The 208,485-nt window shown below is 51.6% G+C and overlaps 9 protein-coding genes across 29 annotated transcripts; 3 read left to right on the top strand and 6 right to left on the bottom strand.

Annotated features, from left to right (window-relative positions):
* Positions 1-2,766: 2,766 nt before the first annotated feature.
* On the bottom strand, positions 2,767-7,332 carry LOC311212514 (uncharacterized protein C2orf72 homolog; the record flags this gene model as incomplete). Its single annotated transcript, XM_084291917.1, has 3 exons — positions 2,767-2,855; positions 3,795-3,911; positions 6,783-7,332. The coding sequence occupies 3 exons, from the start codon at positions 7,330-7,332 to the stop codon at positions 2,767-2,769; spliced, it is 756 nt and encodes a 251-aa protein (XP_084148043.1).
* Positions 7,333-13,511: 6,179 nt separating this feature from the next.
* On the bottom strand, positions 13,512-16,827 carry RPL35A (ribosomal protein L35a). Of its 2 annotated transcripts, none has more exons than XM_084291665.1 (5): positions 16,764-16,827; positions 16,412-16,454; positions 15,297-15,449; positions 14,252-14,396; positions 13,512-13,570 (listed from the first exon to the last, which is right to left on the bottom strand). In XM_084291665.1, the coding sequence occupies exons 2-5, from the start codon at positions 16,420-16,422 to the stop codon at positions 13,547-13,549; spliced, it is 333 nt and encodes a 110-aa protein (XP_084147791.1). In that variant the 5' UTR covers positions 16,423-16,454; positions 16,764-16,827; the 3' UTR covers positions 13,512-13,546. The 2 variants fall into 2 exon arrangements, with proteins under 2 accessions (XP_084147791.1, XP_084147792.1); XM_084291666.1 differs by having other exon boundaries at positions 16,780-16,816.
* A 3,273-nt stretch (positions 16,828-20,100) lies between these two features.
* DRC9 (dynein regulatory complex subunit 9) lies at positions 20,101-35,345 on the top strand (the record flags this gene model as incomplete). Its single annotated transcript, XM_084292143.1, has 9 exons — positions 20,101-20,241; positions 23,244-23,488; positions 23,625-23,753; positions 25,231-25,312; positions 30,918-31,079; positions 31,972-32,046; positions 33,466-33,597; positions 34,608-34,709; positions 35,211-35,345. Exons 1-9 carry the CDS (start codon positions 20,116-20,118, stop codon positions 35,343-35,345), a joined length of 1,188 nt encoding a protein of 395 aa, XP_084148269.1. The 5' UTR covers positions 20,101-20,115.
* Positions 35,346-37,940: 2,595 nt separating this feature from the next.
* Positions 37,941-102,147, bottom strand: LRCH3 (leucine rich repeats and calponin homology domain containing 3). Of its 13 annotated transcripts, none has more exons than XM_084292288.1 (23): positions 101,863-102,147; positions 75,938-76,082; positions 74,313-74,439; positions 73,881-73,986; positions 73,561-73,697; positions 72,467-72,576; positions 69,621-69,714; positions 68,745-68,865; positions 66,233-66,381; positions 63,606-63,676; positions 61,041-61,136; positions 60,553-60,604; positions 60,257-60,397; positions 59,707-59,754; positions 58,428-58,481; positions 54,886-54,966; positions 53,189-53,260; positions 52,237-52,285; positions 51,605-51,718; positions 50,863-50,981; positions 49,235-49,372; positions 47,015-47,092; positions 37,941-41,520 (listed from the first exon to the last, which is right to left on the bottom strand). In XM_084292288.1, the coding sequence occupies exons 1-23, from the start codon at positions 102,116-102,118 to the stop codon at positions 41,392-41,394; spliced, it is 2,487 nt and encodes an 828-aa protein (XP_084148414.1). In that variant the 5' UTR covers positions 102,119-102,147; the 3' UTR covers positions 37,941-41,391. The 13 variants fall into 13 exon arrangements, with proteins under 13 accessions (XP_084148414.1, XP_084148412.1, XP_084148408.1 ...); XM_084292282.1 differs by lacking the exon at positions 37,941-41,520 and adding an exon at positions 41,536-44,799; XM_084292289.1 differs by lacking the exon at positions 37,941-41,520 and adding an exon at positions 41,536-44,799 and having other exon boundaries at positions 66,317-66,381.
* A 651-nt stretch (positions 102,148-102,798) lies between these two features.
* On the bottom strand, positions 102,799-117,788 carry FYTTD1 (forty-two-three domain containing 1). 2 transcript variants are annotated; one of them, XM_084292280.1, is made up of 9 exons: positions 117,647-117,788; positions 114,543-114,674; positions 111,400-111,545; positions 110,242-110,354; positions 108,582-108,678; positions 107,647-107,708; positions 106,924-106,998; positions 105,980-106,106; positions 102,799-104,863 (listed from the first exon to the last, which is right to left on the bottom strand). In XM_084292280.1, the coding sequence occupies exons 1-9, from the start codon at positions 117,747-117,749 to the stop codon at positions 104,768-104,770; spliced, it is 951 nt and encodes a 316-aa protein (XP_084148406.1). In that variant the 5' UTR covers positions 117,750-117,788; the 3' UTR covers positions 102,799-104,767. The 2 variants fall into 2 exon arrangements, with proteins under 2 accessions (XP_084148406.1, XP_084148407.1); XM_084292281.1 differs by having other exon boundaries at positions 108,582-108,651.
* Positions 117,789-121,061: 3,273 nt separating this feature from the next.
* Positions 121,062-147,617, top strand: RUBCN (rubicon autophagy regulator). Of its 3 annotated transcripts, none has more exons than XM_084291966.1 (22): positions 121,062-121,138; positions 126,630-126,783; positions 129,530-129,613; positions 130,486-130,645; positions 131,523-131,629; positions 132,050-132,190; positions 132,380-132,536; positions 132,870-133,406; positions 135,274-135,369; positions 135,804-135,919; positions 136,408-136,609; positions 136,899-137,000; positions 137,786-137,860; positions 140,461-140,521; positions 141,115-141,232; positions 142,736-142,881; positions 143,038-143,102; positions 143,461-143,699; positions 144,102-144,163; positions 144,636-144,789; positions 145,153-145,246; positions 145,382-147,617. In XM_084291966.1, the coding sequence occupies exons 1-22, from the start codon at positions 121,101-121,103 to the stop codon at positions 145,543-145,545; spliced, it is 3,072 nt and encodes a 1,023-aa protein (XP_084148092.1). In that variant the 5' UTR covers positions 121,062-121,100; the 3' UTR covers positions 145,546-147,617. The 3 variants fall into 3 exon arrangements, with proteins under 3 accessions (XP_084148092.1, XP_084148091.1, XP_084148093.1); XM_084291965.1 differs by having other exon boundaries at positions 141,100-141,232; positions 145,382-147,615; XM_084291967.1 differs by lacking the exon at positions 137,786-137,860 and having other exon boundaries at positions 141,100-141,232; positions 145,382-147,615.
* Positions 147,618-147,787: 170 nt separating this feature from the next.
* Positions 147,788-151,121, bottom strand: LOC311212643 (deoxyribodipyrimidine photo-lyase-like; the record flags this gene model as incomplete). The annotated part of the gene is made up of 9 exons (XM_084292142.1): positions 147,788-148,321; positions 148,468-148,627; positions 148,768-148,889; positions 149,135-149,287; positions 149,378-149,576; positions 149,918-150,076; positions 150,299-150,481; positions 150,568-150,713; positions 150,851-151,121. The coding sequence occupies 9 exons, from the start codon at positions 151,119-151,121 to the stop codon at positions 148,167-148,169; spliced, it is 1,548 nt and encodes a 515-aa protein (XP_084148268.1). The 3' UTR covers positions 147,788-148,166.
* A 2,484-nt stretch (positions 151,122-153,605) lies between these two features.
* Positions 153,606-156,253, top strand: LOC311212511 (uncharacterized protein). 2 transcript variants are annotated; one of them, XM_084291914.1, is made up of 5 exons: positions 153,606-154,298; positions 154,766-155,101; positions 155,189-155,296; positions 155,617-155,702; positions 155,830-156,253. In XM_084291914.1, the coding sequence occupies exons 1-5, from the start codon at positions 154,223-154,225 to the stop codon at positions 155,899-155,901; spliced, it is 678 nt and encodes a 225-aa protein (XP_084148040.1). In that variant the 5' UTR covers positions 153,606-154,222; the 3' UTR covers positions 155,902-156,253. The 2 variants fall into 2 exon arrangements, with proteins under 2 accessions (XP_084148040.1, XP_084148039.1); XM_084291913.1 differs by having other exon boundaries at positions 154,682-155,101.
* Positions 156,254-185,022: 28,769 nt separating this feature from the next.
* On the bottom strand, positions 185,023-206,832 carry TNK2 (tyrosine kinase non receptor 2). Of its 4 annotated transcripts, none has more exons than XM_084292323.1 (17): positions 206,408-206,832; positions 204,157-204,306; positions 196,149-196,326; positions 195,906-195,976; positions 194,841-195,053; positions 194,565-194,717; positions 194,078-194,355; positions 193,827-193,953; positions 193,562-193,708; positions 193,250-193,344; positions 190,367-190,561; positions 188,746-188,837; positions 188,140-188,184; positions 186,018-187,369; positions 185,514-185,609; positions 185,265-185,392; positions 185,023-185,163 (listed from the first exon to the last, which is right to left on the bottom strand). In XM_084292323.1, the coding sequence occupies exons 3-17, from the start codon at positions 196,309-196,311 to the stop codon at positions 185,157-185,159; spliced, it is 3,162 nt and encodes a 1,053-aa protein (XP_084148449.1). In that variant the 5' UTR covers positions 196,312-196,326; positions 204,157-204,306; positions 206,408-206,832; the 3' UTR covers positions 185,023-185,156. The 4 variants fall into 4 exon arrangements, with proteins under 4 accessions (XP_084148449.1, XP_084148448.1, XP_084148446.1 ...); XM_084292322.1 differs by lacking the exons at positions 204,157-204,306; positions 206,408-206,832 and adding an exon at positions 197,474-198,012 and having other exon boundaries at positions 186,018-187,097; positions 187,182-187,369; XM_084292320.1 differs by lacking the exons at positions 204,157-204,306; positions 206,408-206,832 and adding an exon at positions 197,474-198,012.
* Positions 206,833-208,485: the final 1,653 nt, after the last annotated feature.

Raw genomic sequence — 208,485 nt, 5'->3', positions numbered from 1 at the left:
ATTCCCCAAATCCCCTTTCCAATGATCCCCCCCATCCTTCCCCGATCCCTTTTTCCAGTTCTTTCCCAATAATTCCCCAAATCCCCTTTCCTAATCCTTTCCCAAGTCCTCCCCCCAGTCTTTCCCCGATAATTCCCCCAATAATTCCCCCAGTCCTTTCCATCTCCCTCCCCCAATCCTTCCCCAGTAATTCCCCAAACCCCCTTCTCCCAATTCTTCCCTCCCATCCTTCTCCCAATCTCTTTCCACCCATCCTTCCCTCAGTCCCCTTCCCCAATCCTTCCCCAATAATTCCCGAATCCCCTTCCCCCATAATTCACCCAATACTTCCCGCCGTCTTTCCCCCAAAATTACCCAAATCCCCTTCCCCAAATCCTTCCTCCAATCCTCTTCCCACCCATCCTTTCCTCAGTCCCCTTCCCTAGTCCTTCCCTAATAATTCCCCCAATCCTTCCCCTCCATCCTTCCCCCAGTCTTCTTCCCCCAATCCTTCCCCAATAATTCCCCAAATCCCCATCCCCAATAATTACCGCAGTCCTTCCCCCCATCCTTCCCCAATAATTACCCAAATACCCTTCCCCCAATCCTTCCTGCAGTCCTCTTCCCACCCATCCTTCCCTCAGTCCCCTTCCCAAATCCTTCCCCAATAATTTCCGAATCCCCTTCCCCAATATTTTCCCCAATCCTTCCCCAAAAATTAGCCAAATCCCTATCCCCAATAATTAACCCAATCATTCCCCCCACCCTTCCCCAATAATTACCCAAATCCCCTTCCCCATCCCTCCCCCAGCAGCCCTATTTCCCACACCCCTCCTGAGCCCCAGCCCAGGACCCTGTGTGGGCAGGTCAGGCTGCTGGGGCTGTCCTACAGAAATCCACCTCGGCAGCGGTGTCCAAATGGGCAGCGTTGGTTTTCTGCCAAATAGGAAAAAATATTTTCTGCTGGGCTTGAATTCCTCTCAGAAACCTATGGCTGTGGTGAAAGTTATTAAGGAGCAGTACCAGAGCTCAACCCATGGTGCAGGAGAGGGCCAGCTCTGCTCCTCGTAGGCAGCTGCTGTTCCTTGCCTCCAACCTTCCCCACTACAAACAAGCAAGCAACCCGCCTCAGCTGGTCTGGGTGCCATACACTGGGGTCACTTCCATTCCCTCCTAACACTCGTTTTATTTAAATGTAGAGAAACGTCATTGAATCCGTGTATAACATGATTTTAAAGACAATACTATAGGAAACGAGCACTTTGTAATTCAGAAATGAAACGTCTTTATTCATTACAGCAAACACTTAGAATAACAGAGCCCTTAAATTATGAAATCAATTAAACCTGTAAAATTTAATGCAGCACCATCATGTACCCACTTAATGCAGGAAAAAAAAAATAAAAAGTTGCTTCACTCCTCAGCCAAAGGAAAAGAAATACTTGGGGTCAGATACATTCCCACTCACACCTCTCTAAATCACTCGCACTTCATCAGTTTCAATGGAAATTTCAGTGCAAAATGTGCAATGATTTACCTATAAATTACCAGCAAATAAATCCATTGGATTTGTAACACTGAGGTTTAACCGCAGATCTGTAGTGGGTCGCTTCTTCATTGGTACATTCCGGGTGGCAAAGGCCAAATACTGCAAGAAAACAAAGATTTTCCACTCCCAGCCCAAAGGGCAGAGCAGCACCATCACAAAGGGCAACGACTCTAACCCCAGCGTTACCGTCGTCACCCTGGTGAGGTAGGCAAGGCGTCACCATCCCCATCCTGCTGGTGGGGAGACTGAGGCACGGAAAGACTGCAGACGGTCATGAGTCGGGTAACAAACCCAGCCCCTGCTTTGGGGAAGAGCTAGAGAAAATCCCAAGGCACACTGCTGGAGGGGAGTGCTGGCTGGAGCCAGCAGTACTGCAGGTGCTCTGCTGCCACGGGGAAAAAGAAGTGAGAAAGAAGACAGATGGACATCCAGGGAGGACACACTGCCGCCATCGAGCAGGGAACAGGGAGGCAGGATGTGAGGGGCTGAAGCTTCTGGCCTGAGCAGGGTGAAATCCAAAGGGACAGCCAGGAGCAAACAGAGCCCAGCAGCTTGTGCCGAAAGCAAACCAAGACCCGTTTTCTGTGGCATTAAAATAAGCATGAAACAGGTATTTCACCATTATACATTCCCCGTAAACCAAGGACTTGCAATTTTGTTGCACCACAGGCTACGGGTAGCCTTTTGGAACTGCTTAAACATTTCTTCACATGGCTTATCTACACCTAAGCATTTTCAGCTGGCCAAGACCTCATATTTAGTCCCACTGCAGTCTCCATGCCACTGTGTTGTCTTTTCCTTTTTTTTTTTTTCTTGATCAGAGAGAGGGCAGGAACTTCAAAACAGTGATAAAGCATGAAAACAAGGCAGCCGGCTCCGTTTGCCTGGGAGGCCAGCCCTGCTCTAAATTAGCAAGCATTCCCCTTTCTTCATGCAGATTGATACCCAAAGTCCCCACGTCACCTCGCCCAGGGTCCATTCCCAAAGGGCTTCTCCAAAGCCCAGTGTCCACCAGCAGCAGGCACCCCAAGGCAGCAGGGCGCAGGGCACGGGGTGGCTCTGGCATGGACTTCAGAGGCTGTTGGCAGCCGTGGAAGACCCTGGCGAATTCCAGCATCTCCTGGGAGTGGTGGGCTCTGCAAGGAGAGGCTGAGCAGGCACACAGCAGCTCCTCCTCCCGCTGCTCCACGCCAGCTAGGCAGGACCGGGACAGGGATCGCGCCGGATGCCCCGCAGCTCTAGGTGCCCGCGCCTCCAGCAGCTTCTTCGTAGTTTCCATTAGGAGACAGGCTGGTCAGAGCCACTTCCTGGGGGTCCTGCTGGTCACCTGCAAAGAGCAAAGAGAGGTCAAGGGAGAGCTGGGTGGGAAACCCTTCCTTGTGCAAGCTGCAACTTAAACCAACACGGAAATAAAGCATAGGCACGAAGCAATTGCTGTATTCTCACAACCTAAGCACAGCTGTTGTTTGTTTTATTCATAATGGATTCTCATTTTGTTTTGCAAACTCAGCATCACTTCACCAAGCAGAGGTGACCCATGAGCAAAGGAGCAGCATCCCTGCAGACAGCCCCACGGACTCCTGCAGACTCAGCAACCTCAAAGTGCTCTGTGCAGGTATCAGGCTTCGCCTGCCTGGCATCGACTGCAAGACCAGGCACATCAATTTTCTGAGCCGCTGTCTTCCCCTAGAGGAGCTGGCTCAGAGCTGCACAAATTGGCCATTTTAGTTGTTTTCTCAGACCCTTGTGTTTTTTACAGAGGACCCCCTTGCTCACACACTCCATGCAGCAGCATGGATCTCTGCACCACGCCTGGACAATTTCCTTTGACTCAGTGAGCCCAGGGCTGGCTGCCCTCTTGCTCATCCCCGCCAGCCCCAAAACCAAGTGGTTTGGGAGCACTGCTCTCAGCAGTATTTGCAGAAAACATCACGTAAGATTGGGGTGATGCTTCCAATTCACTGTGTGGATGCAGAGCAGTCATGTCGCCAGGATCTCCTGCAAAACGCAGCTGAGCCCAGCAGTGCAGGGACATAGCTGGGCACCCAGCGTGGCGTTATTTAGACAAGTGAAAGGCCCGAAGACACAGCTGCCAGGTATCTTTAGGTTCTGGCCAAACCTGAGCCAGGGAAGAGATGTCTGGAACTGGAAATGGCCTCAGGAGGCCACCAGCAAGGGGTGTGGGCATGAGGATCACCAGGGAGTCAGTGAGGAACCTCCAGTAGTCACAGCAGGAGTACAAGGCCTTTGTGGGAGCTGGGCATACCTTCATGAACGTTGTTTGCATCTTTCGATACGTGGCCTTTTCTCCGGCTCCTCCGGCTCCAAGAAGTGCACGGCAGGAAGGCAGGCAGCCTCCACCTCTCCCTCTCCTTCTCCTCTTCTGGACAAACCAGAGAAGACCAGTTCAGGACAGTGCTGGGTCAGCGCTGTGCTCCCCCCACCTCCCAACTCACCCCCTCCAGCAGCAAAACCAGGGCCCTCCTTGCCAAAAAGCACAGGGTAGCTCCTGGAAATCCTCATCCCAGGCTTCCAGCGCCTGGAAATTTGTCCCCACTGTGCCACAGGGCTGCCAGAACCCACCCTGAGGGCTCGTTTCCCCCAGCAGACGCTGTTTTGGATGGGGCAGGCACTGGTGGCCCAGGAAGAGAAACCTAGCAGGGGCTCAGCCAGCTCACGTGGTGGTCCTGAGGACTAAAACACCTAAAGCACTCCTTCAGGAGGAAGTTTTTTTTTATATTACCACACAGCTTCTGCCATCTCAACCTACTGACTGCTCCCCCCTTTATTCAGCAACCTTACAGGGAGCAGGGGCCTGCAGGACACCAAAAAACTAAAGCTGTAACACTTGCAAGGTGCAGAGAGCATGTGGCCTCCATCCACATACAGCATTTATTCTGGAGGACAATGAAGGTCACAGCTCACAAGCTGCTGGAGTGTTTCACTATAACATGAAGGCTTGCAAACACTACAACAATTTTGCACGGTCTCCAAGAGCAGCAGCTCAGCATCCCCATTGAAATGCCTCACAGCCTTTCACCTCCTAATCAGATCTTATCTCCCGGTGACAAATGATAAACCGTTTCAGCGTCCTTCGTCTTATCACACCATTGCAACACCAAAAGCTTTACATTAGCCGCTGTTTCCTAGCCCTAGCCGTCCACAAACCAAAACCTGCAGCCACAAACACATCCCCTCCTCACAGACCTTGGGGGCTCTGCACACTCCGGGGCACCTGGCTCGTTTCTGCTGAGACCCGAGGCACGTGAGCCCCGTTGTTGCTCCCATCCCAGCTCCACCATACAATGAGAAGAGCCTGGGACCTTCCCAGCAAGGGGCTCAGCTACAGGGTGGCTTTCCTGGGCAGGGCAGTGATGTGCTGGGTGAGGAAGGGGCACTGAGGCTGGTCTGAAATAAAAAGGGCACAAGCACACGGACACAGCCTTACAAGTTACACCACTGGCAACAAACGTAGATGCTCTGCGTTCCTCCCAGTATGCTTATTCTGATGCAAGAGCAACTTTTGTCAGCTTAGCACAAGCCCCTTTCAAAACTGAGAAGGGAAAATTCAAAGCTGAGAAGGGAACTGTGACGAGCTCAGCCCCCACTGATGACATCTTTCCGTGGCACCCCTAGAACCTGCTTTGCAGGGCGCTCCACACCCCCAGGCCCATGTTTCACACATTCCTCCCTCACACTACACTAAACATATCATTCTCCTTGGGGAAGGCCACAGGGTGAAGGAGCCCAGGCCACACTGAAGCAAATTCTCCTCCATGTGGCTGGCACTGCCACATCCCCAACTCTCCGGAGTGGCACAGCAGGAGCCACATGGAGATTTCAGTACGTAGGGCTCACAGGGGCATGAACTGAAGCCGACCCTGCAGCTGAGGAGCATCCTCATCACACATGCAGGCCATGGGACACTTACATGACTAAGAGCACTGTCAGAGGTGAATTAAAGCTGAGTCCTCCTACCCACAACATGTACAAAGCACACACAAACAGGCTGCTGGCAGCGCCTGCTCAGGCTTTCTGCTCCTCTTTCTCCACTGCTCTCCAACCCCACACATGCTACACGGAGCATGAATCCACAGCTACTCACAAAGATGTGAGCTCTGAGGCAAATGCCAGCAGTGCAAAGGTGAAAAAAGGTGACAGGCAGGGATGGTTTTCTGCCTCTGCAGCTGCTGTCCCACCAGAGCAGAACTGGAGGGAGCACTGGCATCTGGGAGATCACCAGAAGGAATTCTTGCAGTGGGAACAATGTGAGGAAAGAGAAAGCCGGCAGGAGGAGAGAAGATGGAAAGGGGAACAAGCCTGACTCAGCACAAAGGGTTGGCAGAAGACAGCCCCACACCCTCCAGGGGGATGCAGCAGGTCGCAGGGGGATGCAGTGGGACCCCTCAGGGGCAGGGCCCAGAAAGAGCAGAACGCCGGAGCACCAGGACATGAAGTGGAGCAAGAGAAAAGTGGGAAAAATGAAAAGAAGGAAGAAGAAAGGGGAACAGCCCAAGACAAGCAGTGTCTAAGATTAACGTGAGCCTGTATTTTTTTTTATGTGGCTGCCATGGGGCAGAGCCTGCCCAGCTGCCCAGCGCCCTGTGCCTGCGCACAACCACGCCTCGCCTCTTGCCTCAAGGTCCCGGTGACACCCAGCTTTCATCCTGCCAGCCTCACGGTGCTCACAGTGGCCACCAACAGCGTGTGGTTTTACACCCAAACACTTTCTTGTTCTATCTCATTCCGTGAAGCCGACACCAGCACTTTCCTCCTGCAGGACCTGAGACACGGGCAGCACCCCAAGCCCCCATCCCCTGGATGTAAGCACGGTGTGCCACCGTGTCACAGCCGCCACCTGCCACATCCCTGCCACCCAAGTGCTGCCTTCAGTGCTTCCCAAACTGCCAGGGCTGGGATCCCCACCGGGAAGGGGCAGATCCCTTCGGAAAGGCTCAGACCCCACCAGCATGAAGCCGATCCCTTTGGGAACAGCCAGATCTCCCCGGAGAGGGGCAGATCTCCCCGCAACGCCGCAGCTCCTGTGGCGGAGAGCCAGGTCCAACCGAGGAGGGCCTGATCCCACCGGCCACCGGAGCAAATCCCATTGCAGCAGACCAAATCCCATTGAGAAGCAGCACTTCTCCTTGGGATGGCATCCCTTAGGGGTGGAACAGACCCCGATGGGAAGCACCACGCGGCACCCTGACCCACCCGGGCGGGATGCCCACCCTGTGCCCGGTACCCCCGGTACCTGCGGGGTGCTGCAGGGCTGCTCGCAGAGCTCGGCAGGCTGCGGCACGGCACTCTCGGAGAGCTGCGGGGCTCCCGGGGCTGTAACGAGCCCCCTGCACGGTTCCCGGGGCCGGGAAGTGGCGGCGGAGGGTGGCGTCCAGCACCGCCGCATCCTCCCCGTCCCCCCCGGGCAGGAGGACACCGACGACGGCGGCGGGCGGCGACCTCGAGGGGAGGCGACCCCGCACGTCCCGCACCACCTCCCGCAGCCGTGCTCGGTTCCCTCGGCCCCTCGCCGCCCCTCCTCGGCACAGCACCAGCAGCAGCCCCGCCGACAGCGCCCGCCGCCCTCCTTCACCCCGGGACCGGCACCGGGAACGGGACGGGCAGCCCGGGGTCGGTGCCGGTAGCGGAGGAGCTTCGTCTCCCAGCAAATCTCGGGCGAACGAAGCCAAGGTGGAAGCCACCGGGGCTCCCTCGGCCACCTCGGCCACCAGCAGCACCGCCCGCCGCCCGCCCGCCCGCTCCACCAGCGCCCGCAGCTCCCGCAGCTCCTCCGCAGCCTCCATCCTCTGCAGCCTCTTCCCCAGCCTCCGCAGCCTCCTCCCCAACCTCCCCAACCTCCGTGGAGCCCGGCCCGCAGCAATGCACCGCCCCCCCCCCGGCCCGCCTCCCGGCCCCGCAGCTCCGCAAGGGGCTGGCCCCATAGCGACCCTGATAGATGAGGGGGTGACTGCACGCCCCACGCGTGTAATGCGCCCCCCGGGGCGGCGGTGGGGTGGCCTCCGTGGGCACCTTGGGCTGTAGCCCACAGCTGGCTGTGCTATAACCCCGATAACACCACGCCGTGGGGAATGGTCAGCACCCCATACCCATACCCATCCCACAGCTCGCAGGTTCGCCAATTCATGCACGAGCACAGAGCCCCAGAAACACCCCAAAGCCGAGCTGCGACCCCACCCCACATGCTGCACCTCGGGGTCCCTTCCCACGCATTCCCCTTTTGCTCCCCGTCTGCAAGCACTGCATCCCCCCCAGCACAAAACACAGCCCCTGTGTCCCACCGGCCCTGGGACACGTCCCATGGGAGCACGGGATGCTTGCGGGCGTAAGTGTGGGGCTGTAATTAGGGTTTCAGTGCTGGCACATGTTTAACAGCCCCAGCACAGGGAAGAGGCCACGAGTTGGCACGCCTGTAGGTGAACCAGGAAGCTCCGACCTGCAGCACACATGGTGAACGCTTTCCCTATTCCACATCAGAAGCAGGTCTCAGACTCCCAAAAATATTTAATAGCTCCCCATTTAATGGGGAAGGAAGGGCTCGGAGGTGCCAGCAGCAGGCAGCTGCCCTTGCAGAGCACCTCTGTGGGACATGGAGGCCCCAGAGCATCGAGGATGGAAGCAGAGCAGAAATTCATGCACCACCCAGCCACCTGGGGTCTGTGCTTCCCAGAAAGCCACCTTGCCCGCTCCCTGCCTGTCCCCTTGGCCACCAGCAGCTCCTCAGGCACAGCCGAGGTGGGGCAGCTCAGGGATGTTGCTCTGTGCCACCAGTTTTAAGCCAGGAAAAAGCGTGCTCCAGCTACAAAAGGTTTAGGAAACTCTGCCCCACACCAGCACCATGGGGCTGGACAGCCTGGGCAAGGGTTTCAGAGAGACTTTCTGCCCTAGCTCTTAGTAAAAGTAACTTACTCATTGACTAGTGCTGATAACCAGGTTGGGGGAGATAAACCAGGGGGATTAGGCTCCTCTGCCAAAGATCAGGGTCTGTTGTTGCAAGAGGCTACACTCCCACGCCAGCATGGGGATCCTGAGAGCAGATGTCAGCGTGCCAGGGCTACAGTCGGACACGGTTCAACACCCAGGTCTGGCTTTAACATTGCCCAGGTTTTGCATTTACGAGGATCTCCTCTCATCTGGTCAGAATCCTGCTCGTGGCCCTTCATTTTATCTGGGGGAGAAGAGCCCTGGGTGCAGCCAGCACCAGGAGCTCTGCCAGGAGCAGCAGCAGGGGCATCAGGAAGGTGCAGGTCCCCAGCAGCCCAAAGCCCTGGGGTTTCTCTGCTCACACCTTCCCCTCTTACAGAATTTTGGGTATGGAGCTCATACCAGGGGTTCTCCAGACACCAGCCACAAGCAGAAGGTCTCCAGGAAGGGCTTTGTACAGCAAGACACCTGAAGAGCTCCTCCCTGCAAGCACCAAGCCAAGGAAAGGCTCCTGCTTTGGCAAGTTGGACCAGGGGAAACCCAGACCTGTTCGCTCTGAGGATGTGGGACGCTCCCTGTAAACCAGCCCCACGGCACATTAAAATTGCATGCCAGCCTGCCAAAACACTGCTGGCACAGCCTGCAGCGTGGCAGAGCCAGCGACACCCCACCTGATGCACAAAGACCACCACAGCATCGGTCTCGCAAGGCTCTTCTCAACCAGTGCTGTGCCAGTGGCTCGCACAGAGACCCCAAAGTGCCTCGGGAAGGGGGCTTTCGGCAGATCACTCCCCAGGTTGATGAAGTTTTTCCTTGTGGGGAGGGTACAAGAAAAAACGCAGGAATCTTCCCAACTGAGCCCAGAACAAGCACTGCTGGCTATTTCTCCTCGGTGGCCCTGACGTTTAAACTGCCAGCACAGTCACCCAAAAACTAATATTTGGGAACGGATGGAGCTGTTCTTTGTGGCCTCTGCAATTGTATGGTTAATTTTGGGTACACATCTACCATTGCCAGAGGGGGCTGGTTGGAAAGGTGAATGTCACCCGCGTTTACATTTCCTTACTCATTAACAGAGGCGAGATCTTACAGCAAATACACCTTTATCTCCCCTTGTGTTACTTAAAGAGATAGAGCTCACACGGGTCAGAGGCAGCCGTCAGCTCAGCACTATTGGCAGTCCCCAGCAAAGCGACTTCAGAGCTCTGGCAGGCAGCCGAGCAGAAAGCCAGATGTGTTTACAAGGCCCGACACTCTGCCCTTTGCCTTCAGACAGCAATCTGACAGAAAGGCTTGTAGGAAATCTCTACAGCTTGCCCTAAATGAGGCAGGGCAAGTGCACCTCTTACATATGCCCATGCCTGTTCAGGGCAAATACACCATCTCTTCATTTTGGACTTCAAAAGGGGAAGAGAGGATGCTTTGTCCAGAGAAATAGATATACCCTTTATATTAGGAGTGCCTCAACGTCTAGGCAAGACCAAAGATCCGTGGGATTAGGCCCCTTAGGAGATGCATTTACCATGATTTACCTCTCATTTAAAGAGAGCAGAGAGAGGACAGGAAAAAGGCTTCTTATCTTTCCTTTCTATTTACGTGTACCCCAAGCAGGTTTCCAGCCCAAAGATTTCCCAACCCCACTTTGCCATCAGTTGTTTGGTGAAGCTTCTCCCATCACCAGTTTCTTCCGATACAGACAAAATCCTGTTTTTGTTTGTTTGTTTGTTTTGGTTTTTGCTTAGAGTCAAGTGATCCCTGGGCCCTGCCAGAGCCAAGGAAGAAATTACCACCATGCCACTGTCCCTGCGCTCCCAGCCTCGAAACCTAGTGGCCATGGGTTTGATGACAGGACCTGAGCCACGAAGGACAGGTCCATCAGCTCCCCAGGCTGGAGTTGTTCCAATGGGCAGAGTGGGATGTTTTGGAGCTGCCTGCTTTTACTCCATTGAGCCCTGAAAGGGGCCACAGGTAGCCAGCTGGCAAGGTTCCCTCCTGGCACCCTACCTGATTGCCCCAACACACGTTTGGACTTTGTCCTGGCACGTAGGCACGATGCATTGGATCAGTAAGGAGCAGGGCTACCAAAGTTTTCTTTCAGAAAGAGGCAAAGCTTGGTTTGAATGCCATTTTGATGAAGATCTTCTTTCAGAGGTGGCAATCAGATGCTCAAACACCAGGAGCCCACAGGACAGACGATCCTCAATGCTCGCAGTGTGTGATGCCAGCTGAGCAGAGCAGGTCAGTCTCTCTGCCTTGGGAAGAGACCTCAACAGATTTATCAGCCTGGTGCTTCACAGCTTCTGTCCCACGAGCAGCGCTTGGCAGTGCCACGCATCGCCACACAAAGTGCCTGGACATGGCAGGAACGTGCTGACAGGAGAAGCTTAAGTGACACACAAATTGTGCCTGAAATTGGGTGGCTAGCCAGCTTTTGGATGTTTCAGCAGATAGTAGAGGCACAGGATTCCATCATGGTTACGTGCTTTAAGGATGCTCTAACGTGCTGATGAGGAGTCTTTTGAAGCCAAACTTCCTACAGTGACAAACCGCCTGCAGCACACATAAAGCATCTTGTGTTGACTCGAGGGAGGTAATTTCTGCTTTAGCTTGAACCAAAACAGCAAGTGGACACTAAAAAAAGGTGGGGCTTTATCTCAAGATGCCTGATTGCTCACGGAAGGACTCTTCCACAACACACAAATCAGGTCAAGTGCGTTACAATTACATCCAAACAACCAGACAAGGTCATTTTCCTCCCTATCTTTTAAAGTTGTTTTTTTTTTTCCACAGAACCAAAACCTCATCCAAGAGGCTGCAAAGTACCAGCATCCCGTAAAGGTAAAGGTAGAGTAGAGTAAAGGTAAAGGTAAACATTTAAAGTCCTAACACAGAAAAGCACAACTAGCAATGGTGCCTTGTCGTGCCCAGAAAGAATGGGATGTGAGTTGAGCTATTATATGGGCCATTGTTTTTAAAGACAAAAATTATCTACTGCTTCCAGTGACACCGATTCGAGACCACTCATCCCAGTAATTCAACTGGGCCTTGCTCTTCTGGAAAAGCACAGTCTGAGCTCTCACACCTGGGTTTCTTTCACTGTGCCGGTGCTGGGACAGTCTGAAGCCCAGAGGCAGCTCTGTGAGTCCTGCTCTGACTCACTCCCTGCTCGCAGCTGAACCAGCCCAGCAGGCTTCCAGGGGACATCACTTGCTCCAATCTCATTTCATGCAAAGCAGAAAGTCAGTGATTTTTGGCAGGAGATTCCTGAGGGAGGTTGTTCAGCTTTGATGCAGCAAAATCAGGGTTTTGGAGCGAGGATGGCATGAGGCTGTGGGAGCAGTGTCCCCTTGTGGCAGCAGGCAGCTCAGACATCCTCAGGATCCTGCCTTGCCCTTCCCTGCAGGCTGCAGATTTCGATGTCTGTCCTTCCTTGGGACATGATTTTAATTCCCACATCACACTGCTTGTGAAGCCCAGCTCATCCTCCCTCCTGTATCGGAACCTGGTCACAAAGCATCACACTGACCTCCCCTGCTCCTCAGGACGGATCGCCACCAGCACAGCTGGCACACAGGGGAGGTTCCTCACCTTCCCGAGGGTCTCACTGCACGAACTGCTTCAAAGTGGTGGCTTGCCACAGCATAAAAATCAGATGTGGCCAGATCTCCTCCTTTCCTTCCTCCTTCACCCTCTCCATCTGCTGTAGTTTGGCACATCAACTGTGCCAAATGGATCCTGGACAAAATCCAGCAGCACAGTGGGGGCTGTCACATTGGCATCTCCATCACCTGCAACTGCTACGTACAACCAAACACTGGTTTTGGCAGGGCCAGATGAATGCTGGACTTGAGTTCTGACACAAAGATTAACTCAGTGGCAGCACTCATTAATTACCTTCTCTTCAGCAGAAGCCAAACACCCAGCAGGCACCAGTCTGACCCACACGCTGTCACAATCTGATTCGCCTGTTAGTTTTCTCCTCATACCTCTGGTACAGCCCCAACCTGGAAATTCAGTTTATGTTCCACCTGCCCTTCTTTGAATCCTACAACTTGGTATTTCTAAGAATAAAGCCCTGCTTGACCCAAGTACCCCCTAAGCTGCCCAGTTTCTCTCCATCCACGTAAAAGCCACACGTGTTCTCATAACCTCAAAGCAAAGACAAAATTGTTTTTAGTGCTTGAAGCATATCTAGAGAAATAATTTATAAACCAGATGACAGGAGCCAGCTTCAAACAATTTGAATTTCACAAACAAAGTAATTTACCCAATAATGTATTCTATCTATACCTCCTTCAGAAGGGAAGGCTATTTACGAAACACCGACCCGCCACATAAAAGCAGCAGGGCCAAGGAAGCTCACTTGTGAGGTGGGAAAAAAGAAGACACTGGCGTGAGGGTTAGGGCAATGACTCACTTGCCTCAGCAGCTGCCACCCTCCTGTACTGACGGGTCATTTGGGGAATAAAAGAAGACTATGACATCAGCAGTAGCCATGCAGCTACCTGAAACCTCCCTTAAAATTACCCATTTTTTTTGAGAGACGTACCAAGAAACTCGGACTTTTAAGTATCCTTCAATCTGTTTTCACTGCCTTTTTGATCAATAAACGTTAAAGAAATCATGAAAGTAACAGGGGATCCTGATTTAAAGATCCTTCCCATCCCACGTACTCTTTGTGGTAAGGCTGGAAAGGAAACCAGCAGGTATAGGAGGTTTCCCTCTAACTGGGAGGCAAGGAAATACTTCTTCCGTTCTGTAGAAAACTTGCGTGCACAGTCTGAGGTTGTAAACATTTATTGCTCAGCCCTGAAAATCGGTCGTTCTACGATGGAGGCAATGACAGGTCACAGTAAGGGCTGCCAGTTATTTGTCTTTAGAATGCAGTCTGCTGTACAAGTGCCTTGCATGGGTCAAATCTCCATCTGAGAATCTAGTTTGGAGCCACTACATCACTGTGCTGTACACTCTGATATGCCACTGAAGAACAATAAAATCCCTCAAAGTAGGTGGAGAAGATAAAAATAGGAATGTACAAAAATGAAACAGACTCTGCATTTTATTTCCAATAAAAATTTAGATCCTAGACGGGTACAGCATCTGTAAAACACAAGAAAAGAATCACATTAGATACCTTGTTATGGGACTGATTTTAAACAAGCTTCTCTTCAACTGCTATAAAGGCAACTCCCCCATTTACACAAGAGGTACAGGCTCCCCCACAGCTGTCAGCTCTCCTGCTCACTGAGAGGAAGAGGCTTCATGTGTCTGGTTTCAGAATTTAACCATGCTGCTCCTACTGTGCTTTTTCTAAGCCACAGGAGAAAGACAAATGAAGAATCAACATCCCCCTCTAATGATTCTTTGGGCAAAATCACTAGGAAGATAATTGTCCCTCGGTTAAAAACATTTGGGAGGTAGGAGAAAAAACCTGATGCCACAGTTCCCTTGCTGTTAGGTAGGAACTGTGGCAGAAAAGCAGAAAAATTACGTACACAAGATGCAAGGAAAAGAAATAAAAATATCTTTACAAGGGAGCTGAAGAGTCCAGGAACTTTAAGAGCCTTTGGAGGCAGCCTGAACAAGCACACAAAACCCTTCACAACACAACGAATCCTCTCAGCACAAGCAGCCAGCAATAAACCTCTCCTAGCTTCGCAAGGAATACACAACAGCAACAGAACAAAATCAGAGTTCAGGCTTTCCCTCACAGTCAGGGGGATTAAAATGCACCCCAAAAGCTGCCAATGAATGTCTCGTTGCTGAACCAGAGCTACTCACCACTCGGATTCTGTGTCCAATGGCCTTGGCAGGGAGGTTGGAACGGAACTTGGCACGAACCATGCCGCTGTTCCCATGGGCACGGGTTACCTTCCCCCAGATCACTCGTGTCCTGTTGGGCTTGCCACCAGGGGTTGCGGTGTTGCTGAGGAAACAGAAAAGGTTCTGAGCACACAAACTGCACCGTGCCTTCCAAATGGGGTAAGTGCTGCAGCTGGTAGATTGTCACAAGCTCCAGAGAAGTATTAACAACCCATAAAGCTTAATAGGTAAAACATCGACATTAAGATCTGAGAACTCCTCAATTTCTATTCTGAAGAAAACACAACATTTTTTTTCTAAGATTTTGCTAGAAACACCACACGCATGAGCCTAAAGCACTGGGACTGGCTACCACTGCCTTAGAAGAAAAGCCACGTAATCTTCAAAATGATGCTGGTCACACAAACAGCCTGGTAAGTTTTATTCAAGACAATTCTCAACTCCTGTATCTCAACAATTACGCTCAAAGAAAAAAAAAAAAATAAGTGGAAGGCAATAAGCAACCACTCTGAAGACCTCCACCAATGCTAGCACAGCAGAAGTGCTCTGACATGGACATGCAAAAGCCAGGATAAACTTCTCCAACCTTCACAAAATATTCTGCCATTAAATATCCCAATAACAGTGTTCAACACAAGTTCATCGCACCTCTGTTTGCTCTATCAACCTGCCTTCAGTTTTTGCCAGACCCAAGCAAAGGTTGCTTTTCTTCCCGTTTGCCCTTTAATACATCTTTTGTAACAGTGACTGATTATTATACATTAAGTTGATGATCTGAATGATGGACACATAGGTCAACTAATTAAAAAACAACAAAGGACTTCAAACTTAAGAACAAACAAGGAAACTGCTCTAAACAATACTGTATGGACATTGTTTGCAAGCTGAGCTCCTTCTCTTTTTGCTCTATCTAAAGATACCTAAGTAGACTGCTCACACCCCAGCATTTGCAAAACCTGGCATAGAAACTGACAGATTTAGTTTAGCAGTAAAAATGACTTACTTTTTTGCTTTGTACACATAGGCACACCTCTTGCCCAAGTAGAACTCTGTCTCCTGGCGAGCATAGACACCTTCAATTTTCAGAAGGGCGGTGTGCTCCCGCTGGTTTCGGAGGCCACGTTTGTAGCCAGCAAAAATGGCCTTGGACCACAACCTGAAGACGTTAAAAATGTACAAATTAACTCAGTTCCAAACATTAAAGATAAAGCCAAACAACGTGTTCATTCAGAACAAACTATTTCCACACCAATAGAAACTTAGCTGAGAAAAAAAAAACAGTTCTACCAATTACTGCAAGTCTTTTCTCTATTCAGGGAATAGAGAAAAGCTAAGAAAAGCTAAGTAACTGGGACAATAGTCTACATAGAAACCCACTCACATTGAGTTTCTTGTGCTGCAGTTAAGCATGAGCTGCAGCAGCAGGAAATATCAGCAGCAATTCATTTGAAGCCTCAAACTGCAGTTTACGTGGACAGGCAGAAATAGAGGCCTACAACTCAGGGCATGTGTGCTGGACGACTGACACAAACTCAACAATTCTCTGTGACAAAAACTTGTTTGTGCTATACGCTTAAAGCAATGGGATGGCTTGTTCCACAAAACATGACTGTGCCACAACTGTATACAGCAACCATAATACAATGGTATTAAAGTAAATACCCAGTTCTATCTTCCACACAAAATAAACTGCATATAAATATTAAAACAAAACCCTAAGATTCAATTTTAATCCCTCCACTATCTGTGAACACAATGCTCCCTGTATCTATAGAAGAATACATCAGTGCTACAGGACCTCCATTAATCAATGAAGCACTAAGATCAATACCAAGACTACTCCAACTAATATTAACACTCAACAATCTACTGACAAGCGTGGGACAAAACAAACAGCTACAAGCAGTTCAAGGCAAGGATTTCAGAATACGCAGACCCAGTTGTGGCGGTCTGACAGACACCCAGGATACTCAGGTGTACCGGCTAGAGGAGCTGCCCTGGAAAACCAGGGCAGGTACAAAGGACAGCCCACTGCCTGCAGCTTTAGCCAAACACTCGCAAAAGCCCCGTTTTTAGCAGAATCTGCCAACACCACGCAGCGTGGGGGGGCTCACTCACCTCCCGCTCATGGTGTCCTCCTGCAGCCCTGGTCCCGGCAGGCCTAGAACGACACACACACACCCCGTCAGCCTCCCCCGGCCCTGCCCGGCCGCCACCTCCGCTCCCGGGGCCTGCCCCTGCCTCACAGCGGGGGTGCGGGGGGGGTCCCTCGGCCGCCTCCCGGCACCGGCCGCTCCAGGCCTCAGGCGGCCTCCCGGCACCATCCGCCGCGCATCGGCGCCATCCCGCCCGCTCCTCGTCCCGCACGGCGCCAGACGGAACGCCCCGGGGGCCCCGCACCCGCCGGCAGCCCGATGGCGGGGGCAGCCACCCCCTAACCCCGGCCCGGTGCCACCACGGCCCCGCTCACCCCTATGGCTGCGCACCAAGATGGCGGCGAAAGGGAGAACCCCGCGCGCTGCCTGCCGGGATACGCGCCGCGAAGGCCCCCACCGGCGGGCGGCCCCAATGAAGCCTGAGTGAAAAAAATAAATAGAAGCGGCCCCAACAACGCGCGGACACCGGCCCCGGGTCTCCGTGTGTCCGGTTTGGCGTCCGCTTTATTTTATGGGGGGGGTTAGCGGAGGGGAGTCGCTATACCCGTTGTTCAGGCACTCCTGCGGGCAGCTCCGCAAGGCCCCCGGAGCCGGGCGGTTGCCATGGAGACGGGGCCGCGGGGCCCGGTGAGCGCCGGGCCTGGGCCGGGGGGGGGGGAGCGGGGTTTGTGTATGTGTAAGCAGGGATAAACGATAAACTGGGCTTTTTCGTACAGATCGGAGTGGAGGAGGGATGGAGGATTGTGAATTCTCTGAATTCTTCTGTTAGCTTCTGTTTTGAGGAAGGAATAAAGCAAAGTTCGCTCAGGTACCAGTAAGGAGCGCCCACCGAGTGCTCCTCTGGTGGCAGAATGGGCACGGGCCCTGCTGTGGCCTGCCCGGACTCTGCTGTTCCCAGCTGCAGAGATGTCACAGCCGGGAAGTGCTCCCGATAGCTCTCAGCTCTTATCAGCACAGTCTCAGAGAGCAGGAGCTGAAAGCGTTTCTCTGCAGTCAGCATGAAACCGACTGTGCATCTCCTAGCCAAAACCAAGACTATTAAAAAAAAAAATCAAGGTTTCTTTTCTAATTTGCTTCAAATGAGCAATGTTTATCCTAACGTTTATAGCAGTAGACAGTTCTGTAAGGCCACAACTATTTTGCTTGCCTAAGAGACGTTCTTTGGTAAAAGCTCAGATATTCCTGATTTAAAGCCCAGCTGCTGCCACTGTGGGGATTCAGAATCTCTTTTTCTGCAAAACTGAGCTGACAAAGATGTGACATTCTCAGCTTTGAATTTTCTCATTGGCATTTGTTAGTATATTCTTAAATAACTAAAAGAAATGCTGAAAAAAAAAAATGCTGCCCTTGAAGCCATTTCATTTTGTCAGGCAGGATGGGAGGAATGTGCCTCCACGAATCTCACACAGCAGAGGGAGTTGCAATCCCCAGAGGAACAAGGCCAGACCTTTTATACAGTTGTTTTAAAAATTATGTCTTGATATGTTTTTCTTTCCCTTTAGATCAGCAGAGAAAGAATGTCAGCCTAAGCTCTTGGGGGAAGCTGAATCCCTCACATACCTCTCTTTTTATTAATAGAGCTTAGCGAAGGAGTTCAGCAAAGCACAGCGATTAAGGTCAGTGTCAATATCAGGATGGTCTGCGGGCACTGCGTTAATACTAAAATCCGGTGAGAGCACCTCGCTGCTTGTAGCATTTCTAAATGCCCCAGACAGTGGTTTCCTTCCCACTTCCAAGTCAACATAAGCCCAGGCAGGGCTTACTGGTTTGGCTCATGCATCTGCTGAGTATGTGGCTGTTAGCACGGCTATAAGAGGAGAAATGTAGGAGGAGCAAACCAGCAAGTTTTAGAGAAACATTCCTGCTGTGAAGTTTTCTTAACACACATTAACAGCTTGAGTTAACTCTCTGCTGGACAGAAGTTGTTCATGCAATAGGGGAAAAGCATTCCATCCTTCTTTACTTCCAGATAAGTCACTTTTTTCCTGTGAGAGCTGCAAGCGTTATTTCTACTTTGAAGAATGCTGTCATAACCACCGGTGAAAGCTCTCTCACAACAACGCTTTTTCCCCATATTTTTAGCACTATGACTGACTCCACATGAAGTAGATTATTCGCACGTTATTTAACCTCAAAATGTAAATAATAGATTTCTTAAAAAGAAAAAAATTATGAGAAATTAAAAAAAAAAACAAACATTTTATTAGTGCCTGTTAGCTGGAAACAAATACATAAAATCTACACTTTTATTTTGTTCTAACTGTTATGGTACTAACAGACATCTCATAGATCTCAACTAAAAAGTGACCATATATTCCACTCCAGTGAAATTAATTTCATGCTGTAGTTGTAAATTACTATATTTTCTTCAACAGAAACAACAAAGAGATAGAAAGACAAATGGTAACAATTTCTGAACTCTCACAGCAAATATGCCTATTTTTTAAACACTTGTAAAGTTGCTTATGAAAAATCACTGATTCCCAGTGATCCAGGGCATGTCTGCATCTAAACCTTTTTGGTTTTTAGTAGACTACAGACATGTTTTATCCCGTTAGTCAGGTTAACAGGCATTGTCTGATGCATTTCCATGGTTTGCTTACAGATTGGGCTGTAATATTCTGCAGGCCTGGAGTGTGTTTATGCAAGGGTTTTACAGATGGCAGAAACCCAGTCGTAGGAACAGCAGCCAAACGAACATGTTTTTAGTAGATGTCGATGCTTCCATTGCGGTGACATGCGGGATCTCAGCCATCGCAGGCTCCCCCTGTGCTAGGTGCTCTACCAGAAATACCTGTTTTAGGAGCAGAGGGATTGTCTAATGGCTTACCAAAACTCATTAAAATCCTCGGATAATTCCTCTATTTTGTATTCACATGTTTTCTTATGCATTTTTCTAAAAGGACCAATCTCACTTGGTTTAATGGTGAATTTCCACCATGCTCTAAATGCACTGTCACAATATTCCATCTGCCTTGCTTGCAGATGGAATATTGTAAATGCAGAAGGGATGCAGATCTGTTTCACGTTTGAAAAGCAATTAAAATAAAACAAACAAAATTGAACACAGAACATTAAAGATAGTTTACTTAGTCTGGATATTGGTTCTGGTTTGACTTTCAAAGTCTTGAGGTGGTAACAATTCCTCCCGAGGAGTTTGGGATCATAAAAATGATAAGGCTGCACAGTAATAATAAAGAGTAATTAGAACAGGAGTGTCTGCCAACTGAGATTTTATAAGAGGTGTGGATTTTTTTTTCCTTTTACAAAGGCACCTTCGTTCGGTTGTTTCTCAAAGTACGAAGTCCAGCATGAAGCACTTCTGTCCCCTAGGACTGAGTGGTGAGGCCACCTCACCCAATTTGTACAATCCATGTTCAATCCCTTCTCATATTGTCTACCCAGATCTGCTCTAGGAGGGACCAGGACCTGCTTTGTTCTGTGAAAGCTAAACATTCCTTGAATGCAGCCATTAGCAGAGCACGGCTCCTCTTATAAACAGTGTTTGAAAGACTATAAACAAAGCTAGGGAAGTGTATAAAAGGCTGCAAACAAGGCTATTTCAGGTCTACCTTAGTTTATACTACAGTTACTAACATGATAGGGTAATTCTCATTGGCATCTCTTGTCTTTGTTCCTCTTAGCAAGAACACAGAGACTAAAGACATGGAAAAATTCACTCAGCTGGAAGCTCTGCTGTTTACTGCTGTGCTGGAGAATTGCGTTGATCAGCTCGCAATCCTTGGATGTATCATGCCGGTTCCATACGAGGGCAAGACAGACATCAGCTGCGTATGTGCCTCTTGTCCTCTCTCTTTAAAAAGTACCTCTAATTTTTCTCCTTGTCTTTTATATCTTCTATCAGTACTCTTTAAAAATCGGCTCAGATTTTTTTTTTTCTGCAAAGCATTCCATGACCCTTTGGTGAAGAAACAATAAAAATGCACAGATGACGTTTTAATACATGTATTTACACTGCAGCAGCACTGAGACACCTTTGTCAAGACTGCAAAGAACCCCACTGATCCAAGATGAGGTTCCTGGGCTTGTAGTTCTAGCATCTCAATGGTTAGATGACAAGGAAAGGATTAGTGAAAAAGAAGTAAAACATATCTAGGGGCTTATATAGATACACGGCCATTTAAAAAATACAAATAAAGGAACTTGGAAATTACCCCAAGCCAGAGTAATTCTGTTACTCTAAGTGCATGCTAATCCTCCTCTAGTCCCCACAGACAATGAATTAAGAAAGATTCCACTTCAAAATGTATATTAGTAACTCCCCGTTCTTAATGACCATTATTAATTAGTTGATTTCTAAGAGGTATCATAGTTAAGTGGATTTGGGCAGAGGTGTGAAGAAGAAAAAGAAGCCATAATGCTCAGGCAGAGGTTTAGTTGCTGGGGAGGAAAGTCTTTTAATATGTTACAGTGAATTTCAGGGCATGAACAACACTTAGACTGTGCAATAGAGGGCACTCCTCCCCTTCCAAGAGCACGGTGAGCCAGGCTCTCCTGTTTCCAGAGGATGCTTCTCCCTCACAGATCTGGGTGTGAAACCTCTGATGAGCCAGCAGCAAGAACACACAGACAGAGCATGTCTCAAGGATGGCAGGAGTTGCTCTCCTTCACCCCCTTCAAAGGTTCATAGACATACTTAAGTTACATTTAAATTATAGAGAAAATGCCTTATTTTTTCTCTCCAAGCACACAGGCTCATTTTTACCAAGTGATTTCTTAAAACACAGTTTTCCCACAGACTGTAAACCTCAGTTGTATTGCTAAAGATTCCAAAACAAATCGAGGAGGAAACAATTTAGAAACAAGATGATGACCTAAGGGAAGCTACCTGCTGAATCTAGTGCTCTTTAATTCACTGTTTCTCCCTGTTCTCAGTTTACCTTTGTCTGTTATCACTGTATTTGTAGACCTGTATTTGCCAAGCACCTTGCATGCTACTGGAGCTCTGTCAGTCAAACAGATCAATGACATTTTCATAGATTGACATTTCATAGATTGACAGTCTACATTTCAGTTGATGACGTTTTTGACAGGGTTAGTCAGTGTTGGTCAGCACCTCACTGATTTTCTACATCAGGGACTTTGTGGATCGCTTTATGCAGTGCATACCCCAGAAGAAGGCAGCCTTTCTATTTGCTGACTTTGGAGCAAAAGACTAGCAAAAGATAAACAGCTAGGAGAGTACACTGATGGCACCACATGCAGTTTACAAACTCCTTGCTCTTCCGTAGTTATTTGGTAATTATTAGTGCTTAATTCCCTGCTGTTTACAGACAACCCAGTTATAGCCTGTCTTGAACTTTCCCAGACATTATAAACATCTATCAGAGCATTCATAAAATCTACATCATATTAAAAGTTTGTTTGCCTAAATTAGCTATTTCTGAAGTACAGCCTTCACTGAAAACTATTTTAAACTTATTTTTTTTCCTAATTGTGTAATTTCCATTGCTCTGTATATACTTTGCATGGCATTCATTTAATGTAAATTCAACTGTCCAAAAAGTAAGCATGTAGCCAGCTAGACTCCTTCTGTAGTCAGTGGTGAGTCCGGCACTTCCAGAGGCTGGTTCATCCCCTCGTGAGCTGTATGCATATTCAGGACGAAGCAGCACTGTGCAGTGCCCTGCTCGCTGCCCCCACTGCCTGCAGTAGGATCACAGAACATGATCGGAGCCTTGCTAGACCAGGAGCTTCTTGGAATTACTGCTAGCATGCACCGTGGCTGCTCTGACCACTTGTTTTCACTCTGCCCTTGGTGCTGTGTTGGCACAAAGATTTTTGTGGTTGTGAAGTGATCTGGACTGAGAACTGGTGCTGTTAAAAATATTTTTTTTTCCGCTTCTTTGCTGGAAAATGTTTCAGCTCTGTGAGTTTTCTTTTCCATTTCACCAAGCAGCCAGAGTGGAGAGTAGGCAGCTCTGGACTAGGATTAGGGCTGGAAATGACAGCATTATTTGGCTTCAGTGGTACTGCTATAAACTGTGGTGCTTAGCCACAGGCTAAGATGACATGCAAACTCTGAGATGTCTGTAGGTGAGCAAGAAAATTTTCTCTTTTAATGCCCCAGTGTATACACCTGCATTCTTACCCACAGCACATTAAGCAGGGGAATTCCTAGAAGCAAGGCCTCAGTTGATTTTATAGTGTGCTTTTGCTTTTTCAGGGCTTTTTTTGCTTGTAAAATTGTACACAGTTGGAAGATATCTTCCCATAAAAGATTGCTGCTAGTATTTTGAATTGCCTCTCTGAATTCACGTTATACCTCTTCTGCTGTCACTCTCACAAGCAGCAGCTAAGCAGATAGCTGATGCCTATCATTTATTTCCATGCATCGCAGCTCTTGTTCTAACAAAAATATTGTAGGCAAAGGTCCTGGTGAAATAAATGGGGAAATGGCGAAGATGGAAAGAAGGCTGAGGGAAAACAGACTAACAAGCTTCCCATACATAAAAGCTGCTGCAAAGAAGGAAGGAATATTTTTCTCTCTGTGTCTACAGAGACTAGGAGAAGAAGTCAGAGGTTCAACTGCAGATGAGGACTTTCAGAAAAATCTTCCTTACAGTAAAGATAGCTGTGACATGCTGGGACTGACTGGAGACTGTGCAGTCTCCCTTGCTGGAGGTCTTTAAAAACATCTCGGACAAATGTCTACTTAGTATATCTGTATTCTCATTTATTATTAATTGTTGCTCCTCTCTTCTCACATAAATTTGCAGAGGGTGTATTTCAACTGCCCAATGTGCAAGCAGGTCTCCTGTACTCCCTTTTAGATTGAGAGCCAGGAAATGAAAGAAATTGGAGACAACAAGAAGGAGCTGGACATCGACCATCAAGAGCTTACATCTGCAAGGCAAGGGGGTGGGGAAGCGGTTACCTCCAAGCCTCTGAAAAGCACTGAGCACAAGCAGCAGCTGGGGAATTCTGTGGATCTGAAAAGAACTCATCATATTTCCAACAAGGCCATGAAACACAGTGCTCTGCCTGCAGATACTCTCAGAAAAATTCAGGCTGACAGGTGAGTGAAGCACAGATATAATGGCTGTGGGGGATGCTCAGGGCTTTAAAGTTTTCAGTCTCTCTCAAAAGGAAAAATACAGGGTTCCCACTCTCCCACTTATAAATTACTGTTGTATACATTTTCTTCCTGGCAGGCAGTATGCAAGTGATGTAATTACTGCAACTATGAAAGAGATGCAGGAATCAGGAACATTTAACAGCCTAATAGAAGCTAATGGGAGAGAGAATGCAAAGAAGAGCAAGTTTCATGACACCCTCATCAGGTCAGAGTTGACTTTAGTATTTTTCTGCTTTACTGCTCAGAGCCAAAGCCCATTCCCCCTCAGTAGATGCTATAAAAGGGAAGTAAACAAAAACAAACAAAAACCCTAAACCAAGATATAGAAAGGATGCCACTTTTTCAGCTTAAATTACCCTGACTACTTTACAAATTGCACTTCTTTCCCATTGAGAGAGAAATAACTGATGGTACTGATACTAATCACATTAGGGAATTGCCTCAGCTTGGACACCAGTGTCTGCATTAATGCAAATGCTGCTCCATAATTAATTAAAACATAATGTGATATAGGAGATCCCCGATCTTTAACTCCCTGTCCCCAGAGGAAGCCAGAGATGCAAATAATCTGCTCAAACCAGGGTCAGCAACACACGGCCTTTAGGTTAGATGATGCCCAGGAGGATCTGCTTTGACCCATATGCTAATGTGCTCCCTGTAACCACTGACAGCAAGGGGCTAGCACAGATGGCAGCAGAGGCAATTGTCTTTCAAGCACAAAACCCACCTCTTCCACTGTCTAAAACCAAGGGATTTATTGTTTATCCATAGAAAGGACAGAAAGCAAAAATGAAAGCAGCAATTGCTTGTGGAATCACTGATCAATACTGGAAAGAGGAAAGGGGCAGACAAATCATAACTGGAAAGGACATAATCATTTTATTCCAGTCTATAAACCGTATCTAATCACTGTGCTGCCTGATCTACTGTACATTCTTTTCATGGAATGAACTTGGTCTGTATTTCAATATACTATAACTTCCCTGGGTTTGTGTCAATATACCGGTCTGAAAGCGGTCTGCAGCAAGGCTGGAACTCCTGATCAGGAGCTTCAGTGCATCACAGTCACCCAGCTGAGGACTCTGAAAATGAAATGCGTGTTTGCATGTAAGGTTGGGAGTGGGTTCGAAGCCTCAGGCAGCAATTCTTGTTACTGGCTTTACATCAAATGATAGGCATAAGAGCTTAGAAAAGCACTCGGTGAAATACGATAGTAATGAAACCTAGAATATTACTGTATCCATTTTGTTTTAAACAGGTAAATACTTCTGTAGGTTTTGATGTGGTTCCCCAGGATTTTGGTTCATTCTACCTCTCTCTCCCATCCTCTTTGCTCAGTCTATGCATCTTTTCTTTAAGGATTTACTTACCAAGTCACTGGCTTGTACTGCTTCTGACTTGCAGCTGTGCTGCCTCCTCAAGAATCAGAGTGAAGGGACGAATGCCTTTTCTGCTACCCAGCCACAGAAAGCAGCTATCTGCTGTTCTGAAGAAGCAGGGCAAGCTTTTGTGCATGCTTGTTTTAGTTCAGCTGTTACAAACTCACCAATTAGCAGGTTAAGTGGGGCAGTGTTCAGCTAAGTCCGCTGATGTATCAGGAGATAGGAAATCCCCTATCTAGGTACACAACTCCTGCCTTTCTTGATGTATTCAAGTGATTGTATTTTCCCATTTTCCTTCAGGGAGGAGGAAGGAAAGAAGGAGATAAAGTCACTCCAGAAACAGCTGCAAGATGTCAAGAAAGAAACTGAAACAGAACTTCAGGTGAGGTTACTTAACAGTGGGCATCACACCAAAGGGAAATCTACTAGCAGAGATCCTGGAAATGCATAAGGTACACCGGGAAGTGTAGCAAGATGAAAAGAACACTAGAAAAAAAACGTGGGCATAACAGAGAGGAGAAAGAAGTCACTGAAGGAAATGGAAAGTTAGAAAGTTAGGAAAAAGAAACAAGGAAGAATAGTTGTGGAAAGTGAAGGAGAAACAAAGAATGAAGTTTAATTTTTTTCCCTTACAGAATTGAACAGAATATCTAAAAGATGTAAAGGTCAGACCCAGGACTGAAAAGGGAAGCTGTATATTTCAATATATACTTACTCCCACTGAAAGTGCGTTGGGAGACTATTTCTAGGCCCTGTGGGATAACCCAAAATCCCTTGACATCTGTGTGGCACTTAAATGAAATAAGCTGGATAGTTTGTCAAGCTCACACCACCACATTTTGTCCGTTTGTTTCTGCACAGTGTCCTGTCTCACTCAGCTTCTGATGGCTCCTGGGAAGCTTCTTTTCTCCCTCTCCCCAAGCTCATGAATATGATGAAGTATTTTGCCTTCTGTGTAGTGCTTCACAAACCTCAGTGTCTGTGCACATGACATAGGTGTCCAGCTCTGGTTCAATACCTTCCCTGGGACTGGTATATGGGCTGTAATCATCCCATCTCTCACTAGCAGCAATGTCCTGGCACTGCAGTCAGGCTTGGCATTTCTCTGTCCTGCCTTGCACCTCTCTTTGCTCTTGCAGTCGTCGGAAGGTGTGTAGCTCCCATGCTGAGGTGACCTTCTCTGTGTTCTTTTAATACCTTATGCTAATTGGGTTCTTGCGTTTTGCCTCATCAAGTGGGACCTGCACTCATTTGGGATTTTGTTTTTATGTTTCCAGCCTAAAAATCCTTTTCTGGGTTTCCTTATAGTTTCAGCTTTGATAACAAATCAAAGACAAGACTACTTTCAAGTACTGCTTTCCTCCTGTGCCAAAAATAATGGTGTCTCACTCCGTCTCCCGAGGGAGAATAATTTATTTTTGCTTAATATGGGATTTTCCCATCGGCAGTTTTACAGACACTTGCATGATTTGTCACCTTGCCAACTAATTAGAAGCAAAAATACAGCTTGCTGATTTTGGAGCACTTTGAACAATAATAACACACAGACCTGTAGACAAAAGCCTGCATGGCTGTCTCCAGTGCAGTGGATGAGAAAACAAAAGCAAGAAAATCTAATCATGGAACCAGAAAAACACGGTCATTGATTCACACATGTTGCTTGCATGTTTTTATTTTCAGTCTTGCTAGTTCTTAATGAGATGCTAATTAATGCTGTATTAGTCTGCTCTTCTCATTTTTCTTTCTAATAGAACACAAGTCAAATGCTAAATGTTCTCACATTTCGTTTTATTTCCTTTTGGATACCACTGGTGTCTCAAAAGGAGCCGAGACGATCAGTCTGTTTTTATTCCAGACTGTTTTGTTATGATGTTCTTCCGTAAAGGAACATCACCGATACCTGTACTTTGGCTGCAGGAGTTCTGTTTGCTGCTACAGTGTTCATTTCTGAGCTTGCAGAAAAATACTCACTTTCTCAGATCTCCTGGACAAGCGATGGCCATTATACAGATTTTGAAACAGGTTAATATTGTATAAGCTTACACAGTTTATATAGGTTAACAAAAAAAAAGGTGGGGGGGAGGGAATGTAAACTTTTAACTTCCCTCATTGCTGTTCTCACGGAGACTTTTTATGACCTGTAGTTTTTTTGTTAAATTCATGCCATAAATGTATGCAAGTTATGGTATAATTTTATAACACTGTAATATTTCAGGCTACATACTAGACAGAAAACCAAGATGTTACATCATGGTGCCAGTGAAAATAGGTCCATTATTTTTTATTCTCTTTGAGCTCTGTTAAGACAACCAGTTCCAATGTGCCACTCAGTAGAGCTTTCAGCAGTGACTAAAATCTGTCACATTTCTTTCCTTATCCTCCCCCAGGAAGACAAATCCATCAAATAACTATTCGGGGGAATATCTTAACTGCATATACCCCTAAACTGGTGCATGTTTGTTCTGGAGAAACGTACCAGATGACTGTAGTGAAAGGCAAGAGGTTTGTGATGGCTCTGGGCTACTTCATCCCAGTGCTGGAACAGCCCCCGAGGCAGCTCAGCAGGAGCCAGAGCTGGTGCATTAGATCCAAACGTGCTGCCACGGGGGACAGAGTCTTTGACAAGGGTGCCACTGCCAACAATTCTGGTCCCTCTGCCAGCAAACTGCCCCTCAGACACGGCACAGCACTTGTTGGTATTGAGGTGAGCTAGCGGAGGGCTGCAGAAGTCCTTATGGCAGGAGAATGGGTGACCCTCCAGCCCTGCTGGCCTTTCGGCTGAAGCATTCCTCGGGGGGGCGTGCAGCACAGGGACATTCTGGCAGCTACGACAGAGCTGTGTGGTTTCAGGGGATGCAAGTCCAGGCTGCAGCAGGTGTGTAGATCTAAGCATAACTCCAGGCTTTGCAGGCTGAGCTATCGCAGCTGCCAGTGGAAAGATTTGAGCTCATCCACACTCAGCCTGGAAGCAAGGAGGCAGGCAGCGGGGCGCCCTGCAGGCTCACTGGCTGCCCCCACACAGCACAGCACCCCCTCCCCTGCTCCCTCCAAACGGTGGGCACCGGGTGAGCTGCTGGCAGCAGGGAGTTTACCCCAAGGCTGTAGGAATCACACAGACTCTTTGCTGCTGGTTGTTATTTCCGTAACCAGCTGTATTTTAAGGGACTGTAAATGCTAATTGCTGTGGAAGAACTGAGAGATGCAGGGGGCACTTGCAAGGCAGATAAATCAAAGTAAATGAAAACACATGAGCATGTGTACCCTTTCCAGCTCGAGTGCAGTTGCTTTTGCTGCCAAACAGCATCTGTGGGGCAGAATCCTATGGCACCGGAGAACAGCAGCAGACAGCCCTCTGAGCTGATGTCTGCGAGCTGAGAGATCAGAGAAAAAAAAAAAAAAAAAAAGCTTGTTTACCTGCTAGCAGAGCAGACTGGCTCTTAACAAGTATTTCCTGGGTTTTGATCTCGGTCTCTGCCAGTTTGGGGATAGTTTTGGATGCATGATGTATGATTTTGCATCTTTGCTTTGGCAGATTCGAAGCTGAAGTCATCCCAAATAAGCAGCCCAGAGGTTTACTGCATTAACCGTGAAAGCACGCAGTGTCCTGGCTGAGCCCTGTGCTAGAATAAACCAGAATGAATAAATATTAACTCGTTTTCCCCGTACCTGCCTCTGAACTCCAGGGACCAGCACGGTCCACAGATGGCGCCCACGGCTTGTGGGTGGCAGCAGCAGTCACAGCCCGCGATGTCACACCAAAAACGCCCCGGTTCTGCAGCTCCCGGCCCCCCAGCGAGGCTGCAGTAGCTGCCCACATGCCTGCAGCAGACTTTCCCTCTCCAAGTGAGTGCATTACTGTAAACCACCAGCGGGGTTTTGCATTTCACTTCCCGTCTGCTTCGGGTTGTGTAACCGAGCCCCCAGACTCCCCGCTTCTATCAGAGCTGTTTTACACCACCAAATCCAAACCACAAACATGCCGTGCAGCCAAGAAAACAAACAGAGCAGGCGGGCCCCTCTCTCAGCTGAGGCCTGGGGCTCTGAAATCAAAAGCACTTTTTCCCCTATCAAAATAGAAATAAAAAAGAAAATAGCGTGGTGTTCATGCTCCGCCCCACCTCTCTGAATACTTTGTAACCTAGGCTGAACCCTTCTTTTCTGGCCTGTTTCCAGATCCTTAGCAGATAGCAGCAAGACCACGACTTCAGCAGCACTTGGTTTTGCAGAGCCTCAGTGCCACAAAACCTTGGGGTTTTTCATTAGCATCTCCCTGCTCTGTCTGCCAGCCCCTGGATTTAGCCGTGCTTCCACCACAACACAGCAGGACAACCTCAGGATAAAGTGGTGTAGTCACCTCCCACGTCTACTGAGTAGGAACACAACCACTCCCAATGCCTAGCAGAATTTCACATCAAGGAGAATAAAAGCCATTACCAGAAACCTTAATGGGGCATAAATAGGTCGTGTCTGTAGCTGTCTGCAGTCATATGATGATACGGCTGTTAAAAAAAAATATCTGATCTTGGAAACCTTCACAAATTTTGAATGCATGACTTTTAAAACCACAGAACTGCACCAACCAAGGCCCTAATTGTCCTGAGCCTTATAAATATACTTTACTCTTCCTAGCTATGTCCGACAAGGGGTGCAGAGGGAAGGATTTTCTTTTAACTGTTCCAAACTCTTCTTATAAGGAAACCTTTCCAGATGAGTCACGCTGCGAAGGCTTTCAAACACAGCGCTATTGAGCTGGCTCCTTCCTGTGGCATTTTTCCATGTTTACACAGCTAAGGAATGCAAGGGTGCTTCAGAGACAAGATACGTGGGCTTCAACCCATTTAAATGCCAACACTTCGGTATTTCATCTTCAGCTGCGAGGTTTGGCTGATGAATGTCAAACCCGTCACAGCATGGCAGGAGAGCAAAGAGAGAGGCTGTAATGGAGCAACTGGGAGCCAGCCCAGAGGCATGACTGCTGCTCTTGCATAATTACACAGGGGACTTTGATGACCTTTTTAACTCGCAATGCAGTCTAGAGTTTTTCATTTTACGGGAGGTTCTTCCAAGTCCCAACCCTTGATTGATGAGCTTTTATCTGCTATTCAAATCAAATCATTAAAAAGGAGTAAGGAAACTAACAATCCCAGATCGAGCAAATGCACTTTGCTTCCTGAGCACACACAAAAAGCTGGACAAATGGGGCACGTTGGCCTGGGGATAAATGTCCCAGAGACAGAACTCCCCCAGGAAAGCTCAGCTCTGCTGTGAAACAAGGTGTGGGGAGAGGCTGGGAGCTCACAGCCAGCTTTTCCTTGGCACTCCTTACTTACCCTGGGTGTGTGCTTTTATTAACAAAGTGGGCAGCATTTTCTTGATAAGATTTCAAGAAAGAACTGTATAAACATATGAGCGAGTCAAGATTAGATTTTCACCTGTTCATAGGGCTGTATTTTTACAGTTGCTGTATAACTAGGAAAAAAAAACCAACCACATAACAAGCCAAAAACCAGCAATAAATCCAAGGAATAGAGCATACTTTAGGAAATTAGACTTAGGCATATAGGGGGTTGAGGTATCATCCTCTTGTTACAGATGCCCGCCCACTGAGACAGCCTAATCCAAGTAGTTAGCAAAGCCTACCTCTAGCAGTTGAAATTATTGGACTATTTTCATGCTTATAATAAGCATGTCTGAATCTCTTCCTGAACCAAAGGCCACCAGGCCTGGTTTCTTGTCCCACTCTGTTCACCACTCCGCCTTCTCCGGCAGTTCTCACTCCTCACTGATGAGTTTATTGCCTTCTGGTATGGGTTGTAAATCAAACTTCCATCTGAAGCACAGTTTAAAATGGGTCAACAGTCAGGGAAAGTGTGAAGCCTACAGCCTTTGATTCTTTTGCATTTATCAGGGAGTGGAGAGATTAAGAAACAGAGAGCTGATTTCAGTCTCCAGGCTTGCTTTTTTGCTTATTCTGTCTCCCCCTCTAGAACCGAGATAATATAATTGTCTACCTCAAAGATGAGTTCCAAGAGTTGAAAGCCAAAACAGACATGGAGAAATGCTATGTAAAAAAACACACAGACCTCCAGGTCCACCAAACCCAGAAGAAGTGCAGCAATGCAGAAAATGGACTGAACAAAGCAATTGAGGTAAGCTCTTCCCCACGGCCCTTACTGAAAAGTACCTGCAGCTTGTGAGGAAAAAGCTCAGCGGGTTGTCTGTAGTTGAGGACAGGAGGACTCAGCACTGTGCTGGGAACAATTCTTGTCTCAGAAAGATCTTCTCCTAGGACTCTAGCAATGCCTCTGCTTGTCTGGTGCCCCATTTTTACACCACGTTATCCTTTTTTTCTCTAAAACGATAAATGTCCCCCTCCCTTGGAATTGCAGCTGAAGTATGGTGAGCTGCACAAGCAGCATTTTTTCAGATCTGAAAAAGCCAAAGAAAGAAAGAAAGAAAGAAAAAAAAAAAAAAGAAAGATAGAAATAATGAAAATAAGGCCAGTGTTTGGCCTCAGCACAGGCAGGTAGCTGTCTTGGGGGCTTTCTTTCCTGGAGAAATGCTTGATCAGAGGACTTAGATGATGACAGGTGGTTGTCTGCCACCAGAACTATCATGTGGACTGTGGACGCAAAGCTTTCTGGATCAGACCTCAAACAGGTAAAACAAGGCTAATTACTTTACTTATTTGGTTCCTTTAAAGGTGATTCAAGTCAAATGGATTTATTTTAAATATATTTCCCCCTATTCATTTTAATGCTGCAAGTTCATGTTCCACTTGCATACAGTTACAGTGCTATTTAGCAACCTCAGCAGCTTAAACTCCTAGCATTGCCCGCAGCATGTTATGCTGGTAGAGCTGTTTGGTAGCCACAGGGTGAACTACTGCCTCGGTCAGTTTGGGCACTGGGAAAAAGGCAAAAATGCATGTGCACTGCCCAGAGAGCTCCACGTGCATGTGCACCAGCTGGGCTCTGAGCAGCAAAGGTACACACATAGATGCAGTAACATCATCTCACATTTCTGTTGCATCAATCCCAGGACTTGAAGAAGGAAACTGATGAGGAGATTCGAGTCCACGTGGAGACTGAAAATTTCCTCAGGCAATACTATACGGTGTGTTTGGCTTTTTATGTTAGTACCTGAAATATCAACCAATAACTATTACATCATTGATTAGTGTCTAAAGAAAAGCAGTTATTGCTCCATCACGATTGTTGCTGTTTGAATTACTGCTTCCCTTCAAGTCGGAATTAAGCTGGCTCTCCCTGATTTGTGATTTGCTAGATTGCATACATTTTCTTAAAATTAGAGTTCATATGATTGGGATTTTTTATCCCATTGTTACAGATTTTCCCTCCCTCAGATAGCTGTATTCAGCTATCAGGGATTTTGTGTAGACCTTTGGCAGGAGCTGGGAATTCCACAACGCAGTGAAGAGTGCTCTTGCACTAAGTTAGGGCAACAAATCACACACCCAAGTGTTGCAGAGGGTGAAAGAAATGACAGAAGCTGCTAGAATAATTACACCTTTTCTTAATCTGAGCAAGAATTGGGGTTGGATAATTGCTAGCTCATGATTATTGTACCTGATCTGAGCAGCTACCAACCATGAATGTCCCTGTGCTGCTGATCCAAAGGTTCAGAGTTTTTCTGTCATCAACAGCAGTGCTCATAACAGCAAATAACATTGGTAAGCATCGTAAATGTCTCACATATGGCTGGAAGAAAACCTGTACTGCTGCAGGCTACCTAGCATCACTGCCAGAGTGAAATTTAAGAAAAGAGAACCACATTTTTAACATACGACTGCAGAAAAGTGCCGGATCTTCAGAGCAATTAAAGCATGAGCTCCCTATCCCAGGACCATAGTCTGACCAAGGTTTCAGAGTGAGAGGACTTCCTACATACATCCCAAGCCTCTCTGTACTCAGCCAGCAGCTGGTGGCTTTACGGTGGCCCACAGAGAAGAGGCTGACCGTGCCCTCCACTTCCCTCGTGCGTCCAGCTGTGATGTTGTAATGAGATTGATGCTTTTCCTCAGACTATTTTTCCATGCAGGCACCCATGGCTGTTGCTATGGAGAAGTTACTCATGAATGGGAGGAAATCATCTGGCATGATGTTTCAGAAACACCTGCCCTCCTATTAATGAGTGCGACAATGCCAAGTTCACAACCTGAAAAAGCGTGAGCTGCTGACCCATGGGACCTTACTCCGGGTGCACTGAGTTTAATCCAGAAAGGGGCTAGGCAGTCATGCAGAGGATAAAAGGTTTCTCACTGTGACACTGTGTTTCCTAAACTCCCCTTCCTATGCTCACACACAAAGAATGGCTTCTGGTTGTCATTTACTGCACCAGGATTGTGCACAAAGCTAACTCCCAGGGCTACTCCATTCTTCTTGCACCTCTGCAAGACTGAGCCAGTCTCTTTTATCATCCGGGCCAGTGTTAGGGCTTCCACGGTGTCCCCCAAGGAATGCACCCCCTGTACGCTCCTTGTACCATGCTGAACGCCTCTCTGTCCCCATGCAGAAGGTGGAAGAGAAGCTGGAATACTGGGTGGACAAGTATGAAAATGACACAGATGCTAAAGACGCAGAACTTGAAGCCCTAAAAGAATCAAAGGCAAACAACCTGGAAATGCTGCAGAGGTTTGCCAGTGAGGTAAGGCAGCAGCAGCAGCTCAGCACTCAGCCATGCAAAACCACGTCCTGGCTTTTTCCTGTCATTCAGATAAGGAACAAGGACCACAGGGAAAAAATCAGTAATCTAGAGCTGTAGGATGGGGTTATGAGCACAGGTCCTAGGAAGGCATGACATCAAGGAAGGATGATGATGTTTTCCCTGAGCTATTTTCAAATACCAGCAGGTAATTAGAAAACTATTGATAGCCTTTGTGAGGGGCAAAGGCACTGCCCCATCCCGTCAGTATGCCTCACCTTAGTTTGCTGCCGTAGCCAGAACAAGCTTGTTCCTTCTAGCGATGTGTGGGTATGACAAGCTGAGCCTGAAAGCAGCAGTTCCTTCCCCTCCTGGAGATGTGTTCACAGCTGCACAGTGCTCTGTTATCAGGAGACCGATTCCAGTTAAAATCATTCCTACCCCACACCAGTTTCTTGGTTAACTGCTGGGTTTTGATCACAGACACACAGGCGCATCAGAGCAGGCAGCACAGGGCAAAACGAAGTGTCTGGTAAAAAGGGCGCTAGGAGGAATTCACTTGTGATCATTCCTTATTGTCACTGGGCCTGAGATGCTGGGCTTGAGTTAGATGTTTCCCTGCTTGTGGGCTCATTTTTCACTCTGTGTACTGTCAGATGGGTGTCCCAAGCCTTTCAATTCATCATCTGCTGCCTAGCCTGGGGGAGCACGGGTCCTTCCTACCGACATCTGTTGCCTGAGACAGCAGCAGCCAGCCACGTTACAGCACAGGATCGAGGGGTTAATTACACCCAGGCCACGAGCGGTTTCACTTTGGCAGCTCTCAGTGCCTTTAGGAGCGGTGGTAATGAGCAACATTTGCCATCTGGATTCAGGAAAAGATCAAATAAAGGAGGTGGGGGAGGAAGGTCCAGGCTTACACATTACCCGTGGGCTGCCATGGAGCAGAGACGTCCCTGGCTGTTTTTTTTTTTTTCATGTGGCTGCTGAACTACCCCTGTGCTACCTCGCAGTGCCAGATGTTTGAGGAAACCATCATCGCTGATCGGGCAGAAAAGGAGGCTAGAAGAAGAAAACTAGAGCGGGATGCCTTGGAACTGAAGAGCATCCTGAAGGTAAAGGGGAACGAAACTGAGGCAGTGCTGCTCCATCAGCAGCTGGGAGTTAATTATTTGCACCACAGGCTGTGTTCAGGCAGAAAATGGCCTGAGAAAGTTGGCTGGTACAGGGTGGCACAAGCAAGGGACAGATTAAAGCTGTCCCCTTCTATTGGGGCAGACACAAAGCCAGCAGCTGGCTGCAGAATGATTAAGAAGGAAACAAGAGGGGAAAAGCCAGCCTCCTCGAATGATCTGGGGCTGTGCCCATCACAGCAGCCCCACTGCATGGGTGATACAAGAGGGGAGAGTCACGGGGCTGTTCCCCTACTCCTCCTCTTGCCCTCAGCTTATACATGGATGCCTTCAGTGTCATCAGCAGAGGCCCAGCTGCTGCTGCATGGGCCAGGGGGTTCCCCCTGCAGCTGGGAAGTGCAGGAGAGACGCTCTGTCCATTTTACTGTACCCGGATTTCCCCTGCAACCGATTTCCCCTAAGACGTCTCTCTCCTACTTCCAGCTGCAGGCCTGGTGGAGAGGTACAATGGTCCGCAGAAACCTTGGCCCCTACCAGAACCTCAAGAAGAGTCGAGAGAAGCAGCTGTCAAAGCAGACAAACAAAAAGGAAAAACCTGGAGCAAAGAAAAAGAAATGATAAGTAAGAAACCCGGCCACAGATGCGCTCCGGGGCTGCTGCTGGGCAGGGCACTGCTCTCTGCGTGTCCATCAGGACGAAATAAACCACGTCACAGATCTTGGGCTATTCTGGAGAACGTGGTTTGTGAAGGTGAAGCTCCAGTGACCTGAAGCTGTCTTTGTACAGCAGAGATGCTGCTTCCCCAGTAGCAGCTTTATGGAAACATTAAAGCTAGCGGGATGCAATCCTATGAACAGCTCCAGAACTCACCAGACGAGGTGCTCTGCACAGACAGCCTCCTTTGCAGTCCCCCACAGCACTGGCCATGGAAGGGGTGGTGTTTGCTGTGGCTCTGAGCGAGGCAGGGAAGGCATCACCCACATCTGGGCTCAAGCAGCGCTCTCCCCGGTGTCAGTGCCAGCATTAGGTTGGCCAGGGGAAAACTGCTGACACTTTGCAGTGTAAACATGAGGGCAGGCGAAGCATGCAGGTTTCCATTCCCACAGCCCTGCAAAGTGTCAGCACCGAGACAGAAAAGCTCTCAGTGCCCTCCTACAGAGGGAAGCAACAATGGAAAAAGACAGCTGGCCGCACGGCCCAGAGGAGCTGCTCTGTCACTGCCGTACCCACCACGACTGCGACCTCCGTGCAGGGATGTCAGGCAGGGAACAAAGCTGGTGGGGAGCAAAGTTCTGGGTTTGTTTTTTTTTTTGTCCCTTTCTCCTGACACCACTGTCACTCACCCACGGCTGAGCCGGCTGCTTTCTGACACTCCCGCACAGGGAAGAGAGCTCAAACCATACAAACTCATCCCCATCTGTGCTTTTTGTGACCAGGCTGTGCTGGCCCCATCCAAACACCCTTGTGTCCAGGTTGAACCGTGCCAAAAGCTCTAAAGTTCAAGCAGGATTACTGAAATCACGAGCAAAGAGCCTTTGGCTCAGAACCCTGTCTGAAAGGAAGGAAAGGAAAGGGGCTGGTGCCTGACTGTCAGGCTGAGCTGGTTATCAAGGGAGTGCTGAAACTGCAGACACTACACAAACTCCAGTTAGAAATATTGGCATTGCTGCTGGGGGCACTGCTGCTTAAACCACAATGCGTTCCCATTCCAACACGTACCAAATCCATGAAAATGCTCACTTGCTTTCCACGGTCCCCACGGGGAGGCAACAACAGGGGTTACTCCAGTCCTGTGCTGGCAGGAGCGAGCTAAGCCTGGGCTGACATCACCCATCTGTACCACGGCTCCTTCTTGCAGGGGGCACTGCAGAGCCATCGGATGTTCCTAATTCTCAATCTCCTTGCTCATGCTTACGCCTTTGCTTGCTTTTCAGCACAGAACAAAATATAACTGAATTTGTGTAAGTCCTCCTCAGCCTCTGCCTGGCTCCCCAGCAAGCCCCAGCTCCTGATGGCAGGGTAACACAGCACTTGCACTTCGGGTACATCAGGTGCCCCAGAGCTGCAGTGAACAAGCCCGTAGCAAGTTACACGCTGCACTGGATCATGAAATAATTCAAAATTTCAGTTTCAGTACCTAGTGTCTTGAAGAGAAAAGAAGCAACACCCCCAAACCACAAATTGCTTGGGCACAGCAAAGCACGCTTCCAAACTTAGCCAGCTGTGAACCCTTTTGTAACGGGAAGTGCTACTCTTTCAAAAATAATTTAACAAAAATCTGTATCAAAGTAACAGTGGGACTGGCTTTGCTGTTCTGATAAGGACGGGGGTACCAAAATCCCTGGAGTCCCAAGGCGAGCATCCTGGCTGCTGGGTGACGCTGCCCTGAGGTGGGCAGAGGCTTTTACCCTGACCTAAGCCACGTGAGCTTACCCCTTCCAGGTGAGAGCAGCCCCCTCCTGCCTGTGGACTCCACTCATGCTGCCACCCATCTGGCTCCTCTGGGCTTTCTCCGCTGCATCGGCCGCTCTCCGAGCCACTGCTCTCTGTGTGAGCCTCTCTTTGCTGGGTCAGAAATCAGAGCTGGTCCCTGCTGCTTGGCTGTCCAGCTGCTGAATAAAGCTGAGCATCCTCAGTGACTGGAGCTGGGAGCACCATCCCACAACATGGCACTGCTCGTTTTTTCCAGCTGTGGAGAGCCAGGATCACAGCACGCACCCGAGGTGTTTTCTGCAGGAAATCCCAACGATCAGGAGCCCTTTGGACAGACTGGTTTCCAAGGAGGTGAGTGGAGGAGAAAGAAAGGCAGGAGACAGAAGCTAGGGGAGAAATGAAACCTGGAGAGAGTTGGGCAGCCTTGAGGAAGGCAGGATGGCAGCTGAAGAAAAGAGGAGCAAATATTTTGGCTAACAGGAACAAACCTTGCAGACACAGGGGAGGGGACAGGCATGAAGCACAGAGACACATTTTACAGACTGAACCAAGACAGGATAAAATCAAGCAGAAGATGAGAACTGCAAAGAGCACAAATACTGGCAGCAAACTGCCCAGACCCTGAAGGTACATTTTACTGCTCGCTTTGAGAAGATTTAAAAAAAAAAAAAAAACAACAAAAAAACAACTTGATGATGTGGAGGGTGAATACACACACCTGGCACACAGGATGTGACATTCATTCATACAACAGAAGAACATCAGGAAAACAAACTGCAGTTCATGTAAGTCTTAAAACTTTATTTCAAATTACCCATGGTTTCCTTTTATATTATTAATGTGCTAGAAGTTCACACTACTGGCAGAATACAGGCAATTTAAAATAAAGTGTACAATATTCAAACATATTTATACTTAACAGACTTAGAAATTATGGAATGTATTTACAGACATACAGCATGGGATGAAGCTTTAAAATCCTTTACTCTATTAATTACACGTTTACACTGTTTTCAGAAATAACAAAATTAGATTGCTTTGTAAAACATCACAATATTTATACAAAAGAGTTTTTTAATGTCCAAATTCACCGTAAAAGTCCTGTTTCTAAAACATTTTTTTCAAAAGGACCACTTACAAAAGGATAAAAATACCATTTGCCGTTGTGTCACTACCAAGCACAACAGAGGAGTTCTTGGTGCTGTAAAAAACCGTCTCTGATCTATTTTAAGCAGGCCACCGAAGCTCCCCCCCTTCACAAGGGGGAAGAATCAAATCCCAGTCGCTTTGACCTGATCGTTTCAATGCCATCAGGGACTCCTGAGTGCCAGTGCCACTTGATTTCAAGCCTCTGATGCTGCTGAGCCTCAAACGCTGCTCAGTGCTCGGCATCATTTGAGGGAGGGTGGTGGAACAATGGGGTCAGTATACGGACACTGGCAAGCACGAAACACTCAGCTGGATTCCTCCCACATCCTCCAACACAAATGCCCCAGAAAGGAAAAAACAATCGCCTCTTTAACACAAAATAGAATTTTATACACAGTTTCTTTAAAATATTCTTTTCACTGGACACAACAAAAATTGCACATAAATACACTAAAAAAAAAATCTCCCAACCTATTTTGTAAAATGAAACCAAAGTGTTTTTTTTTTTTGTTTTGCTTTTGTTTTTGTTTGGTATAATAATTAAATAAGCCCTACAATGAAACTTAAGGTCTGGATTTTTGTCCTAAACATCTGGTCAACATTTAGTGTTTGCCAGCATGAAAACACACGACTCTAAGGGTTAAACTAACATGACCAAATACATCTGAAACCGGCAGAGCGAACTGCTGCTTCTAACAAGGTAAGTGATACTCGGACATACATACACCAGCCCAGTCATGCAAACACTGCTTTTCACATGAATTCGGCTGCTGTGTGCACGCACTGCCCGTGTACATGAATTGCTCTTTTAACCAGACAATAAAAGTGGCCGTTTCTTGCAGTTCAGACTCAACTCCCCATTAATTCCTAAAAACTAGCATTAATGAAATGTCAAGCTTCCACCAACCTGAATACTGTTAAGGTTTAGTTTCTCTAAGTGCTGGAAGCCAGACTGAAGCAAACAACACACCCTCACAGTCCCCTGAAGGGAACGGTTTTCTTCAAACAGGAACATTTAAATAGCCTACGAAGGGTGCGCTATTAAAACGTGACATGCCTCTGTACGATACAAATGACCTCATGGTGAAAACTAAGAGGAATTCACTGCCCCCCTCTTTCAAATTATGTGAGAGACGAAGACAAGAAACATTTGTGGGCTGTACTGTTTGCTGCGAGTGGCACGATCATCTGCACAACAAACTACAGCAGAGACTTCTGACACCTACGTAACCGTTCAACAATTACCAACAGACCTTGCAAGTGAAAACAAGGGGAACACAAGAGCTACTCGAGGAGGAAAGCAGGTCACGATGGGACTGCTCTCTATGCATTGCAAGTTATTGGCATTTGCATTTCTTGCAAAGCTCAGGGCAACACGCTAGGTGGTATGAAAAGGTTTCCTTTCACACGTGCTTGCACCGTGATCAGCCAATGCCAATAAGAAGCAACTGGAGTCACTGTGTGAACCAGGGATATGACACTCACCACAACGAGTCCTGAAAGCAAAACATGAAGCAGAACGGTGGAAAGAAACTGCAAATCAAAAGGGGAAAAATCCAGCTAGGAGCAGGTTTTGTCAGTGTTCCTGTGGCAGGTTTACTTCAGCAAAACTGGCTTTTAGCTAGCCACTCCCCAGTCCTTCTCCTTCCTTTGTCCCCATGCAATCCTCTTGGTGCACTCTGCTTCAGATGTGCCTCCAACGCCTGATGTTGGTCCCAGACCCCGTACAACATGTTAGTGGCACGCTGTTCTGGGATACTTAAATGGGTCAGGAACTACCAAAAGAGCTGCATAGGTGGAGAACTGCATTTTACAAGGTCTTTTTTGGGGAAAAACACGTGTTGTGAGTGATCTGGTAGTGAGCCTGGCCTCGTCACTGTGCCTAAAGCACAGAGCTGGTCTTTGTTTTGCAGGTCAGCTTTCAAGCAAAACGCAAAACTTGCCTGCTGCCTCTCCCATTCCTGTACATTGAATTTCCATTTTCTTGGTAAAGAAAGAGGAAGAAATTACTGGTAGTTTTATAAACCAGTGCATCTGTGTGAATACTGTGATATGTAGAAGCTACCTTCTGCAGGATTGCCGTGTTAACCATATGCAGCCCACCGGTGGAAATTCCCTAACTTTGTTCTTAAAATGATGAATTTCTCAGTGGCTGGGACACTCACCAGTGCTGGCATGTCTGCATGGGAAGCTCCAGTCCCTTCCGAATGTATTATCTGATACTGGATTTCTAAGGACCTGCATGGCAGGCTGTAATTCTTCGCACTGCAGTGAAAACATGCACATGATTCTTGACAGTCAAATGAAAAAAACACTGAGTAACCAAATGCATCCTTACCTGACCAGGAGGGGAGATTTAAATAGCTCTGATTTTTTTTTTTTTTTTAATTTTTTTTAATTACTAAGGTATTTCTTGTGGAGAAAACATGCAGTACTTTTTCCCTTGAAGAAAAAAAAAATCCCCTTTCAAATATTAAGTAATGAGGACATGCCAACATGAGTGAAAGCTGCACAAGGTTTGATTCTTACGAAACACTGTGCAGGTTAAGATTGTGTTGCAATATATATATATTTTAAATATATATATCTATATAATGGAAAGAGATGTTCTCTGGAGGCAAAGAAACTCCCTTTCTTTGAATCCCGTGGAAAAGGAATGAAATTTCATTCCCCCTGTGCCCATTGCAGCAACATCCTTTTTTTTTTTTTTTTTGTTTTGTTTTAAAACAAATTAACTCCTGTAGGAACAGCTTTCCAAACTGTGTACACCAACATCTTCAAACTACAAGGTCAGTTTCTACAGCTGGCTCCAACAGCTAGCCACTGCAAGTCCCTGCCCTCACAACAACCCTTTTTTTTTTTTTTCCCAGTAGGGGGCAAAAATATCAATAATAAAAACGTTATTGGAAACTGTTGTCATCTCCAAAAAAAATGGAGAAACGAAGCACAAACATTCCTGTCAGGAATCACGGGAACTCCTTTCCTTAGGACAGAGCTCTGTGTGTGGGGATGCACTGCATGGGCAGTAAAGTCTTGACGTCCTTCTGCTTAGCCAAGGTAACCCAAAAGGTCCCGGAGGTCTTTACACAGCAGACAGGTGGTGAAGCTGCTGCTGCTTTGGGGGTGCCAGCTCCAGGAGCGCCTGCACAGTCACAGCTACCTGTGTCAAACCTTTCTCTTCTAAAATATGCAGAGGCAAACATAATTGCTCCTGAATGGGGAACAAAACAAAAGACAAAAAACAAAATGGATGAAAAACACTCAACCGAAACGAAAAATTAAGCAAAAGGAGACTGAAATAGGAAATGTTACGGACAGCTAGCACGCACACACACAAATGAAATGAAATTTCTACTGGTGAATACAGAACTGAACGTGATTACTTAAAACAGGAGTTCTTGGGCTAATCGTTGTGTTTCTTTATCAGGCGTCGTGCAGAAAACGTGTATGAATAATGAGAATTTGGAAAAGGATTATAGGAAAACTGCAAAACAGCAAAATCCTTTATCTCTGCCCACACTGAAATGGCAGCAGCTTGTGAAACCAAAATTCAACTGACTTAAGGAGGGGGAAAGCTTCACTTGAACATGAATCTGCAGAGGAGAGAAGGAACCACGGCTTCCTTTCCCAAACAGAATTGACTTGTTGAGAGTCATCACATAGCAAGCCTTGTTCAGCCACCAAGTGAATACCAATTTAAGGCAGAGAATGAAGTACTGATGTGTGCCATGGAAACACTGCAACAAGGCTAACAGGAAATGTCACGCTTAAAATCAGTTCTCGTAAGGAGACGCTGCACATCTGAGATCCTTCTGTCCAGATGTACGGCCTGGCCTCCATTTCCCAAATTCCTTGGGAGACACACAAAAAAAAAAAATAGAAAGTATAGGTTGTTTTACGAAGGAACCCCCCGACTTGCTTCTGTGTATGAGTAACTTTGATAACAGATGTAGAAAATGTAATTTCTCCTGTTCAAGGCAATGAGAAATCGGCAGTTTTTAAAGGCAAATATCCCTCCGATATTATGTATGAGTTGCTACTGCTTTTTTTTTTTTTTTTTTTAAACCTTTCAGAGGGCAGCCTACTGAACAGTCACTTGCACAACCATTCTGAAGAGTAAGAGTAATACACCGAGTGCAAAAAGAGGTTTCAAATCGTTTATTAAGAATTGTGCTATTCTCAGCATCAGGTGGATTTAAAGCCTCATCCTACACATAAGTCCTTGGCACACCTGGGCCATCCTCACCCCACAACAATCATCCAGGGACAGGATGCATGTCCAACAGTCCTCTGTATCTCTAGAAATAACCAACTTGTGTCCTTCCTATAGAGCTGCAGAGATTTCCCTTTTCACATGTTATTTCCACTGCAATATGAATTTTCCACTCTTTGCATCTTTACTGATATTTTTTGATATTAAATCCTTCAGAATAACAGCAGCCAATGCCTCCCGCACAGCTCAGAGTAGAGAAAAAGCAAATTAACCCAGACAAATTCTTGCAGTAAGCCAGACAATCAAGGCGAAATGCATTTTCCTTTCAGCAAAATTGTTATTTTGAAAAAAAAATGTGCTTTTTGAGAAATACTTGTAAACCAGAGCAAATATTTATCAGTTTTCTTATGTATGCAAATAGATAAGGGGGAGAAGCTTTGGAATGACTCCATACCACAGAGACAGCCGTGACAAACAAAATTTGGAAAAAAAGGAAGGCACTGTTAGTGTAAGACCCCTTGCAGCTTTTATCACAGTGTTCATTAGAAGAAGTTAAGAAACATAGGAACCGAGTTCATTTCAGTTCACGCCAGTAAACAGTGCAAAAATAGCTTGTTGAAAAATAAAATCGTCTCTCCCCCTTGCCAAAGGTCCCCTCTTGCAGCAGAAATGTTTTGCTTGGACAGAACGCTTTGTGCCAGTCACAGTGTGGTTCAGGAAGAGGGCATTAACTCCTCTGCTCGCTCCTTTGTTAAATACTCATTTTATGTTACAAGAGCTTGTGAGATCCACGTACACAACACATCTTTACTGGTAGTGACCTCGTTTGCAGCTAAACTCCTGCGTATCTGAAACCGTGCTCCGGAGTTTGTGCCAGCTTAGTGCTGGAATGCTACCACCGCCTGGACAGGGCTTACAGGCCATTTACTGGATATTCAGATATAACAAATTTATTGAAACAACACTGGGAACAGCCATTTAACCTAACACTTACCTGAAACTGAGCTCTGAACAGCGTGCCCTGAGCCGACCTACACTCTGAGGAGACATGGTCTTTTGTACACGACATGAGGAGGGCCCTGAAGTTCGGAAGTGTCCCTGAGAAATGAGAGAGCCAGGATGCTTCTCCAGGGAAGGAAAAGCTTTGAGCGTTGTGGAAGACTACCTGAGTTTTGTAAAACAGCGAAGAGGGAACTGAATGTGCAGCCAGGACTTGTGTTTCTGTAGCTGTGTGATATACAAGTTTCTGAAAATGACTAAATAGGAGGAAAAAGGGAATGACCATAGTCTGGGGTCCCACAGCTGAGTGGCAACTCAAGAAGCCTTTGTTAAGTTTTAGTCAGAGCACCATAAAATGCTGCAGCAGTCCTGTGGCATCTGATAGAACCTTGAAGTTTTCTCCTGTGCCAGAAGAGCTCCCTCTGAGTTGAGGGAAGAGCTCACTCTGAAAATTTCCTGCTTGACCTGTTCCAAAGCCCAAGTAGCTGAGGATTCACTGACAGTTATTTTAAAAATCCTGACTGAGAAGTAATACATCGGTCTACAAATGTGAAAGTCGTATCTCCTCAGAAGCAGGATAAAGAGCTAGGGTAAGAACAAACCCCAACGTCTTGTAGACAAAACTCATCAGACCATGTCTCCTAAGACTGTGAGATCTCATCAAGAACACTAATGTTGAGAAGAAAAACTTTGTATTTGTTAACATTTTTCATCAGATAATCCCAAAGCAATTCACCGAAGTGGTGCAATTCCTATTATACAGACAGGGAAACCCAGGCACAAACTGACTGCAGTGCTCCCAGTGCTACATCACTCGGCAGCAGTCAGACTACAGCACGCACCTACACGTCCCTACACCTCAGTCCCTTGCTCTAGCCCATGGACAGCACTTCCCCCCTTCGCGTTACATCTGCTAAATATCACACAGCAAATACAAATGTGAGTTATGTCACAGATGGAGGTGTGTCACCTCTGTCCCATAAGTGGGAAGGAAAGCGCTTCGTACACGGGGTCTTGACAAAGCCCCAAATCCTTTACCAAGCGCTGGAGGGAGGAAGCAGCGGCACTATCCTTCAGCTAGAGAAAGAAGACCCAGCGATAGACCATACAGAGCGTTAGCATTAGAGTACAGTAAAACACCACAAAGCCCCAGAGCTGAATGGAAAGGGAGACAAGACTGGATTCTTCTGAATCTGTCCCCAGGGAAAGAAGAGTCTCAACTGTTCTTTTAACGCTGAGGTTTAGCTGAAGAATGTCAGAAGGGGAACAAAGATTGTCCTGTCCAGAGTGTGTGAGCAGGAAGGGAAAACAGACAGAAAAAAAAGGTCAGTTAGCCATAGCAACATCCACGGAGCAGTCAGACATCAGACATTTCAGATACATCCTACATGTTCAAGCAGCACGTGGCAGCAGGTTAATTCTCCAAAAGAATCTGTGTGACAAAGAACGTGCTCAATGCGACTACCTGGAGTTTAGTATCTGTCACCTGTGCACCTTACACGTGTACCAGGCTTTGCTGTTAAAAACACAGCAGTTTACACGTGCCATAGGGAAAAACATTTTTTTTCAGGGGAAACAGACTGCAGCTTTTTGGCACTGAGTACTCACACTGTATCTTAATTAACAGAAACAGCACAAGGCGTTATTTGTACGTAATTGATGCTCCAGTGCAGTACTCTACAGAAGCATCTTTTACAAATTACTGTTTAATCTATTACTAATTAGTTTGTGTTCTATAACTATTCCCACTGGGTACCATTTGCCTCCCTTCCACAGAGGTAACTGCGGTAAATCAATGAAATTTAGATGCACATGCCAATCTGTTTAACTTTGGTTTCTTTTGATGCAAGAGCTCTAACTAGCAAAGTCCTACAGAAATAGCTGCTTTACTGTGATAATTACCGCTTTCTAAATTAGCTTTTTACATAAAGTAGCCTTCCTCTAAGAAGGTAAGTATTTCTACATAGATCCATACTTCCAGAAAGCTTTTTATTTTTGTAATCACGATTTAAATGAAAGGAAATACCTGCAGGCATCTTTTTAGCAAAGAAATGTATTAGGTTGCCATGCCATTCTTTCATACAGATATCTTACCGTCTCATCTCCGTAGACGTGTAATGGAGATATGTGAGAGCAACTTAGAATTCAGCTGGGGGTATTTCAGTAAGTTTCCCCAGAGACATTCTCCTTGAACTCTTTCACATGAAAGCAGGAGAAATCAGAAAAATGGGAGGATCCTAGATAGTAGCTGTAGCAGCTGTAGCAGACTGGGTCTATAAGGGGAATTCCTGCTGGAGTGTTATTTTGTTTTGTTTTTAAATTTGGGTCATTTCAGTGATCTGCTTTGTATTCTAGCCCGAAAAAAAAAAAAAAAAAAGTTAATCTACTTATCTAAGAGAGCTATAAATAGGGAAGCTGGGATGGAATTGAACAATTTTGCCCCAGAAGAATTTATATTGTACAGTCCCTCTGGGAAGCAAAGTTTCGACTTTCTTAGAGGAACCAAAATAGCGAAGAATCTCAGAGCACTAATGACCAGTTTTGACTCCCTACAACGTTCCAATGCCATTCACCAGTGAGCCATGTCAAATTGCTAGACAGCTCAATAAATTTGCTATCCCAAAATCCCAATGCCTCAAATGCCTTCCAGCGAAACTATCAGATAATACTGCATGACTGACTCGAGAGCATTGCTTTTAGAAACAGCAGGGCAATGAGTCACTGGATCTACTTTTCCCTTTCATAATACAGAAAAGAGCACCTACAATAAAAACGCTAATACTTAGCAGCATAAGAAACCAATCCAATTAATGCACTAGAAGAAAAATAAAGAAAAACATGACATATCAAAATTATTTGTACTGAAACAGCTGCTGAATAAGACAAAGTTGAAAGGATAGGATAGCATAAAACACGATAGCTGGACTCAGATTATTTTATATGTTCCTACCTCTTAGCTATTCCAGTTTCAAAGGGAAAAGGAATACCAGAAGGTAAGAGTTCTACCACTGGTACGTAACAAGAAGAATTAGGATCTATGCAAAGATAGCTACCATTAGAGAAAGGCCAACAACAGCGTGACTTCTTGGTAAGACAGTACAGATGTTTGTGTTAAAGGATTATTCTGAAGGAAAGCCAAATGTTTTAGAATGGTAGTAACACATGCAAAACACCACCCAAATTTTATCCCACCTAGTATCTAATCTTGAGAAAACTTCATTGTCTTTATAGATGAACCTTGCAGTTCTAAAGCGAGCTCAAGCTGCAGCCAACTGTTAAGAACTTAAGGCACATCAGTAAGTGAATCAGCCTCTATATAAACTATTTCCAACTTTATTTTATTCTAGAAGACAATGCAAGGTAAGTCTGATCTACATAGCACAGCGCACCTCATGCCTTCTAAACTTTTAATCAACTTATTTTCACAAACTTATTCAAAGAAGGTTTTAGAACTGCACCTGAAATGTAACGTGAGAGTAACAGAAATATGTACCTGAGGCACTCCAATCCTTCTGCAAGCTTCCAAGAAATTCTCCACGTTTCGTCTGCATTTTGCCATCGTAAGTTTAGGCTGCAAAGGAGGCAGGCAGAGTGTTCTTAATTGGAAGGATTTCTTTATTTAAAGAAAACTCTTAATAGAACTCTTTGCCAAAAACATACCACACTGACAAACGTGTCTAATTCAAACCAGGCTCTGTTGCGGTTTCAAAATTTCAAAAAATTTCCAAGCCAATTTATGAATGATGGATGTTCAAAAAAGGACAATTCTAACCTGTGAGATATGTTACAACAGGCTAACACTTTCTGTGACTACAATATGATAATTAAAAAAGCATTTTGAATGAAGCACATGAGTGTAGCTCCTGTGCTGTGATTTCTGAGCGATTTCATGGTATGAAGCAATCTGGAGTTTGTTCTGGATCACTATATTATACAAATATTTCAAACTTTATTTCAACTAACAACAATAAAAAATGAAGGCTAGATGAAACCAGAGATTAATGGAATACAACCGAAATTGAGACTTGCTGCACGTAAGCCTCCTGCAGGTGGGTTTGATACAGCTGCTTCAATTGAACTCACTGGCATTTTTTTCAAGTCTTTTTTTCTATATACTTAACTCTCACAACTACACAGACATACCACTGCAGAGGCTCAGTCTTCTTTCTATTCTTGAAGCTTATTCTTTTCCGATTAAAAAGACACAAGCTTCCTGTTCTTTTGTACAAGCTACCCAGTCTACGTAGCAGCAGGTGGCAGCTTCTACGAGTTCAGTATTTTTCCGTGAGGGAAACTTAGACTGGTGGGTTTTTTCCTCTGTCCCATCAGTGTGCCATATTTCCCCACCAAGAAAGCAGGTTAAAGGGTATTGCTGACTTCTTCTGAAGGATGAAAGGAATACAAAGATCCCAGTGTAAGTGAGGAAAGACATGATGCCTCTTCTGCTCCTGGAGCCGTCCAGCTACAGGCTGCCTCTTCCTTGAGATCTCTGACAAAGCCACGATTTAATTTGCAACACAGAATATGCCACAGCACATAAAACCAGGCCATTGAAAAGATATTCTTAATGACATGAGTCTTCTGAATAGCGGCTGTATGCCTCTTCTCTTAATGATTCCACGATCTGCCTAAAATGCTGGCGTGTCCTGCTCAATCATTCTCAAAATAATGAAGACAGCCGCTTGTTCACATAACTCCAAGCAAGAACCACAGTGATACAGTATGCAGCAGTGCCAGTTCAAATTCCAACACAAGAACTGACTCCAAAATAAGTGAAAGCAAACAACATGCTTGTTTCAACTTCTTGCCCCAGGAGAATTTTTTTTCCTTATTTACATAATTTTAAGAAAATGTGAAGGTGCGTAACAGGCATTTTGTCTCTCCATACTACCTTCAAGCAGCTGATCCTAAATATTTTCACTGAACTTTGACTGCCAAAGATTTTTCTGGGGGGTTGAGATTAGGTAAATAATTTGTATGTCACAGTTCTTGACCTTTCCCTCATTTTGTGCTTTCCCCATGTGATTCAGAGTAATACACCTATAAATATATTATCATCATTGCTTTCCAGAAACACTGCAGTTAGACAAAGTATTTCAAACTTCTCTGTGTACTTCTTTCCTTGCTCTGAACAGCCCCCAAATACAAAGTAAACTTTTTTTTCCTGTTATCACAAAGGTATGATTGGATTTACTTTGTTCCGGGAGATGGTGTTCTCCAAGCACATGCAACTGTAGCTCAAGTGTGCTCTGCTGAAATTCCTAAGCAGATAAATTTATCTTGCTGTGAAGTGGACATACATCAATTTGGCTTCTCTGCCCATTTGTGCTCTCGTGTGGTGGGATTGTAAGTATTGTAAAGAACGTTATGCTTCCCTGGTTTCCCGAACTTCTCAGACCTTTTGATCTTCTGAAATATCCTACTTCAGTTTTCACGCTGAACTGTCTTTCATTTCATTAGTTTTCAAGTTAATGTAGCAAGGGCTTGAAAATCTTACTGTTTTCTTAAAATCTGTATTAGAAGTAACTTTACTTAAAGGAAACAAACCTAAACATTTTTAACAAAGCTACAGACATTGTTCAGACAAAACAGTTATTTTTTGTCATGTATGATCACAGATGAGAATGAAGAATTTAGCACTTGCCTGGATTACAGATCTTTGCAGGATGGCATTTTGGACATTTATAAAGTACTACCATTAGTACATACTTACAACAGCAGGTGAGGGGACATGAATGCTGGGAACAGACCGAGGACGCACATGATTAGCTAAATGGCACAGAACAACACCGTCGGTGAGAGCTGCTCCAAGATCACTGGGCAGTGACACTTTCAACCGTGATTCAATATTCTGTGAAAAATGAACGTGGACACACAAAACATAAGGGCTGTTTCCAGTTGTTTCACTCTGCAGAACATTTTGTAAGAGGCAGAAGCATTTGCATTACAACACTGTCCATCCTCAGGACACTCCTGAACAGCTTTCTAACACCAAGAAAGGTTCTGCTCAGCACTGGGCCAGAGCTGAACACAGTCTGGGAGCAGCTGAGCTCCATGCTGAACAGCTTTCACTGCACAGCACAGGGGATTAATACAACCTTTACTCAAAAATAACGGAAGTCAGAGTCTAAGAACAGTATTCCTAATCCCACACATTCTCAATGAATGGTTCTGCCAAGAGAATTTAAAATAATAGTGTTTGTGAGTTGGAGGACAACACAGCTAACAAAAGTCTCTGTAAAGAAAAAAACAAACTGCTTTGTGCCAATAGTTTTAAAAACCAAGGTAGTTAACAGTTGTTTCAGGGAATTAATACAAATTCAAATCAGGCATTTCATCTTATGTCATATGTTGCATGAGTTTCTCTGAGCTATGCTGTATCTTAAATTTTAAGAATACAAAAGAAGATTTAAGCTTACCCAGGAAGCAGAACAAGAGAGACTGCATACAAAGCATTCCAAGATAAGAGATCAAAGGCTCTACAAACATCATCAAGTTTTCTTTCATTTTACTTAAGAGAACTTTCTCTTCAGAGAAAGCAGATTGTCCTTACTTCAAAATTTGCAAAGAGAAGGAACTCTCTCTGTCCATCTGGGATGCTTATGGCTTTTAAAATTGGCATTAACAAAGAGGAATTCTTTTTCCTTGAGAAAGCTCAAAGCATTAAAGCACTTCAGGGAAGCCCTTCAAGCTCACCAGAAACACGCCTGGGGCAAAGCAGAGCAGTACCTTAATGGCACATGGCATATTCACCACTGTACCTGGGCACAAAGCAGGGCCTACTGACCCTAAACAGACAAAAAGTGCAAGCACAAGGAATGCTCATGCTACAGGTATTCTACACGTAACTAAGGATAGCTAAAGCAAGAAGCAATGGATGGATTCAGAACACACAAGGACACCACGCTGTCAGCATTACTGGCAGCAGCCTCTGCATTCCGCTTGCTTTTCTGCGGGGGCTTTTCAGCTGAGTTTTTAAAAGCTGATTAAAAGGAAGACATTGTGGGAGCTTTCCAGACTTCCTAACAAGTGGGAAGGGTGATAAGGAAGAAAGTACATATTTATTTTAAAAGCAGAGATCATTGGCTGTTCAAAAGCGACAGTCAGGACTGTATATTCTACAGCAATTAAGCTAACTTTATTCCCCCACAACAAAGCGACCACCACTGCATCCATCTGAAAGGAACACTCAGATTGCACGGTGCCATTTCATTTTGGCCAACCCCTCGCCATAAATGGTTCACTGAAATCAGTCCAAAACACAAGGGCAGCCTTAACATGATGGCATGCAATGAATGCATTTACCAAGACGTCCACACACTGGTTTCTGTAAGCACTTACCTTACGGAGCTGCTCTATTAGCTCCAGCTCCTCTTCACGCTGCTTGGAGTTTTGTCTGACCCTGGGGTCTGCACAGTCATTAGCAGGAGACAAGGCGTGTGTAGAAGATGAAGTAACCACTGAAAAGTAGCATGAAGGAAAGAACCAATAAGCATGGTTTGGCTGACTGTCCTTCCCTGCTGCACTACACAGCACACACAGTGTCCAGAAGGGGTACAGTGTATTCCTTTTCTCAAATCTGTTTCTTTCATTAGCTTATTAATCTATCAAGCTAATGATCTATTAATCTAAATGAGGTGTTTCCATAACACAAGTTCCTTTTCATTTAGATTTTTTTGTTTCAGTTGGCTAATAATCATTCACGAAAAGATGACAAGGTTTTGACAGATGAATTATGTTGAAAGAGTTCAGTCTTTCTACAGAAACGGCGATTTTGTTATGTGCTACTATATTGAGCTGCCCTCACCACTTGTTGAAGGCTTGTGTGGCATGTCCTTAAGTGTAAGCACAGACCAGGAAGAACAAATTCCCACGTTTCCGCAAATATGATAAAAGAATATTTGGCAGCTCTAAATAAAAAACTGCTTATTCACAAAGTATTTAATGCTATGTGTCTATAAATGGAACTCGAAAACTAGTTTGACAATAATGACCTGAAATAATAGAACAGTGCAAAACCTAGTCAAGGCAGATATTACGAAAATGTAGCAAAACTAGCTAATTTCTGAGCTACGTAACCTACCTTTGTTTGCTTCATCCCTGACAGCTGTTCGGAAAAGGAAACTCTCAGGTCGCTGGGAAGGGTTTCTATAGGAAGGCGGGGCTGCATGACCAGGATATGGAGGGGAAAGGTGGACTAAACAAACGCGGGAAGGCACAGGAAAGGAGGAAGAAGGAAACGGTTAGAGTTTAAATAGAAAATGGGTTCAGCAATGTGGTAAATAAAAAGAACAAAACAAAAATTTTAATATAATGACAAAATAAATTACATGCATGCATGATAAAAGCACAGAGCAGGAAAAGGCGCTTTCAAGGACACTTGCATGCAAAGCACATTCCACATACCACTTCCAACAACTGTTCTGACTGCTGCTGAATGCATCTGTGGGCCAAAGCTGGCAGGAAAGCCTAAAGCAGCCAAACCCTACGCTCTCCCTGAAGACATGCTTCACCCCTGCTGTCTCTTCCCTCTTGTGTTTCCAAGGAGACCCAAATAAGTGGGTAAACTACCAAGCACAGCAGTAGGGAAGGGAAGCTATGCTCCCTTCTCCTTACAGCATGAATATGCAAGCAGGCATTTTGATCTCTTTTTTTTTTTTTTTTTTCTCTTCCCCTCTTTTTTTTCCCAGAAACTTTACTGCCTTTCCCTGTTACCTGTCTGAGTGGTAGGTGATCCAGGAGAGATGGTAGATCTGTCATCACTCTGTGGATAAACAAGTAAAAGAGTATAAATGGTCCTAATCTGGAAAAGCTGTGAGCACATTTTCATTTGATAGGTTTTAAAATAGGCTCCATCCATCTAAATATGCTTCAGAAAAAAAAACAAACGTGAAAAAAACACAAACCACATTGTTCCCCACATCTCATCTCTGCAGAAAGCAATGAAGCTTTTTCTTTTGCAGAAATGACACAATTGTTCTTCTCCAAGGAAAAAACAACAAAGATTAAACAGCATTGACAGTGCAATGACAGATCTATATTTACTCTTCCATCTAACCCAAAATTTCAAAGTATTCTTTGCAAAACGGACACAGAAAAGCAGATAATTAAATTAACATGCAGAACTTGCATAACAGCAACGCTGAAGAATACACAGCCTCTTTGACATCTTTGGTAATGCAGAACTGCTATTCGCTGAACATCACTCTCCCTAGAGAAACCTGCTGTGGTTTACTATGGTGCTTAACATAGGCTGGTTACTCATGATGAATGCATTCAGTTTAGCAGTTTCCACAAAAGAGAAAGAAAGGAATAAAGGATACCTATATTCACTGATAAAAGCAAGGTGGTAAAGAATAGAACAAAAGCATTTTTGATAAACTCAACTTGGTCAAGAAAAAAAATCATCTTGTAAATAAAAAGCAACATCAAAGACAACCCTTTGGAGCAGAGCTGGGTTACCACGTTTTTATAGCTTAGGCCTCCTCTAGACACAGCCTAAAGCTAAGATGAGGTAATACCTACTACAATTTAATCAGTTAAATCAGATTCATCCCCTACCTGAACTTTTGACTAGAAGCTGACAGACTAACACCTGCTAAAACAGATGTGTGGATCCAAGAGCTTTTTGTTGGCTTTATTGGTGAATGATAATAGCGAGAGATACCTTGAGAGGACTGAAGGTAGAAGCATTGGGCAGGCTAGTAGCACAGCTCTCCTGATTCAACCCTGAGAGAGACTGAATGCAGAAAGAAAGAGAAGGCAGTAGCAGTGTTAGCAAACGGCTGAAAGGTCACGTGCAAAGGTGGAATTGAGTAGATGAGTTAGAATGGAAAAAGTGGTCATCACGGTCACGTTCTCAGAAACATTCAGCAGGCAGAACACAGAAACAACACAAAATGACTTGCTGAGCTAAACTGCTTGCAGAGCTGAAGCCTTCCTACTCTCCTGAACCTTCTGGCTAACAAGCTTGGGAGATGAAACATTCATTTTTAAACACAAAGTGACATCAGAAGCAGAACTAAATAATAAATAGGTAAGACCTTACTAAAGAAACACCTATGCCATCAGACTCTAGACCCAAAAGAAAAGTTTACCCCGTAGCAGTTCGTCCTGAGCCACTATTCAAAGCAAAAGCTTTCTTTTTAATGTTTCAAGTATGCTATGGATTTTAGTAAGTTAATTTCTCATCAGTTTTGTAAAATTAGAGAAACTTGCATCTAATGGACTAAGGAATGCACATTTGCTCTGCCACAAACACTTAATCCTGATCTTTACGAGTTACAGAGAAAGTAGTAAAGATTCTGTGGGTGAAATTTAGCTCTTGGAGAAGACGTCAGTGTGAAGATTTACAGTGTTGTCCAAAATAAAGCACTGTCAAACTTCAATTATAACCACTAGATTAAAAACCACTAAAACCAAACAAAAAACAACAAATAACTTTTAACGTTTCCAGAATAGGAGCTCCAGTGTGCCAATACCCATCTGTCACTGACAGGCGGATCTCGAAGGCCAAATTCTGCATCTCCATGAACCCTTCAGCCAACGCTGCTGTTAAGGTACATGCAAGTGGTGTGGCAGCACAACACCGAAAAAAACAGCTACGATGAAAGCCCACATTTTAAAGATGTAACAGCTGCCCAAACCAAACTTACATCACGGAAAAGCCCAGCAAAGGATATGTGGGGTGCTTAAAGTCTCAAGCACTTCAAATAAAAAGCTAAGCCTTTCCTTTAAATTTTAATTTCTTCCCCTCTGGTTATTGCAAGTATACTTAAAACATTGACATCTGAGGACTGAATGACTCGAGAACGAACTGATACCTTCTGAAATGGCATTCAAACAGTGAAGTGGAAATTCGGCACAGGAAAAACACACCAAATGACACCTAGAAACTTCATAGACGTCAACTACACGCTTTGGGGTGTTCGTATTTTCAAAGGTTTGCAACTATTCTGTCGCTTCAGAACAGCACAGCCAGGAAGGACTTGAAGGAGATGCTCTGCACAGGACAAGCCTTACACAAACATCTTCAGGTCCTATGTAGACTTAGTAGCTGATCCTCAAAACAGCCTCTTCTCCATAGCAGTGCAAACATTTTTTATTGGTTTTTGTTTGAAGAGTTTCAAAATACCACTTCCACAAATAAAACATTAGCAAGTATTTAAAACAATATAAAACAATATGCTGCTCTGTAACATTCATGTAACTGTTTATTCCTACATGAAAAGGACAGGACAACCTTGACACAGACTAACAAGTAGTTGTCACAATCCATGAAGCCACCAGCAGGCAAAGAGAGGGGGAACACAGCACACCGCAGGGCAAGACAACCACAACAGCAACACACCGCATGCTCTTCACCTGTTTGCGAGTCCCTGGCCTCCTTTTAATGGTATTGGTGTTATTGTCAATCTCAAACACAAAGTGAGGCTCAAAGCCATTCTGTCAGGGACAGCAAGGGAAGAAAGGGAGGGAAGAGAGGAAGAAGTGAGGCAGAGAACAACTGTAAGAGAAGGTAGCCACAATACAGAAGGAACCAGGATGCTGCAAATTCAGCCTCACAGCACCCTGCTGCACATGCTGAACTGCAGCTCTGAAGTCAGAGAAACCTCCCCATGCCAGAAACGACCGTAGATACAGGGGATGCCAAAGCAGAGCCCAACCACGACTCTGTGCTAACCAAATAAAGACATTTGAAGTGATTTTGATTATTAGTTGCCTAAATACACAAAGGGATGCCAACTGTATGACAGAAAACTCCAGGGAACAGGTTAGTATAATTCACGTCCTGCTTACTTTACTCACACCATTACTACTTGTAGCACACTGATGCCCCAAGGCCTTATCTTAAAATGTTTCAGAAATCCTCTGTTAACTGTGACGTGATGGTCTCAGGCCTCGTTTGAGACCTCAGCAAGAAAATACAACACAACGAAGGCAGCACAACGTAGCAGTGACACATGGGCTATGGAAGGAAGAGGTCACCCCAGCTGTCTGGTGTTTATCGAGTGTTTCACAGGCTTCACGACAGAAATTGAGAAATAGTTTGACAGAAAGCAAAGGATGGTACCTTTTATATTAGTTTCCGATGGTAACCACCTTGCAACATTCAGTATGAAATGGAAAAAAAAAAAAAGAAGATATTTGGGGAAAATGAGATTCATAAGCAATCAGAGTTGAAAACTTTAGCCAAGTCTGAAGCCTCAATGTTGCATTAACAAGAAATTTCAATTGTAATGAATGAGCCTGCCCTGGTGAGAACAGCAAGCAGGATATGACTAATACAAGACTTTGAGGTCTACTGCAAATTTTCTCAAGAGAGGCCATTGATTTTATTTCTTCAGCAAAGTTTTAGCTAGCCTGGCTATTATAAATCAACACATGAAATCTGTCAGAGCGCACGCTGAAGTCCTATAACCAAAACCCATTTCGCATCAAATCACAGGCATGTTGAAGAAACATAGAAGTAAACTATTAATATTCACAGGAAATATGCAAAGTCATTTTGTAAGTTGAAACAGACTATCCCAAAAGTGTTTATAAGCAGAAAGAAACAGAGTAACATGTGCAAAGTGAATGCATTTTAATTTGTGATAAACGACAACATAGAAGACCACCAAAAGAAACATGATGTAAGATTTACAAAGGAGATTCACAGCTTGAATTTTGCTTTTCAAGGAAGTTTCTGTAAAAGCTGTAACTGCACCAGAACAGAGAAGAATCAAAATAAAGGAGAGCTCTCTTGCCTTTTACCTATTGGATTTTTTCTCCATTACATCTGAGCTGAATATGAGTTTGGAGGAAAAAAAAAAAGCAAGTAACTGCTCAGTTTATAGAATTCTCATCTTTACTATAATTATATTATTCCTGCACCTTAAAACTGGAATAAACAGTGGAAAAACTATCGGTACACAACTTTATTATTATTATTTTAAATTAGCCTATCTGCAAGTTTCTGTATCCAAAAGTTTCTGAAATTAATAGGTGAAGTTCATACCACTGCATGCAGTCTTTAGGGAGAGAGATAAAATAATAAAGAGGAAAGTATGTCAATGGAAAATGTGCACCGAGAACTGCTGTTAGCAAATGGTATTTTGCTATGAAATGCCCCTATACTTCGCTTCCCTAAAAAAAAATAAAATTGTCCTAATAAATTAGATCTAGCTAAATTTCAAATCCATAAGGACAGGAGAAATGCCAAATGAAATGCAAAAATTAAAAAAGGTAAAAGAATTTCCATTCTTACAACAGACTTGTTTTTTAAGGAAACTAATGAACATTTCCTTGCTGTTGACCAAGTTTTAATCATACATTTGTGGAAAAAAAACCCTACAAATTCATGACCTAGCCAGAGCTTAATGTTCTAGTTACAATAATCACCAGAAACAGCTGTTATGGTTATGTCATCATTAGGCACAGTATGTATTTCCACTACAATAGATCTGCAGATCATAATTCAGCAGTTCAGAAAACCAATGTTTCATATACTGAAACCACCACGTACAGGATGTGCAGTTTAGCGCTGCTGACAAGAGCAAGGAATTAAAAGCAAAATGAACACAGAATTGATCATTTTCAAATCCAGTTCGATCTTTCCCTATCAGCCTGGGAAGGGGCAAGGGAAGAGAGGGAGTGTGTATGTGTGTGCATGAGAGAGAGAAGTGCAAGGATATAACTTGAAGACACAAAAGAAATCAACATGGATGGAAGCCCAGTAAAATAATTTCTGAAAATTCTTAGTCACGTCTATAACCTAAAATTCAATATATTAATTTACAACAAAAACACGAGAATCACACAAACAAAAAGAAATGGGGTCCTTAAAATGTATCTTTAAAATACATTCCAGAGATGAATTCACTGACAACAGAACATCAACATTTAACATGAACCACATCTACTCTTCTCCTGGTTCTTATAATCTAAATATTGAAGCACATTTTTATGCTGATTGTGCTTTCTCTAAAAAGGCACGTGCATGATCACAACTAAATCTCTCCACAACATTATGAGCCTTCTTTTTCTCCCTCATAGTGCTAGTCATGTGATAGCAGGAAAACCAAAAAGTCTGAATAAAGAGACAGTAAACACCTTGACCAACATGTTCTGAAGAGATCTATTCTAACCAAGAACACTGCCTAAAGAAAATTTAGGTAGATAGTGGATGCGCATAAATTAAGAAAACAAATCTCAGGCATGCAGTCATGCAACAGCAGGCAAATCGAGTGTATTTTTCTTTTATAGACAATGATTGTGGCATTAATTACGTTCTTTAATTATGCTACATCACTAAGGTGCCATAAAAGAAAAAATAGCATAAAACATGAAAGTGAGTACATAAATGTTTTTATTTTTACTAGTGCTCAAAATGGATTATTAACACATCTTCATCAACAAATAGTAAGAGGGCATGAGGAATATTTCATGACTTTTAGTATTGACATACAGCAGTTTTTCCCTTTGCTATGATATGGTTACCATGACACTAAGCTTTTCTAAGGTCCAGGTACAGGATGCAAACGAAGTTGAAGGCTGTATTCAAAGTATTAAAATTGTTTACTTGACGCTGAAGAGCTCATCAATTAGGAAGCAAGCTAAACGGAGAAGAAATCAAACTGGAACTACTAGAGGAGGATTTTGAATTTCATAAGCTGTTCTTCACTATCAGTCAGTTTCTTCTTCTCTAAACTTTAATTCTTTTATGAAAAATATCACTATATTATTATAACAAATAGCTGACGGTACAAATATCGATATATTCAAACTTTTTGAAAATGGTCATGTTTTATGCTATTTAGATTAGCTCTAAAATAGTTTGTCTAATCTGAGGCAACCATAACATGTAGCTATTTTTATGCTCTAGAATCTGCCAGATAAAAAGGCCATTGCGTGCAGGATCTTACCACTAACAAGGCACTATCATCAGTATGCTGAGACCTTCTGGATGGAAAGGGACACTGGGAGGTGGGAGAGATGGAGTAATGTCAGAAACAAACAGAATGACACAGTTGTGAACAGACAGACATTCAGGGACACGTACTGCTTGTTTATAGCATTTTGAGGAATTATTTCTGCAGTTCTATACAGTATACACAACTGTGTAGGAATATATAGCCACATGACCCATGAATTACAGTATATTCATATCACTTAAGGAATCAATTATTCTGCTCTGTGTTGTCTCAAGCAAATACAGACAACTACGTATTCACAATTCTTACTGTGGCAGAACAAAGGACTCTTTAAAAGAACAAATTAAGAACAGAAGAACATTAAGAAGGAAAAGAAGCAAAAACTATTTCAAATACCCCATGTTTCAGTAATTTTCAAACACACAAAAAAGGTGAAAAATGCTTCTGAAGAGCTATTTGTAAGCGTTAGGCTATTGAAGGTTTTGATCTCATTAACACTGCCACATGAATTATCTTCCCCAGACAAAAGTGAGGATGGCAAGCAGTAGAAGAGCTATTACCAAACAGAAACTTGTTGCAGAGAACAAGCAGATGTCATTGGCTCAGGTCTGTATTATTATAGAAGGCTGAGCCTCATATAATTTTTATCCCCTATTTACTCGCTGCTTTTGACTATAAAACTACACTAAAAGAAACCTTTAAAAAAAAAAAAAATGGATAACCCTCAAAATAAAAATGGCCAATCTTTCTGGGATAATTGGTAATCACAGAATCACAGAATAATAGGGATTGGAAGGGAACTTGAAAGATCATCTAGTCCAATCCCCCTGCCGGAGCAGGAACACCTAGATCAGGTCACACAGGATATGAGAGGCAAATAGGAGAAAACTGATCAATGAAGGAGAAACGACTGCAAAACAAAATCTTGTTTGAATACTCCCATTAGAAATTTAACTGTACTGCTTCCAAGCAGCATTTTAAAATGGAACATGAAATCTATTTTCTGTATAGAACATAGAAAACATACAGAAAACAACAAAACACTCAGCCAAGCAATCTACACGAACAGAAGGAAATACTAAACTGGTCCATAAGCAAAAAGCAAAAAAAAAAAAAAGACCAACTCAGGGTCTGTTAGATGTAAAAACCTATGTTATAAACCATTCCTGAAAAGTTCTCCACAATCAGGAAAATTTCTCTGATCTTTGATGGAGAGAGCTAAGAATTCAGGTACTGCCAAACCCATTTAATACTTATATTGGAGTCTTACCTCACTATCCAGAGGACTTTGCTTCTGGGTACTTAAAGATGCTTTTTGCTATAGAGAAAAAGGAAAAACAAATGACAAATTTAAAAGGATGTGACAGAAAAACAAAAGCTCTGAACAGAACAGCGTAATTTAGAGTGTTTTAAAACACATGAAGTCCTAGTTTTTAAATAAAACACGTACTGGGGAAATTCAAGATTCCACTAAGATGAAAACACTAATACTATTAGTCAAAAAATAGCTTTCATTCTGTATGAAAACAAAAACCCGAATTGTTTTTGCATATTAAAAGATGCATAATAAACCCAAAATATAACCCAAGGGAGTAATTTCATTGCTGAGAACAAAGTGCTCATGAATAACAAAGGCAACAGAAGAAGAAAAAGAAAAAAGGCTTGTCAATGAACAAAATGCATCCTAAAAATCTTAAGTCTTTAACTGAAAGACTGAGCGGAATCTTTAATAAAAGCACCTTTTTCTGCAAAACTAATTTCCATTAAGAGAATCAGAAAAGATAAAGGTTTGGAATCAAGTAGGTACTAAAAGGAGGTACTTTAACAAAGTCAAGAACAGCTTCTCTCTGAATCTGTTTCGTTCTCATCCTTTCCTCCTCGTATTGAAGGGCTGCTAGCTGTGCCTCTCGACGGGTACGCTCTATGTGCCTGCGGTGCAGCTCGGGATCTGCATTGGGCACCTGGAACAAAACAGTGCACTATGCTGTTAAGACAGAACTACAGCAGGTAAGACAGAAGGGTTACAGAGCAATAGTCCATGTCTTCTGGCTTACACAAGTTTGGTTTTGCACCAAGCTTAGCCAAAAGAATAGAACAGTACAGTTCAATGTGTTACCTGACTGTGATGACTTGATAGAGAGAGAAAATAAGGTGAATCAGCTGGGGGCCTGACAAATGGAAAAAACAGAGAGTAATTATTATTTAAACTTAAATAAAAATAATAATTCATACACGTACATCACTGACAACTCATATACCTCATCAACTCTAGGAAAGTAACTATTTAGTAAGCTGCTTAACTGCTGCAATTATGATTTAACTTATTGTTACTGCTTGATAGATTTTGTGCAGTCATTTCTACCTCTTCTCCCGAACTGTGATAAAAATCCTTCTGCAGCTAAGGATGTATCAATGGGTTTGTACATTTGGCCTATTATATTGAGATATCCAGTATCTCAAAACTCATTCTTTAGGAACTGATTAACCAATACAGGAACTTTTCAGATGATCCTCATGTAGAAGAACAACTGGTTACAATGGCTGTTTAGCAAAAAAGAAAAAAAAAAAAAAAAAAAGTAGAAACTATGCATTTCTTTTCCCTACCTCTCTGTCCTGTCCACATAACTCCTTAGTACTTGGTGATGCTCTCTGTCCTGCACCAAATTTAGAGTTTCAGGTCTTCGTAATTCATCAGTATCCCTGCAGGTAAACACCAGGTGGAAGGGGGATTGGTCAGTGATGCATAAACACTACTGTCAGGTGAATTCTTCTCTAAACTACAGCTGTTTATGAAAGTAATTGCCTAGACAATTAGCTTCAGATAACCACAAAGGTGAAATTTAAGATGACTGAAGAAAATACATTGTGATGCCAAGTTAGATCACAATTACTACAGTTCATAATTTAATAAATGTAACTTGCTTCAGTAACGGAATGTTTTCAGAACACACAAAAATGGAATTTCTCAAGATTATATTCTGGTGATTGCAGGCCTTATTTTTTTCAGGAAAGAAAAAATGTTTTTAAAACATTATCATCCTCTGATATTTTCAGAACAAATCTCATTTCAACAATCAAATGATGACTTCCTAACCATCAGTGATGTAAGCCATCAAAGTCACAAGATAAACAATAACTGAGCTGTCTCATACCTATCATACTAATAATAAAAGAGAAATTCTGCAGTAAGGACTTAGCTAGAATGTAGCTGTGAGCACTGAAACAATTCCTAGGGTCTACAATTCCAGTCTACAACACGTTCCCTGCCATGCTGGTTTCATACAAGAAGGCAGATGGAAATCAAGTAGGTTACTCTGGTAGCCTAGGCTAAGCAACCCTTGCTCCTGAATCAGCCATGGAAGAGGGAAAGACTTCTCAATGCACTTTGAAAAACATTATTCCTGCTGCCTGTGTGCAGACTGATTCTACACCTACTCTCTGTGGAGAAGCTTAAAAGATGTGGAAGATGCATGCGCCACAGGTTTCCCCCGTTACTTGAGTTAGCACCGATGCACAACGTGACAAATCCACTACTGCAGAGCTTTGAATAGACAGGACTGGGTTCAACTAAGTGCTAAGAAGCATATTCAGACTAGAGTACACACAGCTTTGTTGTATCAGAAACGAACCACAGTCTGTCCAGAGGCAAAAACCTTATTTACTGAACTGAATCAACTAATGTAAGTACTCTTAAGATGAAGCCTGCATTACATCCAACTCTTCAAGGGTTTTAATGGCTTCAGCATGCTGAAGAAAAAAAAAAGAGGCTGCCTGCCAAGGCATTTGCAATGAATTATTGTGGAAGCAGTTTACAGCTTGTGGTTGGCACAAATGAAATATTTGACTAATATATGCTTAAATTTTTTTAAATTTATTTTTTAAAAAGACTGGTTGTCATATGTCTGTTTTTCCATAATCTTGAGGGCAACATAACCTGTTTTTAGTGCCTCGTTTCACTCTGCTGCACCAGAATATGAACAATCTACAATTCCTTTAGGTCTTAATTAATTACTTGCACATCAAGATCCACTGCCATTCCCATGTAAAATTTTGATAACAATGGACACCCTAAGCGAGATACAACTTCCTTTATCATTAAAATCTGTGTATGTAAACAGCAGCTCACTCCTGGCTAGCTAGCAGTCTTGTCTTATTTTCTGTAGATATTTCTTGGAATCCAATGTTTATCTAATTACTTCCATGTTGACCACAAATGTTCAAATAGGAAAAAAAATAAAAATCAGTCTTTCAAACCAAAAGCACTTCATTTGGGAAGAACACGTCAGACTGTTATATTATTTTATGCTTTACTTGTAGACACTACAGGGTAAGGAATGCCAATATATGCTGAAGGAGTTACCCTCCACTATATCAATACAACTGCTATATTTACACACTGACTGTACATTTCAAAATCTCTACTAAAACATTGCCATAACTCTGGAGAAATTTAAACATTATTCTTGATTTCATTTTCTCTTTGAAGACCATTTTTGAATGCCTATAAACTTACTGACTGCGTAAATAATGACATACCTAAAGCTAGCAGTTCTATCTCTCTTTTTAAACATTCCTAGTCCGATTGAACTGGTTTTCAGCTGATTCCTTCACATTCATTTTCACTCCACAGAATACTGAAATCCTTCAATGGTATATGTAAAGTTCTGCCAGTTTTGATTTTAGTTTCATTAGAAGAAGCTATACATTTGCCTATCTCCTGTTCTTTCAACCCAGACATCTCTTCTCAAACCTAATCACCTCATTTATATCCTGTCCGGCTCTGACCCATGTTTTATGGATAAGCACTAATCCTTCGACAAGCCAAGCAATCACTAAGAAGTATGGGCATACTTCAGAAAGGTCAACTTTGTTAAACTAAGTGACCATGCAGTTTTTCCATTGTCATCAGTGACTTCCAATCTAGCCCTTCTTCCCCTGATGATTTAACCAATATACTTCAATCTAAGCACTGGTATAGAACAGTCAAGCCTTTTGGTCCTTGTCATTGTTAGAATACGAATTCCAAATCTAGAGCAATAACTTATTTGTAAAGCACCATGTACATTTCTGGTGAAGCAACAAAAAACAATTAAAAAAACATTCAGTAAATATCTGTTTTGCATTCATCATGAAACTTTGCACAAAATTACTGCTACCACATATTCTTACCTATTTTGGTGTAAATATCTGTTTTCTGTTTTTTGAAATTCTCTTATGGATATAGGCTTTGCTGGGGAGCCCTATGCAGAATAACACAGAAGACTAAATTAACCATGTATTCATAACACTGTACATTAAAGTCATACATACATACAAAGTATTCAAAATACCCAACAAAGAACAACAAAACACAGCTCAAAGATTTTGTTTCCAGCTAGGCAAGCTCACTTTTTTTTTTTTCCCTCTGCTATTTAAAGAAACTTTAATTTCAAGACTTAATATGCTTACTGTTTAAATGAGTTTTAAAACTTCCACTATTAAGGTTAATGCAGGGAAGTAAATGTAGGTAGAAAATAATTAACATCACTTAGAAGAAATGTAGAATTAAGCTCTGAAGAAGGCATATAGAACTGTAGAGCAATGTAGTTTGGAATCTCAGAAATACAGGAAACAATAGCTGATGCCCTAAAGACAGGTCACAAGTGAATAAAAAGGCAAAAAAAAAAAAAAAAAAAAAAAGGTATGGAAAAGAACACCTATGGCTTCATTTGAGCTATTAAGTCATTTATCCTACTGGGAACAGAGACATACATGTATTCCTCTTCTACTGATACCCACTAACATAGGGAAATGGAAGCTTCAAGATCAACTTGTCAATTTTCACTCTTGCCCGTATGGATATTGTTATGTTGCATACAGCTAGACTACTACTTAGGTTGGAGTTTTTGATTGTTTGTCTTTTCAGAAAAACTGCAAAAAGCTTAATTTTCATGAATAGTAAGAACCCTATGAAAAAAATTTTGTTCATGTTGATCAATGTCTTTTCATTATGTACACTGAAGAGTCCTTGAGAACTTGTGAGATTTGCAAAATGAATGCATCTCCAATAGATATTTATGTCACTGATTTTTAACACAGTGAACAGTACCATAAAGTGGACAAAACAGGCACAAAGCTCCTACGTGAATACTAAAGATCCATGGCTCCTTCTTTCCCCAAAGAGCAAATATCTTTTTGCTTCAAAACACAAAACAATACATGAAAGGACAAGTTTGAATTGCAGCATAATAGCTACTGTTTAAGCGTATCAACCACAAGGATTTTCTCAGACAGGTTGTTCATGTAGCCACTGAATTGTGATGCTGTGTACACTCATAGAAAGAAACATTATATAGCTAAAAATCCACTTCTGTAGTTCGATTTCTGAGGATACTCTCCAATGTCTACCATCCAAGTGGTGGGCATTGGCGACTTAACAGGGAACAGTCTTCTCTGTGTGTTTGTTCACAGCAGTGGCTACTACAACTGGAACAAAGACAGTTTCCAGTTTTGGCGATTCATACAATTTCAAAGCAACTTTAGTGAATTTTGATCAAGTGCACGCTAATCCTTGTGCAGTTAGAAAGCAATGAAAGGACGCGAACAAAAGAAAAATGACGGTAACTTCACAGAAATCATTGCCTTTGTCTGCTCTTGGACTTCATCTGGCTATAGTAAGCCGCCAATAAAAGCAGCTATTATTACCATACTATATTGTGAATGTGCAAACTAATTAAGTTCTTCGACCCTATGCTGCAGGGAAATGGGTGCATGTATTGTGACTCTCAGGAATTACATTACAGTTACTGTGATTTCTGAAATGCAGCATTCCAGTGCAAGTATTGCATACCAGCTTAAATAGAAAGACTCTTGAGAACAAAAAAAGAAGGATACTGTTTAGACTTGTTGGGAAACAAGAACAGAGGCTTCTTTGCCCCCCCTCTTTTTTTTTGCGTGTGTGTGAAAGAAGAAAATAGGGCAATGTCTGGAGCCACTCATGCCTGTTTCTAGACATTTGAAAAAGCAGTCCAGATAACTTTCCAACCTGTCTAGCAATGCTTTCATATATTGCTCATTTAACTGTACACTTCTACTCACTGAGAACGATTTAATGCCAGATTTATTTTGAACTACTGATGATGGCTTTTGTTCAAAAAGGTGACTATATACATATCTGAGTCTGTAACCTGTGGTGACACTTCAGAGCCTTGCTCAAAATGGAGAAATTGTTTTCTGTAAACAGCAGGCTTTCTGAAAAGTCTGAGTATTGACGTTAGTCTAAACTTAAAATGGATGCTTAAGACAGTAAGTTTACTGGCAAATAACTCATAATCAATACGAACAGCCAGATTAACGGAGTTCCAAAATTCCTGAAGTATGTCTAAGCTGATAACAGTGAACATTTTTCCTTTAAAAAAAGACATTTATTCAGCAAGTAATTCACCAAGTAAACATGAACAATTTCCTAGGTATCACCAATTACCAAATGGAAGCATCAAATGTGCTTTCCGATGAAAACACTCCTTTGGAAAAACATTCACTTCACATATGCTTACAGGAGAACAGAGTGGCTGTGTTGGACTCATTCCACATATCCCAAAGGGCACTTGAGAGCAACTTAACATCCCAGTTCTGACCCTCCACAGAGCACAACACTGTGCTCTTCCTCCAGATCAATTAGTGTTTTTTTTGGCATTGTTTTGTTGTTTCCTTTTTTTTAAAAAATAAAGAAAACCTCTGAGGACAAGAAACATTAATATCATCACAAAGGCTTTCCTGTGGCATATGAATTTAACTAGTTTAAGTAAAAGCACCACCTCATTAGAGATTCGCCGCTGGTCAATATATGCCATGAATTGTGAGCTGAGGCTGTCTGAGTCCATGCACTTGGGTTGCCTCACCTCTTCCTCCTCCTCTTCTGTGGCACAGCTATCAATATAGTCGATCTGATCGAGATCATGTTCCACTTGACATACATACACAAAGGAAACACCCATAATTAGATGACCAACAGGAGGGGAAAAATAAACAACAAAAACAGTGTCAGGAACTAAGACCATACTGTTTTTCTTCCATCTGGGAAAGCTCAGCCTGAAAAGTACTGAATTCTGCCTGGCCCACTAACATTTGTTAAACATCAGATTTGGAAATAATGATAAAATTAATGGTTTTTAAGAAGCAATGATAAACATATCGAACATGTAGCTTTAAATTGCCAGCTGCAGATAATTTAGTAGTGACTAAAAAAATTTTTACTTTCTCAATGCTGAAAAGTATTTATCAAAATCTATCACCTAACACCAAGACTGCACAATGAGTTGTGTATGTTTTGAGCAATTTATCTTGTTGCTAAATCATCTCCTTCAGACAAATTAGGATGGATGTGACATACTTCTACTAGTACTTTATTACTAGAACAACAAAAGATGACAGTGTGACCGAGTTACCAGGATGCAAATGTGAAGAATAAAAAAATGTGGAAATAATGGAGGGTAGTACAGAAAGCAACAGAAACCTCAAAAGCACCAAAAAGCACCTCCAAATTTTATTTTATAAACCTAGAATGTGCATTCTGCCCAGGGATTCCAAGAAGCATGACATCTAGTAAACTACCTAGGTGAAAAATACTGCGCCATGGGTGCAGGGTAAGGCATGAGCTGTTTTTCTGAGCACTGGTTTTCTCATTCTTAAAACTGTCCCCAAACTTTCTCTAGCCTCTCTTGCAGACATTCTTTTTCTACTCCCCCGCCCCTTTCCTGCTTGTCTAAAACAGACTTCTCTTTGCTTCACCACACAATCTAGCAACTGTTACTGCCAAAGCCACCTCCTCTGCTACTACACCCAGCATTCCTATACATTTTGGCTTCATTAAGTCTCCATCTCAGTTTCAAATATTTAAAAAACAAAATAAAAAAAAACACACAACAGAAACCACACCACAACAACCACCACCTTATTAAACTTTAACAACAACAATACAGCAGAGGGTGAAAGACATTAGTAACTGTGTTAGGAACACAAAATTGGAAAGGATCTCCTGGATCACTGACAGCACATGCTATGGCTTGTACTGCTCTCCAGTACTCCTACTCGTGAACTGACTAAACTCCAACTTAAAGGACTAGTGAGGCCTTTTGAAATGCCTGGCGTACAAAACCCAAAGAACAAAGTTAGTCTTAGAGGTAAAGCTGGCAGTGTTACCTGCTATTAAGGCTGCCCACAGCTTCCTATAACATCATGTTTTCAATTCCTCTAGCTTTGCCAGAATATAACTGTTTGAACTAATTTTTCTAATCCATTAATGTGTAGAGGAGTGCGAGTTAAAAAAAAGTTTCAGGTATTTCTACATGCTAGTGAAGAAAACAAAACGACTGTAGTAGAAAAGAATAAGACCAAGAAAAGAAGATGGCAAAAGTTGAATAGGGTGAGGAGGGAAGAAGAGGGAAGAGAACACTTTCCCTTGCAAGAGAGAGGTTAAAAATATTTTTATTTTTAATAAAAGAGTGAGTGAGACTCAGGGTACATGAACTGGAACCCTTAGGGGAAATGGAAAACAGAGAGCAGCTAAGCAAAAAGAAAACTTAATCAGTGTATGTGGTGATGAGAGATACAATAACCAGTACTGCATGAAATGGAGAATATGGAATGACTGAAAAAACAGACAAACAAACAAGCCTGAAAGAACGCTAACACAGGTCACAGTAACAAAAAGAGGACTGAACTGCAAGCCAGTGTTAGCAGGGGATTATTTAAAGTTAAAATAGAGAAGGACCGTGGAAATCAAGAAACGTGGGAAGGACTGTCATCTATTGACCAAATAGGAGGGTGCTACTTTCAGACTGCAGGACAACAAATTGAGGAAGTATAGAAAAACAAGCTCATGTGTTTGTGTTAAAACCTATGAATCCTGAACAAGGCACATCTGCTGCTTGAAAACATGGAACTCCCTGACAAAACTGCCCGTCCAGTTCTGACAGCAGTCAACATAGAGCACAGCCAATTTACAAATTCTCCCAGTAGCTCAAGCAGCAAACCTCCATGAACTGAAGTTCAAGATTCCTAAGCACTGTTCAAATTATTTGGCAATTTTACTCTAGCACATATGCAGAAACTAACATAATGTTTCCCAGATAATCCTAATTTCAATGCTAATTGAGTTTGCCTTGCAACATACTTAATATTCTGTTTACACAACAGTCTTTCAGAATAATTCTACCTAATTCTTTCTCCTTTTTTTTTTTTATCTTTAGATAACCTATTATTTACAGCAAATATTCTGAAATATATAATAACAACAATAAATATTATTAATCAAAGATCACTATTTACCTCCACCATTAGTTACAACTGTGCTCCCCCGGTTTTCTTGATACTGACTTTCTCTTCGCAGTCTCTGTTCTTTAGTGATTTCTGCCACACGTAAGGGGAGGTCTGAAAACTCATCTGTTGGCTTTAGAAAAACAAATGGTGAAGAAACATTTTCTTGGGAAACATCTTGTAAGTTACTATCTCTTGATTTGCATTTTTACCTCAACTGTAATCTTTTGCATGTATAAAACACTATCAAAATATAGCTAAGGTGTATTGTCATTAAATAAGCTTTCCTAAACAAAGTAAAAATCAAACAAAACACAGTTTGACTACAGCTTTTCTCTGGAATAATTGCAAGTGCTTGAGAACATCCCAGGACAAAACTCCTACAACTCTTCCTAAAACCAAGCTAGGAGCACAAAGAGGCATACAGAAAGCAGTTCAAGGAAGCACATTAGATCTTGGCTACTGCCTTTTCTACCTGTCCCAAGAGGAAAAGGGTGCTGATTCCTGGGATGAAAAATTGACAACCTCCTTGCTAGGAGACACTGTTTTGAAGCTCAGTTTTCATGTTCAGATTTTATTGAGACAACTACTCATAAGTAAATGAAGATGACTCATTCTTTTAATGACAGCTAAGACTTTTTTTAAATGAGGAACTCCCTTTTCCTCATCTTTTGTGCTCCAGTAAATTCATCTGTCATGCACATTTCTAACTTTATGTGCATCCCATATAAAATTATGCTTGATTTACTTGAATAAATCTACAAATATTGGATGAATGCAATTTCCATACTCACATGTACACATTCCCTACTGAATATGCTTCCAGATGTATACTTACTATTTTTCTTTCCTGTAAAATATGGCACTCAAAAAAGTTGCAACACTTACTTCATTCCCTGACCATCTTTTGTCTCCACTGTCCACACTGTTGAAGCCAGAATCAAGTGCTCCATAAGGACGACTGGAATAAAGTTCCTCGTGGCTGTCAAACACAATGGTCTAGTTAGTGCAACATAGAAGCCACTGAAAAGTTGTGAGCTACTACAGAACTAGAGGTAGAACAGGCTACCAAGCAGAGTTGCAGTGTTTTCACAAGCTCAGCATATTAGAAAGCATCGTGTTGCATTTGCCATGTAGAACAAGAGGCATGAGCTCAGTCAGCTGTTCACCTGCATTTTAAGAGCTAATCTGACCAAAGTATTTATCCATACTGCAAACGTTTCCCAAACAGAAATTCTGACAAAGAAAACAGCAAAGTGGTCTCATTATTACTTCACAGTTTAGCATGTCAAGCTTTCATTTTCCACTACTCGTATGTTTTGGTTGAAAACCACTTCTGTTTACTTCTCACAAAGTTTTTCCTCAAACAAGCAAAAAGCATGTAAAATTACAAAAAATATAGGCATAGCAAAATATATTTATTCTACACAAAATTACCTAGCATGTATTATGTGACTATCTTCTGTATCCTAATTATCTACCTAAGACATACAGAAAGCAGGGCAATATTTCAAATATTTCAAAATACATTAAATATAAAAGTATGGCTTCCATCTACACAGTCTGACTTTGTTGATGACACGTCTAGACAAAGGCATTAAACATGTGCCTGGTGTTACAATACACACAAACAAACAGCCATACAAGATCCCTAAATTTCTGGGCTCAGAAACTACATAATTCAGCAGTACAGCCATCACAGATGTCAAGCCTGGCAACTGCTGCAGATAGCTGCAGTAAAGAGACAATGGGACTTGTCTGACCCACTGCAGATGGCATTTCACAATGGCTCAACTGTCCTACTGGCACTCGATGCCCCAGGGAGAACTGCAGCAGTAATTACTGCATAATACACAAGGAAGAACTTCAGGAAGCTAATTGGTTCACCCCATCATAACCAAATTGCCAGGCATTTTCTCACTGGTATTGCTCTCAAGTTGCTGCTCCCCTCTAAAAATCCCTCTTTCAGGAAATACTTATTTTTAAATTAGTCATTACTATTATTTAAGCAGCACAGATGCATGCATGGGGCTTTCAAAACTTACAGACCCAGGGCTACTTACATTTTCAGACAGACATTTAAAAAAAAAAAAAGCAAAGTTATAGGAGGGATGGGGAGCTACAGATGAGAAATATTAGGCTATCCATATACTTCTATGCAGTTAAAACTTCTGCAAACAGACACCAAAAGACAAGTTCTTGCACCTGCACGGAGTTTAGGTTAACTCAGGAGAGTCACACTGTTATGGTCTAGTATTTGAACAGAAAGATCATCTGCATAAAAAGCCTCTACAAGAAATAAGGGGAAAAAAGTACCTCCCTTCTTTAGGGTTGGGAAGAAAAAAGACAAAACTGCTGAGTGCAGTTAATGAGCTATAAATTTGAGACACTGATGACAGAACAACACTTACACTGATAGTTCACAATACTTAACGGTTGTAAAACATGTCTCAGAGAAGGAAAAAAAAAACTCTATCTGCCGTTTAATTACATTTTAAATACATCCATATTCCTAGGAGCTGTGAGAACCCTGTTCTAAGTTGATCAATTACACAGGATTGAAGAGCATCAAAATGGCTCCTTGGCTACATCTCAAAAATGGAGAAGGATTTTGATACAGACTTTCTTTTTTTTTTCTCCCATTCACATTTCCAAGTTATGTTTAAAACAAAAATTCTCGTTTCAGAAAAGCAACTATTGAAAACCTTGATAGTAATACAACAGTCAGTCAGTGAGAACCCTTATTTGGGATTTTCTCTAAAAAAAGAGATCATGACAGTTTGTCTTTTAGAGCCTCTTCTGTTCAACAGCAGGATGGTATCCCAAGTATTGCACAGAGACTGTCTGCAACAGCGTATGTTCTAGGAAAGTGAGGAGCACCCAAAATATTCAATTCATATGTTGACTTCAGACAGAAAATAATTTAAGACAGTCAGTGCTGATACGAAATCATTCTGTCAGTTCCTCGTGCAAATTCTTCTTCACAAATCTGACTCGTGATGATTTACTGTGAGGCCCCCTGATCTGTGTTTTACTGCTGCAGTACATCCTTTAGCAACTTACTCCTCCACACATTATTACCACCTTCCAAGACGACTGAGGTAACTTTTATATACACTTAGTTTCATACTTCACTGACTCCCTTTCTTCTCTATCATATAACAGAAATAAATCTCAACTCCTGCTTTTCTCTAGACATCTTAATTTAGCAGCTGATACGGCTGACTGTTCCAATATTTGTGTTACAAAGCTAAGCAATACTGCCAAGTGAAAGCTTGCCAAGAATAACAGTTTACTAACCGGGTGGAGATCAGCATTTACACCTGCAGTTTGAGCGTAGCAGCTATAAAATTCTGTACAACAGGTTAAAAATCACAGCAGGGATATACTTCAGCAAGTATGTGGAATATATTGAGATCTTATAAACTGAACATGTTAACAACAAGACAGCATGCCCCCATACTAAGAATATGCTTTTTACTGTACAATTAACTCTAGTACTGCCTTTCATATGATATTGCTAAGGTTTTCTTCTGAACATCTCTTTGTTTCTTAAATAGTAGTACCTTGCTAAAACGTACCATGATAACATAAATGATATTCTTCAAAGCTACCTCCATCAGTGAACTTACCAAAGAACAATCCTTGGATCTATTTTGTTTTAAAATTCAGATTGCTGACAAAACTTTCCTGAATGACATCAAAACTGGAAACCTCGATGGTGCAAAACTTACCAAGATCCAAATCCCATGGGTCTCCTATCATAATCGGGCAAGTCTGGAGCTATCTTGCATGCTTCTATGTTCAGGTATTTAAATATGTGGATTTTTCCTTTTATACATATCTGTGAATTAAAAAAAAAAAAAAAAGGAAAGAACTATAATTACTATAATTTTACAATGTACTTTCAAAATACTCTAACAGAGATTTAACCTGCAGTGCAGGGTAATAAATGAGCACATTTATGTCAACCAATGCATCTTTTCTTTTAACCTCTGTGCATTTTACATGAACAGTTGTAGTGGAGAGTCACGAGATGCCTGTTAAACAAATGGATGCTGTCCTCCAAGTACATCTGGTCTGCATACAACTCTGTCAGCTGGATGCTGAAACTTCATCATGAAAAATAGACTTAAGTATGTACAAGTACTAGAATTTATACCCTTGGCATCAGAACAGATGCATCCTACCCATGTCCAGCTTTGAATGGCAGTGGCAGACTGCCAAAGCAAGCTCTTACTTAAAGTGACTGAAGACAATCACTGTTTTGCTTTCTAAAGGGAGGCAAAAGCCTGTGTAAACTACAGATTTCAGCAAGTACCACTGTAGATTCAGAAGCAGAAGCTCACGGCAGAATTTGTAATTCTCAATGGCTAATATACCTGCATTCAAAATTAGTCACTAGCCATACCGCAGTTTCTAGTTCCAATGCCAATTTGATCACTCTGCTGCAAAGTGAATTGGTGCACAGCAGCACCAAGGCCTCAGTCAAAATTTTGACATTTGAGTGGCACAAAAACAGCTTTCCATAACAGAGCTTCCTCCCTCCCACACATGTCCTAAAGCTATTTGATATCTTCAGCTAATATTAGCAGAATGTTAATAGTGGATTTTTTAGTATAATCCCACAGCTGAGATTTCTAATGCAATAAATAGAAGAAAAAGGGATTTTTCAAGCTGTGCTGTATATTTAACACTTCCAGGGAATACAATTCATGTAAAGTCCTCTTGTTCTTAAATAAAGGTTCTAATAAAAGTTATTCAGCTTTTAACTTTGTTCCACCCTTTTTAATTGACCTAGTTATCTGAATTCCCGGCTGCAGTTTACCTGTGCAGGGGGTGACTGGAGAGGGTTGTTCTCTAACATGATGGTTTGCAGATGTCTGAGGTTCCTATAACAAACTGGGATTGTTGTTATTTTATTGCAGGAGAAATCTAACCGAATCAAAGGCAACTCAGCAAGCTCTGCAGGTAGAAAATAAACAATTAATTCAGCAGAGTTAAAAGCAAGAGTATAAAAAACCCTGTACATGTACTTTACAAAATAATTAAGTGTATCTGCTTCTAGTTCTCAGGGGAAGAAAAAGGCATTAAAAATACAGAAGCGCTTTAAGTTTCTGCTGTTACAACTGACAGCCTTTATCTCACCTTCAGGTAAACGCACCAGATGATTTCTTCTGACATTTAGGTCCCGTAAAGATTCCAAATTGCCAATCTGCGGAGGTATTGTTTGTATTTCATTACAGCTCACATCCTACAAAGCACGAGTGAAGAGTGCATTAGTACACTCCACACAACATAACTGGAGATACTAGAGTAGATAGAGATCATTCTTAGACTAAAAGCAGATTCAAATAACTTGCTGCTGCATGCAATGACCGGTTTACAATCACAGAGTTCTTAACAGAATGTTAATCTCGCAGATCCCCAGATAGCATCCCAATTACTGCCCTGTTTTTAGCAGCTTATCTGAAGAACATCTGAACCTATTACGCATAGTTAAATCAATTTAATTCATTTAATTAAGTCAATTAAATTAAAGATCAAATATTGGTGGTTAAAGAATAATTGCATACTCACAAGCTCTGTCAGCTGTCGGAGCTGTCCTATTTCTTCAGGTATTGAAACCAATTTATTATTGCTTGCTATCAAAACTTTTAGTGGTAGACTACAGAGGTGTACTGGCAACGTTGAGAGCTGGTTTCGGCTTTTTGGACAGAAGGAAAACAAAATCATTACAACTCTCATGACAGCTCACCTCTCAAAGGCAATGAAAATGCAATGCATGATATACTCAAAAAGCACACTCTGTTTCGAAAAACAACTTTTTTTTAAATAATATAAGTACTGTAAAACTAGTTCTATGAAACCTTCCTTGCTCCCTGAACCATTACTTGCCTTATCCAGCTGTGTCTGAGCACACTTTGAATGTCAAATACCAAGCCTGATCTGATGCTTTCGGACTCAGCTACACAAAATATTTTTGGGACTTCTGAAAACTGGGCAAACTTACTATGTTTGAACATGGTGCAAAAGTCTTTCAGTTGGGTAGTGTTGCAGGTCAGCACATACAAAATTCCAGAGAAATTCAGTAGATACACAATTAGAAATATACTTGAAATATTCAGGAAGTCATGAGGATCACAAATCTTGCCAGGATGGATTTGGTTGTTCCAAAATCCAGTGTTGTACATTTCACAACAGACTACTCTTAAAGCAAATATGAGATCATATGACTCGACTGTAACCTCAGACGAGAATCAAGTAGGATGAGAATGGATTATAAAAAGAGAAAGACTATCTTTCAAAACAAAACATAGCAAAGAGCAAAGCATGGATGTTTACAATGGAAGTTATTATGACTGTAGCTAAGGATCTTAACTAAGGCTTTGATCAGATGTTGACATTTACCAAAATATGCTGTTTTTTCATGCCTGAAGCCCAGATTTCCTTGCTATTAAAAATATCTGAGCAGTAGCTGAATCAACAATAGCTTTTCAAAGGATTATACTTGGACTGTACCTGCTAGAGATCAGAGCGATAGGAAACCCATACCTTATTTATATCCTATTCCTATAATTCTCACCAGCAATAAAAAACAAGCTAATTGAATTGGCATAAGTATGACACCAGAATGAAAAAGCCTGACATTCTTCTTGATTGCTATCAGAGACAATTTGTAATTGAGACCTTTCATCACCACTTAAAAGACTGTTTTTAGAAACGGAGAATGCTGTACACAGCTGAATTTTATCCACAGGATACACTGCACCAATTAGCTTTTAGCACTGGCAGGTAGGTGTTCCTGCTTGAGAAAGCTGTTTAAAAGCCACTAGTACAGTGAAGGTCAATTCCATAAAGCTTATTCAGGTGCTCAAATTTGAAATTTACAGATTAGCCAACAACTCTATCCTCTCTTTTCAGTCAGCATGGATGTATTTCACATGAAAACTACTGGAACTTATTATGTGAGTACTCTAAATTGGAATTAGCTTTCCTCTTCATACTCCACTTCTACAAGCTGCTCTTTAATCCTTGTGTTCCACGATCTACCCAAGTGAGACTGGTACAGGCTGCCTTGTTTCAATGACACACAATATAACAATGTGATGATCACACACTGTGCCTGTATTATTTATGGATGCGCCAAAGTTGATCAACCCAGATTACCGATGCTAAAGCAAAGTTTTAAAGACAATTGTTACCTGATATTTAGAAACGTTAAAGACTGTAAGTTCAAAACAGCCTCTGGGATGTATCGAATGCAGTTCTGGTACACATTAAGGCTCTCAAGGGAGACAAAGTGACACGCTTCTGCTGGAAGCTCTGACAGTCTGTTCCGTGACAAATCTGAAGGGGAAGAAAAAAAACATTCCGTGAAGCTATGTTAAAATTTAATGAGGGCAAGTATTATCTGTATATTTGCCATCACATAGTGGGAAGAGTTGGACAGGAAGCAGTTTTGCCATCCTGCCTGCAAAGTTTTCAAGATTAGAAAGTGATTTACACATTACACAGGAAATAAATTAACATCTTAAAATCTCGTAGTGACAATGAGAAAGAGAGACAAATGCTTCATTCCTTTCACAGTCATGCTTTTGCATCCCTAACCACTTAAAGCTTAAGGGAGTTAGTTTAAGATGTTGAAAGCCCAGCTTCAAATCTGCTCCAGGACCGGCTCCTCCACCTTTAGATTATGGATTTTGTATAGGGTGAGTGGTGCTGTAATGAAACACAAACAAAACCCACAAGTACTCTTCTCTCAGCCCCCTGCTAAGCTACGCTGTCACATGAAAATCTCAGCTTCTAGTTCAACTTCTAGTCTAAAATATTCACTTTACATAGAATACATGGTGCACATTTATATATAGCAGCTCCAGTAAGAGAAGCATGGGGCACACACCATATATAAGCCTTCTATATCGTGGCCAAAGCATCCCCCCCTTCATAAAGACACCAGTTCAATCCTGAAATCCCGATCACGTAATGCAATAACCAGTTGTCCTGGTAGCAAAGAAATGCCTGCTCACTGCTAGCAGCAAGATTTACTATTTCGATGTGATCAAACATTCCCTGCTGGGCAAGAGGCAAAGTTTAATCAAAACTACCACCAAATATTTGTATTTGAAGAATCAACATTTTTCCTCAGCCAGTTCACTCAAGTCCTACGTGTATCCATCAGCGTTACTTGGAGGAGTCCAAGGGTAAAAGCTGCATTGTGATAAATAACACGGCTCGAAGTGTTATTTTCTCCTTAAAGGTCAAGCCAAGCTCTCGGTTATGAATGCCAAAGGACAATTCTCACAAACACACACCAGTAGCTCCCACTTCCTAACACACCCAGATCTGACAGGGGTTATGGTCACCATTAAGAGCACAAGAAAGATGACTTTGCATCAGGAAGGAGTTTTAGAGATACCGCCTGGTAATGAACTGACTTCACCCACACCTTTTTAAGCAGGCAGACATTCACTGTAAAAGCTCAATTAATCTAAATCAGCATTGTGAACGATCAAAGCAAATATCCAAATGGAATTGCTATATTCTTTATTGGTTCTTATCCTTTATGTGTTTTGGGGTTATCCTTCAAATAAAAATAAGCTTATAGTGTACCTTTATTCCACGAAGGAACCATCCAATACAGATTACATTTTAAGGGCTGACAATTCAGGTAGGTCTCGTGAGTCTTGGACTATTATTATTATTTTTAAACAAAGGGAAGCTTTTACAGAGTAAAAAAGCCCTCCCTGCAGAGCTCTTGTCTACCACTCTCTTTCAGTGTATGCAGCTCTATGGTGCTGAAGGAAAAAAGGTTACTCCTAGGGCAGCAGGAGCTGATGCTGTCTGTCTCAGTTTTTACAACTTTGGTCAGAAAAAGCCACAAGCTACTATTGATAAAGAACCTGCAATTTAAAATCTCAGAAAAAAAGAAGCACCACGCTGAACTTTGCAGGGAAAAACTCTCAGATGTGTTTTAGTGTAAGTGATAAGAGACCGCATTATCCAATCTGCAGATAAGACCATAGTCAACTATAGCAAAGAATATGATGGATACAAAATAAGGTTGTGTAAGGCACACACAAGAAAACATGAAGATCAAGGAAACCTCTAATCCATGGATATAAAAGAGTAATGGGGAACATAACAAAGCTCATTGCCTATTCAGCAAAAAGTAGGAAAAATTACACCAAGGGTTTTCTTTTCAGCTTATATCAACATCAATCTTGCCCTCAGCTTAAACTAAGGTTGAACTTGACTTTGGAAAGTCACCATTTTTAACTCAACATTTCTGACCAGCTCTAACAGTGGGAGCTAAAACTACAAACCAAAAGAAGCCATTAGCATTAAGTCTGCAGTGAATATCTAGAATGGCCTTTTAACAAATCAGGATTATGGATTTTCCTCTTTTTTTCTATTTTTTGAGAAAGAGGTCAAGCTTTTTTTTTTTTTTTTTTTTTAGGAAAAACCTGCACTTACTGATTGCTGAAGACAGCTTCCATAAACATCCTAATCTTACCATGTCCTAATCCTGATAAATCATCAGATAAACACATCAAACGCCAAGCCAGACCACTGTGATGGATCCTACTTTCCGCTCCTGCCAGACCCTGAGATTTCTTACTTCCATTGCTCGCCCCAGGCCCTTTTTATTGCCACAGTTTGTGGGAATTAAATCTAGTTTTTCTGATCATCCAAACTCTACATGAGCAGCAGGGAAACAGTGGTGCAGGTGGCAGAGCTCCTTGTTCTGCTGGCAGGGATTCCTTTTGCTGCCTTGAACTCCAAACTCCAGCCTAAGCGCAGACAGAGAACAAATTAAGACTGATCAGAATCTGCAGACAGAAAAGGAAGCAATAAAATATCCGTGTATACCCTGCAGGGACACAGTGTACACTTTCAAGTGAATTTACGCAGTGGGCACATTTTGTACGAGCCGTCTCCTGTAAGACAGGAGCCTGTCCCAGGGTTTATTTTGCTTTACTTCCCTAATTTAATTCTCATTAGTGATTTACTAAAAATGACAGCAAACCCCAACCCACTTCCCTCTGAATAAAAGCTGTATAGCTGCAGCAGATTTAAAGCAGAGGAATAGCACCAAAACTAGGCAACAATGCGATGGCCAGAATTGCGACATCCCCAGGGGAACCTCTCCTGTGCCAACATTGTCCTAAAATGTAGGAGAAGAGTGATTTCCAAACAAACACAGCCCCAACACAAATAAAAGTGATGCATCCTGCAAATTTCATAGTAAGCGCAGCCAACCACAGCAGTTGCAATCACTGAACTCATCTCTAATACGACTTCGCATAAGGTTTCGCAGCACAATTGTTTGTCACATATCAGAAAGGGAAAAGAATGCAAATTATTTCAGAAACAAGCACGAGTAATGTAGAAAAATGTTCAGTTTCTCCATTGCCCACATGCTTAAGCATTTATTTTAAATAATTACTTACAACTGCGGTCCTCATCTAAGGGTTAAGGTGCTTTTTTTGTTGTTTTTTTAGGGATCTTGGGGGCTGGGACTGAGTTGTACCACAGGATACTGACATCCTCCAGCACGCAGCTTTTTCCCTCCTTCGCACAGCTGCACTGCCTGTTTTCAATACTACTCATTTTAACAAAGAACGAGACTTCCCAAGTAATGAACCATGTTTTCTGGCAGAAGAGCCACAGAGAAAAAGTTTGTTTTCACTGTTTTGGAAAGGGTTTAACCACAAACATGAGAAGTCTCTCAATTACTTTTTGTTTCACTTTATCTTTCCAAAGAATATTTAAAACCTCATGTTTACACATTGCTCTGTTGCCTAGACCCTCACAGCATCCAGTACTAGACACAAACTTTGTATTTTCTGAGCTATGATTCAGTATTTCTTTAGAAATAACTCCCTGCAAAATAAGATCAGGTAGGAAGAAATGAAAATATACTTTTTTTAAACAACAAATGAGCTCAGACTGTGATAGAAAAGAGACATCAAAGCCGGTTAGCAGCAACGACTAAGTTTTTCCAGACTTCTCTCAATCTACAGTGATTTTTTAAAACTTGGCATTTTGGTCTAGGACTCATTCAATGGAAAGCAGATCAAGCTGGAGCTAAATTTGGGACAGCAATACTGTCCCTTAAATCATTCAAAAGTGGTCTAACCAATTACAAGTTTGGTTGATAATGCTGCAGCATTTACTCACATGATAGTCATGACAATGTCATCTCACACAAAGTAACTATGATTTCATGTGCTCAAAGGGAGAATTAAGGAGATCTGCCAGGAACATTAAAAAAAAAGGCAAGTACTATAAAAGTACGTTGAGCTGTAGAATAAAACAAGAGCACTTCAAGAATAAGAAGGAAGCAAATTTATTACAAAACAGAGCGAGAGCTCTAAATCTGCAAATGAAGAACTGCTTTCGGTAATTTGCAATTCTCTCCTGTCCTGCAGGAGACTCCAACAAGAATTTAAGCTTTCCACGACCGCATCCTAAGCCTCAGCGACATTTCTGATTTTGGCCACTTCCTCTGGAAGTCTCCCCCCCCTGAAACCAGACCTTCAATGGGAGCAGAAACAGGGCCGAGTACAGCAGTCATTGTACGAAGCAATTCAACTCCATCCTCTTCCCCACCTTCTTCCTAAAAGTATCTGAATGAAAGGAACAGCTCGAACAAAACTGGGAGGTAAATATTTAAAGAAAAAAGCACGCCAGGCTATATACCTGCAGCATGGCAGCATCTGGTGCTTTTCCAAAAAGAGGAAGTGGAAGTGAGGTAAACGAAAAAAAAGCCATTTCATCAAAAATATCTTGACAATTATGACTTGTTTTAGTTATAAATACTCTTCTGTCACTGCAGATATAAAGTAATTTTTTAGTAACAACCAAAAAATAAAAAGGTGTTAATAGTATGAACTGTTGTGCAAGCTAAAATTTTTATGAAGATTTCTCTCCATTTCTCAGAAAAATGGCAATGCTGCAGTGAGATATTATTTACATTTTAATTTTTTTTACAAATACTGTAGTGTGAACTAAGAAGTAATTGATAACTGCCAAATCAAGCAAGCAATAATCAGTGTGATGCAGAATATTTGATTTAATATGCGTAAACCCTTTTTTCCTTGACATACCACAAAATGCAGAGAGCAAGCACACTAATTCCCTCTTAGAAGTACAAATGCTGAATTTTACTATGAAGAAACAAATGAGTGAAATACAGCTACTGTAATTTGAACCAGGAATGAATTGTGTTCGGCTTTAATGGGTTAAAGTAACCATTTAAAGGAATCTGTTTAAAAAAAAAAAAAAAAAAAAAGGTTCTCCTTGCCTGCTAAAAATGGATGCATTTCCTTGAAGGCACGATCTTGCGGAGTTTTGGCAAAGGGGAAACGTTCTTTGGAGCTAAGCTCTTTGTGGAAGATAAAACAGCCAGCAGCACAAACACAAAACGAAATCTCAGAGCGGAGTCAGATCACTGACCTTTTCCATCCTAATTGGGATTCCACTCAGAAGGCCAGCAAAGCCAGGGGTAAATGCAAATCAAGAATATGCTACGTTAAAGTTGCATCACTCAGCATCAAATGTAAACTTCTGCTCAAAGAAGAATGTGACAGTAATACCCAACAAGACGTGCCAACAGAGCCCTGCTGAAGTTCAGCTGTAACACAAACGTGTCTCCGACAAACCCCGATGAACCAAGACCAAGTTCAAGGTACCGGGTACTTGAACCCGCTGCCCAGGCTGGGCCGGGAGGGAGCTGCAGCTCAGCTGCTGCTGGCACTCAACCCAGCAGGGCGGTGGCAAATTCCAGCTCCTGGGGAGATGATCAGCCTGCCCAGCCTGCTGCAGCGGGAGCACGGCGTCTCATTCCAACCGACTGTGACAACGAAAGGCAGCCCTAAGCCTGGCCTGGGATACAAAACTTTGTTGGTAAAAATCAGAATTCTGTCACTGCAGACTTGCCTGCGTTCCATAAAGGTTTTATTTCTTTTAAACTAAAAATGTAAACCAGCAAAACCAAGATCTTTGTCTGTCTAACACATCCCAAAAGTCAGCAACCACCGCAACACCCGCTGGCAAAACGCTGATGTGAAAGATTGCGACAAGGACAGCAGCTGCAAGGCGTGGACTCCCAGTCGTGACGTGTCGTGACATCAGCTGTGATGGCGCTCAGTGAAGCAATGTGACTGGTGTCTGTGACGTGGTTGAATCCTGGCAATCCTAGCATCGCTGCCTGCTGCTGTACACTGACCTCAGCTGAGATTAGACCTCACCGAAGGGCAAGAAAACGTTCTGCTTTCTCTGTGTTGTAAATAAAAAGCACTCTCACGGTATTCCTTTCACGCCAGATGAATCTAAGATGCATTAGCCTGCAGATGACAGACAAAATCTATTTTAATATAAATAATTAAGTCAACCAACCCATGACCAGGAGGCTGATAGCCAGAGTAACGACAGACAGAAAGAGGCAGCAGGAACTGCTTTACGATGACAAAGGCCAGCTGGTCAAGAAGAACCACGTTCAAAATCTCTGTGCAGATGGGTTTCTTCACATACAAAGCTTAAAAACCGGCAGCAAACTCCACGGTTTCACAATGATAACACGACTTCTGTTATCATCAGCTTCTTGTAAAACAGCGAAGTAGCTGATGTGATCTCGCAGACATGAAAGGAGCTCACCTGAACAGCTCCTTTACAACCGCTGCTCCTGAAGGCAGCCTGCTCCCTGGGAATTCACTGCTGAGGTTACAAGCCTCATCTTGCAGATAATGTCACAAAACAGACCTTTTGAGGAGCTTCCTGGTGTCATCTGATAGCTCAAGTGTGACATTGAGAGCCAGCTCTCTCAGGACGATTACTTACAGTTCCAAATGCATTTGAAGCACATCGTTATACGAACCGTAACTCCAATTTCGTTAGTTTGTCATCCATGCCATTAGCCAAATAAATTCATGCATGCTGATACTGTTTTCGTGACTTGGTGTGTTTCACCTCTCAAACATTTCAGAAATTGAAATGAAAACCTAAGAGCAATACTTGCAGCCCTACTGATTTTTAGGAAAACATTCCCATAAAGCTACTAAACGAAAATGAATAAAACGAAAGCACAGCCCTAAGCAGATGAGTTACTGCTATTATTACATGTTTTTCCTGTGCAAGAAAACTAAAAAAAAAAAAATCATAAAAAACACCTGTGCTATAAATCTAATACTGGTGGTCTCACTACATAGGAATAGGTTTCTTTTTAAGCACTGCAAACTCTGGCATGCTTACAGCTTCAGTTCATACTCGGAGGATTTCCTGGCACAGGACGGGTGATTTTACCTCTTCCTGTCTGCTGTGATGTAACACCACCACTTTTGTCATACCCTAATTTAAAACAAACCTCAGAAATGTCATCTCCTGACTTACCCTCTACCTGCTAGTCCTGTCAGACCTGAACTTTTCCCAGCTATTTCCCCACGCATCTTAGATACACCTCTCAGAAACCTATTAAGTCAAGGAGAAAGAGGGTGGCATTTACTGGCCTGAGCTGAAACTGTTCCTTCTTTTCCTTTTTCCCTTTAACCTACATGATTTTTCTAGCCCTATATTCCCAGTTTCAATTTCCAGTATTTCATGAGGTTAGGCAAGTTAGACTAAGACACGCAATTTGACCTTGATACACTTCTCGCATTTCAATTCTCAACAGACCCACTCTTGGTGCGTACGATCACATCCTGCCTTAGCAGGAATACCAGCAGCGTTCAACTCTTTTAACCATTTCCAGGGTCTACCATTTTGGAGCCAAGAACCAGCCAAGCCTGTTGCTTTTTACAAGACGAACAGGCTATCATTTCTGCAGATACAGAAAGCGAGGCAAAAGTCAGTGGTTTGTTCCAAACGTCAGCTCGGCGGTGCTGTGCCTCGAACACAGAGGTGCTCACCACCGAAGTCTGTTTCACCACCTCGAGACCACACCATGTAGCACACAGAACGAACCAAAAGACTGCGCTCTGCACTGGAATCAGCCCTCTAGATTTCCTGCCTCGTGTGCTGCACACAAAGGTTGTAAAGACAAGGTTTGCAAGAACGCTTCTACCCAACGCTGCTTAACGCTGCCCTTTGTAAAAAGGACTCCACATCATTGCCAAACCATTGTCAAGTTTCAGATGTGTGGATCAAAGCTTCTCATATGGTATTTCCTCTGGATATGCTTTGTTTTCATGATTTTTTTACAAAATAAATCAAGTTTCTTGCCAACTATTTGAAACAAAACAAGAAAACCCCTCACTTCCCCTGAAGAATTCTTACAAATCCTTGCATGTAGCGATTTTGGCCGAAGCATTCACCTCTTGCTTCAACACAGAGGTTACCAAATGAAACCTCTTTTTTTATTTTTAGCTCAGAAACATCTTACTAAGAGTCATACAACAGAATTTTGCAGACTGTGGTCCCCAATTACTTGAACTATGCTAAGTTTTTAACTTCAAGTTGCCCCTTCAACTCTTCTCCACTAAACCACATCACTTGCACAAGAAATTAATCAAGTAGAACTGTCTCTGAGCTTAGTCTCTGTAGTATTCACCATCCACCGTTCAGACTAGGAAAATCTACGTACAAAGATCTGTAAGGACTTTAATTCTGCTTCTATTTATATTCTACCGAATTGAGAAAAATCTGGGATCAAGGAGGAAAACAGAAGACTAGGAACTTGTTCCCATGTTCCCTCCATTTTTGCTCTCCGTGTTATTTTACCGCATATTTGCTGTGGTTTAGCTTTTTCTTTTGCACATGATGAATGAAAACCTCACAGGTGTCACCATAAAAAAAAAAAAAAAGAAACACTGACTAAACACAAACATGTATTTTACAGTCCCGCACTTCAGACCAGATGCTGTACATCCTTTGACAAGAAAGCACATCCCCCCCGACAGCACGATTTTCTCACTGCAGCAGATCACGAGTACTGCAAGAGGAGGATAAACATCCAAATCAGAGTAACAGCCTGGAATAAAATGCTGTTTTCTCTGAGAAATAATTTCACTTTCCTTTTGCAAAAAAAAATATATATATTTTTGACTAACACAAAAAAGTGGAAACTGCAGAACACCATTACACAGCTGTTCTCATGTGGTTACTAGCAAACAGGCAAAGCAAGAGGCTCTAGTCCCCTCAAGGAGCTGAGAACTCCTAATATTCCACAAACTTCAGTTGCTTTTCCTCTAGTTGGCTCTAGCGCAGGCAAATCAGTAGCCTAGACAAACCAAACTTATGTCAAGCCTTATTTATGTTTCAACGTAGATTGTGGCTTTGCAGGCAGCCAATCTAAGCCGGCAGGACCACGGAAGGGAACAATTCCTCGCTGGCCTCATCATCATCCCCTCCCTCGCGCCAGCGCTGCTGATTGCACAGCCACACAGCCAGTTGGATCTCATTACTGTGAACGAATCCTGAAAGAAAGAAAAAAAAAACAACAAAACACAAAGCCACAAATAGTTTTCAGCCCTTCTGAGGCATGATCTGATTCATGGTGCTGTTGTGTAAGCTCTTACATCAACGCAAGGGAGAAGAGGAGAATGAGTGGCTATATGTGTAGGGAAGAAGGAGACCACGACTTCTGCCAGGCGCTGGGATTTGGCCCAGCTGCTTTATGATAACCACAAAACCGTGCTTCCCTGGTTCCTTACCATGCACACTCCTAATAAAACAGGGATCGTTTCAGAATAGCAAAGTCAGGGTTGTGACTAGGGATTTATTCCCAGGTTTTGCTCCTTGCACGTATGTACCTGTGGACACAGCACAGTATGTTAAGGACGGCACATGGTGGAGCGAAGCAGACACTTCAGGAACGAGATGCCACCACTTCTCAGGTGAGTGGGGAGAAGAAACCAGTGACTTGAGGAGGGAGCCATGCAGGAGGAAGTCCGATGACCCAGCAGCTGGGCCTTATGATCTGTCAGTAACCAAGAGGACAGACTACAGACAGAACACACACTGCAACTGGCTGCGCTGCTACAGCACAGACGACACAAGCAAAGCAGAACTGTTTATCCATGTCTGAAAAAGAAGGATTAATTCCAACCCTTTCCTAAGGAGCTGTCAGCTGAAAAAGTTCATATATATCTTCCCCACCCCCTCATATCTTCTATCTTCCAGCTATTTTATTCCATTTCCTCACTGAACGTGGGCATCCAGCCAACAGAATAATCACGCGTCTCTTTCAAACAACCCTAAAATATCAAGCCAAACAAACTGAAATAAGTGAAAGTCGGAGAAGCAATGTCACGAGAGATCTAACGCCGGGGAAATGAACCAGGGTCTCCAGCTCACCAACTCTGCTTACTCTGGGGAAGCTCCGTTCCTGGCTGGCTGGTTGCACTGCACATCCCCGTGTTTATTTGTATAAAACATGCATACAGGATTTATCTCCAGGAAAAGCAGCCTTTGGATGACACCTACAAAGCTGGTAAGGCAGCACACACCCCTTCATTGATAAACCCGGTTTAAAGGCGGCTACTTTGGCTTGACCCAAAGCCATTCCTAGTTGACTTAAGCTAAACTAAAACAAAGAACGAAGTCAAATCATGGCACGAAACCTGTACGCCCAGATTTTTACACTATTATAATCAAAACAGTACACAATCAAACCTGAAAGCCTCGGAGAGGCACCCTCTGGCACCCCATTACACTGGCACGAAATGATCCCAGCTGTTGGGTACTCCTCACCACACCCCCCCTTGCAGTAAGCTACTGATTCTGCAATGCTTGGGTGAGCATTTCCCCATCCACACCAGAAAACAGTCAAGTTAGCTCATCCTGGTTTTTAAGTTGTTAAAACTCTGCTTGCAACTTTTGCCTGAAGCTAACATGGGGAGGACCCCTACGAACTTTATTCTCTAGCACTCCTGTGAAATCACCAGCTCTTATCCGCACACTGACAAACAAGTAGAAGCCCTGCCTCTGTGAAAATGCTTAGAAGATGGGAAGAAAGAAGGCGACTTTGAAAAAAAAAAAAAAAGGTATCCGTAATCGGGATTATCTAAACAGACTACTTGGAATCGGATCAGAGCCCTCATTACTTAAACATTCTGTTTTCTTTCATCATTAAGCAGCCATCTTTGCTAAAACAGAAGCAAAATGTCCTCACTAGAAAGGAGACTAAGCTCATGTTGCAGGCTGTTTGCTGCACCACCTCCACTTAGAATCATTACCTGTTTCAGATAAATAGATTCAGTCCCTCAATCCCAGCAAACACAGGGTGAAATTTAGCTCTTCTGCATTTCTTCCTAGCATTTAATTTAAGAGATCTGCTTTTCTGGGTTCTCATTCTCTGAACTGTGGAAAAACTATTATGCTTCAGAATGAGTATGAGTACATGCACAACATTCCACCAAACATTTCAGTGCTTTTCACTATTTTTGCTTCCCATAGGCCTGAGCTGCCCTTTTCCCATACTATTTAGGACAGACATACCTCCCTTCCATGGGCTCTCTTCCCCTGTCAGGAAGCAATTTCTCATTTTCTTTCACAGTTCTTTCCTTTTCCTGTTAGCACACCAGGACAAGTGACAGCTCAAGACCTGCATACCACTTCTTATTTTCACAGGGCAGAACCAACCTGGCAGTGACTCGTTCGTAGCAATATCTGGTTTCCAGCACGGAGCAGAGAAGCACTGAACCGCTGTGCAAAAACAGGAACGAACGTGGCAAAGGGCCACAACTTCTTCAACCTGCTGTGACTGTGCCTCTTGAAACTACACGCCAGCTTCATTAAACCTCAGCTGAAGACATTTGCTTGTAGGCTGGAGTCAGAATGTCACGCCACTTAGTAATACGTATTTTTAATCTTACTTTTAATGAGAAAATGTGTTGCTGTCCTTCTGTCACAGTAGGCTGCATTCAGAAGTGTGCTTCATTACAGGACAGATGCCAGGCTGCCACCTCCCGAACAGGTGGCTAAGCTGTGCTGTAAGGGGGAGACGTCTGCTTGTTAGCAGAGAGGAGGCTGCGAGTTCCACTTGGCGACGTTTCATTTCCTTACTTCTGTAAGTTTAAAGAAACATTTTTCTCATAGTCTGAGGCCTGCCAGTAAGCACTTCTAGGTTTTCACGTACATCATCTCCTTCAGTTCCATTTCTCACTTTTGCTTTTTTTACAGCGAAAGCCTATAACTTACGGTATGTACACAAGGTACTGCACACGCAAGACGTTACGTAAAATAGAAAAGACTCTTGCCAAGAAATTACATTACACACACAACTCCCCACAGAAGATAAATGTATGATGAATATTAGCTCCCACACTTCATGATTAGGCTCTAGATATTATGCCAGATACCACAGCATCAAATCCACTGACAAGTCAAAATGGGGGGATGTGGGGAAGGGGCAGATAAAGTGGGTAAAGCAAAACCACAGGTTAATACAAAACAATGCAGATGACGTACAATGCTCAGTAATGACACTGCTGACAGAAGAGTACCAAGACCTCCTAGGCAGCTCTGACCCAGCCTAGAAACCCCCTGGCAGGCAGCAGAGTGCCTCTTCACCAGAGGTTTGCTGTCTGACCTGGTGGTCCCGTAACCAGCTCAGGTACCCCAAGTGCACTTACTGCTCTGTGAAACCACCCCGAGCAATCTGCTCATAGCTATGGAGAGTTCTCCCAGCGAGAAGATCGTATGTTACTGTCACTTTGCTTAATGCTCTGCTGTGGCTTTCATCTGTATCAGTGAGATACATCACACATTCAGCGGTTCCAACAGCTTGGCAACCGAACGGGAACTCGGGGAGGGAGACCTGGCATGCCATAAAGACAAGAATAAGGCAGTCAGAAGGGCTGGAAATGTAAAATGCAACCAACAAAGACTCTGTATTTCCACCGTTCATCTGTTTATCTTACTAAATGCTAGCAATGATTTCAATTCATCTTAATATTGTACATATTGGTCTCCATCTACAAGAATGCTCACATGTAACCATTTCAGCTAACAGGACAGGGATATTAGCAGCAGCTGCAACTTAACCCAGTATCACACTAGCTTTGCATATTCCCCTCTGTATTTTTCACCAAGAAGTTAAAAATACATTACCTGACTACATTTCCTTTTCTCCCCTCGCAGACAATTTAAGTCAAATGATATAATAAAGTCAGTAATAGACGGACAGTGCAAAGAAGTTTTAGCTAAAAGAGCAGCTTGGAATGTCTTTCATGGAGAATTAGAAACAAACCAGCTCAAACCTGAACTGAAAATTCAGAGGTCTTTAAAAAAAAAAAAAAAAAAGTAATTTCACAATAAAAGGCCAATTATTTTCAGAGAAAGGCAAACGTTTCTATAAATTTTTATGCCTGTTATTAACGCCTTTCTGCAAAGTTCTTAATTGAGTGCCTCCGTACTTCTGGCATTTAGCTACAGCTTCATCAGACCGTGCAGTAAGGTCACCGAATACGTCTCATGCCACTGCAGACACTGATCTGTCTTCAGCAGGATGGTATTTTATTGAAAAGTCAATAAAGTCCTAGCAGTCAAAAGTCCTATGTTCTCTTAATGACTCCTTGAGGCCATCTCTCATGCTGACATCACTGCTAACAAAAAAAGCCTGTTACACTTTACACAAGCAGCGCTGCAGTTTTCAATAGGACAATTATAGCCAGAATCCTAGAAAAGGAGATGGAGCCTGACCAAGGCATCTGTACAGTACAAGCCATTTCAGTGTCAAGAAATAAAAAAATGGTATGGGATATGTACGGAAAGTATCCCGCATCAAACAGAGACCAGCCAGATGAGGAGATAAATGACAGCAATTGCCAAAACATATGTTCGTAATATAAAATAAATTTTGAATCTGGAAACCATAAAAGTCACCTTCAGTCAAAAACACATCACGCAGACATTAGCAAGGATCAAGGCCTACAGAAGTGGTGGTCGCAATTTCATCCATCTTCATTATGGTAAAAGCTAAGCTGGCTAAGAAACAGTAGCAAGGCGCTCAGAATGAATGGTACCTTCTCAAATTAATATTTTGAACTGGCTTGCGTGTAACCTTTCACAAAAAAAATTAAACGTTATGAAACCCAGGGCAACAAACAAAACCCAAAGGGATCTGACTGCAGTTGAAAATGTATTTTTTCAAAACCAACCCTGGCTGAAGAGTCAACGTTTCTCCTGTGAGTCATTGATGCAAATTCGGCTCAAAGTGCAGTAGTCACTTCGAAAGCTTTGGGCTGGTCTGTGTGGAAGCTGTGGCACCATCCTTGCAGCTCCTGAGGAGCACCACGGACGGCTTTGTGCCTAGGCAATCCCAGCTATGCTGGCTCAGGATGAGCTGCAGGGAGCATAAGGACCAGGAAAATGAAAGCTGCTTGCCTGATAGGAAAATCCTTGACAAACACTGAGCCCCAGAATAAAAGCTGCCTGGCGACTGCCTGCACTGCACGATGAGAATCCCACTTCCAGAGATGACCAGCACCCCTCTTCATCATTAATATTTTACCACCTCTTATTTTTAGAGCTCTAACTATGCACAAAACCTTGCAAACAAAGCAGCGTTAACTCGAAAACAAGCAAAAATGCAAACCCAACAAAAACACAAATGGAAAATCTCCAAGCTAGCACGCACGAAGCAGTTTCTGTAGCACGTGGACACGAGCATAAGGACACCCAAAGCCTCCTCCTGCTCCTCAGCAACAGGACACCCTGCCTGCTGCCACCGCTCGAGAAATACTTGACTGGCTTCCAGCAGAGCCAGGTTTCATTTTACACAAGTGCTTCACTGAGTTAGCAGCGAGGGGAAGTGCAAAGCAAATAACTCATCTCTCCCCGTCCCCCAGCCCAGTTAAAATTTCTTTAGGTCCAAAAGGAATTATCTAACCAAGGAAATCTACTTAAAATTAATTTTAAGGCAAATGGCACATAAAAGCTTTGAATATAGAGCTAGGCCTATTGCTAGATTCTAAGACACACAATCCATGTGCAAACCTCTAAACCCATCTATTTTTTTTCCTATTAGAAATTACAAGTGTTGTTAAAACCATACATTTACCATAAATTTAACCCACTTATCTTCCCCAGAAAAAGCCAATGAATTATGCAGGGGGACAGTTATACACACATTAATTGGCCCCGCTGAGCAATTTTAAAAAAAGGAAAATACATCATAAAACCAGCACATTCAATTATTAATTTAGCTTCATTATAAATATGGAAACGATATGCAACAAGAAAGCAGTGTGGGTAGGAAAATATTAGTCAAGCAAAAATATTTGAAGTTTATACAAACTGAAAAATGATGCTGAGGCTTTAACAACAGCGATGGTACTGAAGCAGCAGTATTGCTCTTGCCCTGAAAGCAACACTGATCTCATTACTTTGTCATTACTTTAAGCACACGATGACAAAGCATCCTGAGATCACCAGAAACTCAGAAATACATCTGCACTTCTAAGCGAAGTAAAATAAAACTCTTCAGACTGCTATGAAGTAAAGAGGAACTTGTGGAAAGTGCCACCATAAAATACATTTGAAAATAAAATTGAGTTTATAGCCTGTTTCACCTGATAACATTTACCATTCTTCACAAACAAGACCTTCATCTCTGAGACTGCAGCCACAGCCAAAGCAGCAGCAGCTGTTTTAACTGTGACAAGTTATACTACATAAAAAAAACATAGAGCACTGTACTTTTGTTGCTAGCATGAATGGCAGAGATCACAAGACGAGATGCCATACGCTGATTAGAAATATGGCAAATGAAAGTTTGCCACTGAAGCTTGGCACCCGCTTAAACAGCTAAAACCAGCCATGCAGCAGGAAGAACTCGTCTGTAAGTTGCGAGAGCCACGTGGAAAAGCTGTTATGTGGAAAGTAACATGAGGCAAGCCTGCGAACAGCCAGAGTGCAATAAAATTTATTACAGTTCAACTGTGCAACTGCTGCTACTAGTGTTGAGAGAGATGAAAGCTTTGTTTTCAATGTAATACGTACAAATGTATTGGATTCTTCATTAATCCTCTCATCTCTGATGATGCTACCTGTCAGAGGTAGGTTGATGCTGGTCTATGAATTAAAGATCTCTTATTTTTTGCTGATCAAAAACGGCATCTCCAGCTTTATACCTGTTAACACGCCCAGTTCCTCCTCTGTACTGCTATCCCTGCACAACATGCAGTTTGATGAATTACACAACATAGTAAGTTTCAAATCAACTGGCATGGAAAGAAGCAAGGGCATATAAAACAAAGTGGTTTAATGTATTTTCAATATCAAACTTGAAGTGAAATAAAATTCAAGTCCCCCAGATAAGACAGACACTTTACAATTATTTTTTTTACTCCCCCTTCTTCATGGGGCACAAATTGTGTTCTTCAGCTTTAAAATTACATGGCTCTGCCTGGGAAGGAGAACGATATGCCACAAGCTCTTCTCTAAACTCCTCTGATACACACACAGGCATCCCAGGGAGGAAGCAGCATGTACCACACAAGCAGCACAGAAAAAGCAAGATGCAAAGAGGTTGGAGAAGCGGCGGTGGAAGGATTTCTGTAAGGTCAGAAACAGAATTGAAACAGAACAGCCAAAAATAAGACACATTGTTTCTTTGATATATGAACACATTTTCTTCTAATATGATTTAAAAGTAGACCAAGCCATACCCAGTGGAGAAACATATATGTATGAAGTGTATCTCTAAGTGTGAGGGGTTAGGTAGCCGTGCCATCACACAGACAGAGCTTCTCTGCCTCGTATCGGTGCCACGCAGGAGCAAAGAGAAGGACTCACAATTCTGGTCAGGCTTTTGTGTTTATTTGCCTTCGCAATCCCCAAGGTCCTGAGCAATTGTCAGGTATCTGATACATTTCTCATTACTACTACTGAGAAAGCTCCAGAGACATGTGTTGTAGTCATTCATTAGAAAAAGGAAATCCCTCCCCCAAAACAGGGCAGACAATGCCTCATTCAACTTCCACCAGAACCTGCCCAAACAGCTCCTAAAGGACGCTTTGCATGCTTCTAAAAAAAGTCCCTGCATTTCCATCTACTGGATATTCAATACGGTCAAGACTTGAAAAGAACTGCATCACGCTGAAGGGATACGGGCAGATTAGAGCCATTTGCTTTGTGCCCTTCCTCCTCAGAGTGCTCCGTGCTTATTAATTAACCGATGGCAGCAAACACGACGCCCTTCCCTAGATGCAATTGGAGCAGAATGCCACGGCACAGGAGAAGTTAAACTCCAGGAAAATACATGTAGTACATTTCATAGGGAATTTCATAAGGAATAAAGATTTCTGGCAAGAAAAGCTGTTTATAACATTCCTTTTATTAGTAGTTTAATACTTTGGTCTAGATGTAATTCTATGAACTGGATGAGATTCTTGTACCACATAACAAAAAGAGCGTAATCAAGATTTGCGACCCTCCCAGTTTCAGACCCAGGATAAATGCAGTTGGTACCAGACTTTTTTATTCATACTTATTTCTCAGATTTATTCACTGCGATCACAACCATCTGCGTGCTCAGAATGAAAAGCCAGCATTTAATCACCTGCAAAGATGATGAAAAGCTTCTAGGCTTTCCCGGGCACCGTATAACTTTTCATGGCAATTACAACAATCTTCTGACAGGAGACATCACTAAACGACGTGATACGATTTGCACAGCAGCAGCACAGGGCCATAAAACATGCAATTCTTGAACACTTTGCAACACATTTATAGCTCAAAGGATCGGTCTGCTGCTTTAGCACAGATGAGTCCCAAAGATAATTTTTTCCCCTACTAAGCAAAAATCCACCTGCCCCTTGGCAGGCCAGCAGAATAAAAGGAAGTAGCAGATCTTTTATGGCCCATAACCACATTCAGTCGTGGCCCTCTACAAAAACATTTATTCTATAGCCGAGCTCGGAGTCAACGCAGTGACAAGCACGTAATTGTGCGGCTATTATTGTGCTCAATGACTCCTTTACTCCTGGGGAACAGCGCCTACGACAGCAGCTGACAGAAGCCTTTGGCTATGACTGAACCGAGAGGTAATATACACAGCCATAAATAACGGTAAGAGTGAATTAAGCAGGCTTAAATTACGACTTGTCTCATCAGCACCCTAAAATTAATGGTCTCCTTGGATTTAAAAGAAATTTTCTACCAAATGCTAAGATGTAGATTATTCCTCTTTTTCTGCAGTAACAGCTTGGAGAAGAATGGAGCTGGGAGGTGGGAGCTGGGCTGAAGCAGATGAGCCAAAAGGGGGACAGAAGAGAAAACGGAGACAACAACACGGTGCTGGGGACACCCGACACGACTGCACGGAGGAGCCCACCCTGCCCGAGCTGTTCCCTCCGGTACCAGGCGCAGAGCCCAAGCTCTGCACGTGCCCCTCCTCCTCCGCTCCCAAACACCAGCACAGCACAGAGGCCGAGCACTGCCCAAAATTGCCCCCAGGGAAGGACAACCCGCAGCAGCCCAACTGGCTCAGGAAAGAGACGCAACAGGCGTTTGGACAGTGCGTGCTCACGAGTCATGTGGATGCCAGCGTGATTCCGTCTGACTGCATCTAGATATCCAGCCTCTACCCAGGATTCGGCACCAAAACATAACCTGGAAGAGGCACCAAGACTTTATTTAAAAAAAATAACTAAGTTGAACTCTTAGGTAAGACTGGAAACTCAAGCAGACGGAACAGTCCGTAATCAAAGATGCCCACGGAACTAATTTCTCACTTCCTGTGCATTGCTACTGCCCACAGGTCTTTGATTATAACCACATGCCACTTTTCGTTCCTCTTCGAGATTTTTCTGTTTGAGCAGATCTCTTCAGACAAGATAAACGTACTGAAGAGCGAGGGCTGATCATAGCAAAGGCCTTCTGCAAGAGCCTGTTGTTGAAAAGCCATCAGGAACAAAGCAGAGAACTACAGGAAGAAAAAGGGAAGGCTTACCCCAAAGTGGAGGAAGGCTGCTTTGGGAAAATGGATTGCATCCTGTCACTGCCACGTATTTCCTTCATAGCACTAAGCAAATCTTCTAATGTATTTTTCCAAGGTCTTCAATCGCACGTTTCCATTGTTCTAGATGTTGGGTTTGATTTCCAGTACTACTGAGGAGTCACCAAGGTATTGGAAGTTAAGAACTGCGTTTTTAAAAGTATATATAAAAAAACCTGCAATGTCTGGGTTGCCTAAAACCTCCAGGCATGAAGTGCTTTGAACTTAGTACCCCAAATCAGGGAATGCTTTCAGGCTCTGTGTAATTCCAAGATTTATATCTGTAAAATGCAGTACCACGACCTTGCTTCATTTCAGAGATCCCATGGAAAATGGTGTTTGAAGCCTTTTCAACAGTGGGGAGCACTAACCAAAGCCCAAGGCAACAGTAACACAGTCCGGGATTCACAGCTACATTTCAACAGTATGCAGAATAAAGAGAATGAAATTCACATGGTTGGTTGCACAATAGGAGGGAAAAAAAAAAAACAACAAAACAATAGATGCTCACTGATCCCACTGGCCTCTGTGCAGAGTAGAGCATGGTTAAAAACCACGGAGTCAACACCTGGGCTGCATGGAAAGTGGGATTTTTTAGGCATGTCCTCATTTTGGAGTGCTTCGGCTGCATTCAGAGAAGACCAGGACTGCAAATATTTTAACTTTCAAATCAATAACATGACCAGCCGGGTAAGAACAAAGGCTCTCCTCTACAGAGACTTCTGTGCTCTGTCATTAACAGCAGTGGTTTGTAGTGTGCAATCATAAGTGATGCTGAAATATAGGACTATAGGAACACTTTGGGGGACTTCAAAGTGAAAAATAAGGCCCTCTTCTTGCATATATATAAAGTGCTAGTTTATGCAAAACAATCCTATAAAAAAAAGATCAGAGTCCTCTTTAAATATGTATAATCCAGAGAACTAAAGAAATACTTGAACTCCTTTAATACACCGAACAGTCTAACCTCCAAGACACTTCTAACATGAATGGGTTTTTCCCCCCTTCACTGTTGGGAGGGGGCTATCAGCAGATAAAAGAAAAAAGCACACTGCTCAGCCTGTGACTTCAGCTAAATACACAACTGCTATTCATCTGGGCTGCTTGGCCAACCTCGGAAACCATGAGCTCCAAGCCTGATTAATTATTAAAGGCAGAAGAACCCTTGAATGGAGCATAAACCCTTGAGTTGCAGCCTTCTCAACCACGTCATGTCGTTTTTAACACAGGCTGTATAATTTGCAGCATTTGTTGTAGCTAACTTTTTACTGCTGGTTCTTCCACTAGAGAAGCTAATGATGTCTGCTGCAGTCTCCAGCTAAACGCAAACCATCCGTTTAAAATTACTTGCAGAGAACGATGTGTTTAGCCAGATGAAAGCAGGAGATCCAAACCTGTCAGCAACGAAGTTTCACCAAATGCAACCCAGCTCTGTAAGCCATGCTGGAAACGAAGAAATTCCCAGGCCCACCGACTCAAAGGCTCGCTGTTTTACAAAAAATACTTAGCAAATCTGCAATAGGTCAGCGGTAAAGGGTTTCAAAATCGAATTAAGGTGTGATTCAGAGTTGATACCAGTTTACACGTCAGCCAAACCAGGCCCTCTATTTCTCCTCACCCCATGTAGTCTTTCCACCCTTGGGTCTGCTGGTACCCCCACAAGGGAAGGCACAGCGAGCTGTCCGAGGGCTTGATCCAACTGCCAAGGAGCTGCTGGCTCAGCTTTCAGCCTGCTAGGTACAAACCAAGCTTGCTGGAAGGCACTGGGAGCACTGGTGTTGACTGTGCAGCAGGAGCTGAAGGCAGAGCTTCCCCTTTTGGCATCAGCAGAGAGCGTGGATGACTTTAGGCTGCGTACTTCCACCTGACTTCAGGGAGCACTTAACACAGGTAAGCCACAGAAGAGGGCTGGAGGACACTGCAGGAGAAACTAAAACATTCATTCACCTGTTTCCTAAACTCAAATCTGTCCTTCAGGAGATTGGAGGAGCTGATGTATTCACCTATCAGTCCCTCTCCGTTCTCCTCTTTATGTAGCTACAGTTATATCCAAAACCAACTAACACCGAGTCCTTACAATAAAATCTGACTGTGAAGGAGGCAGGGAGGTGGAGGACTACTCGAGAAGTAACCAGAAACACATGCAATCCTGAGCACCACTTAGGAGGGTTTGCTGGTAGTAAAAGTCTGACTCTGAGTGCCTTTTTTTTTTTTTTTTTTTTTTTTTTAAGGTCAACTCACTAAAATAAAGGAACTCCAAATGCCATGTATTAGTTTTATTGCAACAAGGCTTAAAAAATACAAGCTCAGACTCCACTTTCCCAGCTGCTATAAAACATGAAGCAAAAGGACTGCCTGCGTGCCAAGAGGCTCTGAACACTGCTGCGAGCCTCAGCTCTCCATCAAAACCCACCCAAAACCTTCAGCAAAACCCATAAACTACCACGGTCAGCTTCTCCCCATATTTAGAAGGTAACAAAAAAACGAGAGAACTGACCTCAGTTTCCCAAAGCACCTCGCTCAGATAACGCCACGAGCCCTGATTAGGACGTGCCAGGAGTTATGCACAGAACACACGCGTGGTGCAGACCTTCTAACAGCAGGAAGGAAACGAGAAGGAGCAAGAATCAAGTTAAAAAGGGACTGGCACAGCTTGAAGGTAAGGCTGAAAAACCCAACTGGATGCAACAAGCTAGATTACTGTCTAAAACTAAAGAGCCTTTGTTTGCTAAGCCACTAAGTTTGGGGACAGAGCGTCACCTTTCCTCCCTCTTTCCCTACTTCTGGAAATTCTGGGGAGCATATTTTCATTTGGGATTTGGTAAGGGTGGAGGCAGGTATACACATCTCAGCATGAGTCTGAACTACCCTAACGAAATGCTAAGTTTTGAGTTTTAATGCGGCAACTTTAGGGATAAGCAGCCAACACTGTACGCTCTTGTGACAAACCCCCCGCTGCTTGAATGGAGAACCATCCCGTCCCCCCCTCCAAGGCATCTTAAAGACCATAATGAAATTACATTCCTACAGTAACCCAGAGTTTTATTCAAACAATTGTTTAATTTCAGCATGGTTTGGACTTTGCTGTTGTGGCTATAAGGATCCATGTTTGGGAGTTATGGACGCTGCTATACGAGCCATGCTGTACTTTTCACGCTGTTTTACATTTCATCAACTAAATTTCTGGCAGAAGTTAAAAATACCAATGAGGCCTCGTACTGCAGAACGCTCGTAGTCACTGTAATCCATCTAAAAGCACGCAAGCATTTAGCATACAGAAGTTGCATTGACATATGCTCAGCCTTCATTGTTTCTGTGGAGAGCTGCTAAGAAGAAAACTACAGTGATACCTTACTGGCAAAGTCTTTCACAATGCAGCAGCAGATAACCTTTTCTTTTTTTTTTTCCCCTTTTCAGAGCCCTTGTTCTCTATTAATATATTCCAGAAACAAGATAGAGTGCTCAGCACATAGTTATCGTACCAGTCAATTTCCATACAACAGCCATTTTTTATATTGCAAAAAGCCACAGATTCCCATTTTCGCCTTTAAAAATGGAGGCTGAGTGGTTTAGGTAATTACAGCTGTCACGGCGGGTTTGACAAATCATTTCTCTGCTCTATGTATGCTTTAGGCCACTGGGAAAGCTGTCAAATAATGACATCAGAGTCTACATTAGGACTGGCGAAATGCAACTACATTTCCTTTCTTATTTCACTCGGATGGTTTATGGCCCTTCCTTTTCCTATTCCCTTTTTGAAAAGGAGAGTGGAACGAACAAATGGATTATAATTCAACCCAAATTAAACGGAGATAGGTAACAGTGAAGGAGCGTGAAAGAAAAAGAGAAGCACATCCTTGCTTTGGTGACGAAGAAGTTTGCTCATTCTTCATCATCAATAAGTTTTGCAAGCTTGAGTCACTTCCTATAATTCCAGGCTGTAAGGATGAGCACGAAGACCAGCTGGCTGCCTTCCCCTTGGTCTTCCCTGCTCCTTATGTGATCTTAATTCCAGTCAAAGTGCAAACCAACCACGAACTCGTTATTACTTCAATGCCTTAGTAAGTTACCTACTCGGTTCTGAAAACAACCTTGGGCACCGATCTTGGTTTCAGATGCTTTCCGTGGGTCTCCAGCATCTGGAGGCAGCTGGGGCTCTGATATTTCCACTGACATTTTGTGATTGAGGCAAACGATTAATGAGGAACCTAATTTTCCCACTGATGCTTAACAGAAATATTATATTAATTACTATGTTACTGGGGCCAGGTGATGAGAAGGGGGTGCCACATGCAACTTAGGTCTTATCAGAGGGCTACAGCTCACCTGAAAATGGTATCTCTGTATAGGTACACCGTAGTGGAAACAAAACAGGCAAGACAACTGTAATGGGGTGGGGTGAGAGGGGGATGTAATGATCTCAACACAGTCCAGAGCTATCTGAAAGCAGGTACAAGTGGAGAAAAATAAGCTTAACGAAGATTACATAAATTGGAATTTGGTCTAGTAAATGCTTCTGCAATTTTCACTAATGTGAAACCACTGCTTATTTACCTAGTTAATAACTAGAATTAGGAAACGAGTATGCAAAAAGCAGCTACTGGAGCTTGAGCACTAGGGTTAGGAGAACTGTCAGCTCTGAACCCAGGAAAGATCCAAAGAGATGTGCTCTTTACATTCATTTAATACTTCAAAATATATATATATTTTTAGCTGATTTAGAGATTCTGCCCTTGTACATCACCAACCTTAAAATCTGCACCAAGCACCCAACTAACCTGATCCAGCACCTGATCTCTAGCTCCTTGTTCCTCCTGCTGACCTGCTCTGGTGGTTCATTTGCGTTAGCACCTTCCAGGTAAGGCCACTGATTCTGCTAAGGCTTAAGGCTACGCTAGCTGCCAGTTTGCTAGCAGCATAGTTACGTTAATGAGGCATGTGATTAACTCCCACCACTTTAAGATGGATGCAGTAACAGTGACGTGCAATTATTTTTATTACTAGAAGAATTGGAATGAGCTATACCAGTATAACGTGATTCACACTAGAGAAGTGTCTATTCTGGCACATAAAATGGAGTAAGATTTGCATATACGTTCTTTCATCTTCACTTTTACAGTTTGGGAGTAATTCCAATGGTTTTGGGGAAACTCCACACATGCATGCTCCATCTGATGTGCTTCGAGTCCTTGTAGCACAGCACACAAGGAGGCTATTTTAAGTGTTTATAACACTTCATACACATTTGCACATTATGATTTGTGGCTGCTACCATATAATTGGAAGCTTCACGGGAAAGATATCAACACGGAGAAGGAAGTGCATTAAATTTGTAGCTGAGTATTGGGGGCAAAAGCACTCGCACGGATTTTTCCCCACTGCTAGCCTTACACCACGTTACACTAAAAAAAGGCACGAGATGGAGTTACTCACAGCAGCCTTCAGAACTGAGACTTTAAAAGCGAATGCTCCCCCCTTCACTCTATAAGCTTTGCTTCGTACAAGTTCAGAACAGCCCTGGCTTTTTCTAAGGTTCATTGTGATGATAAACACACAGCAGTGTATGGTATGCACTACCGCTTATTAGAATTTAATGCTTCTTGAACAACTACAATGCGAATGGGCATCACAATAGATGGGAACCTCGGTGGAAACCAGAATTCCCACAAATTGTTTAAGAGTACAGTAAATGAATAGCGTTATAAACAAAAAGCCCAAATCTCCCATAAATGCTTACGTCGCATTTACCCACAGATTAGCCCACTACGCGTTCACTGTGCTACTGCACTTGTGCAAAATCCTTCAAACACAAAAATTACACCCTAACAAGGAGCACTTTCAGCTTACAGATGCGTTTAAGCCAGACAAACCACATTTGTCTCGGATTTTTTTCATATTAGTGAGAGATTTTTGCACGAATAGGACATTCTGTGACAGAGCACCAAGTTGGGCAATTTTAAAGAAGGCTCCATTTTGAAATACTTCACTGGCAGGGCATCAAGACACTCACTAATACAGATGGTAATTTCCAAAAAGCCATGTTGGGAGTTTATTTTTAAGCTAGTATCTTCAAACAAAAGCAGGGCAACGCAACTGACAAAGTTATAAACACAAAGCATGACAAAATCTAGATGACTGCGTAAGTAAACTAAGCTGAAACCAAACAGCCTGCTGATGCCTCCCAAAACCACTGCAACCTCAGTTACACAACCAGACAGTTAAAATAAACGTAAGCTAAGTTTTCTGTATATAATGCATTAAGAAAACTACTACATCCTATACAAACCCTCCTTGTTTTTTATCTCTCCAATTAATAAGGAGCCATGTTAACATATGCCACAGGTGTTTACACGCGTTCTTCCTTACAATTGAGGTGCTCACAGGATAAATATACATTTTTAGTCTCCTGGGAACATATTTAGGGAGCAGAGGAGAAAACACAGGCTTATTGAACACTCTACCTTGCAAAATAATTTTTAAAGCCTTAATGTTTTTTCTCCATGCAGAAAGAAGGGGAAGAGGACACGATTCCGCTCAGAGCGCCTTTCACACCTTGCTCATGGCTGTCAGAAGCGATAATAACAGCAGTGTAAGAGCACGAGAAACACCTGCCTGCAGCTTATACACACCAGCCAGCTTGCAAAGTGGTTTTTCCTCTGTCAACAGAGCAAAATGTTGATAGGGAAGGATGCTGGGGGTGTGTATGCACACACAGAGATACTCAGCGATGCTCACAGACACACACACACCTCCGAACGAGCTCCTGCCCTGCTAAAACCCCAGAGGCGAGCAGCAGGCGCTGCGACAAACCCCCTAAAACTCTTTTTAAAACTCAGTTTCTGAGCAGGGGAACCCCTCCCCGCTGGGGACACGGAGGCGAGGCCCAGCGGAGCAGCCCAGGAGCTCTGCAGAGGGGCAGAGGCAGGGCGGGGAGGGAGCAGCAGCCCGAGAGGAGCAGCACGCCCAGCATCGCCTCAGGACAGAGACGGGGAGCGGGGAAGCCCCTCTCTGAGTGCTCCTGAGGGGAGAAAATTAAACGGGGAGAGCGTGGGGGGGTCCCCACCCCTCCGGGCACCCCCTGAGGCAGCTCCCAGGTTGAGAGCCGAGCCTCAAGCCCTTCAGATCCCCGGGCAGGGCTGTGTCAGGGGCTGCCCCGTCCCGGTGCCGGTGCCCGCCCCGGTCCCTCACCGGCCCGTGTGGTGTCGCTGAGGTCGTGGTTGGCAGCGCTGGCCCGCGGGTAGTCGCGGAGCTTCCTGCCGCTCAAGCTGAGCGTGCCGCTGGCCGCCGCTTCTTCCAGAGCTCGGTCCAAGGAACGGCTCCACGAGCCGGGGCCCGCCGGAGGAGAAGGACACACCGCCACCGCCGCCGCCGCCGTCGCCACCGCGGTGCCCAGCGGCATCCCCGCCGAGCCGCCCTCCGGCGCCGCCAGCCCCGCGGCCGCCATTTCCCCACCGCCGCCGCTGCCGCCGCTCCGGCTTCGTGCCGCGCTGCGCATGCGCGGGGCGCCCCCCGGCCGGGCGGACGGGACCCATGCGCCGGCCATGACAGAGAGGGAGGGGAGTGCGCATGCGCCAAGCTCCCCCCCCCTCCTCCTTCATCCCCCTCCCTGCCTGTGAGGGCCATGGCGGGGCCCGCCCTGACACCGCCCTGAACAAAGGCAGGGGTCGGGGCAGTTACCGTGCCCAGCGCCTCGTCACATAGACACACGGGCACTATGTTCATCCTGAACCCCTTCCACGGCTTATACTCATCCCTCTGCCAAGCACACTTAACTCAAAACCGCGGCCGCAGAGGTTTATCAGGGTGTTGGCGCTGATCCTGTGAGGCGAGGGTGCAGAGCTCCCGTCAGCAGTGCAAACCCCTGTTACATCGTGATATCACCTGTCCGATTGTGATATCGGCAGCTAGTCACACCAATATACATTAACTTGTACAGCACCACTGCAAAAGGTGCTTACTTTTCCCAACATAGGCAACAAACGCAAGCCTTCTTCAACTATTTTTTTGTTACATTCTTCAGAACATTTAATAGTGATTTAGTCATTAACAACCCCTTAAATATATGCATTTTCTGATATAACCAACGTATTACTGCCCAAGTGTTATAACAGGGACAAGACAGCATGAAACCTGTAACTTTTTATTTAAAAAAAAATTAACAGCTTCAGAATAGATCAAATGTAATAACTTCTCCAAAAAATACCAAAAGGTACAGTGTAAAGCATCTTCTCATTAAATACAAACTAGCTTTTTTTTTTTTTTGATGCATTGCATCAATGTTTTGCATCTATGTTGATGCAAAAGAGTTTTTTTTGTTGCATCCTGGCACATGGAAAATGTATACACTGAAACAGAATGACTGACACCACATTATTTACTCAAATTCTAACAGTGGGACATCTTTCATTTGTCAAAAAAATCCTACTAGTAATTAAGAAAAAACACCTTAACACCATTTTGCTTAGTTCATTTCTGCTAAGGTATATTTGTCAACATTAAAAATAAGGGTTTCAGTTCTATATAGCATCAGGGATGCATTCGGACTTTAAAATTGCTGTATGAATGAAAGCCCTTCTACAGTCAATGCTCTTCAAACATTGAAGTCCCCAGTAAACGCCAGTTAACTTGGAATTTGAGATAAAAATGCAAGGAAACCAGTTCTGTAAGAAATCCAATGTAAACTCTTCAAGAAAAATAAAACGAAGTAAAACCACTTCAAACACCATGAACAATTGTGGATGCAGCAACCAACCATCCTTTTATGTGGCTGTACCTAAACTCCATTGCTACAGAACAGGGTTAAACTCATCAATTCCTGGGCTGGAAGCAGCTTTAACTGTATATTATTCCTGAACAGGTGCCTCACTTTTAGGAATCATAAATTAATATTGAGAATGCCCCAGTCCTTACCATCCTGCAGATTCGGATACACAAAGCTATGCCTGCAGCAAGTGACTACATGCTCCTGCTCAATGCCTTATGCATGCTGGTAGACTGAGGGCTTTCTTCCATTGACATTCCCCAGTTTTGGCCAATTTCAAGACGCCTGACAAATTTCAATCAACTTCACATTTTACCTCTCTTTGGTATATACAAGCAAGTGCCGTTAGATTGCATGCCTCTGGCCATTTGTATGAGCCACAGAAAACCCTCTGGGTCAAGGTTTGCAAGATGAAAATCCTGTGTCTGGGAATGCAAGGAACTCTACCATGCCACTGACTTTCTTGTGAACTGTTACATTTATTTCTATGAAATTATCCAAAAATTTGAAGTTATTGCATTGAGAAAAGAAAAACTTACAAAAAGAAATAGTAAGCAAAAGTTTAAGAAAAATGGGAGATGTGTAAACTCCATTTGCAGAGGATGCTGATGAACTTGAGATATTTGTAATATTTGTTACTCTCGTACTGCCTGCGCAGTACTCCTCCAATATGGCCTGGACCACTTTTAAGGATAAGAGTAGAATAGTCTCCATCCCAATTACATATTACGGGTCTCAGCTAACATCTTTATTTGTGAAATAGAGAATGCAAAACATTTAGTCTTCAAGAAAGGAAAAAAAAAGAACTTTAAAAGCACAAAGAAGTACAACCAATGCTCCCATGAAAAATGTTGCTACATCACTACTAAAGTATTCACGGACTGAGGCTCTGTGCCAAACTGCAGTCCAGAGGAAAGTTCATAGGCAGTCCCTAACATCCTAAAGTGGGATTTGTAATGATACACTGACACAATCTTTACTATAGCAGGGGGTTGAAGAACAGATACCGAGTACTTCTAAACAGAAAGAAAAACCTTTTAACTTCATGTTTAAATATTGGTTGCAAGATGAACCAAAATTGGTGTTTGTTAACAGCTGGGCAACAGAATCTTTTCCAACCAGGTGATGGTGCTACTCCAGTAGATCAGTTTCCCAGTTTTCCCCCTCTCAGGGCAAAATGTCTTTTACTGCTCAAAGTAAAAGTAATAAAAACAGTGCCACCATCTTAGCAAGAAGTCTGGAGAATTTCAGGGACGTACGCCATATTCTTCTGCCCACTTTTATCTCACTTTCTTAAGTAGGTGGGATCAGCACTCAAGTCCATTCGACAGGTTAGCCCACTGTTACAAAACGGCTTCCTTTGTTCTGAGACAGCGCTGTTCTTTGCTCCTTCAGGATCCCAAAACGTTCGTTCAGTGTCATCCCTGTCTGAAAAATAAAATAATTTCATAAACTTAAAAGACGTTAGGTTAATTTAGTCAAAGTAATAAATACAAGAACATTTTTTCCTCCTTTAGTTTCATTACTTGACTTCCTAACTCAAATTCCTAAAACAAAAAAAGGTTTGATTTGGCTTAGTTCTTTCCTCCACCACTTAAAAATCAAGAGCTACTTCTTGCAATTTATTAAGAATACATGGTACACAATGTCAGGACTGACAAACTACTCAGAAAACTGTAAAAAAGTTAAACTGAGGACAGACAGACTGAAAAGGGAACTTTTACTACACCTATTTCCCCATACAGATTCTATGTAACTTCAACAACTACAGCTGTTGAACCACTATAATGCAGTTTGTTTTCCAGTTCATCCAGTTGAGGCTGCAGACTGGATTCTAGGCCAAAAGTTCAAGTAATTTTTCCAATATACTAGTAGACTATTTTTGACATACTGCTTGTTCACTGAAGGAACAAATCCAGACCAATGCCCTGACCCTATGCAGTACTCTGCAGATGGCAGCAAGGAGCTGATTACAAGAACAGCCTCATCTTGTGGTCAAATTCTCCAGCATCTGTCAGCCTGTAAGAATTTCATCAATGGCAGCACTAAGATCTCTGCATCCGATCACTCATCTTCATTAAACTTTGGAAAAATATTAATCATTCAAGTGTTTGTGTCATCACACTGATCACATCTGATTTTCTCACCCCACCTTTTTTTTTTTTTTTAAGGCTAGGTGCATAGCAAAAGTCGCCCTATTAAATCAGGTTACATCACCAAATGACGCTTGTTCCTGAATTACGCACGCTTGCTGATTCAAGCACAGCAGGAACACCAGAAAGCTTTTAGAAACATTCAGCATTTTAAATCCTATTTAAAGCACATGGGTATTCAAGATGTAAACTAGAGGAACAGGAACAGTGAGTTCAGGCACTTGCTTGGAGTTACACAGCAAGTTAGTGGAAGAACAAGAAGTGGAAATGAAGTTGTCACCAGTTCCCTCATTTTTCACTAGCGAATCTAGGAGAAAAGTGCCTGGCTCACCAGATTTTATCTGTCTTATCTGAAGCTACTTCTACAGTCAAGAAATTAAACTACATTTACCTGTTTTCCAACACTATTAATATCAAACTGCAATGGAACCCCTTTGGGAATCTTCTTCTCTTCAGATTGGTCCCTCTTCATCAGAAATGGGGGCACAGGAGTGCGAGTTAATCGTAATTTCTGGGAACTGTGAAAGAAGAACATCAGACAGGACACTGTGAATACATGTTTTATGCAATGAAGCCTTACTGCTGATAGAAATATTAATTTTTCATCATGCCATTTGATTAGGCCAGCTGAGTAGCTGAAGGGCTCAAATTCAAGGAGGTTAAAGTGAAGCAGAACTATTAAAATTTAGGATTTCTTACTGTTATTAGACAGCAAGTGTCCCAAAAGGAAGCAATTTTTTTTTAATTTTTTTTTACTGACAACTCCATTATTCACGGTTAATTATTCTTGTAAATACATAAAATAAAAACTGGTATAGTTTTCCTTGCAGATAAAATATTAATAATGGAAAAAGCAACTCAATTGATTTTTAAAATAAAACACCTCACGAATCAACAGTGCCTTCAATTTTATAAAGACAAATACAGCAATGCTTTCTTTAAGGAAAATTCTAGCAGTGCCATTACTGATCAGGCACAAACTACTACCATCACTCATCAACTAGATGCTAAATTAATTTTCATTCAGATCAGGGAGGAAAACAGCCTTCACAGTCTGATCTAGAACAGGCAGATAAGGTGAAGATCTACCAGCCCACCACCCTTTGACTCTACACAGCAGATCAAGCTCCTAATGAGGAGATGTTTCGGTAAACTCAGCTGTGGTGTTACTAACACACAACGCAGAAATATTCAAAAACAGGACAGATTTGGAAGTCTTCAGAAAAAGCTGTCACGTGAAGTCACATGAAAGACTGTCCAAAAGGAACTTGCTAAATGTCTCAGGAACAGCAATTTCATTTATGTTAACATTTCAGAACTATTTCTCAAACTCACATTGGGGCTAGGATTGCTCCTGGGTTGTCGATGGACACAGTCAGAATCCCTCCACTTGTGGTAGAAGTTCGCCATCTAGTTTGAAAACACAGAAATCGCAAAAATATTGCTGAAATTTCAGTCAGAATATCTTCAAATGTGCGTCCAGAACTCAGGCTAATAAGGAACGTGCAAGTTTTCAGAATGTAGGCCAATACAAAGACCACATGCAGCCAAATTTTCTCAGCCTGCTTTCTTACCAACAACAAAACTGCAAAGAGCCTACCAGGCTGAGAATGATAAAAGATGAATATGAAGAGTAAGAGTGGAGGGTGTCCATCTTGTGGCCTGCCTTGCATATTTCCAAACTCCTTCATAGGCTCTATATTTATATCAAATAAAATGGAAATTGCATCACGAGCTTAGGAGAGCACTGACATTTCAGTTTTTCTTCTCATCAACGCAGTATTCATGACAGACTAGTCTGTTCCTCTGAAGCTACCACCTTCCCCCTCATTCCCGCAAGCATCTTACTGCAAACAAACTCCTCCTAGTTAAATTACGAAATAATTTAGAAAACAACTGCGGAAAATAGGGGGAGGATTGCTGTCACTCAGTTGAGATGCCTACAGGGGAACAAAAAAAGCATTCTATTACCATAGCTAGAAGCAGAAGCCAGAATTAAATGGAGAACAGCAGTACAAACAAGAAACTATACTCAAGTTTTCCAAGTGAAATACTTACTGACGAGTTCTCTTTACTGTCTGGTTATCAAGATCATCTGTTGTCTGCACTTGGGCCTGCACCTGAAAGCACATCAATACAGACACTGGATTTGCAAAATGTTTCACAGCTCCCCTTGTAGCAGCTGGAAATACAGCAGTTCAAAAACAGAAGTTTAAAGCGGTTTATACATGATGCACAAACTGAGCTGTACTTTCAGAGGGACATATAAGTAACTATCCTACTAACCATGTAAGGCACTGGAAGAAAATTACTCTAAGAACCTAAAACGTTTTAAACATGGCCAATAAAGTAACTTAACCAATAAAGAGATGGAAACATCTTTGAGAACTTCTGCAAACACTACCAACATGCACCAAAGTGTTACCAGACCAGCAATAAAACCTATGGCTGTAGTTCTGTAATTCATATGGATGGAAGATAGTAACTACCTACAGTTAAAACAACAGCAGATGTAGAATAAAGGCATAAATGAAAACCAAGAACACCATTCACTGCATATCCACTTTCTATTTTCTTGATCTTATTCAAAATAACTAAAAAAAACCCTCTTTGAATACAAATAAGATGAACATATTCAGATTCTGAAACATGTTACTGCTCTATCATTTACCTGAAGGCAGCTGCTGAAAGCTGTGCATTGCTTTCTAACATTTACTTGTGAGAGGAAGAACTAATGGCTTAAAACTATCCCCAAATACTCAGACAAGTTCTATGCCCTTCGGAACAGTCCAGCTACACTGAAATAGGAAGCAAGACTCAATGGGTTACAGTAACTGAAGGGAACTGAAGGGAAGTCTCCAGAAGAGCATGTGCCTATTTTCCAGTCTCCTTGAAGTTTCTACTTAGATCTGATGATCAAAAGCGATTAATTTCAACGTTTTGAGTTGGCTCAAAATCCATGGCACTACTTTGTTTTCAGCAATGTTTATTACCTTCAAGCCTCTTCGAAACAAGAAAGTTGCTTGACGAGTGTCTTTCTGTTGATTTAGTTTGTTTCCAATTCTGGTAAAAGCAGACGGCATGTTATTCCTGTAATATTTAGAAAACATAGTGAAAGGCTCCAAAGATAACATTTGAAAGAGACCACTATGAAGGTCAGGAAATTGCCCAATTGCCCACTAAAGACATCTGCGAAGCTGCCTCTTTGAGGCGGAACATTTCAGTCGCAATAAGCTTCTCACCTACGAGGAAAAAAAACATGTTATTTAAAAATGGAGAAATCTCTAGGACTAGAAATTATAGATCCATAGAATTGTTTAGGTTTGAAGAGACCTCTGAGATCATCAAGTCCAACTATCCAACTAACACTACAAATCCACTGGTCAACCATGTCCCTAAGTGCCACATCCACACATCTCTTAAATACTTCCAGGGATGGTGACTTCACCACCTTCTTGAGCAGCCTGTTTCAATACCTCACCACCCTTCCTGTGACAAAACACTTCCTGACAGCCAGTCTAAACTTCCGCTGGCAGAACTTGATCCTGTCACCTCATGTCCTATCACTTGTCACCTGAGAAAAGAGACTGACACCCTCCTTGCTGCAGCCTCCTTTCAGGTAGTTACAGAGAGTGATGACATCTCCTCTCGGCCTTCTTTTCTCCACACTAAACAGACCCGGTTCCCTCAGCTGCTCTCCTCATGTCTTGTTTTCTCATCCCTTCACCAGCTTTGTTGCTCTTCTCTGCACACACCTGAGCAACTCAATGCTTTTCTCGTAGTGATGGGCCCAAAACCAAACACAGTGCTTGAAGTGTGGTGTTGGGTACAGAGGGACAATCACTTTCATAGTCCTGCTAGCCACCCTATTTCTGGTGCAGGCCAGGATGCCACTGGGCACCTTGACCACTCGGACATATTGCCAGCTCATATTCATATATTGGCCAGCACCCCCAATTCCTTTCTTGCCAGGCAACTTTCCAGCCACACTCTTCAAAGCCTATACTGCTGCATGGGGCTTTTATGACCCAAGTGCAGCACCTAGCATTAGGACTCCCATGTCACAGGTTAATAATTCTGCTTCTTCTTTACTGTAATACCCTCCAGCACTTTATATTAGATAAAAACAAAGAGCAGTATTGGTAACTGTAAACAAGCTGCGTTTACAGTTTCTACAAGAGTCACACAGTGAAAATTTCCATCACAGAGACCAGTTCAGCTGCAGTTTGTAACTGATACAGATCAATTCCGGCATAAATAAAATATGCAATACCTTCCAAGAAACGGAAGATGGCACCAGCTTCCACAAAGACATTTGATTTAGAAAATTCACTAAACCACGGTTGTCACTTTGAATCTATGGAAATCCATGTTGGCCATTTTCATGTAGGCTGCCTATGATTTAAATGAAGGCAGAATACCAGACGCTCACAAATGCAGGTACCTCTCAAGTGTTCTACACAGTAATAAGTACCTGCCTTTGTTCAAGACCATGTTCAGCTTCAGATCTACTGAACTTCATACACACGACAGTCTTGATAGTACTACAACTGCCAGTACCTACCATTTGCCCTCGGACCCAGTTCTGTCAGAAACAAGACTCATTATGGAAAGCTATCAAGAAGAGCTCAGAAAGCAGACATGGCATTTTACCTTCTGTTTAGTGGAGCAGGCCTCCTGAGGACTGGGATTTGTTTTCTCTGCATATCAGATTGTCTCTGCAAATTTGTTTTCTTTTTCAAAACTGGGTAATTCCGCTGTGCATTCTTAAAAGGGAAAAAATAAATAAATGCAATACATATGTACGATGTGTACATACAAACACACACTAAATTGAATTAGGAACAATATAGTTATAACCTGAATATAATTACTGAGTCCTTTCCTATCTCTAAAAAGGGAAGTATTTAATGAATTAGTTGTTAAACTGAAACAGGGATATATTAGAATTGTCATTTAAAAACATCTGCATTTCTCTCCTGTGCGTTGTAACTGTATACACTTCTGCTGTTTCAAGCTTTGTTAGTTTTCCTGGAAATTTTTCCTTCAATTTTTGTTTGATTACAAGCTGCACACAAAACACATTTCGCTTTGCCCACCTTTCACAGCTCACTATAATTTGAGAAATACCATCTATGCTGTTATGAATCATATGTTACCCTCATTACCAGGCCAAAAAAAGTAGAGCTTAGCAGTTACTTGATTATTTTACCTCCCTATATATAACTGACAATACCTCCTCCACACACCTTTAAAATTACTCTTCTTCACAAATCTAAAAGCAATCCCTGTTCTACAATACCAGAATAGATGGAGCAGGCAGGAATGCACTGGAGGAATGCAGAAGAGGGAGGCTGCTGACAGAGGTATTTTGCAAAACTTCATTTTTGTGATAGGCCCATGTTTAACACCTGTATGCGTGTTGTACCACTGGTTTGTAGCAAAGCAACATAGATGACAAGAAATCCTAGTAAGTGAGCTTCTCTTGTAAAAATACCATAAATGCTCACATATTCTCACAGAATGGACTTCTGTGCTTCAATCTTCATGGCTTGCTAAGTGTTCAAAACCTTTCAAACCTAGTCACTGTCCATCCCTCTCTCAAAACAAAAAACCACTCAGCCAACACACCTGCAATTTTGTAAGAGGTTGTACCAGATGTCTGCATGCTATAGAACCAGCATACTGGAATATATTTCAGTAGCACTAGTCTGAAGCCACTGTGTTCCATTTCTAATGAGTTCTTTTAGCAAAGTCAGAGTTACACCTAATGCAGACAATTACACGAACCACTGGAACTGCATTAATTACCTTCTCACTAAGCGGCTGTCTGTTCAGAGGACTAATTCCTTTGCGTGAACCCATTGCTTTCTTGGCTGCCAAGCCAGTTTTAACTCCGTAAGAACGCTTCTTCCCTGCTATCTTCTTTCTGTGTCCCAAACGATTTTTACCATAACCTGCAAAATAAAAAATAATTGAAGAGTTCAACAATTCTTACTGAAGTACAAAGTTTGTTGTGTTAAGATGCTATGCAAGCAACACAGGTTTATTTGGCTGCACACTTCTACCCCTAGAGCAGAAAATATCACTACGCTTGAAGACAGTTTGGTCATTCGGTTATTTTATTAAGTCTGGCTCTACAGCTAGCACAACAATAATCACCTCATACAGATGACAATTTTGCTTTCCTTCACTGAATTAATTAACGTTGAAAACTTGTTATTTGACACGTCTGCAGGGACAACTTAGTTTCCTATGCCAGAAGGACTCCTACCAAATACACCAAAATGGACCTTCATCAAGTGCTGAGTAACACAAAATCAAACCAAATAATTCAGGTCCCCAGCAATTCAGCAGACTTTAAATTACCAACTTAATAAAGAAAACAAAAAGAAAGAAAAAAAAAAAAAGAAAAGCAACTTCAAAGCTTATTATGTACATCAGTGGTTCCCAAGACATAACTTAAGAAAAAAAAGAGTGTGGCAACTGGCCCACAAAACCATATTAAACAGTGTATGAATTACATCACATTTAAAGTGTTTTCAATTAGAAGCCTGCATTCTGCAGTCTACACAAGACTGAGAAATGACAGCTGTCTTTGGATATAAAAGGCTTGCAAGTCTAAGGTCTGTAGTATAAACATCTCAAGTCTCCGGTTACAAGGGTTTGGTTAATCCTGTCTGGAGCCATTTAGTTTCACGTTATGTGAACACGCCACACCTCGGTTTTATCCCCAAGTTAGGATCCCCTCTAGAACCTCAGACTGCAAGATAAATTTAAGACTGAGAAGTCAGCTCTGCAGAAACAGGCACATCTAGTCCTGACATATGTGACTTCGTAGCACTGATGACAGATCTGTGCTTCCTCATGAGACAGGATCACGAGGCAAGCTGTGGATCAGAATCTAGCTTGGATAAATCTGCTGTTGAGAGACTGCTGTGTAACCACACTGTGTAGACAGTTAACAAATGCTCTTCCCCACTAAAAGAAAAGCTGAAAAACTGAGTTATTTAGGCTGGAAGGGACCTCACAAGCTCTCTGGACCAAGCTCTGCTCAATGAAATGACAACTTCGAAGTCAGCTCAGGCAGCCCAGGGTTTTGTGCAGTTGCACTGTGTATCACCAAGGACAACTTTTATTCAAATGGACAATGATCTTCTCTCTGCATCTCCCCACTAAAGCTGAGAAAGTCCCAGCTCGAGTTCCTTGCTTCCTTTCAGAGAGTTTGGCAGCAACATCTAAAACCAGAGGGAATTGAATGCTGATCATTTGTGGTTTCTGTAGCTGTCCACAAACAAGAGAGGATTTGCCACTTATCAGAATAACTTCAATGGCACTGGAGTAGCAGTAAATCTACTGGTCATAAGTAAATAATAATTACGACCCTCAGAGGAACTATTTAATAATACCTTCTGCTCAGAAACAATATAGATGAGGGGTGCTTCAATGGGAGGAAACGTATGGAAACGCATGGACCTGTCTAGAATGGAGCAGTTAAAGCTATTCACAATGTTTCAACAAATGATGAAGCTACCAATTCTGGAAAAAAAAAAAGTTTGCTTTTTTTTTTTCCCCTAGAACAAGGGCAGACAAGGGAGGAAAGTTCCAAGAGTTGAACGTATTACGGATTTTATATTTGAAGCTCTAGTTCTTCCTGAAATTCTAAATTGTAATACTTGCTTCTTTTGTGCCCTTCAGGTCACGAACAACTGCACTGGAGAACTGTGGTTGTAAATAAAAGCCTACACTTGATAATCTACCACTTCAATTACTCTCTCACCTCCACAAATAGTCTCACACTTCATCTGACTGACATAAAACATTCTCCCGTACTCTCAACAATTTACCAAAGATGCACAAATTAATTAACACTGTTATGTTGGCCTGTCTGAAAAGCAAAACAACTCTGAGTTACGTGACATTTCATTGATCTCCAAAAGAATACAAACTACTGCTACAACAAATATTAAGCAGTGACAATGAAAACATGAGATTACTTACTGTGAATACATCAGATAGATGTGCATTTGTTTTAAACAAATGCTACTCAACAAGAAACTGTGTATACTAAACAGCTAGCTCAGGTGGTAAGTGTTCTGTATGGACAGTATCAACCAGTGCTAAAGAGGTACTTTTCAAAATTAAACATAAGCAAAAAGTTTTTATTTCTAGCAGGTGCTCTTCACGTACCAGACTAATACCTGGCAATCATCTAAAAATTACTCCTACTTATTGAAAAATCTGACAGCTACTCAGGAAATCTGCAGTAGCTTCAAATCAGGTGTTACTGAGCACTTTTCCCCTCTTCAGTTCCTGCCTACGTGATTTTTCCCCCCCAACTGCTGTACTCCACTGTAAAAGCACAGACTGAAGAAGGCTGCCATGGTACTTCCTTTGCAACCCAAAGTCTTAACAAGAAAAGCCAACTCAGACACCCTGCACTATCCATCTGGATGTCCCAGAGGCAGCGTTACAGACTGCAGTAACAGCTATTTTGGGAAGCCTACTAGGAGAATTCTACCTAGCATATATAAATCTATTGGCTCTTTTTCACAAAGCTCCAAAGTTTGGCAAGGCCTGCGCATTTCCTAATGTACGAGTTTTGGCATGAACACTCTCTATCCACCTTTGTGAGACCAAGTATTAACACAATTTCCAAAACTGAAAGAAAATGAAAAAGAATCGTAAAGAAAGCCAATCCTTCCTTGTATCAAGAGAGTCCATGAAATACCTAAGCTCCCAGATGTCTGTTGGCCAGACATCTCAATGCTGTTCTCATACTGAAGCAGAAACAAACCCAAACGTAAACGAATCACAATAAGCTGAATTATAATCAAAATTGTATACCACTATTTGAAAAACACACGTATTGACTGTGTCAATTCATGCTTTTTCAGGAGCTTACATTTCACCTCAAAAAATATCACAGTCCACATCATATTTGATACACCCACCCTTCTGTTGTTGGATTCCCCACTTGGAGCCTGGTGTCCTGAACTGCCGAGTTCGATTCTGATGAAGCCCTCTTTTCATTTTGGGGGAATATTGCTTTCTCTCTTCTTTCTTGTTCAGCTTAATTATATCATCTGTAAGAAGAGGGAAAAAAAAAAAAAAAAAAAAAAAAGATTTGACATATTGCAGACATATTCTAGTTCTAAAGAAAAGAAACCATAGCTGCTTAGAGTTAAGTGAAACAGACCAGTTAATCTTGAGAAACCAGCACACACAAATTAAGTCCCAATTAGTCTTACAGTCCTCATTTGATAATATAAATATAATATAAAGCAGCTGTTGCACACATTCAGAATATCCAAGATACAAGATCATTAAGTTTCCAAACAAATGATCTGTTAGTTTTTGTAGACCATTGAAGAAAAGGTAATCCCATCGCACTCTCACACCTTCCAGGCTACAGAAAAGATGTTAGTTCAAGCCTTAACTCTTTCACCCTATGTTACTCAATGAAATCACACAAAGGAACTCAGGCTATCAGTTATCTTTATAAGTTCACTGAGGTTCAGACAACAGGAAAAAGCAAGACTTCTCTCCCCAAGTACCTGCAATCCAAAGCAACCACCTTATCTATTGTCGTAGAGAACAACATTGAACAAATTATTACTGGGTTTAAGAATACGTGTAAGATTATAAACTGATAAATTCATGAAAAGCAAACAGGTCTGTCAATAGCAAACCTCGTCACACCAGCCTGATTTCATCCACTGATCAGGGAGTTGGCTCAGGAGATAAGTATAAAGTAACAGCTGTGGTATGTCTTTACTTGACTCTTAGCTTGTCTACAAAAACACCATAAAAGAAGATGTCAAATTATACTTTATTGCATCTCAGTCGTGGGAGCACAACTGACACAAACGTCATATTCCAGAAAGATTCCACGAATACAGACATTCCCTTCGGAGTCAGGGAGAGAAGGGAGCAGGGTTGCTGTATTTAACCAAGTTCAAATGGACTTAGATGGGGTAGAAAAGAGAAAACAGCAACTAGAAAAAAAAATCATAAAATTTTGTTCGCAAATGCTTTGTATCCTACTGATAGTGAAGAGAAAAATCAGCCTACTTTGCTGCAAAAATGAATGAATATCTGGAAAAAAAAATAGGTAAAGGACTGCTGATACAGGTCACTCAGGTTTCGATTGCTATAGAAGCTTCTTTACCAAAGAACTCGTCCCTATAGGAAGGATTCCTGAACAAACCTTTCTGTATGACAAAGGAAACCAAAGCCACTTCAGAATGGTATCTAGCTCAAAAATAGCTGAAAATATCACTGACAACTGCAGTACTCAACTGGAAGCATTGCTCAAGCTCAGTATCAGCAATAAACAGGTGCTGAGCAAAAGAGAAAGCTTCCCAACCTTAGACCTCCAGGGCCTGGAAGAGCTGACCTGGAGCTCTTCAAGAAACACGTAGATGTAGAACTCAGCAGCATGGTTTAGCGCTGGACTTGTCAGTGCAAGGTTAAAGGATGGACTAGATGATCTTACAGGGCTTTTCCAACCTGACTGATCCTATGACTCTGTGTACTTCTGTATAATGGGTACCTCCCCCCCGGTACCTGTGATGCAAACCATCTATGTTCAGAGAACATGGATCCTTGTTTCACAGTTCATCTGCCCCATCTTAGATCCCATTTTTGCAAGACAACCAGCTGTTAATGCACACAGGCTTGCAAGTTTTTGAAACAAAAGGACTAAAGTTTCAGCAATTCTTTTATTTGGGGAAACGAAGGTTACCTAGGACATTAAGCTTCAGGTCGTCTTAACTAAGGAATGTGTTCTCCCTACCTTGTCTGCGATTAGAGATCAAAACTACACCTGGAACAGCAGAATAATTTATGGATATTATCAAACTGGAAGCTCAGCCTCAGATGAGTTGCACACACTAGCAATAAAAACAGGTTTAATCTTTACTAGTACAAGAGAAAGTACTTAACACTAAGTTCTAGATCCTACAATTTCCTGGTTTAGCATCATGACAATTTTTTGTTATCATGACAGATGTGGGACTGAAGCTTATCTTCCTTTACAGCAGGCCATAAAGCTATGGCTTAGGGACAGTAGGTGGTGACGAAACTGTTCTCATGCAAGTTTCCCCTGAAATTAAACAAGCTAAGGGACACACCCACCCTCTACAGATTCTTTAACATAACGTCACCGTGACACCACAACAGTTCTTCACCATTTGTTACTGGGCAATGCCCAAAAAGAACATGCAGCAGTGGTGAATTCAAAAGTTAATTTGGCCAAATAAGAAAATATTTGACTTTATGAAAGTAAGCTAGTCACTGAGAATCAATGACCTTATTCTTAGTAACCTTGGAAACAAAGACTCGGTATGCTAGTCTATAAATAAAAATAGATTTATTGGAATGCTGTAGTGGGACTTGACATTCAGAAAAACTCTCCACATCATTTCACGAGTCATCACCAGAACAAAGAACTCCACTGGATCCTCTAGAAAGAGAAAAAACGTATATATCCTCGTATTTTAAGGTGATCCACAGAAGCCAAGTCTACCATTGCATTCAAGCCATGATTTCAGTGTTTTACAGGAACCTCCTGACGGTACTGATCCACCACACTTTGGCAGCACAACGGAGCAGTCCCGGAGCCACACCACCAGGTTATTTTGCTGCTGGGATTTTTCTGAACAAACCCTGACTGGAAGACGTACTCCAGGCATCCACCGAGCGTTCCGCCAACTACCAAGCAGGCTCAGCGGCGAGGATCAGAACAGAATTAGTTTGGAAATGTACAAATAGTGAGAGTTGCAGGTTGCTGGCCCTTCCTGAGGGGCAGCAGGCCTGACGCGGCCCTGCTCCTTCCTAACAGGCTAGGAGGGCAGGGGAATGGAGGCAGGACAGGGAAAGGGCAGCAGGTGTGGGCCGTGCCCCGGACACCCCCCTCCCACCCCAGGAACCCCCCTCAGGCCTCCGGGCTCGCCCCCAACCGATAACGGCGCCTCCCCCTCCCCCTCCCCCCCCCCCCAAGCCGTTGGCTCGCTCCGCACCCCCTTTAGCTCAACCCCACGGCCCCGCGGCTCACCCAGGGACATGTCGATCTTCTCCAGGCTGTCGCTGCTCCCGCTCCGGGCCCCGGCACCGGCCGAGGAGGCCGCAAGCGGCGCCGCAGCCCCGAACCCGCTCATGGCCGCCCTGCCTCCGCCGCCTCCCCTCAGCCGCCCCGAACCGACGGCGGGCGGGCCTCGCGCATGCGCACTGCGCACGCGCCGCAGCCCTCCCCTCTGCCCGCGCCCCCTCCCCCCAAAATGGCCGCCGGCGCGTGCGCGCTGAGAGCCCCTCAGCCGGCCGGCCCGGTGTCAGGGCTGAAGGTGGCTGTGGAGTGGGAAGCCCAAAAGTACCACGTTGGGATTAAAATTGTCATTTAAAAATAAAATGATATGGGGACTGATGTTTTGTTTTTTTTTGGATTTTTTTGTCAAAGTCGCTTTCTGCAGGTTTTTGTCAGTCACGATTCTGAAATTCAGGTCGATTCATAGAAACAATTTGGTTTTCTTCAATAAGCAATCTAGCAGAGCCTTTTTTTTTTTTTTTTTTTTTTGGGAAACCGTTCCGTTCTGTGGAGGTGTGTGTACAGCTGAAGGGGCAACAGTACATGCATACCTAGTAGCCAGCTGACTGCTGCTACATGAGGTGTAACAGGGTTGGGATCTTCCTCTTTCATAGAATCATTAAAGTTGGAAAAGACCTCTGATTCAAAGAACAAAGCCAAAATTTCTTAGTGATGAAGTATCCTTTATTGTCAGCACTGGATGCACAGGGGATCCTTCCGCCTAGTGTGCATGTTCGAAGTGACAAACTATCTCATATTTATACAGCAAAACTATGAATATGCAATTAACATATATACATATTCATTACCTAAACCCGCCTACTCTTACTTCGTATGCTAATTAGCTTATCAGTCCTTTGCACTTGCGCGAAGCCTTCCAAGAATTGTGGGCAGGGGTCTTCAGGATGTTGGCAGTGGTCTTTGGGAGGAAGACCATAGGTCTTCCTCATGGTGTGCTTTTCACCTTTTGCTAGAAAATGCTGAGTTGGCTGAATCAGTTATCTTCCAAGCTGCAGGAATGCCTAGTTTTAGGGTTTGACTGACTTCATCCAGACTTCAGGCACTATATTGCAAACGCCCTTGGGCAGGAATAAATATTTCCACAGACACAACCTCCCCTTATAGTGTGAACACTCCCACATTTCATTAACTGCCTACATACAACATATGTTCATTTGCTATAACAAATTTTCCCTAGCAAATACCTCTCTGCCAAAATGCAATACCCAAAGTACCCAGCGCACAACTAAATCCTCATGTATGTAATCCCTGGCACGGTTTTTATCCTTCTATGCCAGGAGGTACCTTAATCTAAATACTAGGCAGTCCTTTGCCCCTTAACTGCAGAATGAGATCTTTTTAGGAGTATAAATCATGAAGAGCAAGAATGACAGGAGAGAACTGAGGATCTGTGCTGCACCATAAACTGTTGACAAGGCCTTTTCCATCCCTTTATGCTCTTTATGCATGTCTTTCCTTTTAAAATAAGACCAATAACATGCTTCTGGATTCTCCTCTCACTGAATTCTACTGTCTGGAAGAGAATGGCTTAGTTAACATCACAGGAAATCTTCAGCTAGTGAGAGATTTTCCTGTCATCCAAGCAGGAGTAGCCCACAACCACGGTGCGGGATGCTGTGAGTTCTATCCCCATTTTCTTCTCTGTGTTCTCTCATGTGTGGCATAACTTCAGACACAGAGCCTTGGAGCCAAATATTTGATAATTTATGCATTTTCCTCCAGATGACAAGTGGGATTTGATGACAAGTGATTGATGATGTGTGGGACTTGAGGTTTTTAAAGGTCACATTTCTAAAGGAAAGATGCTATCGCCAGATTACCGATAAATACTAATAATGGAGGTGTCAAATAAAATGTGCATTTTTTTCAAAACCTTAAACCAAATTCCTGTGATGCTATAGGGTGCAGCTCCATCTGGTGACTGTGTCACGCTGACAAACAAATGCTGTTTACCCAAAACAAATATGCTAACTGCAAAGGTGGCAGATGCTGCCTGCCCTCGCGGCAGGTGGAAATTAGACACGATCCAGATTGTGCCACATCAATTTGTTGCATTTATTATCCAAACAGGACACCAGCTGTCTTCTGCTCTGCACAACATAAAACCAAGCAAAGGTTATGATCACAGAAAGTAATTTTACTGTGTTCAAAATGGCTAAAATAGCACAGGGATGATAGAGGCAAGCAAACAAACATCAGCTCTTGGTTTTCTGCCTACCTCTCAGGATTGTGACAGCATCTGGATGAATGACAATGGTTCCATATAGCATTCACAATTGTAAAGACTTTATAATTTAACTGTAAGAACAATTTTTTTCTGTCCTCAGATTTTTTTTTTTATCATTATTATTTTTTGTCTCTTTTTTAGTCTCCCAACCATTTTCCAGCTCTCTAGGCCTTTGAGTTAGTTATGTTTGTTCACTTTGTAATAGAGCTAAGTAAATCAACAGATTGGTGTGCCTGAAGAATGTTTTCTTTATTTATTTATATTTACACATTTAACACCTTTTCCACTGGGCTCAACATCATTTCTAGGCTATTTCTGACTTGTGGAGCTAGAAGAATCTTATAATTCCCTATTTAAGAGCTATATTAGAATTGTAAGCTTCATCTGTACGCTCCATTTAACCTGGTGTGATGACTAACAGTGGTCTTACAATAGTCTTTCTCCGATACTTATACAGTGAAAGTTAATTGTTACACTGTGCTAGCCATTATCAGATGCCAATCCCCTATATACAGTGTTTTCAACCTGTGTGATCAACGAGGTAGGCTCTGGCAAGGAAATTTCTGCCTGGCTGGCAATCCTGCTGGGAGTTGTTCCGTAATTGTACCTAATTACTGGGATGCGTGGGGAGTCCCGCTCTCCTGTTTAAGTGCCTTCTGAGAAATATTTTGGTATCGCCTTTGGAGTGGCAGTGCGATAAGCCTCACAGTACTCTCAGAAATGTTTCCAGTGGTGTTTTTACATATGAAGCATCAGTGGGCAGCACAGCTACATGGAGTTTCGTCTATGCAAAGCACTACTTGCTGAGGCACCACTATGTCCTGAGACACTTAATTCTCGCCTCCCTTGCCAATTCACCCTTGGCTACTCTCAGCCTGACGCCAGCAGCAGCAGCTTTCCCCTTTTCAACTTCAATCTCACTATATTTTAGCGAAAATCCCGTGTAACCCCTCAGCCCCCTTTCCACCCCCGCCCCCCTTAGGGCAGCCCCAGCACCCCGACCCCTTTACGCGCGGTGCACGCCGGGACCTGTAGTCCCTCTAGGCGCGCGGGGCGCGCCGGGAGTTGTAGTTCCCGCGGCGAGGTGGGCGGGGCGGCCGCTCGCCCCCACGTGACGGCGGCGGGGCGGTGGCGGCGGCGGCTGCGGCGGCGGCGGCGGGGCGCGCGCGCGCGCCCGGGATGGAGGTCGAGCCCCGCGGGGGGCGCGCGGAGAGCAGGTGGGGGGCGCGGGGGCGCGCGCGCGCGCTGCGGGAGCGCGCGGCGAGGGCAGCGGGGATGGGATGGGGGAGATGAGATGGGGGGAGGTGGGGGGGTGGTGCGCGTGCACGCGGGAGGCGCGGCACCGGTGGGAGGTGGAACCGGAGGGGGGGGGGTGGGGGGCAGCATCCCGGGGGTGCTGGGGTAAAGGGGTGGGAGAAGGGGAGAGGGAGCAGGTTTTTGGGGACAACGGGGAGGGGTCGGGTAAGGGATAGCCGGGGATGGGGCTGCAGGTGGGTGGCAGCTGGGGGTGGGCTGGGGACAGTCTGGGGACACTTGGGGATATGGTGGGGATGCTTGGGGACACATGGGGACACGCTGGGGACACATAGGGACCCGTGGGGACATGCTAGGGACACATGGGGACATGCTGGGGACACATGGAGACCCGTGGGGACATGCTGGGGACATAGAGGGACCCTTGGGGACATGCTGGGAACACACAGGGACCTGCTGGTGAGACATGGGGACCTATGGAGACGTGCTGAGGAGACATAGGGACCCATGGGGACATATGGAGACCCGTGGGGACATGCTGAGGACCCATGGGGACATGCTGAGGACACATAGGGACCCATGGGGACATGCTAGGGACACGTGGGGACATACTGTGCGGTCGCAGCACCGCAGGAGACAGCAGGGATGTGTAGCTGTGGGCGTGCTGCCTGGCCATGCCGAACACCCATGGGCGACAGGGCTGCGTGGCAGTGGTGCAGGGACATGTGCCATGAGTGCCCGATGTCCCTGTCCCTGTCACCTGCCATAGTGGAGGCTGCCCAGCCCTGTGCTGCCGATGCTTGGTAAGGAACCACCCTGCCTTGTCCCCGTGCTGCACCTCTGGTGCCTCCACATCTGGCTGGGTTTGGGGTTCGGGCTGTGTCCCAGCGCCCTCCTGGCAGTCGGCTGCATCACCTACTTTGGATATTTACCCCAAATCCCCAGCTCCTCGCTGCCTCTGGCCGCCAGGCCTGGTGGCTGCACGTGGCTGGCAGCTCCCGCTCCCCGAGCCTGGCAGGTGACAGCGGCAGCGCTGCGGCAGCTCGGTCGGTGTGATCCGGGCTTGTGCTGTAGGCTGGGTTTTGCTGGTTTGCATTTCAGCAGGTAACGCGGCTCGTTCCCTGCAGGCGTTTCGGTGGTAAGTGCTGCTTCAGGTGTTCGCAGGTCTGGGTTTGGGGCTCCCGTTTTGCAGTGCTGTCCCGAAAGGCAGAATGGACGTCGGATGGAGAGGGGCCGGGGAGGAGGGAACGGCTGAAACCTGATCCAAGAGAGGCATTCCTTATCTGACAGGCTCAGCGAGCTGCTGCTGGCTGTCTGCTCACGCTGCCAGCTGCGAAAACGGGACCGGTGCTTCTAAAACCACGGTGCAGGTTTGGGCTGCCATCCCTCGCGTGGTTCGAGCCATTCTCCTTCTTCGAGCTGAGGTTTCAAACCCAGTGCATTCAGAAAGACAGATGGAATTGCCTGCGTTCATTTATTTTTCCAGAATCATCTTTGCCTGTTTTCCTGCCTTTATAAGCGCAGGCCCTGCTCTGCCAGACCACATCGCTGCGTGATGGGTAGGGCCGACGTGGTGCCACATTAACCGGGGGGAAGAAGAGGGCACCGTCCCCTCTGCTGCACGTGGAGGTGTCTGTCTGTCCTCCTGGCTGTCTGATTTGGCACCGGGGAGGATTTTGGCACAGGAGGGCTTTGCCTTGTCCTTTTTACCAACGCTGCAGCACCCTGCTTCCCAGCGAGGTGCCGTCTCACTGCAGATTGGGGCCGCGACTGACAGCAAGAGGATGGGGCTGCTGGACCGGACACGGATCTTGGGAAATGCAGAAGCAAAAGTTACTTCGCTGGACTCTTTCCTTTCTCAAGGGCAGGAGAGGAAAACGGGGCTCTGGTGCCTGCTTTGGCAGCCTGCTGGACTCTTCAAGAGCAGGGGAGAGGCTGAAAATGCCTGTGCAGCCCGTGTGCTCCCCTGGGGCCCTGTCAGCACCCTGGGGAGCTGCAGGTGGGGGCTGTGTTCTCTGGGGGACCTTTTTGTGGCTGTGCCCCCGTTTTAGGAACTGCAAGCTTCCAGTCCTGCTGCAAGCAGCCCTGCATGTGGGTTTCCAGCCAGCCTGCCCGGGCTCTGTGGGGCTGAGCCGCTGGGCTGAAGGAGCTGTGGGGCTTCCTATGGTTTGTGAGCTGCTCCCCGTGAACTGCACGAAGCCTGCGCTTCTTTTAATTCCCCTTTCCCAGAAGCGTCAAGCCTGGCGGGGGAGCAGGCAGCAAAGCACAAGGAAATTTGCTGCTCGTTGTCTAGGAAACCCGTGGACGGGTGGATTCAGAGCTGCCTGCGATGGATTCAGAGCTGCCTGTGCGCAGCAGCACGGCGCTGGCACCTTGAAATCCACAGGAGGAGCAGCCAGAGCAGGAGCGTCCCCAGGGATGTGGCAGAAGTCCCTCTGTGGTTCCCCCTGAATGACCTCGGTATCCTCAGCCCGATCTCTTTAGCATGCTAAGAAGGATCAAGTGATGCCTCCAGGTAGAGAACAGTGCCGGGGCAGTGAGAGCATGGGAAGACATATGGCACGTGCTGTTTGTAAGGAGGATGAGCTCCATTTTCTTGGATATAGGTTACCTCTGTGATTTTTTTTTTAATTTTAATTTTTTTTTAACAAAGTTCACCTGACTCAGCAGCATGGTTCCCTGCGTCTGTTCTGAGTCACCTCTGCCGATTTGGCCCAGAGGTTTTTCCTACCCTTGCTAGTGTGGAAGGGCTGAGGAAGCCTTGGGAGAATTCCCCGCAGAATTTCCCCCTCCTTTCTGTCAAGGCTGGCACCGAGCGATTCCCAGCTCCAAGGCTGCATTCGGTCTTTTATTACTCCAATGCAAAAGTTTCAATCGTATTTCGAACAGCTCCTGCCCACAGGTTGGGGTGTCTGCGTCTGGAACAGAGTCGGTATTGGCAAGGCGAGGGGGCTGACTGGACATAAATCCCAGACGGGTTTGTGGGGCTGGAGGTTAAATTGGCTGAATCAGAGGGCACCTGAGGAGGGAGCGAGACGTGCCTGGGGTCTCGCTGGTACTGCACGGGCTCCTCTCACGTAATGACCAATTCCTTTCCAACACATGAAGCGTGCTCCTTAGGAAAAGGCCCCAAATCGTGTCCCCAGCGTTGTCTGTGTCCCTGCGTGGAGCCGTATGCCGTAACCCTCCAGACTCTAACCCCACGTAGTGCAGCCGCACCCAGGCCATGGTTTCCCTGAGGAAATGCTGCTGCTCCCAGTGAGCTCGAGCTGCTGTTTTCTGCGTGTCTCTGCTGAAGCTGGAGCACGTCCAGATTCTCACCCGGGTAACGTCAATCACAGCGCATCAGAGAACATCCCTGCCTGCACGGGGCTGAGCTCCCGTGAGCGAAACCCCAAAAAAGCAGCTTGTGGGGCAGGCATCGAGCAGAGCAAACCTCCTCCTGCCACGTTTTCTTTCTCCCCAAAAGCTTGGGAAGCCGGGAGCTGCAGCAGGATGCAGCAAGAAGCTGTGCAAACGCACCCAGCTGGTGTGGAGGGGGGAAGCACCCGTGGTAGGGCACGGAAGGAGCAGCACGTATGGCTCTTACAGGGGAAAGTCTGCTCGTGTACTGTGACCTCCCTTGGGTGTGTTGCTCCCTTTGCCCTTCCTGTAAGCAGGGGTATTTTCATGATATGATTTGAATCGTCTTCACCCCGTGTCAGGGCGTGCTAGGCTTTTTTTTTTTTTTTAGAACTAGAGAAGCATTTTCTTTATTTGGTGAGAAAGAAGCAGATTTCTTAGTAGCACCCTGAACATCTGCAGAAACAGGGAACTGGAGGGCAGCTGGCACCCGGCAGTTTTCCACCCCTCCGGGCAGCCCAGGCTCTGTCAATGAGAGGGGAGCAAATCCTGCCACTAATTAAGGGTTAACCCAAAAGTCCAGTCAAAAGTGGCTGTGGTCAGCTGTGCCGTGCCTCCCTGCCCTACACCTGCAGCCAGGTGTGTGGGTCTGAATTTCCCTGGGCTTGTGTCACCGCCAGCTTTTCAGCAGGCAGCGCGCTCCAGCCCAGAATCGTCTGCGGTTTGGGTGTGGGTAAGGTCCTGCAAAAGGCTTTTGAATCATTTGGATCAACAAGCCCCGTCCCTTGGGAGTCTCTGTGTTGATTCAGAGATTTAATTCACTTTTGGCAGCTTCTGAATCATCTCCGTGGAGGTGCTTCGCTGGTGCCGATTGTTTCCTGCATGCCTCTGAGCTCAGCGGCAGCGGCACTGCTTTCGCATTTTTGGGCTGTTTTGTTTGAAGATGAATTTGTGGCGGAGGAGCTGTGCTTCCCGTTTGCTGGATCCCGATTTTCCTGCCTCTGGGGGAGCACTGCTCAGCCTGCAGCGTGCGCTGCCCCCCGTCGCTGCGCGCACTGCGAGCTTTTTATGGCACAAAAGAGCGAGGAGGGAGTTTTCCTGACTCACGGACTTGGAAGCTGGGCGGCGTGGCTGAGCTTTCACTTGCATTTCCCAACTCTGAGTGTCAGAAATACTTCAGGGAGGAGCTGCTGGAGCTCTCGTGTCTGGTGACGGCTCAAAAAAGCCCCTCAATTCAGATGGATGGCTCTCAGCCCTGGCTTCCTCTGCCCTGGGCAGTGGTGGAGGTATCAGGCTTGCTCACTTCATCAGTTTTGCAATAACAAACCAGTCTCAAAAGGAGAATATTGGCGAGAAGAGCTTGTTTTCAAGGAACAGGATTATATGGCTTGTTCGTGTCCTTTTCTGCACCGTGAGAAGCGTGCGGCCCATACTTTATCCCACAAGGATGAAAACGAAAGCAGGTTTTCCTTTTTTTTTTTTTTTTTTGTTTACTTTGGCAATCTGGTTTATTTTGGGCAGGGAGAGGGATTAACAGCTGAAACACTGGGGCTTGTTCTTGCGGTGTAAAGGTTAAACTTTCATTCCAGGCTGTTATCTCCAATGCTTTTGTTAAAATCCTGCAGAGGCACATTTTTTTTTTTGACAGTTGCACACCCAAATATACCTTGCAACATTCCTATTGCATGCCTTGCAACATTCCTGTTGCTTCTGAGAGGGCGGCTCTTGTCTGAAGACATCTTTTTGGCAGCTGGCATCACCGTCAAAAAGCTTGAATGGGGTAGGCCAGATGTCCACCATCCAAAATTTCCTTCCCCAAAACCGCTTTTGCACAGGCAAGCTGTGGTACCCGTCGGTGCTGCCTCCGGAGGCTGTATCAGTGGTGGCTGCTAGTCATATGTACATCATTACTGTAGGGCCTCTTGTCCACAAACCGTGTGTTGGAGACCACAGGGCTAGACCACAGAGAGGTGTGAAGTCCTGAAGCTGCTTTCTGGACTACCAAAAGTTTCGGTCTGACCAGAGTCTCCGTGTGGGGAGCGCGTCTTGCTCTGAAGCTCCTCTTGCCATATATCTGCTGCTCGGTAGGCAACCCGCTGTGTTCCTCTGCAGGAAGGAGCACTGGAAGCTGCTGGGCAACCTGAAGACCACCGTGGAAGGGTTGGTGTCCACCAGCAACCCCAACGTCTGGTCCAAGTATGGTGGCTTGGAGCGGCTCTGCAGGGACATGCACAGCATCCTTTACCACGGGCTCATCCACGACAAGGTAGGTGTCTGTCCTGCCAGCCTTGCTGTCCTCCTGCTGCAGCTTTGGTGGCACTCACGGCTTGTATCACGAGCACTGTGGCTGTCAGAGAGCCCTGTGCCTCTGTTCTTTCCATCTCGTGCACTTCTGACACGGTTTTATTAAGCATCCGTGCCCTCCGTGAGGAGAGGCCTCTCTTTCGCCCCGCTGCAGCCTGTAGCGAAGCGATAAAGCTGAATTTGCCATGAGTCAGCCTCCAGCCGTGTGCGCTTGGACAACTCCCCAGTGAGGTCTGGCAAGAGGAGCCTTGTATCTTGCCTGTTTCTGGTGAGCTGTGTTAGTGATAGGGGCTGGCAGCCGCAGCTGCGCTCTGCATCAATGGGGCCTCCTTCCAGGCTCATCCAGCCCTCCCCGACTGCCAGGAAGACTTTCTCTTTCCCTTTCTGTACACTGGTTGTGTGCAGACACCTGAAGATCTCCCCTTCAGCTTGCAATTACCGGCTGCTGTTATTTCACAAGGGAGAGTTACAGCAAGCCTGCAGGGCATGCCTCGGGCAGGCTTCCCACCAGCCAGCTCTGCAACTACAGAGGTGCAGAGAAGCCCAGGGAAGGTTTGTGCAGCTGGGGCTCTGGTACCACTGATTCAGGCAGTGCTGCATGCGAGCTGATAAACCTCCAGGAGCTGGCAGATCGTCCCAAAACAGGGCTGGGATTTCGCTCCCTGCATTTAGGAGCTCTGGGCCATTAGTCCCCAGCGGTGTGGGCCTGTGACCTCCTTTGGGACTTGAGCAAAGAGAGAAGTTACCCTTCATATGTGGGGAATACAGTGCTCATTTCTGATAGACGTGCTATTAATAGACTTCAGGAAGTGAAATTTAAATGATTTCCACTCATCTGTGTATTGGTAACCGTTCATGTCACAGCTTGAGGAAACAGACACCTGCAAAGTAGGACAGCACAGTACATTTCGTCATGCTACACACAAAGGCAGTTCTCAATTAGAAATGGTCCTTCAGTTTTGTGTGTGTGTGTGACACCACTCCAAATATAATAGCTGCAAAGGCAGGCCCATGCAAATACAGCTTCCTAGCAGGAGTTTTCTCATATTTATTCCAGAGAAACTTCCTTTTATTTATTTTTTGTATCAGCTTTTTTCTATGACTAGGAGTAAAAAATAAAAATAAATCCATATGTACATGTTAAGAGATCTAGGATAAGACGTTTTTAAACTATTGAATGAATTTTGTTAATTTGTCCAGAAAACCCCAATTGAATATAAATTTCTGTTAGTGCTCTAGTCTTTAAAAAATAAATAAATAACACCCTCAAACAAATAAACCACAAAACAGAACCAATTTGTCTGACACTTGTGAAAGAGGAAGTAGAGATGGAGGAAAAAACCCAGCATTTTTGTGAAGAGAGACATTCTGGGGCTGCGTTTACACCCGATAAAGCGATGAGGAAAACAGCAGCTCTTCTGCAGTTCCTCTTTAACTGGAAGAATAAGAAACAAAAAATAACTCGGTGTCTGAATAAAGTCAAGGCAAACAGCAAGTTGCTGATGGAAACACAGTGCCAGAGCACGCTACTTCGAGTTTCTTACTCGTGGTGCTCAGCCATGCCGGTGTCCTTGTCGGTGGCTGGTGTTACAGGACCCTGGTTGTTGCAGGTTTTGCTGGGATGTGTTTCTTGTTGCCCACTGCATCCCCTCGCTGAAGCCTGGCCCTTTTTGTGGGACTGAGCTGCCAGGTAGGAGGTGACCAGTGACACGGGAGCTCGGCCAGCTCTGACCTGGGCAGACCGCCATAGGCAGTGAGGGGTGTGTACGTGACATGGTGATGCACAGAGTGACCAGGAGGACATGGGCAGAGGGCTGAGGCACTGGACACGCTTTGCTATAGGTGCAGCTAGCACCCGAGGTCACCCTTCTCCTGCCCTTGTGCCCACTGCTGCCTGGGTGGTGGTGCTGGCTCTGCTCCCTGGTCCGCTGGTGAGCTGCCGGTAGCCTTTAGTGTCCTTCTTACACTGAGGTGGAGGGAAACTTTCAATGCCATGTCCCTTCCCGGTCTTAAGATCTGTGGGCTGGGATATTACCTGCTGGAGGAGAAGCAGCGGAGGGGACCTGCTGTCTTCTTGCTTGTGGGTGAACGCAATGGGGAGGCCACTGTGGGAGTAGACTGTGCACTAGACAGCTTGTGTACATCAACTCAGTGTTTTGTGACTTGATCCCTTTCCCAATTTTATGTCTATAAAACTAGGCTAGACCTTCTCACTGATTCTTTTTCCCCTTCTGCAAAGCAACTTTGTTCTTCCTATCACTTTATAGCTCCAGGCCCGTCTTGCTAGGGCTGGGGGCTGTCCACTGGTGATAGCATGGGGTTAATGGGAAATGTTGTCGCTTAACTGGGGCTGACACCGTGCTGTGCTTGCTCCTGCTTTGCATTTACAGAGCGCTCAAGCAAAGCTGGAGGGCTCTGTGGTCAGAACAGCTCCCCGTCCCCAAACCTCTAAGCAGGAGGCTGGTGGGAACAAGTGTAGGATTCATCCTATCATGTTCTAGGTTGAATGTCCTGTCCTAGCTGACAGATTCTTTTATTTTGTGTTTGCTGGGAAGGAGTTTATCACCCGTTCCCTGTCAGTGCCTGCACAGTCCTGTGGCAGCTCTGGGGGTGCCTGGTGTCCGGCTTCCCCAGTCCGAGCCTGCTGCACCACTTGGCCTTGTGGTGGGACTGGTGTGGTGGGCCCTAACCGAGCCTCTCCTGGGCAGGTGTGCTGCAGGCAGAAGGATTACTGGCAGTTCGTCAAAGACATTCGCCGGCTGAGTCCCAGCTCTGCTCATCACCTGGAGAAGGTGAGTCCTGGGGGGTGCCTCTGTGTACCCAGCGGGCGGGGAGAGAGCAGCCGGGCTGCGGGCCTCCCTGCTGGGATCGCCTTGCCTTGGCCTGCTGCGGGTGAAAAAGGGACGAAGCAGCCACGTGGTTGTGTGCAAGCCACATCCCGGGAACGCGGCGTGATTTAGGCTGAGACAATCGGGTCCTTATTTCTCACGGGCCAGTCTCCAGCTCCTCTTGGTTGGGTACCACTGGCGTCACCAAGGGAACCGGCACAGGCAGTGCTTCTGTGCATACAAGAGCGATTGATGCGTTGGTACAAATCTCCAGAGGCTTTGGCTGTCTCATTTCTGGGTTGTGTCTCAGCCCTGACCATTCATTTGGTTCTTCCATGCCTGGCTTGTGCTGCCTGCTGACACACGGGGATGCTCTCAGCCCGTGGCTGCCCTGTGCCCTGATGGACGCCGTGCTGCCCTTCAACGTGGGCTCAGACGTGTGAGCAGGGTCTGCTGTGGGGCAGTGAGGATGGACACGTCAGTTAATGTGTCAGCGAGAACATGACCGTCACCGCAGGAAAGCAATTAGGTTTGGGAGTGTGGGGTCCCTCCAGGTCAGGGGTGGGAGAACATGCCGTTGAAATTCATATTGCTGGTGGCTGTCAGGAGGACTTTGGTCGCTCCTGCTGGCTGACCTTTGAAGTGTTGTTCCTCGCCAGTGCTTCTGTCTCCCTGTGCTCCCTCGGTTGGTAGCTGGGAAGCTGCTAGGATGTGACCGTGTTCCCGCAGGCAGTGCCTGGTGCTGGAAAGCTGCTGCTCTCAGGGGCCAAAGCTGTGAGGAGGAACGATCCCTGCTCCTCTTCTCGCCTTAACTTGTGCCTGGCGTTTGTTTCCAGTTCATCAGCCTGCACGAGAACGGCCAGCCCGGCCCAGACGGCCGCAGCGACCAAGCTATCGCCAAGCTGTGGCTGCAGCACAGCCTGCAGTTCCACTGCCTCTCGGCGCAGCTCAGACCTCTCCTGGGGAACAGGCAGTACATAAGGAAATTCTACGCAGGTAAATAAAAACGGGCCTTTTTCATCTGCCTGTGAAAATATCCCGTGTGAGTGAAGGGGACAGCAGGAAAGGTGGTTTGCTTCTGGGCAATCTGTGCTGTCGGGCAAAGCGGGTGACTTGTGTGCTGTGTCCATGCTGCAAGCACAGCCCAGGTGCATGTAGAAGAGCTGAGCTCAGGCTTTCTGCAGCAAGCTTGTCTGGAGCACGCTTGGTCCTGCCTGTGTCTGGGCCCTCCCTGCTGCCCAAGTGAGAGCTTGAGCCTGTGTGAACATGCTGGACATCCTCATCTTCTTTCTCTTGCAGCAGCTTTTTTGCATGCGCTCAAAGGTTTCTGCTGGAAGTAGTGAATCGGTCTGGTCTTAATCCTGTGTCCAGGCTTGCACTAGAAGCCTTGGAGAAATGCGTTTTCATTAGAAAGAAACAAAATGGGCATAGAAAGTCAATTTTGAATCTGTTTCAAAAATACTCTGGGCTTTTTTCTCCCCTGGAAGCTTTCTAATCATCAGAGGTCAGAGCTTGTTTTGTGGAAACGCAGCTGTGTTTCTACTACTTAGTAGGTGAAAAATGAAGCCCTTTGTGCAGCTTCACAGATGTTAAGCATTTTTGTGAAAACTTGAAATTTTGTCAAAAAGTAAAAATCAGCAGCAAGGACAAAGATTACGTATATTGATCTGGGACAGGATATTTCTTTAATTCTGCGTTTTAGAGTAGTGGGCTGGCTGTGGTTGTCCTACAGGATGAAGTGCAGGCAGCAAACCCCTCCGTGAGGGCTCAGGCTTTGCCTCTCTGCTGCAAGAAGAGCATCCTGCTCCTCCTGCTGCCCTGGTGCTGGGGGTGGTAAGGAGAGAGCCCCCTGACAGCAGTTCTCTCCCCGCAGACACTGCCTTCCTGCTCAGTGACGCCCACGTCACGGCCATGCTGCAGTGCCTGGAGGCTGTTGAGCAGAACAACCCCAGGCTGCTGGCTCAGATCGACACGTCCATGGTGAGCTGAGGCCCCCGGCTTTTGCATCTGGCCCTCCCTAAATGCTGTCCGGCTGTGGCTGCTCGTACAATGTCTCATTCAGAGAGCTGTTGGACAAGGGCCTGGACTTGGAAATAGCAAAAGGAGAGGGGATTGGGGTAGGGGGGAGATGTCTGTAGCGAGGCACCTTGCTTCTGGATGGCACTGAGAATCTGAGGCCCTGATAGCAGGCACCAGTTCCTTTAAAATACCTCTAAAGACCTGAAAGTCCCAGGCTTCAGAGCCAGCCGTCCTCAGAGGAGATGCCACCGACCCCGTGCAGCCCCATGCCGGCTGCCCTCTCCCCAGAGGAGGGGAGCAGCGGCTGCTTTCTTTGCAGAGAGCTCCCCAGAGGGAGGATAATTAATGACACTTCGTTAAATGGGGGCTGTGTTCTTTCAGCTGGCCGGCACGTCACTGCCCTCCCTGTGCGCGTCAGGTCCCTCTGCCGGGACAAGAGATGCACGTGACTGTGACGCTGAAGGACACCAGAGCCGCTTGCCTGGGGCGCTGGGCTGCCTGGATCATCTTGCTGAGAGCCTGGTAATTTTCAGACGGGGGCTTTTTGTTTAGCTGTGAATAAAGAGCTGCTTCCCTTTGCTGTGGGGTGTTTTCTCCCACCTGGCTGCCCCAGGGCAGGTGCTTGTGCAGGCGCTGCACGTGTCCAGTCGCTGCTCCTTTGACACGTAGCCCCGTAAGTGCTGATTTATTCATGATGCCACCTCTTTTCAGCTCACCAGGAGGGGTGAAGGTCCTTCTCCAGTGACAAAGAGCCAGAGCCTGACTGCCCTCCCCGGGTCCCCGTACGCCCCGTCTGCAGGCTGCACGCAGCAGCGCCACTGCGGGTCCTTCTCCAGCCTGCCCCATCCAGCCTCGTCTGGCCTGCCAGGTAACCGCGGGGGGCTGGAAGCCCACTTGAGCCCCTTGCTCACTCGGTGTCTGTCTGTAGAGCACACACTTCGGGCTGAATCATCTCAGATGCCAAAACGCGGGTCCAAGCAGAGCTGCAGTGAAGCTGCGGCTGGGACAATGGTTTGCCTTCTTCGTGCTTTGTGTTAGGTTCTTTGTGTGAGGAGAACTCTGCCTGTGTTGGCGTGGAGATCCCTTGCCTTTGCCCAGGGTGGGTGGGCATGCCTGTTTGAAGCCACGTGCTTAGTGCCATAGGGTGGGGTCTTTGTGCCAGGCTGTGTGTGTGTGATGCCCCCTTCCTGTCTCCCTTCAGACAGGAGACCAGCGAGCTCCTCCGTCTGCTCCAGCACCAGCCAGCCCCAGGAACACTGCCCGGCCACCCGCTCCTCCTCCTTCAGCGAGGACAGGACCTCCCTGGAGCAGCCCAGCTCCCGCATCCCCTCACCCAAAGACCCTTTCTCTCCGGCCAGCGAGATGAGCTCCAGCACCACCAGCCAGAGTGAGGACACCTGGACGGGGAGCCAGGACGATGCTCAGAGCGACCCCAACGATGGGCCCGAGTACCTGGCCATCGGCAACTCGGGGCGCCGGGGCCGGGCCTGCAGCAGCGCCAGCACCAGCAGCAGCAAGAGCAGCAGCTCCAACCTCTTCTCCTCCAGCAGCTCCCAGAAGCTGGACTCGGTCTCCTCCCTGGGGGAGCAGGGGGCGAGCGGAGGTGGGAGCTGGGGCCTGGGCCTGTTGCGCCGGTCCAGCTTCTCAGAGGGGCAGTCGTCAGCCCCGCAGGGCATCCTCAAGAAGAGCCACGTGCGCTCGCACTCTGACACCAACGTGGCCTCGGGGAAATTGCACGGTAATGGGGCTGCTTTTCGGGGCGCACGGGGTGGTTTTGGGGTGTGGGCAGAGATGTGGGACCACGGCCGGGTGGGAGTCACCAGTGTTGGGATGCTGGCTGCCCCTTGGACTCCGTGTGTCAGCTGAGCGAGGGGAGCAGTGAGCAAGCAGTTTGGAAATTTGATTTTTTGCCTTTTCCTGCTCCACGGTGGAGCAATGGGCTGACGTCTTGTGGCCCAGAATGCCCAAGGCCGATCTGGCTTTGGTAGTGTCCCTGGGTTCTCCTTGGATGGGCGAACGCATGGTGGGAGGAGTGGGGTGTGAAGGGACAGCCAGTCTGAGAGTCTGTCCTGCTGGTGCTGCCTTCATGGGAGAAACACGGGTCCTTGCTCAGTAGTAACCAGTCTGTCTCTGTTTTCTCTCCCTTACTGCTGCCCTCTTCCTCCTCTGTCTGTCCAGGAGGCCTCAGGGATATCACCATTATAATAGAAGACCCAGTGGCAGGTTTGGGAGCCAGAATGAGCCCTTCATTAGTGATCATTGCATTACATTCAGGATTTCCATCAACCCATTAATGTCCATTTAGAAAACAACAAAAAATTCTGTGTTCCCTGACTGCCAGGTGGTGCTTTGAGGGGTGCCTCAGGTTTGTGCATGCGACCTGACTGAAGATCCCAGCTTGTTTTTTGGCAGCAGTACACCAGGCCACGGCTGGCACCCAGCTCTCCTGCATGGTGTTTGGAAGGGCTGTCCCTGACCCGCTTCCCCTGCCCTCTCCTCCACCCCCTACTGCTCTGGGAACCAGCGACTGAGGGCTGGTAGCTAGGAAGGTGTGGGTTTGAACACCGTATTTTTCGTGGAACAGGGCTGCAGAACAGGGTGGTTTGATGCTGGCTGAGTTCAGCTGCATCCCAGCTAGCCCTGTGTGCACCGGGAGCTGGGATTCACAGGTGCTACTCCGCACTGGGCAGAGACAGAGTAGCAGCTCTAAAAAACGGGCTGTTTTACATCTATTGATCAGTGGTGGCACTGGGTTCCCTAGCTCAGGGTTCTGAGATGTCTGTGGCTGGCAAGGCTCCTTTCTGGAGGTGGTAAACATGCCCTGCTCCAGCTCTCGCTCCAGCAGAGGGTGCCGGGTGCTATCCAGCTCCAGCTGAGGTGTTTTTTGCCTTCCTGCAGTCCTCCAGTTAACAGGTCAGCTGCTCTCTGGGGCTGTTGCTCTCCAGGGAGCACTGCTGGTTGTTTGTCCCCGATGAGGCCAGCTCCTGGCGGTCCCCACCAGCTCTGCCTGGCAGCGGGTGGCCCTGCAGTGCACACATGGGCCGGTCACCTTGAGCACTGTGCTCCTGACTTTGGGGTTGTCTGCAGGGAGCCCTGGCTTTTCCTAGCCGAGTGAGAGCGTGTCCTTCAGACGCCTCCTTCCACCTTTGCTCGGGTTGCCTTTCAGGGCCGCAAGCCCCACTGATCCCTTGGTTGCTCGGGGTCCCCTTGTCTCATGGCCCAGCCCTGTGGGGTAACTCTTGGAGATGCTCCAGGGGGACGAAGGGGCTGGCAGAGGCACTTGCTGGAGGCTGTGGCGTTCTCTGGATCTGCTAGGGGATAAAGAGGAAGGCTCAGGACTCAATGATCCATGGCTCTCACAAGCTTCTCTCCTTTCCCCTTCCTCCTCTCCTGCCTGGAATGCCCCTCTAGTTTTGTCCCCTCCTGGGCTTGGCCTCAGGCATGGCACAGAGCAGGCTAGCCGAGCAGAGCAGAGGATTTCCCTTGTTTTTTCCCATCCATTTGTGTCCACCCATGTGATGTTGAGCTCCTTCCATTTCACACCAAGATCTGGTCGGGGCTCCTCCGGGATCCTGATGTGTGCCTGGTGTTGTCTTTCCCTGCAGAGTCCCACGGTGACACGGGCAGAGGCAGAGGGACAGTGTCTGGTTCCACCCAGAGCAGCGAGCTGAGCACACCCAGCTCCCTCTACATGGAGTACGGTGAGTACAGCGAGCCTGAGTCAGGACGTTTGCTCCTGGTCATGCACTGCAGGGCACTTTTGGCATGGGTGTGTACCACCCATGGGAGAGCCCCAGTGAAGTACGAGAGCATCTGGTGGCAGCCAGAAGAGCCAAGAGGCTTCAGGGCTCTCAGTGATCTGCTCCTTCATGTTTAGGGTGGGATGTTCAGGAGGGCTGGGCGATTTTAGGATGCCTGCTGTCACGTTTTGTCTTGTCATCTTAATGGCCCCATGTTGGTCGCTGTTATCCATTAGGACCAAGCAGAGATCCGATCTATCTGTGGGGTGGGACACACCAGCTGCTGGCCACGTGGGCTCGCCAGTGTGTTGGTGCAGAGCGTGGGCTGTTACCCGGTGCTTTGAGCAGTGGATTTCCAGGTCCTTCCCTCATATGTTTGTCTCTTGCTCTTCTAGACTCTGGCCAGTACCTGAGCTCGGGGGAAGGGATGTTCAGAAGACCCTCAGAAGGGCAGTCTCTCATCAGCTACCTCTCTGAGCAGGACTTCGGCAGCTGCGCAGACCTGGAGAAGGTGAGGGAGGCAGCAGCAGCCTGTGTGCTGAGGAGAAAGGATTTTGGTGCAGATTCAGTGCTACTTCCCTCTGTGGCACAGAGAATCCCGTAGTATTTCCTGCTGTAGAGCTGTGCACAGAACTTCCATGGTGAGTTGCACGTCGTTGTCTGGCCACCAGGATCTGCCCGTCCAGCATACACGCAGTAGCTCTGCAACGTGCTGGGGCTCCTCAGGGATGTCTGCTGACTCCCCAAGAGTGGATGTGTTGCACATCTCTTTGTAGGACTCCCCTTGTGTTTTGCAAGTATTCTGGTGCCCAAGAAGACTTTAATTTCTAGGTCATTACAGGACGGTAAGGTTTCATAGGGCCAGGAGGACATGAGGTCTTTCTGCCAGCTTCTATAAACATTAAACTCTTTCCTTTCACAGGTAGGGAACCACATTTTGCCAAGGCTTCCTAATTTCCCTGTGGTACAGCCTCGAATGCTTTTGCTTTTGCCTCACAGGAGAATGCCCACTTCAGCATCTCAGAGTCACTGATTGCTGCCATCGAGCTGATGAAATGCAACATGATGAGCCGGCAGCTGGAGGAGGAGGAGGAAGACAGCGACAAGGAGATCCAGGAGCTTAAACAGAAGATTCGCATTAGGCGCCAGCAGATCCGTACCAAGCACCTGTTCCCTGCCTGCCAGGAGATGGGCTCAGACAGTGGGTGATGTTTTTTGGGCTCATCAGCGGGTGGGATGTGGGTTTTCTGTCCGTTGCCTGTTCTTGCAGCATCCTGACTTTTTATGGGAAACAATCACGTTGCTAGGAGGGTGCTGCAGAGATTTGTGTAAGGAATGTGATTTCGTTTTGAGCCCATAGCCCATTTTCCGTCCTTGATGTCTGTCGAGGATGCCGCATCTGGCTATCGAGATCTCCCTTGGCTGTCAGTGAGCCATGCAGACCACTTCCACTGATGGCCTGGCCGTGTTGCCTTTTCTTTGCCTCCCAGGCCTTGTGGCGACAGACAGCGAGTCCCAGTTCAGCTCCCGCGGCTCCATGCGCCTGTCTGATTCTGGCTCTGCGGAGGATGTGGAAGAGTACGAGATACAAGGTGAGAGGGAATGGCTGCGGTAGCTTCTCGCGTGGAGCCAGGCTTCTCCTGGGCGTGATTGCGTTGAGGTCGGTCACACCAAGAGGAGCATGTCCCTCTGGCCTTCAGGATGGCTTTTCCCAGACAAACGGCTGAATGCTGAGCATGAGTTTCCATCATGTGGTGGCATGACTTTCTTTCAAAATCCTCTGTAATCCTTTCGCATTCAGAGCCTCTAGCTGGTACTTGGTTTCCGTTTCACTTGCCAGAGCAGCTGTCAGAGCTAGAGAGATGGGAGAGCTGCTGCCCTGCTCTCCTCCTGCCCAGGAGAAGGAGCTGTACTTTTGCCCACTTGTCTTTTGGGTGGGAGCAGCCGACTGCTGGTCCCATCCTGGCCCTAGCTGTGGTCTCTGGCCCTGGCAGCTGGGCCAGCTGAGCTTATTGCATGCAGGAGACCTGCCTGGGCTCCTGGGCATCCCTTTTGTTCAAAACCTTGTTCCACCTCTGGGGTAGGTGACTCATTTCTCAGCAGAACCTCCATCACGCTGACTTTAGAGGTGCGATGAGAGACGATGGAGCAATCCAGTCTCCAGCTATGAACTTCTCAATCTTCATGTCTCTGCTGACAACAAAACATTTCAGTTCCCGAGGGCTAGATTTTGGGCTCAGTTTTGAAGTCCACGGAGGGGTGTGTGAGTTCAGTTCTGGGTTTCTCTCCTGCAAGTGCTGCTCTTGTGTTATGCCCTTTCCCTTTGGCCTGGCCAAAGCACTGAAGTGAACTGTTTTGTCATCACCGTGTTATACAGATGGTAACGATGGATCTAACCTGATTCAAATGTCCAAGAACGGCCTCTCAGTGTCAATGGCTTCCTTGTTCTCAGGTAGTACCCCGCAGTGCTCCCTTGCGGCACGCGTGCGTGTGTGTGCAAGGTGTGTGCGTGTGTGTGCCTCGCACGTGCACACTCCTCGGTGTGTCCCCTCGGGGTGTTACAGGGAGTGCAGAGGCCTCAATCTCTGTACAGGCTCCCGAGGTGTTGAGTTCATGCTGCATCAGCAGGTCAGCTTCAGACCAGGCACAAAATCACCGAAATTTACTTCCAGACCCCAGCTCAAGCCACTAGTGAGGGTATTTCAGCTGTTCTCCCGTGCTGCTCTGTGAGTGTGAACCAGATCCTTGTGATCTGTGATCTGCCTGCTTTGGGAACCGTGACACAGCAGCGTCCAAGTGTCAGCAAGGAAAGGCATGGAAGGGTGATGCTTTGTGGGGGAGCAGAGAGGAAGCAGAGGAGCTCTGCCACGGCACCATCCCGCAGGGTGTTTTGCCTTGCAGTGGTTTGTATGCACACAACGTGCCTGCTGTGGTGAACGCTTGTCTTGCCTGGGCTGTGGCCCAAGATGAAGACACAGGCACAGCTTTGTAGCTGCTGGGCTGGGTGAGAGCACAGCCCCCTACGCTGTGGGACCAGGTCTCCATCCCAGAAATCCTGTCCCTCTCCAGCGTTACGGCTTGGGATGGAGCTGCCCTGCAGCTCCCTGTCTGCTGCAGGTGAGACAGGGAGGGAGCCGGGAAGGAAGAAACCTCGCTCTCAAAATGACCCTGCTGTCAGCTTGTGGCCAGGAGGCAGAGCTAGGACGGGACCAAAGCACTCTGAAGCTGTTGGTGCCTTGGGGGAGAGTTATCCTGCTTGATGGGCGTTTTATTCACATTGGAGGCCCCCAACACTGGGATCACGTGCAGCCAGCTCTTGCTTACCTGCTGCTGCTCTCTGCTCTCAGGCGTTTGGCACCAGCACTGCCAGAGATGCTGATGCTCAGAGCTTCCTGGCAGCTCTGCTGCACCCAGAGCTTACAGCGCCCGTGGGTGTAGTGCAGGGTCGCTCCTCCTGGCCTGAAGCTGGCCCCTGGGGGCTGCGGTGACTTCCCTGGGTTTGGGTGCTGTTCTCCAGCATCCTGGGGACTGTCCCACGAGGAGAAAGCGTTGGCAGCAGAGGCGTTTGGGGCAAGTAACTGGAGGTCTCTGGGGAGTGTCTGCAGTTAGGGCTGGGGAAGGAGTGGTGCCAGGATCCCAGCTCTATCCCCTGAGGGAGCTTAGGGCCAAATCTGGCTCTCTCTGCCATCCCTGAGGTGATGCCGGTGCCTGAACTGGGCCCTGCCCAAGATCTCCCTGTAATGCTTGGCCCTATGCTGTGTGTGCCCCACTGTTCGCTTGAGCTTTTCGTAGCCTAGGACCATGCAAAGCCTTCCTGCGCTGAGCTGAAGGTGTCAGAGCATGGTGGATCTGTCTGTCCGGTGTTGTACGTGGTCAGGAGGCTACGTTGGCCTGAATTCCCTCTTTTCTGCTCTAGAAGTCTGCTCACATGGTGTGGATACGTGGGTTCCTTAGCATTAGGATGCTTTCATGTTGGTTTCTAGCGATGGATGTTGAACACGGAGTGCTGCCTGTCCAAGCTGACCTCTGTTAACCCAAATCTGTAAATTTAGTGGAAGGGTCGTGAAGGCTTGCTGTGGCCTCTTAGCACGTCTTTCCCTTCTGAAGCCAGGATCACTCGAAGGCAGGGTCCTTGGCTCCTGCAGAGCTCTGTCCTAATCCTTTGGGAATCCTCGCTCCCCGTCCTGCCAGGGCAGCCCCGCTCTTTGTTGGGGAGCTGACGGCTCGTGGTGCTGGCTGTCCCACTGCAGGGTGAGCGTGGCCAGGAGCAGACAAGCTCAGCGTGGGTCCGTGTCGCCGACCTGCTCGGGGTGCAAGAGCAGAGCGACCTTCTGCCGTCCAGATGAATTCTGCGTCAGGGTTTAGCAGAGGAACCTGCTGGAGTGAAAGGAAGAGATGAGTGGGGAAGGTAGCTCTTGGGTACTGCTGTGGTACCCAGACTGGCACCGAGGAGGGACGTGGGGCAGCCCAGGGCTGCTGGGGAGCTGCTGGAGGGCTGGAGGGAGCTGGACCTGCTCTCTGCACAGATGCTGACCTGTCTGTGGAGGCAGGGCTGCCATCCCCCGTGGTGCAGCAGCTGACGAGCTGTGTTGTGGCCACAGTTACACCTTACAGGTTGTGGTTAAGTAGAGAGGAGGGTTCTGCATCCCACTGCTAACGCCCTGCAGCACCTGTACTGCTTAGAGAGCTACTAAACCTTCTAGCTAACCCCGCTGTCGTGCTCTCCTAGCTCCAGCTGTGTGTGCACAACGTTTTAGGCCATGTAACTGCTAGGTCTTGGTGTGTGACTTGCACCAGCAACTGCTTGTCACCCCCCAAATCCCCGGCCGACTGTGTTTTTGCATCGTCCCACCACGTCCTGGCCTTGTAATGCCACCAGGTGACGGATTAGGCTGCACCTCTCCTTGCTGCTCCATGTTACCGGTAGCAGTTGATGCTGTAGTTTATGTGCTTTTAAACAGCTTGATGAGTTTTTAAGTGTAGCTTTGGTTTGGAGTGAGTGCAGCCTCCAGCCCTGCCTGGTCTGCTTCACCGCGTTTGTTTGTGCTTCAGATGCAGACATCAAGAGGAATCCAGACTCCAGCAGGAAATCCTTTCTCTCCTCAGAGTCCATGTACGTATTCGAGTTGCGGTGAGACGTCTCGGTACCCAATTCCCCTTCCCATCCAGCTCTGCTCTTCCAAGTGCATCAGCTGCTGTTTTGCGCTGGAGCAGACGTCTTCTCCCTCCCTCCCTGTATTTACTTAGCTGTGGGGCACAGCTGGGTCCTAGTCTTGAATTTGAGAAGCAGCCCCTGGGATGATGAGGGTCGTTCACATGCTGTGTGGGCACGAGGTGGATACCTCGTGTATTGGTGTCTGCAGGGATCCCCGTACCTGCTGGTAGCAGGAGGCTGGGGAGAGGACCTGGAGCATCCAGACTGGCCAGGACATCCCCTTAGACAATGTGGTGCTGCCCATTTCACATCAAGCCTCTCTTTGGTGTGCCATTAGCCAGCTTTGCTTGGGGGCAGCTGCAAAGACACAAATAAATCACGTATATCAACTTCAAGCCTGTGTAGCAGTGCAGAAATAAGGTACCAGAGTTTGAGGGAGTGTTTTCAGCTTGAGCTGAGAACAGGATCAGAGGACGGGGGTATGTGAAGAGGGCGCAGCTCCGAGATCCCTGGCATTAACTCCTTCTGTTGAGCAGATCCCACTCCTTCAGCAACTCGAACTCGGCAGAAGCCGTCGCCATGGGCTTGCTGAAGCAGTTTGAGGGCATGCAGCTGCCGGCTGCCTCCGAACTGGAATGGCTCGTCCCCGAGCACGACGCTCCGCAGAAGGTAAGGGTGTGTGTGTGTACAGGAAGGTACCAGAACGGCCGGGGTGGCTCCACCAAGGCACGTGGGGATGCCAGGACAGGAGCAAGGAAGCACCTAGGCACAGTGATTGGGGAAGCAGACAAGCAAAGCTCCCGCTGCTCTCTGGAAATCCCAAGTCGCTGATTATTTGATCACTTTTCTGTGAACCCCTGGCTTTGTGCCCATTGCCTCTGGCCTTTGCTAGCTCTCACAATCCTTTGTGAGGAGGGAAGGATGGGTTTTGTCCAGGCTGTGCTGCTTGCCGTGCAGTGCCTTGCCTAGCAGCCAGGAGGAGAGAGGAAGCAATGTGGGACCAGCAGCAGCTTGCGGGTGGGAGCTGTGTGGGGTAGGGGCTCTGCCTGCACGGCTGCTCACCGGCTGCTCTCGCTGAGCACCTTGATAGCTTATTTGCTGTTGGTTTTCAGGGCCTGAGACGATCTCTAAAAAAGTTCTTTAGGCGTCCTGGCTGGTATAAGAAAAGGCAGCTTTCCAAAAAGCTCCTGCTGGTACGTTGGGAGTGGACAGTGTGCCCGGAGGGAGCATGCGTGGGCCGTAGCGTGCACTAATTGCTCAACCCAGCAGTGCCCAGCCGGGTAACACCTTCCACATCTTCCCCTCCGGCGTGGAGGGTGGACTGAGTGTAGACAGCACCTTATACCAGTTCCCCTCCTCCTCTGAGAGTGGCTTTGGAAGCAAGAGGGAGGTTTGCCAGAGCTGGTGCAAACCTCCAGGGCAGCTGCTGGAGGCACCAGAGAGAAGAGCTGAGAGCTGAAGATCTCCTGAAGGAGCAGGAGGCACCTCCAGCAGTGCTGTGGAAATGGCTTCTTCTCTGCCACCTGCAGCATGTTCTCACGGGGTGTTTTGTGGCCACGTCCTCCTGGGCAGCTGTGCCTCAGCCTGTTCCTACTAATGTCTGCAGAGAATAACACTGGCACCTTACCTGTCTTGTGCTCAGCCCTCCTCCGTGTGGTTTGCTCCCAGAGGCTGCTGTGTCTGGTCTCCCCAAAATGCAGGTTGCTCTTCAATGTGTGCTGTCCTGGGGATCTAAGGGACTTGGGCTCATTGCTGCTCTAGTTCAGCATCTTGTGCCCTGCGCCAGCTCTCTGCCAGGCTCTTCTGCTTGCCCATGAGCTGTGCCCCAAAGGGCTGAAGGATCACACCCCAGTGAGCTGGGAGATGTGCTCTGCTTGGGAAGCACGAGAAGCCTTGTCCAGTTCCCTGTGCTGCTTAGAGATCTAGGAAGAGTGAAAGTGTGTGGAAAAAAAAAAAAGGAAAAGAGCCCACATGGAAATGGCAGTAGCAGAGTGCTCGGATCCCTGAGGATCCCTTCTCCAGCCCCTCTGTTCAGCAGGAGCAGCAGGGCTGGGCGCTGGGTGCCAGGCAGTTTTCCAAAGGGCTGTAGTTGTAGGTTTCTGGCAAGCCAGCCAAGTGTGTTGCTTTTTTGGTCCCAGGCGGGGATCTGACCCTTTTGCTTGCCTCTCCCAGCTCCTGCCCATCCCTGACTCCCTGCCCATCTCCCCCGATGATGGAGAGCACGCCGACATCTACAAGCTGAGGATTCGGGTGCGTGGAAACCTGGAGTGGGCGCCCCCGCGACCGCAGATCATCTTCAACGTTCACCCAGCCCCAACGTAAGCACCCCTGTGGCATTGGGCTCTCCGGTACCTGTCCTTTTCCACGCTTAGGTGGCAACAAATATGGATGTCCCTGCTCCGGAGAGCTGTGACAGTGCCCCTCTGGTGCCAGCAGGGCTGGATTCATGCATGTTGTCTTTTGTCTCTGGGCAGGAGGAAGGTGGCTGTGGCCAAGCAGAATTACCGCTGCGCGGGCTGTGGCATCCGCACTGATCCTGGTGAGTGCTGGGGCCCTGAGCCGTAGCTGGAAAGCAGGGAATAGCCCGTGAACGAGTGGGAAGGAGGAGACAGAGTGGGTGGGTTGTGGCAGAGCTGAGCGTGAGGTCCTTCCAGTCCTTCAGTCCTTCCTGAGTGCCTAGGCTACATGGGACTGATGGGCACAGGGCGGTCCCAAATTTTTCCGCAGTCCATAGGGAGCTTGCAGACTCCAGTGCTGAGCAGCTGGGGGCTGGAGGAGGTGGCAGCAGGCAGAACACCCTGCTTGGTGGGAACGTTGAGCAGCGTTGGGAGTCTTGATACGTGGCTGGGCAGAGCCTGCACATCATCCGACCTCCCTGTCTCCCTGGGCTGGGCCAGATTACATCAAGCGGATGCGGTACTGTGAGTACCTGGGGAAGTATTTCTGCCAGTGCTGCCACGAGAACGCCCAGACGGTCATCCCCAGCCGCATCCTGCGCAAGTGGGACTTCAGCAAGTACTACGTGAGCAACTTCTCCAAGGACCTGCTGAGCAAGATCTGGAGCGACCCACTCTTCAACGTGCAGGATATCAATCCTGCCCTGTACAGGAAAGTGAAGTCTCTCAACCAAGTGTGGGTAAGACCCTTCCCGTGCCTCTCTGTGTGGAGTTTGAGTGGGGTGGGTGGCTGCCAGTTGTAAAAACGTGCTGGAGCAGCTGGGGAGAAGCGGATATTTCAGGTTTTGAAGCTTAAAACCTCAGCGCTGTGGGTTTCCGTTCACATCTTGTTTCCTGTACAGTAACATAGAGAGGGAAGGAATTTCTGCGTGGTGTTCAGCTGGGCCTTGGTGCTTTATTTCCTGGAGCACGCGCTGACTGGGTTGTGCTCGCTTTATCCAGCATGGTGTAAATGTCTCAGTACCTGAGAAACTGCAGCTGAGGAGCAGCAGGCATTGCACCAGTGCAGGAAACGGGGCAGACATGTTTAGCTAAGGACTGTGATCTGTTTACTGATTCTTGTGTCCCGCCTTCCTCTCCAGATGCTGCGAATCCAGCTCTTCCACATGAAGAACATGTTTAAGACCTGCCGCCTAGCTAAAGAGTGAGTCCTGGGATGTGAGGCTAAGCTGTTTGCCGTCCTGTGTCTGTCCCATGGCAATTTTTAATGCGGGTCTGTGCAGACTGAGGATAAATGGAGGCTTGCAAAGTCTGTCCTGATATCTCTGTAATCTCTGAGCTTGTTCCTGTCTCTTACCTCTGGCACTGTTGAAGCCTTGAGGAGCTCAGTGGGGGCTTTGAGAGACGGTGAAGTCCAGCGGATTGTGGTGTGCACCAGGTCCCACTGCATCAACTGCAGCGATTGGGGTTGATTCGGGGTCTTGTTGGCATCCTCTGCTTCCTAAAAGCCTCCTAGTCCAGGCATGGAAGGTGTCTGCTGAGGGCTCTTTCCAAGATCCCACCACAAATGACAGGGTGACTTGGTGAAGCACTGAGTGGAGGGAGAGAGAAAGCAGAAGCAGTGCAGAAAGAGGACTTTGTACTGCTCTAAGCTCTATTTTTTTCTGTCCCTGCAGCCTCCTAGACTCCTTTGATGCAGTGCCCGGCCACTTGACGGAGGATTTGCACCTCTACTCCCTGAGCGACCTCAGCGCCACGAAGAGGGGGGACCTGGTGCCTCGCCTGACAGAACTGCTGAAGGCAGGCAGCCTGCACGTTGAGAAATGCGTGGTAAGGCTTCACCCACCTCCTGTGCAGCTCTGCACCCTTTGGAGCACCCATTGCTGCATAAATAGCCAGCGGGGAGGCCTTTGACATGCAGAGCAACCATAGAATTAATTGTTTAAACGCTAGCTGCTCCTGTCTGTTACACAGAGCTGCTACCCAGCAGGTGTGGGATGTTTCTTACCCCATTTTGGCTTTTTCTTCCCTAACATATGTTGATTCTGCTTTTCTGTGCTCTGTGCTGGGGATGGACTGTCGCACATGGTCAGAGCAGGACACTGCGTCCTACTGTCCTCCTCTCTACCTCCTGTCCGGCTTGCCAGGGAGATGAGGAGCATTTAGCCACTTTTTCCTCACCTTTTCTTCCAGTTGTGCCAAGCTAAAGGCTTCATCTGCGAGTTCTGCCAGAATGAAGACGACATCATCTTCCCCTTTGAGCTCAACAAGTGCAGGACATGTGAAGGTGAGATGCTGGGGAGAAGCGGGGAGGGGATTGCAGCATCCTCTTGGACAAATCTGGAGGGCGTGGAGAGCCAGCCAGCCTGGGTCAGCCTCCACCAGCCCGCAGCTCTCAGATGCCCTTCCTCTCTCCCTGCAGAGTGCAAAGCCTGCTACCACAAGTCCTGCTTCAAGTCCACCCACTGTCCCCGCTGCGAGCGGCTCCAAGCCCGGCGGGAGCTGCTGGCCAAGCAGAGCATGGAGTCCTACGTCTCGGACTACGAAGACGAGTTGGAGCAGCAGGAGGCAGCAGCAACCACATGAGCGTGTGGCAGCAGAGGAGCAGGTAGCGGGTGTTTATTTATACCTGTGGCCTTCATCACCAGAGACTGAGCCAAGCGGACTCGTGATGAGGAGCAGCGCCGGGACACTTGTCATGCTGGATGCTTGGAGCACTGGCTTGAAGGGAGCTGTTTTTCCCTGGGCAGCAGTGCTGGGGAATGAACATTTTCCATCCTCGGAGTCTGCTCCAGGTACCAGCCACCTCCCTGCCGCCTTGGCTTGGGGAAAGGCAGCCACCCCTGTCTGTCCTGCAGGCTGAACACGGACCTTTACCAGGCAGTCGCTCACGTGCTGGGCTGCAGCCTTCCCCTTTGGGAGCTGCTGGGCCAGGCAGGGCTGCAAGGCCAGTCCCCATCCCCTCCTGCCTGGGAAGCTCCCCAGTGGGGTCAGCACTTTCTGCTCAGCGGCTGGACACTGGAAGCCCTGGCCACATCCCCTCCTGGGAGGCAGGAATCGTCTCCGAGTCTTCCCCAGCTTGTCTTGCTGCTTCTTTGTGTTTGTGGAGGGAGGCTGGGGAACTGAACATTTAGCAGCTCCCTTTTTCACATCTGGACTGGAACTACTGCCAGAGACACATTTCTCTTCCTCCAGGATCAGAACAGAGGAGGTAAAAATGGTAAAAATGTGGTGTGCCTGCCCGCCTCGTTCCCACAGAGGCAGCACCCAGGGGGCATCCAGGAGGTGCAGCCACCTGAGGGGACCCGCTTTGCTGCTGGGCATTGCAGAGGAGATCTTGAGGCAAGAGTGCAGCAAGCGAGGCTTCAAACCTCACTTCTCCCTCATGCTGCTCATCTGTTCTTGGGGATTTCTCCTCCTCTAGGGCTGGCAGTGTCACCCTGGGATGCGTGTGAAGGCTCGTAGCTCAGCCCTCCGGGTGCCTCCCCCCAGCCTCTGTCACACTTTGTTCTTTTAGGTTGGGCTTTTTTTTTTTTTTTTTTTTTTTTAACTGGCTGGATTTGGTTTTATTTTTTTAACGCAGTCGTTTGTATTTTTAACCGTTTGCTCCCCACCTCCCAAGAAGGTGCTGCTGGAGATGTTCCTACGTGAGGGGCTATAAAACCTCCAGAGCTTTCCTGCTCCTGGTCCCTCACCCCTGACCGGGGCTGGCAGCTGCCAGGTGCCCCTCTCCCATCGGACCTGCTCCCCTTGGGAGAGGGGTCACCGAGCCAGGCAGAGCCTCAGGGGAGGAGCTGGACAGGTTGCTCCCACGGGGGTGCACTTTTGGGGAGAGGGATTGGCACTGGGGGTGCTGCAAGGTGCCGCTGCATCCAGGGGCTGCTTTGTCCCACGGTACGGGCAGTGTCCAGCACCAAGGTAGCACTGGGGGCTGGAGCCCACCCAGCCTGGCAGGCAGGTGGTGGGAAGGATGAAGGGTGTTGAGGGACAGGGGACACCAGCTTTCAGCCTGGCACGTCACCTCTCTGATGGCAGGGTCAGAGGCTACTTAACCAGCTCTAGCATTCCTGGCCTGGGACAGGTAGATCCACACCTTCTCCCTCATGTTTCTGCCTCCTCCTGTCTTTATCCTCATTTTCCCAGGACAGCAGCTGCTCTCCTGCTTGCTCCGCAGCTGGCAGGAGCTCTACAAGCCTTGAAGTTGCCAGCCTTGCAAGCAGAGAGCATTGCCACCGTCCTTGCCTCTTGTCCCCATGCTGCCACCTGGCTCGGCAGGTCCGGAGCTGGTCTCCCCCCTCCTAGGAGCTGGCTCAGAGCAGCACACCTTCACCCACACCCTTTTGTTTGAAGCACTTTAACGTCGCGGGCCGCTGGCCGAGCTGAGCCCACGTCCAGTTCTAGAAGCACTGAGTACCTTTAGAGACGAGCGAATGGATTTTGGTTTATTTGTGTTTCCCCCCCCCCTCCCTCTGGATGCAATGGGAACCCGAAACCCGGCGGAGGTCTCTGGGCAAGGTGACACACAACACTACCACTGCTGCCACGTCTGGAGGGACAGCCAGGGGCTGCCCTGGCACTTAACCGGAGCCCTCCCCACGGGACTATTGCACAGCAGAGCAGTGAAACGCCGTCCCTAATAAACTAAGTTAAACTCAATGTGGTTTCAACTAAATGTGGTTGTGTTCTGAGCTGTACTGAGACCCCTGCCCACAGCAGGGCTCGTGCATTGACCCACAAACACCGGGGATACAAGCTGTAAACCTCACACCAAAAGGCCAGGGGGGAACTGTTTGAGGGCGCTTGGGCAAGCCCAGCACCGCGCTGGCTCCGCACCGAGGAGCTCTGCAGGAAGCATGGCATCAGGAGCCTGGTTCTTGGGATTTTTCCCCAGAAAAAGGAAAAACTAAGCTGTAGGTATAAGCTGCACAGACTGGCTTACCCTGGGCACAGTGGTTGTGGGAAAGCTCTCTGGCTGAGGATTTCACCTTGCTGCCTGCATCAAGCCCTGCACAGCTGCCTCATTTCTAGCTGGGGGTAACAAAAAGCAGAAACCTGCAAAACCCTGGGGTTTGCCGCTGCTAGGAGCCCTCCAGCAGCACTAATCATGGGTTAGGTGTGAGCCAGCACCATGACAAAGGCATGTCCACCCTGAGCAGGGAGGAGCACGACCCGTCTCACCCCTTGCACCCTGAGCACCGCTGTGCCGGTCACTGGGCGAGCTCTCGGGGGGCGTAGCGGCGCTCGAACTGGTCCACGTCAAACTTGCGCTTGCAGCCGGAGTAGTTCATGTAGCGGATCTTCCCGAAGACGTCCCGCTCCTTCCAGCCCTGGTCGTGTATGCCGCAGATGGACCAGAGGCAGCCTGGTGGACACGGAGGTGGACATCAGCTCTGCCCCGTGCCAGCGGGGTGCCAAGGACGATGGAGAGGCTGAGAGGCCTGTCCTCATCCCCATGCTGTGACCATCAAAGGAGGGGACCCCCACCCCATAACCCATCCCACAACGTGCCTACGTAGCCGTTGGGGTCTCTCCCGTCCAGCTCGTAGCGGTCGTTGAGGTAGATGGCAAATTGCAGGGCCTCCTCGGGGGAGCGGGTCCACTCCAGGATCTTCTTGGCCCAGTACATCCGCAGGAAGCCGTGCATCTTGCCCTCCCGAACCATCTGCAGCTGTGGGGAAAGGGACAGACACAGGGCTCAGCTCGTGTCCCAGCCCTTCCCAGACCCCATTCACCCCACGGCACGGCCGCAGCCCCCTCGGCGTGGCTGGGGGTCCCAGGGGAGGCAGCGGGGCCTTTGGGATCCCCGACCTGGGCAGCGTTCCAGAGCGGGTCGTGCGTGGTGGCCTGCTCCAGCTGCTGCAGCTCGTAGAGAAAAGGCCTCTTGTCCTTGGCGTGGAGCCTCAGGGTGGTCTGCGCCCAGTCGTAAGCACCTGTGGGAGATGAGGGACACCGCTGAGCGCCCTGCTCCATGGGCGAGGGGGAAACCAAGCGTTGGAGACCCCAGCCCTGCAGGCAGCCTCGCAAGGGGGCATTATGCCTCCTGCCCTGTATCTAGATGATACCGATGGCACATTACTGCCCCTACGGCCCCTTCTTTAGGGAAAAGAGGGGCTTGCCAAACTGGGATGAGCACAGTTTGGGCCCCTAGGGTTGCCCACCCGCCCCAGGGCACCACCTTGCAGGCTGTCGTAGTTCTCGTTGTAGTAGCAGAAGTTATCGGCCAGCTCCCTCCGCACCACGGCCTCCTCCACGAACGCGTCCACCGACTCCTTGTGGGCACGCCGGTGTTTCTGCACCTCCAGGATGGCTCGCTGGGTGGACACCTGGCCTGGGGACAGGGGGGAAGGCATGGGTCCCGGTCACCCATCGGGTCACCCGGCTGTGATGCTGAGCATGGCAGGACGGCCGGGGCACTCACCGAAGTGGAACCAGGGAGAGAGGTTGCTGAGAGCCGCCTTGTTGGGGTCGTTTCTGTGGGAGCTGAAGGATTTCAGCCGCTCGGCGATGAAGGACTGCAGCACGGCCAGCCCCGCCGAGGTGCCGGGGGTCGCCCACTCCACCTCCGCCACCGAGCGGTCCACCTGCAGGCTGGAGTAGCAGGCGTCCCACGCGATGGGCTGCGAGCAACCAAGCGGTGTGAGGGTGTTTGCTGTGCTAGAGCTGAGCCCCAGCAGCAGATGATCTCCAGCCAGGGCTGCCCTGAGCCGTATTTACGTCCCCCATGTGCCCACCACTTAGGGCTGTCCCCAACCTGCAAGCCGCCAGCTCATGCCAGCTACAAACCAGCCCTGCATGGCTGAGATTTGCTCAATATCTGGAAGAATGGGGTGGGAATCTCCCTTCCCCAGGGCCTCCCCATCTCCCACTGCCTGTGGCCAGGTCATCGTCCCCGCTCCCAGGATCACAAAGCAGCTGTGAAGCTATCTGGGGCCGGATGTGGAGGGTTTGCTCCAAGTACCTCTGCGGGGCAGGACGGGGGATGCGGGTGCCGAATGACGGGAGGGAACTCGGTGAGGAACTCCGGGAGCTGGCTGTGGATCTTGCCCCGGATGGTCCTGGCGCTGTACTCCTGCTTGGGGGAGGTGACCCAGCAGGGCACGATGTTGTGGGCATCCACCTGGGAAGCAAAGCCGCGGAGGAGGAGCCGTAAGCAAATGAGAAGCAAATGAGAAGCAAATGGTCCTGATGGCACGACCCACACCCAGGACAACGTCCTCACCCCTCCCTGCTCAGGCCACTCCAGTACACCTCTACGGTGATCCCAAACACGAGACCCTTTGTTTCTTCCCTATCTCACCAGCCTGGGTTTCCCACACCCTCATAGATCACAGGGACCCACCTGCACAAAGGGCACGTCCTCGGGCAACCTCTCCCTGACGTCCTCCACCCACTGCCTGGGGACACGCAGGGGACAGAAATCTGTCACCAGCCCCCCCACGCCTTGCTGCACCACGAAGGGGGGCAGCACGTCCTTGGCGTAGCCCAGCAGCAAGTGGAAGGGGATGTTCAGCTCCGTGCACTCCTGCAACGAGACGAAGAGGGCTGGGGGACGGTCCTGGTGGCTCCGTGTCCCTCCAGGACCCCCGCGTGTCCCCGCGGTGGCCGTACCTTGCTGACCTCCTGCAGCCCCCGCAGCATGAAGCCGTAGTGGCGGATGGTGGCACCGAGGAATTTGGGCACCAGGCAGAAGCAGACGCGCAGAGGCAGCTCCTGTTTGAGGGCCAGGCGCTGGGCGTAGAGGAAAGCCCAGTTATCTAGGGGGGGAATAAAGCACAGGGGCTGTACAGGGGATGCGCTGCGAGGGGAAGGAGCCGGGGGCTGCACATGTGGAGCCCCCCCAGCGCCCCCCAGCTCTAGGGAAGGGTGGAGGCGGAGGGGGTGACATCCTTACCTTGCACCCTCTGGTCCCGGGACATCCAGTAGAGGATGCATTTGGCGTCCTCCAGCAGCTCGGGGCCCCGGGAGACGAGCCGGACCCGCTTCTTGTTGTACCTGAACTCCCGCACCGAGGGGGCGGCCGCCCGCCGGGCCACCCGCAGCGCTGCCTCCAGCCTCCCCTCGGCCTCTCCTTCCTCCTCCTCCTCCTCTTCCTCTTCCTTCTCCCTCCTCTTCGCAGCCTCGCCACCCCCGGAGGCTTTCCTCTTCCCGCTGCCCCTCGGCATCCTCAGCCCGGTACAGCTCCGGGACCCCCTCCCGACGGCTGCCAACCCCACCAGGGACCCCCGGAGCCTTCCCCACGTGGCGCCGGGCGTTATACAACAAGGGGCGGGGCCAAGGAAAAAAGGGGGCGGGGCTTCAGGATAAGGGGCGGGGCCTCCCGACCGTGCACCGCCCAGGGGCTGCTGTCCCTGCCCCTAAACCCAACCTGGTCCCCCCATGGGGTCCCCGCTGGCACCGACCCCCTCCCCATGCCCAGCACGGCCCCAGGGGTGCTGGGGATGGCCCCGGGGTGCTGGGGGTCCCGCTGCCCCCCGTGGGTGCCTGCTGGGCACCGCACCCAGCCCAGGGAGTGGCCCCGGGGGGGTGGAAACCCCCTTCCCCTGCCACCACCTGGGGAATAAAAGCGCTCACCTGGGTGCTCTGCCTCTGTCCGGCAAAGGGAGCGCACACAGCGCAGTGCCGGGGCTGCGGGGAGGGCTCGGAGCTGGCCTTTTTTGGGAGGGGGGCATCGCTCCCTCCCTCCTGGACATGGCCGGGCACAGAGGAGGGCTGATCCTGCCCCTGCTGCTGCTGCTGAGCCTCGCCGTGCCCGAGCTGGCGCTGGGTAAGGGACGAGCGGGATGCACGGGGAGCTGGGTGGCCCTGGGGTGGCTTCATCTCCATGTCAAGTTTTATTTCAGTAGCATCTCACACGCATCTCTGGCAGGCTGAGGAGCTCCAGGACTGCACCTTGCTGCCTGGGTCCCCACAGGGGGTGTCACCTTCCCTGCTGGCAGGGGAGCTGGGCTGTTGTAGGACCGGGAAACTGCAAGTGTTCGCCCTCAGCACAACGCAGAAGTGATGTCCAGGGAGGAAATTCAGGGCCTGCAGCCTTACGGCCTCCTACGAGCCCTGGGGAACAGCCCCCGACCCCATCCCTCAACCCCTGCAGAGCTTACGTGGGTTGCAGCACGTCTGCCACGCAAGCAGGGATTTTCTCCCCTCTCCCTCCCTTCCTACGGGGCTGACTTCCCCCGCTGCCACTATTTATGCATCGCGTTATCGGTTCCTGAAGATCTGCAGCAGAGAGCTTTGTGTAAACTGCCCGGGAGATTCCAGCCCGAGCGCGGTAACCGGTTCCTGCTCAGCTCTTCCCGTCAGACGGGTTTGTTTGACTTCCCCCCCGGAGGGATGGAGAGGGTGGCACGGGGCTTATCGCTGGTGCCAGGAGGTGTTTCTGCCCAGAGGGTGGCCGTGCCTGCAGTTGGTTCCTTGTTCATCAGGCTGGGGTGTTTATTGTCCTTCCACACTGATGAGCGGGGTGCTGCTGCTCAGGAGGAACCCATGTAGGGTCCCTGCAGGATGGCAGAGCCCCGCTGCTGACCCCATAGCCTAGGGTGCCTCCAGGAACTGGTGGTGGTGGTGCTGAGCCATCCCCAGCTCCATCACGGTGACACCTTGCTGTCCCACCTCTTTGCAGGGACCACAGCCACAAATGCTACGGTGACCTCAGCTCCCTCCACCTCCCTGACACCCATGGAGACCCTGACGCTGCTGCCCACCACCGACACAGCCTCCGTGCCTCCCTCCAGCCCAGAAACGGGAGCCTCCACCCCAGAGACACCCAGCGTGCCGACGGGTCCCTCCACGAGCAGCACCCTGCTGCCCTGGAGCAGCAGCCTGGCAGCCCCCAGCAGCCCCCCGTTGGAGGTGAGTGGCAGCGTGGGCTCTCCCACCAGCACCACGCTGCACCCTTACGCCACCAGCACGGCCGCCACCACGCCCCCAAGCCCAACCTCTGGGGCCACGATACCCACCCGGCCTGAGGTGACAGCAGGCACATCGCTGGGGACCGGCGTGTCCCCAGCTCCGAGCACCACCTCGGCAGGAGCTGCACCAAGCTCGCTCCCCACCCTCCCCTCCACCTCTCTCCCCTCCACCTCGGTGGTCACCACGAGCACCAGCAAAGGGCCAGCGGTGACCACGGCGCTCAGCACCACATCCCCGGGGAGCAGCAGCCCCGTTCCCATCACACCAACCGAGCCCTCCACAACCCCGCCGGACCCCACAACGCCTCTGGACCCCACAACCCCCTCCCACCCCAGCACCGGGGGCCCTGGGAGCAATTCAACCCCCAGCCAGCCCCCAGGGACCACAGCCGGGACCGTGGGGACACCCCCGGACACTCCCCAGAGCCCCGCTGCCAGCACCGCAGGTGAGTGCAGGGGGAGGGCAGCGCCCCGCCGCGGGCTTTATATAGGGCGGGGGGTGGGCGTGGCCAAGAGTGGGCGTGGCCAATGAAAATGGGCGTGGCTTTACGGGCGCGGCTTGAATGGGCGGGCGAGATGTGGGTGTGGCCAGCGGTAGGGCGGTGCCGGGGATGAATGGGCGGGCGGCAGCGGGCGTGGCTACGAATGGGCGTGGCCTCGCGGTGGGCGTGGCCCCGTGGTGGCGCGCTCCCCGTGGTGGCGCGCTCCCCGTGGCGCCCCCGCCGCCGGAGCCCCGTCCCCTGGGCGCCCCCCGTGCTCCTCTCCCCGGCACCCTTGGGTGCCTTCGTCCCGGCCGCTTCCGAGGCCGTGCCCGGTGCCTGCGGGCGCCTCCGTGCGGGCTCGATCGTGAGCCCGGCCAGAAGGAAGCGGCCCCGCGCCGCCGTGACACGCTCTGGGGAAGTGATGCCTGCGCAGACGGCCCGGGAGAGAAGTCCTTGGGCTGGAGCACGCCCTTCCTGAGCGCCGCCTGCTCTCCCGGCCGCTTGCTCGGCCGCAGGCAGAGCGGGCTGTTGGCTCCCGGGGGCTGCGGTGCTGCTGGCACCGAGCATCACCCCTGTCTCGGGGCGTAGGGACGGCCCCAAGCAGCCCAGCTGCTTCCCCGGGCTTTTTCCCATCGGAGCCGTCCCCTCACCAGGCAGAGGATCTCTGCCCCGGGGGCTGGTGGAGGTCTGCTGGGCATCGCACCCATCCCTGGGAGCACCCCCTTCCCTGCCAGCACCCAAGGAATAAAAGCACCCACCTGGGTGCTCTGCCTCTATCCGGCAAAGGGAGCACAGCCACCGCAGTGCCAGGGCTGTGGGGAGCACCCGGAGCTGGCCTTTTTTGGGGGGGCATCGGCTCCTGCCTGCCTGGACATGGCCGGGCACAGAGGAGGGCTGCCCCTGCCCCTGCTGCTGCTGCTGAGCCTCGCCGTGCCCGAGCTGGCGCTGGGTAAGGGACGAGAGGGATGCATGGGGAGCATCGCTGCCAGGGCGCTGGGTGGCCCCGGGGTGGCTTTACCCACAGTGGGGGGCACGGGAGGGGACACGCTGCGGGTGCTGCTTGCTGAGCAGAAGAATGGGGCTGTGCTCTGTAAGCAACAGGTTTTGCTTGATTTCTGCTGCCTCGCACAGCGAATTCCCTCTGCCTCTTCCTGGGGGCTGCCTGGGGCTGCAGCTGCTTGCTCTCGCCTCTCCGGGGTGGACGGGATGCAGAGGTGGGCTCCCACCTCCTCCCTTGTGCGAGGATGGGGCCCTCCGGAGCAGACATCCACCTGGGCAGGGGCTGCGAGCAGACCTTTGCCCTTCATAGTATTATTATTTAACTTCTGGCAGGCTGCAGCAGCTCAGGGAGGAGGTGGCTGCTTGACCTGAATGCTACAGCGACCTCAGCTCTCTCTGCCTCCCTGAAACCCACAGAGACCACGGCGCTGCCGCCCACCACCGCCTCCACCGGCACAGCCTCCAGCCCCGAAAAAGGATCCTCCTCTCCAGAGACACCCAGCACACCCCCGGGGAGCAGCCGTCCCTCTCCTCCCACCACAGCCCCACACACGGGTGCATCCACCGAGCCCTCGACAGCCCCTCTGGACACCACAGCCCCCCCCCCCACCAGCTCTGGGGTGCCTGGGAGCACCCCAAATCCCAGCCAGGCACTGGGGACCACAAACGGGACCAGCCCTGGTGCCTCCACCCTGACCACGGGGACATCCCCGGACACCCAGGCGTCACCCCGCAGCCCCGGTGCCACCACGGGTGAGTGAGGCTGAGGGGTGAAGGGTGGGTCTTCCCCAGGTTTAGGACCCTCTGGCTAACTAACTAGCACCACGTTGCTTTGCCCAGGCACCTCCCCTGCCACCAACTCAACCCAGAACCCAAACAACACCTCCAGCACCTCCACGGCCCAGCCGACGGCACAACCCGCCTGCCCCGGCATCGTGAGCCCAGGCGGTAAGTGCCACCTCCTGGGACCCCAAACTCTTCTCTGAAGCCTTTATGGCAAGGCCCACATGTCCCATGGGCATGGCGGTGGCCTTTTGGGGTCCTGCAGCCCCTCCTTTTGCCGTGTTCTCAGCCTGGGGGCTCTGTTGGTGTGCGGGGCGCGTGGTTTGCTGTGCGCACAGGGGGTGGCGCAGAGCAGGGTGGCACAGACACCGTGCCTGAGGGTGGGGGGCACACCTGAGCCTGCTCAGCTCTGGTTGTGGTGCTGGGGAGAGACCCCAGGCGTGAGGTGGAAGGGGAACCAGCAGAGCTGTGTCTTCTGCTCCCAGCGGAGTCCCACATCTTCCTGTCCATGCGCCTGGCTGGTCCCGTGGACCCTGGGAACAAAACAGTGCAGGACCTGATCGTGTCCGAGGTGAGCTGTGCCCGCAGCCCTTCCCAAGGGGCTCTCCCCTTTGTCTGGCTGGGGACAGGGGGCAGGAAACCCCTTTTGGGACCCCCTGTCAATGCTGTTTGGTGTCACGGCCGTCCTCTGCCCCCAGCTCCGCCACGGGCTGCAGGCCATGTTCCCGCACGCCAACTTCACCATGCAGTGGAGTGGGAAGAAACCCTGAGCGCTGCCCCACGCTGCAGCCCCCCAGCCGCCCGTGGCACTGAGGAAGACAAGGAAGGATCCCCTGCAGCCCGTTGTCAGCCCCTGTGTGCTCCGAAATAAGCAGATTTCAAGACCTGGCTGGCTGCGGGGGCACAGCCGGGGGGTCCCACGTCGCTGCTGTGCTCCCCCCCCGGCTGCGTGCGCCGTGAGGCTGTGGAAATCCCGTGGGCTGAAATCCTTCCCTGTTTTTTGTTTTTTTTTTTTTTCCCAGTCTCTGGTTAAGGAGACGGCCGCAGCGTCTATCCCCCCGCAGCGAAGTCATTTATTAACTGATTAATTAGGCAGATAAAATCAGGCCGAAGCAGTTCTTACCCTCAGCAAGTCACCTCGCGGAGTGATTAAAAAGTGAAATAATGACCCAAATGGCTGTGTTGTTACTGCGGGGGGGGGGGGAGGTGTTTTTGGCTGATCCCTTCCTGCAGCCCCTGTCCCGCCGAGGGAAGGGGCGTTTGGGGCTGAAGCCACCTCGGAGCCACCCAGCATATAGGGTCTGGGCAAGGTGGGGGGCTCGGTGGGGTCTGGAGCCCCGAGAGCTCACCAGGATGCTGCGATTTGGGCAGGATCTGTCCCCAACCCGCTGCTGGTTCCTTTCATTCTGGTCTGTGTGAGTTGCAGGCCGGGCTGGGACAGGGAGGGGGCACAAATGGGGACATAAAAACATGTCCCCCTGTGGTCACACAGTGCCCCTGCTGATGGTGACCCCAATTCTGGGAGAGAGAGGACGGGAACTGCCTGGCCCTGAGGCTCTGGGCTGTGTCACCCGCAGACGTGTCACCTGCTGCTGGCCACCAGCCCCAGCTGGATGGGGTTCTCCTCCTCCGGGACCTGCACACGTTTCCCCACAGGGAAAAGCAGCCTGCAGGAGCACACCCCAATTCCCCAGGGAGCTATTTCCCAGCCGGGATGCTGCCTGGCTTTTTGGGAGGCTTTTTTTTTTTTTTTTTGAGCCCTTAGCACAGCACTGCTCCTGCTGCAGCGGGGTGCAGAGCAAGGGGGAAGCAGGGCAGAGCCTGCTGGATGGGGTCCCTGCTCCCCACGCCTTGTAGGGCACGGGGCAAAATCATCCTCGTGCTCTGCCCACGCCGTGGCGCCGGGCCAGGAGCCCTCCCACGCCGAGTCCCACCGGGCTGATCCTGCCGGCTGTTGAATCCATAACTTCAGACCCCGGGACGTGGCGCGGGGCCAAGGCCGGCAGACGGCAGCCAAAGTGCGTCACAAAGGGAGGAAAAAGGTCCCCAAGTGCTGGGATGAAAAGGTGACCGGGGCACTTACCATCCCCGTCCGGCACAGCTGCCTTCGTGGCAGGGGGAGGAGATGCTCCGGTGGTGGCCAAGCCCCCCCCTGCCCTCATCCTGGGACGGAGCAGAGGGGACCCGGCTGTGACGGGGGTGCTGTGATCCCAAAATGGGGACACGGGGCTGTGACAGGCTCCCAGCACGGCCGAATGCTTGCGCTCTGGGTGCCTGCTGCTTGCTGGGCTGTGGGTACCGCCCCGGGAAGCTGCAGCCCTCCCAGAGCCCCCGCTCGCAGCTGGGGGAAGGTGATGGCAGCCAGCTGTGCCTCAGCACCAGTCCTGTGGGTCCCAGTTTGAATTTTTCCCACCTTCCACTTCCCAACATAGATGTCTTTAGGGGTTTCTCCTCTGTGCTGTGGGGCCTCCCCACCAGGACGGGGTTTTGCCACCATCACCTCGCTGGGATGAGCTGCTGACTGGGACAGGGATGTTGCTCGCAGTGAGGGGCTCTTCCAGCCCTCAAACCATCCCTCACCCTCCTGCTGTAACCTATTTCCCTCCATCAGCATCATCCCTGGTTGCAGACCCCTCTCCCCGGCACCCAGGGGGACCTCCGGAGGGTGGCACCAGCCCCTGGTGACCGAGGTGTCCCCTCCAGCGTCCCCCTCCCCTTCACCGCGCTGTGCCCGGCGCACCAAATGATCCAGAACCTGTGGGGTTGATGGATAACCTGGATAACCCGTCCCCCCCCTGCCCCGAGCCCCCTCCAGATGCCCTTGCCGGCAGGAGATGCCGTAATCTCCGTGGGGCTGGAACAAGCAGCCCATTAATTCCAGGAAGGCCGATAAGGCGCTGCCGTGCCACACTGTGCTGCCTGCTGCTGAGCCCCCCGGCGCTGGGGTTCCCGGCACTGCCCACCCCAGACCCAGGATCCCGAGGGGATCCCATCCTCAGATCCAGCACCTCCCCGCCGTGGGTTTGGTGGGACCGTGCTGACCCCCAAACCCAGGCTGTGTCTGTGCAGATCTGAGTCCTGTGCTCTCTGTCCCATTTCTTGGCTCCGGTGTCCATCCTGTGCTGGGCCGCCTCGATAACTGCGGATGAGAAATGGCCCTGAGAGATCCGGCGGCTTGCTGGGATCCTGGTTTGGGGCACAGCAGAAGGATCTACGGGTTTGGGGCACAGCAGAAGGATTTAATGCACAGCCCCTTTCCGGGGTGGGAGCGGGACGCCGTGCTCGTAGCGAGGACAATCTGGGTGCCAGGGTGCAGAGATATCCTTGGATCCTCCCCTGATCTATACCTCAGCTCTGCTGGCCCAAAATAAGGCAGAGGGGGCTTTGGGGAGCGCAGAGGAGAGGGAGCTTTTGGGCGCTGTCCCCCCGCATCGCCACCGCTCTCCCCGTTCGTTCCGGGCGAGCGGTGATTTACGGCCAGCTCCCGGTGCCCGGGCAGGGGGGTGAGGCGTGGGTGTGTTGGTGTGACGGGTTTTTGGCGTGACTTGGCCACCCCTGGCATCGCCCACGCTGCCGCTGCCGCCGCCGCCAGCTCCACCGAGGCCGGCTGGGGCGGGCACGCCGCGCTAATGGCAGCGGGCAGGAGCCGCCCGCGGGCACTGCTGGTTAAGGAGCGATTAATTGCTCACCAAACACCCACTGCTGGGTGTTGTGCAACGCCTGTCACCCCCGGGGAGCCCCGAGCGGGGAGCAGAGGCTGTAGGGGTAGAGGGCTGGGAGGTGGGGGGGATATGGGGTGCACCAACCCAGCACCCGCCCCGGCACTGCTGCGCCCGCACGCAGGGTGGTGGTGCTGGGGGTCTGGATGGGGCTCCCCAGTGCTCCCAGTCACGGAGGAGTACTGGGAGGGGCTGGGTGATGCCCCAGGGCCTGCCCCAGCTGTGTGTCCCCCAGGCTGTGCCCTGGCTGGATCAGGTCCCTGTGGGGTGGATTTTGGGTGCCCCCCACCCCGCACCCAGTTGTAAGGGGCCGGTGCTCCCTGGGGGCCCCCAGAGCCTCGTGGGGATGTGGAGGGGAGGGCGGGGAGGGAAGGGGCTGGGGACAGGGACGTGGAGGGAGAGCACCGGGGGCGGGAGGGGACCTGCCTCCTCTGCCATCCCTATAAAGAGGAGGGACCTGGAGCGGGATTGCACCTGTGGGACTCCAGCTCCAGCAGGAGAGCGGGGCCGGGGCTGCACCTCGCTGCTCTCCCTGCTCCCTTCCAGCTTCCCGGTGCTCCAGCAGCATGGGGACCAGGGGATGGACGCTTCCAGCCTTCGTGGGATGCTGCCTATGGGTTCTGCATGGTATGTCCCACATCCTGCTACCCCAGTCCTTGCAAATCCCCGGCGCAATCTGCCCCAGGGGGAATGGCTGAGATGGTTTTGTTTTTTTTTTTCCTTCTGGCTTCATTGGAAACTTTTCCTAGGATGAGTGCTTGCAGTCCTTTGCAATCAAAAAGCTGGGGAAGTGTTTTAGGGGGCAGGCACGGCCCCACAAGGCTGGTTGCAGGCAGGTCCCCCCGCAGCAAGGACACCAAAGGCAGGCACCAGGGGTGCACCAGGGCTGCTCCACCTCGCCCACAGCCCAGCTCCGTGCTAAGGCTCCTCTTGCACGAGCATCCCCGCTCGGCCGCTGCAGGGTGCATGACATTTCCTGCTCCCCGTGCAAGAATTCAGATAAAAGTTGGATTTTTTAGGGTGCAGAGTGCCAAAATAACCCGACCTGGGTGACTCACTGTTTTCCCCGAGCCGAGAAGGGAAGCGGCTCATCTCCTCCGGCCGATAGGGGAAGGGGGGATTTCTGCAAACACCTTCACTTATCAGGTGAAGACGGGAGCGGGGCAGGAAGGGGAAGGGGAGGAAGCAGCCCGGAGGAAGGGGAGGCGGGGGGGGACCCCAGGACTGGGGCAGGAGGCTGGGTCATTGCGGTGGCACGCAGCTCTCGGCACGCCACCGAGCCTGGGAGCCACCTCTGCTGCTGGGGGGCCGGTGGCCTCATGGGGGGAACCTGCCGAACAGGGGCAACGGGGCTGGGAGCGGGCTGAACGCCCAGTCTCACCCGCAGGGTGCTGATTAGGGCTCCCCTAATTGCAGCCGCCCGGAGCCAAGTGTCAGCAGATCCTCCAGGCTGCAGCTCCATCCCCGCAGCGGTTGCGCCCCGGTCCTAAAAATAGGGCTGGGTGGGACACGTCGCCACCACGCTGGTGCCTGCCCCGACGGGCGGCTGCTGGGCTCCTCCTGCAGCTTTTGGGGCTGGGGAGAGGGTCCTGGGGTTGGGGGGTCTCCATCCAGTTCCTGCAGATAAGGGCCTGGGTGGGGGGCAGGATTTTGGGGGCTGCGGTGGGCCAGGAGCCCTCTGCAGCCAGCAAACGTTTCACCAAACCATGCCAGAGAGCTCTGCCAAAGAGCTGTGGGTAAAACGTATTTAAATGTCTCTCAGACACCCCAAAAGATTAAAAAAACGCAAAGCTGCGCCCAGGGGTGTCTCTGCAGCGAGGCAGAGAGCGACAAGGGCTGCCCTAAGACGGCAGAGCTCGGTCCCACGCCAGGAAGGGGCAAAATAAAGGCGGAAAATTCCCCTTTGTGCGGCCACACGGGTACCTGCAGCCCCCCGCCTGCTTTGTGTCACCCCCTGCCCCGCTGTCCCACCGTCCCCTGTGCTCCCACCCCAGCAGCAGGGGGCTGCTGGCCCCGTCTCCCCCATTAACACCCTGCCCTGTGCTCCCTGCAGGGCTCGGGGCCGCCGTTGCCGTCCCGCTGAGCACGGAGGGGCCGCTTGGTGCCCACACGGCTTCTCCCACCGCGGCGCAGAGCGAGGCACGGGGCGCCCCGACGCCGGGCACCGCGGGGACGAGCAGCGCCGTGGCTGATACTGAGACAACCCAGAGCATCCTCGCGGGACTCCCGGCCAGCCCGGCCTTCCCCTCCGGGGCTGAGGCAGATTTGGAGACCGCGACCAGCGCTCCGGCTGCGGGGAGCGACGCTGAGGCTGGGCTGAGCCCTGGTGCAGCCACGCAGGCTCCCAGCGGAGAGCCCCAGGCGGTGACGGACGTGGCCGCGGCCCTTAATGCGTCCCAGGGAAACCAGACAGTTTCGGCTGCCGCCTTGGTTTTCACCCCCCAGCCTGCCTTCACCCCCAGCTCAGAGCTTGGCGCGTTGGGGACCACTCCTGCTGCACCCCCCGGGGCCACCCCTGTGTTTGCAGACACGAGCAAGGACGTCCTCGCGTCGGTGACAAGGGAAGGAGCGGACTTGGAGCCCACAGATAACGCCACATCCCGCCCCACCACCCTGCCACCAGCAGCTGCAGGGGCAGAGCCAACAACTGGCAGCCCCCCGGATCCCCGTGTCACCGTGCTGCTGAGCCAAGGGCTGGCCACGGCCACGGGGGCTGCGGAGGAAGGTGTCACCCTGCCTGGGGACAGCCACGGTGAAGGCAGTGCCCCCTCCTCCATCCCCAGCCCTGAAGCCGAGGGGCTGCTCACAACACAGCGGGACGAGGTGCTGAGTGGGACCGTGGGTGTCACCGCGGGGCCAGCAGCTCCGGGCTCTGGCGATGCAGGAGATGCGGTGGATGGTGCTGTTGGCACAACTGATTCATCCCATCTGGCTCCAGGGAATGGGACAGCGTCGGGAGCAGCAGAAAACCCAGGGCAGGCCTCCCTCCTCGCTGGACAGGCAGGGCTGAGCCCGGCCACCTCCCCAGGACCGGCTGGTGGTGGGGATGGAGATGTGCTGGGAGCCCCGGCGGTGTCACCGGCCAGCCCTGGCTCACCTGGGGAGCGAGGGGACACGGCCACCTCGCTGCTGGCCTCCAGGGCCCCCACGGATGCACAGAGTGACACGGATGCCACAGCCCCATCCATCGCCCTGCCTCTGCCCACGGGGGCTGTGGGTCCGGCCGAGCCTTCCCTGCAGCCTGCCCCATGGCAGAGCCCCACTGGAGAAGAGCAACCACAGCACGACGCCGCTCTGCCGTCCCCCACGGACATCCCCAGTGCCCCCGGGGCTGCTTTCCCACCCCCAGGGGCTGCAGCTGCTGATGGGGCAGAGACAACAGCGAACCCTGACCTTGGTGCTGCCCCAGGAGTGCCCGTCTCGCCGTCCCTTGTGGGGTCACAGCCATGGGGGACGGCAGCCGGTGCTCCCGAGGGAGCTGATGGAGCTGGCACCGGCCTCAATTCAGCTCTGGATGCTGCCAGCCCGGCTTCTTCTGCAACCGATGGCCTGGCAGGGCCTGCTCAGGGGGACACGGTGGACACGGCACAGGCAGGGGACGCAGGGGACGGCAGTCCTTACGCAGACACCCAGGGTGACACCAGCTCTACATCCAGCAGCGCTCAGCAGGGTCCCGCTGACACCGCAGAGCTGTCGGCAGCCCCAGCAGGAGCCCTGCCCAGCACCGAGCTGTCCCCTGCTGCAGCGCCTGGGGATGGAGCAGGAGCAGCCCCGGCACTGGGAGAAGTGTCCCTGCCTGGTGCCACAGCTCCAGGCTATGGGGGGCTGGAGCCCGGCCTCTTGGGGGCTGAAGGACCAGGACCCCTGCCCAGCCAAGCCCCTGGAGCTCCTGGTGCTGCTTTCCCACCTCCTGCTGCTGAATCTGGAGCCGTGTTTGGGACCAGTGATGGAGCAGAGACGGCAGCAAACCCCGACCTCGGTGCTGCCCAGGGAGCCCCCATATCCCCATTCCTTGTGGGGTCACAGCCGTGGGGGATGGCAGCTGGTGCTCCCACAGGAGCAGCTCTCCCTGGGGCTGAGGGACCAGGATCTGGCTTCAGTTCAGCGCTGGATGTCCCTGGCTCAGCATCGTATGGACCCGTGGGACCCCCATCGCCCACCCTCGGGGTCCAGCCCGGCGCAGCCCTGGGGGTGCCAGGAACAGAGGGGCAGGCGCTGGGAGGCAGTGGGACCGGATCGGAGCCTTCCATGAGCTTCTCTGGTGGTGCTGGGGTGGATTCTGGGATGGATCTGCTGCCTGGTGCCGTGTCCCTGCCTGGTCCTGCCTCTCCCAGTGACACACTTCCAGTATCTTCCACTTTGGAGAACGGGGGAGCTGCAGCCCCTGGCCCTGACCGCCTGTCCCAGGGCTCTCCATACAGCGGAACTGGCCCAGAGCTTGCCACGGCGCAGGGGATTGAGAGTGCAGGGGATACGGCAGAGGCAGCAAACCCAGAGGGCACAAATCCCTACACAGACACCAGCTCTACGTCCAGCAGCACTCAGCAGGGCCCCGCTGACACCGCAGAGCTGCCGGCAGCCCCAGCAGGAGCCCTCCCCAGCACCGAGCTGTCCCCTGCTGCAGCTCCTGGGGACGGAGCAGGAGCAGCCCCGGCACCGGGAGAAGTGTCCCCGCCTGGTGCCACAGCTCCTGGCTATGGGGGGCTGGAGCCCGGCCTCTTGGGGGCTGAAGGACCAGGACCCCTGCCCAACCAAGCCCCTGGAGCTCCTGGTGCTGCTTTCCCACCTCCTGCTGCTGAATCTGGAGCCGTGTTTGGGACCAGCAATGGGGCAGAGACGGCAGCAAACCCCGACCTCAGCGCTGCCCAGGGAGCCCCCATATCCCCATTCCTTGTGGGGTCACAGCCGTGGGGGATGGCAGCTGGTGCTCCCGCAGGAGCAGCTCTCCCTGGGGCTGAGGGACCAGGATCTGGCTTCAGTTCAGCGCTGGATGTCCCCAGCTCAGCATCGTATGGACCCGTGGGACCCCCATCGCCCACCCTCGGGGTCCAGCCCGGCACAGCCCTGGGGGTGTCAGGAGCAGAGGGGCAGGCACTGGGAGGCAGCGGGACGGGGTCGGAGCCATCCCTGAGCTCCTCTGGTGGTGCTGGGGTGGAGGCTGGGACAGATCTGCTGCCTGGTGCCGTGTCCCTGCCTGGTCCTGCCTCTCCCGGTGACACGCTCACAGCTCCATCAGTTTTGGATACACCCAGCCCAGGTGCCCTGGGAGGAGCAGGAGCTGCCCCTGGTGCTGTGCAGCCTGCCCTGGGTGCTGGACCCGGCACCCAACCTGCTGCAGGACAAAGTGGGGGCGAAGGGGCTGGGGCTGGTGCTGGGGAGTCCCTGGGGGTGTCCCAGGACCTGGATGGAGCAGTTGGAGCCTCTGCTGGAGGAACAGGAGCTGTGCTGCACTCTGCATCTCCCTCCTCATCTCCCGAGGGATCTTCTTCAGCTGGGACAAGCGGTGGAGCTGCCGAGGGAACAGGAGGTCCTGGAGCTGGTGTAGGACCGAGCCCAGGCTTGGAGGCTGCTGGCCCCCAAGGCAACGAGGAGACCCCCGTGCTTGCCCCCGGCACCCAGAGCGCTGCCGACCTCGGGCTTTCGGATGCAAACCTGAGCCAAACCAACGTGGTGCAGCTGGCTGGGGGAGAAACGGGAGCCTCAGCCCCTGGGGCACCTTCCCCCGGTGCCAGCGGGGCAGACGGGGCAGGGGCCATCATCCAGATCACATCGGGGGTGCTGGCCCCCTCCGTCCTGTCCTCTCCCCGGGAGGGGCAGCCCCTGGTCCCGGTGGCCCCGGATGCCTCTGCCGGGGGCATGGGGGGGAGCTCAGCACCAGCACCCAACGGGGGCCCCCCCTCTGCCTCCGGCACCCCAAGTGGGAGCAGGCCCTCGGCACCGGGCTCCCCACTGCCTGTGGTGGGTGCTGGGAGCGCTCTGCCGGGGTCCCCCGAATACGAAATGGCCTCAGGGATGCCAGCACCTTTGGGAGAAGAGTCCCCACGTGCCCCCGCGCCCCCCAACGCTGCCCCTGCTCTGCCTTCGGCCTCAGAGGGAGAGGATGCAGCAGAGGGGGTGGCTGCTCGCCCCCCACCAGTTTCCTCTCCAGTTTCTGGAAGTGAGGGGGGCGCGGGGACACGGGGAGAGCTGGGGGCTGCCGCGGGGGGGGCTGCCCCCTTCCTGCCTCCTCTCCAGCCTGGGGGCCCCGGGGTCCCCCCCAGACCCGTGGTGGCTGAAGGCAGAGGGGACACCGATGGCCCCGTGCTGGGGGAACCACGTCCTGGCGTGGCTGTAGGATCAGGGGGAGCTGGGGGGTCTCTCTCTGTCCTTCCTCCTGCTGGCCCCGCTGTTGGCAGCCCCCTGCCCAACATTTTGGGGTCAGGACCTGCCGGGGGCTCATCGCCCCCAGCCCTGCGCCCCTCCTTGGGCAGTGCCACCCCTGCAAACGGGGTCCCTGCTGCTGGAGGGGCGAGCGTCCCCGCACCCATCCCAGGCCAGGGGGGAGCCCAAAGGGGGTCTGCCCCCACCACCCTGCGTCCAACCGTGTCCTGCAGCCCGTCCCCAGCAGCTCCCAGCCCTGGGGGCAAGAAGGGGCTGCCGGGGCCGGGGACAAACACGACGGCTGCTCTCGCTGCCCGTGCATCATCCTCCAAGCTTCCAGCTCCTCCACGATCAGCAGCGGCTGCCCCGGTGCCTCCACCCGGCCCCACAGGTAGGCGATGCCCCGGGTAGGGCAGGGAGAGGGGTGGGAGAGGCACCCTAAGAGGAAAAGTGACGTGCAGGGTGTCCCGGTGTCCCCCGTCCTCCTGCTGCCCAGCCTGGGTCTCTGAATGCAAAATTGTTTCGGACATTTGTGTTGGTTTTGCTATAACCATTTTTTTTTGTTTTGTTTTGTTTTTCTTTGTTTTGTTTGTTTGTTTTCCTGTTTTAGTCGCAGCCGTGTCCCTCTATGGCTACGGACCAAGGGAAAACGACCGCGAGTACGTGGAGAGGAGGGTGGACTTCAACTCTCCCCTTTTCAAGCCCGAGACTGGGTTCCCATTCGGGAAAACCCTCCGGGACTCTCTCTACGTGAGTCTGCATTGCCCTGACTTGCTGTGGGGTGGGTGGCCATCCCCCAAAAACCTGGGGCAGGCACCAGGAGCTGGGGCCCAGCTTGGGATTCGTGCAGGCAGGGGTTGGTTGGGGTGCTTGCGGGGTCCGTTTGCGGCAGGAGGTGACTTCGTGGCCCCTTCTTCTCCTCCCCTGTGCTCAGTTTACAGACAACGGGCAGATCATCTTCCCACCCTCCGACAGCAGCATCCCCACATACCCCAACCCGCCTCCCAGGGGGTTCAATGGCCACGAGGAGGTGCCCATGATCGCCGTCTTCTGGGACAACGCCGACTTCTCCAGGGGCACCGGCACCACCTTTTACCAGGTGGGTGAAGCCATCCCCGTGCGTGACCTCGTTAAGCACTTTTCGGTGATCCATCTTTGAGGATCCCCTTGGGATGGGTGATCGAAGGGGTTGGCGGGTGGCATTTCAATTTTCTGTGCTTTGCTGGGAGACAAACGAGGTTTGCGCACCCCAAACCCGCAGGAGTTCCTCACCCTGAATTCGGAGAAGCCGCCCTTCATCCGCGACGTGGAGGCGAAGGTCCGGCGGTACCTGAGGTCCTCCTACTCCGCAGCCTGGACCCTGAAAATCACCTGGGACAGGGCGCCCGCCTACGGCACACGGGGTGACAGCCGGAGGGTAAGGGGCTGCCGGGGCTCGGGGGTGGTTGGGTGCTAAAGGCGAGAGCTGCACCCATGGGTGCCTGGACAGAAGGAGTTGTTTCTGCCAAAAATATCACTCCTGAAGCCGCCCTGCCTCTGTTTGGCATGTCAGGAAGCCAGCCCCTCTCTCCGCCACCACCTGCAGCGACCCACACCCCGTTTTAAATTTAGCTTTAAACCCGGCAGCTTTGGTCGGTTTCTTACCGTCCCGCCGTGCTTCTCCCCAGACGAACACGTTCCAGGCCGTCCTCACCACCGACGGCTTCAGGTCCTACGTGCTGCTCCTGTACCAGGACGGGGGCATGCGGTGGGATTACAGCCAGCTGCCGGCTGCCAACGTGCTCATCGGCTACACCAGGTACTGCTCGTGGTGTCACAGCACGGGGATGGGGTGATCTGAGCCGGGAAGGGCGATGCCTGACTCTCCCCTCATCCCTCTGCGCAGCGGGGATGGCTCTTACCACAATGATGACCTGACTCAGGGACCCCCGGCTGCCAAATATCGCCCTGACCAGTTCAGGGGATACAACACAGGTAGGGGCACGGCCCGGGGGAGCTCTGTGCAGGGATGGGGTCATCCCCAGGCAGGGGGTGGAATCCAGGTGGTGGTGCAGCAAGGCTCTCCATGAGTTGGCCATCAGTGGGGTTTTGCCCTGATTTTGCACATAAAACGCCTCCCCTGGGCACCAGGGCTCCAGGAACCATGAGGCTGAGCCTGAAACACCCTTGGCACATCAATTTTTGGTGCCGTGGCTCTGTCCTGGGGATTTCTTCTTTGTCAAGTGCTGCTCCCCTCATTTTCCTGGCGTGGGGGGACTGCTGCGCATGGGGTCCCGGGGCTGGGAGCATCCCCATCACATCTCCTGCCTTCCTTCCTTCTCAGATCTCCGCGGGCTGTGGCTGTACAAGCTGGAGAGCCGCGTGGGCCTCAACTACCGCCTGAAGTGCCTGGCGTGGACGGGGCGGCAGCAGGAGCCGCGGATGTGGAGCCAGGACCTGCCCGCCTGCCCCTGCTCCCTGCAGCAAGGGCAGCAGGACCCGCGCTTCAAGAGCAGCCGGGGAGGCAAGTGGCACCGCCGTGCCCAGCGTGTCCCCTGCGGGGTGGCTGGGTGTCCCCCCCTGGGTGTCCCCTCCTGGGTGTCCCCTCTTGGGGAGGACCCCGCCATCCCCTTTTGGGCCCCCTGCAGCGCCCAAAAGCTGACGGCAGCCCCGTTTCAGGCTGGTGGTCTGCCCGCGTGTCCATGCTGCACTCCGCCTCTCCCAACCGGTACGGTGCCGGCGTGCGCTGCCTGTACGACAGCCGGGGGCAGCTCGTGGAGGGGCGGCAGGAGAGGTACTGGAGGTCCTCCAGACAGGCGTCCCCCTTCCGTGGTAAGCACAGCCGGCCTCGGCCTCCCTGCGCTGCCAACCAAGGCGTGGGTGGGCTGGAAACATCCCCGTGCCAAGCTGCACGGCACCATCTGGAGCCCATAAATCATTTTAACCCCCGTGCCAGCCTGTCTCCATTCTGGGGCTGCACGGGGCTGTGCTGCGGCGAGCGCCCTGCTTGCTCGCAGCCGGTTGCCCCCACTCTTCTCCCCTTCTGATTTCTTTAATCCTTGCCCCCAGACCAGGAGCTGAAGCTGTACGACTGGTGCTGCAACCAGGCGGCAAGCGCCCGCCTCTGCGCCCGCTACAGCGAGAAGAGGCCGAGGATCGGCTGTGACGGGTACCAGGCACTTGGCACGGGTGGGTTCCCAGCCCCTGTGTGCAGGCACGGTGCCACCTCTGTGCCAAACTGGGGGGGGACATCCCAGCCACCCTCAGTTAATGCAACCAGAGCCCTGGGTGGGTCAGATGGGGAGGGTCAGCAGCACCCAGGGGCTCCGTGCAGCACCCAGGGGTGCTGTGCAGCACCCACTCCCTCCCCGAGGCAGGCACCTGGGGGTGGCAGCCCCACAGAGGCAGTGGCTGCGGGTGGGATCTTACCCGTGGTCTTTCTTGCAATCCTCAGCAGATTCCTCGGAAGACATCGACTCAGATGAACAGACAGGTGAGCGGGTTCAGGGGGCTCCTCTCCGCCGGCCGCGTCCCCAGGAGGCAGAAATCCCCCTGGGGGGGGTTGCTGCTCTCCCCAGACCCTCAGGGAGGAGATGGCCGAGCTCTCACCACTTCTTTGCAGATGAGGAGGACGAGTAACTAAAGGGATGCACATCCACAACGCGCTCTGGACCACAGCTGATCCTCCGAGTCCTTCACTCCTGATCATACCCAGCAAACCCGCGTGTCCCCCTGCGTGTCCCCACTCCCCCCGGTGATGATCACCCCGTTCCAGTGGTTCCCTTCACCATAGAAGTTCCCCTTTTCCCCCCAAGTCTGCCACCTCCTCGCTGGTGGCAGGGGGACAGGCAGTGCCACCGTGTCCCTTGTCCCTGCTCCCCTGCCTGGGGCTGGCAGGGTGAGGGCTGCTGGTGGAGGGGTTCGTGTCGCCTTGCTTGGGGCCACCCCCACGGTCAGAAACATTGGGAGAAAAATAATAATTTGTGAGTGTGAGAGAGCATCTGCACTTCTTCTGAAACCACAAGTAGTCCTCGTCAAATCTAGTCTCTTCAATAAAGTGTGGGAGGGTCTGAGTATCACTGTGGTGTCTGTTGGGGGTGTGGGAGGAGGATGGGGGCAGGCTTGGAGCAGGGACCAGGGCCTGACCGGTGCCATCTGAACCGTGAGAGGCGATCTGGAAGAGCTGTGAGGTGGGGTGCACACACCACGCAGCAGCGTGCTGTCATTTCACGTTTATTCTGTTCATAACGGGTCATGATCCCCGGGTCCAGCCGCGCTGTGCAGGGCACACCAGACAGACTCACCCGCGGGTGACCCCAGTCGCTTCTGCAGGTCCCGAGCAGGAGGCGAGACCCTTATTTTGCTGACCCAAGCATCCCCCCCTGTAGCACAGACACCTCCCACAGCCCCCAGATGCGATGCTCCATGCCCAGCGGGCACGTGCCCGGAGCCCCCCATCCGATGCTGTCCCTGCCCCGGGTGGGCACGGAGCCGGGACCCCCAGGAGCAGCCACGTCTCGGTGCTGGAGGGGCTGCAGGGAGGCTACGGCTGCAGGGCAGGCTGGCTTGGAGCCCTGACCTGGGGTCTCTTGATCCTTATCTGCAAAGAAGGGACGGGACAAGAGGTGCTGGTTTTGCTACAAGTCCCCCAGCAGTGCAGCCCCCGCTGTCCCTGATGCCCCAGGACTGGGCACCGCAGGGCAGCTCCGATGGACTCTGAGCCCCGGGACAAGGACATTGGTGCCCGGCCAGGCCAGCGCCACCCCACGCAGGGGACAATAACCCCGGGCAGACCTGGATGGATGGGTCGATGGCCTGGAGCCGTGGTTCCCAAAGCCTTCCCGAGCCGTGGGAGCGGGTGCTCTCTGCTCTCTCTGCTGCCTTCGTCAGGGCTGGGGTGAGGAAGAGGAGCAGAGCTGGGGGACACCGGGGGGCGCAGAGCCACCCCAGTGACCCAGCACGTGCCCGAGCTGGGGTACGGGTGCTGCACAAAGCAGGGGCTGGGTTGGGCTGCAGGGTGTGCTCACAGGAGAACGGCCGAGGCCTCCAGAAGGTGTCCTTGGTCCTAGGGGAGGGGCACAAAATGGGGTCAGGAGAGCCCCTGCCTTGTCCCAGGCCCCGGCGTGGGGAGCAGTGACTGAGGATAGGGTAGGCAGGGCTGTGGGACAGGGATTTAAGGGAAAAAAGCCCCTGCTACTGCACACACACACCCTATTTCTTGCCCTGCCCCAAGTATAGGTGACCACACTTTCCTGCCCAGCTCTTTCCAGGGGAGCATGAGTTTTGGTGGAGAACATTTGGATGGCATTCAAATTCGAGTCAAATGGAAAGCCCTTCTGTAACCGAGCACTGGGTGGGATGAGGAAGAAATGCAAATAATTTCTGACACAGGGGGGGGGAAAGGAAGCTGAAGTCACCCCGCTGATGCTATTGTACCAGGTACCTGCAGCAGGGTGCCTTCCCCCAGCACCCTTTGCCCTTTTTTGGGGAGGGATTTTCCACTTTTCCATCCTGGCAAACCTCTCCTTGAATCCCAGCCTCCATTCCCTGCTGCTCTCACACCCCACAGCACCCATCCCGTGCGGGTCCAGCCCCCGCTGCCCCTCGCCCCTCGCTCACCCCCAGGGCTCCCGGTGCCGGCGGCAGAGGTGCAAGGCGAGGCAGGCGGCGGCGAGCAGGAGGCAGAGCAGAGCCAGGGCCCCCAGCAGGATGCCGAGGAAGGCGGCGAGGCTGACGGCGAGCTGCTCACACCGTGCACCAGCCGGGGAGAAGATGGAGAAAGGGGTGCAGCTGTGGAAGGGATGGAGCCAAAGTTTGGCTGTGGGGAGAGGTGGCCACATGGGGTGGCCTCCACCGTGGTGTCACTGCTGCCTACCTGCACATGGGGCCCTCGGGCAGGTGCTGGCACTGGCCACCGTGCTGGCAGTAGCCCTTCTTGCAAGGGGAGATGCAGAGGAAGCCGGTGGTCCCCACGTAGTCCAGCTGGTAGCCTTCGTAGCCGTACAGAGCGCAGGAGAAGTAGTGCCGCAGCTCTGCCACCGTCACTGGCGAGAGATGGCACGGGGTTAGCCATGTAGCCCATAATTTGGGGTGTCCCTGGCTTTTGGGACACCATCCCTGAGCCCTCCCTTGGATAGGAATCACCACCAAGCCCCTTCCACCCCCAGACCCCGGGGCACGCCAGGTGGCAGGGGATGGACCACGGGGACACCACGGTGCCGGGGGCACTCACACTTCACCACGTCAGTGACGTTGTCCAGGTGCAGGTCCTCGAAGAGGAGGTCTGTGCCCGTGTCCCGCCGTCCCCGCTGCTCGTTGAAGGCGCTGGCGATTGCCCCCAGCAGCTCCTCGTTCAGGAACTGGATCACGGAGCCGCTGCTGCCGTAGGCAAACTCGGCCACCACGACGAAGGTGAAGCCAGCAGCTGCCCTGAGGTATTTTCAGAGATTTAGAAATTTGGGGGCTGGAAAAACAGATTCCTGGATGGTCCAGGGGGAGAAATGCCCTTTGTACCCCAACCCTTCCCTCGTCTGCTCGACACTCACATGCGGGTGATGTTGGTGTTGCCCTGGAAAGCCTTCACCTCCAGGGAGCCCAGGATGGCCGAGACCTGTGCCGAGGGGTGTGTGGGGGTGAGCAGAGGGCTGCAGGCACCGTGCCCCAGCCCCGAGGGCTGCTTGGCCTCGTTCCTGCCTTGGGGACCAGTGGGGAGCACACGGGAAGGAGCTGCTGGATCCCTGAGGATGCCACGGGAGGGGATGCACGGGGTGCAGGAGGCACGGGCACCCCACGCTGCAGCATCCCCCTGTCCCTGAGCCACGGTGACACCCCGTCCCCTGCCAGCTACGTACGGAGGCGTTGACTTCCCCGGCTGTGGCGTTTTGCAGCGCCCTGACCTGCAGCCTCACGCTCCTCCGGGGCAGATCTGCAGGGAAAAACCACCACGGTGCCTTTTGTGCCCCTGGGCTGGCCGAGCTGGGACAGGGCACGGGGCACGGGCACCCACCTGGGCTGGCCGGGGGCCGAAATTCCCCCCCTGCCACCAGGCAGCGCTGGTCGGTGAAGGCCGGGGGACACAGGCAGGTGGGCGCACAGGAGGAGGGGTGCAGGTGGCAGCGACCCCCGTTGCTGCAGAAGCCCTCGGGGCAGGAATGGGACCTGCAGGCTGTGCCACAGCCCGGCCCCTCGCCTGTGGGATGGAGCAGGGTGACACGGGGACACCGGTCTGCGCCCACACGGCTCAGGGGCAGGCACTGGTCAAAGTGCACTGCTCCATCCTCGCTGCTCCCACGCTGCGAGCCTTTCTTCTCTTCCCCTCCTCCCCCCATTTTTTTTTATTTTTTTTTTAAGTCTTCTATATAAATTCAGGTCCTTGGGGAAAAGCCCTGCACCCTCCCAGAGTCTTTTGCCCTTGAGACAGCTCAGCCTGCTGTGTTGTGACAGGAGCAAACACCACCAAAACCATCTGAAAACAGGACCTGATTATAACCCCACAAACCTTCACATGTGCCTGCAAGCTTTGATGGGATGAGTTTTCTCAAAGAAAAAAAATTGCACTGAAAAAAATATTTTCCTAGCATATTAATGATAGTTCAGGACCCTGGGCTGGAGCATCTCGATCCCTCCTGACGCTGAGGACTGCAGGTTGGCAGGGGCTGGGTACCAAGCCCGGGGAGGGGACAGGGACGAGGACCACGTCTCTGCCCAGCCGAGCCTCAGCACCAGGCACCCTGAGCTGCTCACCCTGGCAGATTTTGGGGCTGAGATCCCAAATCACACCCCAGGTTGCCATCACTCACCCTCCGCACCATCCGGGCAGGAGCAGGTGTAGCTGCCCACGGTGTTGGTGCAGGTGCCGTTCCCCGGACACGCCATCCCCTGTGCGCACTCATCGATATCTGCAGGGACAACGCAGCGTGGCACCGGGCGAAGCCTTTTGGCACCCCGTTCCTTCCCAAAGCCAGCCCTCATCACCTGAGCAGTGCCTCCCATCGCCCGTCAGGCCGGGCGGGCAGGGGCCGCAGCCGGTGAGCGGGTCGCAGCCCACCCCGGGGAAGCACCCTTGGGCGCAGGGGTCCGGTGGGTGCTGGCAGAAGGGACCCGAGAAGCCGTCCTCACACCTGCAGGCTGCCAGCTGCCAAGGGGACGGGGACACCGGCTTAGGGGACACGAGGATGGATGGACAGAGAGGGTGGCCGCGGCACACGGCGCTGCCCCGAGGCGGTACCTGCAGCGAGGAGCTGTTGACGGTGGCCGTGTCGTTGTAGTCGCACTCGCGGCTCGTGCGGCAGCTGCAGAGGGTGAAGCTGAGCTGGAGCAGGGCGGCGAGGTGCTGGGAGCCCACGGCCTGCAGGGTGATGCTGAGCGGGGCCGTCCCGCGGGGCTCCCACGTCAGGGTGCCGTTCTCTGCGGGGGCCGGAGGGGGACACGCGGTGAGGGTCACGTCCCTGTCCTCCCAGAGGGGTTCTCCCCAAAGCCCAGTGTCTGTGGGGTGCCCGTCCTGCCCCGGCTGCCCGCTGTCCCCATCCCTACCCGAAATGTTGAGCTCTGGGGAGATGTGGGGGACAAAGAGCGCGCCCGGCCCCTTGGCTCGGTACTGCCTCGTCACCCGCTGCGTCCTGAAGGCTGTGAGCGACGGGTCACCAACGATGACAGGAGGGAAGGTGTCTGAGGAAACAGCAGCCCGGTGTGCTCACCACGTGGCCTTGGCATCCCTCGGCTCTGCGTCCCTCCTGGCCAGGAGGGGACAGACCCCAGGCAGGTGTAGATGTGACCACCTGCCAAAAATCCCCCCCAGATGGCAAAAAAAGCCTGGAGAGCAGCCAGACAGGCAACGCAACTCAAGACCTTGGTGGCATCTCTCCTGCTGGTGGCATCTCCCAGGCGTGGAGAAAAATCCAAGACCTTGGAGGCATCTCTCTCGCCTCACATGGAGCAAGGGGACCCAGGGAGCCGCTATCCAACCCGTGCCCTCGTGGAGGTGAGGACCTGCTCCACTTACTGAGCGCCGTCTTCTTCTCCTGGAAGTCCTCCACGAGGCTCTGGGTGGCCAGGCCCAGGGTCACGTCCCCGGTGCTCAGCGTGTCGTAGATGCACTCCTTGCTGCCGCGGCACCGCGAGGCTGCCTGCTGGTACTGGCTTTCGTTCTCCTGCCGCAGCCGAGACATGAAGATGGGGGTGAAGTTCTTCTCCGGTGCGGCCAGGGGCTGGGCGAACAGGCTGTGCTCTCCAACAGCCCCTACAAGAGAGCACAGCTGGGTAGGGCCTTTGTTTTTTAAGGTTTTTCTCTTCAGGGCTGCTTTCCATGGAGCAATGAAGAGACCAAAGGGTTCCCTGGCACCAGTCTTGCCCAGACAAGTGTCCAAATCTCTCCAGCCAAAGCGTGGCTAGAAGGTGCCGGAGCACGGGGATGGCCAGGGTGGATCCCCAGCCCGGCCTTACAGGTCATCCCGTAGCTGAAGATCTCCTCCTCGCTGCTGTTCACAGGGATGCTGGTCCCGTTCGGCATCTGGAAGTCATCTGCAGGGTTGTTGTCCCACACACCTGTGGGGGCACCACCGCAGGATTGGGGTCCCCTCTCCGGTGCCGCTTGGGGACACCCAGAACCAGGCTCCCACAGCCTCTTCCACCCGCCTTGGGGTGGGAAGGGGACCTTGCACCCTGGCTCTGTGGCTGTGTTGGAGGAGAAATGAGGCTGCTGTGGCCCAGCTGGTGGTGCCCTCACCCAGGAGGCCCTTGGTGGTGTTGTGGTACCGATCTGGCAGGCTGCACACCACGCTGAGGAGCCCGGCGCTGGCTGAGATGGAGATGGAGACGATGCCATCAAAGGTGGCCGTGATGGAGGAGGAGTTGACCAGCAGCACCCCAGGGCTGTAGTGCACCTCGGCACCCACGTCTGCAAGGGGAGAGGAACACAAGGGGAGAGCCCACGTGAGCCTGGGTCTGAAATGATGCCTCTGAATTCGGGGAGGGGAGGTCTCCTCATCCCCCCTGGCCAGGTTCCTGAGGGATGGGGACACCCCTCAACCCCCCCAGACACACTGAATGTTTAACGCCACGTCCCGCTCACCTTGGGAGTAGGCAAACTGGATGGTTTGGTTGTTCAGGAGGACTTGGATGCCACCCTGGCTCCCCAAAGTCCACTCAACCTGCAAGTGGCAATGGATGTCCCCGTCAGCCCCTCCGCTCCTCCCTCCCCACCTCCTGCTGGGGACGTGATGTTACACCCCGTCCTTCTCCAGCCCCAGCAGAGATGTTCAGCCCGGGGCTGTGCTGGCACGCTCATCACCCCAGAAAACAAAATATAATGCAGCTGGGGTGGTGGTGTGGGTGAAGATGGAGAGCTGCCCCCGCTGCCACCGTCCCAGGGCACCTCCAGGCTGCCACCACTGCTTGGCCGACCCTCGCAATGTGGAGAGCTGCGGTGGTGGCTCCAGGCTCTCTCCTGCTGCTCAGAGGCTACTTCTGGTGACGCTGGGGGATGTTATGTACTGAAACGAGTGCGGGGAGCAGTTCTGCAAAGCAAGGAAGGGCACACACAGGCACCACCACATCCAAAGGAGAACGGTGGATGTGGTGCAGAGGGAGAGCTGGAGCAGCCCGCGTCCCTTCAGGGCTCCAGGCCCACGCTGGACAGCTTGCCAGAGGTGTCAGAGCCGTGCCTCATTATTCTGAGCCCAACCCACTGCCCTCAGCACCTTGCTGGGCTGATGGGAGGTGGCAGGATGCTCCTCTGGTCCCGAGCACTTGTAGGTACATGCAGAAACAACACCCAAACTGTCCCATTAGATGCTCAGACCAATTCCTGGGTTGCTCCTACTCACTGTGGTGGTGGTGCTGGAGATGTACTGGGCAGCGAAGGCCACGAAGTTGGTGGCCTGGGCTGTGCCAGTCCGGGCTGTGCGCCCTTGCAGCACGAAGCTGCTCCGGGCATCGCCGGCCAGCAGCAGGACAAAGTCCCCGAGGCCATTGAAGGTGTAGCTGAGGCCATCCAGGGTGGTGATGTGGGGGTCCCCGAAGGCACTGGCTGGGGTGCGAAGGAGATGGAGACATTTTGGGGGGAGGAAGGGAAGCGAATGCTGCCGTCATCGCATGGAGGAGGGCAGATCAGAGCGCGCAGCAGTCTCCATCAGGCATCTCCAGCCCAGCACGGAGGAGAGGGACCCCGGGGACTCACCGGGGGTGGGTGGCAGGTATCCCTCGCAGCCGGTCCTCGGTCTCTTCTCAGCAAACCTGCTGCAGAACCGGGGCTTCCCCACACGCCGGCAGCACCACTCGAACGCCTCCAGCTCCTCGTCTGCGGGAGGATGGAGGATGGGTGCTGGGAGTGCGGGGACCCCGCTGTGCCCCTGTGCACACGGGGGGACCCCACGGGTGTTTTAGGGAGCACTGTGCCCTCTTACCAGCCGTGGCACGGGTGGGAGGCCTCCAGGCTCGCTCCTGCCAGCCCTCCAGCAAGCTCGTGCCTCGGTACACACACCGCACCCCAGCTCCTGCCCGGCTGGGGGACGCGGTGCGCAGCACCCTCACGGTGCTGTCTGCCGGGTCTGAGACATCCCGGGGGGTGGCAGCCACCCCGGCTGCGGGAGGGGGCTCAGCCCCACGCTCTGCAGCTCTGCTGCGGCGGTAGCGGGGGTCCAGCTCGGCCTGGGGCCGCGAGCAGGGGCAGGGTGGCAGCTCCGTGCTCCAGGTGTTTGGGGCAGGCTGTGCCTCCAGCCACGCCAGGCAGCGCAGCCGGTAATTCACCCGGCTGCGGCTGTCCAGCCGGTACAGCCACAGCCCCCGCACGTCTGGGGGGACGACAAGAGAACAACACCGCCATTGGAGCTGCAGAGACCACCAAAAACCCCACAGGGGGGTCCTGGTGCCATCCGTCCCCCCACCAGCCCCGGACTGAAGGTGCCGTACCGGTGCCAGGGCTGCGGTGCTGGTCGGGTCGGTACCTCACTGCTGGTGGCTGCTGAGTCAGCTCGTTGTTTCGGGCATACCCATCACCGCTGCGTAAAGAGAGCGGGTTTGGGGTTAGGTTTGGGTTGGGGTCTCCCTCCCACCCCCCTATCACCACTGGCTGCCCAGCGGGGTGATGGCTCGGCACAGAGCGCCTGGTGGGGTTTCAGGCTGGGGGGCTCCGTGGGTTTTTCCTGCCAGTTTGCAGAGAGAGGGGTTAAAAGGGATGGGGTTGGGCAAGGTGGGAGCTGGGCTCTCCTGGGGAGGAGATGCCTTGATGGCCCCAGCACGGTGGAGGGATATGGGGTGTCCCAAAATGCAGGGCACCTGGAGAAGCCGATCAGCACGTTCCCGGCTGCCAGCCCGGCGTAGTCCCACCGCATGGCACCGTCCTGGTACAGCAGCAGGGCGAAGGACTGGTTCCCGTCGGTGGAGAGGACAGCCTGGTACGTGCTGGTCTGCAGGAACCCACACGTTAGCACCCCACAGCCTCCCTCCCCTCTCCCCGAAGCGCACACCGAGGATGCAGCAGGATTGAAATGTAAAAATACACCGTGCCCTGGTGTGGGGCTGGGAGAAACCAAGGCAAGACCCCAAATACCCATCCAGCTGGGCTCTGCCGTGCCCCATCCATTGCTGGTGGCTGTCCCCTTCGTCACCTGGGCATCGTCCTGCTGGGACGGGTACGCCGGGGCCTTCTCCCACGTCACCTTCAGGGTCCATCTCGCCGTGTATGGGATTTTCAGGTATTTCTCAATTTTTGCCTCCACGTCCCGGACGAGGGGGTCTCGGGTAGAGCCGAGGGTGAGGTATTCCTGATTTTCACAAGGGGGAGTCGGTGGGTGAGGGCTGACGGGGGCACTGGGATCTCCGGGTGCAGGTCCCCGGTGGCCCTGACCTGGTACCAGGTGGTGCCGATGCCCCGTGAGAAGTCTGCATCCTCCCAAAAAACGGCCACCATCGGCAGCGCCTCGTGGCCACTGAACCCCCGGGCAGGAGGGTTGGGGTTGGAGGGGACGACGTTGTCCGTGGGTGGGAAAATAATTTGCCCGTTGTCTGTAAACTGACCAAAATCACCCATTAGGCCCCGGCACCCGGCTCCCCAAGCGGTTCCCCTTGTCCTGGGGGGGGATTTTAATCCCTACTCTGCCCACGTGCAAGCAGAAAATGTCTATTTTGAGCTGGGAAAAAATAACGTTCGGATTAAATTAGGTTTCTGTTCCATTTTTGTGTCTCTGTGTGTCATGTTTTTTTTTTTTTTCCTTATTATTATTATTTTTTCCTATGGAGCTGTACATCCCTGACACGCTCTGCGGCCGCAGGAACTCACGTAGAGGGAGTCACGCAGCGCCTTCCCGAAGGGGAACCCGATCTCCGGCTTGAACAAGGGGGAATTGAAATCCACCGCCCGCTGGACGCACTCCCTGTCACCTCCCTCCGTGCCGAACGGGTACAGGGACACCGCCGGGCCTGGGGCGGGCAGGAGATTAATGGAGAAGGTTAGAAACGAGCCACTTCTGCCCCGGCTTTCTCGCAGCCAAGACAAGCACGCCCTCGTGCCCCGGGATGCGATTTTGGGAATGATGGATGATTTTAGGAATGAGGGACGCGGGGCGAGCCCCTCCAGGGAGCCTTTCCCCGTGGGTGCCCCCGCCCGCCCCGATGCTGTCACGATTTTTAACCCAATTTGGTCTTGGGTGACTCAAGCAGGGCTCGCATCTGGAGGAAATGAGCCACTTCGGTGACTCCTCCAATTTTGGGCTGGAATGCCGTGATTAACGAGCCCGGCGCGCTGTGCCCGGCACGTCCTAAGGCACGGGGGGGATGGTAGGGGGGTCTGTGCCTGCGGGTGCTTAACCCTACAAACCCCGCTTGCTTTCTGGGTGGGATTGGGGCAAAATGTGAGCGGGTACTTTGGTGAATTCGCTCACTTCTGCTGTAAAGGTTAAGGGGAAAAAAAAAAAAAGCCCGAAAAGGAGGAGGGGTGGGACGGGGAAGGGGTGCAGGGTTTGGCCCCTGCAGTGGTGAGGGGGGAGTTGGGGATGCACAGACGGGGCTGAGCCCCCCCCAAGGGCTTTGGGGTTCCTCCTGCTGTCACCACGGCGCTGTGCCAACCCACAGCCCCCTCCTCTTCATCGCCCTAAGGAGGAAGAAAATCGACTCACCGAGCCCGTGGCTGGGCTGGGGCTCTGGCACGGGGTGTCCGTGGCTGGAAGTGGTGTGAGCAGGATTCCTCGGCGTGGTGGCCGGTCCCCTCTGTGTCCCCAAGGCAGGAGCTGTGCCACTGGGACTGGTGGCTGCTGGCAGGGTCCCTCCGGCCACGCTGGGCACGGCAGCAAACGCAGGGCTGGCATCGTGGCTCGTCACCTTGCCCGGGCTAGTGGGGACATTGTGGGTGACAGAGGGGGACCGGGTGCTGCTGGTGGCCTCGGTGGGGGTCCCAGGGGTGCCACGGGGGCTGAATGGGGCAGAGGTGCTGCTGGAGGCAGAGAAGCTGGGTGCTGTGACCGTGCTGGGACTGGCAGTGGTTATTCCTGCTGCCAGACTGGTGGCACTGGTGCTGGGTGTCACAGAGGATGCCACCACCACCACAGTGGTGTCCCCAAGCACAGGAGGGGACACGCTCACATCTGGCTCCACCGTGCTGTGGCCAAGGACAGGAGATGGTGCCGTGACCAGCTCCGGAGCTGTGGGTGACACCGTCCCTGCCCCTGCCACAGGGTTTTGGCTGCCCGGTGCATAGGGTGACACCGGGGTGGCCCTGATGGTGCCCGGCTCAGCACCCCCAGCCACAGGGGTGGGCAGAGTGGGGGGCAGCCCCACGGCCCCGTCCCCCGAGGTGCCCAGGGATGTGTCCGTGCCCACTGCCGGCTGAGCAGCGCTGCTGGCTCTGGGGGAGGCTGACACTGATGGAGTTGTCCCCACGGAGGTGTTCCCGCTGCGGGGTGTAGCTGTGGGGGCATCCCCAGCAGGGCTTTCATATGGGGTCGATCCTGGTGCTGCCTGCGTGGTGCTGCCATCTCCTGCTGCCTGGGACCTGTCCCTTGCGCCCTCGGAGGTCGTGTTTTGGGCAGGCTGAGCTGTTACAGGTGGGGGATCCTGGCTGCCAGCCGTGGTGCTGAGGGGCACGGCTGTGCCCGGAGCTGGGCTGGGGGCTGCTGAGGCCGACGGGGCCGAGAAACTGCCCCAGGAGGGCAGGAGGGGAAAGCTGGTCGGTGGCTCGGTTTTGGGGACGTCGCTCCCTGGGGTGGATGGCTCTGGTGATGGCACGGTGGTGACAATTCCATGGCTGGGAGCTGTCCCCGATGGGTCGGTGCCCACATCCAGGGACAGTGACCCCACTGCTCGCCCAGGGGTGCTGCCATTGGGGTGGGCAGTGGGGGCACCCAGCGCTGGCATCAGGGTGGCTGGGGACATTGGGGACGTCCCCAATGCCACCTCCGGGGGGCTGCTGGATGGGGACACCCCCTCTGCCGTCCCCGCGGTGGCACTGCTGTCCTGCGGGATGCCTGCCCACGGTACCCCATGGGTGCTGAGTGTCCTGGGCACCCCTGAAGCAGCTGGGGTGGCACTGGAGCTGCCATCCCATGCCATGGTGGCAGTGTCGCTGCTGGTTGGCGATGCTGTCCCCAGCTCTGCTGCACTAATTGGAGTTTTGCTAACGAGGGCAGCTGGCTGGGTCCCGGTGCCATACTCCTGGAGGGAAGGCGTCGTCTTTGCTCCATCCACGAGGGACAGGGACGTGGCCACGCTGGGGCTGGCCGGAGGGGATCTGTCCCCATCCACCTGTGCCGTGGGGATCCTGGGGACTGGAGAGGAGAGCCCAGGGGAGAGGCCACCCCCAGGGAGTGACACAGCAGGGGCCGTGCTGGGGACCTGCCCCGTGTCCCTTGGTGTGGCCTCGGTGTGCAGGGCAGCAGTGGCCACCAGCTCAGCCTTTCCTGGGGTTAGAAGTGGCACGGTGGGGACGTGCTCTGTGTTGGTGACATCCAGTGCCGTGGCTGGTGGTCCTGTGGCCGGTGTGGTGGCACGGGGACGGGTGGCAGGGTTGGAGCCGAGCAGCCCAGCTCCAGCAGTGCCGGGGGCTGGTGTCCCTGGCCCCGCAGCCTCGCTGACACCAGTGGTGGCAGGAGGAAAGGTGCTCGCTGCTGAGGATGCTCCCGGGGGGGCTGCAGGCAGTGGGGTCCTGGATCCTTCAGTGGCTGTCTGGAGGGGACCCCCAGTGGCTGCTGGAGCAGTGGGGTCGGTGACAGGGCCACCCAGGGCTGCTGGTGGCTCCACGGAGCGGATTGTGTCCCCAAGGGAGGCCGGTGAGATGCTGGCTGCTGTGGCAGGAGGAGAGGTGGCCGTGTCCAGCTCCGGGGTGGCCTTTTGGGACAGGAGCACGGTGGTTGCGTGCGGCTCAGCGGGGCTCTCGCTGATAGCAGGGGGCGATGTCCCCGTGCTGTGTGCAGCAGGAGATGGCACCATGCTCCACGCTGTCCCCAGCGTCCCCTCTGCTGTGACAGCGCCGTAGGGCTGCGCCAACTCACGGGCATCGCTCGCTTCAGTCGTGGCTGAGAAAGATGCTTTTGTCCCCAGCTCTGGTTGAGCAGCAAGGACAAGTGGCACTGGTGGGGACAAACCTCCGCCTGGTGCTGGGACGTGACCTGTAAGTGCCATGGGAACAGTCCCTTGCTCTACAGGGACAGTTGTTCCTGGTGTTGGCTCTCCAGCGATGTTCTCCAGCCCCCTGGACACCTCCAGAGTTTGCTCAGGAGCAGTGCTGCTGCCTGATGGCACTGTTTTGCCCGTCCCCTTCTCAGTGGGGACAGGTGGAGCTGGGGACAACGTGGCTGTGGCTGGCCCAGCAGCGCTGAGAGCCACCGTGTTCCCCGCTGGCACTGGGGACAGCAGCTGAGGGGTGGCAGGAGCTGGGGGGACACTGGGCGGGCGGCCACCAGGGTTTGGGGAGGAAAACCCAGCCCCTGCCTGGGGAATATCCCGCGCTGCCAACCCCCCAGAGAGAGCTGCTGTGCTGCTGGGCTCCTCCTGCTCCTTGCTGGGGCTCGTGGGGACCTGTCCTGCTGCCACCACGTCACCTGCGAGGAGGGACAGGGCGCTCCTCCCTGCGCCCAGAGGCGTGCGCGTTGTGCTCCGCAGCGCCGGGACGAGCTCCCCGGCAGGCAGGGACCCGCTCCGAGTGGTGTTACCTGACCTGTCCCCGGGGACAGAGGGCTGCTCCGGGGGGCTGGCCGCGCTGCTGGGGGACACCTGGCACATGCCCAGCCTGGCCACGGTGGGTGACACGTCCGGAGGCAGCTCGGCGCTATCAGCCCCGCGGGAGATGCTGCCCGGCTCTGCTCCTGCTGCCCCTGGCAGGGTGTGCAGGTGAGTGAGGGCAGGACGGGTGAGCCAGCCCTGTGCTGCATCGTGGTTCCCATCCCTCCTCCCCACCGTGCCCGGCTGCTTCAAGAAGGTGTCCCCGTGCCACCAAGAGCAGCCCCGGCACCGCGGATGGAGAGCGAGGCGGACACGGGGTGCTCGCGCCTTCCCCTTGTGCAAATCCCCGCCTGATCCACAAACCAACGGAGTGTTACACCAGCACTGCACACTTGGAACCAGGGTCAGTTTTGGGACTGCTGGGTGCCACCGTTCGTGGCTCCAACGAGCTGACCCCACAGCCTGTCCCGCAGCCCCGTTGTGGACACGCCGAGCGGCCGGCACCGTCACAGCCATCACCCGTAACCCCGATGGGATCGGCCACCCCAGCACTTACCCAGCAGCACCCAGAGCCCCCAGCTCCAGAGCGGCCACCGGCACCCCATGGCGTGGCAGCAGCAGGATCCTGGCGTCCCTGGCACCTCCCGTGGCTCCTGGTGTCCGCGGGGAGTGATGCTTTGGGGCGGCCCCGCCGGCGAGCACTGCCCCGTGCCAGCCCTCCTCCCGCTGCCACTGAGCCACGTGCCCTGCCCCGGGGCACCCACAGCTCCCCCATTCCTAGGGGGTGGCCGTGCCCCAGCCCTGGGGACGTGCTGGTGCTGGGGGACACCCCTAACCCTTGCGTTAGCCACGGGGAGGCTTTGGGATCTTACCTAGGGCGACCCCACGGATGGTACCCCAAGGTTGGGGGCATCTGTAGGGTCGATAGCCACTGGGGGCTACCCGGTGAGCTGCAAAAGGACACGGGATGGGGAGAGGGGCTGGGGTCCGCAGCACTGCTGGGAGGGGGTGCTCCCCCCAGCCTGCCACCCACCCCTCCCCATTTGCTGCCACGTCCTGGCCACGCTCGGCCGGGCAGCCGATAACCCCTGGCACCTGTGGGCTCGCCGCCAAGGAGGAACAAGGAAGGGAGCAGCTCCCACCGCCTCGGGGTCCGGCGCTGCTTAACTCTTGCCCATCCTGGGGGCACGGCATCGCCCCCCCAGACCCCGCAGAGACCTGGTGGTGCTCACCCCACCCTGCCCGACACCTGTGGCCGTGCCCTACCCCAGCGTGCCGATGCTTTGATGCTTGGGGACGATCCCTGTTCATGAAGCACCCCCAAAAAATTCCAGTCCTGGATGCTGCGTAAGCCCAGCTGCCCAAAAGGGACCCCGAAAGGGTTGATAGGGGGCTCTGTGGGGATGGGCTCAGCACTTGGGGCACCCCAACTTTGCCCCACTGGCGTTGCGTTAAGGGCTGGTGACCTTAACGGAGTCCTTGCGTGCGGGGGGTTATCTGCCCATCGGAGTGCATCCCATTGCAAACACCCACGCAGATCCGTGCCGGGGGGGGTTGTTCTAACATGGGCTGGGCCGTCCCCTGGCTCGCAGGTCACCTTAAACCAGGGGAAGGACGGCGAGACTCACCCTGGCGTGCAACAGCCCCCCGGGACCTGGCAGGAGTGGTTACGGTAAAGAAATGTTTGCTTCCTCTCAGGGCCTGCTCCAGCTCCGGGGTTTTTAAGGGGGTGGGAGGGGGAAAACAAGTCAGTTAAGGTCTTGCACCTCCCTCGCTTCATCGACACCCATCCCATGTCGATGACATGTCGTGACAGCTCTGGGGGGGGAAACTGAGGCACAGGAGAGCCCCAGCAGCACCACCAAAGCTGCCCGTCCCCTGGGGGGCAGCGGGTGCCAGGGACCCGTGGCCATAATGGGGAGACTCACGGGGACTTCTCCACCATCTCTGCATGCACATGGGGCAGAGGACACCCCAGGGACCACCACGTCCACCCCCCCTGCGCATTCAGGTGCCCCAGCACCCGGAGAGCTTGGCCACCAAAGTCCCCCCCTTGGTGCGAGGTGGCACCCGGGGGGGGGACCCCATTTAGGGGAGGGGAGGATCCGAGGCATATTAGGGCTGCATGAGCAGCAGCACCCGGGGCTTGCGGGGTGCCAGCCCCCCCCCCACCCACCCACCCACCTCCCCGGCACCTGGCTGCGGCTTGGCGGTGCCACCCGGTTGCACAATGCCCCTCGCGTGGGTGGGGGCGACGCAGGGCTCGCCGCTCCCTGCCCGGGCATGAGTCACGAGCAGGCTCCCGGCACATCTGCCGCGGGGCGCGGGGGCGGCTGGAACCACGGGGAGGGGAAAAGGGGGGGAAACGGGGTCGTGCCGTGGGGGTCCCCCCATGGGGTGCCACCGGAGCACCCTCTGCGGAGGGCTCAGGGACACCCTGGTCCCCGTGTGCTGGCAGGGAGGAAGCCAGGAGACGGGCACAGGCACCCTCCTCCTCTCCATAGAATATTTTATATATATATATAATATATATATATAATATATATATATTAAAATTACATTTCTCTTTACAAAAAAAAAAAAAAAAACAACTCAACAACAGGCCAGGGGACGGAGCTCATCTCTCAAGCCAGGGCGCAGGCAGCCCGGCGCAGGGGCCGGGGGCCTTCCCAGACCCCTTTTTGGGGCGCCCCCGTCCCCCAGGTGGGGCTCAGTCCAGAGTCCAGCAGCGGGTGGTGTGGCTGGGGGTGGGCACGGCGTGCTGGCCCCGCAGCCGGGCGCCTGCTCCGGATCCAACGCAGCTCGCCGGGTCCCCGCTGTCACCGCCTGCGAGGGGAGGTGAGATGAGGAAAAGGGGACGAGGCTGGAAGCGCAAGGGCACCGTGGCGTGGGAGAAGCCCTAAAAAGCCACCCCGAAATGCACTTACTTCTGCCGGGAGGAGCCGCAGGGGTCGAGGAGGTGGGAGCTGGCCTGCGCCAGGTTCCAGTCGAACATCTCCAGCACCCGGTGGCACTCCACGCGGGACTTCAGCCCCAGGCAGAAGAGCTGCTCCACCTGCAAGGGGACAGGGCGCGAGGACGGGGAGGGAGGGGGTGGCAGGGGCGCTCCCACCCCCGCGGGAGCTGGCGTGGGGGCCGCGGCGTGCCATGCCGTGCCGTGCCGTGCCGTGCCGTACCTTCAGGTACTGGATGGCCCGTTGGACGTTCCAGCCGTGGTTCTGCAGGGCCGCCTGGCACTCCTCGGTGGTGACGCCGTGCACCATGTCCTGCACCTGGGGGAGGCTGACGGTCACCCCGTGCCACCAGCAAGGAGCTGGGAGGGGTCAGGGGAACACTGGGGATGTCCCCCCACCCTGTAGCTCTGTCCCCAGCTGGGCACCGGCACCAGTCAAGGTGGGATTTCTGCCTCCTGTGCTAGGACACAGATCCCCGGCCACCTCCCTGTGCCCAGCAGGGATGGCCACCTTCCTCCCCATCCATGTGGCCAAACAGTGTGTAGGGCTACTTTGGGTTCAAAGTCTCCCCAATCCCCATTTTGGAGATGCTTTATGCACATCTGGGGACCCCTCACAGCCACCCCCTCGGGGACTGGGCACGGGGTAGGGATGGCTGTCGCCCAAGGGACACAACGAGCCCACGGCCACCTGGCCAAAAGCCACCCCCGGGGGGAAGCCACCTACCAGCCGGATCTTCTCGGAGGGGCGGTAGCCATCCGGCCCGTCGTAGACAATCTTCTGGAGGCTGCAGGAGGCTTTCACCAGGCACTTGGGCCCCAGGTTGCTGTTGTTGGAGGAGAAGTTGGCCTTGTAGTCCGGCTGCTGCTGCACCATGGGCCGGACGGTGGCCGTGGTGACCACGCGGGACGCCGGTGCCTCCTCGGGGCTTTTGGCCTCCTTGAAAAACTTCTCGTACTTGTCCAGGTAGGCAGGGCGCTCGGGCAGCAGGTAGTAGTGGGTGCTGCTGACCTTCTGCCCGTCCTTCACGATGGGCAGGATGCAGGGCCCCTTGGAGCAGTCCTTGCCCTGCGCCTGGATCACCTTGGGGGTGGCGTATTTGGGGTCGAGGGCGAAGCTCTGCGTGGTGGGCATGGGCTTCCCCGGAGAGGTGGAGAGGCAGGAGCAGAGGGCGCCGCGCTGCTGGGGGGAGCCCACCTGCAGGGCCATGGGGCTGGGCGTCCTCGAGGTGGGCTGCGACAGCGGGTCCCGGGGGGGGATCTGGGGTGGCCGGTCCTCCTCGCCCCCCGAGGCCGGGGACAGCTCCCCCGACCAGCGCCCGGGCTCGTTGCGGCGCAGGGGCCGGGGCGGGATGGGGACGCGGGGTGGGATTTGGGGTTTGTCGTCTGCCGGGCAGGCGGCCGGCCCCCGGGGCACGTTGAACCTCTTCATGCACTCCTGCTGCAGCTCCTCGAAGATCTCGGTGGTCTGCGTCAGGCTGGGCTGCTTGGCCTCCTTGGGGGGCAGGAAGAGGTTGTCCTCCAGCCCCGCCGCCCGCTCGCCCTCGTCCACGAAGCCGTAGTTGGTCTCGCCCCGCTCCCGCGCCCTGGGCAGCCCGGCACGGCTGCCCCGCCGCCCGGGGGGGCTGTTGATGGAGCACACCTCGAAGTCGTCCTCGTCCTGCGCCACGTCGTCGTAGGCGGGCGGCGGGGGCAAGGGCCGGGAGTCCCAGTCCACCACCGGCGTGGGGTGGAGGGGTCGGGGCAGGGCTCGCGTGGGGCTCTGCGGGGGGGTCTTGTCCAGCAGGGAGAAGGCCTCCATGGCCAGCTTGGCGAGGGAGGGGGCCGTCAGCTCCCCCAGGGGCGAGGGGCTGGCGGGGGGCACCTCCTCCCCGAAGTCGATGAGGGTCACCTCGCCGCTGCCCGGTCCCTCGTTGGGTGGCCGGCCGGGTTGCCGCTCGCCCACCTTGGTGCCCGGCACGCGGGCAGAGGGCTTGGCCAGCCGCAGACCTTTCCCCGGGCCTGGCTTCTTCAGGCAGAGTTTTCGGAAGCCAGACGACAGGCCCTCGTCCTCCTCGCTGACCGGGTCGTAGGAGGGCTCTAGGACGCAACGGAGAAGGCGGTGAGGGTCCCGTGGCGTCACCCCAAAAAATCCCCAGCTCCTGCCCCCAGGTGAGGACAACCCTCCTTGGGAATGACTCCGGATCCCAACTGCCCTCCTTCCCCAAGCCACGGCGAGACCCCAGCATCTCGAAAGCTCCCCCAAACCCACGGCACGGCAGCCTCAGCTCCACCACTCCACGCCCCCTTGCCCCACTCCCACCTTGGCCACGGAGATGCTCGCCTTCCCGGGGCAGGGTTCACGGGGTGGACGGGGATTGGGGAAGGGCAGTGCCCCTACACCCTAATCCCTGCCCTTCCCCACCCCCTGGGCCCCTGCCCTGTCTCCCCCTTGCTCCACGGCCACCCCAGCGCATGCCACGCTGCAGCCATGCCCGGTCCAGCGGCACCCGGGTCAGTACCGGTGGCGGGTGGCCCCTCGGAGCGATTAGTCCCCGCCGGTCCCTCCAGGGAAGATGTGCGAGGAGGGGGACAAGCCTGGAGACGCCCAGGGGCAGGCAGCAGGGGCGGCACCATCTCCCCGGGGACGCCTGCCCTGGGTTTGGAGGGCTGGGGACGCGTTCCTCCGCGGGGAGCAGAGCCGCGCTGTCACCCGCGGGTGCCCGGCGGTGCCCGTGCGCGCCGGAGAGGACCGGGGGCTGCCCCGGGAGAGAAGCGCACAGCACGCCCCGAGTACCTTGGAAGAAAGGAGCTAAGAAAAAAGAGAGGGGGGGGGGCACGAGTGGGGCTCCCAGAACAGCCCGACTTACTCGTAAGCAGGATTGAAGGCTGAGGCGGGCGCGGAGGCGGCTGCCCTGCAGGAGAAGAGAGAGCCCGAGAGCAGGGGAGGCGCAGGGGGAGCGCGGGGAGCAAGCGGCAGCCGGGGCGGTCGGCAGCGGGGGCGCGGTGCATGCTGCGTGCCCCCCTCCAGCCGCTGCTGGATGGGAGCAGATGCTGGTGGGCGGCCCCCCAGCTCCCCCCGGATTGCAGATTTAGGGGGTCGGTGGCACTGGTGCTGTGCCCGACCTCCCTCGCTGGCCGGGGACGTCGCGGCTCCGACTGCGCCGAGCTGATCGCCCCCGCAGCGGGGAGCCCTGCCCCGGGAGGGGACGAGGGGCCCGGCCGAAGGCCAGCGGGGCAGAGTCCAGCCTGGCGGGGCTGGGCAGAGCCGCCCACACCGCTGGCACGCGCCCTCAGCCCGGCTCCCTGCCACCCGGGGCTGCAGCAAGCAAGTGGCAGCAGAGAGACAGAGCGGAGGGGTGACAGACCCTGCCCGTCACCCAGGTGAAAGGGCACAGCTCCCGGCGCGGAGAGAAGGGACTTTGCGCAGCCGACGGGCTGGAGGCAGGGGGTGCGAGGGGGGGAAAGCCGCTTACTTTTAGCCCTTCCGGGGAGCTGGGTGGGTCTGGCAGCAGTCAGGTCGACACCTAAAATGTCAGGAGGGTCCATGGGATTTCCCAGGTACAGCCTGCGGGGAGAGAGCAGAGCGCCGCGGGGGCTCAGCGGGGCGCCGTGCGGGGCCCCCGCACTCCCCACGCTCGCAGCACGTGCTCGGGCGCACGTTCGGCACACCCCCGCCTACGGTGAGGGGCTGCTGGGGGGCGAGAGGAGGAAAACCTGCCCCTTGCAACGGGATGGGGACGTGGGAAAAACCCCACAGCCCCTCCCCAAGCCCTGTGCCCTGCAGGGAGACCCAAATCCCGCCGCGAGCACCATCCCCATGCCTGCTGGCTGCCCGGGGATGCACCCCGAGAGGTTTTTACCTCCAGGGCGCAGCCCCCTGCTGCTCTCCATGTGCCCCCCATCCCCTCCCTGCCTCCGGGAACCCCTCGGTGCACGACGTGCCACGCGCACGAGGCACGGAGAGCCGCGGTGCCGCAGCGGGGTGCTCGGGGGTGCCGCGCGCCCGGGGCACGGCGGGAGCAGCGCGGCGGGAGGCCCGGGCGAGCCGTCGCAAGCCAGGCGTGGTGGGGCAGGGAGCCGGCGGAGCCCCGAGGCCTGGGCGTGTGCCGGGCTCGGTGCGTTCTCCGCGGCGCGGACGGCACGTACCCAGGGCGCGTGCCCACGCAGCGGGGCGCGGGGAGGCCTGCCGGGGCACGAGGCGCCTCGGCGCACGCGCGGCACCCAAATGCTCCGGGGAGGCCACCGGGACACGGCCCCGTGGGGATAGGGAGGGGGCAGAATGGGATGAGGAGCGCCAGCTTGGCTGTATAGGGTCGGGGTGCCGGATGGCCACGGGGGTCGCCATCCCATGGGATGTGGTGAGGTGGGCGCGGGAGCTGGCTCGGCCCAGCGGGAGCTTTCCAGGCTTTGGAATCGTAGCCTGCACCCCCCAGACAGCCCTCCCACAGCCCCCCCAGCCCCAACGCTGGCAGGGAGCCGCCGTGACCCCGCAGCGAGCCAGCGCACCCTGCCCACCGCTTCCTGGGCGCTGCGGGGTCTTGGTGCCCAGCTCCTGCCAGGACACGCTGCATGATGCCCAGCCCCTTTTTTTTTTATATATATATATATATATTTTGCTTTTTAAGAGGACTCACGCTGTTAAAAGCTCACACCAACACCCCTCCAAGCACACGATGCCCCGAGACACCCCAAAAACGTTGGCGGCCACCTCTGTGGGGGGACGTTTCCCCCGTCCCCCTGCAGCAGGGGTGCTGCGAAGCACCGAGGGGCCACGGGGCTGGGGCAAGGGGCTCCGTGCCCAGCCTGGCCCCACACCCCATGACGAGCAGCCCCACCAGCACAGCTCCACCACGGCCCCCGAGCTCCCCACCATGCAGCGCCCGACCCCATTAGTGAGAAGAGGCGAGGGAGTTAGTCAAGCTGCGGGGACCCTGCCCAGAGCCACCAGCCCCAGCACACCAGGGAGGAAGAGGAGTTTTTTTTTTTTGTTTTTTTTTTAAAAAAAAGAAAAGGAGGAAAGCCAAGCAGTGGCTGACTCCCATCAAGGCAGGGAGGGAGGCAGGGGGGTGCAGAGAAGACAGAAAATTTTCTTACTCATCAATTTTATCGGGAAACCCCCAGCACTGCTGCGGGTTGGTGTCTCCATGGCCTGTGTGGATGAAGCTGTTTTTAAGCGGCTGGCTGATGTCGTGGGCCGACAGCCCCGCCACCGAGGTCACCGTGTTTCGGGGGAACTGGCCCACTTTTAGGGTCCGCTTATTCTGACCCCGCCACCAGTAATTCTCGGCCCTGAGGAACAAAAAGGACCTGCGTTAGGGACGGCGTGGGAGGGCGGCGAGACCCCCGGGGGGGGCGCTGGGAGCGGGGCACGTCCCCAACCCTGGTGACACGGGAGGAGGCAAAGTGACTCAGGCAGGCGGTGGCACAGCCGGGGAGGGTGCCCGGGATCCTAACCCTGCACACCCACAGCGTGCTCTGCCCCCCACCCCGTGCCCCGGGAAGGGGTCAGGATCCGACCCGCTGGGGATTTGGGGGGTGAGGAACGGAGCTCCCCAAAGGACGTGCCCCTTCGGAGCCCTGGGTGGCGCAGGACACGCGGGAGCTGTGGGGTGACAGCCGTGTCCCACGCCACTGGGGGCAGCACGAGCAACGGGACCAAGCAGCTGGGGTGCTGCTGTCCGACCCCAAATATCCCAGTCCCCATGGGGGGAATTGAGGGGACACAGAGGTTTTGGGACGGTGAGGGACGCAGAGGTTTTGGGGTCTCCCTTGCTTCTTTCCTACGTTATGGGGGAGCCCTGCGTGGGGTGACCCTACTGGCAGGGGGACCTGAGCCGTGAGCCCCCCAGGGTGGGAGCAGCCTGGGGGGGGACACGGCCACCACCAGGGTGGGACAGGGCAGTGGCAGAGTTTGTCCCTGCTCAGCAAGGGACAAACACAACGAGGAGACCCCAGGAGGGCACCCCGAGCAGCACCCCCAGCCTGTCCCCATCCCGCACCCACCACGTCCCCCCTGCCCCGTGCCGGGGGACCCCGGGGGGCTGCCCGCTGTCCGTGCTCAGGGTGGCACTGCCGCCCGCGCTGCCAGCTCGGCCAGGCTGGCACGGGCCCCGCGGTTTCCTGGAGTCACCTGTGAGTCACTGGCGGCCACTAGCTCAGCCCTTTTCCTGTTTACCTTCCCTGCTCGCCGCCAGCCAGCCCCATTACTCAGCCCCGAGACCCCTCGGAGAGGCTGAGCCCGAGCCCAGCCAGCACCGGGCACCCTCCCTCGCCCGCAGCGTGCCGGGAATGGGGGTAAAAGGGGGTCGGGGGCCGGGCCCCCCACCCTGGGAGGTCTCCCCCGCTCGCAGCAGCGCCCCGGAGGGATGCTGAGGCCGAGCTGGTCCCCTCTGCGCGCCCCCAGCCCTGCTGCTCAGACCCCCGGCACAAATTGTCTCCGTTTCCCACCCCAAAAATGGGCTCCCCCCCCCCCCCACTCCATGTTCCCCACCCCGCGGCCGAGCTGTGCGCTCGGGGCTTTCAGGTAGGTCCCGCACGGAGCCGGGGGCCCCTTCCCCTGCCCACACACACGTACGCACGCCCGGCGCCGCTTCAAACGGCACGCAGGGGCTTGAAAAAAGGGGTGGGGGGTGTTTACACCGCCCCGGGCGGCCTCGCCGGCGACGGATGCGGCCCCCCCAGGAGCCCCCCACCCTTCTTCCCCAGCGCCCAGCGAGGGGGGCGGCCACCTCAGGGGAAACTGAGGCACGGGGGGCTCAGGCTCGGTGATCCCATTGGGGCACCCCGCAGCGCCGGCACCCGCTGCGACCCCCATTACCCCTCCCCGCACCCCCCCAAACCGTGCCCGCCTGGGGAAACTGAGGCAGGAGAGGCTGCGCCCCAGCTCCTCCTGCACCCCGTGGCTCCCGGCACCAGCAGCGGGGCCAGGGCACCCCGCCAGCGTCCCTCCCCGCCGCGTCCCAACCCGTGTGGTTCACCTGGGGCGAGCGCAGCCGGGGCGAGTGGTGGTGGTGGTGGCGGCGGCAGCGGGGCCCCCAGCCCGCCCGTGATGCACCGGGGACGATGTGCGCGCTCTGGCACGGCCGCGCCGCCCTCCGCCGCTCCTTCCCTCCCTCCCTCGCTCCGCCGACGCCGTTTCCCTTCCCTTCCCCTCCCCTCCCTCCCCTCCCTGCAATTAAACCACCGCCGCCACCGCCAGACCCTGGGCAAGAGTCATCGGCAGCCCGGGGAGAAAGCTGGTCCCTCCAGACACACAAATCCGGCCTGATTCACCTCCGGGCCATGACTAAAGGCAGGGAGCTGGCCCCCGGGGAGGGGGGGAGAGGGAAAGCAGCTCCTTTCCCCTCGCCTCCCCGCTGCTACGGGGCCAGCCGGGGTGCTGGAGCGCTGCGTGCCACCAGGAAGGGACACTTTTGGGGGTGTCCCCTCGCCGTCCCCGAGCGGCACAATAGGGCTGGAGCGGGGCAGGAACCCTCGAGGGTGACAATACCTGTCCCTTAGGGACAAAAAGTCCCCCCCAGCCTGACACACGGGGTCCTGGGACCCCTGATGTGGGGAGGAACGAGGGCATAAGAAGGATCAGAGGAGGCGGAGAGCGCAGCCCGCGGCGCAGGCAGAGGCCACGGTGGTGGCACGGAGCGCCCGGTGCCCCCGCGGTGACGGTGGCACGGCCCCGCCACTATCAGCAGGGAGCGGCCCCGCTGCGTGCACCCGGGGCAAGGCCGGGGCAAAGCAACAAGTGCAGCGGGGTGAGTCAGCGGGGCCGGGCGGCACGGGGAAGAGCCACGCTGCCCGTGGGCACGGCGGTGGCCCCGTGGCCCCTGCCACCATGTCCCCACCGAGGGGGCTGCCCGCCCGTGGGGTGCGCAGCCGGGTGTGCCGGAGGGGGTGTAGAGCCCCTCCAAATCCCCACGCCGGTTTTTGGGGTCCCCCGTCCCCCTGCAGGCTGGCACGTGCCCTCCCCCAGCCGTGCAATACCTGCCCTCGATGACGGTGATGATATCGTTCATCTGGATGTGCAGCTTGTCGGGCTCCTCGAAGTCCTGCAGGGCCCTCATGTCGGTGGGCTGGGCCTGGGGGGGGGACGGGGACGGGGTGAGCACATTGGGACGTGGGCACATGGGGACGCAGCAACCCCATATCCCCCACTTTGGGGTCAGGGGAGCCCTGGTAATGGGCATGAGACCGAGTCACCCACTCGGGTACCCTACAACTCTGCCTGCGCTCCAGCTGATGGGATGGGGGCACCAAGGACCCCCTGCTCTCCTCCCATCTCTCCCACCCCCCTACCTCCATCAGGAAGTCCCGCAGGGCCACGAAGGTCGGCCGGTCCTCGGGTTTGTGCGCCCAGCACTGCAGCATGACGTTGTAGACGTCCTGGGGACAGTCCTCGGGCCGCGGCAGCCGCTCGCCCTCCTTGTCGATCTTGTGCAGGATCTGCGGGGCAGGCAGCGCCGTTACGGGGTGCCGGGTCCCAGCGGGTGCTGTGGGTGCTGTGGGTGCTGTGGGTGCTGTGGGTGGGGGTGCCGGCCCCACGGGCACCGTGTGCACCCACCTGGCTGCCGTTGAGGCCGATCCAGGGCTCCTGCCCGTAGGTGAACATCTCCCAGAGCGTCACCCCGAACATCCAGGTGTCGCTGGCGTGGGAGAAGGTGCGCGTCTTGAGGCTCTCGGGCGCACACCTGAGCGAAGGACACGAGCATCAGGAGGGACGTGAGCACCGGGAGGGGATGAGCGGCGCCTCCCTGGCTCCTCCACCCTGGGTGTCAGCACCCTGGGGTGCTGCCCGGGGCTCCCCAGGCTCACCAGGCGAAGGGCACCTTGCGGTGCTCCTGCATCACGTAGTGGTCGTCGTTTTTGGGCAGGGCCCGCATGAGCCCGAAGTCCCCGATCTTGACCTGCTCGTTGGAGGCCAGCAGGATGTTGCGGGCGGCCAGGTCGCGGTGGATGAAGCGCTTGGACTCCAGGTAGGCCATGCCCTTGGCCACCTGGATGGCGTACTGGCACAGCGTGGAGATGAGGAAGTGGCCCTGGTTCTTCCGCAGGCGGTCCAGGAGGGAGCCCAGCGGGGCCAGCTCCGTCACCTGGGCCACGGGGAGGGGACAGCGGGGTGGTCAGGCCAGGGACAAGGCATTTGGGGCTGCTTTCCAGCCCCGTTAACGTCCCCAGTCCTGGGGGTGCTGGTGGAGGACTCGGGGCACGGTGCCCTGTAGGGTGGGATCGCCGCCTCGTGGGGCTCGGCGGTGGCAGCATCCACGGGATGGGGTCCGTCCCGCTAACCCCACGGACTCACCATCTTCATGGGGTGGGAGAGCACCACGCCGTAGAGGCGGATGAGGTTCTTGTGGTCCAGGGAGTGCATGGCGTTCACCTCGCGGATGAAATCATCCAGCACCTCCGGCTGGCTCAGCACGTCCGTCTTGAGGCACTTCACGGCCACGTTGAGCTACAGCCAAACAACAAAACCCAAATAAACCCGATACAGCCACGGGACCGGGCAGGACACCTTCCCGGGGGGGGGGGTCTCCTACACCACGAGCAGCAGCAGCGTGGGCGCACGGCCCCTCACCGTCTTGCCGGCGGGCGTGCACCACTCCCCGCGGCGCACGACGCCGAAGGAGCCATCGCCCAGCTTCTCGAAGAGAGACAAATCCCGCTCCCGGATCAGGCAGGTGAGCGAGTGCTGGCCCCCCGTGTCCGGGGGGGGCGGCGTGGGCGGCTTGCGGAAGGTGCTGTGGGGCTGGGGGGGCAGCTCCGAGTCGGGGCGCTTGCCGCTGAACACCTGCGGGGCGCAGAGAGGGGTGGGATGTGGGGGGCGCGGAGACACGCGGGGGGGGGACCCCAAATCTTCCTGCCCGCTGGTGGGCACGGCTCGCCTCGGTTTCCCCTTCCCATAAGGGTGATATCGGAAGGGATGGGGTCCGTCCCAGCCCCGGTGCACAGCTGGGGATGCTGGCACCTGCGCGGGGGCCGGGGCAGGCATGTGGCCGGGGTGGGAGGTGGCATTTCTCGGCCCGGCTCGAGGCTGAGTCGCCTTCTATTAAAAGCCCATCCCGGCCCCGGCTCGGCCCAGATGAGTCACGAAAGGGAGAGGCCACGACCCAGCGCCCAGCTGGCGAGCACACGGGCGTTTTGGGGGCGCGAGGTGCCCGGGGGGCAGCACCCCCATGGGGCACGTCCCCAGCTGCGCACCCCGGGGTCCCCTGCCTCGGCGCTGCGGGGCACTGGGGCGGGCAGGGGGATGGAGATTGGGGATGCTGCCCACGGAGCCGGCTGAGGCTCTGCTACTAATTAGCCCTGAATGAGTTTCCTGGAAAAAAAGGAGGCAAATCACGCGAGGGGAATGAATTTCCCGACCGCTGGCCCTAGCTGGGAGGCAACCCGTGCGGGGCCGGGCAGGGTGATGCCACAGCAGGACGCACGGTGGGGGTTTTGTCCCAATCCCTGCCAGCACTGGGGGGGACAGGGCTGGCCCCATCACCCTGGGGCACTGGGAGAGACGGGCACCGAGAGGGAAGGAGGTGGCAGAGGGGCGCACAGCCACCAGCTCCTTGCACGGGGCCGAGGCAGCCCCATTCCTCCGGCGTGCCTCAGTTTCCCCATCACGCCCTCCCTGCCCCTGTCCCGGCCGTACCTTGCTCATCCAGGATTTCCTCTTGCACATGGCTTTCCTCCGCTTCACCGCCTCCCACAGCCGCCGCTGGCCTGCAGCACAGGGGGACCGTCACCAACACGGGGGTCCCCTCCCCCAAAAAAAAAAAAAACCCTCTCCATCCCTCGGGACCACGCGTCCCTCTGGGCTCCCCCCAAAAAAAAACGGGGTGCAGCCAAACGGGGTGAGGGGGATCTCAGGGTTTAGGGGGGGGGTGTAACGCACCGGGGCGCCCCATGCCGATCTTCTCCAGGTCCTCATTTTTGACGTACTCGAAGTGGGAGAGGCGGGTGACGTTGAGCTCGTCCCGGATGCGCAGGAAGTACTGCTGCAGCTGCAGCTCGGTGAGCAGCTCCAGCAGCCAGTCCGTGCCCTCCTCCGACTGCATGCTACAGCTCAGCTTCTGCCGGACACCGCGCCTGGTTAGCGGGGACCCTGCCCTGCGCCCCGCCGCCCCCAGGGGTCTGTCCCTTGTCCCGCCAGAGCCAGGCACCCGCTGCCCAAAATGGGGTAAGAGAGCTGGGGCTGCTCCCTGTGCCAGCAGGGATTCGTCTCCTGCAGAGCCCGGCCCCAGCTCCCTGTGGGGGGGGGCAGGAGAGATGCGAGCTCCTCTCCCCATCAGCAGGACCCCCAGGGAAGGGCAGGGACCCCATTTCTGCCCCATCGTGCCCACAGCCCCGCTGAAACCAGGGATGGAGACGGGTCAGACCCTGAGGCACAGCACGGATGTCCCTGATTCCAGCCCCATGCAAGGGGAACGCCACAACCCAGCGCCTTGTAAGGGATGCCCTGCGCCCTGGCACCACACACGCACAGGGGGCACCCCACACACTGCCTGCCAGGCTTTGGGTGCCCAGCTGGAGTGGCTGGCAGCGGAGGTGGCTGCTGTCCCCAGCAGGGACAGCCCCCACAGCACTGCCTCGGTGTCCCCTCGTGTCCCCGCACCCCCAGCAGGGCTAGGACAGGGCACAGACCTATGGATATGCCATGGGGTGGTGGCCCCGTGCTGGCAGCCTCGGGGAAGGGACAGAGGGGGGACACAGAGCCATGAGTGGGGGACGAGGACGGGGTGCAAGCAGCATCCCGGTGCTGCCAGCATCGCCCCCTGCAGCTGCACGAGGCACGGGGCCAGCTCCCAGCAGGGATCTCCACATCCTCCCCCAAAACGCACCCCTCGCTGCATCGCGCCCCTGCCCGAGGTCGCAGCGGTTCCAGGAAGGGACCCGGCTCTGCCCCCCGCCCCCGAGAGCCGGAGGGGACGTGGGAAACCCCCCGGTCAGCCCCCTCCATCCTCTTTTCTCCCCCAGGATTAGACATCACCCCCCCTGAGCCCCTTCACCCCCCTCCCTGCGCTCTCGGGTCCGCGTCACCGCGATCCCAACCCTCGGCACGGGGCTAAAAATACGGCGGGCGCGGCAGGCGGCCGGGCACGGGGCGCACGGGGGCACCCGCGGCACGAGGAGCCGGCGGCTCCCAGCACGGACAGGTCCCCCCCCCCCCGGGGGTCCCCTGCCCGTGGGCACCGGGCTGGGGGGGTGACGGCCACTTACTCGGTAGACGCGGAAGCGGGCGAGGAAGGGGAAGGAGCGGCGCAGCGTCTCGAAGCGTCGCATCCTGTTTGGCCGGCCACCGGGGCAGGCGGCCTCGTCCCTGGAGCCAGCCTCGCCCGGGGCACCGCGGCCACCCGCACGTCCCCTGCTTGGTGACGGTGTCACCGGGGCACCGAGCGATCAGCGGAGTTGGGGGACCCGCGGAGGAGTCATGGGGGTCACAGCCCGGTGGGTGACGGCCTCCTGCTGGCCCCCGTGCCGCGCGTTGCCAGCCGGGCACGGCCACCCCATAAATCCCCCGGTGCGAGCAGGGGGCTCAGGGCATCCCCGCAGCGCCGGGGCTGGCGGCAGGACGTGGGGCTGTCCCAATCCTCCTCCTCCTCCTCCTTCCTTCGTGCTCTCTCCAGCCTCTCCTTCCCAGCCGTGCTGCCCTCCCCTTCCCGAACGCAATCGTGCCGGGGCCGGAGCGGAGCCGTGGCGTTGGCGTTTTCCGAGCAGCGGCCGTGGGCTCGCTCCTGGCTTTCCGTGAGGCTCCCCCCTCGGCCGGCAGCCGGGCATCGAGCGCCGTCCCGGCCCGGCTGCCCGCGCAGCCCCTGTCCCAGGAGGGTTTATTTTAGCTGCGCGTTGGCCAGGCGTTGGGCCGCGAGCCCAGGGGGCCGGGCTCCGATCAATGTGCTGCTTTCTCTCTTGTTCAGCGGGCGCTCCGGCAGCTGCACCGCCTGGGAGACCGGACCCCCGGCTCCCATTGCCATGGAAACCTCGCTCCGGCCTTGGGAAACGTTCCCGGGCCTCAGTTTCCCCCCCCCAAAAAAAAAAAAAAAAAAAAGGAAGCGAGGAGGGAGGGGAGACATCCGGCCCTGCGCTCCCAAAAGGAGGCGGCAGGCACGACGCCAGGGTGACGGGCACCGTGCCGCTGCCGCCGTCACCCCCGTGGGCACACAGGGCCGGCGGGCACGCTGCCTGCCCTGCGGGTGCCAGGCTCTGCGGGGTGCTGGGGGAGGTGGGCACGGGTCCCTCCGCGACCACCGGTGTCCCGGGGCTGGCTCCTGTCCCTGATGGGGCCGGGGCCAAGGGCTGGCACCCGAACACGGGTGCGTTGTCCGCCCGCGAGCTCCCCCGGGAGAACAGCTGGCGGTGCCGGCAGCCGCGGCGTGAGAGAGGAAAGACCCAGGGCATTCTCCTGCTGTGCTCCCCCCCCCAAAAAATCTCCAGTGCTGGACCCCTGCCGCAGCCGTGGCTGTGCCGAGGTGGCCAGGAAGGGGATGAGGCAGGCGGGGAGCCCTCGTGGTGCTGGAGGGGTATCCACGGTGGCTCCCACCGCCGGGATCCCGGCTGTACCCGGCACAACGGCCCCATTGAGCGGGCACAGCCGGGCACGGTGCCCTCGGCACCAAGCTCTGCCACGCGCCAGCTCCCCAGGGATGTAGGGTGTTCCCTGCCCCACGCTTGTGCACAGCCCCCAGCAGCCGGGGGAAGCATCCGTGCTGCCTCCAGCACCCCAAAACCCCAGGCAGGGCTGCTCAGGTCAGCGCAGTGCAGCAGGCGGGGCCTGATCCTGCACAGCGAGGGCGCCTGGCAGGGGCAGCACTGCAACCTCTGAGACCGGTGAACGGAGCGTGACGGCGATCCCTGTGCCAGCACCCCAGCAGGGTGTGGGATCACCATCCCCAGAGGCTGTGGGACGCGGACAGCAGCCCCCCAAAACCCGGGATACCGCACAGAGCCACGGCGCGGGGTGCACGGGGCCGGGTAGCACAGCGCAGCTGGGGAAAACGCCCCCCCCATAGCCCAACCTGCAGCTCGGGGGATGCTCCCTACGTGCGCACACCCAGATGCGCAGGCGGTGCCGGCTCTCACGTGCAGCCCAGGACCACACACGCGCGCTCCTGCAACCACACGCACCACGCACACACCCCGACACGTGCACGGCCGCAACCGCACCACCACCACCACCCCCTGGCACGCGTGCTAACGGCGCCCAAACACAGCACCTCTGCATGTCCCCCCCCTCTCCATCACCACCACCACGCTCCCCGCAGCTCCTGATGTGCCCGGGTGCACGTGCGCAAACACCCCGAGCCCTGCAGCAAAGCCCCCGGTGCTCCCCCTGCGCACACACCCGTCGTGCCCACGGGCACCGTGCGCCCACGGGCACCCACCCGTGGCACACACACAGGTCACGTCTGCCCGCTGGCAGCCGGCTCGCCCCCGCCAGCCACGCAGCCACCGGCGCATCGCACACGCCGTGCACGCCCTCCCGAGGCGGCGCGCGGGGGTGCAAACGCACCCCGTCTGCCTCCCACGCTCAGCGCCGCCCGTGACGGCACCCCGACATCTCCGTCGGCACCCACAGGTGCCCACGCACCAACGTGCTCCTTGCACCCCCACGCAGACCGGTTACACGCAGCTTGCTGCCCCCCCAGCGATGCCCACGCCACCTACACCCCCGTGCACACATCATCCATACGTCCACCCCCCGTTTTCCACCTCCCCCGAGCAGGAGGTGCCCGGGGTGCACAGATCCTGTCCCCACGCCGGGCCCTTCCCCAGCATCCATGCACCCCCCACCCCTCGCTCTCAGCTGGGGAAACTGAGGCACGGCAGGTGAGAGGCACCAAGGCACCTGCCAGCCGCCTTTCTGGGGGCGCAGGGGCGACTCCCAGTTTGCCCAGTGTCACCCAGGGCGGGGGACACGGGTCCCTGCCAGCGTGGACAGCCACCAGCCTGGCCTCCAGCCGCCCACGCCGGGCACCGTGCCCGCCCTGCGGCAGCCCCTCTATCCCCAGACCTGTGCCAGCGCCGGCTGAGCCAAGCTCCTGCCGTGCCCCGAGCTGCACCGGGAGGGGACAACACGTGCCACTGCGGGGACACATGGGTCCCCATCCCAGCACTGTCCCCTTTTTCCCCCCCAGCAACGACATTCCTGCCCCCATCCGTGCCTCAGTTTCCCCAGCAGGCAGGAGCAGCCACCCCGCTCGTGGCTCAGGACAGGGGCGCAGCCATGCGGGGCGGGTGCCGTCCCCATGCCACCCCCGCAGGGCCCCGACGCGGAGAAGCCATGCAGGGGAGCATCGCCACGAGCCCCCCACGCACCCCACGGCCCAGCAGGACCCAGCACCTCTCGGGGACACACGTGCCACCGCTTCCCCACGGCTCCCCCCCCGGCACTGACCCGCCGGCACGGCATGCCCAGGGTGACGTCCTGCTGGGGGGGCCGCCCGTGGCGCCCACCGCCCGGCCGCGGGGCTCGCAGCCCGGTGCTGTCCGAGAGGCTGTGGGGCAGGGGGGCGAGCATCTCCTCCTCCTCCTCGGCGCTGCTCAGGCGCTGGTAGTCGCATCTCTCGCCCATGGCTGGGGCGGCGGCGGTGGCAGCGAGCGGGGGGCTCTGCGGAGACGCCCGCGCCTGCCTGGGGGCGGCGAGGGCTGGAGCCGGGCGTGGGATCACATGGCAGAAAGTTGCTGCAGTTCCGGAAAACAGCGAGAGGGTGAAGGTGACCGCGGTGATGGAGGGGAAGGAGGGAGGGCTGATGGATGCAGAGGGGAGGGGGAGAAAAAAAAAAAAAAAAAAAAGAAAAAAAGGAGAAAAGAAAAGGGCAGCCCTTTGGGCACCCGTCCTCACCCCGAGCCCTGGCATCGCCGCCTTCCTCCCGGCTCCGCTGCCTGCGTGCCCGCTGTCCCCCCCGGCACCCGAGCGAGGAGGAGGTGGCAGCGGTGGTGGTGGCATCGCCGCCCGCGCTGGCGGCCCCCTTCTCCCCCCAGCCCAGCGTTGGGGAGCAGCGGGGAGCAGCGCCCGGCGGCTGCGGCTCTGCGGCAAGCGGGGTGGGGACGGGGGCAGCGAGCCCCGATGCGGGGGGCCCCCGGGGGGCGAGGGGAGGTGGGGAGCGCAGCATCCTCCCCGGCATCCCTCCCGCTGCGGGCACCCCGGTGCGGTGTGCCGGCGGAGGGGGAAGGGATGCTGGGGGAAGATGGCTGCTCCGCAGCGAGCCGGCAGCGGGGCCGCGCGGGCGCGAGCTCGGCAGGGTAGGGAGAGAGGCCAGGCCCCAGCACGACGGGGTTTTGGGGTTGGGGGGGGGATGTGCTGGGAGGATTTATCCTGCCTCCAAGCCTCTCGCCACCCTTATCACGGTGCTGGGGGTCTCCTGGGTGAGGTGTCTGCATGCAGCTCTCCGGAAGCCACCCCCTGCACGGGGAGATGGGGAACCCGCACGGGGGAGCTGTCAGCGGCCCCTCGGAGCTGCCCCCGTGCCCTGACACCGCCTGGCTGGACGGGGGCTGAGCCCCCCCTGGCAGAGCTGCGAGCATGGGAGGAGGCAGAAGGCGGGGGCCCTGCAGCCCCCCCTGCACCTGCCTGTGCTCGGCGGCATCGCACAGCCTCGGGGACCAAAACGCTCCTGGTGCCAACACCACAGGGCATGATGCCCCATCCCAACCCCCAGAAACGCTCCTATACACCCCCATCTCTCCCCAATGACCCCCCACACCCTCCCATTATTCTCCCCTTCCCCCCCCCCCACGCATCCAAACCCCAGCCTGACCTTGGTGGAGGTGACACTGGGCCCCCCCCAACACCACCCCGCACCACCCCGGCTCCCACCACACCCCACATCCCAGAGGGGCACCGACCCCGGGGGGCTGTAGGGGTGGGTGGGCTGCGCCCCGGGCAGGCTGTCGGCGGCTCCTCCTGCCATACCACAGAGGTGAGCTCAGCCGCCGAGCCGAGCCCGCGGGCGCGGGGCGTGGGAGCAGCCAGCCGCCCCCGCGCGCGGCCCGCCGGCGTCACCGTGCTGGCACGCCGCGGGCCGGTGACTGACGCACGTGCTATGCATGCCACCGGCCCCCCGGCCACACAGCGCCCGTGTCCGTGTCCCACCCCATCCCCATCCCACCCCGACATTCGGCCGGTGCAGTTGGGGGTCCGTGTCCCATCCCCGCAGGGTCACCCCGCGCATCCCCGCCAGCCCCAGGTGACACGGGGTGGGTGGCACGAGCCTTGGGGTGCTGTGCTGGGGACCGAAACGGTGCCAATCCCAGCCCCACAGAGCCTCAGGTGCCAGCTCAGCCAAAACCCAAAGCGTGAGGTCTCCGGAGCGAGGCGGAGAGCATGACGCCCATGATTCCCACCAAAACCACGGCCACCAAAGCCCCCGGGGTGGTGACAGCCACGGTGACCACAGGGCGTCCCTCCCACCGCAGGGACACCAGAGCTCCCCAAGCCCTCCAGGCAAACCAGCATCTCAGTTTGTCCCTGCATCCCTCTGAGCATCCCTGGGGTGCACGCAGCAGCACCCTGCCCTGCGCCCACCCTCTTCCCCGAAATAGGGTCCCCGCTCACCCGCAGCGCATCGCCCCGCTCGCCATCCCGTCTGGCCGTGCCGGGGCCCCGCCACCCCGCCTGCCACCTTCCTGGTGGCAGTGTCACCTGGAAGTGATGTCACCGGCAGCGGCACGGCCGCGGCGCCCCGGGCTGGCTCGCTCAGCCCTGGCGGGGCCCAGGGGCGGCCCCAAATTGCACTGACAACACTCCCCGGGCCGGCTGCTCCGGCGCAGGCGTGCGCGCACACACGTGCGAACCCACACACACACACACACAGAGCACGGCGCGGCAAAGGCAAAAGGATGCCAGCGGAGCTGCCAGCAGCATCCTGCCCGCGCTCCCCGGGGACCTCCCGCTGCTGTGCCGCCCACCCGGTGCCCTCCACATCTCGGCGAGGAGCCCCCATACCGGCGTGCGTTTCGCCTCCGGCACCCGACACAGCTCACTGGGGCGTCCCGAGCAGCCGGCACGGCGGGACGGTGACACCCGCGGCGGGGGTGGCCGGCAAGGACAGGGTGCCAGGTGCCCCAATGCTGCGCTCTCCGTGCCACCAGAGCCCGATGCCATGGTTGGATCCTGCCCCTGTGCATCCCCTGCTCTCCAGGCAGCGATTGTCCCTTGGATCCTGCCTGGGAGCAGCCGCACCCAACGGTGCCCCCCCGCCCTGACAAAGCCCGGCGCAACCCCAATCCTCTCCCTAAGCCTCTTTCCTCTGCTAAATCCCTGCCGTATGGCGAGCGGTGGCGGCACAGGCAGCCCCGGGGCGGGCTGAGGGCATGCTGGGCTCCCAGCGTGGCTAGCAGCCTGCCCGGCTGGGCCACGAGCCCACACAGAGCCACACTAGCCCATTGCACCTGAGGGGCTGATCCCCATCTCTGCATCTGCAGCAGGATCCGGCCCGATCCACAACACATCCCCAGGGATGATGGGGGAAATAACGGGGCCAGGTGCACGCCGTGCTGCCCAGGGCGCATGGAGAGGGGCAGGGGGCACACACAACCCCCTGGCCGACCCCCATCTCGTCCCCATCTCCATTTGTCACCAGGCAGGGCAAGCACCGGGCTGGGTTAAGGGACAAACCAACCCTGCTTCGGCATGAAAAAGCAGGAGAGGGGTGCAAGCTGGATAAAAGGGCGAAGACGCATGCAGTGACTGCATTCCCATGGGCACCCCGAGCACAGCACCCCCCCAGCTCCCCCTCCGGGCCCCGTGCCCAGGGCGGTGTTGGCAGAGCGCACGGCTGAGCCCGGCATTGCCACGAGAGGGCACTGGGCTTGGTGCCACCGAGCACTCAGAGGGACACCCCCTCACAACCCAGCACCCCAACGCGAAGCTGGACCGTGCCCAACAGCCCCCGTGCTCATCCTACCTGGGCCGGGGCGGCCGTGCTGCTGGGGTCCCCTGGCAGGGCTGCTCCGTGTCCCAGTGTCCCCGCGAGCCCGGCGGTGACGCAGGACGGCGTCAGGGCTTCGCCCGCGCAGCCATGGCAGGGCTCCGCTCGCGCTGGCCGCAGGGTCCCCTGGGGCCAAGCAGGAAGGAGAGGTCAGGATGGATGGGATCCTGCTGATCCCACACCCGTCGCCTGCCCCAAACCCTGTGGGGGTGGAAAACCAAACCCGGGGTCTGATGGGAGCCCCCCAAAATGCGCACCTGGGGCTGGCATGGCAGCACCCATGGGTACGCTGGCCGTGGAGCACCAGCCTCGTGCACGGGGGGGATCTGTCCAGCCGGTGTCAGGGGCCAGATCAGAGCTGGAAGTGTCACCCTGCACCCGTGGCCGGGCTCCTGCTCCCCTCTGAAGGAGCTTAACGGGGCCACGGGGAGGGAGAGGGGCTCAGCACCCCTGGGTGCTGGGCAGGAATGTCCAGGAACCCCCGACCTGCCCCAGCACCCAGCGCTGGGAAGGGACGGTGGTTTGGAGCAGAGCGGTGCCCTGGCCAGACCACTGCGCATCTGCAAGTCATTAGCGCTAATTGAAGGCAGCCTAATTGGCCAGGCTGCAGCACGGGCAGTGCCCCCTGGGGCTGCTCAGCCCATGCAGCGAGCTGAGAGCCGGAGCGTGGCTGCAGGGGGGGCACCCCACGGGGGACAGGGCACCCAAGGGACCCTTTTGCATGGTGCAGGAGCCGCACGGTCTCACCCACTCCTGCAGGAACTGGTGGTACTGGTGCAGGAGGCCCCGCTGCCCCCACCCCGGGCGCTGCAGCCCCCCCGGCTCTCCTCCTCCTCCATCCCTAGCAGCTGCAGCGCCCCAGTGCCGTGGGGTGAAGCTTCCTGGGAAGCTCCCCCCTGGCCCTACAGCCCAGGTGCATGGGGTGAAGCCGCTCCCCCGTTGTGCCCCCCAAGCCCCAGGGGAGCTGAGTCACGGCTGCCACCCCTGCACCCTGCCCGGGGCAGTGGCACAGAACCGGGCACCACCGGCGGCCCCGCAGCCCAGCCGTGGTTCCCACCATGCCCCACCGGCACCACGCCCCGCGCTAATGAACACCGGGCTAACGAGGCCCGGGGTGGCTCAAGGGGCTGCTAACTGGTTGCGCAGCCCCAAATCCCGCTGGGGCGCCCCCGCCCGCGCCCCCAGGCAGGGGTTGGGTCGGGCTGGCGAGCGGGATGGGGTTTTACCTGCTCAGGGGCTCCCTGAAAAGGATCCTGGAGGAGCAGCCCCCCTATCCCACCCTCCTCCTTGTGCGCACACCCTGCGCTCAGGTCACAATTTTAGCAAATCCCAAAACCTGGTGAGCTTTGCCAATTTTCCAGTGAGGGTTTGGGTGCAGGGACCCGGCACCACGAGGGCACCCACGGCGCAGGGCGGCGCGCCGCCGCCGCGGCAGCCCAGGGAACGCGGGGCAGGGGGAGAGGCCGTGCCGGGGCGGCACCACGGAGGCGAGCGCGTGGGGAAGCGGCAGCGCCGGGCTCTGCCTCGGCCTGCCCTGCCCAGACAGCCCGGCCCTGGCGCTTCCCCGGCCCGGGGCATGCGGGAGCCTCGGTGGCAGCTGCGGGCAGGGTCCCTGCCCCGTGCCCGGGGTTGCTGCAACTCCCCCAGCCAGAGGGGTGAGGGGTACGGGGTCGAGATGAAGGCTGTGGGTAAATTGGGAGGCTCCGAACAGATCTGGAGGAGCAGCTGCGAGAGGATGGCAGCAGAGCAGGGTTCCTCCTGCTGGGGAAGGATCGGTGCTGAGGCTGCCAAGCGCGCATCGCCAGAGTTAACTTTTAGAGCAAGCGAGAAAAAAGTGAGCAAAAGAAAGCGTCCTGAGCGCTTCGGTGAGAAAAACCTGCCCCGACGCGGCCAGAGGCGGATGTGACGGGGACGCGGAGGGTCTCTGTGCTGCTCCCAGCGCTGGCAGCAGCGCGACGCCCCCGAGACGCGGGGCTGTGCCCGGAGGACAAGGGTCCTCTGTTCAGCCCGGGGAGGAGGAAGAGCAGAGCAAAAGGGAAAAAAAAAAAAGAAAAAGGAATCCTTCCCCCGGCTTCCGCTGCGGGTTCAAACACCAAACCTCAGCAGAGGGGAGCAGGGGGACGGAGGGCGAGCATCCCTGGTGCCGGGATGCCTGCAGTGCTGCAGGGCACGGTGCCAGCACCGCACCACCTCCGCCAGCGGTCCCGGTGCCCGCGTCGCCCCTTACCTCGGTGCTCACGGCCGTGGCATCCCTCGCCGGGTGTCCGGTGCCGGCGTGGCGGTGTCGGCGGGGCGAGGAGGGCCGCGGGCGGGCGGCATGGCGAGGGGCGCGCTCGGCGGGGTCTCCGCCTTCACACCCTGGCCTGGCGGCGTCGCGGGGGCCACGTGCCGGGGGGCTGCTCCTGCTCCCCGCGGTAGCGCTCCCCTTCCTCCTGCACCCCGCGCAGCGCCTCCCCTTCCTCCTGCCGCCCCCTGCGCACCCACCAGCGGGCTCGCCCCGGGGGGCTGCCGCTGTCCCTGCGGGCTCCGCGCTCCTGCTGCGCCCTGCGGCTCGGGCCCTGCTCCTGCCGCGCTTTGGGGCCGCGCTCCTGCACCCCGCGCACACCCGCGCGGACCCTCCTAACCCCGGGGCTGCCCCCTTCGGCCCCCCTCGCCCTCCTCACGCCCACCCGAGGCTCGCCGGGGCTCGGGCGTCCCCGGGGAGCCCCCAGCTGCTCGCGGGGGCGCAGCAAGCCCGGCGGGGGCTTGGTGCCCACGGTGGGCACCGGGCGGTCTCCGCGCTCCTGCAGCCCGGCGCGCACCCCCAGCAGCACCCGCTGCCACTGCCCCGGCCGCCCGGCCTCGCCACCGCCGCCGCCCTCCGGTGCCCTCCCTCCGGTCACCAGCTCCTGTCCCCGGGCTCCCAGCCCCGCTTCTTGCACCCCCTGCGCCAAGCCCCCCGCCTCCTGCACCCCCGGGGCCACGCCGCCGCCTTCCTCCACCCCCGGGCTCAGCCCCCCGCCCTCCGCCACCCCCGGCTCCCGGATGGTGCAGGCGGCGCCCCCCGGCCCCGCACGCTGGGGGCTCGGCTCCGGTGCTCGTTTCCCGGTGCCGCAGCCCCGCCGCGGCTTCCTCCTCCTCCTCCGCCCCTTACCCCGCCGCGGTGCGCGCTCCCCGCAGCCGGGGCGCGCTCCCGGGGCGGCGCGCTCCCGCCCGGCCGCGCTCTTAAAGGAGCCGCGTCCCCGGCTTTTACGTAAGGGGAAAGGGGGGGGGTTAGGGGGGTGAGGAGGGACGGACAGACGGACATGGGGTAGCATGGGGAGGAAGGAGAAACTCGGGCACCCCAAGCAGGGTCAGGGCTCCTGGAGGAGTCCTGGTGTCACTTTTTGGGGGACGCTGTGACAAGGGCACGAGGGAGAGGGGAAGACAGCCCCTAAAAGCCCAGGGGGGCTCGGTGAAAGTTGAAGCTCACCGGTGTCCGCAACAGCCCGATGGCTTGGCAAGAACTCACGAGAGGCGTTGAGTGTTGAAGCTTTACAACTTTATTCAAGCAGACAGCAGGTAGCCTACAAACAGGCGTTATACCCCACACCACGTCCGCCGCCAGGGCTGAGGAGGGGGTATCGGCACCCCAGGAGCCACGGCAGCTCCCCCCAGCCAGGCTTTAATCATCCTCTGCAGGTTACAAAGCACACGATTAAACTTGCTATCAAAACGCACACAAATGCTGCGGTGAAGACTCGTAGGCAGCAGCTCGTAGCTGCCACGTGGAGAAGTGATACTAAAAAACCTTAAGACAGAGAGCGCTACACACATGCAGGATACTTAAAGAAGAGGTAGGAGTTGCACAAGCCTGGACCTAAGGCTTCCAGAAAGACCGATGAAAACCCACCGTGTCCATTAAATTTTGGACTGCCAAAGCAGGCTGAGTTCTTCCTCTCAGTAGTACGCTGACCTAGCACGAGTTCACCAAGTCTTTGGAAGGAAGTTTACTAAATCACAGAGCACACGATCTACCTAGCCTAGCTTCCACTAACATTCAAACACCAGTCTCAGGACCGAGGGCAGGACGTCACTTCAGGACAGCACAGCTATGAGAAAGCTCAGCTTAGAGAGAAGGTAGAGTCTAGAGAAGTACATAACAGGCCGAGGTTTGTATTCGCATCACCACAGGAGAGTGAAAGAAATGACTGCGGGAAGTTAATCCATGTTAGATACTAACCATCCAGCTTTGCAGATGACATTGCATGATAAGCATAAAACAATTATGGGAAACACTGTCCCCGATAATTACGTACACCCATAGTGCAACATATGGAGGTCACT

This window comes from Netta rufina (assembly GCF_964035555.1).
Source record: "Netta rufina genome assembly, chromosome: 9".
In the NCBI taxonomy this organism is placed as follows: domain Eukaryota; kingdom Metazoa; phylum Chordata; class Aves; order Anseriformes; family Anatidae; genus Netta; species Netta rufina.
Note: the sequence above shows the minus strand (reverse complement) of the source record. Positions and strands in the feature narration are given on the sequence as shown.

Bases quoted from the DNA above. Each gene is read 5' to 3' on its own strand.
- RUBCN (XM_084291965.1), top strand. From the start codon at position 121,101: ATGGAGGTCGAGCCCCGCGGGGGGCGCGCGGAGAGCAG. The intron at 136,610-136,898 runs GTGGGTGATGTT...TTTGCCTCCCAG, and splicing joins CCAGGAGATGGGCTCAGACA to GCCTTGTGGCGACAGACAGC. The intron at 145,247-145,381 runs GTGAGATGCTGG...CTCTCCCTGCAG, and splicing joins CAAGTGCAGGACATGTGAAG to AGTGCAAAGCCTGCTACCAC.
- RPL35A (XM_084291665.1), bottom strand. The intron at 14,397-15,296 runs GTAAGTCATTTT...CTGTTTCCTCAG, and splicing joins TATGTGTACAAAGCAAAAAA to CAACACCGCAACCCCTGGTG. The intron at 13,571-14,251 runs GTGAGTAGCTCT...TGTGTTTTACAG, and splicing joins TTGGACACAGAATCCGAGTG to ATGCTGTACCCGTCTAGGAT.
- LOC311212511 (XM_084291913.1), top strand. From the start codon at position 154,223: ATGGCCGGGCACAGAGGAGGGCTGCCCCTGCCCCTGCTGCTGCTGCTG. The intron at 154,299-154,681 runs GTAAGGGACGAG...AACTTCTGGCAG, and splicing joins CGTGCCCGAGCTGGCGCTGG to GCTGCAGCAGCTCAGGGAGG. The intron at 155,297-155,616 runs GTAAGTGCCACC...TTCTGCTCCCAG, and splicing joins CGGCATCGTGAGCCCAGGCG to CGGAGTCCCACATCTTCCTG.
- TNK2 (XM_084292320.1), bottom strand. From the start codon at position 197,536: ATGCGACGCTTCGAGACGCTGCGCCGCTCCTTCCCCTTCCTCGCCCGC. The intron at 196,327-197,473 runs GTAAGTGGCCGT...GGTGTCCGGCAG, and splicing joins CCCGCTTCCGCGTCTACCGA to AAGCTGAGCTGTAGCATGCA. The intron at 185,393-185,513 runs GTACGGCACGGC...GTCCCCTTGCAG, and splicing joins GGGCCATCCAGTACCTGAAG to GTGGAGCAGCTCTTCTGCCT.
- FYTTD1 (XM_084292280.1), bottom strand. From the start codon at position 117,749: ATGAGCGGGTTCGGGGCTGCGGCGCCGCTTGCGGCCTCCTCGGCCGGT. The intron at 110,355-111,399 runs GTAATTAATGCA...TTCCCTTTTAAG, and splicing joins GACAGCCGCTTAGTGAGAAG to AATGCACAGCGGAATTACCC. The intron at 108,679-110,241 runs GTAAAATGCCAT...TAAATATTACAG, and splicing joins CCTGCTCCACTAAACAGAAG to GAATAACATGCCGTCTGCTT.
- LRCH3 (XM_084292282.1), bottom strand. From the start codon at position 102,118: ATGGCGGCCGCGGGGCTGGCGGCGCCGGAGGGCGGCTCGGCGGGGATG. The intron at 76,083-101,862 runs GTGAGGGACCGG...CTTCCCCTTCAG, and splicing joins CAGCGACACCACACGGGCCG to ATTTGTCACGGAACAGACTG. The intron at 52,286-53,188 runs GTATCTCTCGCT...GTTTATCCACAG, and splicing joins CTACCTTCAGTCCTCTCAAG to AGTGATGACAGATCTACCAT.